The 282,317-nt window shown below is 50.3% G+C and overlaps 5 protein-coding genes, 2 long non-coding RNA genes and 1 other non-coding gene across 72 annotated transcripts in view; 3 read left to right on the top strand and 5 right to left on the bottom strand.

The window, feature by feature from the left end:
• Positions 1–91,612, top strand: part of CNGB1 (cyclic nucleotide gated channel subunit beta 1) — a 104,033-nt gene extending 12,421 nt beyond the window's left edge. Inside the window, exons 1-34 of one of the 6 annotated variants that reach the window (XM_045383054.3) lie at positions 2,184–2,252; positions 5,947–6,113; positions 8,687–8,744; positions 9,031–9,103; positions 10,135–10,225; positions 10,327–10,357; positions 10,587–10,632; positions 12,289–12,364; positions 12,667–12,715; positions 13,132–13,309; positions 14,740–14,815; positions 15,903–15,939; positions 22,832–22,991; positions 23,929–24,015; positions 33,132–33,219; positions 33,864–34,014; positions 36,392–36,529; positions 41,660–41,822; positions 49,422–49,529; positions 52,359–52,516; positions 53,651–53,806; positions 55,445–55,653; positions 56,745–56,795; positions 57,553–57,639; positions 59,896–59,960; positions 61,053–61,175; positions 68,129–68,270; positions 69,020–69,179; positions 71,671–71,768; positions 71,863–71,946; positions 75,636–75,754; positions 76,007–76,153; positions 85,464–85,683; positions 89,076–91,612. In XM_045383054.3, the coding sequence (XP_045238989.2) occupies positions 5,955–6,113; positions 8,687–8,744; positions 9,031–9,103; positions 10,135–10,225; positions 10,327–10,357; positions 10,587–10,632; positions 12,289–12,364; positions 12,667–12,715; positions 13,132–13,309; positions 14,740–14,815; positions 15,903–15,939; positions 22,832–22,991; positions 23,929–24,015; positions 33,132–33,219; positions 33,864–34,014; positions 36,392–36,529; positions 41,660–41,822; positions 49,422–49,529; positions 52,359–52,516; positions 53,651–53,806; positions 55,445–55,653; positions 56,745–56,795; positions 57,553–57,639; positions 59,896–59,960; positions 61,053–61,175; positions 68,129–68,270; positions 69,020–69,179; positions 71,671–71,768; positions 71,863–71,946; positions 75,636–75,754; positions 76,007–76,153; positions 85,464–85,683; positions 89,076–89,369 (3,882 nt within the window). In that variant the 5' untranslated portion in view covers positions 2,184–2,252; positions 5,947–5,954 and the 3' untranslated portion in view covers positions 89,370–91,612. Of the gene's footprint in view, positions 1–2,183; positions 2,253–5,946; positions 6,114–8,686; positions 8,745–9,030; positions 9,104–10,134; positions 10,226–10,326; positions 10,358–10,586; positions 10,633–12,288; positions 12,365–12,666; positions 12,716–13,131; positions 13,310–14,739; positions 14,816–15,902; positions 15,940–17,968; positions 18,053–22,831; positions 22,992–23,928; positions 24,016–26,832; positions 27,017–33,131; positions 33,220–33,863; positions 34,015–36,391; positions 36,660–41,659; positions 41,823–49,421; positions 49,530–52,358; positions 52,517–53,650; positions 53,807–55,444; positions 55,654–56,744; positions 56,796–57,552; positions 57,640–59,895; positions 59,961–61,052; positions 61,176–68,128; positions 68,271–69,019; positions 69,180–71,670; positions 71,769–71,862; positions 71,947–75,635; positions 75,755–76,006; positions 76,154–85,463; positions 85,684–89,075 lie in introns of those variants that run through there. The other 5 variants (XM_045383055.3, XM_045383057.3, XM_074027131.1 and 2 more) reach the window with 5 other exon arrangements.
• Positions 91,613–110,593: 18,981 nt separating this feature from the next.
• Positions 110,594–215,849, top strand: KIFC3 (kinesin family member C3). Of its 50 annotated transcripts, none has more exons than XM_074027089.1 (22): positions 110,594–110,797; positions 175,079–175,289; positions 178,217–178,359; positions 184,609–184,744; positions 187,626–187,828; positions 201,167–201,232; positions 201,763–201,906; positions 202,012–202,251; positions 203,064–203,237; positions 203,818–203,965; positions 204,045–204,175; positions 207,069–207,180; positions 208,411–208,592; positions 209,803–209,907; positions 211,764–211,894; positions 212,472–212,595; positions 212,841–212,970; positions 213,057–213,286; positions 213,627–213,761; positions 214,231–214,339; positions 214,914–214,940; positions 215,155–215,849. In XM_074027089.1, the coding sequence occupies exons 1-21, from the start codon at positions 110,690–110,692 to the stop codon at positions 214,916–214,918; spliced, it is 2,967 nt and encodes a 988-aa protein (XP_073883190.1). In that variant the 5' UTR covers positions 110,594–110,689; the 3' UTR covers positions 214,919–214,940; positions 215,155–215,849. The 50 variants fall into 50 exon arrangements, with proteins under 50 accessions (XP_073883190.1, XP_065393013.1, XP_065393012.1 ...); XM_065536941.1 differs by having other exon boundaries at positions 184,606–184,744; XM_074027093.1 differs by lacking the exon at positions 110,594–110,797 and adding an exon at positions 170,888–171,007.
• Positions 142,057–142,163, top strand: LOC123570755 (U6 spliceosomal RNA). Its single transcript, XR_006695000.1, has one exon. It is a non-coding gene; the product is annotated as a U6 spliceosomal RNA (small nuclear RNA).
• LOC102134805 (uncharacterized) lies at positions 156,347–175,146 on the bottom strand. Its single transcript, XR_006694818.3, has 3 exons — positions 174,728–175,146; positions 157,707–157,938; positions 156,347–157,139 (listed from the first exon to the last, which is right to left on the bottom strand). It is a non-coding gene; the product is annotated as an uncharacterized lncRNA (long non-coding RNA).
• LOC141409270 (uncharacterized) lies at positions 211,549–212,603 on the bottom strand. Its single transcript, XR_012428870.1, has 3 exons — positions 212,464–212,603; positions 212,218–212,329; positions 211,549–212,071 (listed from the first exon to the last, which is right to left on the bottom strand). It is a non-coding gene; the product is annotated as an uncharacterized lncRNA (long non-coding RNA).
• A 961-nt stretch (positions 215,850–216,810) lies between the features above and the next one.
• On the bottom strand, positions 216,811–238,034 carry KATNB1 (katanin regulatory subunit B1). 11 transcript variants are annotated; one of them, XR_012428869.1, is made up of 20 exons: positions 237,960–238,034; positions 236,541–236,846; positions 232,063–232,193; positions 229,373–229,490; positions 223,077–223,177; positions 222,469–222,738; positions 222,272–222,355; positions 221,947–222,062; positions 221,407–221,478; positions 221,079–221,229; positions 220,740–220,930; positions 220,488–220,618; positions 220,005–220,064; positions 219,013–219,080; positions 218,764–218,883; positions 218,371–218,657; positions 218,124–218,251; positions 217,975–218,049; positions 217,582–217,698; positions 216,811–217,240 (listed from the first exon to the last, which is right to left on the bottom strand). XR_012428869.1 is itself a non-coding variant. In XM_074027126.1 (20 exons), exons 2-20 carry the CDS (start codon positions 236,578–236,580, stop codon positions 217,108–217,110), a joined length of 2,205 nt encoding a protein of 734 aa, XP_073883227.1. In that variant the 5' UTR covers positions 236,581–236,846; positions 237,699–238,034; the 3' UTR covers positions 216,811–217,107. The 11 variants fall into 11 exon arrangements, 10 of the variants coding, with proteins under 10 accessions (XP_073883227.1, XP_073883231.1, XP_073883226.1 ...); XM_074027126.1 differs by having other exon boundaries at positions 218,124–218,200; positions 218,508–218,657; positions 237,699–238,034; XM_074027130.1 differs by having other exon boundaries at positions 218,124–218,200; positions 218,508–218,657; positions 220,014–220,064; positions 222,697–222,738; positions 237,699–238,034.
• Positions 238,035–242,496: 4,462 nt separating this feature from the next.
• DRC7 (dynein regulatory complex subunit 7) lies at positions 242,497–277,171 on the bottom strand. The gene is made up of 18 exons (XM_045382056.3): positions 277,078–277,171; positions 275,500–275,739; positions 274,631–274,805; positions 273,384–273,509; positions 271,432–271,626; positions 268,515–268,673; positions 266,064–266,282; positions 255,188–255,316; positions 251,938–252,010; positions 250,836–250,964; positions 250,546–250,674; positions 249,018–249,238; positions 247,641–247,856; positions 246,970–247,080; positions 246,508–246,618; positions 245,015–245,209; positions 242,894–243,033; positions 242,497–242,799 (listed from the first exon to the last, which is right to left on the bottom strand). The coding sequence occupies exons 2-18, from the start codon at positions 275,700–275,702 to the stop codon at positions 242,706–242,708; spliced, it is 2,625 nt and encodes an 874-aa protein (XP_045237991.1). The 5' UTR covers positions 275,703–275,739; positions 277,078–277,171; the 3' UTR covers positions 242,497–242,705.
• On the bottom strand, positions 258,776–259,937 carry LOC123570518 (mitochondrial carrier homolog 2-like). The gene is made up of 3 exons (XM_045382057.2): positions 259,398–259,937; positions 259,323–259,329; positions 258,776–259,045 (listed from the first exon to the last, which is right to left on the bottom strand). Exons 1-3 carry the CDS (start codon positions 259,580–259,582, stop codon positions 258,776–258,778), a joined length of 462 nt encoding a protein of 153 aa, XP_045237992.2. The 5' UTR covers positions 259,583–259,937.
• Positions 277,172–282,317: the final 5,146 nt, after the last annotated feature.

The raw sequence follows: 282,317 nt of genomic DNA, 5'->3' as shown, positions 1-282,317 counted from the left end.
CAGCATAGTTGAAGCCCCATCATCCCTCCCGTCAGGCTGCAGGCAAGGGCGAATGTCACCTGTGCTACTCGCAGGCCCAGGCAGAGCAGAAGGGCTTGCTGCTGTTCCCTGGGAAGGAGCTCTGACCCTTGCAGCCTGGCATATTTGTAGGGAAGGGTCAGGGAGTACCTTGAGCTTTACCACTGGGGTCTGGCCTTCCTGGCAGAAAGAAGTTTCTTTTGCATCACTTGCCTTGTGGAGGTTGCATTATCAGAGGTCTTGAAGCCCAGCACTGGAGGGGAAGTCAGGGTTCATCCAGTCGCCAATCGGCTTGTCCCTCTGCAGCCTCATGACCAGTTTTCTGTTTCCATGCTTGTCTGCTACATGGAGCCACACAGATCATGCCCAGCCCCTGTTCAAAACCATCATTTAAAACTACACTCCTTCCTGTGGCCTATAGGCCTCACAACATCTGCCCCTGCCCTCTGTCAACCTCATCTCCCACCACTCTCTCCTGCACCCACTAAGCTCCAGGCTCCCAGGGCCCCATTCTGCTCCTCAAGGCTCATTCCAGCCTCAGAACCTTTCTCGTTGCAGTGTCCCTGGTCTGGAGCACCATTCACCCAGCTCTTTTCACAGCTGAGTCTTTCTTGCTTTTCATGTCTCAGCTCAAATATACATCTACCTCATCATAGGGGCCTGCCTACCTACCCCCACTGCGCTCCACAACACACGCTTCTGCCCTGTTTCTTTTATGGCACTTAGCATAATTTGCAATATTCTTTATTTGTCAGTAATCTCCTCCATTGGAATGTAAGCTCCATGAGGACAGAGCCTATGTCTGTCTTGCTCAGTGTGCCAAGGCTGACACACTGCCAGGCACAAAGGAAGAGCTCTAGGCCAGGTGCAGTGGCTCACATCTGTAATCCCAATACTATGAGAGGCTGAGGCAGGAGGATTGCTTGCATTCAGGAGTTTGAGACCAGCCTGGGCAACATAGCGAGACCCTTGTCTCTAAAAAAAATAGAAATTAGCCTGGCATGGCAGCACACATGAGTCGTCTGCTACTCAGGAGGCTGAGATGGGAGGATCACTTAAGCCTGAGACGTTGAGACTGCAATGAGCCATGATCCCACCACTGCACTTAGCCTGAGTGACAGAGAGAGACCGTGGCTTAAAAAAAAAAAAAAAGAAGAAGAAGAAGAAGAGGCCGGGCGCGGTGGCTCACGCCTGTAATCCCCGCACTTTGGGAGGCTGAGACGGGCAGATCACGAGGTCGGGAGATCGAGACCATCCTGGCTAACACGGTGAAACCCCGTCTCTACTAAAAAAATACAAAAAACTAGCCGGGCGAGGTGGCGGGCGCCTGTAGTCCCAGCTACTGGGGAGGCTGAGGCAGGAGAATGGCATGAACCCGGGAGGCGGAGCTTGCAGTGAGCTGAGATCCGGCCACTGCACTCCAGCCTGGGCGACAGAGCGAGACTCCGTCTCAAAAAAAAAAAAAAAAAAAAAAAAAAAAAGAAGAAGAAAGAAAGGAAAGGAGGAACTCTAGAAATGGTTCAGGTAATTAAATCAAGTCCTGTGCCTTTGCCAAATATCCCTCAGAGCCTCCACACTGAGCCCCTCTTCCTTGGGCCCTGTCCCCTTGTGCCCTCTCCTCCTAGATCTCTGTATCCCTTCTGGTGTCCAGCCTCAGTTCACAGTGCAGGTCAGATGCCTCAGTCATCTGCCAGGCCTTGGATTCATCCTCAAGGCCTAGCCCTGGGACACAGCCTTTCTGGCAGAGCCCAAGGCAGGGGAGCCAGAAAGAATCTGCCTGCGTCCTGGCCTGGGGACTGGAGAGTTGGGATACGCCTCTTGCCACGGCTGAGTGGAAGCTGACAAGCCCCTGCCACCTTGAAGAGTCTCCAGGCATCACATGGGAACTCCAAGCTGTTATTCTCCCATCAGCCACTCTGTGTCTTGGCCAAGGTGTGTGGGAAGCCAGGCCCCTGGTAACCCGGGCAGGTCCCCTGGCAACCCATGGTGCTCCAAACCTGGGCCATGCAGGGGCCCTTCCCTGGGGCCCACATCCTTGCTGGACCCTGGGAGTTGGAGGGTGCTGCTGGTTTCCTGGGCATCAACAGCCTCTTTTCTCCCCTGCCCCCATTCAGCGCCCGCTAATCCTTTGCACACGGCCCAGCTACTGCCAATTAATCTTCCTTGTGTCTGAGGGGCCAGCTACTAGTGGCAGCGAGAAGGCAATTCCTGGCTGGCGGTTGGCATCTGAGCAGGTAACTCAGGATGAGGGGGAGGCTCGGTGGGACCCCGAGGGGATCCCCATGTTCTCCCTCTAGAAAGGCATTTAGGCAGGACCAAACTGGCATGGTGGGAAACCTGCGGCTTCCCTCTCTCTGGTGGAGCTCAGACTTTAGCGTGCAGCAGAATTTTCAGGACAGCTTGTGCAATGCAAATTCCTAGGTCCCCCAGGAGGGCTTGAGGGACCTAGGAATCTGTATTTTCATCAGCTCTCCAGAAGATTCTGGAAATACTGGTGGTGCAACACCATAGCTCCCCAAGCTGCCACTCGTGGGCCCCCTTCCCTCCTGAGCCTCCCTCATCAAAGTGCGGTCAGCAGGGACACGGGAGAAAGATGGGAGGGACCTGTAAAAATTCTCATTTAGGAGGAAAAAGAAAAATGGGGGATCAGGGAGGCTTCCTTAGTCATTTCCAGAAGGTTTAGAAATGCAAGCCACAATTGCTGCCTGCTGGGAAGGGTCTACAGGCCTGGCCCGCAGAGGAGGCCAACACTCGGCAAACGCCACGACCACCTGGGAATAGATGTGGGGCAGCTGGAATCGGGCAGACCTGAGTGTAAACTCAGCTTGGCCACTGCTGGCTGTGCTGCTTCAGGCGATTCTGTTGACCTTTCTGTGCTGCATAATGAAAATTCTTATTTTACTGAGTGCAGGGGTGGGGCGTGGTGGTGAGAGCGAGGATGAGTATGATCGTGAGTAGAATGCACTTAGCTCAGCCCTGGCTCTCGGGGCTGCCTGTGGCTGGCTGGGGTCAGTGAAATCTGCCATCCCAACGTGTGAGCTCTGGCAGTCCAGACTTGGGAAAATATTGTGTCTGCGCCCCCACCTTCAGGGAAATGGAAGACCGGAGGGGTCATGTCTGCCCCAAGTTCACTTTTTGGGAGGCTCAGCCAGGGATCTGACACTTAGAGCTCTGTTCCCACCACAGCCTCTCATGGGAGAGGCTGCGCTGCTGATGCCAGAGCGGGAACAGAGGTCAGGGCTGTAAGTAGAGCGCAGGCAGCATAGCCGCGGGCTCTGGGGAGCTGGGCTTGGCCTGGGCTGCCCTCTTCAGCTGGGGCCAGGGTCCCTGGCAGAAAGGGGCATACAGACACTCTGCCAAAGCCTGGGTTGCCCATGGCTGGGAGAGGGGTGGGGCACACTCATGTGGGACAAGAGCACATCTAGGGCTAGGAGTTAGCACACACTGACCTGCACACTGCCCACTGGCCAGGCCATCCTGCAGGGGTTCAGTCATAAGGGCTGGGGCTCCCCATTCCCCAAAGAGAAATCAACCAGAAACAACCTGTATAAGGTAGGACTGAAATAACACAGTAAACCATGAAAAAAGGCTTACCTGGCGTTTTATCTTTTTCTTTCTTTTTTTAAAATATAGCACTATAAGCATTTTATTTTATTTTTGAGACAGGGTCTCACTCTGTCGGCCAGGCTGGAGTGCAATGGCGAGATCTTGGCTGACTGCAACCTCCAGTTTTTGGGCTCCAGTGATTCTCGTGCCTCAGCCTCCTGAGTAACTGGTACTACAGGCGTGTGCCACCATGCTGGGCTAACTTTTTGTATTTTTGGTAGAGACAGGATTTCATCATGTTGCCCAGGCTGGTCTTGAACTCCTGAGCTCAAGCCATCCGCCTGCCTCAGTCTCCTAAAGTGCTGGGATTACAGGTGTGTGTCACCACGCCCAACCTTTTTCTTTTTTTGGAGGAGTCTCACTCTGTCACCCAGGCTGGAGTGCAGTGGCGCAATCTCTGCTCACTGCAACCTCTACCTCCCGGGTTCAAGCGATTCTCCTGCCTCAGCCTCCGGAGTAGCTGGGATTACAGGCACGCACCACTGTACCCAGCTAATTTTTGTATTTTTAGTGGAGATTGGGTTTCACCATGTTGACTAGGCTGGTCTCAAACTCCTGACCTCAGGTGATCTGCCTGCCTTGGCCTCCCAAAGTTCTGGGATTACAGGAGTGAGCCACCATGCCAGGCCCACTTTTTTTTTTCTTTTTTTTTTTGAGACAGGATCTTGCTTTGTCACCCAGGCAGAAGTGCAGTGGCATGGTCACTGAAGCCTCGACCCCCTGCCTCAGCCTCCTGAGTAGCTGGGACTACAGGTGCACACCACCACAGCAAGATTTTTTTTCTTTTTTTAAATAGAGATAGGGTCTTGCTATGTTGCCCACGGTGGTCTTGAGCTCCTGAGCTCAAGTGATCCTCTCATCTTGGCCTGCCAAAGTGCTGGGATCACAGGCATAAGCCACTGCACCCAGCCCATTTTACCTTAAAAATTTTAAAAATGATGAACATAGGTTAATTTTATCTTAAAACAGATTTTCCACTCATGTATTACTCATAATGAATATTTTTACTTATGAAATTATGCAGTACATGCATATTACACAATTAATGTTTTCATTTGATACCATGTAATAGTCATAGCCAACATTTATTAAGCCCTTGGCATGTGCCAATCACTGTTCTGAGTATGTTCCACTTATTATTATTATTATTATTATTGAGACAGGATCTCACTCTGTCACCCGGGCTGGAGTGCAGTGGCACGATCTTGGCTCACTGCAACCTCCACCTCCTGGGTTCAAGTGATTCTTGTGCCTCCGCCTACTGAGTAGCTGGGATTACAGGTGCCCGCCATCATGCCCAACTAATTTTTGTATTTTTAGTAGACATGAGGCTTCCCCATGTTGGCTAAGCTGGTCTGGAACTCCTGGCCACAAGTGATCCGCCCACTTCGGCCTCCCAAAGTGCTGGGATTATAGGCGTGAGCCACTGCGCTTGGCCTAAGTATGTTACACTTATCAATTCATTTTATCCTCACAATTAACCCATGAGGTAGGTACTATTAATATCCCTATTTTACCGACAAGCAAACTGAGGCACAGAGACATTAAGTGATCTGCTCATGACTTGACTTCAGAGCAGGCACATCTTCTTGCTAGCTCGGTTAGACTGCTTCTTTCTTTTTAATGCCCCCGTAATAGTCCATTATTGGATATAGTGTAACTTACTTAATACATGCCTCTCTTACAGATGAACATTTAGGTACATGTAAGTACTTTCCAATAACCAATCGCCTCTTGATGAATATTTGGGTGTTTTTCATTTTTGCTATAACAACCAGCTTCTTTGTACACATATATTTATGGCCTTGAGTAATTCTATAAGGTAAATACCTAGAGATAAAATTGCAGAAATATATATGCACACATATATCTGTGTATATGTATATCAAATATATATGTGTGTATATATATTATATATTTTTTGAGACGGGTCTCACTCTGTTGCGCAGGCTGGAGTACAGTGGTGCATTATGACTCACTGCTGCCTCGACCTCCTAGGCTCAAATGATCCTCTCACCTCAGCCTCCTGAGTAGCTGGGACTACAGGAGTGAGCCACTACACCTGGCTAATTTAAAAAATATTTTGTAGAGACGAGGGTCTCGCTATCTTGCCCAGGCTGATCTCAAACTCCTGGGTTCAAGCAATCGGTCCACCTCAGCCTCCCACATTGCTGGGATTACAGGTGTGAGCCACCGCACACAGTCGAAATATTTTTAAAGTTGATGAAGGAAAAGGAAATGTACAACTCACAAGAGTGGTCCATAAGTGGCGGGAGCAACTGTGAGTGCTCCAGGGAGGGCTAAGGACACTGTCTCCTACAGGTGTCAGGATGTTGGGCTGGGTCCAGAGGGTGCTGCCTCAGCCCCCAGGAACCCCTCGGAAGACCAAGATGCAGGAGGAAGAGAAAGTGGAACCAGAGCCAGAGCTGGAGGCAGAGGTGGAACCAGAGCCAAACCCTGAGGAGGCTGAGACAGAGTCCGAGTCCATGGTGAGAGGTGGAGGGGGAGGAGGGGCAGGCCGGCCTTGCTGCTCAGGGTCTTCCCAGTTTGGGCCACCTGCTCTCCAGGGACCTTCTACAGTGGAAAAGGTTAGCATCAGAAGGAAAAGTGAGGGTCACAGGGTCCCACACTTGTTCAAATGAGAAAACTCAGGTTCAGACAGTGGATAGGGCTGGCCCAAGACTAATATTTTCTGTAAAAGGCTAGATAGTAAATATTTTAGGCTTTGTGGGTGATGCTATGTCTGTTAATTACTCAATTCTGCGATTATAGTGTGAAAACAGTTATAGGTAGTGCATGAATGAATGAGCATAGCTGGGTTCCAATACAATTTTATTTATAAAAACGAGCAATAGCCTAGATTTGGCCCACAGGCCGTATTTTGCTAACCTCTGGAGTTCAGAACAGAGCTACTCACAGGAGCCAGTCCATGAACTGTTTATTACTAGTCCATGATGGTTAAGCAGTTTGTACCAGAATGTAAATCTACTCTGTAGCTAAGTACACCGATTAGTTTAGTTGCTATTTATTTTGTACCAAGACTTTCTCAATGAAGGAAGCAGTGCATTGATAAACATTCTGGTGCAAACTGCTTAATCGTCATGGACCATTAACAATTTGCAGACTGGCATGGATCCATAGGCCACACTGTGGAGTATTTCTCCAGAACTTTTCCTCTGCAACCCATCCATTCAGGAGGTGGATGACAACTAATTCAGCAGCTCAATTCGACAGATGTGATTGAGCTTCTAATTGATGCCAGGCCCTGTGGTCAGTGCTGAAAGCATAAAGATGAATAGGCCTTGCCCCGGGGGGTCAGCAGACAAGAGCCCAGCCAGTTCATTCTGCCAAGAGACACAGGTGGGGAGGAGGGAATGTGGTGAGCCCCAACATTGGCCTCAGCTCTCCCCTTCTTGGGGAGCCAGAAAAGTGTGTCAGATCAAACAGTGGGAGCTCAGAAGAGGGACAGTCATCTTCACTTTGGAGATTGGTGGCTGATGGGGGAGAGCTTTTTAGACGCAGAGGATGGAGCAGAATTTTAACCCAGGGAGATGGTGATGCTGGGCATTCCTGGCAGAGGAAAGGCTGTTACTAGAGAAGGGCAGGGTGTGTTTAGGAAACAGGTATAGCGTGTGTGTATGCATGTGTATATGTTGCATGTATATACACGTATATGTCATATATGTGTAGTGTGCTCTTGGTATGTCTGTGTCTGCACATATGTATTTGCAAATTGGGTGTGCATGACAATGTATGTGAGCATATATGTACATGAATGCATGTGTATGTGTTTGCACATATGTTTATGTGCACATGTATTAGTATGTGGTTCCATGTGTTTGTGTGACATGCTAGTGTGTATGTGTATGTGTCTACATATTTCTGACTATGTTAGTGTACTCATGTATTTCTATGTGTATGCATGTTTGTGTGTCTGTGACTGTGTCATGTGTATGTGTATATACACATAGTTGTCTCCACATGTGTATATATACACATTTTGTGTCTGTGCATGGATGTTCATGTATGTTTAGATGCAGAAATCTGTGTGTATGTGCATATCCATATGCACATGCTTGTGTGTATTTGCAAATATGCAAGTGTGTGACTGAGCATATGTGTGTATACACATATTTCTGCACTTGTAATCATATGCAATGTACCTATGCATATGTGCATGTTGTGTGTCTCTACACCGGTAGGCATATGCATGTGTGTATCTGTATGCATGCATGTGTGTATATGCACGTTTGCATATGACTGTATGCACATATATGTGTGTTGGGGCATGTATGCATATGTACATACACATGTATATGTACATATGGTTTTGCCTGTACATGTGTGCACATGCACTTATTTTTGTGTCTGCACATGTGTGTATATATGCATGTTGATATTTGTGTGTCACTGTATGTATGCATATGTATGTGTACATACGCTCATATTGTATGTCTGTTCATGTATGTATGTGAATGAGAGTGAGTATGCACACATTTGTGTGTATGTGTGTGCATGTATGTTTGTTTGTACATACACATATGTGCATGTCGTAGCAGGAGGTGTAGCTGCAGAGGCAGGTGAAAGGCAGATAGCAGAGGCCAAACTCCAGCTGGCTACTAGGGAGGAATGGAAAGTTTGGGCCAGAAGGAGAGGGAGCGCCCTGGTGGGGGATGAGGGGCGTGGACTCCTTCCATCTCCCTCTTCCCCTCAGCCTGCCTCAAGACTTCATAACTATCTCTAAATGGTCCTCTCCCCTCTCAGGCCACTAAAGTGGGGCAGCCTCCTGGGGATATTTTAGGCCTGGGAGGCTGGGAGGCCACCTTGGACCTTGGGGGCTGTGAGGGCCCCCAGCCCCAGATGAGGGGTCCCTGGGGCTAGGAGGAAGGGAGTATCCCAGGTGGAAGGTAAGGCCACCAGGATTTACAGAGACGATGCTGAGGAAAGAGCTGTTCGGGTCTTTTGTGGGGCAGGGATCCCTTGAGGGAGAATCAGGGGCTGCCCCTGTCCAAACCAGGCTGGTCTCACCTAGGGCTTACCTGGCCGTGTTCGAACCCTCTAGCCCCCCGAAGAGTCACTCAAGGAGGAGGAAGTGGCTGTGGCGGACCCAAGTCCTCAGGGTGAGTGAGAGTGCGGAAGCCCAGGCTGGCAGGGCGGGAGGGCCGGCATTCTCCCCCTGGAGCCTCGCAGAGCCCACGAGGTTGGCAGACCCATTTCGCAGATAAGGAAACTGAGGCTCAGAGAAGCTAAGGGTGGGCTCCCAGAGACTTCAGTTGATCTGAGCTGGAGCCTGGCTTTCTGACCCCTTGGGGGCTCTCTCTGCTTCCCTGACTTGATCTCCCCAAGCAGGGTAGAAATGGGCCTCTCTGAGGCCCTAGATCTGAAGGATGAGAGATTCTTTTCCAGAGACCAAGGAGGCTGCCCTTACTTCTGCCATATCCCTCCAGGCCCAGGGTGCTGAGAGTTCTGAAATGAACAGGTACTTTACCACCCTCCCCTCTCTCCAGGGCCAACCTGCCCCCGACTCCCCTCCTAGCTAGGGAGCCCTAGGGATGGGGGGTGGATGAGTACTGCCCTCAGCTCTGCTGTCATTCTGGGGAAAGCCCTGGGACATCCTGGGAATTGGCTGAAGTGAGCTTCAGGTGGATGGTGGGCTCTCCCACAGTAAGCCTGAAGCTCCCAGTTTGTAATTTCTGCTGGAAATCCAGTCATGCATTCATCTCCATTCACCCCATTCATTCATTCCTTCACTCATTCATTCATTAGACTGCTGGCTCCTTGAGGGCAGGGCAATGTGACCAAAAGAAACAGTGGGTCAGAGCTGCCTAGTGAGCGCCCCTGTACAGGGGGCCGGATGTTTCTCAGTGCTCGGGTGAGATGCAGGCCCAATGGGTCAGAACTTCTGCTTTTCCCAGAGAAGCCAGAAATCCAGGCTTTTGCATGGAATCTCCCAGTTGGTTCAGACATTTCACACCATGGTGCTTGGGGCCTGAGCATGGCTGGGGCTGGGCTGGCCTCAGGCAGGGAGGCTGTGACCTTCACATTTAGGCTGCTCAGCCTCTGCCACAGCATTACACCGGCAGCAAACCTTGGCCCTTTGGGAGCATGATGTGTGCTCAGAGCAGGACAGTGGGAGGCAGGAGGAGAGGAAAGTCAGCTGCTCTGTCCTAAGCATCCATGGGGGTGGACTCCGAATGGCACCCGGTCTGCCTGGCCTCACGAAGCAGCAGCATCCCCCATTTTCCAGAGAAGCACATGGAGTTTCTTGGGGAGGAGATGGGTCTGAATCTCCCAGTGGGGAGACAGTGGTTTAGGATTCAAGCCAAGTTCTTTCGGACACTGGACTTGCCTTGGGCCAGTGGTACATGTAGGTACTTTCCAATAACCACACCACACACATACAGATGACAGTGACACTCAGGGACGGGGACTCACCTAGTGTCTTGGGCCTCGAGGGCCTCATTGAGCTAGGGGAAGTTGGCGGCAGGCTGGTGTCTCTGTCCATCGCAGTCCCAGCCGCAGGGTGCTGACCTGGCTCATGAAGGGCGTGGAGAAGGTGATCCCACAGCCTGTCCATAGCGTCACAGAGGAGCCGGCTCAGGTACTGCTGGGGCTGGAGGCTGAAGGGGCTGGGTCGGAGAGGGGCTGTGGGGAGGCTGCCCTTGGGCTCCCCGCCCATGTCTATCTATCTGTCCCTGGCAGATCCTGGGGCACGGCAGCACTGGGGACACAGGTAAGACCAAGCGGCAGGATAGCTTTTCAGCGGCAGGGCTGAGGGGCTGAGGGGTTGCTGGGATGGGCCCTGCCCCTTGGGAGCCTCTGCCCAGGCCAGATCTTCTCATCTGATCGACCCTGAGTTCGAGCCTGGGATTGAGTTGGGCTCTCGGTGCCCACTCCAGGCTGCCCAGGGGGCTGGGGCAGGTCTGCTACTGACTGCCTTTCTGTATTTTCTGACCCTGCAGGGTGCACAGATGAACCCAATGAGGCCCTCAAGGCCCAATACATGAGGTGAGTCCCTGTCCCTGAGTGTCACTGTCATCTGTATGTATGTGGTAGGAGTAACAGGGCCTTGGGTTCAGGAGCAGGGTCTGTTACCACCTCAGGGTATGACCTTGGATGTGCCTCCCGTCTCCTCTATGCCTGTTTCCAGCCATAGAATGGGGACAGTGGACCGTGTGCTGCTCATGGTTTGTGGCAGAAGGTCCCTGGGTGCACCCAGGGATGACTGAGAGGCCCCTGGGTGGGGCCACCCTCTGAGAATGGGGAGGGGCAGGGATGAGCTCCTCACAGGTGGGCTTCATGTAAGTAGGCTCCGTGTGGAGCCTGGAAGCAGGGCTTGGCTCACTGTGGGGGACATCAGGGTGCCCAGGCTGGCCTCAGTGTCTGACCTCTCAGAGCTGACTCAGGGAGGGGTGGCTGCCCCATCAGTAAGGGTGGCAGGCTGGCGGGGGGACTCTGGCAAAGAGGGGAGCCAGGGAGCTCCGAGAAGGGGCCCTGCTCAGTTTCAACTGCCTCTTCCTTGCAGGTGTTTAGGCCCTGTGTGGCCAGGTCCTCCAGGTTTTCAAGAGAAGCTAGAAATCTAGCTTTTTATGTAAAACCCTCAAATTTTAATCAAGAAGTTTTCAGGACACTGTAGACTTCCAAAGTAAGCTTGAAGCTCCCAGTTTGTAATTTCTGCTGGAAATCCAGAGACATGCATTCATCTCCATTCACCCCATTCACCCCATTCATTCATTCCTTCACTCATTCATTCATTAGACTGCTGGCTCCTTGAGGGCAGGGGCTTTTGTCCTGGTCACTACTGAACCCTTGGTGCCCGGCACAGCACCTACCAGAGTGAGGACTCAGCACACACAGGACAAATGCATGCATGAATGAACATACTTGTATATAATCACACACTTCATTCATTCATTCATTCATTCATTCATTCATTCATTCCTTGCTGCAGCTTGCTCTCTGTGTCTTTTGGTCCCCTACTTCCTTCTGAGACGTGCGCTGCTGATTCCTGAGACCATGAAAGCAATTTAGGATGAGGGCACCTAGAGGACTCACCAGCCTTCTTTTGGGCCATACTTGGGGGAACCGGTTGTCCTGGGAACATGGTGCCTCCCTGAAGAGAGTGGGGCTTCCCAGAGGCCAGATGGATTTGGGATCCAATGCTTGACCTTAGGACCAGCCACATAATTAATTTGCGGGGCCCCAGGCAAATGCAAATGCAGGCCCCTTAAAATTTTTTAAAAAATGTTTTCAGACTGTGACAGCAGAGTATGAAACCAAAACCAGGTCCTTCTAAGTCTAAGGCCTTGTGTGATGGCACAGGTCACACTCCCGTGCAGCCAGCCAGCCCTGTCTGTTCCAGCACAGGGAGCCCCCAGGGCTGCACTCAGGTCCTCAAGCGGCTCTTGCCTCTCCTCTGATGCCTCAGGAAGCCACGGCTGTGGTTCCAGAGCCTGGTCCAGCCCTGGCTCAGAATTGGAGTCTGGCAGGATTTCCCCACCGCCTTGGGGCCCTTTGAGAGTTTCCAGGACAAGGCCGCCACTACGCAGAGCAGTGGTGGAGGCCATGGAAGGGCTGGTCCGGGGCGGGCCCCGCGGTGGGCTGTTAGGTAGTGCACTGACCTGTTCCCTCAGGGCGCTCTGCTGACCACTGGCCCCTCTGCAGGCCCGGGTCACGGCTGCTCCTGTGGCTGGAGCAGAATCTGGAGAGAGTGCTTCCTCAGCCCCCCAGATCCTCTGAGGTGAGCCAAGGAAGGGAGGGGCAGGGAGTTGAGTATATGGGGGGGGTTTCTGGGGCCCCAGGAGGGCCTGCCTCCTCCAGCAGGCTGTCCCCACCCCCCTAGAACTCAGGAGAGGGCGATGCCCCCCTTGGAGAGTCCTTGATGGGGAGGAGTGACTGCGAGAGGTGGCGGGGATTCAGAAGGAGAGACCCCCCAAGCCCCCCACTCACCAGCCTTGGGCCAGTGCACAGCTGGTAGTGGGGGTTGGGGAAGTGCACAGAGCTTGCTATGGCCCATGACATTGTGCCCTGTTTGTCACCCAGGTCTGGAGAGATGAGCCTGCAGTTGCTACAGGTGTTGCCTCGGACCCAGGTACAGGGAGGGGAGCTCAGGAGGGGGCTGCCTGGGATGGTCACGGGCTGGGCTCGGGGGTCAACTGGGCCCTGGAGAATCCCCTGGAGGCCCTTAGCCTCCACCCAGACTAGGATGGGGTTCAGGGCTTGCCAGGAGCAGGCTGCTGTAGGCGACACCAGAATCCCCTCCCCAGTCCAGACTGGGAAGCCAGAGTCCTGGAAGAGACGTGTGGGTCTTGGATAAGTCCCTTCCCCTCCCTGGGCCTCAGTTCCCTTGTCTGTCTGGTCTGTTTGAGGATAGGAATGGGTGAAGTGGTCCCAAAGGGCTCCCCATTCAGTCCTGTTAGTGCCTGAATCTGGCCCCTGTGCCCTTGAGGGGTTGGAGGAAGCCCTCAAGGGACGGCGTCTCTAGCTCCTGCTTTCCCCGCTGTTTAGTGCCTCCAGGACGCCCCCAGGAAACAGGGCCCAAGCTGCAGGCCCGGGAGAGCGCCCCCCTGCCCACTGCCATCCCCCTGCAGCCCAAGGAGGAACCCAAGGAGGTGCCAGCTCCAGAGCCCCAGCCTAGCTCCCAGGCCCAGGCCTCCTCCCTGCCACCACCCAGGGACACTGCCAGGTGAGCCACCCTCAATGCTGCGCCTCCCACCAGGGAGCAGGATGAGTACCTAGTCCCTGCCCAACACCTAACCTCCAGGAAACCTGGAAGAAAATTCTACTGGATGTGTGCAGACCCCTTCCCAAGGCAGCCACATCAGCTTCGTGCCCTTTCCCACGTTTCTATGCATGTCCAAGCTTTCAAGCGTTGGGTACGTGTTTTTTTTTTTTTTTTTTTTCTTTTTTCTTCAACACACACCTGACAGGAGCAAACTATACCTACTCTTCTGCACTTTACTTTTTTTTTTTGAGACAGAGTCTTGCTCTGTCTCCCAGGCTGGAATGCAGTGGCACAATCTCGGCTCACTGCAACTTCTGCCTCCCAGGTTCAAGCGATTCTCCTGCCTCAGCCTCCTGAGTAGCTGGGATTACAGGTGCAGGCCACCACGCCCGGCTAACTTTTGTATTTTTAGTAGAGATGGGGGTTTCACTGTGTTGGCCAGGCTGGTCTAGAACTCCGGACCTCAAGCAGTCTGACCACCTCGGCCTCCCAAAGTGCTGAGATTACAGGCATGAGCCACCCCGTCTGGCTTGCTTCTTTTTTTTCTTAACTTGAAAAATGTGTCTTAGAAGCTGTTTTATCCACACAGATCTTACTGCATTCTTTCTTTGACAGCTGCATTAAATGGATGCACCAGTTTTTATTTAACTACTCAGTGGACATTTACATTTGTTTTCACTCTTTTGCCACAATCAATAGCCCGTGCATGCATCACTGGGTTCACACACAAGTAAATCTGGAGGATAAATCAGTGGAAATGGAGTTCCTGGGCCAGAGGATACACGTATTTAAAATGGGATACAGGCTGGGTGCAGTGGCTCATGCCTGTAATCTGAGTACTTTGGGAAGCTGTGGGAGCAGGAGTTTGAGACCAGCCTGGGCAACATAGCAAGACTCCATCTCTAAAAAAATTAAAACAAAAACAAAAACAAAAACAAAAAACAGCCGGGCATGATGGCATGTGCCTGTAGTCCCAGCTGCTCAGGAGGCTGAGATGGGAGTGAGCTATGATCACACCAGCCTGGGCCACCAAGTCAAGAAAGAAAGAAGGAAGAAAAAGAGAAGGGAAGGAAGGAAGGAGGGAAGGAAATCAGGACAGGTGTTGCCACTTTCCATGTGTGAGATGCCCAAAATGCACTCCCTTCCGGGGATGGGTGGGAGGGTTGGCGGAGCCTGAGCTACCTGCTGGGGCCTGAACAGTAGCCAGAAGCTCACTTAGGGAGGGTGGAGGGCGGGGGAAATGGTTTTCAGGTTGGAAACCTGGGCTCTGGCTCCTGGCAAGCTCTGCCTTTTGGCAGGCCTGTTTTCTGCCTTGTGAATGAGTTGACTTTGGCCTCAGTTTCCCCACGACCCTTCCCACCTGGACACAGCACACTCTCTTCCACCCGCAGACTGGTGGCGTGGGTCCTGCACAGGCTGGAGATGGCTTTGCCGCAGCCAGTGCTACATGGGAAGATAGGGGAACAGGTCAGTGCTGGGCGCATGAAGTGGGGGCCTTGGTGGTGGTAGGAGGGGTCTTGGGAACTCGGGTAAGGAGCAGGATGGTTGGCCTGTGTCCCTGGGGTGTGAAGGCACAGCAGGAAGAAGGGACCCTGGGTAGGAGCCCAGCTCCCCCAGCCTTCCTGTCTGCATGGCCCACGCTCATTCCACCCGCTCTGAGGCACAGTGGCCACAGGCCTGAGACGTGGTGGCCCAGCCCCTCCTGCCAGGGGTTCACAGTCAGTGGGGGAGGTCCTTCCATGGGGGAGCAGAGAGGACATGGGGCACAGAAATGGAGCCTCCTGGGAGCATCAAGGAAGGCTTCCCAGTGGAGGTGGCCTCCAAGCATTTGCAAAGGTCCGGAGATACGCAGATTCTGGGAAGAAGTAAGGCTCACAGGAGCCGGCAGGCCCTATGTGCACTCCTGATAGCCTAGGGCTCCAACATGAGTGGCCAGGGAGAGCACTCATGCACCCCTTCACCCGTTCCTCTCCTTCCTCATGAACCAGGAACCTGGCCCTTTTTTCTTGGGTGCAATTGAACGTCTTTATAGAAGCACCTGGAACTGGGAAGTGGGAAGCCTAATCTCTCTCCTGGCTGTGTGGCCTCAGCCCTGGCCCCTCTCAGAACCTCAGTTGTCCCAGCTGACCAATGGTCAGTTGTTTACAGAACTCTTTACCTGCATTTTCATACCCAGGGCTGTGAGAATGGAGGTAAACGGTTCTGTAAACAAAGCTGTCTAGGCCCCAGAGACAGGAAGGCCTGGCCAGGTCCTGGGTCTTTGTGTCACTGAAGGGCTCGGCCTGGCTCTTCTGAGCAGGTGCCCGCTGCTGTGGCTGTCTGGGGTCGCCCTCACCTTGATTCACTTGAGCCAAGGCTCGAGCTCTCAAAGCCCCCTCCCCCCACCTCAAATCCTTCACTGGCCCTGGGCACAGAGGGACTGTCTTCTCCATCCCGTGGGACAACTAAGGCCTGGAGACGTGGGTCAAGGTCATGTGCTGGAAGGGGTGGCCGAAACGGGGAGGCTGGTGAAGAGGCCATGGCAGGATTTTCCCTTTTTTCTCTCTCCATGCAGGAGCCTGACTCCCCTGGGATATGTGATGTGCAGACCAGTAAGTGACACATTACTGGGTCCCCATGTGCATATTAGGAAGGGTTGCTTGGTGTCCTTGGGTCTGACTGTATGTGGGCAAGGGGGCTGTCCCTGGCCAGACCTGGACTCACACAGGGGGCAGTTAGGGTCTCCTGAGCTGGAGCTGAGAGAGCCCTGTGCTCTGCAGGCCCTACCTCTGTTCAGCCTGGCCAGGTAGCCAGAGCCTGGCCCAGAGCCAGATGGTGGCTGGAGGCCCCGGGAGCCTGATGTCCAGCTTCTCTCCGGAGCAAACAGTCCCAGGGCTAAGTCAGATGAGCTCTCCTTCCTGCTGGTAATGCCCAGAGAGCTCCCATCCCCTGGCAGCTGGGCAAATGGGTTTGGCCAAGCTGAATGGAGAGGGGTGGGGGTCTCACTGGAGGAATCAGGCCCCACAGCCTCCAGCTCCCTTGAGCTGGAGGGGTCCCTGTCACCTGCGGCTGGGTTGGGGAGGCATGTGATGCCCTTTATCCCAGCCCTGAGCCAGGAATTGGGGACAGAGGACTGAGACCAGTCCCGAGCCAGGAATCGGGGACAGAGGACTGAGACCAGGAAGGGGCTGGAGGCAGGATCTGTTCTTTCTTCACTTCATGGCCTCCAGAGAGGCATGCGGTGAACAGGCATTCATTCATCCATCCATCCATTCATTCATTCAGTACATAGTTAAGGATAGCCTACTATGTGCCAGGCCTGTGATGGGTTCTAGTTGTGAGCAGAGCTCAGGGGCTGTGGGTGGTGGCGTCCCCTGTTCCATCCTGGACACAAGCCCTTCAACCACAGGCCTCAGGGTGTCCCAGGGCTCTGAGTTCTGCCCTGTGTCTGCAAGGCTGTGTCCAGCCCCAGCCCCACTATGCCGATGGTGGTCTCCATGAGTGCCCTGAAGCTGGGGGTGGCCGCTGTGGCCTGGAGCACACACTGGCCAGTGCACTGTGGAGCTCAGGTCTGATGGAGAGGCATGGGGGGCGTTAGGGTTGATGGTAATCATGGCGATGACATGAGGAGAGCTGGCCTGTCTCAAAGCAGGGCATACGCAGTCTTTCATGAAAGCTCGTGGCCAACCTGGGGCAACAGAGCAGAGACCCTCATGGCTGTTGGGGCACGCAGGGGGCAGAGCTCAGAGAACCAAAAGCACCTGCCCAAGGTCACAGAGCAAATCGAGTCCACCTGGCCTGGCAGCCTCCGCTTAAAGGAACTAAAAACATTTCCTTGGGGGCAGAGAGCCTCCAGAGGGTCTGCATCTGAGGAACCAGAACCCTCTTCTCTTCCCCTCTGGAAGGAGGCGGGATTCTCCGCCAGCTGTGGCCAGGGCCTCCCTGCAATGTCTGGAGCATGTGGGTTATGGGTGGATGCTGGGTGGCCATGTGGGCAGGCTCATGGGGACAGGGTGGGGAGCTGGCTTGGTTTCCTTTTCTAGGGCTGCCATAACAGATGTGCACACACTGGGCAGCTTAGAACAACAGACACTGATTCTCCCACAGTGCAGGAGCCAGAAGTCCAGGGTCAAGGCTTTGGCAGGGTCGGCTCCTCCTGGGACTCTGAGCGAGACATGCCCGTGCCGCTCTCCTTGCTCCTGCTGGCCACTCGTGGTCCTTGGCGAACCTTGGCTTCTGGCTGTCCTCCAGTCCCTGCCTCCGTCTCTACACAGCCTTTACCTCTGTGTCTGTGTGTGTCAAGCCTCCCTCTCCGTTCTTTTAAAAGGACATCAGTCATTGGATTTAGGGCCCACCCTAAATCCGGGATGATCTCACTTTGAGATCCTTAACTTAATCACACCTGCAAAGAAGCTATTTCCAAATAAGGTCACATTCACAGGTAATGGGGTTAGGACTCGGAATTATCTTTTTGGGAGACACTATTCCACTCACGTCCCATGTCATGGGGAGACTCTGAGGGGCTGGGGGTTATCTGTCCCCTACCCTCCCCATTCATTCACTCATCCACTCACTCACTCACTCACTCACTCCTTCTGCCTGTCCACCCAGCCACCCACCCTGTCTTCTCCTTTGTTTCAGGGGTGATGGGAGCTGGAGGTCTCTGAAATAAGGGAGAAGGGAATCTGGGAGAGCTCAGATGGACACACGGATGGAAGGAAAGAAGGATGCCCTGAAGAGAAGACCTTCCGGGGGGAGGTGGCCACTGACACCCCACCCTATTTGAACAGCGAACCCCTCCCTGTCCACACACTCCCAGGCAGGACAAGGGGAGCCAGCGTCACCTGCACCAGCCCCAGAGCCTCCCAGACCAGAACAAGGGGAAGGCCAGCCATGCGCAGCCTGCAAGATTTAGGCTAGACAGCAGGACTTACCCCCAGAGGGCTGTGGAAAAGCCCCATAGCCGGGTGTGGTGGCTCACGCCTGTAATCCCAGCACTTTGGGAGGCTGAGGCAGGAGGATTGCTTGAGCCCGGAAGTTCGAGACCACCGTGGGCAACACACTGAGACCCTGTCTCTAAAAAACCTTTTTTTAATTAATAAATTAGAAAGCCCCATGGATGGATGACTCAGTATTGAGCATCTCTTTAAGAGGATGCGTGCACAGCTCCCAGTGTGGTACCTGGCACAGTCAGCACCTCGACAAGATACAGTTTTTTCCAGAAGAGGTTCTCCCTAGGCCTGGCCACACTCTCTCCTTCCAAGGCTTGGGGACGCCAGTGAGCAGCAACAAATGTTTTCATTAACATTAAAAGAGCGTAAATGAGCACATCAAACCTGTGATTGCATGATATTATTGCTTAGGATAAAGCTAAAAGAAGGGTTTAGATTTTAAAAGTGGGTGGACTGAATAGCCCTGGGCTTGGGGTATTGAGTTGCAGGAGGGGAGGAATTAGCCAGGGGTCCTGAGCCGGGGGTCCTGGCTCCCAGCTGGCCCACACGTGTCTGTTTGGGCCATGGAGTGATTTTAAAAATTAGAATTGATTGCCAACATTTAAAAATCAGGTAGCTTTACATGAAAAAATCCGGCTTCTCTCGAAAACTGGGTAGACCTGGCTGTAATGGGCCCACACGGTGCTTGTGAGGACAGTCTGGGCAGCTGCTGGCACCTGAAGGCAGGTGGCACCTGCCCCTTCATTTGTATACATCACCACACTGGCTGGGCAGGTCTTTGGATTCGAGATCCCTGAGGTCTCAAACTGGTGATGAGGTGGGGCAATCCCAGTAGAGGAAATAAAGTGTGGTATACAGGAGAGTAGTGGGACTTCAGCTAATGTGGAGCCCAGCATCCTTAATGCAGAAGATAAAACTAGAGAAGTTGGAGCCTGACTCTAGGAGACTAGGCTGTAGGCAATGGGGAGCCATTGAAGGTGATTGAGCAGGGGAGTAACTTCAGAAAGATTACTCTGAGGCTGAACAAGCTTTGAAGACAGGGAAAGCAATCAAAGCAGGGACCCTTCCAAGGCACCTGGGGCCAACTATGAAGAACGTCTTACCCCAGACTTTGTGATTCAAGAGTACTGGGAACTGGGTATCTGGTTCTGTTTTTTTCCCTCCCCTCCCCTCCCCTCCCCTCCCCTCCCCTCCCCTCTCCTCCCCTCCCCTCTCCTCCCCTCCCCTTCCCTCCCCTCTCCTCTCCTCTCCTCTTTCATGACCAAGTAATGTTTATGGAAGAATCTGCTTTATTGAGAAGCACCTGCTTTCTCAGATGATTCTGATGACGGGGAGAGGCTGGGACCATACTTTGAGAAACACCCAGTGAGAGGTTAGTGCTTTGGGGCCAGGTGGGAGGAGATGTGAGCCTGGGCCAGGGAGAGGCAGAGGAAGGAGGTATCATGACCCAGGCCTGCCAGAAAGGGTGGAGGTTTGGAGTTAGGGCTCAGGCTTTGACAGAGACCCAGGGGTCCAGGTGGGTGCCTTAGCCTAGAATTCATGTGCTCAGGTTCCTGCCTGCTGATCCTGGAAGCAGGCGCTCCTTCCCACATGAAGCTGTTGACTTTCGTTCTTTTTTTTTTTTTTGAGATGGAGTCTTGCTCTGTCACCAGGCTGGAGTGCAGTGGTGCGATCTCGGCTCACTGCAACCTCCACCTCCCGGGTTCAAGCAATGCTCCTGCCTCAGCCTCCCGAGTAGCTAGGACTACAGGCGCATGCCACAACGCCCGGCTAATTTTTGCATTTTTAGTAGAGAAGGGATTTCACCGTGTTGGCCAGGATGGTCTTGATCTCTCGACCTCATGATCTGCCCGTCTCAGCCTCCCAAAGTGCTGGGATTACAGGCGTGAGCCACTGAGTCCGACCAAGACTGTTGACTTTCACCGGCCAGGGTCAGAACCTCATTTGACGGCCCTGAGGGCAGAGAGGCCACTGACCAAGAGGTGGCATGCCAGGGTGGAGTGGCAGTTTCTATGGGAACTGTAGCACTCATAGCTCCTGAACACCTCGGTAGGGCCGCAGAGAAGCTGGGCGAGCTATGACTCAGACACCTGTAGAGAGGAGTGGTCAGAGTTCCAGGGGTGGGCCAGGAGCTCCTGCACCAGGCCTCCTGGGGGCCTGCCCTGGGGGCTGTGTAGCAGCATACCCCCTCCCTCCCCTTCCAGATTGGTAATCTTGGGTACTGTCCTCCTCTCAGAGCTGCAGAATCTTTAGCTGTAAAATGGGAACAGTATAGGACACGTCTTGCAGGCCTGCTGCAGAGATGAAAGGAGGAAATGAGGCCGAGCACAGTGGCTCTTGCCTGTAATCCCAGCACTTTGGGAGGTCAACGTGGGTGGATCACCTGAGGTCAGGAGTTCGAGACCAGTCTGGCCAATATGGTGAAACCCTGTCTCTACTAAAAATACAAAAATTAGCCAGATGTGGTTACAAGAGCCCGTAATCCCAGCTACTCAGGAGGCTGAGGCATAAGAATCGCTTGAACGGGAGGTGGAGGTTGCAGTGAGCCGAGATCGCACCACTGCGCTCAAGCCTGGGTGTCACAGCGAGACTCTGTCTCAAAAAAAAAAAAAAAAAAAAAAAAAAAGAAATGCTTATAAAACACCCATGCACTAAATAGGACCTAAAAAGAAAAGGTTAATGGAAAGGAAAGGCATGGTGGAAGCAAGGACGGCATCAATTCTTAAGGACGGCACCCCTTAAGGAGTGGCCGCTGATGCCATGAGGCACTCATAGGACACATTTGTCACCTGGGATAGTGCACTGGGAAAACGGGAGTCAGGGCACCTGGCTCTGCCTCCACCTTCCTGTGTAGCCTGGGACAAGACACTCAGCCTCTCTGAGCTGGCTCTCTTTAAAAGGGGGAAAGTGCCGTTCCTGCCCTTTGGGGCTGCTGTGAAAGCTCACGTGCTGTCAGGCAAGATGTTCTGTTCCCTGCATGTTCCCCGCTATGCCCAGGCAGGAACTGGCACCCCAAGGGGCTGCTTAGAGTGGAGACACTGCACCATTGCTGGACAGCAGCATAGACTGACCTGGACAACGCGTCCCACCACCGGATTCAGGGTCACATTTGGAGGAGCCTCCCTGACCAAACCCCAGTGGCATTTGCAGGGCCAGAGGAGCCGGAAGCAACCTGGAAACAGCTAGTTCGGGATGCGCTTGGGGCTTCCCTAGAGGGCAGGCAGCACCTCATCTGTGAGAGAGGGCTAATATCTGTACCTAGAAGTGGGGAGCTACGTGCCTGGCAATAGGAAGCACCCCATAAAATAAGGTGTTTATCTCTGTCTCAGTTTGCTCATCTGTAAAATGGGGAGAAAAATATAAACGAGGGAAAATGAAATGGGGATGCTAATTATAATCTCGAAATGTTGATGTGAGGACTAATCGAGTTATTCCACGTAAATCACTCAGCACAGGTCCTGGCACATAGGAAGTGCTAAAAAATGCAGCTGCTCTTACTATTATTGTTATGCAACATTATGAACAATAACAGCCAAAGTCTCAGGATAAGACTTGAGGCCAGCTTCCATTTAAAGTCATCGTTACTACTACCCGGGTATGGTGGTGCATGCCTGTAGTCCTAGTTACTCAGAAGGCTGAGGTGGGAGGAATGCTAAAGCCCAGGAGGTCGAGGCTGCAGTGAGCCATAATTGCACTCATGCACTCCAGCCTGAGCGACAGAGCAAGACCCTGTCTCAACCACAAAAAAGCCACTATTACTAATTTATGTTTGGCTGAGGGCCACCAAGATCCCTGGAGCTTTTGGGGGACACCTGGCGTCCAGGCGTTGTCCTTTGTCGCTGACACCAGCCTGGGGATAGACGTAGGTTCCTGATGGACTGCTCTGCACTCCCTTTGAGCATCTGCCAAGCTCACAGGCCCAGGGTGTTTTCGTTGTCAAGGACCAGGATAGATGAAGAAATGTTGAAAATTAGACTCCCATCTGAAGGCGGGACCACCCCCATGAGGAAGTGGAGTTTCCCTGGAGGGTGGAGCCTCTAGACCCAGGAGGGAGGGAAGGACTCTCAGAAGCAAATGCTGAGCATATGGGCTTGCTGTCACCAGGGGGTGACATCTACAGAGCAGGAAGCTCTCTCTGCATCCCTCAGGACAATCCAGGCTACCTGCACCTGGACGTGGCCAGGTGGACCCTGAACCTGGGCCTTTTAGCATCCCTGTGATGCTGTGACTGGAAACATTGTTTCTGCCTCTGCACAAACCTTTAAGAAGGAGGCCCCAGTGAGAAACAGGTTCAACCATAATCAAAGCTCTGTCTCAAGAGGAAAAGGGGGGAAGATGATGGAGACAGAGTGAATGAGCGCAGGCTCCAGCCCATCACCGGAACACCAATCTGGTCCCGCTGAAAATGGAAAGTGCCATTTCCCCACTGCCTGACTAAGCACTGAGGCACTGCTGGCCACAGCCAGGGCTCCCTGCGGGGTCCCTGGGACTCGGAGGCCCAAGCCCACTCCCCTGCACATCCCATAAATGGCTCTTCCTGTGTTCCCTGCAGTCAGCATCCTTCCTGGAGGGCAGGTGGAGCCTGACCTCGTCCTAGAAGAGGTTGAACCGCACTGGGAGGATGCCCACCAGGATGTCAGTGCCAGCTCGCAGGGTACAGAGGTGGTTCCAGCTTATGAAGAGGAGAACAAAGCCGTGGAAAAGATGCCGAGGTGGGGAGTCTGAGAAGACCCTAAAAGATTAGTTATTGTTTGAGAAGGTACCAAACATGCAGTACCTTATCCCAAAGGTATAAAAAGGCACAGAGCAGGAACCAAACCTGCTTCCCCCTGCCTTCATACAGCCATCCTCCTCCCATGGGTATAATGGCTACCAGGTTCTTATGTGCCTCTCTAGAGACAGTCTGGGCATATGCAAGCTAACATCTCCCTCCTTTTTTCTTTCTGTACAGAAGGTAGCATAGCACACGTACCTATCTGCACCTTGCTATATTTATTCAGCGACATACCTTGAGGTCTTTCCACATTCAGGATATAGAGAGCATCTTCATTTTTCACTGCTGCATAGTATTCCATCATATGGCTGTACCATAATTTATTATTCACTATTGATGGACATTTAGGTTGGTTCCAAATTTTTGTTATTATGAACGATTCTGCAACAGGCACTCTTATATGCATGTCTTTGCACATGTGTGAATACATCTGCAGGAGATTTCTAGAGGGGAATTGTGGGTCATTGGTCGTGAGAATGTGGATTTGTGGTCATGACCACCAAGTCGCTTTCCATAGGGATGTCGCAATCTTTGTTCCTACTAGAGATGCTTGGTGACAGCGGGAGGTCTCGGGTTCTGAAGTCCATAACTTACATAGCTAAGATGGGGAAACTGAGGCCCAGAGAGGATCGGAGGCTGACCTAGGGTCACCACCAGGACAGTGGCTGGGACAGTCCCCTCATGCAGAGGAGAGGGTTTGTTGCCAGAGAGAGTTCAGAGTTGCTCAGGTGGGGCTCCCCAGGTTGAGCCTTGGTTGGAAAGTCCAGGTCTGGGCTCAGGAGTCATGGGACATCCTACAGAAAATGGGGGCAAGAGGTAGACTCAGCGGGGCAGCTTCAGGGGGGACTCATCTCCTGCCTCTAACCCCAACTTAGAGAGCTGTCCAGGATTGAAGAGGAGAAAGAAGATGAGGAGGAGGAAGAGGAAGAGGAGGAGGAGGAAGAGGAGGAGGAGGTGACTGAGTAAGTCATTTGCTCACCTGGCTGGGGATGGTCCTGGGGCTGGGGTTGGCTGAGCTCCTGGGGTCTGGGCACTCTTTGCTGCTCATGGGAGCTCCTTTCTCTTGTTCTGTGCTGTGTGAGGCTGGGCTTTGACCAGAGAGGCTGGGAGAAGCTGGGGTTCCCCTGCTGTGCTCATCATGACCTGGGAATCATATTACCCACCACTCCACATCCCTCTCCACACACACTAGAATGCAGCCTCCAAGAGGGCTGGGACTTTTATCTGTTGCTTTCATTGCCATGTCCCTAGAGCCTAGAACGGTGCCTGGTACACAGTGGGCACCAAATAAATGTTAGTTGACTGCAAGGGCATATGCAGTGGACTCCCAGTTCTCCCATTATTCACAAAGCCAAGTCTGCCTCCCCTCCATATCCACCCACCTTGGTTGCCTTTGATGCCTTCTAGGGCTGTCCTGGGTTCTACTCTACTGCCCAGTAATGGTTGATCGTCCACCCACATCCATAGATTTCAACGCTAAACACACAGAAGAGCTCAGTTAAAATAAAAGTTAAACACTGGAGATCAGGAAACACTATGGAGGGTGAGTGGAAGAATGGCTGGACAGGGGGATACCCATGGGGAAGAGCAGGCAGTTGGACACCTGTGCCTGGAGTTAGGAGTGGGAGAGGTGGGGCTGGAGATGTGACATTGGGATTCTGGGCATGTGAGTGGCATTGAAAGCTATGGGGTTCAAGGAAATGCCCAGGGAGCAAGTGTGGATAGAGGAGAGGCTCATGGACAAGACCAGAGGTTGGGGAGATGAGGAACCAAAAAGGACTGAGGAGGAGGCACCCGTGAGCAGGGAAGAGACAAGAGTGTGGGGCCTAGAAGCCAAGTTAGTGTTTCAAGAAGGTCGGCCAGTCATGGTGGCTCACACCTGTAATCCCAGCACTCTGGGAGGCCGAGGCGGGTGGATCACTTGAACCCAGGAGTTCAAGACCAGCCTAGCCAATGTAGCAAAACCCCATCTCTATTAAAAAAAAAAAGAAAAAAAAAGAAAAAAAAAAGAAGAAGAAGAAAGAAGAAGAAAGAAGAACTGCCTCAAAAGCAGGTTGTAAAGCCTTGAACTAGTTTTTCCAAAGGCAATAGGGAGCCATTGAAGGTTCATAAGCAGGAGACTAGCATGATCCGGCAGCTGTGTTGGAGAAAGATTGAGGCAGGGAGAACGATGAGGAGACTGTTATGGTGGGCCAGGTGATAGTAAGTTACTCTGTCCTTGCTCCAGTCCCCTGGCATTATGTCCCTGTCTCTCTGCCCACCGTAGGTACCTCATGACCCGCATCCTTTCTCCCTGACCTGTCTCTCTGGCCACGGCCTGAGACATGATAGCACTGTGAGTGTTAGGAGCACAGGCTTTGGCATCCGAAACACCAATACCACTTTGCTTCTGTTAGTGAAATGACCAGGGCCAGTGGTGTACCCGCTCAGAGCTTCTGTCTCCACATCTGTAAAATGGGGGATAATACAAGCCTCCTGCAGGGGGTCATCAGGGCCAGTGGTGATGATGGAAGTGGTAGGACCAGGCCTGGAGTAAGTGCCCCATCGGTGGCCAATGTTGTTCTCGTCCCCGCTGATGGCCTCTTTTTGTTCTAGTCAGGAAATAGTTAAACAGGATTTCAGAGCTGGAGGCCTGTTCAGTGTCATCTGCTTTTAGTCCATCCTTACTCAGTTCACATAGACTCTTTCCATCCTTGACAGGAGGCCACATAGCCTCGACTTGCTTACCATCAGTGACGGGAAACTCACAACCTCTCAAAGGCTGTCCATTACATCTATATTCCCCTCTGACTTGTGAAATTATTTCTTACACCAAAACTAAGCCTGCTTTCCTGTGGCTTCTATCCCTTCCTGACTTGTCCTAATTCTGCCTTCTGAGCCACCCTGCAGTCCCAGCAAGGTGAAGAACTTAGCTGCTGCCTGGTTTCATTAGAGCAGCTTCTTTGCCCTCTGCCTTCTATGGAGCTATGCTTCTGTGTGGAGTGCATAGCTAAGTGGCTCCCTTGCTGAACTTACACACCTAACACCCAGGCTGGAAAACCCCTGTATTTGCCACTGCTCTGGATCTGAGACACCCTTTGAAGGCCAGTGATCAACTATGCTCACATACATGCATGTGCACACGAGCACTAACTATACATATGTTCTCAGAATGCAGTACACATGGGCACACACACACATATCTGCACTATACCCGTATACACCAGCACACTGACACAGACATATATGCTGGGTTATGCACACACTTACAGGTACAGGCATGCATACGTTTATACCCACACACATCCTGCATATATGCACAAGCACAGGCAGCACACTCATACATGTTCATACATGTGTGTGCACACAGGCACACATGTACACACTTCCACACATGCACGCGACAGCCTTGCACACATGCACATGCATCGGAGTCACCCGAGATGCTGCGGACGTGCACGTCTTCATACAAATGTTCACCCAGAGTTTTGAACTCCGGAAACTTTTGGGCTCCAGGCCCAGGGAGGGGCAAGGGAGTGACAGAGTGGGTGATCACAGGGCCAGGGTCAGAGGGTGTGAGGCCCAGGGCAAACAAAACTGGGCTGTCACTGGCTGGGGAAGGATGCTCTTGGCCAGCTTTGCAGAGACACAGGTTACTGATGACATGAGGGCCCGGTAACGGGCAGATGAGACCCGGTCGCCTAGAGACCCGGTCTCTACAGGCAACAGCTCAGCTTTCCCTAGCAACCACGGCCTTTTGGTTCCACCTGGCCTCCCTGGGGATGCTTCTGCCGTTCCCTGCACATCTCCTCAATCTGATTAGAAGCAGGAAGGATTGCTGGCTCCTCTGCCACTGGAGCCGCACTGGCTCAGGAGCTGGGCTCCCACTTGCATGCACCCACCCAGGCTTGGGATGAACGTCACAGCCCTCAGCTGAACCCCTGCACCATGGGCATCCTGACTGGCCCTGACCGAGAGACCCAAGTAGGTGGCTGCCCCTCCCTAAGTCTTCCCTCCTTCCTGCTTTTGGGGCTGGGATTTCAGGTGGAGAGTCTGCTGAAGGTGACAGTGAGGACCGTAATGTTGGGGCACGACCTGCGGGATGGCACAGGGGAGGAGGAGTGGACAGGAAGCTTTTGAGAGCTGGCTGCCACTGCTGCTCCCTGGATCTTAAACTTGGAAAGTGTGGGCGGGGGGCGGCCTCCAGGAAGCCCACCTCAACCAATCTGTCTGTTTCTCTGCTTGGAAATCCCTGGGACTTGGAAACTTTCTGGAAGTTGATGGCTTGCTGCTTCTGGGCTGTGCAAGAGGGGACCTTGGCAGGCACTGGGCACCCTGTCAAGCAGGGGCCATGTGGCTTTGGTATATCGTCCCTAGACAGCCCCTGGTGATGCTGACAGCGCCACTACTGGGCTGTTTAGGTGTTTTCATAGCTGGAGATGTTTGTGCAAAAGGTTCCTCAGTCCACGTGGGTGATTTCATAACCCTGCAGATCGCTGCCTCCTCTGGCATTAATAATAATAATGACAAGAACAATAATAATGGCTTCCATTTGACTTACAATTTTTTTCCATGCGACTCATGGCTAAGGCAGCCTGAATGGCAGATTCTATTATTCTCTCATCCCATTTCACAGATGAGAGAACTGAGGTTCAGAGACAGGGCCCTGTCTCTGAAGTGTAGAGCTGGGATTCTTGGCATTACAAGGAAAGCTGCTCCCAATGTTTAGTGATGACAAATCCGGAAGAATCACCAGAACAACACCTGGCAGTCCTTTTTTTGACTTTTCTATGAGATTCTCATTGGCCCTTCTGATCTTACTCAAATAAGTCAGGCTGCACAGGCCAGGCAAATCCTACCCGTTTGACAGATGAGCAGACAGAGGCAGCCCAAGGGCTTCGAGGTGACTTGCCCAAGGCCATACAGTGGCTTCTGGTCTGATACTGGAATAAGCAGGACCCCAGGAAGCCTCTGGCTGGGCCTGTGGGCAGTTCATTTTCTGAGCCTTTGTGCTGTAGGCAGAGAGCCGAGACAGACCCTGTATCTATTTCAGGAAAGTCATCCAGTCATCCCCCTTGCAGCCAGAGACCTGTCTTTAACCCATTTGTGCAAGGCTGACTTCTTAGTGTAGAAGGCACAGTCTCCAAAATACTTCAGAGGCGGGCAGTGAAGCAGAGCATTAAGCACGTGGCCTTGGGGTCAGGGATGCCGTATCTTATCTAGGCCCAGCTTGCACAGGCGGTATGACCGTGGATCGGCCATCCAAACTCTCTGAGCCTCTGTTTTCTCAGCTTGCATGTGAGCAGTAACAGTTCCGATCTGTCAGGGTTATGTGAGATTTGGTTGTTTTTTTTTTTTTTTTCCTAGGCTCTTTTAAAAAGTTAATTATTTTTTCTTTTCTTGCTTATTTTTTTTTAAAGACAGAGTCTCGCTCTGTTGCCCAGGGAGTCAAGTGGCACAATCCTGGCTCACTGCAATCTCTGCCTCCTGGGTTCAAACGATTCTACTACCTCAGTCTCCCGAGTAGCTGGGATTACAGGCATGCACCACCACGCCTGGCTAATTTTTGTATTTTTAATAGAGGCGGGTTTCACCATATTGGCCAGGCTGGTCTCAAACTCCTGACCTCAAGTGATCTGCCCGCCTCGGCCTCCCAAAGTGCTGGGATCACAGGCATGAGCCACCGTGTCCAGCCTAATTATTTTTTCAATTGACAAAAATTGTATATATTTTTGTGTATAATTGTTGTTTTAAAATATGTATACATTGTGGAATGGCTAAATCGAGCTAATTAACATACAGATTTCCTCATATGTTCATCATTTTTTGTGGTGAGAACAGTTTAGATCTACTCTTAGCAATTTTTACAAATACAATACATTGCTATTAACTAGAGTCACATGCTGTATAATAGATCTCTCACATTTATGCTTTCTATCTAGCAGAACCTTTGTACCCTTTAACCAACATCTCTCCAACCCTCACCCCTCCACAGCCCCGGTAACTACCATTTTATTATCTCCTTCTGTGGGTTCAACCTTTTTACACTACACATATAAGTGAGATCATATGGTATGTGTCTTTCTGTGTTTAGCTTATTTCACTTAACATAATGTCCTCAAGGTTCACAAATGACAAAGTTTCCTTCATCTTAAAGGCTGAATTCTTTTGTGTATATATAGGACATTTCCTTGATCCACTCATCTGTTGATAGACACTTGGGAGGCCGAGGCAGGTGGATCACTTGAGGTCAGGAGTTCGAGACCAGCCTGGCCAACATGGTGAAACCCTGACTCTACTAAAAATACAAAAATTAGCCGGGTGTGGTAGCATGGGCCTGTACTCCCAGCTACTAGGGAGGCTGAGGCAGAAGAATCACTTGAACCCGGGAGGCTGAGGTTGCAGTGAGCCGAGATCGCATCATTGCACTGCAGCCTGGGCGACACAGCGAGACTCTGTCTTGAAAAAAAAAAAAATTAATGCTGCAATGATAGGAGTGCAGACATCTCTTCAACATACTGTTTTCATTTCCCTTGGATCTGTACCCAACAGCTGAATCATATGGTAGTTCCATTTTTAACTTTTTGAGGAACTTCGTATTCTTTTCTATAATGCTTGTGTTAATTTACAATCCCACCAACAGCGTATAAGTGTTCCCTTTCCACTGCATCCTCACCAACACTTGCTAGCTTGTCTTTTTTTGGGCAGGGGCGGGGGACAGAGTCTCACTGTGTTGCCCCAGCTGGAGTACAATGGCGCAATCTCAGTTCACTGTAACCTCCGCGTCCTGGGTTCAAGCAATTCTCCTGCCTCAGCCTCCCAAGTAGCTGGGATTACAGGAGCGTGCTGCCACGCCTGCATAATTTTTGTATTTTTAGTAGAGACAGGGTTTCACTATGTTGGCCAGGCTGGTCTCGAACTCCTGACCTCATGATCTGCCCGCCTCAGCCTCCCAAAGTGCTTGGATTACAGGTGTGAGCCACTGCACCCGGCCTATCTTGTCTTTTTGATAATTGCCATTCTAACAGGTGAGAAGTTGATATTTCATTGTGGTTTTGATTTGCATTTCTCTGATGATTCATGATGTTAAGCATCTTTTCATATACCTGTTGGCCATTTGTATGTCATCTTTTGAGACACCGAGACATGTCTATTCAGATTCTCTGCCCATTTTTTTAAATCAGTTTTTTCTTACAATTGAGTTGAATTTCTTATATATTTTGGATATTAACCCCTTATTCAACTTATGGTTCGCAAGTATTTTCTCCTGTTCTGTAGGTTGTCTCTTCAGTCTGTTGATGGTTTCCTTGGCTGTGCAGAAGCTTTTTAGTTTGATGTAATCCCATTTTGTATATTTTTGATTTCATTGCCTGTGCTCTTGGGTTCATATTTTTAAAAATCACTGCTTAGACCGATGTCATAGAGCTTTTCCCCTATATTTTCTTCAAGTGGTTTTATAGTTTCAGATTTTATGTTTAAGTAGTGTTCAATCAATGTGGGTAGGGTTTTTTTTTTGTTGTTGTTGTTGTTGTTGTGTTTTTTTTTTTTTTTTTTGAGACAGGGTCTTGCTGTGTTGCCCAGGCTGGAGTACAGTGGTGCAATCACAGCTCATTGCAGCCTCCACCTCCCAGGCTTAAGCAATCCTCCCACCTCAGCTTTCCAAGTAGCTTAGACCACAGGCACATGCCACCACACCCAGCTAGTTTTTGTATCTTATAGAGATAGGATTTTGCCTTGCTGTTCAGGTTGGTCTCGAACTCCTGAGCTCAAGCAATCCTCCTGTCTCAGCCTCCCAAAATGCTGAGATTACAGGCATGAGCCACCACACCCAGCAATCTTCTTGAGTTTCTTTCATTGATGTTTTATAGTTTTCAGCATACGGTTCTGTCACCTTCTTGATTAAATTTATTCCTAAGCTTTTTATTTTACTTTATAGCTATTGTAAATAGCGTTGTTTCATTTCTTTTTCAGATAGTTCATTGTTAGCATATTGAAATGCTACTGAATTTTCTATGTTGATTTTATGTCCTGCAACTTTACTGAATTGGTTTATCAGTTCTAATAGTTTTTGTGGTGGAATCTTTAGGGTTTTTTTTTTATATATAAGATCAAGTTATCTGCAAAGAGGAACAATTTAATTTCTTCCCTTCCAATTTGGATGCCTTTAATTTCTTCTTCTTGCCTAATTGCACTAGCCAGGACCTCTTATACTACATTGAATAGAAGTGAGAGTGGGTCAGGTGTGGTGGGTCACATCTATAATCCCAGCACTTTGGGAGACCAAGGCGGGAGGATCACTTGAGGCCAGGAGTTTGACACCAGCCTGGGCAATGTAGCAAGACCCTGTCTCTACTAAAAATACCAAAAACCCAAAACAAAACAAGACAAAACCAAAAATAGCCAGGAGTGGTGGCGCATGCCTGTAGTCCCAGCTACTCAGGAGACTGAGGCAGGAGGATGACTTGAGCCCGGGAGGTTGAGGCTGTAGTGAGCCATGATCATGCCACTGCACTTCAGCCTTGATGACAGAGTAAGACCCTGTCTCAAAAACAAACAAACAAACAAACAAACAGAAAACAAAACAAAAAAAAAGAAAAAGAAAAAGAAAGAACTGGTGGAGTAGGCATGCTTGTCTTGTTCTTGATCTTAAAGGAAAAGCTTTCAGCTTTTCACCATTGAGTATGATGTCAGCTGTGGGCCTGTCATACATGGCCTTTGTTGTATTGCAGTCCATTCCTTCTATACGTAATTTGTTGAAAGATTTGATCATGGAACGATGCTGAATTTTGTCAATTGCTTTTTCTGCATCTGTTGAGATGATCATATGATTTTGTTGCTGTGGTGTACCGCATTTATAGATTTCTCAGGGTAATTTGGAGGAGGATCTGGGGAGACTTTGCATGCAGAGTGCCTGGCACACAGCCCAGGAGCCGCTGTGGCAGTGTGATTACCGACTGATTTCTGCTGCCAAGCAGCTGGCTCCAGACTGACTAGGCAACAATCCCGTCCCCACCTTCCTACCCCACCGTCCTTGCTCGGGAGGGCTGAGACTTGACCCTCTGGGTAGAGAATGATGCATTCAGGTTTCCTGGGTGGCAGACACCCAGAGCATCCTCTGTGAACCCCTGGATGACAGGAGTCTGAGGGGTGGGGAGGGGCTGTTAGGAAGCAGGAACTAATCCTAACTACAAAAATCACATTAGTTCCTAGTCCTGAGTCATCATTTTAACCCAGAGGTTGCACACGGACATCTAATTTAGCCAGGAGACAGGTTCTTTTGGCTACAGCATATTAATAAAGATATATTAATTTGAATTATCAGCATCTAAACATCAGACAACTTCACCTTAGAAACATATATTTCAGGCTCTGTGAATGATCTGGCCACCTGGCCCCCTTTTCCAGTGGAGTGGGGGTTGCTGCCTTCAAATGGACATGGGTTCTCCAATTTGCCACAGCCCTCCCTGCCCACTGCAGCCTCACCCCTGGTCCTATCACTATGTGCCTGCTGCCTGGGCCCGGCACCCATGAAATCTTCAGCAGTTGCAGTGGCTCTGATCTCATGGCATGAGAAGAACCAGGGCTTGGGTTTGAGATTTGTGTGGTTTGGGACAATTTTCTGTGTGACTTCGCCAGGTCACTTCACCTCTCTGGGCCTCACTTTTGTCATGCTCTACCCATCATCAAGACTGCCTGGAGACTGGGAGACCCCAGATGACAGCTCCTCCAACCGTCTTCCATGCATTTCTCACACATGCTGTTCCCGTTTCCTGGACAACCTCTTCCTCCCCGCCATTCTCTGTGGTAAAATCATCATCCTGGAGGCTCAGGTGACAGGCCACCTCTTCCAGGAAGCCCTCCTTCCTAGCAGAGTTGTGGCATGTCCTTCACAGTGCCTTGCTGAGTGCACGTCTCAGATGGGAAGATTGTTAGCAGGACACTGCCCTGGAGGTTCCTGAGGGTGAGACCTGTTCTTGGGCATCTCTGTGACCTCCACTCCTGGCAGAGTGTGGTCCTCAGCAGGGCTGGTGAAACCTTTAATACCTGTAACCCAGTCCTTTTCTCCTGCCCCCTACCCCCACCCCACCTCGGGTCACAGGGTGCTGCTGGATAGCTGTGTGGCGTCGCAGGTGGGCGTGGGCCAGAGCGAAGAAGACAGGACCTGGCCCCAGAGCGCTTCAGACCAGGTATGAGAAGCACCAGGCACCGGCACCTCTGAGGCCTGGCTTGGCATCGGTGGAAGGATGGGGACCTTGTCCACTTTGCTTGCAGGGGGAGTTTTGGCTGGTAAGATGCCCACAGGACAGAGGGGGCAGGGTGGCAGGTCCTGCAAGACCCCTTCTTGGCAGGGGTCAGATAGTGGCCTAGGCCGTGGGTTGGGAGTCGGGTGGACCCGGCTCGAGTCCTCCTGTGGGTGTCTAGCTTGCGGCAAGTCGCCTCCACACTCTGGGTCCCAGTGGCCACCTGTGTGCGAGGGGGCTACAGACACCTCCCTGGGCCCTGTAGGAGGACCCAAAAGGGCTCGCACACTGTGAAGTGTGGTGCTGTGGATGCTTTGTTCCCCCATGTGCCAGGCTGCAAGAGAGTGTCCCTCATCACAGGTGACACGTCCAGCTGTTAGGACCCGTAGGTCCTGGGTGCACTGCCCTCTACAGGTTGTAGGCTACTCCCGGGATGCCCAGAAGGTGGGCTGGCAGGACCTGACTGGCTGGACAGGGCAAGAAGCAGAACTGGGCCCGTGTGGACTCCTGAAGGCAGATCTAACAGGAGCTGCTGAGACTAGGGCTGGGGGCTGATGGTTACAGTTCCTGTTTCCACTTTATCTTTGCAGAAGCTGTGGGAGGAAGCTGGGGAGGAGGCCGAGAAGGAGGCTGAAGAGAAGGCCAAGGAGGAGGCTGAAGAGGAGACTGAAAAGGAACACCAGGACCACGCGGAGACCAAGGAGGAGCCTGAGGCTGAGGCCAAGGCTGCCAGTTCAGGAGGTAGGTGTGGTGGTGGTGGTGGTGGTTTGCACAAGAATATCTGAGGTCCTTTCAGGCTGGAGGCAGCCTCCGTGCAGGGTCAACCCCTCCTCCTCTCCCTCCATCTCCTTCCCCCCATTGCCCCCTCAGCCACCCTGTCTTCAGGAAAATCCCATCCTTGGTGTCTTGGGGCCACATTATCAGAGCCTACTGATATATCTCAAAGGCTCTAAGGAATTGCACTGAGGCCCAGGACTCCCAGTGGGGCCGGGGAAATCCCGATCCCAGCCAACTCCTTCCTGCCAACCTCTCTCTGCCAGCCCCTCCTGCAGGCCCCTCCTAACCAGCCCCTCCCAGCCAGTCCCTCCTGCCAACCTCTCTTGCCATTTCTGCTCAATGAGGATGCAGCGCTTGGGCTACTGCCCAGTGAGGGTTTGGCTCAGACATCACATATGGAGTGAAAACTGGAACCAGAACTTGCCAACAGAGTGTCCTGGACTCCACGTCTCTTTCTGAGCTTTTCCTGATCTCCAGCTGTACCCAGCACATATATGTTGCTGTGATTTACCACCCTGCCCTCAATCCTGAGAACTCAAGCAACGGCGGAGAAAAAGCCCCAAGGAGTCCAGCAACAGCTGGGCCCTGGAGCCGGGACAGGCGGGCCCCAACCCCAGGCCGGCGGGTATTGCGTGCCTTACACTCCACCTTCCCCACGCCGTGGGTCTTCAGCTGCTCTGTGAGGCAGACAGGCCATTTTACAGATGAGAAAGCTGAGGTTCTGTGTGTGCGGATTTGGCCAAGAGGTCAAGGCACAGACCTACATTTCACTCCTGGCTCCTCTCTCTCTTCCTTGCTGTGTGACCCAGAGCCAGTTCTGTGACCTCTCTGAACCATGACTTCCAAATCAAGAAAAATGGAGCAATAATAGTACCTAGGTCACAGGTTGCTGGGCAGAGTAGGGGAGACAATTTGTCAAAGGCATCCCAAACTGTGGCTGGCACTGAGGGAGGAGTCAATATTGGGACGAGGATGTGTCTCGGCCAGCGAGCGGTTGAAATGGGACTGGACCCAGGTGTCCTAACCCTGGGTGTCCTGAGCTTGCTCCCTACTTGGTCTTTGAAAAGGGTTCTTTGTTAACTTCAACACATATCTATAGGAATTCCTACTAAGTCCAGGCCTAGGGCTGGGTCCCCACACGGATGAAAAAGACCAGGAGCAAACAGATGCAGGCTTGGTTCGGTGGGGCTGGTTCTGCCCCTTCCCCAGGTGATTTGGAAGCAGGTGGTCTGGGACCCACATCTGAGAAACGCTGAGGCATAGCCATTTGCACTGAAAAGTATGGGCCTGGCCAGGCGCAGTGGCTCACACCTGTAGTCCCAGCACTTTGGGAGGCCGAGGTGGGCGGATCACAAAGTCTGGAGATCGAGACCATCCTGGCTAACATGGTGAAACCCCATCTCTGCTAAATACAGAAAACATTAGCTGGGTGTGCTGGTGGGCACCTGTAGTGCCAGCTACTTGGGAGGCTGAGGCAGGAGAATGGTGTGAACCCAAGAGGCGGAGCTTGCAGTGAGCCCAGATCGCGCCACTGCACTCCAGCCTGTGTGACAGAGCGAGACTCCATCTCAAGGAAAAAAAAAAAAAAAAAGTATGGACCTAGACCCAGCAGCTTTGGCGTAACCCGGATGCTGGTTAGAAATGAGAAACTTGGGTCCCAGTCCAGACCTACTGAATCAGACTCCTCGTGGGAATAAGATCTGGTGATTTGTCTGCACATGTGTGTTTGAGGGGCAATAGCCTTGAGCCCTGGTTCTCAAACCTGACAGCCCATTGGAATCACCTGGGGAGATTTAACAATTCCTGCTGCCAGGCCTCATCCCAGTCATTAAATCAGAATCTCTGGGAATGGGCCTGGGTAACAGAAATCGTCAAACCTTCCCAGGTGATTCCAATGCATAGCCCAGCTGGGGAACCAGGGCCATAGGAAGAGTTACTGCTTCTGGTTGGAAGTGAAATTAATTGACCTCCAGGGCTGTTTTGGACTGGAAAATTCTACCAGGCTAAGAATGTTTGAGTCCTGGGTTCTTTGGGTCTAGGAATCTGAGAGTCTGTGAGTTCTGGGTTCTTTGATTCTAATATTTTTGGGAAATGCTGCTGGTGGTTGGTAAGTGGAGGGGGCATGAGAAGTTGGGGGCCTCCTGGGCTGTCCCTTGGTGCTCTTGGGTGGCCAGCCATAGGACCTGATGACACATTAGACATTGAACTCCAGGGACAAGAGTCATGCTTCTGGCTTTGGGTAGCACTGCTGAAAATGCAGGTAGGCACCAGGCTGGTCGTGTTAGGCTGGTGGGAGGACCCCCACATATCATCTCCCTCAACTCTGTGCTCCTAATTGCAGTCCCCAGGGTCGCACCTCTGCCTGAGACCCTCTGGCCCCAGCACCATGGCTACACCAGGCCAGAACATGGAGCTGAATCGCCTAGTCCAGGACCAGCTACCTGGCCAGGTGGCCCCTGTCTCTGCACTCCAAAACCTGGTAGAGCATCTCCCTAATGTGCCCAGCTACCGTGTCCCAGTCACCCGCATCCCTGTCCTCACCTCCCGGAGAACCAGCTTGTCCAACTCCAGCTTCGCCAAGGAGACCAGGAACTCCATCCGCCGACTAGGTAGCATGATCCTGCCCCACCCAGCATGCTCATATCTGTGGCATGTGCTTCTGCATGGCTGGGGCTGTCTTCTTCCCTGGGTGCTGTGGTCATGGTGTGGACCACTAGTTGTGCTTATGGAAAACCATCTCCTCTTCCTCTGCCGATCAATACCTTCATCCTGCTTTGTGGTAGTGACTTGAGAGGTTTTAGCCCCCTTCTCTTCATGCCTAAAATTCCACTACAATTAGCAATTCATTTATTTTTTCTCTCTCTCTTCCTCTTTCTCTCTTTCTTTTCTTTTTTTTTTTTCTTTTTCTTTTTTTTTTTTTTGAGACAGTCTCTCTCTGTCACCCAGGCTGGAGTGCAGTGACGTGATCTCAGTTCACTGCAACCTCTGCCTCCTAGCAATTCTTGTGCCTCAGCCTCCCGAGTAGCTGGGATTACAGGCACACGCCATCACACCTGGCTACTTTTTGTGTTTTAGTAGAGACGGGGTTTTGCCATGTTGGCCAGGGTGGTCTCAAACTCCTGATATCAAGTGATCTGCCCACCTCAGCCTCCCGAAGTGTTGGGATTACAGGCATAAGCCACCGTGCCTGGCCAGCAATTCATTTTTTCGGGTTAAACATACATTTCTTTCTTTAGGCACATCATTTTTATATAGGTAATCATTCACACCTTAGTTTAAACAAGTCACTTGCTCAGATCTCTAGGCCAAGAGGCTCGGACAGGGAGTCTGGGATCAGACTGGAGGGGAATGAAAGGAGGGAAATGGAATAGAAGAGTAATGTGGGTGCTGATTGCAGATAGAACCCATTGACCTTAAGTTTGCCGCTCAGCAAATTCCATTTCAGGAAAGAAGCTCCAGGTGCAGACAGGCATCCTCAGAGGCTAGGGTGGAGCGAGGGCTGTCTGGATCCATTGATTGTGACAAGGTCCCCGTAGTGGCCTTTGGGCTGCCACTGCTCACTGCCTGAAGACAAAGAGCTCAGGGACATACTGGCACCCCGGACTAACTCCTGCCACTTTCTGACTTAACCCAAGCCAGACATGCCTGCTTTCCCTTTTGATTGGCTTGTTTATCTGTGGTTGACACGGTGCAGGGCTGCCTCTGAGATCAGTCCAGTCAGGCAGGACAGAACATTTCATGGGAAGACATCCACTGTTGTCCTTCTCTCCTCTCCCTGGCTTGAGGTGGGCACAGAGAGGAGGTGAGATGGCACGCAGATCATCCAACAGTAAGGGGTGCCACCCCAGCCTCCACCTTCTAGGCAAGCCTTGAATCTACTATGCCAAAGCAGCCTACCCCTATCATTGAGGATACTGAATTGCAAAAAAAAAAAAAAAAAAAGAAAAAAAAGAAGAAGAAAAGAAAGGAAACAAAATAAAAGACCTCAAAGCATCCCCCAGTTCCCACCTCCACAGGCCACTCCCTGATAACTGCTAAATCTGTACCAATTCTATTATTTTTTTTGGACGGGGGAGGGGGATGGAGTCTTGCTCTGTTGCTCGGGCTGGAGTGCAGTGGTACCATCTCAGCTCACTGCAACCTCTGCCTCCCGAGTAGCTGGGACCACAGGTGTGTGCCACCTTGCCGGGCTAATTTTTGTATTTTTAGTAAAGACAGGGTTTCACCATGTTGGCCAGGCTGGTCTTGAACTCCTGACCTCAGGTGATTTGCCTGGCTCAGCCTCCCAAAGTGCTGGGATTACAGGCATGAGCCACCATGCCCACCCCCAACTCTAATTTTATTTGCTTACTATTTTTCTTTCAGTGGATTCTCTTTTTTATTTAACTAAGTATATTTAAATAGGAAAACTTCTTATTACTATTCAAATGGAAAACCAGCATTGCTTGCCATAAACAGAGGCATAAATAAAAATAACCTCAAATACAATGAAAACACAATGGTATTGCTGTTTTCTAATGAGACGGATGGGCCCACTGAAGGTGCAAATCTGGGGCCTGCTCTCTTAGCTGCAAGTGGGATTAGGCTGTGTAAGAGAGGTTCTGAGACCACAGAGGCACCGACCTGAGACTTCCTCTCTGGCTATTCACTAAAAGAGGGGTAACTTTTTTTTTTTTTTTTTTTTGAGACGAAGTCTTGCTCTATTGCCCAGGCTGGAGTGAAGTGGTGCAATCTTGGCTCACTGCAAGCTCCACCTCCTGGGTTCACACCATTCTCCTGCCTCAGCTTCCCAAGTAGCTGGGATTATAGGCACATGCCACCACACCTGGGGAATTTTTGTATTTTTAGTAGAGATGGAGTTTTGCCATGTTGGCCAAGCTGGCCTTGAACTTCTGACTTCAGGTGATCCTCCTGCCTCAGCCTCCCAAAGTGCTAGAATTACAGGCGTGAGCCGCCACGCCTGACTGGGAGTAACATTCTTATTCTAGGTTATCTTTTGCTTTGTCTGTACCGTCAAAGAACATCTCCTGTCCTCCCCAGTCTCTGGGAGCCCCACACTTGGGGAAATGTTTCCGGGGACGCGTTGACACAGGGGGCTGACCCAGCTGTGCTAGAGCATATGATTATTCTAGATGCTACAGACAAGGTAATAAGAAGCTGTAGTAAGAACATTACTTCCATTTTATTTTATTTTTTATTATTTTGTGAGACAGGGTCTCGCTCTGTCACCGAGGCTGGAGTGTAGTAGGCGCAATCTTGACTCACTATAGGCTCTACCTCCCAGGTTCAAGCTATCCTCCAACCTCAGCCTCCCAAGTAGGTGGAACACTGTGACCAGCTGAGTTTCGTATTTTTGTAGAGGTGGGATTTTGCTATGTTGCTCAGGCTGCTCTTGAACTTAAGGGACCCTTCCACCTCAGTCTTCCAAAGTGCTGGGATTACAGGCATGAGCAACTGTGCCTGGCTCCCCTTATATTTTTAACAACTTCTCTAGTCCTGCTCATCCTCTTCTCCAGAGGATTTACGGTTCGATCCATCAAACTATAGAGTAAGTGTAAGCAATTTAACAGAGTGCTGTATTTTCTCATAAAGGCCATTTGAAGAAAAGCACATATTGGCTGGGTGTGGTGGCTCATGCCTGTAATCCCAGCACTTTGGGAGGTCGAGGCTGGCAGATCTCCTGACATCAGGTGTTCGAGACCAGCCTGGCCAACATAGTGAAACCCCGTCTCTACTAAAAATACAAAAATTAGCCAGGTGTGGTGGCAGGGGCCTGTAATCCTAGCTACTCAGGAGGCTGAGAAAGGAGAATGGCTTGAACCTGGGAGGCAGAGGTTGCAGTGAGACAAGATCACACCACTGTACTCCAGCCTGGGTGACAGGGTGAGACTCCATCTCAGAAAAAAAAAAAGAAAAGAAAGAAAAAGCGCATATATAATTATTTCAAAATCCCCCCGCTTCCCTCTTTTGGGGGTGTATCCCTGCCTGCCTTGCTGGTGCCCACACCTGTGCCCGGCTGCTACTGGGTAGACCCCCTAGATGTGGGGGAGAAGGAGGAATACCAGCCCAGGCTCTCAGTATCCTCTGACCTTGGACGTGGGGCAGACCTGTCCCTGAAGTCCCTGAGGTGGGTGATGGAGCCCAAGGTAGGGCCAGGCTCCCTGGAGAGGACCCGATTCTCAGAATGTGGGACATAGTACAGGGCCTCTCAGAGGTCCAGAGTTAGGCTAGCTGATGAATTTGGGGGCCCCTGGCATGTACAAGAACAAGGACATACCCAAGCAGGTACCCAAATAGGGAGTAGCACACACTACGCAGTCTGTTACCCTTGATTGGAGGGACCCTGTCAATGTCTCCATTTGATGCTCTTCAAGAATGTGAGGCCAGCCGGGCCCAGTGACTTGCGCCTATAATCCCAGCACTTTAGGAAGAGCTCAGGAGTTCGAGACCAGCCTGAGCTGATCACCTGAGCTCAGGAGTTCGAGACCAGCCTGGGCAACATGGTAAGCCCTCATCTCTACAAAAAATACAAAAATTAGCTGAGCATGGTGGTGTGCGTCTGTGGTCCCAGCTACTTGGGAGGCTGCTGGGAGGATCACTTGATCCTGGGAGACAGAGGTTGCAGTGAGCTGCGATTGTGCCACTGCACTCCAGCCTGGGTGACAGAGTGAGACCCCCTGTCTCAAAAACAAACAAATAAATAAAATAATTTTTAAAAAGAATGTGAGGACTTGGCTGGGTGCTCACGCCTGTAATCCCAGCAACTTTGAGGGGCCAAAGTGGGCGGATCAAGAGGTCAGGAGATCAAGACCATCCTGGCTAACATGATGAAACCCCATCTCTACTAAAAATACAAAAAATTAGCTGGGTGTGGTGGCATGTGCCTGTATTCCCAGCTACTTAGGAGGCTGAGGCAGGAGAATGGCATGAACCTGGGAGGTGGAGCTTGCAGTGAGCCGAGCCCAGCTACTTGGGAGGCTGAGACAGGAGAATAACATGAACTCGGGAGGCGGAGCTTGCAGTGAGCTGAGATTGCGCCACTGCACTCCAGCCTGGGAGACAGAGCAAGACTCCGACTCAAAAAAAAAAAAAAAAAAATCTTTAAGAATGTGAGGACTTGTGCCTTCTGGCTCCTCCCCACATGCCTGGGAAGGCATGGTCACCCTAACTTGGGGTGGGGAAACTGAAGCTCAGAGTGGGGGAAGCAGCTGACTCAGGCTGTGCTAGGCCAGGTGCCAGGACTCTGGCTCCCCATGCCCTCTCTGGAGGCTGCCACTGCCTCAGCTCTTGGAGCTTGCTCAAGTGCAGGGAAACCAAACTGGGCTTTGAGAGCTAGGAGAGCTGGGCTCCAGGCTGTGTAGGGGAGCTCCTATGGCTTCTGTGGCTTCTTTCATGGCTCCTGGGCTGGTGGCTGTGACCCTTAGAGGACCCCAGGCACCATGTTCTTGTACCCCCTGCATGGAGCTTTTCTGTGTGCCCCATTGGGAAGTGAAGCTATCAGAGCCCCCTCCAAACATGCTTTCTGTGGTTTTCTTCAAGAACACAGCCAGACTACTGGGACCCGGCTTTTGTCTCTCTCTGACTTTCTCCTCTCCTTCCTCTCCCCCAGTGCCTGCCACGAAAGAGCACCCGGAAGTGCAGGTGGAAGATACGGATGCTGATAGCTGCCCCCTCTTGGTAGAAAAGAATCCACCCTCACCCGTGTTGCCGCCACCGTCTCCTGCCAAATCCGACACCCTCGCAGTCCCAAGCTCAGCCTTGGGGACACACAGGTTACCTTTTATGCTTCTCTTGGGCTTTTCTCGGCACTATGCCACCTGTTTATCTGGCAGATGAAGAGACTGAGGCCAGAGGGAGAAGCAGCTGGACTAAAATCACATACAGCAAGTTGGTGTCAGAAGTGGGACTATGATGCCCCTTCCTGGTTTTCCTTACTCCTGGCTTAGGGCTCTTATAAAAGCTCTCATGGGAGGCCCTGTCCCAAATGCCCTCAGCTATAAGTTAGAAGGAATAATATAATAAATAATATAGTAATAGTAGGACATGGTGGCTCCTGCCTGTAGTGCCAGCACTTTGCGAGACTGAGGTAGGATTGTTTGAGGCCAGGAGTTTAAGACCAGCCTGGCCAACATAGCAAAACCCTGTCTTTCCTAAAAATGCAAAAAAAGTAGCTAGGCATAGTGGCACACTCTTGTAATCCCAGCTACTCGGGAGGCTGAGGCATGAGAATTGCTTGAGCCTGGGATGCAGAGGTTGCAGTGAACTGGGATGGTGCCATTGCACTGCAGCCTGGGCAACACAGCAAGAATCTGTCTCAAAAAATAATTTAAAAAAATTTTTTAAATAAATAAATAACATAGTAATATATAATAAATGTTACAGAATTGATTTCTACCTCCTCATTTTATTTTATTTCATCTTTGACAGGATGCTATTAAAACTTGCATATGATTATAACTCACCAAGTCTTTTTAAAAAAAAAAACTCTTAAATTTTAAGTGTACAGTACAGTATTGTTACCTATATGCACATTATTTTACAGCAGATCTCTAGAATTTTTCATCTTGCATGACTGAAACTCTATACCCATTGAACAGCAACTCCCCATTCTTCCCTTCACCCCTGCCCCAGCCCCTGGCAGCCACCATTCTACTTTTTCATTTTACTTTCTGTTTTTATGAGCTTGACTACTTTAGATATCTCATATATGTGGAATCATGCAGTATTTATCTTTTTGGGACTAGCTTATTTCTCTTGGCACAATGTCCTTAAGATTCATCCACATTGTAGCATGTGACAGGATTTTCTTCCTTTTTAAGGCTGAGTAATATCCCATTGTATGGATATACCACATTTTCTTTTCTTTCTTCTTTTCTTTTCTCCTTCCTTCCCCCTCCCCCTCCCCCTCCTCCTCCCCGTCTCTCTCCCCTCCCCTCCCTTCCTCTCCCTTCCCTCCTGTCCCCTGCTTTCTTCCTTTCAGACAAGATCTCCCTCTGTCACCCAGGTTGGAGTGCAGTGGTATGATATTGGCCCACTGCAGCCTCAACCTCCTAGGCTCAAGCATTTCCCCCTTCTCAGCCTCTCAAGTAGCTGGGACTACAGGCACGTGCCACCACCCAGCTAATTTTTATTTTTTATAGAGATGGGGGGTTGACAAAGGCTGGTCTCAAACTCCTGAGCTCAAGCAATCCACCTGCCTTAGCCTCCCAAAGTGCTGGAATTACAACCCAGCCCACATTTTCTTTCTTTATCTGTTGATGGACATTTATATTGTTTCCATCTCTTGGCCATTGTGAATAGTGTTACAATGAACATGGGAGTGCAAATATCTCTTTGAGATCCTGATTTTGATTATTTTGGATAAACACCCAGAAGAGGGATTGCTGGATCATATGGCAGTCCTATTTATGATATTTTGAGGAACCACCATGCTGTTTTCCACAGTGACTATACTATTTTTCCTATTTCTCTACATACTCGCCAATGCTTGTTATTTTCTGGTTTCTTTTTTTTTTTGGATCACGGATATCTTAACAGATGTGAGATGGTATCTCATTATGGTTTTAATTTGTATTTCCCTGATTATATGGTTTGGCTCTGTGTCCCCACCCAAATCTCCTCTCGAAATGTAATCCCCATGTGTCGAGGGAGGGACCTGGTGGGAGGTGAATGGATCATGAACAGCATGGTTTTCCCCATGCTGTTCTCATGATAGTGAGTTCTCACGAGATCCAATGGTTTAAAACTGTGGCACTTCTGGCATTTAAAAATGTGTGGCTCCTCCCTATTTGCTCTCTCTCTCCTGCTCTGTCATGGGAAGATGTACCTGTTTCCCCTCTGCCTTCTGCCATGATTGTTTGTTTCCTGAGGCCTCCCAGTTATATTTCCTGTTAAGCCTACAGTACTGTGAGTCAATTAAACCTCTTTTCTTTATAAATTTAAAAGAAAAAGTCTCTCTCTCTCTCTCTCCCTCTCTCTCTCTCTCTCTCTCTCTCTCTCTCTCTCTCTCACTGCTGTGTAAGATGTGCCTTGCTTCCCCTTTGCCTTCCTCCATGATTGTAAGTTTCCTGAGGCCTCCCCAGCCACGTGGAACTATAAGTCACTTAAACTTCTTTCCTTTGTAAATTATCCAGGCTCAGGTAGTCCTTTGTAGCAGTGTAAAAATGGACTAATACACCCAACGATTAGTGATGTTGAGTAGCTTTTCATATTCCTGCTGGCCATTTGTATGTCTTCTTTGGAGAAATGTCTATTCGAGTTCTTTGCCTATTTTTTAGTTAGGTAATGTGTGTGTTTGTTTTCATATTAAGGTGTAGGAGTTTCTTTCATTTATCAAATATATAATTTTCAAAGATTTTCTCCCATTCTGCAGGCTTTCTTTTCACTCTGTTGTTTCCTTCTATGCAGAAGCTTTTTAGATGGAGATAATCCCACTTGTCTATGTTTTGCTTTTGTTACCTGTGCTTTCAGTGTCATCCACCCATTGTATTATTAGATAACATAATGTGGGCCAGGCACAGTGGCTCATGCCTATAATCCCAGCACTTTGGGAGGCGGAGGCAGATGAATCACCTGAGGTCAGGAGTTTGAGACCAGCCTGGTCAACATGGCAAAACCCCATCTCTACTAAAAAATACAAAAATTAACTGGGCATGGTGGCTCATGCCTGTAGTCCCAGCTACTAAGGAGGCTGAGGTAGGATAATTGCTTGAACCTGGGAGGCAGCAGTTGCAGTGAGCCAAGATCATGCCATTGAGACTCTGTCTCAAGAAAAAAAAAAAAAAGATAATAGATAGTATAATGGAAACACCACAGAACACTAGAAAAATAATCATCTAAATCCCACCACCCAAGATGGTGTTTTTACTGCTCTGCATTCTCCTCTATGCCTTGGTTAGGCTCATGGGCTTGAATGGTTTTAATTGGAGGAGGGATCCAGTTTACGGTGCTGTCTCATTCCATGAACCCTTTTCCATATTGCTGGGCTGTCTCCTTAATGCTCAGTTATGATGGCTGCTGGGTATTCCTCCAGCTCCATGGGCTGGAATGAACTTAACAAATCTGCTCTTGTTGGGCCCTATCCATAATGGTACCATGATCACGTGTTTGGTCTTCTGCTCTCTACCCTTGGGTTCCTTTCTCAAGAGTGACACTCCTAGTCAAGGTGGTCCACATTTTGACACCTCTTCAGATAAATTTGTTGCTGAGTGGTTAGAGCTGCTTTCGAACAACTCAAGCCAGGTGCCTGGGAGAAGGCTCTGTGTGCAGCTGGAGGCAAACTGCCAAGGACAGGCCAGTGATTTTTAAGCTAAGGGGAGCTGTCTGTGCCTCTTTTGCACTGGCTGGATGGAGCGATGGTTCTTTCTTCTTAGCTAACTTTTGCTCTCATCCATGAACTCCTGAGTAATTGCTCAGCTGAGGTCAGAAGGCTGTCAGAATGGAGATGGCTAGGTGTAGCAAACTGAGGGCTGTGAGGTCTTAACGTAGAGAAAAGAGACACAGTTTCACTGGGCCTGGGGGTACAGCTCACAACTTCATCAGTTCTTATGTTTAGTTCACTGAATTATGTACAAAGCCCATTAAGGAATCCAGAAATGGCTCCACTTGTAGACGTCTGCTCTATTTACCCCTGTTCCCTTTATATGGGCAGGGAAACGACGCAGGCTGGGTTGGGTAGGGGGTGGCATATTTAGGGGAGAGAAGGGACCAAGATCATGTGGGGCTGAAATCCAAGCCTCTGTACTTCCGCTTGCGAGCTGAGTCTGTGAGGCTCCTCTTGTCCCTGTCATTCGTGCATTCACAAGCATGTACTGAACATCTGTATGTGATGAACTCTGCCGTGGATGCTGGGGATACATGAGGGAGAAGCCTGGCAGGGGCCTGCCCTCATGGGGCTGACATTCTAGAGGGGCCAAGATAGACAATGAACAAGTAACCAAATAAACAAGCAAGTGCCAGGTTGAATGTGACTACGAGAAACAGGGCGGGAAACCTCTGCCTGAGCCCAACCCTGAGAGGTGAGAGTTCTGAGGCCTGCCTCTCTGTGGAGGCCGAGGCCAGTGGGGCTGACTCTGAGCAGGGACAGAATGAACATTGGGAGCAACTGACGAGGGCCAAAAAGCCACAGAGGAGCTTGGGCAAGGCCCTCCTTCCAGCTTCAGGCCATCGCTTGGGATGAATCCCAGAGCACCACTTGTAAGATGTGGGTCTTAAGGCGGGTCATTTAACCTCCCTAGGCCTCCATTTTCCTCATGTAAGACGAGGAAAGAAACACCACCTGGTTACTAGAATTGTGAGAATTTAACAAGCTACTGCACCCTAAGGTACTGAGTACAGGGCCAGACACAGGCAGTGCTGGGGGCCAGGAGCTGCCAGCTTAGGCCCTCATTCTGGCTTCTCTGGGGCAGCTTGCACTTTCGTGGTTTTTTTTGGTGGAGCTTCGCTCTTGTTGCCTGTTGCCCAGGCGGGAATGCAGTGGCGTGTTCTCAGCTCACTACAATCTCTGACTCCCGGATTTAAGAGATTCTCCTACCTCAGCCTCCCAAGTAGCCGGGATTATAGCTGCCCGCCACCATGCCTGGCTAATTTTTGTATTTTTAGTAGAGACGGGGTTTCACCATGTTGGGCAGGCTGGTGTTGAACTCCTGACCTCAAGTGATCAGCCCGCCTCAGCCTCCCAAAGTTGGGATTACGGGCATGAGCCTCAGTGTCCGGTGGCAGTGTGCACTTTCTAGGCTCAGGAGAGTGCTCTGTGCTGGGCACAGGAGGACTGACGTTGGGTCCCAGCAATGGGATTTTTGGCCCCAGTCTTCTTGTGTGGGGTTGTTCTTGTTAATTACAGTGTGAAAAAGTGAATCCATGAGTTTTGCCATCCTAGGTGAGTTGGCAGAAAGCAACAGGATCATTTCAGAGCCTTCTGGAATCAAGGTGGATGCCACACATCCCTCCCTCTGTATCCCCCTAGAAACCCTAGTGGTGGAATCCGGAGTCAAGGTGGTGAGGCTGGGGAAGAGCGCTGGCCTGGAACCCTGGCAGACTCAGGTTTGGGTCCCAGTGGAGTGTTGCGTCTGCACGGTGATGACCCCTGCCCCCAGCGTCCTCCTGCCCAACTCTGTGATTGGCCCTCAGGGGCTGGAGTAGGAACCTCTGCTGACGTGAGCTTCTTGGGAAGATGTGCAGATGTCAGCAGGTTTGGGCAGCTCAGGGCTTGGCCCCAGGCTGTGTTCCCAGAGAAGGAACCCGAGGGAGGCTCCTCCCCTGACTCCAGCTGGGGAAAGGGTGGAATTTGGGGACTGGCTGGAGTTTTCAGCTTCTGCTGGGAATTGCAGATTAATCACTGAAGATCCTTGTCAGGCTTGGTCCCAAGGTGAAGCTCCCTGCCTATGGATTCCATTTCTGATCAAACCTCACGGAAGTGAAGGCCCTGGTCAAGTAATCATGGCCGGGCGCAGTAACTCATGCCTGTAATCCCAGCAGTTTGGGAGGCCAAGGCAGGCGGATCACCTGAGGTCAGGAGTTTGAGACCAGTCTGGCCAACATGGTGAAACCCCGTCTCTACTAAAAATACAAAATTAGCTGGGCATAGTGGTGCGTGCCTGTAATCTCAGCTACTCGAGAGGCTGAGGCAGGAGAATTGCTTGAACCCGGGAGGCAGAGGCAGAGGTTGCAGTGAGCCGAGATCGCACCACTGCACTCCAGCCTGGTTGACAGAGCGAGACTCTGTCTCAAATAAATAAGTAAGTAAGTAAATAAATAAATAAATAAAGAGGTTTAATTGGCTCATTGTTCCGCAGAGCGTACAGGCAGCATGGCAGTATCTACTTCTGGGGAGGCCTCAGGGAGCTTGCACTCATGGTGGAAGGCAAAAGGAACAGGCTCTCACATGGCAGAAGCAGGACTGAGAGAGTGGAGAGGTGCCACACACTTTTTAACAATCAGATCTCATGAGAATTCACTCCCTATACAGTACCAAGAGGGGATGGTGCTAAACCATTCATGAGAACTCCACCCCCATGATCTAATCACCTCCACCAAGCCCCACCTCCAACACTGGGGATTTCAATTCAACATGAGATTTGGTGGGGTCACAAAGCCAGACCATATCAAGTCCTGAACTCTCATCTTCATGCTACTGACTGACTGATGCTCATCCTGATGAGCCAACACATATGCTTTCATGTGTGACATGCATACCCATGTCCCCAGACTCTTGGTTTTGTGTGCTAACACTTAGCCTTCTGTGTTTTAAATGCTAATGGAAGTCATTAAGAATGACCATTCTTCTCCACCAGGACTTCATTCATGGACGTATGAAATGCTCTTCCTATTGGTAGATATTGGCCTGGGCAGCGTCCTCCAGACGCAATCTTTGTGTTTCTACATCAGCTAGTTCTACTCTATCTTAAACAGGATACTTTCTCTAACAGTGGAGCTTGCTTTCTTGGTGGTATTAAGGAATTTGTCTCTCTTGATCTTTTTTCCTCTTTCCCAGGCTTTCGCGTTCCTCAGGAAACCAATTCATTCTCACTGCTGGGGTAGAGGGTGGGAAAATCCAGAGACTTAGCCCCTAAGATGCCAATGTAAAATAGTATCAGAGGCACCTCTTCCACCTAGTCAGACGCCCAGGCTCAAACCTGCTGATGTCAGGCCAGAGGCAGGTTGAGCGAGAACCTTCTTGTCTCTAAAATTCAGGACAGATCTAGACACCATTAACCAAGACACTAATGGTTCCAGAATGCAGCACTCCATGGCAGACTTGGACTTCCTGACTGATGGAGGACCCTGGGATCGTTTAGTCCTCATTCTTCAGATAGGGAGCCTGGGGCTCAGGAGGGGATGGGACTTACCCAAGGTCACACCGTAAGCTGGAGACTGGATTCCACGGCTTCTCTGATAGCTGAAAAGGTGGTGTGATAGAGAGTAGAGGGAAATGAGGTGGGTGACTTTAGACTGGGAGCAGGATGGGGGAAGGAAGTTTAAGCTGAGAACTAAGTGATAAGAATCTCATTTACTTAGGTAGATTTAATCCCATTTTACAGAGGAGGAAACTGAGGTAACTCAGAGTATTTTAGTAATTTGCTGAGGCCACACACTGGTAAGAGGCAGGACTGGGGTGCAATACGAAGTCAATGCTATTACCTTTAGGCCAAGTCATTTAACAGATGGGAAGACTGAGGTCTAGAGAGTGGCTCTGCCCCTCTCTTCTGCCTTTTTCCCTCCCTCCAGGGAAATAAGGACTCAGAAGTTCATGCTCCGCCCCGTCCTCTATCTGGGAATTGGCTCTAGGTGATCTTTAGGGATCAAAGTCATGACACTTCTCCCTGGGGCCTCTGCCCTTGCTGAAGGCCCCTTCCACATCTGTGTCTTTGCAGAAAGAAGCTGCCCTCTGAGGATGATGAGGCTGAAGAACTCAAGGCGTTGTCACCAGCTGAGTCCCCAGTGGTTGCCTGGTCGGACCCCACCACCCCGAAGGACACTGAGTGAGACCCCTCTGGGGTCTCAGAAAGTTGAAAGACTTGGGGGAGGGGGAGGGATGTGGGGGGGCTAGTGTGGATGCTTTTAGAACCTTCCACTATAAGGCAGACTTTGCCAGTGGCTTCCCGGCAGTAAGTCAGGATCGATCTCCTGCCCAGGCTGCTTCTGGCTGACCCAGGAGTCTTGTAAAATCCAGTGGGCTCAACCTCTGGGCCCAGGTGTGTCCATGGCCAGCAGCGCTCAGAGAGGGAGGGATCTCTAGGCAGAGGTCCCCTTGTGAATGAGAGGCTGAGGGGAGCTGCCAGCAGGGCTCCTGCTGCTGAACTTCTGAAAGGTCAGTGGGGACAGGGAGGACCACCAGGATCTCCAGTGGGTTCTGCCCTGGGGAGTTTGTGAAAAATGAAAAAAAAAAAAAAAAAAAAGATTCCCTGGCCCTATCTGGCTGCACTGGATCAGAGCTGCAGACAGTGGGCCTGGGGAGTCCACATTTGCCGAACTCCCCAGGGGATGTGGTGCAGCTGGCCTGCAGAACAATGTTTAGAAACCACTATGATGACGGCTGGGCACAGTGGCTCACGCCTGTAATCCCAGCAGTTTGGGAGGCTGAGGTGGGCAGATCACCTGATGTCAGGAGTTCGAGACCAGCCTGACCAATATGGTGAAACCCTGTCTCTACTAAAAATGCAAAAATTAGCCGAGTGTGGTGGCGTGTGCCTGTAATCCCAGCTACTTGGGAGGCTGAGACAGGAGAATTGCTTGAACCCAGGAGGTAGAGGTTGCAGTGAGTTGAGATCTCACTTCTGCACTCCAGCCTGGGTGACAAGAGCGAGACTCCATAAAAAAAAAAAAAAAGAAAAAAGAAAAATAAAGAAAGACAGAAACCACTGCGATGGCACTGGGACCTGGGTCTCAGAGATTGAACTGTCCCCAGGGCTGGGCCAGTGGGAGGTATCTTCCTGAAGGATCTGAGAAGCTCTGGTGGATGGCGAATGCCCCAGCCCTGGGCTCTGCCTGGAATCCCGATCACAGTCCTTGGCCATGACTCCTGGATGAGCCACAGGAGACAGCAGGCATTCCTTCCTCCTTCCAGTCTTTTTTCCTATCCACAATTTTATGCAGTTTGTGCTTAGCAGAGCTGTGGAAAGTTAGAAAAGATAAGCAAGAAGAAGTCCCAACCCCAACCTCAGTCCAGTTGGCCACTGTAGCATGCAGTGGACTCACATTTTATGAGGTAGGGTAGGGGTAGAGGTAGGGTTTAATATCAGAAACGAAGGCAGAAATGAGGTATAATGAGAAAACCTATTCTTGAAAAGTCTTAAGGAGGTCAACTTGGAGACCCATGTATTAGCTAGGCAGGCTAGGCTGCTGTAACAAATGGACCTCAAAGGCTCAGTGGCTTAAGGAACACGATGTATCATATATGCCATCGTCATCTCACTAGTTGCATGCATCAGGTCAGCAGAAGGTTCTGCTCCATGCAATCATTTAGGGACCCAGATGACAGTGCTCTGCCACTTTCTCCATGTACCTTCCCATATCCCACTGGTCACCACTAGAAAGGGAGAACTCCAGGCCTGTCTTCAGCAAGGAGGCCCCTAGTTGCATGTATTGTGCCTCAGAGCTGACATTCCAATAGCGAGAGCCTGGCACGTGGTCCCTGGCTGGGTGGCTGTATCCCAGTGAGTGTGCACCACAGGAGAGAATGAGTGTAGGGGAGCAGCTCATGTCCCCACCACACCTGTATGCCAGCTCTCATTAGGAGCCTCACACTTGGCCGGGTACAGTGGCTCACGCCTGTAATCCCAGCACTTTGGGAGGCCGAGGCAGGTGGATCACCTGAGGTCAGGAGTTCGAGACCAGCCTGGCCAACATGGTGAAACCCCGTCTCCACTAAAACTACAAAAATTAGCCAGGGGTGGTGCCTTGTGCCTGTAATTCCAGCTACTCGGGAGGTTGAGGAAAGAGAATTGCTTGAACCCAGGAGGTGAATGTTGAATGAGCCGAGATCGTACCATTGCACGCCAGCTGGGCGACAAGAGTGAAACTTCATCTCAAAAAAAAAAAGAGCCATACACTTGTTTTCTGCAGCCCTGCTTCCTCAGTTGAGCTCAAAAAGAGTAGTCAACTGCAGTTTCTGTGTCTTAATGTATGAAAAAAAAAAGATAAAAAAGATATTCAGCTCAGCAAGATGATCTCAGTGAGGCCACTCAGAGGAAAGAAAGCACATTCACAGGCCTGCTTCCAATGCACCCAGGGCACACACCCCACACTGAGTTGAACGCTAGGCAGACTCATTCATTCTCTGTCTCTCTCTGTTTCTCGCTCTCTCTCTTGCTGACAGTGCAGAAACTTTAATTCCTGTAAGTTAAAGGGATATAGAATGTATCTGCACTGCTTTTTCCAGCAGTTATATCCTAAGCCTAAAAAAGTAGGCCTGCTCTCTCTCTGTTCTGCCCCTGGACACGTATCTCATGTGAATCCTGCACTGGGATGAACAGCCCAATTTTGCTGAACTCTAAACTGAGTTCCAAGAGTTTCCTCCTAAATTACAAGTGGAGTCACGCGTTTTCCAGAACTGCCCATCTGAATCAGAGCCTACGTGGTACATTTTCCAAAAGCTGGGCCAGAACACCTGGGCATTATTCCCGGACTGAATTTCCTCCTAGGAGATTACAGTGGGTCTGTGGTTTCTGATGTCAGAAGCAGACGGGGGCAGGACTTACCTCCTTCAGGCTCTGCCAGAAGGTGGGACACAGACGCTGCACAGCTCTGGCCTGGGGGCGCAGGGGTCCCTCCTGGCTCAGCCTGCTCAGCTTTGGGTGATGTTCCCACAGCGGCCAGGACCGTGCGGCCTCCGCGGCCAGCACAAATAGCGCCATCATCAACGACCGGCTCCAGGAGCTGGTGAAGCTCTTCAAGGAGCGGACAGAGAAAGTGAAGGAGAAACTCATCGACCCTGACGTCACCTCTGATGAGGAGAGCCCCAAGCCCTGTGAGTCTGGAGCTGGAGGGGTCTTACTTGGCCGGGGATGGGGTGTGGCCTCCAAAATCCCCTGTCAACTCATGGCGAGGGTGGCCCCAAGAAAATGGTTGAGGTCCATGAGAGAAGCCCAGATCCCCACTCTCTGGATTTGGGGTCCGTAGGTTGAGATAGGTACCCAAGAGTGGGAAGATCAAAGTTCTGGCCAACAATCCACTTGCACTCGGCCCTCTCTCCCACGGGGAAGTGCCTTCCTTGACCCTTCCATCCCTTTCCTACTGATAGGTGGGTGGTGCCGCCCAAACTGTATCTTATGGTCTTACACTCAGATTGTGTGCACAGCCTGCTCTGGAACTAGGCAGTCTTATTTTTCAGAGATGTCAGTGCCTTGAAAGTTCTTATTGACGCTATCCGAATGTTTCTTTTCTTTCAAGGTATTGGGAGGAAGTAAGACACATGATCTCTTGTCAGGGAGATTTTTTAGATCTTTCCAGAGGAAGGCTGTATCTTGGAAATCATGGTGCCCACAACAGGCCATGCAGAGCCTGATGTCACAGTCTTGAAGCTAGAAAACATAGCCGTATTGAACCTATAAGAGCCAATCCCTGGGTCACCAAAAGTATCATCATAGATACACAGGGAGGCTGTTGTGATCCCATCTGGTCTCTGTTTTTAGAGATGAAGGAGCTGAGATTCCATCTCAGAAACCTGGAGCAACACTTCCCTGATTTTGTTAGGCCCTTCAGCATTCCAACCATGGGTACTGGAAACACTGGGTACAAAATGCCTCCATCTCATCAGAGGGAACTAAGGGGGTCTATGCATAGACACACAAGCAGACACTGAAACATCCAACTGGCCCAGAAACAACTCGTTTGGGTCAGCTTCTGAGAAGCAGTTCCAGCTTGGTAGTTGGTAAGGGTTTCTGGGTGGGCACCTGGGTTGCTGTTACTGTTGAGGAGGGAGTTGTGGAGTTCACTCCAGGAGAGCGACTTGGATTCTGTACACAGAGCTTGCAGCAGCTTGCATAATGGTGCCAGGGTCCTCTCAGCTCTGGATCCAGGATCTGCAGTTGGGATCCTTCTCTCTGCATCCTCTATGTGGGCCTCAGGGTTGGTTCAGATAGTCACCAATGTCATCCCACAGCCCCAGCCAAGAAAGCCCCAGAGCCAGCTCCAGCCACGAAGCCCGCAGAAGCCGAGCCAGTGGAAGAGGAGCACTATTGCGACATGCTCTGCTGCAAGTTCAAACGCCGCCCCTGGAAGAAGTACCAGTTTCCCCAGAGCATTGACCCACTGACCAGTGAGTCCTGGGGAATGGGTGTTCCCACTGTGTAACATGAGAGGGCAGGAGAGTGGGAGCGGGATAGGAAGAGGGTCAGGGGATTCAAGAGGTGGGATGGGAAGTCACAGATGACCTGGGTTCATGACCTTTTATACTTTTCAAAACCATTCCACAGTTTCTTGCCTGATTCTCAAAATAAACCCAGCCTGGCCAACATGATGAAACCCTGCCTCTATTAAAGACACAAAAATTAGCTGGGTGTGGTGGTGCACACCTGTAATCCCAGCTACTCAGGAGGCTGAAACAGGAGAATCATTTGAACCGAGGAGGTGGAGATTGCACTGAGCCAAGATCACACCATTGCACTCCAACCTAGGTGAAAGAGTGAGACTCTGTCTTAAAAACAACAACAACAACAAAAGTCCCTGGAATAGGAACATAAGATCACACCTGTCTTACAGATGAGGAAACTAAGGCACAGAGAAGTCAGCAAGGGTAAAGATGCAACTACTTAGTGCAGACCCAGGACTCCTGACTCTTGGCCAAGTCCTTTTTTCACTCTGGTCGTGCTGGCCTTTTCCTGCTCTGAACAGAAAAAGGGCAGGAGTGTGAATTCCTATTGCTTCCCTTTAAGCCCACTTCATATTCCTCAGAAATAACACCACTTCATACGTGCGTAGCACTTTAGAGTTCACAGCGGACTCCCTGCCTTTCTTATCTGACCTTTTCCTGTGATTTCTCAGAAGAGGGCAGGTGCCAGAGAGGGACTTTCTCAAGGTCACACATTTGGGGGACAGGACTTCAACCCTGGTGTCCACTGGATTTCTCAAATGACCTGGTGGGCTGCGTGCAGTGGCTCAAACCTGTAATCTTGGCACTGTGAGAGGCTGTAGTGAAAGAATTGCTTGAGCCCAGGAGTTCAAGATCAGCCTGGGCAACATAGTGAGACCTCATCTCTACAAAAATAATAAACAAATAAACAAATAGCCAACCAGATGATCTGGAATACCCATCCATCCATGCATGCATTCACCTGTCTGTCCATCTATCTGTCCATCCTTCATGCATTATTTATTATTCTGTATTTACTAAGGCAGAAAATACATTTTGGGAAAAAAATTAAAGGAGAATGAAAACAATTAAAGAAGAATGAAAGTTTTCTAGTTGGCTGCCTATTATCTTATAATACCAGCATATTCCCTCCTGAGAGTATTTGATTTATTAGGGCTTATCAGTGATTTATTTTTAAAGCAGATAGTTGTTTTCTTTTTTTAAAGTAGACATAGGGTCTTGCTATGTTGTCCAGGCTGGTCTTAAACTCCTGGGCTCAAGCAATCCTCCCACCTGGGCCTCCCAAAGTGCTGGGATTACAGGCATGAGCCACTGTGCCTGGCTCCTAAAGCAGAGAGTTATATATACATATATATACGCACATATATATACACACACATATATATATACACCCATATATATACCCACATATATACATATATTCATATATACACACATATATACACACACACTCTTACAAAAGTGCCACATGTAGTAGTTGACGGAAAGTGTGGAAATGTAGAAAGAACAAAGCCCCACCTGATTCAACTGGTGAAGAGCCTTGCCTGGCTGATACTCCAGCGGCCCCGTCCATCTTCCCCACAGACCTGATGTATATCCTGTGGCTGTTCTTCGTGGTGATGGCCTGGAATTGGAACTGTTGGCTGATTCCCGTGCGCTGGGCCTTCCCCTACCAGACCCCGGACAACATCCACCTCTGGCTGCTGATAGATTACCTGTGTGACCTCATCTACTTCCTGGACATCACCGTGTTCCAGATACGCCTGCAGTTTGTCAGAGGCGGGGACATCATTGTGAGTCACAGGCAGGTGGTGTTGGGATGACCGCGGGCAGACCGCTCAGCCAGAGCCTTCAGGGCACTGACCCCTGATGCTGTCGTAGATGACAAAATAAGTGAGTAAGGAAATCTCAAAAATGGCTGCAGTGCTTGTTCAACAGCATGGTTGTTTATTTTGCATGCCTTTGATATGTTCAAATTACACACATCACATATTGCTCATAGGTGAAATAGTTCCTGGACCACTTGACGGAATCAAAGATAGAGAAGTGGTCCAGAGAATGGTCTTTAGTGATGATGTACCTGGTTTGAATCCTACCTCCACCACAGCTAGCTGAATCGCCTCTGTTTCCTCATCTGTAGAATGGGGATAGTAATAGCTTCCACCTCCCAGTGTTGCCATGAGGATTGGTTGAAACGATGCATGCAGGGCGCTCAGCCCAGGTAACCGCTGGCAATTGACTTCTCCCAAGGGTCCTGCAAAGAACACACTGATGCTGTCCTACTTGGGCCAGTTTGAGACCCTGGCCTCTGGTCCAGCCCCGCGTACCACCCCCGCCTTACCAGGGAGGAAACTGAGGCCCTGACTGTGACTTCTCAGGAACAGGAGACACAGTCCCTGTCTCCCAGTGTGGGTCACTTTCCAAAATTCCACCCCGGCAATGCCTGTTTTGCTGTGTGCAGACGAGCTGAGGTTTTGCCTCTCAACAATTTTCCTTGGAGAGATTTAAAGGGAGTAAAGTAAAAAGTAAAGAGATTTCCTTGGAGAACCTCTTTTCTGGCCTGATCAGAGTGGTTACCAATTCCTCAGAAAACAGATGTGCAAATGGCCCAGGTAAGACCAGTCGGCAGAGAGAATAAGCTTAATGTCCTCGATTTCCACCCAAGAAATCAGGATCTAGCTAGGTGACTAGAACAAATCTCTCCTCCCTGAGGGCCGGGCCTCTCCACCTATAAAACTCAAGGCTTTCACCAAGGCTCAGATGGTCCTCGAGCTGTTATGCTCATTTGAGGGTGGGGTTCTTCGGGAAATTTCACAATTGCTCCCCACAGGGTGAGGGATTAAGCTCTAAGGCCATTTCACCATCATTATTCCCTTTCTTTCAGACGGACAAAAAGGACATGCGAAATAACTACCTGAAGTCTCGCCGCTTCAAGGTGAGTGCCGGGAATGCAAGTTTCAGAAGGGGGAGCCTCAGAGGGCCCTGGGGGGCTCATGAGATGTGGTTTCTGCCACACGAAGGGATGCTGGTCCCTGTGGGAGTGTCCTCCAAGCCACAAGCCCCAGGAGACCAGCACGGGCTGGGTGGCCCCCAGAAGCTACCTTTCTTTTTTCTTTTTCTTTTTTTTTTTTTTTTGAGACAGAGTCTAACTCTGTCTCCCAGGCTAGAGTTCAGTGGTGTGATCTCAGCTCACTGCAACCTCTGCCTCCTGGTTCAAGCGCTCCTCCTGCCTCAGCCTCCCTAGTTTCTGGGATTACAGGTGTGCACCACCGCACCCAGCTAATTTTTGTATTTTTAGAAGAGACAGAGTTTCACTGTGTTGGGCAGTCTGGTCTCAAACTCCTGATGTCAAGTGATCTGCCCGCCTTGGCCTCCCAAAGTGCTGGGATTACAGGCATGAGCCATCGCACCTGGCCAGAAGCCACCTTTCATTGTGTCTGTGCCACTCCCGCTCCTACTGTATGGCACAGCAGCCACTATCGGGGATAACGAAACTGCCCTTGGGGCTGGCAACATGGGCTTTGAAGCAAACAAAGGCTTGTTGGTGGGACACCTTCTGCCCTCTAGTTTGAAGCTCTCCTGGGGCATTCTAACCTCACCTTTCCATGGAAGGGAAAGACTCCGCCTCTCCCCTCACCCTCAACCCTGGGGTCACCCGTTTTTACCCCCGTGGTGTCCCATGGGGATTTCAGATGGACCTGCTCAGCCTCCTGCCCTTGGATTTTCTCTATTTGAAAGTCGGCGTGAACCCCCTCCTCCGCCTGCCCCGCTGTTTAAAGGTAGGACTGCTGGGCCCCCCACCCCAGGCCTTCAGCTCATCCCTGCTCTGCACCGGCACTGGCATCTTCCTGTCTGCCCCCAGCAGCACTGGGGAGGGAGCATCCTTGAGGGATGGCCTGAGGGGAGATGTGTTTATTCCATGTGTGTCTCAGTGGAAAGTTCATTACAATTGCTAGTGCTTGGTGGTGCTGCATGTTAGGTAGTGTTATTGCCAGCGTTTTGCAAATGAAGGGACTGGGGCCCAGAGAGATTAAGTAATTGGCCCAAAGTCACAGAGCCAGGAGGGAGTGGAGCCCGAATTCGAATGCAGGTCATCCGACTCCACTGTTTATGCTCTCGGTGATTATAGACACTCTCAAGAGGGGGTTTCTGCTTTATGATGGTCTCTGTCTAAAAAATGGGGGCATTGGTGCTTGGAGAGGTGGGGGCACTTGCCCTAGGTCGCAGGAGCAAGGAACTGCCAGGGATGGATTTGAATGCACAGCCAGACACCCGTTTCATCATTGGCCAGGCCTCAGTGTCATTCCAGCCATTCCTTCTGCCACTCACTGGACAGAGCCAAAGTCTCCAGGATGGTCTGGCTGCCACAGCTGGCCATGGTCCTGTCATATGACCAGGGTGGATAGCCACTCAGAACATTCAGGATCCCCCAAATGGATTTTGGTAGCCAACCAATCACATTCATCTCTCTCCTGAAATGATGCTTGGTGCCTTTTTCTGAAAACAGTACTGAAGGAATTTACAAAAAAGGCAAATGCAATACCATGAACAACCCAGAGAAACAGGGCTGAGAAAACTAGCGGGCATGCAAGTGCCCTGATCAAAAGAAAGCACACCTATGTGGAATCGAGCATGGAAGCTGCCTCTGAGCTTCCTGGCTGCCAAGAGGAAGAGGGAAAGTGGAAGTGGCACCATTCTTATTTGACACATACCAGCCTCCGAGGGACTGCAGAGGTTGCTTTAGAGTCAAACATCAGAGTCAGGAACGTTGGGTCCACAGGCCAAGTTTCACCCCAGATGTAGAGGTGAGATCCATATCTTGGTTCACATGGTGGCCCCAGTGAGGGGGCATAACTCACAGGCCTAACATTGAACACCCCTCAGTGGACAAAACTCTTTGAGTGAGCCATCCAAGCCCCTGTTCTTTCTGCCTCCAGTTTAAACTGTGGCTGGAATTAGAATGAACACATGGATGATAACTGGAAAATCCCTTAGGGAATCTTCATAAATACTGTTTTCAAATATCAAAAAATAAATGCAAAGATCTAGAGGTGGTATAACATAAGGAGAGAGCTTGCAGCTTTGAGTCTGGCCTGGGTTTGAATGCTGACTCTCTCACATACCAGCTGTGTGCTTTGGACAAGTTATTGGACTTCCCTGAGCACCAACTTCTGTCAAAGGAGAATGATAATACATCCTTCATATGTAAATAAGGAATAAGGTAATGTATATAAATGTATATGCTGGCTGGGTGCGGTGGCTCATGCTCATAATATCAGCACTTTAGGAGGCTGAGGCAGGAGGATCACTTGAGCCTAGAAATTTGAGACCAACCTGGGTAACACAGTGAGACCCTGTCTCTACAAAAAATTTAAAAATTACCCAAAAGTGGTGATGTGTGCCCTGTAGTCCCAGCTACTTAGGAGGCTGAGGCCGAAAAATCGCTTGAGCCCAGAAGTTCGAGGCTGCAGTTATCTATGATCGCACCACTGCACTCCAGCCTGAGTGACAGAGTAAGACTCTGTCTCTAAAAATAAAAAAATAAAAAAAGGCATATGCCAGTCATATAGTAGGTGCTCAATAAAGAAAAGTAGTTATTAATATACTTCTATTATTATAAATAAACCTTTGAAGGATATAAGAGTGGGGTGTTAGGGATGCTGTCTCTTTATTAAATTGTTTTCTTTATAAGAAACATTAAAAACAGCATCTTTAACCTGGATGCATGTACCCCTAAAAGTCTCATGATAGGGCTCAGAGTGTCCGGGAGTCCCCTGAAATTATATGCAAATTGTGAGAACAAGATTACATGTCATTTCCAAGGGAAGATGGGCTATGACTTTCTTCAGATTCCTAATGGAGTTTCTGGCCCCTACCCGTCAAGGGGCGGAGGATTTCTGATTTTGAATGCTCACCGTCCTGTTCCCTCCTCCCGGGGGCTGCAGGAAGAGCCCTGAGTCCCGGCGCCCGTGGGCGTGGGAGCAGCATGCTACCCGCAGGCGGTGGGCTGCTCTCATGCCCTGCTCTCCCTCCAGTACATGGCCTTCTTCGAGTTTAACAACCGCCTGGAATCCATCCTCAGCAAAGCCTACGTGTACAGGTGAGACTCCCCCTGCGTGTGCGTGCATGCACACACACACAACACTCACAAACACACAACACAATACACACACAACACACATGACATACACACACCACACACGACAGCACACACGACACACACAACACACACAACACAACACACATGACACACATAAACAACACACACAACACACACAGGCACACAACACACAAACACACAACACACAATGCACACACACAATACACATAACACACAACACATACACGCACAACACACACAACACACACACAACAGATATATGACACACACAACACAAACAACATACATGACAACACATACAGTGCACATACACACAACACACACAATGCACACACACGACACAGATGACACACACAATGCACACACACACACACAACAGAGGAAGTTTGTACCTAGAGAACAGGCAGCAAGGCATTGTCTACCCCCACTGACCTCCAGGCCCCATCTCCACTGGAAGCCAGGCATCTTTCTGGTCCCGCCTCCTCTTTCCCAGAGAAATGTTTGTTATTTAGAGAACCAGGCATATCCCATACCCTTCATTGTGATGAGGGCACACATCGGCTGGCACGAGGGGCTTACCAGCGCTGCAGTGAGCTAGGCCTCATTTTGGCCTCAGCTCAGGGAACTGGAGCCCGCAGCCAGCTCTAACAGAACGGGAACAGCTGTAAGGCGGCGGTGGCTATTTCACAGACGTCTGAGGATGAGGCGCAAGACCAGCCAGGCCGTGCTAGGGAGCAAGGCTCCTGTCCACATCTCTCCTGGGGCGACATGGCCCCATCTTCAACTCAACTTCTCTGCACACATCAGTCCCTCCCTGCTCCTCCCCCAACACACATTTCCCCTCTGGCCCCTCCACTCCCCCAGTGCACAGTCAGCTCTGCTACCTCTGTGCCAATTCTAGCCCCAGGTCGTTACAACGCCCCATTCAAGCACCACCCTTCCTAACTGGCACAATCTCAACAAAGCCTCCAGTCGGGCCAGCCCACCCATGGGTTGGCTTCCTCTGGCCAGGTGTCTATCCCTCACCACCCTCTTCCACCACTGTGTTAACATGCTACGTTCCTTCTGCAGGGTCATCAGGACCACAGCCTACCTTCTCTACAGCCTGCACTTGAATTCCTGTCTTTATTACTGGGCATCGGCCTATGAGGGCCTGGGTTCCACTCACTGGGTTTACGATGGCGTGGGAAACAGGTGAGCCACAGTCATCCCCCAAGGGCCACGCCTGGGGGACCTTCCTGTTCTTTATAATTCACAGCACAGAGACTCCGGGAAGGAGTCTTATTGCTGCTGTATTGGCAAGGCCACTTTGCTCCTAAGCAATCACTGGCATGACAAGGCTCAAGAGCCACGTCTTGGGCCAGTTGCGGTGGCTCACAAAACTTTGGGAGGCTGAGGCAGGTGGATCACCTGATACCAGGAGTTAGAGACCAGCCTGGCCAACATGGTAAAACCCCATCTCTACTAAAAATACAAAAATTAGCTGGGCGTGGTGATGCATGCCTGTAATCCCAGCTACTGGGAAGGCTGAGGCAGGATAATCTCTTGAACCCAGGAGGCGGAGGTTGCAATGAGCCGAGATCGTGCCATTGCATTCCAGCCTGAGCGACAAAAGCAAAACTCCGTCTCAAAAAAAAAAAAAAAAAAAAAAAACCATAAACAAACAAACGGAAAAAGAGCCAGGTCACCACGTCTTCCCTAAGCTAAGGTTTCCTGAGCAACTACATGTGTCAGACCGGAGGTACTGGTGTGAACAAGACTTGCTAGACAGAACCTTTCCGCATCCAAATTCTAGTAGGGTGTGCAAATACATTGTATGTGTGCATCTACTCCTGCTTCCCCGGGCACGGCCAAGAGGGAACGAGGCCAGAGAATACTCCCCAGCACAGCTCCCCAGGCACTGCTACCATGGAGGCACTGGCGAACAAGGTGAGACCCACTTGCCAGTCAGAGAGCCGCCATCCATTATGAGACTTGCCAAAGGGAAGATGATGACGTGTGAACCAAAAAGTATCTGGCACAAGTTTCAATCAATTTAGAAAGTGTATTTTGCCAAAGTTAAGGACACACCCATGGTACAGCCTCAGCGGTTCCTGATGACATGTGCCCAAGGTGGTCGGGGTGCAGCTTGCTTTTATACATTTTAGGGGGACAGAATACATCAATCAATACATGTAAGGTTTATATTGGTTAGATCTGGAAGAGGGGGACAACTCAAAGGGAGGAGTGGCTTCCAGGGCATACGTAGATTTTAAAAGTCTCTGCTTGGAAAAAACAAAACAAAACAAAACAAACAAACAAAAAAAGACCGGGCTTGGTGGCTCACATCTGTAATCCCAACACTTTGGGAGGCCGAGGCAGGCAGATCACCTGAGATCAAGAGTTTGAGACCAGCCTGGCCCACACAGCGAAATCCCATCTCTACTAAAAATACAAAAATTAGCCAGGCGTTGTAGCAGCACCTGTAGTCTCAGTTACTCGGGAGGCGGAGGCACAAGAATTGCTTGAACCTGGGAGGTGGAGGTTGTGGTGAGATGACATTGCACCATTGCACTCCAGCCTGGGTGACAGAGCAAGACTCTGTCTCAAAATAATAATAATAATAATAATAATAATAATAATAAATAAATAAAAATTCCCTGCTTAGCAATTGGTTGAAAGAGTTATCAGTAGAAAGAAATGTCTGGGTTATGATAAGGGGTTGTGGTGAGCTAGGTATTTTCATGCAGATGAAGCCTCTAAGTAGTGGGCTTTAGAGAAAAGAGACTGTAATGTTTCTTACCGGACTTAAGGTCTGTGTTGATGTTAACGCTGGAGGAGTATAATGAGGCATGTCCGACCCCCTCTTCCTTCACGGCCTGAATTAGGTTTTCAGATAACTCTGGAAAGCCCTTGGCCAAGAGGAGGGGTCTGTTCCGATGGTTGGGGGCCTTATAATTTATTTTTGGTTTACAATGGTGATGATAGTGACAATGATGATGATAATAGCAGTGATGATAATAGCAGCAAGGCTTGTAGGATACCTATTTCGTGCCAGCCCTGTTTAAAGCACTGAACACAGTAACTCACAACTATCACATCAGATAGGTACTGCACCATCCCCATTTTACAGATGAGGTAGCAGATGCGAGTCACACGGTTCATGAGTTACAGAGCTGGGATTTGAACCCAGGTGTCATGGCCACAGAGTCCTAACTGCCTCAATGAAAAGGAAAAGTGCCAATCTAGTGGCCAGAGGGAGCAGGGGAGGTGGGCATGAGCACTGTCAATTTCACCAAAAGTCATCAAAAGTTACAAATATTTAAAAAAGTTTTTTTAGCCAGGTACAGTGACTCATGCCTGTAATCTCAGCACTTTGGGAGGCCGAGGTGGGCAGATCACTTGAGGCCAAGAATTTGAGAGTAGCCTAGTTGACATGACAAAACCACATTTCTACTAAAAATACAAAAATTAGCCAGGCATGGTGGTGCACGCCTGTAATCCCAGCTACTTGGGAGGCTGAGGCAGGGGAAGAATCACTGGAACCTGGATCGGGGAGATTGCAGTGAGCCAAAATTATGTCACTGTACTCCAGCCTGGGCAACAGAGAGCGAGACTCCGTCTTAAAAAAAAAAAAAAAAGTTTAAAAATTATTTTAATGAACAGACTTAATTTTTTAAAAAGTGGCTTGAAGTTTATAGAGAGGTCCATTGGAAAGTAGACAGTTCCCACATATATGCCACCTCCATTATTATTATTGTTATTATTTTTTGAGACAGGGTCTGCTCTCTGTTGCTCAGACTGGAGTGCAGTGGCATGATTTCGGCTCATTGCAACTTACGCCTCCCGGGCTCAAGTGATCCGCCCACCTCAGCCTCCCGAGTAGCTGGGACCACAGGCACATGCCACTGCACCTAGCTAATTTTGTATTTTTTGGATATATGGAGTTCTACCGTGTTGCCCAGGCTGGTCTCGGCTTCCTGAGTTCAAGCTATCTGCCTGCGATTGGCCTCCTAAAGTGCTAGGGTTACAGGTGTGCGCCTCATTTTAAGGCTGGATGGTGTTAAAGATGACACTCTCCCCCCTGCCCTGTCAAAAGCCTTAAGCAGGAGAGTGAGCAGAGGGAGGGTTCTTGGAAAGCCCACCCTGGCGCTGATGGGAGAGTGCACCGGGAGTGAGAGCAGGCAGCAGACAGCCAGCAAGGGGCGCTGCTGTGTCAGAGACAGCTGCAAACCCTCCAGACCAACAGGTGGCTTGACCTAGGGGACGGAGGTCAGGGTGGGCAGGAGGGATGTGGGCAGGAGGGATGCGCACAGGATGGGGGCTGGGCCTGCAGAGTCAGAAGGGAGGCTTGAGGGATGAGGGATGAGGAGTCCCAAGCGTGACTCCTAGAGCTGCCCCCTGGCAGCAGAGACAGGCCAGTTCTCTTTTCTGGGCCTCGGTTCCCTCACCTGCAAAATGGGGCTGCAAATGGGAGTCCCACCCTAAAGAGGTGACTGAGGAGTAGATGCCTCTGAGCCCCTGCCCCAGTGCCTGGGCACGGTGGGCGCTCAGTCAGCCACAGTGAGGATGAGAAGGTGGAAGAAGGAAAGTTCCAGTGGGGAGTTACTCACCGAAGGGTGTCCCACCTCACCCTGGGCTGTGCCCACTAGTGACACAAAATGCCCGTGGTCCAGCTGTCCACCCCCAGGCCCTTGCTCCCAGTTGGGAACAGGTGGGTCGCTTGCATTCAAGGTGGCGGCTTCGTAGAGTGGTTAATTGTACTGAACGTCTCCTCCCAGTATAGATGCCCTAACCTCAGCCACCATGGCTACAGCCGTCGCCTTCTGCCGTGAGCCCTGCCCTGAGGGGGAACCACACCTTTACAGAGATGTCCCAGGCTGATTTTGGTGGCTCATGTCTAATCCCAGCACTTTTGGAGGCTGAGGCAGGCAGACTGCTTGAGCTCACAAGTTCGAGACCAGCCTGGGCAATATGGCGAAACTTCCCCTCTACAAAAAAATACAAAAGTTAGCTGGGCATGGTGGTATATGCTTGTAATTCCAGCTACTCAAGAGGCTGAGATGGGAAGATCGCTTGAACCCAGGAGTTGGAGGTTGCAGTGAGCTGAGATCGCTGCACTCCAGCCTGGGCGGCAGAGCGAGACTTTGTCTCGAAAGAGATGTGCCAGAGGCCAGGGCAGCCCAGGCAGGCAGGAGGGGAGTCCCTGAGAGCCACTGTGGGGTGGAGAATATCAGGGATGGGGTCAAGATCTAATGCTTCCCCACGTCACCAGTGGCCCTGTTACCCGTTCCCATTCACAGCTCCGCTCCTGAGCCTTGACTAGGCCATGCATTCATTCACTTCCTCATTCATTTAACCCATCACAAGGAGGCAGAGAGGGATTTGAAGGCTCTTTCTCTGCAAAGGGGAGAACACAATTTCTGCATGGAATTGAGCTCTGTGACCTTATCCTTTCTGAGACCCAGTGTTCCCACAGGCACAATGCGGGTATCTTACATCCAGATTTCTTATGAGAAATAATAAATAAATAAGTGTGGCATGTCTAGCTTGGGCCTGAACAGGTGTCAGTGACCCCTGTGCCTAGCTATGGCTATTGTTAGGGGGGAAGCTAGCATGGCAGGAAAGGAGTTAATAACCTGGGGTATAGAGCTTTTAGGGGGTCACAAACCCCCCAGACATCGGACCTAAAATTTGAGCATATGTTGGCTTTTCTAGGGAAACAGAGCTGGCTTTCTCTAGATTCTCAAAGGGGCTTGTGCCCCAATAAACTAAGAACTTTACTCCCTGGGGCTAAGACTGGCACATCCGTCACTGGGCAGCTTGGGGAAGGGAGGGTAAGCAGAGCAGGGCGGGGGCGGGGCAGGGGGACAGCTGTCTGGGACCTCCTTCTGCAGGGCCCTCTGCCGGAGGAGCTCGAGCTGCCCAGCAGTGGGAAGGGCACGCTTCCTTGGCAGCAATACTCCTTCCCAAATGACATCCTGCAGGGAACTGCAACATGTGAGCCAAGTACGAGTAATGAAGGAGGATTCCTTAGAAATTCCAGTAGCATGAAGAATAACAACGTTTACAAAGTGAGCATTTGTAGAGTGCTTGCTGGGTGCCAGGGGCTCACGGGCCCGAGCTCCTACAAATGCTAGGCCCTGCATCCTGCCCTAGTGCTCTCCTGCCCCGTTTTGCCCAGCCTGAAGCACAGAGGGTCCCCACAGACCCAACAGCGTGGAAGACAAGGAGACTGTGTGCCATGTCGTTGGAAGATTCCTCCAGCCGGGAACGGTTTGGGGTAAAGCCAGAGTTTTGTGGACATCGCGCCTATGTCCTCTCTCTGTTGGTGGCCCAGCGGCATAAGTACCCAGCTCCCGGACAGCCCAGGGGTCTGCAGAGTTGGGGGTGCTGCTCCGTCCCGCTAAACGCTGCTTCGCGCGCCCTCTGATGGCCAGAACCAGTATGACGGGGGTTTGATCGGCCCGTTTTGGGTTCTGAAACTTGCAGGCAACAGGTGATGTGGAGATGCAGGGCGGCCCGCAGCCCTGCCCAAGGCCCCGCAGCTATCACAGGCAGAGCCTCTACCACACTCCCCAGCAACCTCTGCTTCCTCCTTCCTGCACGCATTGCACGTTACCTGCCTGTCCCCACAGTGGACCACAAGCTTCTTGAGGATATGGGCGAGTCTGTTCAGTTGCGTACGGCAGACAACAGTGGCTGTGAAGGCTTTGACAGCTCCCTTGCTGAGAGTCCACCATGTGCCAGGCTGTCTTCTAGCATCTCATTTTGTCCTCATGGTCTTCTGTGAGGGACATTCTATTGCCATCCCCATCTTATGGAGAAGGAAACCGAGGCTTGGAGAGAGAGAAATTTGTCCAAGTTATGCAGCTAGAAGGTGGCTGAGCCCAGCCAGCCTGGTCCGGAGCCCGTGTTCTATCTAGGACACTGCATAAATAGCTGGTGCAGGAAAGCCTGCGGGGACTGCCTGGTCTCTAGGCCCTTCTGACCTCACCTTTGCTGACCCAGGGGAGGGCTCAGCCTGAGGGGTGGACAGGTGTCAGAGGGACCCTTGCTGCTCTGTGATAATCACACACAAGCTTGGTGGCTTCATGCCTTTTGAGCCGCTATAGTACAATACATGAGACTGGGTAACTTATAAAGAACAGAAACTTACTTTTCACTGTTCTGGAAGCTGGGAAGTCCAAGATCAAGGTTCTGGTGTCTGGTGAGGGCTGCTCTCTGCTTCTAAGACAGTGTCTTGAATGCCACAGTGTCCACTAGAGGAGAGGAACATTGTCCTCATATGGCAGAAGGCAGAAGGGCCAAAGGACGTGGAAATCTTCCACCAGAACCTTTTGTAACAGCTTTAATCTATTCATGAGGGCAAAGCCCTCGAGGCCTAAACAGCGCCCAAAGGCCCTACCTCCCGACACCATTGCACTGGGAATTAAGTTTCCAGTGCCTGAATTTCGGGGGACACATTCAGACTAGAGCACTCAGGGCATTTCCTATGCTTTTTGCCACACAGTAGGACCGCCTCCCCCATACCTCCCTTCCAGAAGGTTCACAAACCTGTGTCAGAGGGTTAACTGCTGGTGGATGACATCTCAGAGAAGCAGACAGCGCCCAACTCTTGCACTTACCAACTAGTGACCATGGGTGTGCCCTTTCCCTTTGGGGGCCTCAGTTTCACTATCTGGAGAATGGATGGGCTGGGGAGGGGTGGGTCAGAAAAAGTCATCCTCAAGATATCTTCCAAACTTGATGTTGCTTTTGCTTTTCCTAAGCCAACATGGCAGGTGACAGCAAACGAAAAGACTGGAAATTGAAGGAACACTGAAGGAAATTAAGGGAGCGCAGTCATTAGGAGTTGGAAGACCCTGGTCTGGCCTCCTGCCAACTCTTCCTGGCAATCCCCTAGAGCCTCAGTTTCCACATCTGTAAATGGGGATGGCAACATATCCCTAGAGACACAACCGCACCTAATAGTATTCGTGAACCTGCTCTGCAAATGGCAACGTGCTCTACGCGTGCAGGAGGTGGTTTTTCTTGCATAGATGAGCTGTAAAGGGTTTCTGTCTTTTGCACAACGTGCATCTATCAGAGGCGTCTGAGCCAGACCACTCAGGGGCGGCAGAGTGGGGCCTATGATGACCCATGTTCCCTTTCTCCTCTCTCTCCAGTTATATTCGCTGTTACTACTTTGCTGTGAAGACCCTCATCACCATCGGGGGGCTGCCTGACCCCAAGACACTCTTTGAAATTGTCTTCCAGCTGCTGAATTATTTCACGGGCGTCTTTGCTTTCTCTGTCATGATTGGACAGGTATCGGGGCACCAGCCCGGCGTCCCACCCCACCTGACTGCAGGGCCCCCTCCTACTGTTGCCAGAAATGTCACCCTCTGCGCCATTCCTTTTGGATTAAGCCTGGGAAAGAGCACTGGACTGAGAATCAGGGGCCTGGCGCACTGTGCTCTGTGCGGTGGAGGGGGTGGTGGTGAACTCGGCCCTATTCCCTCTCTGAGGTTGCTCTCATTTGAAATGACCGTTCCTCTGGGTGCACTGGGCTGAATGGTCTTCTACAGAGACTGAGGGAGAAACCCCTGGTGTAGCTGGTGTGTGCCGGGGCAGCATCTTACATTGTGGTCGAGACACAAGGTGACAGTCAGAGGTCCTCAACGTTACCTTTAAAGGGCCCCGCCCCAAGGAACAGCACACTAGCTTCCTATTTCCTCCAACATGGAGTCAAAGTGGCCGCCGTCACCGAGGGACTGTGTTGTACCAGAATCAGCCCAGCCCAAGGAGCTTTCCCCACTGGTGTGGTCCCAGGGACCTGAGGCCACCAAGGTGCTGGCAGTCTCCCTCCCTTCCTCTTCCCCACATCCATGCTGAAGGCAGAACTTCCCGTCAGTAAAACTTTCTCTGTGTGAGGACATCTGCCTTCCCTGCTCCCAGTGCCCCGCCAGGAGCACATGCCCCTAGTCTGTGTGAAGTGACACATCCCAAACCCATGGAATAGTCCCCACTCCCATGACCCAGTGGCTTCCTTGACCTCCCCTAACCTTTCCCCCTAGATGAGAGATGTGGTAGGGGCCGCCACCGCGGGACAGACCTACTACCGCAGCTGCATGGACAGCACGGTGAAGTACATGAACTTCTACAAGATCCCCAAGTCCGTGCAGAACCGCGTCAAGACCTGGTACGAGTACACCTGGCACTCGCAAGGCATGCTGGGTAAGATGGTCACACCCTGACAGCCACCAGCTCCCAGCCAACTCCTGTTGCCTGGTGCCCGGTGCCCTGCCTTCGGGGCACCTCCCTTGTCCTCTGTGTCTCTGAGGCCCTGAGTACTGGGGCCTCTTTTGGCTGTGTCCCCAACCTTGGTGTGAGAGGGGCCCAGTGGGTCCCCTAGCAGGGCTGTCATGAGATCCCTGGAGACTTGGGGGGCTTGTCTTCTGTGTGCCTGCCCCCCTCGCTTCACCCACCTTGAAATGCATCCCCATGCAAGGGTGAAATGCAGGCCGGGCGCGGTGGCTCAAGCCTGTAATCCCAACACTTTGGGAGGCCGAGACGGGCGGATCACGAGGTCAGGAGATCGAGACCATCCTGGCTAACCCGGTGAAACCCTGTCTCTACTAAAAAATACAAAAAACTAGCTGGGCGAGGTGGCGGGCGCCTGTAGTCCCAGCTACTCAGGAGGCTGAGGCAGGAGAATGGCGTAAACCCGGGAGGCGGAGCTTGCAGTGAGCTGAGATCCAGCCACTGCACTCCAGCCTGGGTGACAGAGCGAGACTCCGTCTCAAAAAAAAAAAAAAAAAAAAAGAGTGAAATGCAGTGTGTGTGTGTGTGTGTGTGTGTGTGTGTGTTTATTTATTTATTTGACATGGAGTCTCATTCTGTCACCCAGGCTGGAGTGTAGTGGAGCAATCTCGGCTCACTGCAACCTCCATCTCCCAGGTTCAAGCGATTCTCCTATCTCAGCCTCCCAAGTAGCTGGGATTACAGGCATGTGCCACCATGCCCAGTTCATTTTTTATATTATTAGTAGAGACGGGCTTTCACCATGTTGGTCAGGCTGGTCTCGAACTCCTGATCTCAGGTGATTCACCAGCCTCAGGCTCCCAAAGTGCTAGGATTACAGGTGTGAGGCCGAAGTGCAGTTTAATTTTAAAAAAAAAGAAGAAGAAGAAGAAGAAGGACTCTCTGTCCCTTCCTCCCTCCCTTCCTCTCTCTCCCTCCCTCCCTCTCTCTTCCTCCTCTGTCCTCTCTTTCTCTCAAGGACATTGCACGCCCCATGACAGGCGCAGCAGGCTTAGCCCTGGATATCCTGGGGCAGCTCTAGAGCTACACAGCCAGGTTGGGGTCCTGAGTTCATCCCCTGAGCTACAAGACTACGGGCATGTCACTGCCATTTCCTCATCTGTAAAGTTGAGATTATAGTGGGGCAACTCTTGGGTTGCCTAGGGGATTTAGTAAAATAATTTTGCCTTTAATCCCAGCACTTTGGGAGGCTGAGGCAGGAGGATCACTTGAGCCCATGAGTTCAAGAACAGCCTGGGCTACATGACAAAACCCCATCTCTACAAAAAGTCAAAAAATTTAGCTGGGCGTGTTGGTGTATCCCTGTAGTCCCAGCTACTCAGGAGGCTGAGGCTGGAGGGTCGCTTGAGTCTGAGGAAGTTGAGGCTGCAGTGACTTGTGACTGTGCCACTGCACTGTACTCACTCTAGCCTGAGTGACAGAACAAGACCCTGTCTCAGAAAAATAAAAATAAGTCCATGTGCGGTGGCTCATGCCTGTAATCCCAGCGCTTTGGGAGGCTGAGGTGGGTGGATTGCTTGAGCCCAGGAGTTTTTAGACCAACTTGAGGTACATAGTGAGACCTTGTTTCTAAAAGAAAAAAATTTTTTTAGCTTCTCAGGGTTCAAAGTATTAAAAACATTTTATTTTAATAAAAACTAAAAACTAAGATAATATTTATAAAACACTCTATTAAAAAGTGCCTGGCTTGGCTGGGTGTGGTGGCTCACTCCTATAATCCAGCACTTTGGGAGGCTCAGGTGGGTGGATCACCTGAGGTCAGGAGTTGGAGACCAGCCTGGCCAACCTGGCGAAACCCCGTTTCTACTAAAAATACAAAAAATTAGCCAGCCTGGTGGTGGGCACCTGTAGTCCCAGCAACTTGGGAGGCTGAGGCAGGAGAATTGCTTGAACTAGGGAGGTGGAGGTTGTAGTGAACTGAGATCATGCCACTGTACTCCAGCCTGGGCGACAGAGAGAGACTCTGTCTTAAAAAAAAAAAAAAAAAAAAAAAAAGGTGCCTGGCTCACTGGCTCATAGAAGTGCTCCAGAGACTTTAGTTCTTGCTGATGTTGTCCTTACAGGACACTGGGAACACAGGTGACCGATAATTGCAACAGTGCAGGGGCTACTAACATAGTAACTGAGTGGGGGATGTCAAGGGAAGGCTTCCAGGAGGAGGTGACATTAGTGCTGGGTTCTGAAGAATGAGTAGGAGTTTGGGAAATGCACAGGGATGCTCCTGGCAGAGGAAACGGTATTGGCAAAGGCTGGAGTTGAGAGAGGGCGCTCTACAAATCTAGAGTGGTTCTGTACGGCAGGGCAACGGTGTGCCCTGATAAGCCGGTAGGTGGGCACTTGGCCCGTATGTGTGCCTGGGTGGAGCCTGGCCTTGCCTCTAACCCTTGCTAGGCCTTGTTCACAGATGAGTCAGAGCTGATGGTGCAGCTTCCAGACAAGATGCGGCTGGACCTCGCCATCGACGTGAACTACAACATCGTTAGCAAAGTCGCACTCTTTCAGGTACACCCTTTGGTGCCCTCACCCTCAGGGCTGTGTGAGGCTCCAAACCCAATCTTCTCTAAACAGCGTTCCTTTCCCTTCCTCACTGGGACAGGGCTGTGACCGGCAGATGATCTTTGACATGCTGAAGAGGCTTCGCTCTGTTGTCTACCTGCCCAATGACTATGTGTGCAAGAAGGTGAGCTGGCCCGGCAGCCACTGCTGGATCTGGGGTTCATGATCCCCCTGGCTTTCAAGGAGCTGAGCTGGAGGGGAACCTGCCAGCCCAGGGCAGAGTGAGATTGTTGGGGAGGGAGAGGAGTGTCTGTGGCTTTGTGCTGCAGTGACCTGACCAGATCCAAGAGCAGGAGCGGATTAGGAGGCTTTGCCAGTTCTATGCAATCAGCACACATGTGCCTCTGGCTTTGCAAAGCATTTCCTCAGCTCCATTGACACAGGACCATGAGGTCCAGGACAAAGACCCCCGCACCTTACAGAAAGAGAAGCCGCGGAGCCTGAAGAGGGGCAGGGCCTTGACTGTGTAGCTGGAACTGCTTCTGCGGTCTCCGTCTTCCCATCAGGAAAATGGGGCAGGAGAAGGGGTGGGCTTAGGTCAGAGGTTGCAAACTGGTGGCCTTTGGGTAAGATCCAGCACACAGGTATTCCGTGGGTTTTTTTTTTTTCTTTCTAATTTTAAGAAAATGTAGAATTGGTCCCCAACCTTTAAAAATTTGAAGATTTCATATAAAAATTCAGATTTCTGGCTGAAAAGAGACAATCTGCCAGCACTGGATCCACTTCCCAAATGGCAAGAGCCAGCTGGGGTGGAGGAAAGGTTGCCCCAAAGGGGGACATTGTGTCCCTTCCTGATGCCACAGCTCCCACCGCTCCCCACTGCCCCACCCTAGAACCCCCTCCCTGCTCAGCTTCACCCTCTGATCCCAGAAAACGTCTGGGGTTGAATCCTGGGGTCTAACAATGTCTAGAGCCCTTTCTGCTCCCTGTCCTTGGGGTTCAAGGTGAGATCAAGGTACTTGGTGAGTGAGGGGAAGGATCAGGAACCCAGGTTTCAGTCCTCTTGCCCAGAGCTGTTAATAAGCCTGGGTGTGTGTACAGGGGGGAAAACATTACCCAAGCAGGCTCTGCAAGCCTTGGGCACCCCTGTCCCCAAGAAGGTCCCTGTCTCCAGGTTATATGCTGTGCAGCAGTGAAATTTCTGGAAGCAGAGAGCCAGGGTGAAGAGGGGAAAAGGATGCTTCAGAGGGCTGAGGATTTAAAGCTGCAACCTCAGGGGCCAAGAGGGGTCTGGGAACAATAGAGTGACTTGCCTGACATTGGAGTCACTTTCTGGCTGTGCAGCCTTGGGCAAGTGGCTTGCCCTCTCTGAGTCCTGCTCATCTCGTGGATAAAGTGGGGGATGTTGATAGTACCTCCCTCATGGGGTGGTTGTGAGGGCTGAATAAGATGTGCATACAGAGCTTAACACTGTGCCTGCCACACAGCAGGTGCCAGTGCTGTTGCTGTTATCTTCGTGGGTGATGCAGAGTTTGCTTCAAATGAGAAAAAGTGAATCTAAAGTCTGTGATTGCAAATTAAATTGAGCACTTGGTGAGCACGTGTGAAGGGCGCCCTCTGCTGTCTGGTTTTGCTCTGCAGCGATCTCTCTGAGACACCCTGGGCGCTGGTTAGTGAGGTGAAGGTCCCCTCACCCTTTCACTCTTGTCAAACTAAACAGAAACAGGGAGGCAAACCTCTCTTCCTTTTTGTTAAGGAGGTCATGCATGTGTGAAATGCGCAGGAATTTTCTGTCAAATAAGTCAAAAGTGTGACGGTTACTGCCCTTGGTCACTTCCCGGATCCCTTATTTATTTATTTGTTTGTTTGTTTATTTGAGACCAAGTCCCACTCTTTCGCCCAGGGTGGAGTGCAGTGGCACTGTCTCAGCTCACTGCAACTTCTACCTCCCGGGTTCAAGCAATTCTCCTACCTCAGCCTCCCAAGTAGCTGGGATTACAGGCATGTGCCACCACACCCGGCTCATTTTTTTAGTTTTAGTAAAGACAGGGTTTCACCATGTTGGCCAGGCTGGTTTCGAACTCCTGACTTCAGGTGATGTGCCCACCTCGGCCTCCCAAAGTGCTGGGATTACAGGCATGAGCCACCACACCCGGCCCCCTTTTTAATTATTATTATTTTTATTATTTATTTATTTATTTATTTATTTTTTTGAGACGAAGTCTCACGCTGTTGCCCAGGCTGGAGTGCAGTGGCGCGACCTCGGCTCACTGCAAGCTCCGCCTCCCGGGTTTACGCCATTCTCCTGCCTCAGCCTCCTGAGTAGCTGGGACTACAGGCGCCCGCCACCGCGCCCGGCTAATTTTTTGTATTTTTAGTAGAGACGGGGTTTCACTGTGGTCTCGATTTCCTGACCTTGTGATCCGCCCGCCTCGGCCTCCCTTAATTATTATTATTATTATTTTCTACAGACCTCCTCTTCCCCTTTTAAACACATGTGACTCACAGGTAGCTGGCCAGGACAAGGCCCGTGAAGGCATGAGGATTGGAAGGCGCGTGGCAGACTAGGTGTTTCTAATTATAGTCCAAAGCAAGCTATTCATTCATGCATGCATTTGGTTTGTCTTGGGATTAAGGCCATTGTGTGCATTTGCCAGGCTGCCACGGGACACTGCACAACACCACAAGCTGGGTGGCCTCTCTCCTCAGCTTGTAGGTGGCCATCTCGGTTTTTTTGTGTGTGTGCTCCTCACATCCTCTTGTCTCTATGCCTGTCTTTGTGTCCACATTTCCATTAGGACACCAGTCCTATTGGATTAGGTCTAGAAGGACCTCATCTTTAGGAATTACATCTGCAATGACCCTATTCCCAAATAAGGTCACATGCTGAGATGCTGGGGATGAGGATTTCAACATAGAATTTGGGAGGGGTACAGAATTCAACCCACAACAACCATGAACTCTGGAACCAGATTGTCTGGGTGCAGATCCCAGCTCTTGGGCAAAGAGTGCTCTCACCTCCGAGGGTTGTTGAGGTTAAGTAGTACACCGCATAAAGCAATCTGGGGCTGGGCATGGTGGCTCACGCCTGTAATCCCAGCACTTTGGGAGGCTAAGGCAGGCAGATCACTTGAGGCCAGGAGTTCGAGACCAGCCTGGCCAACGTGGCGAAACCCTGTCTCTACTAAAAAATACAAAAATTAGCTGAGCGCGGTGGCACATGCCTGTAATCTCAGCTACTTGGGAGGCCGAAGTATGATGCCTGTAATCACAGCTACTTGGGAGGCTGAAGCACGAGAATTGCTTGAACCCAGGAGGCGGAGGTTGCAGTGAGCTGAGATCATGCCACTGCACTCCAACCTGGGCGACAGAGTGATTCCATCTCAGAAAAAAAAAAAAAAAAGGCAATTTGAATACTATCATTATTGTTATTCCCATTCCTGTTGCAGTTAGCAAATGCTTCCTGAGACCCTGAAATATGCCAGGTGTAGATATCATTTGATGGTGGGAACTGCTATCTGATTTACCCTGCCTCCATCAGTGAGTCTAACTGGAAATTTGCAGAATTCCATTATACCTGCACCTCCCAGGTTAGCTGGCACTTCCCATTCCAGGACATCACTAACTCCCCCCCTGCAACCCTATCAGTTATGCAGGACATAGGGTAGTCACTCCTCCAAGTCTACAGATGAGGAGACTGAGGCCCAAGTGGGAAGTGACTGCCCCCATACAACACGCCAAGTTGTGGTGGCAGGGCTGGACACCAGTGCCTAGGTTCCTCCTTGCGGGACCTCCAGCCTCTGGATCCAACCCTGGCTCTTCTCTGGTGACATTGAAGGATGAACAGAGGGACTTGTCCCTTCTCTGTTTCAGGGGGAGATCGGCCGTGAGATGTACATCATCCAGGCAGGGCAAGTGCAGGTCTTGGGCGGCCCTGATGGGAAATCTGTGCTGGTGACGCTGAAAGCTGGATCTGTGTTTGGAGAAATAAGGTCAGAGGCAGCTGGGGTAAAGTGAGGGGCCTGTGGCAAGCGCTGGGAAAGGAGGCGGCCAGCGGGCAGTGAGAGTGTCTATGGCTTGGCAGATGCAGCACTGGCACCTGCTGATGTATGTGGGGATGGGGGTGGGGGAAGGCTCTCATCTGTGTGGGGCCACCACTGTGCTCCACACATGGGAAAGAAAGATCTGAATGTGACCAAAATCACAGTCTCTGAAGGGTCTCCTTCCTCCCTTTTCTGCCCCAGCTTGCTGGCTGTTGGGGGTGGGAACCGGCGCACGGCCAACGTGGTGGCCCATGGGTTTACCAACCTCTTCATCCTGGATAAGAAGGACCTGAATGAGATTTTGGTGCATTATCCTGAGTCTCAGAAGTTACTCCGGAAGAAAGCCAGGTATGTAACTTTTCTTTCATTTAATAGAAAATTGCTAAGGACAATGAATTTCTCTTACGTAACCACAGTACCTTTATTTTTTATTTATTTATTTTTTGAGATGACGTCTTGCTCTGTCACCCAGGCTGGAGTACATTGGAGTGATGATGACTCACTACAGCCTCAACCTCCTGGGTTCAAATGATCCTCCTGCCTCAGCTTCCCATGTAGCTGGGACTATAGGCACATACCACCATGCTCGGCTAATTTTTAAAGGTTTTTCTAGAGCTGGGGTCTCACTACATTGCCCAGGCTGGTATCAAACTCCTGGGCTCACATGATCTGCTCTGACCTCCCAAAGTGCTGGGATTACAGGTGTGAGCCACTGCGCCATTAAAATAAGGAAATTTCGTATTGAAACAACACTATTATCTCATTCATAATCCATCTTCAGATTTTGCTAATTCTTCAAGAATATCCTTTGTACCTTTTCTTCTTTTCCATGCCTGAATCAAGTCTAGGATCACATATTGTAATTAAGGTGCAGAGTATTCTTAGTCTTCCTTGATGTGGGATAGTTCTTCAGGCTTTTCCAACCTTTAGTGACTTGGATGTCTTTTGAGCATACAGGCCAGTTATTTTTTATTTGTTTATTTATTTTTTTTGAGACAGAGTCTTGCTCTGTTGCCCAGGCTGGTGTGCCGTGGCACAATCTCAGCTCAGTGTAACCTCTGCCTCCTGGATTCAAGCAATTCTCCTGCCTCAGCCTCCTGAGTAGCTGGGATTACAGGCACATGCTACCACGCCTGGCTGATTTTTGTATTTTTAGTAGAGACGGGGTTTCACCATGTTGGTCATGCTGGTCTCAAACTCCTGACCTCGTGATCCACCCACCTCAGCCTCCCAAAGTGCTGTGATTACAGGCATGAGCCACCACACCTGGCCCATACAGGCCGGTTATTTTATAGAATGCCCCTCAGTTGGGGTTTGTCTGATGGTTTTCTCGTGATTACCATTAGAGTCTGCATTTTTGGCAGGAAGAACTCGGAAGTGATGTCGCTTCTGCAGCAAATGTACTGAGAGGCACATGATGCCGATTACTCCCAATATCGATTATTTTCACTTTGATTACTTGGTTAAGGTTTCTGTACTATGAACCTATTTTCCCTTAAACCTAATTCCTAAGTAATTAGTGGGGAGTCACCTTTAGACTATGAGGATATCCTGTTCCCCATCAAACTTTTACCCACCACTTTTAGCATCCTTTGATGGTTCCTCTCTATGATAGTTACAAAGAGATTGCTATGATAGTTGTAAAATGGTAATTTTGTAACTCCACTCCTTCCTTGATTATTAACTCGCGGTCAGCTGTATGGAAGAACTTTTTCTTCTCTCCCACTTGTTTATTCATTTCTCAACGTATATCGGCATGGATTTACTTGATTCCATGAACACTCTGTTAATAATTATTATTTTGATGCTCAAATTGGTCCAATTTGGCCCTGGGCACTTTTTCAAGGTGGCTCATTTGTGACCTTTGTGATATCCCTGTCATATTTGAGCACTTCCTTGCTTACTCAAGTATCAGTAAGCCACAACCAGATGCCCTGGTTCATCTTGTACATCCCTTGTGGTATCCTGGAAATGGCAGTTTTCTCCAAGGAGCCTTGATTCCTTTTACTGCGGGATGGTTTTTAGAAACCAAGATCTGAGTCGTAGGAGCACTCATTGCTACTGGAGTGCTACAGGCCTCTGCAGCAGACGGAACCAAGAAACACACCCACGTACACACCAGGATGTGTAAATACAAATACATTTATATAAAATACATATATAATATCTATATATAAAATACACACACACACATATACATATATATGCCAACATCAATTTTTCTGTTTTTCTACTGATTGATCTATCTATAAAACAATTTCAATCCAGCACCACAGAATTAATTATTTTTAAATTTTAATTTAATTTAATTTTTTGAGACAGAGTTTCACTCTTGTCACCCAGGCTGGAGTGCAGTGGCAGTGGCGCCGTCTCAGCTCATTGCAACCTCTGCTGGGATTAAAGGCATGTGCCACCACACCTGCCTAATTTTTGTATTTTCAGCAGAGATGGGGTTTCACCATGTTGGCTAGACTGGTCTCGAATTCCTGACCTCAGGTGATCTGCCTGCCTCGGCCTCCCAAAGTTGCTGAGATTATAGGTGTGAGCCACCGTGCCCTGCTACCACATATTAGAATTCATTCTAATATTCTCCCTTTTCATACTTGTAAATCTCTTCTCCAACACTGAGCAGTACAGAGAAGTTCATTTCAGAATTTCCAGCCCATGTCACTGTAAAAACAAAGAGTAAGTCTTCTAGGTAGAGTTCAGTACTGGATGCAGCTCTTCTGTCTTTAGCCCGAGTATATATGATGTAAGTGTTATGTTCAAAGTTATCTGGAGTCCTTCTCTTCCTCCCCCACCCTTTAATGTGGTTACTTTATTCATCTGAAATACAGGTAGGTTCACTTATTTCAGTTTACATTCCATTTAGGGCTCCTGCCACCCTGATCTTTGTTGACTTTTTCTTGTTTTAAGTATGTAGAACATTAACATGTTCCTGAAGGTCAGCACTCTGCAAAATGGGGCACTCAGAAAAGCGTCCCAACTCTCCCTGTCCCCATTGCCCCCTGACTGCAACCCCCGTTATTACGTGATTCGTTGCATCAATTTCTGCCTTTTCTTTCCTCTGCTTACTTTTGCAAAAATAGACAGATCCACAAACATTTTCTTTTTTCTTTTTTGAGATCAAGTCTCGTTCTGTAGCCCAGGCTGGAGTGCAGTGGTTTGATCTTGGCTCACTGCAACCTCCACCTCCCAGATTTCAAGCGATTCTCCTGCCTCAGCGTCCTGAGTAGCTGGGATTACAGGCATCCACCACCATGCCTGGCTAATTTTTGTATTTTTAGTAGAGATGGAGTTTTGCCATGTTGTCCAGGCTTGTCTCGAACTCCTGACCTCAGGTGATCTGCCTGCCTCTGCCTCCCAAAATTCTGGCATTACAAGTGTGAGCCATCACGCCCAGCCCAAACATTTTCTTATTTCTTCTTTCTTACACAAAATGTGGCATGCTGTAGATTCTTGTTGTACTTTACTTTGTTTCCACATGACGACAAAACCCGGAAATCATCGTCTATCAGTGCAGAGTCAGTTTCCTCATTCCTTTCCACAGTGGCAGAACATTCCTGTAAATGGGCATTTAGGGTATTTCCAAAATTTTGCAATTACAAACAGTGGTGCAATGAATAACTGTGTGCATCTGTATTTTGCATTGTTGGGGAACACGTCATTCTTTTTAGAAAAGCCAGTTTTTGTTTTCAAACCCTTAAGATCAGGTTTCAAATTGAGTGACAGGCATCGTGGTGTGGCAGGAACCCCACAATAGGTCTGGGATGCTGGCGGGGCTCAGGTCCCTTCCATGTGAGGTGCTGGCTGTGTGACTTTGAGGAAATTGTTAACTTTTCTGGTCTCAGTTGTCTCCTATGTAAAATAAAGGTCATAACCCCTACTTTGCTGCTGTAATTTTTTTTTTTTTTGAGATGGACTGTTGCTCTGTTGCCCAGGCTGGAGTGCAGTGGCACAATCCTGGCTCACTGTAACCTCCGCCTTCTGGGTTTAAGCGATTCGATTCTCCTGCCTCAGCCTCCCCAGTAGCTGGGACTACAGGCATGTGCCACCACACCCGGCTAATTTTTGTATTTTAAGTAGAAACGGGGTTTCACCATGTTGACCAGGCTGGTCTGGGACTCCTGACCTCAGGTGATCCGCCCGCCTCGGCCTCCCAAAGTGCTGAGATTACAGGTGTGAGCCACTGTGCTTGGCCTGCTGCTGTGAAAATCAAATAGTGTGTGGGAATGTCTCCGGTGGGGTGCCTGTCATGTCAGAGAGCTCAGTGCATGTTAATAACGATCACTTCAGGCCAGGTGCAGTGGCGCATGATTGTAATCGCAGCACTTTAGGAGGCTGAGGCGGGAGGATCACTTCAGCCCAGAAATTTAAGGTTAAAGTGAATTATGATCGTGCCACTGCACTCCAGCCTGGGTGACAGAGCAAGACCTTGTCTCTAAAATAAATAAGCAATTGTTCCTCTGTAGCCATCAAATTCACCTTATAATTTTTCAATTGGCTAAAACCTTTTTAATCCACATATCTGGGTTTTCCTCCTTGTCTTGTATCACATATTCTTATCTTCCCCTTCATTCTATACAATGACACCAGAAATAAACTGCACAGAGAGTTGCCATAATAAAGGGAAGAAACTCACCAGCATCCATTCCTACAGCACAGTGATGTATCGAGTACACAGTGCTGAGTTCTGGGGACACAGCAAGGACCAAACAAAACTCACATTCTAGTCAGGGAACCAACAATGGAAAGATGAGTGATGATGTGATGTGTCTGGCTATGAGGAAACAAAGCCACGGGAGGAGCGGGAAGTGACGGAGTGTTGCCTGAGATAAGCTGGTTGGGGAAGCTGCTCTGAGCAGTTGGCATTTCAACAAGACCTGTACAAAGCAAAGGAGTGAGCTGGCAGACTGATGGCTGGGAACAGCATTCTGGGCAGAGGGAACAGCATGTGCAGAGGCTCTGAGGAGGAGCAGGCTTAGTGTGTGGGTGGCACAACAGCGAGAAAATTAGCATAGCTTGGTGTGGGATCAGAGGAGTGTAGGGGAAGAGATTGGGTCGGACCTCAGAGAGAGATGGGAGCCACGGCGAGTTTTACACAGAGGAGTGACTTGAAGTTCCTTAGGTTTTCACAGGAGCCCTCTAGCAGCTTCAAGGTAAAAGGAGGCAGTTTTGATGTCCAAGCATCATGCACACAAGACACTGAGGTCCCCTGGGGAAGGAAGCTGCCCCAAAACTCACCTGGTTGCTCTCAAGGAACCCACTGGGCCCTTCCAAAACCCGGGTCTATCTGAATTTCTCCCACCAAATCTCCCCACGTTCCCCACCACATCAGTGGTGCGTGCCAGCGCCTCCTCTCCTGAGGGACAGGGAGGTAGAGTGGACCCTTGTGATTCATGGACTCCATATTTGCAAATTCGCCTCCTCACTGAAATGGGCTCGTAACGCCAAGATCAATACTAACAGGCTTTTGTGGTAATTCAAGGACATGCCCAGAGCAGCAAAATACTTGAGTCACCCCAAGTGCACGCTCCCCGCTGAAGTCCCAGTTCTGCCTTCTGGTTTCAGCTCTTGTACTGCAAACAGGTGTATTTTTATGGTCCATTTAATGCCACTTTTTTTTTTCATTTTTGTGCTTTTTGTTGGCGATCGCACTGTTTAAAATGGCCCCCAAGCATAACGCTGAAGTGCCGTCTCGTGTTCCTAAGCACAAGAAGTCTGCGATGTGCCTTACACAGTGAATATGTGTGTTAGATAAGTTTCATTCAGGAATGAATTATAGTGCTGTTGGCTGTGTGTTCAATGTTAATAAAACAATGATCTATATTTAATAAGATGTCTTTAGCCAGCACAGTGGCTCACGCCTGTAATCCCAGAACTTTGGGAGGCTGAGGCAGGTGGATCACCTGAGGTCAGGAGTTCGAGACCAGCCTGGCCAACATGGTGAAACCCCATCTCTACTAAAACTACAAAAATTGGCAAGGCGTGGTGGTGGGCACCTATAATCCCAGCTACCCGGGAGGCTGAGGCAGGAGAATGGCTTGAACCTGGGAGGCAGAGTTTGCAGTGAGCTGAGATCATGCCACTGTACTGCAGCCTGGGTGACAGAGTGACACTCTGTCTCAAAATAATAATAATAATAGTAATAATAATATAATAATGTCTTTAAAAAGAAACACACATAAGACAAGTTTATTATTATTAATTTTAGAGACAGGGTTACACTCTTTCACCCAGGCTGGAGTACAGTGACATGATCATAGCTCACTGCAACCTCGAACTCCTGGGCTCAAGAGCTCTCCCGCCTTGGCCTCCCAGTGTTCTGGGACTGTGTGTGAGCCACCACGCCTGGCCAAGTTTATGTATTATGGTTGACGAATGTTGTGATGAGAGATTTGTAGGAATCTAGCCTTGTATTTCCCCTAGCAACAATGTTTCCGTATTTGCTAATTCGGTGTTCGCAGAGATCTCATAGGATATAATTACTACAAATCATGAGATTCAACTCTGCTTGTGGCTGAAAACTGGTGCCAGGTCTCCCCACCCTCTCTTCTTGCTCCCGCCCCCACCAGGAGGAACAAAGCTCAGGAAAGCCATGCTTTTAGCTGTTATCCCATCATCCTGGGTGGGTTAGGCAAGAGTTTGGCAAATCAGATGGGACCCCAAAGGCCCTCCCAAGAGCCGTGCAGAGGCCCCCATTCCTGACAGTGCCTGTGCACCTGTGTCCATACTGAGAAGGCTGAGGTGTGGGTGGGAGGCAGCCAGGCGAAGGAGTGGAGCTAACAGGCCTCACAGCAACATGGTGGGGCGTGGGATGGGGGGCCCAGCCATGAGTCATCAGAGTGGCTGTTTGCTGGCCAGGCCAGCTTGACCAGAGAGGCAGGGGATTGTGTGTGAGCTCTGCTCATCAGGGGAGATACACTATCTGAGAACCATAGTTCTGGGGACATCTGAGTTGGTGAGGGCCACGTGTGGGATTCTGTCCAAGTTCCCTGCTTTGCAGATGGGGGACCCGAGTCCCCAAAGAAGTGAAGTGCTCAGATCTCTGGCTTGACCACTCCAAGAAAGAGAATGAAGAGGTCTTATGTGGGTCACTTGCTCCAGGCTGATTGCTCAATCTCAGTTATAGGGAAGCATACATTATCAGAAAATGAGGACAAATTTCCCTAATCTGGAAATGCCCCAGAAGCCAGCTCAATGTTTCCAAACAGAGACAGCTATTAGCAATCAGCAAAGGTCCTATAAATAGTTATTTTGTTAGAAAGAAAAAGATAGTTCATTTTCACAGCACCCTCAGCCTTCCTGTGGGCTGTCACATCGTGAATTATGGACTCAAATAACATGGGGGACGGTGCCGAGCTGGCGCGTGTCAGAGGCGTCTGGTGAATTATCATGTTTGTGTTCTCCTGGGGGATCTCCAGCTAGAAATGCAAATCTTGGGCAATTAATATCAATATGCACCATTTAAACCCATTGCCTCTGATTAGATAAGCAGCCAGTAATGGCCTCATTTTTAAACAAACAAGTTTTGCTGGAGCCCCGATGAATGAATTTGCCAATTCATTGTCTAGGCCCGCTGGTTGCAGGCAGAATTCATTTGTTCTTGAGACAAACTGCTTACCACATGTTTGTAGTGTGAAAAATTCCCGGTAAAAAGGTAGGGCTCTCTTTGATGGAAAAATCTACCCTTATCTAGAGAAACAGGGGGTTACATACCATTAGACGTGGGTGGCAATTCTGCTTCTGCCACTTCCTGGTAACCTTGGGCACATCACTCCCCCTGTTCTGAGTCTCAATTTCCCCAACTGTCAGAGGCACAGTCATCTCAGCCCTTCCCATATCACAGGAGTATTTGTCAGTGTCCAGGAAGATAATGATGTAATGTCGCTTTGTAATCATTAATATCTGGGGCACCGGGGTCAGAAGTGTGGCTTTGAATTCTAGCTTTGCTGCTGCTTAGCTGTGTGGCCTTGGGAAAGTTACTCACCCCCTCTGAACTTCTATACCCTCATTTGGAAATGAGGATGAATAATAAGACCTACTTACGGGGATTGTTGTGAGACTTAAATGAGAGAGTATGTATTAGCATAACAGTATTACCACAAATTTAACCGTTTAAAATCACACACATTCGCGATCTCAGTTTCTGTGGGTCAGAAGTCTGGACATGGCTTAGCTAGGTCCTCTGCAAGATTGTCATCAAGGTGTCTTCCAAGCAGGCTCTCATCTCAAGTCTGGATAGGGGAAGGACCCACTTCCAGTATCACATGGCTGTTGGTGTAATTCAGTTCCTTGGGGTTGTAGGACTGGGGCTCCAGTTCCCACTAGCAATTGGCCAGTGGCTGGCCTCAGGTGCTTGCCATGTGGACCTTCTCCAACACAGCCGGCTGCTCCCTACATCAAAGTCATCAAGGGAGGCCAGGCACCGCGGCTCATGTCTGTAATCCCAACACTTTGCGAGGCCATGGCAGGAGGATCGCTTGAGCCCAGGAGTTCAAGACCAGCGTGAGCAACACAGGGAGACCCCGTCTCTATTACTTAAAATAAAAATCAAATAAAAAATAAATAAAGTCAGCAAGGGAGAGTCCCCTTGCAAGACAGAGCTCTATCACAATCCTGTGTGATATATTCCACCAGTGATAGCCCTTGTTGTATTCTATTGGTTAAAAGCAAGACACATACCCCACTCATCCTCAAGGGAAGGGGACCACACAGAGGCGTGAACACCAGGAAGGGGGTAATAGGGGCCATTGAAGGGTGCCTGTAAAGGATGGAGCAGAGGGCCTGGCACATATAGACACTCAATACATGCTGATAATTGTGATGGTAACAATGGGGAGGTGACAGTGAAGCAGAAGGAGAAGGAAAGAGCTTTGGTTCCTTTTCCACCTGGGCATCTTATTCCCAATTCCCTATGTGAAAGTGTCCTTCAGGATTTCCTAACTCTTCTGCTGGTTAAAAAAAAGAAAGAGGCCAGGCATGGTGGCTCACACCTATAATTGCAACACTTTGGGAGGCCAAGGCAGGCGGATCGCTTGAGCCCAGGAGTTTGAGACCAGCCTAAGCAACATGGCAAAACCCTGTCTCTACAAAAAAAATAAAAAATTGTGGTTGTGGTGGTGCATATCTGTAGTTCCAGCTACTCGGGTGGGAGGATTGCTTGAGCCATGGAGGTCAAGGCTGCAGTAAGCCATGATCACGCCACTGCACTCCTGCCTGGGTGACAGAGCCAGACCCTGAGAGAGAGAGAGAGAGAGAGAGAGAGAGAGAGAGAGAAAGAGAGAGAGAGAGGAAGAGGAGAGGAGAGGAGAGGATTCAGAAGAGAGAGGAGAGAGGCGAGAGAGAGAGAGACAGAAAGGAAAGAAAGAGAATTTCCTAGCTGTATGACCTCAGACAAGTTATTCTTGAACCTCTCTGAGCATCACTTTCCTCATCGCTAAGGCACAACAGACAGTGAGACCCACCTCATTACAGTTGTTCTGATTCTTCAATGAGATGCAGTGCATAAAGTACTAAACACGACACTTGGCTCTCTACAATCGCCAGCCAAAATCACCACCACCACACCGCTCCAGCTTAAAGGAGGCTACACAAGCGAGCCTTTCTTTTCCCCCAGCGTGCGTCTGTGATGTAAGTGGATGCTGCTTTCTTCCAGGCGTATGCTGAAAAACAACAACAAGCCCAAGGAGGAGAAGAGCGTGCTGATCCTTCCGCCCCGGGCGGGCACCCCGAAGCTCTTCAGCGCTGCCCTCGCTATGACAGGAAAGATGGGCGACAAGGGGGCAAAAGGCGGCAAACTTGCTCACCTCCGGGCCCGGCTCAAAGAACTGGCTGCGCTGGAGGCGGCTGCAAAGCAGCAAGAGTTGCTGGAACAGGTAATGTGGTTGGGAGCCCAGCCACCACATCCATTTTGGATATGTGCCAGGGAGAAGGCCGAGGGGTCTCCAAGAGTGGGCCACACATTTAGTTTTAGGGTCTTCCCCGTCCTTTTTCTATCAGTCAGGACTCATTTGGTTACCAGTGACAGAGTGCAAGCTCAAATCAGCTTGAGAAAAAGGGGAATTAGGGGTCAAGTAATCGAAAAGTTCAGGAAAGCCTGGATCCAAAAGCCTGAATGATGCCAACAGGACGAGTTTTCCCATTGTATCATCTCTGCTTTATTCAGCGATGGTTTTATCTCCAGGCAGGTTCTCAAGAGTTCTAGGATGACATCCTCCTGGCATAGCAACTCCAACAGAAAGAAAGCACCTCTTTCCCAGGCATTCTAGCAAAAGTTCCCGGACTCACTGTCATTGGACAGAATTGGGTCACATGCCAATTCTTGAGCCATTCGGTGTGACCAGGGCACTGTGGTGTTCTAAAGAGGCCTGGGTCACATACCCACCCCTGGACTGAGAGTAGGCTGGGAGCAGGATCTCTAAAAGACAGTCTTGATACTGTTGCAGAGGTTAGAGGAGAGGGTGTGAGAAGCAAATGTCCCTCCCCAGAAGACAGTGTGTTCTCATATTTAATACTGTATCTGTGGCAATTTAAGATATTTGGGTCAGGCATGGTAGCTCACACTTGTAATCTCAGCACTTTGAGAGGCCAAGGCAGAGGATCTCTTCAGGCCTGGAGTTCAAGACCAGCCTGAACAACATAGCGAGAACTTGTCTCTACAAATTTTTTCTTTTTTGTTTTTAATTAGCCAGGCTTAGTGGCACATGCCTGTGGTCCTAGCTACTTGGGAGGCTGAGTTGGGAGCATCACTTGAGCCCAGGAAGTCAAGACTGCAGTGAGCTATGATTGCACCATTGCACTCCAGCCTGGGTGACAGAGTGAGACCCTGTCTCAAAAAATGAAAAATAAAACTTTGAAAGTAAAATCCTCTCACACGGGCACAGTGCCTAATGTTCCCACCCCCATAAATCTATGGGGGACATTAAAATTAGTTCTGGGACTTTTTTCTGTGACCAAAGCCAAGAATACCAAGTAGAACAATTACACTAATTATGTTTGTTCATGGCTGTCCCTTAGGAAGGCTGCTGGGGAACTGGAGAGGGACTGGGGTTAGGCAGACTGGGGTTAACAGTCTACACAGCAGAGTTCAAAGGAGCCCAGTGAACTCAGTCTCAATCCAGCCTGGTGTCAGAGTCCAGGAGACCCATCCAGAGGTTGTTTGACAGTAGAAGTCTGGTGAGTGACATCAAAGCTATCTGGGGTACCAAGACATTCTCCAGATATAGCCACCAATGGCCCCAGACTGAGGAAAGATGTGATCGCCTGGCTCACAAACTGTCAAGGTCAAGGTGGAGCTGGCAAATGGGGGTCTTCAGCGCTGGCTGCTGTGAGGGCTGACTAGACAGGAACTCCAAGGGTGCCCTCAGCACACTGAGAGCTTCAGCTGGGGCGGGCTTGTGGCTCCTAAGTGGTAGCTCTTCAACAAGGCAGCTTTAAGATGGGAATTAAACTTGCATGAGTGTTCCATTAAAAGGCACTTCCTCTCCAAATCAGAACAACCAGGGCAGAATGGCAGAGTGCAGGGAGCTCTTAACTAGACATCCAGAGACACAAGTCCAAATCCAAGCTCTGTCACCACTAGCTCCATGACCCAGGAAGCCCCTCAAGCTTTTTGAGACTTGAATTACTGAGGGTTGCCTCAGGAGGTCGTAAAGATCAAGCAGGATACCTTGGAGGCCTTTTAGAAAAGCATGTTGAACACAGCAAAGCACTTTTCTGACTTCCCATGATGCTGCTGGTTCCAGCCAGAGCGCCATGCTTCAGGAAGTCCCACAGTGCTCACCATCTGAGCATCCTGCCCTGGAAATGCGTTGTCAAGAGTTTAGGGTGGGCTGGGCACAGGTGGCTCACCCCTGTAATCTTAGCACTTTGGGAGGCCGAGGCGGGCAGATCACTTGAGGTCAGGAGTTCAAGACCAGCCTGGCCAACATGGTAAAACCCGGTCTCTACTAAAGATACAAAAACTTAGCCAGGCATGGTGTCATGCACCTGTAATCCCAGCTACTTGGGAGGCTGAGGCAGGAGAATTGCTTGATCAAAGGCAGAGGCTGCACTGAACTGAGATCACACCACTGCACTCCATCCTGGGTGGCAGAGCAAGACTCGGTCTTAGAAGAAAGAAAAAGAAAGAAAAGAAAAGAAAAGAAAGAAGGAAGGAAGGAAAAAAGAGAGAGAGAGGGAGGGAGGGAGAGAGGAAGGAAGGAAGAAAGGAAAGGAAAGGAAAGGAAAGGAAAGGAAAGGAAAGGAAAGGAAAGGAATAGAGTTTAGGGTAACAGGGAAGGGTGGGACAGGGGCACCAAAACATACAGAAATACTGAGACAGAAGGGGAAGCATATCCCAAGAGAGGCCTTGGGCTCTCGGAGCATTTTGGCTGCTCCCTCTCCATTTTTTTCTTTCAATATCCTACGACTTGAGCAAATGGCGCAGGTCTCTCCACACAAGCACGTTGACTGCTCTCACTTGAAACTCACAAGCACCACTTCACACGGGTCTTGGGCAGCTGAGGATCATTCCAGCCTCCTCTGGGGGCTGCTCCCTCTCCAGTTTCCTTCCTTGCAGAGATGGGATCAGGCAGAGTGGGAGGGGCCACAGGTATCCACAAAGGCTTGGTTTAATTACCCAGTCCCCTACTGATGCAAAGCCCATGGCCATCGCTTGTGGGAGGCAGCACAGGCTGGAGGCTGGAGGTATCCATCAAGTCTCCACATACAGCGTCAGCGCAGCCCAATACCAGGGGTACCCAGTCCTAGGCTATCCCTGAAGATCTCAACCTTTGAGACCTTCCAGAAAGGGGGCCCAGCCCCAGCAGCCTCTCCCCTCATCACTTTTTACCCTGTTTGCTTGGAGTTCTTTTCATCCACTCCAGGAGTGCCCATCCCTGGTAACTGATGGTTCAGCCTTTGCAGAGGCCTTATGGGTACTCCCTCAGAGTCACTGCCTGGCTTGCTTCAGCAGCTCGGGGGAGGGGCCCTGTGCTTGAAACAACAGCCTCATCCCAGCTTCCAGCCCCACAGCCTAGATCTAAGACATGCCAAGACTTTCCATGAAATCCAACCGGGACTTTTAATCTGTACACTTCCCCATAATGTACTTTGTTTCTCCTAAATAACGCCCATGCGGCTCCACCCCACCCACTAGATTTCACCCGCTCTGTGTTCCGCTGTCCTCTTTGGGGGCCCAAAAAGGCTGGAACAGGGAGGTGTCCAAGACCCTTCCAAGACCCCTCCCAGAGTCTGTGCCTCACGAGCCACCCTTTCTGGATTCCAGGCCAAGAGCTCGCAAGACGCCAAGGGAGAGGAAGGCTCGGCCGCCCTAGACCAGCCCACGCCCCCAAAGGAGGCCACCCCCGACCCACCCGCGCCCCAGACGCCCCCCGAACCCCTGGGGTCTCCACCGCGCTCTCCACCGCCTGCCTCCCTTGGGAGGCCTGAGGGAGAAGAGGAGGGGGCGGCCCAGCCTGAGGAGCACTCGGTAAGGATCCGCATGAGCCCAGGCCCGGAGCCCGGCGAGCAGATCCTGTCGGTGGAGATGCCGGAGGAAAAGGAGGAGAAGGTGGAGTAAGGTGTGGTGAGGCGGCTCCCACGCGCAGTTCCGGCAGGTGTGCCCCCAATGCCCGCTGCGCCCCTGCGCCCCAGCTTCCCCCACGGCCCAAGAGATGTTTTTCCGCAGTCGTGGCCTCAGTGGCTGCAGCTCTGACCGCCCTGCCAGCACACCAGCCCCGACTCAGCTCCTCGCGGGCTGGGCCTGAGCTCGACACATTTCATCAAGTGTTCCAGTCCCTGAGCTCTCAGTATCTGTTGAGAGCCCTGCCTTTTCCTGACTGTTCCTTTTTTAAAGAACAAAATGATGTTCCACTTTTAAAGTTCATGGGTGGGGGATAAAATGAGGCTCCAATATATGGGAAGCTTTGTTGAAAAAGTAAAGGGTTATTGAATGTGTGGGGTTTCCCCTCAGGAATTTGTCTAACACATTTCAAGGATAGAAAATACTTCACGGCCGGGCATGGTGGCTCATGCCTATAATCCCAGTGCTTTGGGAAGTCGAAGGAGGAGGATCACTGGAGGCCAAGAGTTGGAGAGCAGACTGGGCAACATAGCGAGACCCCATCTCAAACAAAAACAAAACAAAACAAAATAGGCAGGTGTGGTGGTGTGCACCTGTAGTCCCAGCTACTGGAGAGGTTGAGGCAGGAGGATGGCTTGAGCCCAGGAGTTTCTGGCTGTGGTGAGCTGGACACAGTGAGACCTTGTCTCAAAGAACTAAAAGATAGCCAGGCACAGTGGTTCACATCTGCAATCCCAGCACGTTGGGAAGCTGAGATGGGAGGATTGTTTGAGACCAGGAGTTCAAGATCAGCCTGGGCAACGTGTTGAGACCCCATCTCTACAAAACAGTAGCAGAAACAAAAGCAAACAACAACGTACACAAACAAAGAAACAAAGAAAGGAGGGCAGCCGAGCTGTTCAGCTGAGAATTGCCTGGTTCTGAGCTGAGCTTGGGACACTGTTTTCTTTTGCGGGCAATCACACTAGGGGGCTGGATGCCCATTAGGGTAGTTAGTGCTTATCTTCCTCAGACTCTATTCAATTCCAGTGCAATGCCATTATCTCAGAACAGATAGAAGGGAAATGGACTTACTGGCCAGGGACTGCTAGCGTTTCTGCCTCTGCCAGGAGGACAGCCCGGTAGGAGCATCCTCTGCCTATCATCCTGAGAAACCCCATTTGCCAGCAGGGATCAGTCCGTTACTCACTTTTGACACTCTCGCTGTAGAGATGGTGGCAGCAACTTCAATTAATCCTAGAAAATGAAATCTCCCAGCTGATGACAGCACTTACATTCCCTAAAGCTTTCCAGATCTTGTCATGTTGCTTTTATGATTCAGACAAAAAAAAAAAAAAAAAAAAAAAAAAAAAGGATCATTCAGGGAATGAATATTTATCGAGAGGATTTTATTTGCATACTGAATGGCTCTTGGGGGAGTGAGTGATTAAAAATAAAATCTAGCATTCTAGTATTAGGCCATTTGTTTCCACCTGCAACAGAGAACATAAAGGACCTGGAATTCCAATAGGTCCTGCCTATTTTATATAAAATTACAGGAAAACGTGAGCTGCTCAGAGGCCTTTAAGGTTTGCAAATGTCTATATGTATTTGTCCATCCACTAAAAACAACATTCATTTCCATTGCAGAAAATTGAAAGAATGTGGGAGTCCCCAGGCTGGTCTAAGCATTTCCAAATCCCAGAGTCACAAACAGATTTGTCTAGTTGATGGCTTGTCACATGATCCGGGTAATCATCACATTGAATATAGTGATTGACCTTATTATTTTACCTTTTTTTTTTTTTTAAAAAAAAGCTTTTAAAATGTATTTTAATAGACAATAACATATTTACATGGGTACAAAAGGATATCCAATAAAAATTCTTCATCCTGCCCTGGTACCCAGCTTCCTTGGTTCCCTCTCTGGAAGCAACCACTGTTAACAGTTTCTCCTGTATCATTTCAGAGTTATTTTATGCTTATACAAGGAAATATGTAACTGCTTCTTCCCTTCCTTTTTAATTTTAACAGAAGTGGTAACACATATTAGAACCACTGTTATTTTTCACTTAATTTACTTTGGAGATGGTTCCCTATCCTTAAAGAGCATGCTTGTTTTTTTGGTGACAGCAATCTAGTTTGTTGTATGGATGTATGATAACATTTAAACCACTCTCCCATTGATGGGCATTTGCATTGTTTCCAATCTTACACTGTTAAAAATAATGCTGCAATAAAACAATCTTGTGCAGACATAATTTCACTGGTAAATATCTTTTAAATGGGGGAACTCTGCAAGTTTAGGCAGTTATTTTTCCTTCGTCTCCATTTACTATTTGTATATTTGTACCACATAGTCTAAGATCGAAGCACAGAGAATGCTTCCACCATTACCAAGTGTTTCAGATGTGCTAACAAACACATTGCTTTTCAGTAAATGGCAAAATGCTTCAACAGCACCTTCCCTGTGAGATCCTATTTTATAAGGAATCTTTTTTATACGAATGTACTTATTCTTTTAGATATCAGTTCTTGAATATGTACTCCTTATGATATAAAGCAAGAGATTCTTGAGGTTCCCAAGAATTGTCCTGGAAAGAAAATTGATTTTGAAATGAGATTTGCAGTGTTTTAATTTCGCTGAGATAACTCCCTTAACGCAGTACTTTCACAAAACTTAGTTATTACATAAATTGAATTTGAGGCTGGCATTCTTCCCCAAATTGAATTGGACTGGTTGTTTGCTGAGGTATGAATGGAACAGCTCAGAAGCATTATAATTCTGTAGCTGAAACAGGACCCTTATTTATGTATGTTCAATCTCTACTTATTTAAAATGTCTCAGCAGTTCCTGCATTTAGATGGAAAACAAATAGCCAATACTTTTTAACTACATAAATATTTTAAATAGAATGAAAACCAAGAAGCTGTTTCAAATTTTATTATCAAAGTGTGTTCAGCTACCTGGAATATTTTAGTCTGTTTTCTTAGTAAACATGAACACTTTATTTACACTCTGCCTTTCATATTACAATGCATTTAATTAAAGTATTTAGACAAACGTTCCTGGCTTGAGGATTCATTTCAGAAATCAGCCATGGGTGACAGACACCTTTGTGAGAAAAACTATGTAAATTTCCTGGCCCAGGCACTCCAGCAAATGTCCTACGGACATCCTTCTGGTTCTAATCCATCCTGCATTCCTATTGCTGGAATGATATTCTTATCAAACCTCTATGGCCACTTTGAGAAGCTGAGGTGGGAGGATTGCTTGAGCCCAGGAGTTCAAGACCAGCCTGGGCAACATAGTAAGACTCCAACTCTATTAAAAGAAAAAACAGGCTGGGTACAGTGGCTCATGCCTGTAATCCCAGCATTTTGGGAGGCTGAGGCAGGCGGATCACCTGAGGTCAGGAGTTCGAGACCAGCCTGGCCAAAATGGTGAAACCCCGTCTCTACTAAAAAAATACAAAAAAATTAGCCGGGTGTGGTGGCGGGTGTCTGTAATCCCAGCTACTTGTGAGGCTGAGGCAGGAGAATCACTGGAAACTGGGAGGCGGAGGCTGCAGTGAGCCGAGATCGTGTCATTGCACTCCAACCTGGGTGACAGAGCAAGACTCCGTTTCAAAAAAAAAAAAAAAAAGAAAGAAAAAGAAAAGAAAAAATAGGGCCAGGTGTGGTGACTCATGCCTGTAATCCCAGCACTTTGGGAAGCTGAGGTGGGTGGATCACCTGAGGTCAGGAATTCGAGACCAGCCTGGTCAACATGATGAAACCCCGTCACTACTAAAAATACAAAAATTAGCCAGGTATGGTGGCTCACGCCTGTAGTCCCAGCTACTCTGGAGACTGAGGCATGAGAATTACTTGAACCCAGGAGGCAGAGGTTGTAGTGAGCTGAGATCGTGCCATTGCACTCCAGCCTGGGCAACAGAGTGAGACTCAGTCTCAAAAAAAACCACCACCAACAACAAAAAACCCAAAAGACTTCATGGCCTCTAGGACTCTAAGCCCTTCAAGTTAAAAGCCCCTTTATGTCTGTGCCATCTCATCTATTATAAGACAACTTACAATTTCCCCAGCCCATTAGATTTGTTCAATGACGCACAGTGCTGATAAACATGGACGCAAGGATTCAGACTGCCTGGCTTCCAATCCCAGTTTGATCATACACCATGGACCTCTCTGAGCCCCAGTGATCTCATCTATAAGATGGATATAATACTTTGAGTCACACAGGGCCACCGTGATAATTAAGTAATAGACTGAAATTGCCAAGTTTGAGTGGGCATGAGGAATAAAAGCAACGCACCACCCCTCTTACTCTGATAGTTGGTGTAGACTGGAAGCCTCTGGATAGCTCTGTCTTCTCGGAACTCTGACTCTGCCTAGGGTTATACACACAGAGGGCTTTGATCACCTCTTTTCTTGACTCTTTAACAGTGTTTGTACAAAGGGCTGGACACATGTTAATTATAACAATATAAATCGCAGATTTCCCTACCATCAATTAATGATTTAACCCAATTTTATAACAAAACAGACCCTAAAACACCCCAGCAAGGCTTACTCTCCTTGGGGCAATCACTCCAGTTCTGGGCTAGGCCCAGGGCTGTCTTCGTGGGCTTGTGTCCTGTGCAGTCACATAGGACTCTGTGTCCAGAAGCACTCTGTGCTTGAAATTCTGAATAAGTTTGGAGCCACGGGTCCTGCATTTTATTTGCACTGGTTCCTACAGGTGATATAGCCTGTCCTGGCCGGGTCGCGATACTACGCAGTATCTGAAATGGTCAGTGGTTGAAGGAGGTAAAGATATCTTTCGTGCACTCAGCTTCCGTCTCTCTTCTTCTAGCCCCAGAATTCTGCTTCCCCTTTTGGAAGATTACCTTTCAGTCATGTGTAGTGACTCCAACACAATGACCTAAGCCAGGCCCGTTGGCTCTCTTTGCTGGGAAGGTGAATCTTAAGAAGGATGGCCCACTCCTCCCTTGCTAACAGAGCCCTGATTTAGCTTTGGACAGCAGCATGCCCATCCCCAGAAGATGAAGCCCCTGGTATAAGCCAATCACTGCTCTCTGTTCTTTTTTGCCTAATTCTTGCCTTTCCAGACTTTTTTGTAGCTAGGTGTGACCCAGTTTCAACCCGTGAATTGATCAAGTATGGAAAGCGCTCTGTTGCTGTTGTCCTTCTCCTGCCTGGGATACTGAAGTGAGAATGTATTTGGAGCTGCAGCAGCCATCTCATGACTGAACAGCCAAAAATTGGAGAGAGGCAGCCTGTGACATGTGTGAGCTGCCAAATCAACCTTGAAACCACGCGTGTTCAGACTACTCACTATATGAGAGAATGAAATATCTTTATTATTTAAAGCCATTCATATTGTCTCTGTTACCTGCAGCTGGAAACATCCTGATGTAGGAACAGTGAAATGGGCTAGGCATGGTATAATTTCAGCACTTTGGGAGGCTGAGGCAAAAGGACCACTTGAGCCCAGAAGTTTGAGGCCAGCCTGGGTAACATACCAAGACCCCGTCTCTACAAAAAAATAAAAAATAAAAAAATAGCTGGGCATGGTAGTGCACTCTTCTAGTCCCAGTTACTTGGGAGGCTGAGGCAGGAGAACCACTCCAGCTCAGGAGTTTGAGGCTGTAGTGAACTATGATTGTGCCACTGTACTCCAGCCTAGGTGACAGAGTCAGACCCTGTCTCTAAAAAAAGGCCAGGTGCGGCTGGGCATAGTAGCTTACGCCTGTAATCCCGGCACTTTGGGAGGCTAAGACAGGCGGATCACAAGGTCAGGACATTGAGACCATCCTGACCAACATGGTGAAACCCCATCTCTACTAAAATACAAAAAAAAAAAAAAAAAAATTAGCCGGGCATGGTGGTGCGTGTCTGTAGTCCCAGCTGCTCGAGAGGCTGAGGCAGGGGAATCACCTGAACCTGGGAGGCAGAGGTTGCAGTGAGCAGAGATGGTACCACTGCACTCCAGCCTGGCGACAGAGCAAGACTCTGTCCAAAAAAAAAAAAAGAGACCAGGTGTGGTGGCTCACACCTGTAATTCCGACACTTTGGGAGGCCAAGGTGGGCAGATTACTTGAGCCCAGCAGCTCAACACCAGCCTAGGCAACAAGGCGAAACCCTGTCTCTACAAAAAATACAAAAATTAGCCAGACTTTGTGGTGCTCCCAGTTACTAGGGAGGGTGAGTTGAGAGGATTGCTTGACCCAAAGAGATAGAGCTGCAGTGAGCCATGAGCCATAAGTGTGTCACTGCACTCCAGCTTGGGTGACAGAGTGAACCCTGTCTCAAACATAAATACATTAAAAACAATTTTAAAAATAATTATTTTTAAAAATGTAAAAGCAGCAATGAAATGGAGAAGGAAAGGAAGAAAATGAGGCCGGGTGCAGTGGCTCGTGCCTGTAATTCTAGTGCTTTGGGAGGCTGAGGTTGGTCTTGAACTCCTAATTAATTGAGGTCAGGAGTTTGAGATCAGCCTGGCTAACGTGGTGAAAACTCGTCTCTACTTTGTTTTTAGTTAGTTTGTTTTTTTTTTAGACAGAGTTTCGCTCCTATTGCCCAGGCTGGAGTACAGTGGCGTGATCTTGGCTCACCGAAACCTCCACTTCCTGGGTTCAAGCGATTCTCCTGCCTCAGCCTCCCGAGTAGCTGGGATTACAGGCATGCACCACCATGCCTGGCTAATATTTTGTATTTTAATAGAGACAGGTTTTCTCCATGTTGGTCAGGCTGGTCTCAAACTCTCGACCTCAGATGATCTGCCCGCCTCGGCCTCCCAAAGTGCTGGGATTACAGGCATGAGCCACCATGCCCAGCTCGTCTCTACTTAAAATACAAAAATTAGCCAGATGTGGTATCTCACACTTGTAATCCCATCTACTCGGGAGGCTGAGGCATGAGAATTGGTAGAACCCAGGAAGCAGAGGTTGCAGGGAGCTAAGATTGTGCCACTGCACTCTAGTCTGGGTGACAGAATGAGACCCTGTCTCAAAAAATAAAATAAAATAAAATAAAATAAAATAAAATAAAATAAAATAAAATAAAAATAAAAAAAAAGAAAATGGGAACAGATGCATCACAACTTCAAAACTTCAGCCCCCTGATCACACTGGACGTGAGTTCCTGCTGCTCAGGTTCTTGTTACTCCTATGTTCTTGCCCTTCCTGGCCTAGTCGACTTTCCTTCAATGACACAAGCTACCCTGTATATCTTCCTTCTGCTTAAGTTGGTCAGAGTTGGTTTCTGTTGTTCACAATGAAAGAAACCTAACCGATGCAGACAAAAGTACTTCTGGGAATTTCCTGATTATTTAAAACTCAAGATCTAGGCCACCCATTCTGGGTGTGACTTTTGCTCTAGCATAGGTACTTGTGGTTTCTAAATCCCGACCTCAGGAAGATCCCCTCAGAAAAGGGATTAGAGGAGAGAGGGGGCTGTTTTTTGTTTGTTTGGTTGGTGTTTTGTTTTGTTTTGTTTTGTTTTGTTTTGTGAGACAGAGTCTCGCTTTGTCACCTAGGCTGGAGTGCAGTGGCGCGGTCTCAGCTCACTGAAACCTCCGCCTCCCAGGTTCAAGCGATTCTTCTGCCTCAGCCGCCTGAGTAGCTGGGATTACAGGTGTCTGCCACCACTCCCATCTAATTTTTGTATTTGTAGTAGAGGTTCACCATGTTGGCCAGCTAGTCTCGAACTCCTGACCTCAGGTGATGCACCCACTTTGGCCTCCTAAAGTGCTGGGATCACAGGCATGGGCCCCCATGCCCGGCTGAGGGGGCTGTTTTGACCACGATGAAATTCAAACACCTGTCTGTGGATGGCCAGCCCAATGCGAGAGAGTGATTCACCAGCAAGGAGAACTGGAGTATCAAGCCTCATGCCCCCTAGGTACTCCCCGGCTCCCTCCCTGTCCTGACACCACAGTGAAGCGCCCTGGGACAGAACCCTCCTCATCAACAACCCTTTGGACACCCTGCCTCGCTGCTGCCTTTTACTACTGGACCGAGAACAAAGGTGACCGTGCTTTAGGGCTTTGGAAACCTTTTTCCCATTCGGTTAGTCTTGTCCACGCTGCTGCGTGATCATGAAGCAAATGATCAGACCCAAATAATAGATGAGGAAACTCATACTTAAGACAGGCAAAGGGATTTATTCTCAGGGAATCAGCACCTTGGCTAGAGACAGAAACAGTCTCATGAGAAAAGACCCTGAAGGCCACTGTTCTGCTTCTGCCACCAACCTGCAGTGCAGTCGTACCTGGGTAACTTTCATTCATTGAATAAATATTTTTTTAAAAAATTCTTTCTTTGTGCCAAGCACTGTTCTAGTTGCTTTCTGGCCTCAGGTGTTTCATCTCTAAGTCGGGAGGAAGAAAATAATCGTTCCAGGTTGTTATGAGAAGATTCGGGGCTGGGTGCAGTGGCTCATGCCTGTAATCCCAGCACTTTGGGAGGCTGAGATGGGTGGATCATGAGGTCAGGAGTTCAAGACCAGCCTGGCCAAGATGCTGACACCCCATCTCTACTAAAAATACAAAAAGTAGCTGGGCATGGTGGCATGCGTGTGTGGTCCCAGCTACTTGGGAGGCTGAGGCAGGAGAATTGCTTGAACTCAGGAGGTGGAGGCTGTGGTAAGCTGAGATCATGCCACTGCACTCCAGCCTGGGTGACAGAGCAAGACTCTGTCAAAAACAAAAAAGAAAAAAAAAAAAGAAGAAGATTCAAAGGATGTTTAATAAACTCACCGTAACCAAAAAATTGTAGAGTAACATTTCCTAGATTCAACATCCTGAGCACTATCTCCTTCAATATCTCTTCCGAAATGAAGAGAAAGAAGGCCTGAGTGCCCTTATTTTATTTATTTATTTTTTGAGATGGAGTCTTGCTCTGTTGTCCATGCTGGAGTGCAGTGGCGTCATCTCAGCTCACTACAACCTCTGCCTCCCGAGTTCAAGTGATTTCCAGCTAGTTTTTGTATTTTTAGTAGAAATGCGGTTTCACCATGATGGCCAGGCTGGTCTCGAACTCCTGACCTCAAGTGATCCAGCCACCTTGGGCTCCCAGAGTACTGGGATTACAGGCGTGAGCCACTGCTCCCAGCCCTTATATTATTCTTTCAATGGGCATAAAGTGTTGGCATCTCCAGGGGGTCCTCTTCCCTGGTCACCATGGTTGAGTGCCAGATTTAGCAAGTAAAAATACAGAAAGCCCACGTAAATTCGAATTTCAGATAAAAAATTAAGTGTGTGTGTGTGTGTGTGTGTGTGTGTGTGTGTGTTTTTAAAGCCTAAGTATGTCTTATGCAATACTTGGGATATACTTAGGCTAAAAAAAATGTTATTTATCCAAAATTCAAATCCAACTTGGTGCCCGGTATTTTATCTGGCAATTCTGCAAGGTGAGGATGAATGTCTTGGGCCCAGAGCAATTAGGGCTACAGCCTCTAGGGCCAACCTTGGGCCAGAGCTATCCTGGCACCCCCCTTCTCCAGAGTCAGTCATGATTGGTGGAGGAAGAGGGAAAGCACCCACCCCAGGCTGCTGTTAGTGGTTTCTGTTTTTTATAGAGATGGGGTATCATTATGTTGCCCAGACTGGTCTAGAACTCCATGCCTCAAGCAATCCTTCTGCCTCCTTGCTGGGATTAGAGGCATGTACCACCACGTCCAGCCTGTCAGTGTTTCATTATTTTTGTTTTTGAGACAGGGTCTTGCTCTGTCACCCACGCTGGAGTACAATGGTTCAATCACAGCTCATCGCAGCCTCGAACTCCAGAGCTCAGGTGATCCTCCTGCCACAGGCACGCACCACCACACCTGGCTAATGTTTTTTTTTTTTTTTTTTTTTTAAATTATTTGTAGAGATGGGGGATGGGGGGTGGAGGGGACAAGTCCGGGGGGGGGTCTCCCTATGTTTCCCAGACTGGTCTCGAACTCCGTGACTCAAACAATCCTTTCATCTTGACCTCCCAAAGTGTTGAGATTACAGATGTGAGCCACCACGTCTGGCCTGCCAATGGTTTTTAAATATTTATCTTTATTAATTCTATCCTGAATGCACACACACAGGTGTTTGGGATCAGAGACAGATTTCATATTAATTACCTTTTAGCAAATAATAAGTACATAGCCCCCACTCCCAGCCTCCCCTTAAGCCTTACTCCTGGCCAGGAAATGTCCCATGCAAGTAGCCGGACACTCCATAGATGAAGGACAAGGTTTCCCTGCTTATAAAGGTGAAGGAGGTAGCTATTCCCCTCCCTTTTTGAAAGGGTCTCCTTGGAAACTTAACGGGCCCGAAACCTAACCCCAGCTCTTTGATATGTAAATAAAGCCTCATCCAGAACTAGATAGCCCCGGGTGTCTCAGCTTTAACCACCTGGAGGGGTCTTCAAGTTCTGGGATTTCCTCACTTTGACATGTAAATACCTAAGGAGACAGTGCGGGAGTCTTCCCCGCACTTTGGAGCTAGCCTAGAGACCTAGGCCCGGCTGTGGCCATTTGGCCCTCTCCCGGAGGGAGGCGAGAGAAGCTTTAGGATCCTTTCTGATGAAGGCAGTTAACTAGACAAATGGCTCCAGAAGGCGTTATCAAGAGTCTCGGGAGACTGGGCATCCACCTTTCACATTTCCAAATTTATTTCCCTCCCTTCCTGCCTTCCTTGGCCCCCACCTTTCACATTTCCAATTTCTTTTTTTTCCTCCCTCCCTCCCTCCCTCCCTTCCTCCCTCCCTCCCTCCCTCCCTCCCTCCCTCCCTCCCTTCCTCCCTCCCTCCCTCCCTCCCTCCCTTCCTTCCTTCCTTCCTTCCTTCCTTCCTTCCTTCCTTCCTTCCTTCCTTCCTTCCTTCCTTCCTTCTTTCCTTCCTCCCTCCCTCCCTCCCTCCCTCTCTCCCTCTCCCTCCCTCCCTTCCCTCCCTCCCTCCTTCCCTCCCTTCCTTTCTTTTTTTTTTTTTTTTTTTTGACAGTCTCATTCTGTCACCCAGGCTGGAGTGTAGTGGCGCCATCTTAGCTCACCACAACTTAAGCTTCCCAGACAAAAGCAATTGTCCTGCCTCAGCCTCCAGAGTACCTAGGAATACAGGCGCGCGCCACTACCGCCGGGCTAATTTTTGTATTTTTAGTGGAGATGGGGTTTCACTATGTTGGCCAGGCTGGTCTTGAACTCCTTACCTCAAATGATCCACCCGCCTCAGCCTCCCAAAGTGCTGGGGTTACAGGCGTGAGCCACCGTGCTCGGCCACATTTCCAAATTTCTGAAATCAAGTGTTTTGTTCCTTAATGAAAAGTGGGTAGAGGAGGGGGTGACATGAAGTGTTTCCAGACAGGTTCAAAAGAATAATTCAGATACCATGGAAAACTTCCATGTATAAGTCAAATATAAGTAATAAGTTTTAAAATCAGGGCCAGGCACGCTGGCTCATGCCTGTAACCACAGCACTTTGGGGAGGCCGAGGTGGCAGGATCACTTGAGCCCAGGAGTTCGATGCCAGTATAGGTAACATGGCGAAAACCCATCTCCACCAAATATATACACAACAAAAATTAGCCAGGGGTGGTGGCACATGCTTATAGTCCCAGCCAGTCAGGAGGCTGAGGTGGGAGGATCGCTTGAGCCTAGGAAGTCGAGGCTGCAGTGAGCTGTGATGGCACCACTGCATTCCAGTTTGGGGGACAGAGAGAGACCCTGTTTCAAAAAAAAAAATTAGATTGGCCTCAATTCAATGAAGGATAATATGATAATATATTAGATGACTTTTGGCAAATTAGTCATGAACAGCACCCACAAAAGACAAATGAACAAACAAACAAACAAAGCTGCCAGGAGGAAGTATGAGCCACAAAAGTTTGCACCAGTGATAATACTTTGCATTCCATCTGAATCTAAATTTACTTGAAATGATACAACTGAATGTGTTTGTAGGTCTTTTATTTCTAATTACTCCACAGGAGCATTGCACGATGACCATGGAAAAGCACTTTTTGGGCTGGGTGTGGTGGCTCACACCTGTAATCTCAGCACTTTGGGAGGCTGAGGCGGGTGGATCACATGAGGTCAGGAGTTTGAGACCAGCCTGGCCAACATGGTGAAACCCTGTCTCTACTTTTAGCCGGGCATGGTGGCACACACCTATAGTCCCAGCTACTCCGGAAGTTGTGGTAGCAGAATCACTTGAACCCGGGAGGCGGAGGTTGCAGTGAGCCAAGATCGCATCACCGCACTCCAGCCTGAGAGACAGAGTAAGACTCTGTCTCAAAAAAAAAAAAAAAAAAAAAAAAAAAAAAGAAAAAGAAAGAAAAGAAAAGAAAAAATAAAAAGAAAAGAAAAGAAAAAGAAAAAAGAAAAGCACTATTTGAAGACTAGAAAAGGGGATTAGAACCTTGGTATGATTCAGATTTGAATTATCCATTGCAATCTGGGATAATTCCTCCAGATATGAGTAATGCCTCTAAACACAATAAACTGAAACAAAGAATAATGCTTGTTGAATCACAGAATTTCTCAGATTTGCTTAGAAGGAAGTGAAAGGGCATCTACCCTGTTCTAATGAGCAGGACCCTAAAAATATCTGCATGAGATTGTTAATATGAAAAAAAATGAGGCTATCTTATTAATTTGTCAGCAAATTGATATGACATTGAGGGAGACAACTAACAGCGCTCAGAGTTATGCATGCTTGAGGATTTAGAATTGTTCTACTTAGTAATGTCTTTCTTTTTTTTCTTAGTTCTATTGACAGATTTCATTAGCAATTTCTTTATAGTGTTTGTATAACACCTAGCAGAAGATTCACTCTAGAACAATTAGAGACAATTACTCTTTTAGGACAATATAACAAAACGAGGCAGTGGTCAGCTATAGAGACTGCATTTCTTCAATGTTTTGTTGTATTATAAACTTTGGTTTCTTCTGACGGCTTGCCTAAATCTTTTTTTCTTTCTTTTTTTCCTTTTTTTGGGATAGAGTCTCACTCTGTTGTCCAAGCTGGAGTGCAGTGGGGTGATCTCAGCTCACTACAACTTCTGACTCCCGAGCTCAAGTGATCCCTCCACCACCCACCTCCCAAATAGCTGGAACTATAAGCGCACGCCACCTAATTAACGCCTGGCTAATTTTTGCATTTTTTTTGTAGTGATGGGGTCTCACTATGTTGCTCAGACTGGTCTCAAACTCCAAGTGATCTGCCTATCTCTGCCTCCCAAAGTGCTGGGATTACAGGCATGAGCCAACAAGCCCGGCTGGCTTAAATCCTATATTCCATGCATTAGGAAGCTGCATTCTGTGATGTGTTCAACATGGTTTGAAGTATGGTTTTCTCATACTACATTCAATTGAGTGTCTTATTACTTATGCTTTCCGCATACTGTTGTTCTCATTACCATTGGAATGTTTGTGAATGATATTGTCAACACCTCATATGTTGTCTTTTTTTTTTTTTTTAAATAACTCCCTCTAGTAATTTATCTTAGTCAATGTTTTGTTTTGTTTTGTTTTGAGGTGGAGTTTCACTCTTGTTGCCCAGGCTGGAATGCAGTGGCGTGATCTTGGCTCACTGCAACCTCTGCCTCCTGGATTCAAGTGATTCTCCTACTTCAGCCTCCCGAGTAGATGGGATTACAGGTGCCTGCCACCACACTCAGCTAGCTAATTTTTTGTATGTTTAGTAGAGATAGGGTTTCACCATGTTGGCCAGGCTGGTCTCAAACTCCTGACCTTGGGTGATCCACCAACCTCAGCCTTCCAAACTGCTGAATGCTGGGATTACAGACGTGAGCCGCCACACCCGGCCCACTGGTTTTTTAAATTGGGTTTTGGACATTTAGTCTTGATGTTGGTCAAGTTTGGTATGTATGGGACCTGGATGTCCTTGCTTCTCTCTTAGCCTTCTGGTCCTTGTGTTTGGCCACGCTGATGCACCTCTGCCAGCCCTGGAAGACCTCAGAGCCTCCTCTCCATTGGACGCTGTGTCTAGCTGTCTTGGTTCTGGGCTTATGTTCTCTTTCTTTTATTTCTTTCTTTCCTTTTTTTATTTTTTATTTTTTTGAGACAAGCTCTCACTTGGTCGCCTAGGCTGGAGTGCAGTGGCACAATCTCAGCTCACTGCAACCTCTGCCTCTGCCTTCCAGGTTCAAGCGATTCTCCTGTCTCAGCCTCTCGAATAGCTGGCATTATAAGCTTGCACTACCACACCTGGCTAATTCTTATATTTTTAGTAGACATGGGGTTCCACCATGGTGACCAGGCTGGTCTCGAACTCCTGCCCTCAAGTGATCTGTCTGCCTCTGCCTCCCAAAGTGCTGGGATTACAGGTGTGAGCCACCTCGCCTGGCCCACCCTTTCTTAAAAATGTTATTACATTTTAGATTTGTATGGTTATGGAAATTATGTACTCATGCTCTACTCTTTGTTTCTTTTGAGGCCTATATTTTGCATATATCCCCCTAGCCATTGAAAGAAGTGGTTTTTTTTTGTTTTTTTTTTTGTTTTTTTTAAGTTTCCTTCTTTTATTAGGGCCCCAGCGTGGTATTTTGTGCTTACATAAGTACTTTCCTTTATTCAAATTGTGGAATACCTTTTTGGGAGCAGTCCATTGTTTTATAACTTTGGGATCATTAGTCTTCATAATCCCCTTGAAATTTATTCTGCTCCATGGTTACTTTATTTATGTATTTATTTATTTTAGAGACAGGGTCTTGCTCTGTCACCCAGGCTGGAGCGCAGTAGCACAATCATGGCTCACTGCAACCTTGACCTCCCAGGCTCAAACGATCACTTCGGTCTTCCAATTGGCTGGGACTATAGACACGTGTTTCACCATGCCTGGCTAATATTTAAAATTTTGGTAGAGACAGGGGTCTCCTTATGTTGCCCAGGCTGGGCTCGAACTTCTGGACTCAAGCAATCCTCTGGCCTTGGCCTCCCAAGGTGCTGGGATTGCAGGTGTGAACCACTGCGCCTGGCCCTGAGTAATTTCTTAAGAATGTTTTATTCAGAAGCTTGGAGTAGCACATAATTTTGCCTATTTACAATCTAAGAGTTAGGATTCTTCTACTGAAATGGAATCTGGCCGGGCACGGTGGCTCATGCCTGTAATCCCAGCACTTTAGGAGGCCAAGGTGGGTGGATCACCTGAGGTCAGGAGTTTGAGACCAGCCTGACCAACATGGGGAAACCCCGTTTCTACTAAAAACACAAAAATTAGCCAGGTGTGGTGGCAGGTGCCCATAATCCCAGCTACTCTGGAGGCTGAGGCAGGAGAATTGCTTGGACCTGGGAGGCGGAGGTTACAGTGAGTGGAGATCGTACCATTGCACTCCAGCCTGGGCGACAGAGTGAAACTCTGTCTCAAAAGAAAAAAAAAAAAGAAATGGAATCTTATCAACAACATAAAAAGTACATTCAGTAACCATCTTAGGCCATAATAATGATAAATAAAAAGCTCATGCACCTGGACCTGGAGCCTGTACTTGTAGCCCCAGTTACTTGGGAGGCTGAGGTGGATCACTTGAGCCTAGGAGTTCAAGGGTACAGTGTGTCCTGAGCATGCCCATCAATAGCCACTGCGCTCCAGCCTGGGCAACATAGTGAGACCCTGTCTCCAAATAAACAAAACAAACAAACAAAACAAACAAACAAACAAAAAACCAAAGTACACAACTTTTTTTTTTTTTTTTTTTTTAAGATGGAGTTTCACTCTTGTTGCCCAGGCTGGAGTGCAATGGCACGATCTCGGCTCACTGCAACCTCCACCTCCCAGGTTCAAGCGATTCTCCTGCCTCAGCCTCCAGAGTAGCTGGGATTATGGGCACCTGCCACCACGCCCATCTAATTTTTGTGTTTTTAGTAGAAACAGGGTTTCTCCATGTTGGTCAGGCTGGTCTCAAACTCCCGACCTCAGGTGATCTGCCTGCCTCAGGTCTCCCAAAGTTCTGGGATTACAGGGGTGAGCCACCATGCCCAGGCATAACTTTAACTTTTAACTAGGGATTCCATGTCTTTATCTTATTAAAGCAAAATATATATTTTTTAGGCCGGGTGCAGTGGCTCATGCCTGTAATCCCAGCACTTTGCCAGGCCAAGATGGGTGAATTGCTTGAGCCCACAAGTTCAAGACCAGCCTTGGCAACATACTGAGACCCTCCCATCTCTACTAAAAATACAAAAATTTGAGCCAGGCATGGTGGCAGGCACCTGTAATCCCAGTTACTCGGGAAGCTGAGGCAGGAGAATCGATTGAACCTAGGAGGTGGAGGTTGCAGTGAGCCGAGATCACGCCACTGCACTCTAGCCTGGGCGACATAGTAAGGCCCTGTCTCTATAAAAAAATGTAGAAGCCAAATTTGCTACCAAAGTATACAACTTTAACTTTTAACTAGAGTTTCCATGTCTTTGTCTTATTAAAGCAAATTTTTTAAAAAGCAAAATATTTTTATTTGAGGACTTTTTTTTTTTCTTCTCAAACAATTCTTACTGTAAGGCTTTATCTCCAGGCAGAAAAAAGAATGTTGTTTGTATTGACCTATACATTGATTTAAATGGTTAACTAGCAGTTTAGATGACAGGAATGAAAAATAGAAAAAAAATAGTCTATCATATGAAGCACATTATTTGAACAAAAGAAATTCTTTCTACTGCATTAAATAATCCAATTACCTGCTTCCATCTAACTTGTCTTCTTATTAACAAAGCCAAAAATGAAATACTAGGCACATCTGGGAGGCACACAAAGCTCATAAAACAGAAGTGCTTGGGCAACCAGGATAAGAGGTGACATTTTCTAGGATGAGCTTTTGTTGGTGTGGTATCACCTCATCGAGTTGGCAGGTCCATTAATCAAGGGACACTAGCATCCAGCCAGCTGAAAAGACGGGCCTGAATTGCTGAGTATTCATTACAGGAAAAATAACTCTTATAAAAACCTCTAGGCAGAGAAGACTTATCAACAAAAAACGAGGTAATGACTACAGCATCTCTGGATGTACAGAATTTACAAATGGAATTTCAGGATGAAATGGGGACGTGGCGGGGGCGTGGGGAAAGGAGGGCACATTTACATTTCAATGAGTGCGAGTTCAGAAGATAATTTTTCACGTTAATGTAATATATTTTAAATCACAAGGCATGAAATGAATTGCAGGTGTTTTCTTTGCCAAGGTTTTATGATGAAGCTGATGGCTTTGCTCTGGGCTAATGGATCGCCTCCTGAAGTACTTTGGTTACCTATTTAAGCATTATTATAACTAAAAATTATTATTTGTTTAAAATTTGTTTTTTGGCCAGGTGCGATGGCTCATGCCTGTAATCCCAACACTTTGGGAGGGCAGGATTGCTTGAGCCCACAAGTTTGAGACCAGCCTGGGCAACACGTACTGAGGCTCCATCTCTACAAAACATACAAAAATTAGCCAGGCTTGTTGGCACACACCTGTAGTCCCAGCTACTCAGAAGGCTGAGCTGGGAGGATATCTTGAGCCCTTGAGCCTGGAAGGTAGAGGCTGTAGTGAGCTGCGATCACGACACTATACTCCAGCCTGGGTAACAGAGTAAAACCCTGTCTCAAAAAAAAAAAAAAAAAAAAAAAAGTTTGTTTTTCAGCTCTGTATGTTTGAAATGCTTTTGAATTTTTCAGATAAAATTGAGTTTATCCAAATGAAACATATCATTCTTTATGTAACTGTATCAGCCATAAAAGAGATGCATCTGTAAGCTTACAGGTTGAGGCATATAGTTAATAGCAGGTAAAATAGAAAAATTAGGCACAGACCTGTCTCATGAGTCTATCACCCATAACTCCCTACATTTTTTCATGTTTGTTAGTGTCTGAAACGCACCTGCCCAGCAAGTCATCGTTTTCCTTCAAAGCTTTGGAGACTTTCCTTCAAAGTCTCCAAAACCCAACCGTTGGATTCTGACTCCAGGCAAAAAAAAAAAAAAAAAATTGCTGACTTGCTTTTTCCCTCTGCAGTTTCTTCCTCTTTCAAACACTTCTAGGTTATAAATGTGCCAAGGGAGAAATCACCTGGAGGCGCTGTGTGTTATCAGACCTCGTTTTCCTTTTGTTGTATGCACATTCTTGTCAGTACAAGTGGCCTTATTTTGGGTTTGGAAAATATGGCACTGCAGTAAAATGGTCCAGTTTCAGGTTTATACTCTCTGTGTTCTTGGGGTTATGCAATAATCATTACTGCATATATAATGTATCAGTCAATAAATGGTTACACAGATTCCATTAGACTCCAAAGAGGTATGATGAGTAAGAACAGGTTTATAAGGTAATGTACATGCAGACATAGGTTATTACGACTTGCAAATGTAATTATGCATTACAATGGAATCTCACTTTAGAAATGGCCTAAATGTAGGACTGATTTCACTTGCTCCCCACTCACAGGTCCTTATTATTATTATTATTATTATTGTTATTATTATTTGAGACGGAGTCTCGCTCTGTAGCTCAGGCTGGAGTGCAGTGGCATAATCTTGGCTCACTGCAACCTCTGCCTCCCGGGTTCAAGCAATTCTCCTGTCTCAGCCTCCCTAGTAGCTGGGACAACAGGCATGTGCCACTGCGCCCAGCTAATTTTTGTATTTTTAGTAGAGATGGGGTTTCATCATATTGGTCAGTCTGGTCTCGAACTCCTGATCTCAGGTGACCCACCCACCTTGGCCTCCTAAAGTGCTGGGATTACAGGCGTGAGCCACCGCGCCAGCCTATTTTATTATTATTATTTTGAGATAGTGTCTTATTCTGTCACCAAGCCTGGAGTGCAGTGGTGCAATCATAGCTCACTACAGCCTCACCCCCCTGCGCTGAAGCGATATTCCCACCTCAGCCTTCTGAGTAGCTGGACTACAGGTGCACGCCACCATGCCTGGCTAATAAAAAAAAAAAAATTATGGAAATGTGGTCTTGCTTTGTTGTCCAGGCTGGTCTCAAATTCCTGGCTTCAAGCGATCCTCCCACCTGAGCCTCTCAAAGTTCTGGGATTACAGGCGTGAGCCACCATACCTGGCCTAAGGACCCTTATTGCTCAATGTATCTATAAAGTACCTACCCCTTTACATGTGTGCTTTGTCCAGAAAATGGTCTCAGGACAGCCCTGAGGACAGATTATGGCAAAATCTCAACATAGTTTCTGTTACTCAATGCTCAATTGTTTATCTTTTGTCATTTGTTCAGTTGATTTGTTGATTCTTGTTTTTTGGCAACTAGAAAGTCATTTAGCAAATATTAGGTTAATAAAAATGTGTAGGTCTGTAGGTTTTAAAGAAAAGAATGTGGACACTAGTATCTTATTACTGTTTTGCTGCTTCTCTCAGAATTATCCTTATTTCCTATAGTGTTAATTAGTCATATTTTGGTCTTATTATACTCCAATAAAGGTAAAGAGGTTGAACTTGGGGCTCACACCTGTAATTCCAGCACTTTGGGAGGCCAAGGTGGGAGAATCGCTTGAGGCCAGGAGTTCAAGACCAACCTGGGCAAAACATGGTGAGACCTCCCCCACCCCAATCTCTATTGAAAAAAAGAATTTTTTTTTTTTTTTTTTCCGAGACAGTCTCGCTTTGTCGCCCAGGCTGGAGTGCAGTGGCAGGATCTCGGCTCATTGCAACCTCCATTTCCCGGGGTAAGAGTCTCCTACCTCAGCCTCCTGAGTAGCTGGGATTACAGGCACGCACCACCATGTCTAGCCAATTTTTGTATTTTTAGTAGAGATGGGGTTTCACCATGCTGGCCAGGCTGGTCTCAAACTCCTGACTGCGTGAGCTACCTGCCTCAGCCTCCAAAAATGCTGAGATTTACAGGCGTGAGCCACCGTGCCTGGCTGAAAATTTTAAAATTAGCTGGGCATGGTGGCACATCCCTGTAGTCCTCACTACTCAGGAGGCTGCGGTGGGAGAATTGCTTGAGCCCAGGGGTTCGAGGTTGCAGTGAGCCATGATCATGGCACTGCACTCCGGCCTGGACAACAGAGCAAGACCTTGTCTCAAATAAATAAATAAATAAGAAGAAATTTGAAAAATACATATATATTCTTAATAAATTTGTGGTTTTATTGAGTTATTAGAGTCCCATGCCATAGGCCCTTCAAAAGCACATGTCCTCCCAAGAAAACTTTAATTACAGTAACAAGCAGTAAATTGATAAAAGAACCAGAGGGCCAGGGTACACAGGAATTGTTTTATTGTCTTTTCCATGTCTCAGGCATTCTATAATTGTCTACTTCATCCATGTTCTGAAGCTAATTAGTTATTCCATCCCCAGGATAAAGTTAGGCCTCTTAGTTTTAACTTCGTATTTGCAGGTTTGACCTAATTCCTTGCCAGCTCATAATATAATTAAGGTTGGCATTCCTTCTCTTATCCACCCTCCCCACTCCCCGGCCTTCCCTCCCAGCTGTGTGCCTGTTTATCACTAGATGGTGCTAAGACTTGGGTTATAGCTGCCAGAGACTCCAGGAAAGTTGTTTGGGAGCCAAGCAGGCTGGAATTTGAGAACTGGAAGATGCCTTCAGAGCTCATCCGGGCAGCACTTTTGTTTTACAAATGAGGAAACAGAAACTCAGTGAAAATAAGTAATTTGTCAGAGCCCCAGAGATCTCTCCCCTCCTTTTTTTTTCTCTCTTATCTGTTAATAGCTTCCAGTGTTACCTCATCACCCAGGAAGGAGCACAGCTCAGAGAGCAACAAGGTCAGAGTTGCTTTGCAGAAAGCACTTTGGCAGCTGCATGGTACCATTCATTGATTCATTCATTCATTCCAAAAGCAGTTATTGGGTACCTACTTTTTGCTTTGCATGGTGCTATGTTGGGAATAAAAATCAGATGAGAATTCCTAGGATTCTAGGAATTCACATTCTCTTAGGAAATTCAGAAATGCAAAAAAAAAAAAAAAAAAAAAAAAAGAAAAGAAAAAAAGAAAAATCACCCCCTAAATCAAAGATGCTATCATAGAGGTGATTATAGGACACTCTGGTCACTTGGAGGAGTTTGCAGCCAGCTGCATTCGTAATTCAAAGGGAAGATTTTGGTGAACTAACATTGGAGGCTGAAGGGCACGTCGGATCTTGTAGGCAGAGGAACAGGAGGAAGGGCAGTCTGGGCAGAGAGCATCATGGGGGAAGGCTTGGAGAGCTAGTGAGGCTTGCTGGAGAGAGCAGCTGATTGTAGCTAATGACCAAAGGGCAGGGTCAAAGGGGCAGGTGGTAATCTGGAAAGGAGGGAACAGACTGGAAAATACTTCATCCGAGGTGTCATGCTTAGGAATCTGTACTTTATCCTGAAGGCTACAGGACAACCCAGTAAAGCGTATTGCTCGGAAAATGGCATGGATGGAGTTTCTTTTCAGGAAGAACACTCTGACAGCTGCATGGAAGCCCAGACACCAGGAAAGCCTCAGATTGGAGGCTGGCGTCCCGGAGCAGTGCGAGGTAAGGGCCTGGCTGGGTTGGGGCAGTGGGAATGGGAGGAGGAGACCTGTTGGAGAGAAATTTCAGGAGCAGGACTGACAACATCTTTTTGAAAAACAGTGATTGGGATTGTAACTAATATTCCTAGAAGATGGTTACCACTCTGGTATTTGAATTACTTATAAAACACTGAAGGGATGAAATTTTAATTGAATACACATATTACTTGGATACAATGTTTGAAATTATTTTAAAAATGCAACTTTATGGCAGTATAGTAATCCTCTCTTATCCACAGTTTTGCTTTCTGAGGTTTCAGTAACCCTCTTGCCTCACTGCAACCTCTACCTCCCAGGTTCAAGTGATTCTCGTGCCACAGCCTCCCAAATAGCTGGGATTACAGGTGCGCACCATCACACCTGGCTGATTTTTGTATTTTTAGTAGAGACAGGGTTTGCCGTGTTGGTTAGGCCCCAAGGTCCAAAAATATTAAATGGAAAATTCCAGAAATAAACAATTCATAAATTCTAAGTTGCATGATGTTCTAAGTAGCTTGATGAAATCTCAGCCAGGCACGGTGGCTCACACCTGTAATCCCAGCACTTTGAGAGACTGAGGCGGGAGGATCATTTGAGCTCAGGAGTTTGAGACCAGCCTGGGCAAGACCCTGTCTGTACTAAAAGAAAAAAAAAAAAGTAGCCATATGTGGTGGTGTGCACCTGTAGTCCCAGCTATTCCAGACAGAAAATTAAAGAACAATAATAATAATAATAAAGGCGCCAAAAAGCTCCCAGGGAGTAGCAGGTAAGCCCAGCTGCCAGAATTCGCTTCCGGAAGCTCATCCTTATTCCTTGATGATCTATATATATGACTGGCTAGTACTTCCACTCCTTCCGCTTGAAAATATTTTACCTGTGGGAAACATTATTGTTATTATTTTTATTATTTTGAGGCAGAGTTTCACTCTGTTGCCCAGGCTGGAGTGCAGTGGCACAATCCTGCCTCACTGCAACCTCCACCTCCCAGGTTCAAGTGATTCTCGTGCCACAGCCTCCCAAGTAGCTGGGATTACAGGTGCACACCATCACGCCCGGCTGATTTTTGTATTTTTAGTAGAGACAGGGTTTTGCCGTGTTGGTTAGGCCGGTCTTGAACTCCTGGCCACAAGTGATCCACCTGCCTTGGCCTCCCATAGTGCTGGGATTACAGGTGTGAGCTACCGCACCTGGCCTAGGAAAGATTATTTTGATCACATGGCTGTCTTCTGGCCTTCTGGCCCTCAGTACCATGGTGCAAATTGTTTTATGATCGTCCCCGGGTAAAGTGGATGCTGGGTCCATCGTCCTTCCTGCCGCCTGCAATACATCCTTGGGAACATCCAGACCAGCCATTTGCCCTGGTCAGCATTGTTTCATTTATGAGATTGGTAATTAACAAATTAATTATCTAAGGTTGCGTGGTGAGAGAGGGAAAGACATTGAGATAGAAGGTTAATAGTGTCAGAGATGTCCTGACCAGAGAGACTCCATCCTGAATAAAGGCTAAGTAAAGCCAATCCTGCTGGGCAGCATTCCCAGGGGGTTGACACTGTTGGTCACAAGATATTTATGGTTGAGGGGATGAGTTAATGATGCTAACTTACCAAATAAAGACCCAGAACTTATGGAAACGTCCCAATATTTCAAGAACAAAAAGCATTCTTAGTTTAAGAATAGATTTTACTTTAAAGATAATAGTACACACATAAATTCTTGTGGAAATCAGTAGTAACATAGGAAAATAACAATACTAATAGCCCGTCACAAGCTGATCAAAAGTCTTTGTAATGAAGTATGCTATTCTTAACAACCTATATAAGCAAGCACTATGTTTAAGGTGAGGCATTCTTGGCCAGGCATGGTGGCTCACGCCTGTAATCCCAGCACTTTGGGAGGCTGAGATGGATGGATCTCTTCAGCTCAGGAGTTGAAGACCAGCCTGGCCAACATGAAAAAACCTTATCTTTACAAAAGATACAAAAGTTAGCCAGCCATGGTGGTGTGTACCTGTAACTCAGCTACTTGGGAGGCAGAGGTGGAAGGATTAATTGAGCCTAGGAAATTGAGGCTATAGTAAGCCATGATAGTGCCACTGTACTCCAGCCTCAGTGACAGAGTGAGATCTTGTATCTAAATAAATAAATAAATAAATAAAAATTTTAAAGTAGGGGCATTCCTCCTTTTGCTTTCTGAGGAAGCCTTACTCCATAATAGTCTCTAACAAACTATCTTAACTTTGCTGTACTCTGCAACTTGCCCTGAATTCTTTCCCGAGAAAGTGAGATCTAAGAGCCCACTCTTGGAGTCTGGGACAAGACCCATTTTCTGGTAACAGCAGTGGTAATGAATGAACATATGTAATTTAATTATCATTTGGATATCCAGTTTGATTTTCTTTTTTTAAATTTTTAAAAATTTTTGAGACAGAGTTTCACTCTTGTTGCCCAGGCTGGAGTGCAATGCATGATCTTTGGCTCACTGCCACCTCCTCCTCCCAGGTTCAAGCGATTCTCCTGCCTCAGCCTCCTGAATAGCTGGGATTACAGGCATATGTCACCATGCCCAGCTAATTTTGTATTTTCAGTAGAGATGGGGTTTCGCCACGTTGGTCAGGCTGGTCTTGAACTCCTGACTTCAGGTTATCCACCTGCCTCTGCTTCCCAAAGTGCTGGAATTACAGGTGTGAGCCACTGCCCCAGTTTGATTTTCTAAATTTTACTCTGCCTTTATAGAATTTCCTAGGGAGGAATTAAGGGAGCTCCACCTGCCCCGCTTGTTTTTATTTTATTTCATTTTTGAGACAGAGTCTCACTCTGTTGCCCAGGCTGGAGTGCAGTGGCGCAATCTCAGCTCACTGCAACCTCTGCCTCCTGGATTCAAGCCATCCTTCCTCCTCAGCCTCCTGAGTAGCTGAGACTACAGGCATGCACCACCACACCTGGCTAATTTTTGTATTTTTAGTAGAGACAAGGTTTCACCATGTTGGCCAGGCTGGTCTCCAACTCCTGACCTCAAGTGGTCTGCCTGCCTCAGCCTCCCAAAGTGCTGGGATTACAAGTGTGAGTCACTGCATTTGGCCTTGATTTTATTTTAAATGTTTGTGGGGAACATGGAGATGAAACTAATGGTTCCGTTTGTAGTGACCTACACAGTTGCCCTCCCACTGTAACTGGTGTATGACTTCCGCGGGTGTGGGAGAAGTGTTGCCTGTGGGAAATTTCTAAGGCTGATGTAGACAACATAATCTCAGGGTCTGTAGCAGCTCAGCAGGAATGAATGAGCCCCCTGCTGGAGTTTCTGAGAGCTTTGTGAAAACAGCTATAATTAGTATCTCCTTAGTGAGACTCTTTTTATGCTTTAACTAAAGTCATTCGTTCCATTTTAACTGCATGAAGCAAATGCTGGAGGAAGGAGGGTGAGGAACGCGGCCTTTTCTTAAGTCTAGAAGTGGAAGCAGACAACATACTCAAGCTGAGAATATACATTAGTAAACTATTTTTGGTGTGTGTCTTTGGTGTAGACATTTCTGGAAAGGCTTGTGTCTCCTCTTTGGGATCAGGCACAATATTATTTTTGCTGCCCACCACAGTGTAAAGTTGTAGGGTAGTCATGGCTTCAAGGAAATCTCTAATCCTCCAGAATAGAAACTGTTCAAATACTTTCTCAAATAAAGAGGTGGGTATGGTCCTATGTATTACATTAAGACAAGAAGAATGTAAAAAGTATCTGTTTGCCTTTTTTGTTATAAAACCAAAGAATACTTCATAGAATATTTTTCTTTGCATTTGTCTGTCTTCATATACATAGAAATTAAATTTGTTTTGTGAATTCAATTATGTATTTTCTTTTTTTATTTTTTAAGACAGTCTCACTCTGTCGCCTAGGCTGGAGTACAGTGGTGTGATCTCAGCTCACTGCAGCCTTGACTTCCCAGGTTCAAGCTATTCTTGTGCCTCAGCCTCCTGAGTAGCTGAGATTACAGGCATGTGCCACCACGCCCAGCTAATTTTTTTTTTTTTTTTGTATTTTTAGTAGAAACAGGGTTTCACTGTGTTGGCTAGGCTGGTCTTAAACTCCTGACCTCAAGTGATCCGTCCACCTCAGTCTCCCAAAATTCTGGGATGACAGGTGTGAGCCACTGCACCCAGCCTCAATTATGTAAATTTAAATTTGTTAAGGGAGGGGATGGTTAAAAAAAGGTATGTTTGTGAATTAGTGAGCTATAGAAAGTTAATGACATGCAATTATACACCTGGAGCAGAACTCCAGAGAAAGACAACGCTGGCTGTCATGATGTGCACTTTAATTTTCTATAAATGGTTCATGGACTTTATATTGGATGTCTTTCTGCTATTACTGAAATTAGACAGGAAGAAAAAATCAAAACAAAACAAAAAGCAAAAATAGAACAAAAAGCTAAAGTTGGCTTCAGCTGCTTCTGTGTTCCGGGGAAGGGAAGGCTTCTCCTAGGGGCAAAGTGCTCTGCGCCCGGGAAGACATATAATGGACATTTGGGTTGCAATGAGGCTCTTAGACTAAAAGAAGCTAAATTTCTTTGCTCATTCAGTATCAGGAAAGTTAAAAAAAGAAAGAAAGTTATTGCAGCACTATTCATAGTAGCAAAGACTTGGAACCGACCCAAATGCCTATCAATGAGACTGGATAAAGAAAATGTGGGACCAGGCGCGGTGGCTAATGCCTGTAATCCCAGCACTTTTGGAGGTTGAGGCAGGTGGATCACAGGTCAGAAGATCGAGACCAGCCTGGCCAACATGGTGAAACTCCGTCTCTACCAAAAATACAAAAATTAGTCAGGCATGGTGGCGTGCACCAGCTACTCAGGAGGCTGAGGCAGAAGAATTGCTTGAACCAGGGAGGTGGAAGTTGCAGTGAGCCGAGATTGTGCCACTGCACTCCAGCCTGGGCGACAGAGAGAGACTCTGTCTCAAAAAAAAAAAAAAAATGTAGCACATATACAGCATGGAATACTATGTAGCCATAAAAAAGGATGAATTCATGTCCTTTGCAGGGACATGGATGAAGCTGGAAACCATCATTCTCAGCGAACTAACACAGGAACAGAAAACCAAACACTGAACGTACTCACTCATAAGTGGCGGTTGAACAATGAGAACACACAGACACAGGGAGGGGAACGTCACACACTGGGGCCTGTTAGTGGGTGGGAGGCTAGGGGAGGGATAGCATTAGGAGAAATACCTAATGTAGATGCCGGGGTGATGGGTGCAGCAAACCACCATGACACGTGTATACCTATGTAACAAACCTGCACGTTCTGCACATGTATCCCAGAACTTGAAGTATGATTTTAAAAAAGAAAGAAAGAAAAGTTTTACGGGGTTCTGGGAGACTTACGAAAGTCAGAAATGGGCTAAGAGTCTCAGAAGGCCAAGCTGAAGTCAGGGGACCTGGAACAAGGTTTGGAAACAGGCTGTGCTAAAGAAGAAGCCAGTATCTTACATATGGCGATTCCTGACCTTCACGTTTACACCTTCCTGAGGATGTTGGCAGAAACCAGAAGAATATATCGTTCTCTGAAGATCCTTGGAAGACACACAACACACAGGGAGAGTGGGCCTGTGCTGCTCTGCCTTGGAGTTAAAGCACTGCTGTATCTTTTGCGGGTGGATTTTGTGATATGTGGTCAGTTGTAGGCATTACTAATAAACAGCAATCCGTCAGATTCATTGGTATTGGGGTAATGCTGGGCTCACAAAATTAGTTAGGAAGTGTTCCCTGATCTGTTTTCTGAAAGAGATTGTGAACAACTGGTGTTATATTTTCTTGAAATGTTTGGTAGAATTCACCAGGAAAACCATCTGGACCTAAGTTTTGTTGTTTGGAAGGATTTTAGCTATGAACTCAATTTCTTCAACAGATAATGGGACTATTTAGTCTGTCTATTTCTTCTTGGGTGGGTTTTGGTAGTTTGTGGCTTTAAGGAATTGGTCCATTTCTTCTAAATTGTCAAACTAACGTGCACAGAGTTATTTGTAATATTTCATTATTATCCTTTTAACATCTGTGAGGTTTTTATTATATACACTCTTCCCTTCTGATATTGGTAATTTCTGTCTTCCCTCTTTTTCTTTGTCAGTCTAGCTAGCACTTTTAATTGATTGTTTCAAAGAAGCAGCTTTTGGGTTTATTGGTTTTTCTCTATTCTTTTTATCCCTCCCTCCCTCCCTCCCTCCCTCCCTCCCTCCTTCCTTCCTTCCTTCCTTCCTTCCTTCCTTCCTTCCTTCCTTCCTTTCTTTTCTTTCTTTTCTTTCTTTCTTTCTCTCTCTCTTTCTCTCTCTCTCTCTTTCTTTCTTTCTTTCTTTCTTTCTTTCTTTCTTTCTTTCTTTCTTTCTTTCTTTTCTTTCCTTCCTTCCTTCCTTCCTTCCTTCCTTCCTTCCTTCCTTCCTTCTTTCTTTTCTTTTCTTTTTCTTTTTCTTTTTCTTTCTTTCCTTCCTTCTTTTTTTAAATAGGGTCTCTGTCACCCAGTCTGGAATGCACTGCAACTTCCACCTCCCAGCTCAAGCAATCATCACACCTCAGCCTCCTGAATAGCTGGGACCACAGGGGTGTGCCACCATGCCAGCTAATTTTTGTATTTTTTTGTAGAGCCAGGGTTTCACCATGTTGCCTAGGGTGGTCCCAAACTCCTGAGCTCAAGCAATTCATCCACTTTGGCTTCCCAAAGTGTTGGGATTACAAGCATGAGCCACTGTGCCCAGACTTTTTTTTTTTTAGTTTAAATTTTAATTATGTAGAGACAGGGTCTTGCTGTATTGCCCAGGCTGGTCTCAAATGCCTGGGCTCAAGTGATTCTCTCACCTCAACCTCCCAAAGTGCTGGGATTACAGGCATGAGCCCCTGCGCCCAGCCGTATTTCCACTTCCATTTATTAATTTCTGCTCTTAATGTTTTTGTTTTTTTGTTGTTGTTGTTAGTTTAGTTTTTTTTTTTTTTTTTTTTTTTTTTTTTTGAGATGGAGTCTCACTCTGTTACCCAGGCTAGAGTGCAGTGGCATGATCTCAGCTCACTGCAACCTCTGCCTCCCCGGTTCAAGTGATTCTCCTGCCTCAGCCTCCCTGGTAGCTGGGACTATAGGTGTGTGCCGCCACATTGAGCTAATTTTTGTATTTTTAGTAGAGACATGGTTTCGCTATGTTGGCCAGGCTGGTCTTGAACTCCTGACCTCAAGTGATCCACCCGCCTTGGCCTCCCACAGTGCTAGGATTACAGGCCTGAGTCACCACACCTGGTCAAGTTCTGCTCTTAAAGTTATAATTTCTTTGCTTCTGCTTGCTTTGAATTTATTTTGTTCTTATGATCGTTTCTTAGGGTAGAAATCTAGCTTTTTTTCTCTGCTAAGATAAGCATTTGATAAGTACTTTTTACCTGCATCTCACAAATTTTTATATGTTGTACTTTTGTTTTCATTCAGTTTGAATATTTTCCTATTTCCATCCAAACTTTCACTTTTTGGCTGGGTGCGGTGGCTCATGCCTGTAATTCCAACACTTTGAGAGGCCGAGGCAGGCAGATCACATGAGGCCCAGAGTTTGAGACCAGCCTGGCCGATGTGGTGAAATCCCATTTCCACTAACAATACAAAAATTAGCCGGGTGTGGTGGAGCATGCCTGTAATCCCAGCTACTCGGGAGGCTGAGGCATGAGAATCACTTGAACCTGGGAGGCAGAGGTTGCAGTGAGTTAAGATCACACCATTGCACTCCAGCCTGGGCGACAGAGCAAGACCATGTCTTTAAAAAAAAAAAAAAAAAAAAAAAAAAAGAGAAAAGAAAAATAGAAGACGGCGGGGGGCCCCTTTCACCTTTTAAATTTTGTTTTTCATTTTTGTTCTTTGTAGAGACGGCATCTTGCTGTGTTGCCCAGGCTCATCTCAAACTCCAAGCCTCAAATGATTCTCCTACCTTGACCTCCCGAAGTGCTGGGATTACAGGTGTGAGCCACTGTGCCTGGCCAAAACTTCCACTTTGATTCACAGATTATTTAGAAGTGTGTTGTGTAACTTTCAAGCACTTGGAGATTTTCCAGATACTTTTCTGTTGATTTCTAGTTTAATTCCTTTGTGGTCAGGGAATAACTTTATATGATTTAATTTCTTTTAAATTTGTTGAGGTTTGGTTTATGACCCAGGGCACTTGAAAAGAATGTATATTCTGTTGTTCTCGGGTAGAATATTCCAGGAATGTCAATTAGATCCAGTTGATTGATGGTGTTGCTCACGTTTATATCTGCGGTAATTTTCTTTCTTTTTTTTTTTTTTTTTTTTGAGACGGAGTCTTGCTCTGTCACCCAGGCTGGAGTGCAGTGGCATGATCTCAGCTTACTGCAACCTCCACCTCCCAGGTTCAAGTGATTCTCCTGCCTCAGTAGCTAGGACTACAGGTGCATGCCACCATGCCTGGCTAATTTTTGTACTTTTTGTAGAGATGGGGTTTTGCCATTTGGCCAGGCTGGTCTCGAACTCCTGACCTGAAGTGATCTGCCTGCCTCGGCCTCCCAAAGTGCTGAGATTATGGGCATGAGCCACTGCACCTGGCCCCATCTTTATACTTTTAACATACCTATATCATTACATATAAAGTGGATTTTCTTATAGACATCACAGAGTTGAGTTTTTAAAAAAATTCCATTTAACAATTTCCGGCTGGGCATAGTGACTCATGCCTGCAATCCCAGCACTTTGGGAGGGTGAGGCAGGTGAATCACTTGAACTCAAGAGTTTGAGACCAGCCTGAGCAACATGGTGAAACCCCATCTCTACCAAAAATACAAAAATTAGCTGGGCATGATGGTGTGCACCTGTGGTCCCAGCTCCTCAGGAAGCTGAGATGGGAGGATTGCTGGAGCCTGGGAAGTCGAGGCTACATTGAGCCATGATCACACCACTGCACTCCAGCCTGGGTGACAGAATGAGACCCGGTCTCAAAAAATAATAATCAAATAAAAATTAAGGCCATGTGCGATGGCTCACACCTGTAATCCCAACACTTTCGGAGGCCAAGGTGGGCAGATCACTTCAGGTCAGGAGTTCGAGACCAGCCTGGCCAACATGGTGAAACCCCATCTCTACTAAAAATTCAAAAAATTAGCTGGATATGGTGGCGTGTGCCTGAAATCCCGGCTACTCAGGAGGCTGAGACAGGAGAATCGCTTGAACCTGGGAGGTGGAGGTTGTAGTGAGCCGAGATCGTGCCATTGCACTCCAACCTGGGTGACAGAGCGAGACTTTGTCTCAAAAATAAATAAACAAAATTAAAACTTAAAATTAAACATTCTGTCTTTTAATTGGTATATTTAGACTATTTACACTTAACGTGATTATTAATATGCTTGAATTTGGGTTCACCATTGAATTGTTTTCTGTTTGTTCCCTCTATTTGTTGTTTCTGTTTGCCCTTTCTTATCCTTTCTTAGATAATTTGAATACTATTTGATTTTATTTTGAGATGGATTCTCGTTCTGTCACCCAGGCTGGAGTGCAGTGCCATGGTGTCAGCTCACTGCAACCTCTGCCTCTTGGGTTCAAGTGATTCTCCTGCCCTGGCCTTCCAGGTAGCTGGGACTACAGGCATGCACCACCATGCCCAGCTAATTTTTGTATTTTTAGTAGTGACAGGGTTTCACCATGTTGGCCAGGCTGGTCTCGAACTCCTGACCTCAGGTGATCCACCCACCTCATCTTCTCAAAGTGCTGGGATTACAGGAGTGAGCCACCATGCCCGGGCAGATTATTTGAATACTTTTAGTATACCATTTTAATTTATCTATTGGGTTTTGATTATATTTCTTATTTTAAAATTGTTTTAACTTGTTTTCCTTGTCTTCAGGATTTTCTAGGTATATATTTCTTTATATAGTGATTCTATACAAAGAAATATACTATAGCATACTAATTTTAGTTCTTTACAAAAAATTTCTCTCCTATACAAAAAAGAAATTCTACAAAGAAAGTTTTAAAATTGCTGTAGGAATTACAATATACATATTTAGCTTTTGACAGTCTACTTAGAATTGCTATTTGATCCCTTTAAGTGGAATATAGAATCTTTTTGCTAAATAGGTTCCTTTAGTCTCCCTAGTTTGGCTCACTGGGGCTTACAGAACAATTTTTACTCCTAATCTAGATGTGCTTTGAACTAAACCTCTTGAAGTAAAATATTAATGTATAGGACTTCTAGTTGAAGACGGAATATTTGCATTCATTTCCATCCCTTCCTGAACCCAAATGAAATGATTGTAAAGGATTTAAAAAGTAAAAATCCACAAGGGTAAAGAGAATAGAAAAGGAACAGAACAGTAGACAAAAGGTGTTAAGGAATCTGGATTTCAGAACACGTGGCCCAGAGGTGGGAGCTGAGGAAGCACCACACCCGAAACCCAGGGATGACGTGAAACTCACTCAGAACACTGAGACCTCTGGCCTTCTGCCCTCTCTGAGGTCTCCGAACATTGGCAGCCAGGGTTACAGCTGATGATGCGGCAGGAGATGGGGTGATTCACTTCTGGGGAAACAGATCAGCTCTGGAGAAAGGAACTAATAAAACTGACAATGAGGATCCTCCAATGAGTGCTCCAAGGCCCCGGTCCATCACCCTACAGCAAAGTCCTCCAGTCACAAGCGCCACCCCCACATATAGGTCCGACCGACTGTTAGTGTCTCATCTTAAATATGAACAGAAAGCCAAGGATAATCCCACAGTTTGTCTCTAAAGTGAAAGTGAGACCAAAATAAAATAAGCAGGAAAAAAGAGACAAAATAGACATCTAGGGAAAGAAAGAAAGGAAGAAATAAAAAAAGGAAAGAATGAGCTGGGTGTGTGGCTCACACCTGTAATCCTAGCATTTTGGGAGGCTGAGGCGAGAGGATCACCTGAGGTCAGGGGTTTGAGACCAGCCTGGCCAACGTGGAGAAAACCCGTCTCTACTAAAAATACAAAAAGTTAGCTGGGCTGGTGGTGTGTGCCTGTAATTCCAGCTACTTGGGAGGCTGAGGCAGGAGAATTGCATGAACCTGGGAGGCAGAGGTTGCAGTGAGCCAAGATTGCGCCATTGCACTCCAGGCCAGGTGACAGTGCAAGACTGTGTCTCGGAAAAAAAAAAAACACACACACACACACACAACAAACATTAGCCGGGTGTGGTGGTACATGCCTGTAATCCCAGATACTCAGGAGACTGAGGCAGGATAATCACTTGAACTTGGAAGGCGGAGGTTGCAGTGAGCCAAGATTGCTCCACTGCACTCCAGCCTTGGCAACAGGGCAAGACTCTGTCTCAAAAAAAAAAAAAAAAGAAAGAAAGAACAAACGAATATTGTAATAGTTTCAGAGACAAGAGGCAATTACACTCTTGAAATGCTATTGGATAAATGAATATTCAAAACCAAAAAAATCTCCAGATATTCCCAGTGATAAGGAAAAATAAAATAAAACAAACACAAGAAAAATCTCTGTTTTTAATGTGAGGGGAAAAATCAGTAAGTGGATTGGAAGATGAAGTTGAGGAAATTTCCCAGGAACTAGAACAAACAGAGAGAGATGAAAAATAATAGGCCACGCATGGTGGCTCACACTGGTCATCCTAACACTTTGGAAGGCCGAGGCAGGAGGATCACTGGAGCCCAGGAGTTTGAGACCAGCCTGGGCAACATAATGAGACCCTGTCTCTACAAAACATTAAAAAAATATTAGCCGGGTGTGGTGGCACACTCCTGTAATCCTGGCTGCTCAGGAGGCTGAGGTGAGAGGATGGCTTGAGCCCAGGAGCTTGAGGCTGCAGTGAGATATGACTGCACAACTGTACTCCAGTCTGGGCAACAAAGCAAGACCCTGTCAAAAAAAAAAAAAAAAAAAAAAAAGGGAAGGAAGGGAGGGAGGGAGGGAGGGAGGGAGGGAAGGGAAGGGAGTTAAAATCAAATCAGCAATTTCAAGGAATTCCAGAGAGAACAAAGAAAGGGCAGAGAATATCAATGAAACAACACAGGAAAACTTCCCACAGCTGAAGCACTGGAAGGGCCTGCAGAGAACTCAGTACAATGTATGAAAAAGACCCATTCTTGTGGTCAGGCGTGGTGGCTCACTCCTGTAGTACTACCACTTTGGGAGGCTGAGGCAGGTAGGTCACATGAGGTCAGGAGTTCGAAACCAGCCTGGCCAACATGGCAAGACCCCGTCTCTACTAAAAATACAAAAATTAGCCAGGCGTGGTGGTTCAAGACCAGGTTGGTCTTGAACTCCTGACCTCAGGTGATCTGCCCGCCTCGGACTCCCAAAGTGCTGGAATTACAGGCATGAGCCACCTGGACCCATTAACTATTTACTAAACACCTCTACCCATATCTTCTAGAGGCAGTGAGTTTATGTTCTCCTTCCCTTCATAAGACAAAGGGCACCAACTCTGTAATTTAAAAGACTATATTGACTTTTAGATTTTTAGAGAAGTGCCACCATGAACCCACAGGGCACTTAATAAGGGTTTTAGAATAACTAAATCTGTGATAACAAAGTAAAGGCCGCCACAGATACACACACACAGCAGTTTGTCTCAATCGATCTGATGTGTGTTAAGTTTGCATTGTCATTATCTACAAGGTAATTTATCTCCATTAAACTGGTCTGTAGGGGATACATGGATGAATGAAATCTGGGTTTCATTGCTTTGTTTATTTACAACGTACCCTTTCTACTGAGATCACCAATTATCAAGAAACTGTTATGGTCGTTGCCTTAAATTGGTTAACTGGGTTTCTGTCTCCAAAAAGGCTTAAATTTAGACAAGTAGAGCCACAGATATAAACCTCTAAAGCTTCTTACTAACTCCTCTGCTAATCTCTGTACTGTCTGATCACTCAGCTACTATTGTTCTCTGCTCATGGAAAAGCACATAAAAAGTGTGGTACTTACCATGACATCTACAGGAAGAACAGTTTTAGGATTCTAGGATTAGTGTTTAAGTGGAACTGGGGATGAGAGAAGAAATTAAATCATCATAGAAATGTTCTCATAAAGCTTAATTTTATGTGAATATTTTTCACCTTGAAAACAAAGTTTAAGGTCATAGTTGCCAGGGAATCTAAATTCCTTATTTTTATTCATATATTTACAGAAAACCTCTAGTTTTTTGTTATGGCTGCCTGAAGGTGTCACACATAGTGAGTCCTAAGACATGCTAAATCTTTAAAAACCCTGTGTAGCCATTCTTAGGGCTTCCTTTTAGCAAGAGAGACATTTTAGTAGTCTGCACACAGAATTGGAGATTAGATTCCTATGGGCATCTTTTAATTTTAATTTTAATTTTTTGAGACAGATCTCATTCTGTCCATCAGGCTGGAGTGGCAGTGGCTCAGTCACACCTCACTGCAGCCTCAAATTCATGGGCTCAGGGCATCCTCTGGACTTAGCCTGCCCAATAGCTAGGACTACAGGTATGCACCACAATGCCCAGCTAATTTTTAGAAGCTTTTGTAGAGATGGGATCTCGCTACACTGTGCAGGCTGGTCTGGAACTCCTGGCCTCAAGCAATCCTCGGCCTCCCAGAATTCTGGGATGAGCCACCACACAGGGTCTCCATGATGGCATCTTGATGCTGGTCCTGGATTTCGGCTTTCCGTGTGGTCCTTCTTAAGTCAGTTAAACCACTCTCTGTTTGCTTGATCATAAAAACAAATGAATGTTCATCTGAACAAAACGAGCTTATAGCTTTAATAGAATCTCCAAAATGTATGGCAACTTCAAGGCACTAGACGGAAAATAACAATAATAAAACTTTGGCTTCTTTACAAAGATGCTACAACAATAATTTCTCAGAGTATTTAAAAATTGTTTTGCAAATAATTCTTCTGGCATCCAGGCCAAGCATGGTGGCTCACACCTGTAATCCCAGTACTTTAGAAGGCTGAGGCAGGTGGATCACTTGAGGTCAGGATTTCAAGACCCATCTGGTCAACATGGTGAAATCCCATCTCTACAAAAATACAAAAATTAGCCAGATGTGGTGGTGTGCGCCTGTGGCCCCAGCTACTTGAGAGGCTGAGGCACAAGAATTGCTTGATTCTGGAAGGCAGGGGTTGCAGCGAGCTGAGATTGTGCCACTGCATTCCAGCCTGGGCGGCAGAGTGAGACTCGGTCTCAAAAAACAAAACAAAACAAAACAAAAAAACAAAACAAAAATTCATCTGACATCTGGACTTAATCTAAAAATATATTCTTGAACAATAAGGCCAAAGGGAAAGAAAAGTCTCAATGTTCTCTTATGCATTTATATCATCTGCATATCTCTTTCAGGACTCACCTCCCCTGCTTATAACAGAAAATTGGGCTGTGTGTGTGTGTGTGTGTGTGTGTGTGTGTGTGTGTGTGTGTGTAATTCCACAGACTGACAGAATCAGTTTGTAGAATCTCTAATCTTTTTCTATCCATAGAACACTCCTAACACCAAATGTGTGTGGTTTCTTCCCCACACCCATCAATTCTCTGTGACACCAGCTGCATGTCCTACAATTTTTTAAAATTAATTTTTATTTTTTATAGACACAGGATTTTTACTGTGTTGCCCAGGCTGGTCTCAAACTCCTGGGCTCAAGCAAGCCTTCCACCTCGGCCTCCCAAAGTGCTGGAATTACAGGTGTGAGCCACCTCATCCAGCCAGCCTGCCTGCCTGCCTGCCTGCCTGCCTGCCTGCCTGCCTGCCTGCCTGCCTGCCTGCCTGCCTGCCTGCCTGCCTTCCTTCCTTCCTTCCTTCCTTCCTTCCTTCCTTCCTTCCTTCCTTCCTTCCTCCCTCCCTCCCTCCCTGCCTCCCTCCTTCCCTCCTTCCCTCCCTCCCTCCCTCCTTCTCTCCCTCCCTCCCTCCTTCCCTTCCTTTCTTCCTCTCTTCCTTGACAGAATCATTGCTCTGTTGCCTCAGGCTGGAATGCAGTGGTACCATCTGGCTCACTGTAACCTCTGCCTCCCGGGTTCAAGAGATTCTCATGCCTCAGCCCCTGGAGTAGCTGGGATTACAGGTGTTCGCCACCACACCTGGCTAATTTGTGCATTTTTAGTAGAGATGGGGTTTCACCTTGTTGGCCAGGCTGGTCTCGAAATCCTGGCCTCAAATGATCTGCCTGCCTTGGCCTCCCAAAGTGCTGGGATTACAGGCGTGAGCCACTGCACTGGGCCTAAATATATTTCTTATATCACAGAATCACAAAGGAAAACAAACTTCTTTTTATAGGTCATTTATTTGTTTTGCTCATAAAAGGGTTATCCCAGGTCACAGTCAAGCTCATGAAATTAATATAAGTAGGTTTCTCAAAACTCAATACCTGAGTGTTTGGGAAAGAAATTGTACCTGTCAGAATGAAATGAAAGTGGATTGGTTGTACAGCCTTGAACCAGCTGCAGGGGTGACACTTCTAATCTGCTTTTCTCATTCTTGTTAACAACCAGATGGAGTGGGGGAGAAAAGAGGGAGGATGGGCTATCTGTGACCAGCTTCCTTAAAGGGTTTGACATGAGAATTTGCACCTGTTGGGTTGAACAGCGCCGTCCAGGCATCTCCGCCCAGGTGGCTGGGTTTCCCAGCAGAACATTGCATTCCAGTGTCTGCAGAGAGCTCACTTCTGTTAGGGTCACCCTCCACCATCCGCCTTCTTCAGCAATCAGGATTCTCATTTAGAAAGCTTGCAAAGCCCTGTGTCCAGGTTGGAGGCAGCCGGGAGGCCACAGGTAGGGAAAGGATGTGTATCTCATGGCTTTGTCTGCTTCTCCCCGCCTGGCTTCAGGTCTGGAACCAGGAGCCCCACAGTGCTGTCTGGGCCACACCCAGGGTGTGGTCCTCTACTGCCCAACCCAACCCAGGGACAGGGTGGAATTCTCCCTCTACCTGGCTACCACCGGCCCCTGGAGGTCCAGCCCCTTCCTGCTCTGGTGGGGAGGGAGTGGGCACAGGTTTGTAAGTGTCTGACAGGGGTGGGTCTCCAGGCCCCTTGCCCTGTCTACTCTTCCCTCATCTCATCTCCTGAGGTGCGGGGAAGTCAAACGCATTTCCTCTGATCTGTTCTCTTTCTCATCTTTGTTTTGACAAAAACCCCACAGCTCTGGGGCAGCCCCTTCCTTTCACAAAACTTTACAGAACCCCCTGTAAGTGTCAGACTCTACCAGTGCCCGGGAGATGTTGGCACACAATATAGAAAAGGATCTCCACCTTTCAGAGGTGACTCTCCCTCACAGAGGAAAACGGAATAAATAATAGGCACAAAAATACATCGACATTTTGTCTGTTGGAAGGTGTTAAGAGCGAAGACTATAAAACAAAAACCAACCAACCAATCAAACAACAGAGTAAGGGGTGTAAAGAGTTTGGGGCAGAGGTGGAAGATGAGGAGTGGGTTGTGATTTTTAACTAAGGAGATCAGGGAGAGTCTCCTTGAGGAACAGGTGCCTGAGCAGGTGTGGAGGGAGAGAGGGAGCCCTGTGGATATCTGGGGAAAGAGTGTCCAAGGTGGAAGAACCCATGCAAAGGCCCTAAGGGTGTCTGGCAGATTTTAGGAGCAGAGCAAAGGTGTCGGGAGGGATAGGAGGTTTGGAGCAGAGAGGGCTTGAGGGCCACTGCAAAACCTTGGTTTTTACTTGAAGCGATATGGGGGCCACAGACGGCTTTGAGCAGATGAGTGATGTGATTGGCTTTGGTTTTAACAGGGTCACTCAGGCTGCTGAGTTGAGATGATTGCAGCGGGTCAAGGACTATCGCAAGAGTCCAGGGAGGGATGGTGGGGACACTGGCGATGGTGAGAAGTGGGCAGATTCTGGATAATATTTGAAGGTAGTGCTGGCAGGAGTCATAACAAGATGCCTGCAGAGTTTGCACGGAGTCACTGAAAGGGTGCAGTTGCTATTAGCTGGGATGAGAAGGCTGAAGGAGAAACCAGATTTGTGGTGAATGAAAATCAAACTTCCAGTGTGGACATCTTGAATGCCCTCTTGGATATCAGGAGTCTAGTTCACTTAATTTTTGTCTCCCTGCTATAAAAATTCTAATTCTTCTCAAGACCATATGGGCTGCAGAGGAGACGCACTGGCTAAAGAACCCAAAGGGTATCATTTCAATAACCTTGCTGGTAACCTGGGTCGGTCCCTGGAAGCTAAAGATCCTGTCCTCTAAGCCTTTTAATTGCTGAACTAATGACTGAATGCCTGCCTTGTTCGACACCACAGCCGCTGCAGGCTCCAGCTAGGAATTGGTGAACCAAGCAGAAAATTCCAGGGCACAGGCTGCTGTGGGCTCCAGTGTAGAAGACTGTGCTCCCGTAGACTGTCCGAGTGGGATGGGCTGCGGGCTGCCATGTTTGTAGTTCCAGCCCTGGTGTGGCTCTGTTCAAACACCTGGGGCCTGCGGAGGGGGCGGTGGAGAGAGTGGGACAGAGACCCTAGCACAGGCCAGGAGGAGGCCCCCAGCTGGCACTGGCGCAGCCCCAGCACCTCCAATGAAGATATTCTTGCTGAACTCCAATCCCCCTCCCCAGGGAGCATCCTGATCTCAGAGACACGAGGCTATGGCTTTCAGGTAAGGGACCTGCACCAGACCTTGCTGATAGGTTTACGCTGACTTTTTTTTTTTTTTCTTCCCGAGACTGAGTCTTGCTCTGTCACCCAAAGCTGGAGTGCAATGGTGAGATCTTGGCTCACTGCAATCTCCGCCTCCCGGGTTCAAGCAATTTTCCTGCCTCAGCCTCCCAAGTAATCCTGGGATTACAGGTGCACACCATCATGCCCAGCTAATTTTTGTATTTTTAGTGGAGATGGGGCTTCACCATGCTGGCCAGGCTGGTCTCGAACTCCTGACCTCATGATCCACCCGTCTCAGCCTCCCAAAGTGCTGGGATTACAGGCGTGAGCCACCGCACCCAGCCTACACTGCCTTTAGATCAAGGAAAGAAACTTCTTTTTTTTTGAGATGGATTCTCACTCTGTCACCCAGGCTGGAGTGCAGTGGTGCAATCTTTGCTCACTGCAACCTTCATCTCTCAAGTTCAAGCAATTCTCCTGCCTCAGCCTTCCAAGTAGCTGGGATTACAGGCGTGCACCACCATGCCCAGCTAATCATTGTATTTTTAGTAGAGATGGGGTTTTACCATGTTGGCCAGGCTGGTCTGGAACTCCTGACCTCAAGTGATCTGCCCACCTTGGCCTCCCAAAGTGCTGGGATTATGGGCGTGAGTCACCATGTCCAGCCAAGGAAAGAAACATCTCCAGGGTGGAGTATAGACGTTTTCCTTTAGGCCTTGCAAACACATCTGAAGATTATTCAATTTAGGTATTTCCAGTATTTTCTATACTCTCAGAAGCTCCTGCCAACTGCCTAGATCTGTCTCACTGAGCACCAGGGATTTTGTTTGTTTGTGTTTTATTTTTGGTAGAGGTGGGATCTTACTGTGTTGCCCAGGCTAGTCTTGAACTCCTGGGCTCAAGTGATCCTCCTGTCTCAGCCTCTTAAGGTTCTGGGATTACAGGCTGAGCACCCCATTTTTCTAATGATGAGTGTCTATGCAGCCAGGGCACCAGGGCATCAGAACCCAGCACCATCAGTTCCTGGCAAGGGCCTTGAGCAAGTCACTGGACCAGCCTTTATCTCAGTTTCCTCCTTTGTGAAATGGGCCAACAGTAAGTAGTGATGAGGCGAGGCAGGTGAGGTGCATGGCCCAAGGCCTTCTTGGCAGGAAGTGCCCAATAAAGGGTAGTCAGTGTTCACATTCTGATTGTCTCGTAGTTGAATCTCTGTCAAGTGGTTCAGAATTAATTGAAAATCCTTTTATCTGAAATATTTTTCCCTGATTTGCCTGTGAGTTTCTTTTATATACAGTTCCTTGCACAGAGTAGGTGCTGTATGATATTTATTGATTTATTTATTTACATTATTATTATTATTATTATTATTTTGAGACAGAATTTCACTCTTGTTGCCCAGGTTAGAGTACAATGGTGTGATCTCGGCTCACTGCAACCTCTGCCTCCTGGGTTCAAGTGATTCTCATGCCTCAGCCTCCCGAGTAGCTGGGATTACAGGCTTGCACCACCACGCCTGGCTAATTTTTATATTTTTAGTAGAGACAGGGTTTCATCTTGTTGGCCAAGCTGGTCTTGAACTCCTGTCCCTCAGGTGATCTGCCTGCCTCGGCCTCCCGAAGTGCTGGGCTTACAGGCATGAGCCACTGTGCCCGGCTGCTCAATGATATTTATTTAGAGGACATTGAACACAATTGTGTGGCCTAGGGTTGGGATCTGAACTCTCTCAGTCACAAAACATCTCCTAAACCTCAGTTTTTGGACCTATTAAAATGAGAATAATGGGCTATTATTAGGTTGTTATAATAAGATAATATAATAATGGGTTGTTATGGGATGAAAAGAGAAAGCAAACGACAGGGGCTTTGAGTCAATGGCCAGGTTGTTAGTCTGACTGCACAGTGTTACTGAGTCACGAAATTGAATTATTGAATTATTATTGAATTATGTTTGCTGCTATGGTTGTTCTCATTGTTGATACAATGGTGGGAGCCCGAGGCTGGCCTTGGATGTGAGTTGTTGAGTGTTTCCCGCTCTGCTGCACTGGACTGCATGAATTATTTACAACTTTGTTATCTAGTTCTACTTGATGGATTGATTTCTTCACTCCATAAATATGCAGTGAATGTCCACTCCATACCGTTCCAGACACAGGGAGCTCTGACCCTGGTCCAGCCAGCACATTTCTGACCCCCTGCAGCTTGCATTCCAGGTGGGGGAGGCAGTTTGTGAACAAGATCATTTCAGACGCGCTAAGAAGCATGAGGAGATTTTTTTTTTTTTTTTTGAGACGGAGTCTTGCTCTGTTGCCCAGGCTGGACTGCAGTGGCACGATCTCAGCTCACTGCAACCTCCACCTCCCAGGTTCAAGCAATTCTCCTGCCTCAGCCTCTCGAGTAGGTGGGACCTATTACAGGTGCGCGCCACCATGCCTGGCTAAGGAAGCATGAGGAGATTCAAACTCAGGAAGAAGGCAGGAGATGGCCGGTGGGGGTGGTCAGGGAAGGCCTCTCTGAGGAAGTGACATTTTTAAGGCCTAAGGGTAGAAAGACAGGAGCCACCCTTGAGAATAGGGGAGGAGGTGGGGATGGGGGCTGTGTAGTGGGGTGGATGGGGTGTCCCCAACAGGGGGACAGCCAGAGCCAAGACCTTGAAATGGGGAGGGCCTGGCATGCGACAGACGCAAGAGACTTGTGCAGCTTGAGAGCTGGAACTGAGGGCAGCGCACATTTGAGAGGCTGATGGCAAATACTGTAGGGTCTCATGGGTGATGGGAAAGAGTTTGGGTTTCATTCTGGGTTTTGTTGTTGTCGTTGTTTTTGTTTTTGAGACAGAGTCTTGCTCTGTTGCCCAGGCTGGACTGCAGTGGCACGATCTCAGCTCACTGCAACCTCCACCTTCTGGCTTCAAACAATTCTCCTGCCTCAGTCTCCCAAGAAGCTGGGTTTACAGGCACGTGCCACCACGCCCGGCTAACTTTTTGTATTTTTAGTGGAGATGGAGTTTCACCATGTTGCCCAGGCTGGTCTTGAACTCCTGGCCTCAAGCGATCCACCCACCTCAACCTCCCAAAGTGCTGGGATTACAGGCGTGAGCCACTGCTCCTGGCCTGGGTTTCATTTTAATGTAACAGGGAACTTTAGGAGGGTGGCAGCTCTTCTGGGTGTTTTATGGATCACTTCTCTACCTCCTTCAGGTCTCAGATACCCCTTTCAGCAGGGCCTTCCTCGACCACCCTACTAGAAATGACAACTCCCTACTTAAAGAGCTGGAAAAAATTCAGCCACCCATCCCTCCATGTCCTCCTTTGAATTATTTTTCTCCACCACTCTTATGGTCCTCTACCACACTCTAAATTTCACTCTTTCATTTTTGTCTATTGTTCTCTCTCTGCCGATAATGCAAGGTCCAGCAAGGGCTAGAACAGCGCTGCCCAGAGTAGGTGTGCAAATATTTGCAGAAGGAGAGACTGGAGAACATGACAGGGTTGAAGTTGTGCCTTCACAAGGTCCCTCTGGTTGCCTGGTGGAGGAGGATTGCCAGAAGGCCAGAGTGTGGACACAGGAAGCCTAGTATCCGCTAGTGAGGAGGCTTCCAAAGACATCTGAGACAAATGTGGGAGGTGGCCAGGTTTGACATTGTCTTGCATGTAGGACCCACTTGACTTGGTGACAGCTGGGGTGAGGAGGGAGAGAACCTGTGCTAGGTTTATTTTAACTTTTGTTTTTGAGACGGAGTTTCGCTCTTGTTGCCCAGGCTGGAGTGCAGTGGTGAGATCTCGGCTCGCCGCCACCTCTGCCTCCTGGGTTCAAGTGATTCTCCTGCCTCAGCCTCCTGAGTAGCTGGGATTACAGGCATGCACCACCATGCCCGGCTAATTTTGTATTTTTAGTAGAGATGGGGTTTCCCCATGTTGGTCAGGCTGGTCTCAAATCCCTGACCTCAGGTGATCCACCCGCCTCAGCCTCCCAAAGTGCTGGGATTACAGGCGTGAGCCAGTGCGCCCGGCCTTTAACTTTTATTTTTTAGAGACAGGGTCTTGCTATGTTGTCCTAGCTGGTCTTGACTCCTGGGCTCAAGGATCCTTCCTAGTAGCTGGAATTATAGGACGAGCCACTGTGTCTGGCAAGCTAGGTTTTTGTTTGTTTTTGAGACAGAGTCTCTCTCTGTCACTTAGGCTGGAGTGCAGTGGCTCGATCTCAGCTCACTGCAACCTACACCTCCCAGGTTCAAGTGATATTCCTGCCTCAACCTCCCGAGTAGCTGGAATTACAGGTGCGTGCCACCACACCTGATTAATTTTTGTATTGTTAGTAGAAACGAGGTTTTGCTATGTTGGCCAGGCTGGTCTTGAACTAACCTCAGGTGATCCACCTGCCTTGGCCTCCCAAAGTGCTAGGATTACAGGTGTGAGCCACCTCGGCTGGCTAAGCTAGGTTTTTTGACTAGAGCAACTGCGGCCATTTACTGAGACTGGGAAGGCTGGGGAGGAATGGGCCAGTGAGGGGACAATCCAATTTGAGGAGTCAGTTCCAGGAGTCTATTAGGCAGCGGAGAGTGGAGCTGTCAATGGAAGTGGATGGTGATGAACAGGAAAATGCTTAAAATAGTGGAGAAGCTGTCAAATTGACAACTACGAGTTGCTCAAGGATGATGGAATTTTAGATCCAGGGGGAAAAAATACACTAAAACTTAGATTTAAGTTCAGATAAATAAACCTGATACGTTTATTACATTCAAATGTAAAGCAATGAATAATAATATTAGCCAAAATGCCTGTATTTTCAAGTCATAGGAAGTGCTTTAGGATAAATTTCAATGAAATTTAAAATAAAATGAAGGGAACGATGATGGGTGAGGTCTCCAATTTATAGAAATTTTTTGAGGGGGTGTTTGAGTTACAGAGACATTTATAAATAATCTTTATTATTATTATTATTGAGACATGGTCTTACTCTGTCACCCAGGCTGGAGTGCGGTGGCATGATCATGGCTCACTGTAGCCTCCACCTCCCAATCCCAAGTGATCTTCCCACATTAGCCTCCCAAGTATCTGGGACCACAGGTGTGCATCACCATGCCTGGAATTTGTTTTCTCCATTTTGTAGAGACGGGGTCTCCCTATGTTGCCCAGGCTAGTCTTGAACTCCTGAGCTCAAAGGATCCTCCTGCCTTGGTCTCCGCAAAGTACTGGGATTACAGGCTTGAGCCACTGTGCCCAGCTAATCCTTATTATTTTAGGGGAGGGATATCATCACCCCAAATATGGTTTATTTTTAATTTTTTTAGAGACAGGGTCTCCCTCTGTCACCCAGGCTGAAGTGCAGTGGCTTGATCATAACTCACTGCAGCCTTGACTTCCTGGCCTCAAGTAATCCTCGCACCTCAGCCTCCCCAAGTGCTGATGTTACAGTGTTACTGGCATGAGCCACTGTGCCCAGCCTCACAATAAGGGTTCTTTAACAGAATGCTATTCTCAGTTTTAGTAAGAGGTCCTGTGTATCTCCCCACTAATCCCCCACTCTGCACCTTGCTAGTCAGGCCTTCCCAACGTTTCCCAGGGGTCATTTCATCCACGTCATCTTTCCACCAAAAGCGTAACGCAGCTCCACGCGGCGGTGCCTTTTTGTTGTTTGATTTCCACACACAGAAACGCTACAGATTTTTATGGGATAGGATTTGTGGTGACTCTAAGGTGCAGGAGTGGTTCAGGAAGCAAAGATGACAAGGGCAAAACCCGTGAAGAAATGGATTAAGCAAAGCTATGATCAAGCATAACCCTGATGGTCTTCTTAGAAGCATTTTGCTTTTTGGAAAATGGAAGCTGCAACACCACAGCAATTTCAGCTCGTTTTTTCCTCCCGGGGAAGTCCCAAAGCAATATTTTCCACCTAAAGATTTTCCTTTCCCTGTGAAAATGATTTGCTGATGGCTCCTGTTTCCCACTCGGGGCTGTGCTTTCCGAACACCGTCTTGTCTACATGTGCTTGGTAATAGATGTGTATGAAGCCGCGCCTTTGAGAAAAATTGCTGCAGACAAGAGCAGGCCGGGCTGTAACCAGGTGGCTGTGTCTGGAACTCCCAGGATGTGTTTAGTATTCCATGTGTGTCATCCTCAAAAATTGCGTGGCTGCGAGGACCCAGCCAGGGCTGCCACTAGTATATGCTGTGCAGTTTGCAGGGTGCATGAATTCTGAATCTCAGAGGCTGCCTGGAGGCGGTTTGTAGCTGAACCATCCGCTGCTCTTGCAGGTGAATTCGAGTTTAATTCCATCCCCGGCTGCGAGGCTTGGGAGGCGGCTTGTTCCCTGCATTTTTCTCTTTGTTCTTTGGCAGCAGATTTGCTTGCATTGTGTGGTTTGGTGCAGAAAACAGTTGCTCCTTCAGAAGATGAAAGGTGATTCTGCACTCTTGATGGATTTAAGCTGTGCTATGCTTCCTCCTCATCTTATATTTTTTCCCCTAACCCCAGCTCCTTGACCCTGGTTCAGCAAGCCAGTGTGGTTTCAAGCCAGTGTGGTCCACCAGGAGTTAGCTGACCTGGGTCTGGGCTGGGCTCTGCCAAGGCCACTCTGTATGGCTCTCCACCTGAGCCTCAGCGTCCCATCCACACAGCAAGCAAGTTCACCATCACCTCCACTGCCTTTACACGGTGAGGTTGGCTCTGCCCGTGTGGATGTTCTGAGACAGGGGGTTTTCCGTGCACTGTTAAAGACCCAATTCCCAAGGCCTTGTCTAGGAGCAGGACCAACCCCTCCAATTATGAAGACTAATGGGGAAAACAGACACACCCTCATCCCTGCACATCCCTGAAGACACGTGTCTGCCCACACCTGCCCAGAACAAATGCTGGGAAAATGAAAATGTCAGTTAAATGGTTGCTATGGCAACCTAGTCTCATTTGGCTTCTACATTTTCTTTCTTTCTTTTTTCTTTTCTTTTTTTTTTTTGACCGAGTCTCGCTTTGTCACCCATGTTGGAGTGCAGTGGCATGATCTTGGCTCACTGCAACCTCTCCCTCCCGGGTTCAAGCGATTCTCCTGCCTCAGTCTCCTGAATAGCTGGGATTACAGGCTCGCACCACTACACCTGGCTAATTTTTGTGTTTTTAGTAGAGGTGGGGTTTCGCCATGTTGCTGAGGCTGGTCTCGAACTCCTGGGCTCAAGCAATCCACCCATCTTGGCCTCCCAATGTACTGGGATTATAGGCGTGAGCCACCACTTGGCCCTGCTGCTACCTTGTCAGTGTTGTAATGTTTTTCTCTATTGAGTTGATAGAATTCCTTGGTTTTTGCCCTCACTCCCCAACTCTGTCACCGTTGCAAAACACATACACACATACACCACTATACACACTGGTTTCTAAAGACTAGCAGAGCCTCTGATGCATCTTTAAAGGACTGAGATGAGGCAGGGGATAGTAGCTTATACCTGTAATCTCAACACTTTGGGAGACCAAAGCAGAAGGATCACTTTATACCAGGAGTTTGAGACCAGCCTGGGCTACACCACAAGACCCTATCTCTACAAAAAAGTTTTAGAAGTTAGCAGGTTATGATGGTGTGTGCCTGTAGTCTCAGCTACTCAGGAGGCTGAGGTGGGAGGATTGCATTAGCCCAGGATTTCGAGGCTGCAGTGAGTTACGGTGGCACCACTACACACCAGCCTGGGCAACAGAGCAAGACCCTGTCTCAAAAAAAATAAGAACAAAAATACATAAAGGGCTGAGATGGCCCATAAAGGGCTGAGAAAGCCAGGAGAATGGTTTTGGAGCAAGAGGGTACATTTCTGTTTTCTTTTTGTGCCTTTTGGGGTAGTTCACTTAGACAGAGGGAATTTGCAGTCTGAGACCAGAAAATCTCTACCATTCATTCCCTTTTTGACCTTGCTTGGGCTGCTCAACTTCTGCCCAGAGGCTTAGCTCTTCATCAGGAGAAAATAATGCTCTTAGCTCCACCAAGCTGATATAGGCCAAGGAGAAAATGCCTGCACTGGCCAGGCACAGTGGCTCAAACCTGTAATGCCAGCACTGTGACAGGCTGAGGTGGGAGGATCTCTTGAGCCCAGGGGTTCAAGACCAGACTGGGCAACACGGTGAAACCCTGTTTCTACCAAAAATACAAAAATTAGCCGGGCATGGTGGAATGCCTGTAGTCCCACCTACTTGGGAGCCTGAGGTGGAAGGATCGCTAGACCCCAGGAAGGTCAAGGCTTCAGTGAGCCCATGATCTTGCTACTGCATTCCAGCCTGGGCGACAGAGGCCCTGATTCAAGACAAAGAAAGCAGAAAATTCTCACGTCAACCTTTGAGTTCCCTGAGAAGTGCAACCTGAATGCCAGCTTCAGGCTGGCGACTGGGTTTCACTCTGGAATCTAGTGTGTTCTGGGTTGGAAGTGAGGGCCTGGAGAGAGGTGCCCAAGCTGGAATGGAGTTTTTGTTTCTGAGATGGAGTCTCACTCTGTCGTCCAGGCTAGAGTGCAGTGGCGTGCTCACGGCTCACTGCAACCTCTGCCTCCTGGGTTCAAGTCATTTTCATGCCTTAGCCTCCTGAGTAGCTAGGGTTACAGGTACACGCCACCACATCTGGCTAATTTTTATGTTTTTAGTAGAGACAGTGTTTCTCCATTTTGGCCAGGCTGGTCTTGAACTCCTGACCTCAAGAGATCTGCCTGCCTTGGCTTCCCAAAGTGTTGGGATTACAGGCATGAACTATGGCGCCCGGGCTGGAATAGAGCTTTGTTAGCCATAAAACTTTGGGTGAATCACTCAAAACTTTGGGTGAATCACTTTCCTTATTGGGTTGTTCTGTAACCTAATAAAATACCATAGAAAATGCTAATATGTAATAAGTACCCAGTGGATGTTAACTCCTATTATATTAATATTGGTCACTACAGGAAATCCACAAAGGAAAATTGCACTATCAAATTATCATAGTGCTTTAGTTTTCCATACTCACATCTTTGCTGCTTTCTGAAATGCATTCCAGTTTCATCTTTTAGAGCAGGCTGAGATACAAGAAACACACGTTCATTTTTTTTCTCCCTGGTGATCAATGAGCTGATTGGATTTTCCTATTTTCCATTTTGTTTCCAAATAAGTCGTTCGCTAGTTTCTGTTGCCAAAACTTTCTGATGAAATCGTCTATCACTGACTCTTCAAATATTGGTGCTATTGTGCCTTCGGGGAAGAGGCAGCATCTCTCCCATGACTGTACCTAGAACAAAAGAGAGAACCCGCCTCTGTTCTTACTCACGGAAGGAGGGGCCTGAAGGGAGCCAGTCTTAGCAAAGAGGAAAGCACGAGAAAGCAGCTTTTCTGTTGCATTTTGTTTTCCTCCTGAATACCATGTCTAAGGATCTCCCTCTGTTTCTCAGATCTACCTCCTTGGGAAAGGGCATTGGCAGCAGTGATGGCAAAGGTTTGAGCATAGCTCATGAATGACTGCCTCTGCAGAGTCGCATGCAGTGGAGACACCAATAGGTAACACCCAGTCTAGATGGCACCTAAAGGTATTTTTGCAGGGCACAGTGGCTCATGCCTGTAATCCCAACACTTTGAGAGGCTGAGGTGAGGGGATCGGTTGAGGTCAGGAGTTTAAGACCAACCTGGGCAACACAGTGAGACCCGGTCTCTACAAAAATAAAAAATAAAAAATAAATTGGCTGGGCTTGTGACGTGTGCCTGTAATCCCAGCTATTCAGGAGGCTGAGGTGGGCGGATTGCTTGAGCCCAGGGGGTTGAGGCTACAGTGAGTCATAATGGTACCACTGCACTGCAGCCTGGGCAACAGAGCGAGAACCTGTCTCTAAAAATAATAAAAATAAAATAAAATAATAGATAAATACAATTTAAAGGTATTTTTATTTTACAGATACTTCAGAATTTTAACACTTTGAAAAAAGGATCAAGGTAAAGAGTTTACTGAATAATGAATGAATTGTATAATGTGCAAAACTTTTGCGATATATATTTTTTTAATGTTCAAAAAATGTCAGGGAGTGCAGTTTGCTCAGGGACAAACCAATGTTTCCCAGTCTAGAATAGTTAAGACCAGGAGAGCTCCACTAAGAAACAGTACTGGGAGATTATTTTCACAGATGGTAACCTTTTGCAATTTTTCATCAAATAATTTATTTGATAATGTGTTGCTAAGCTATAGTATGTATATTACTTTAAAAGTAGATGCCTTCCTGGGGCGCCGTGGCTCGCGCCTGTAATCCCAGCACTTTGGGAGGCCGAGGCAGGCGGATCACGAGGTCAGGAGATCGAGACCATCCAGGCTAACACAGTGAAACCCTGTCTCTACTAAAAATACAAAAAAATTAGCCGGGCGTGGTGGCACGCGCCTGTAATTCCAGCTACTCAGGAGGCTGAGGCAGGAGAATCGCTTGAACCCGGGAGGTGGAGGTTACAGTGAGCCGAGACCATGCCATTGCACTCCAGCCTGGTGGAGAGCAAGACTCAGTCTCACAAAAAAAAAAAAAAAAAAAGTAAATGCATTCCTAAATATTGAATATCATTAAGTATACGCAGGAGGTATGATACCACTTTTTAAAATGCTACTGATACTCCCTAGGTCTGATCCCCAAGCTCCCTTAGAGAGGTGGCCATAAATTCCTCTTCAGTAATTTTAGGGCCCCTCCCCCTCCCAGGTGTCGTGTCACCACGATGGGAAACTCACCCAAAGTTGGGGGTAGGGGCCCCGCATTTCCATGCCATGGTCTCTGATACTGGGAGTCCTGATCTCTGGGTCCTGGGAGTCTGTGGGGGCTGCTTCCAGGAACAGTGTGCTTGAGACAGGAGCTGGGTGCAGCCGGAAGCCCCTCTGAGCTCAGCCCTGCCCAGCTGCCTCAGTGGAGAGCACACCCCTGCTCCCCAGTACAGGGCTCATCCCTGTGGGAGGGAATCTCCCCTCGGGCGCTGAGATCCACATCTCCAGAGTGCTGTGGTTAGCTATGCTCAGGGATTAGGGGAAGGGGTCCTGGTGAAGTTAATGGGGAGACTGAAGGCCCCCAAGCTTCCCTTTGGTGCTGTCACTACTTACCTCCACCCTGTAACTACATCTTATACAAGATGGGAAGGGGCAGCCACTGTCCCCTCTGCCCCCCTGGCACCCTGGGTGCATATATATATATATCTAGGCAGAGTCTTGCTTTGTCACCCAGGCTGCAATGCAGTGGTATGACCTTGGTTCACTGCAACCTCCACCTCCCAGGTTTTAGCGGTTCTTCTGCCTCAGCCTCCTGAGTAGCTGGGATTACAGGCACACACCACCACACCTGGCTAATTTTTGTATTTTTAGGAGAGATGGGGTTTCCCCATGTTGGCCAGGCTGTTCTTGAACTCCTGACCTCAGGTGATCCACTCGCCTCGGCCTCCCAAAGTGCTGGGATTACAGGCATGAGCCACCAAGCCTGGCCGGCTTATATATTTTTAATAAAAGAAAGGAAGAGCCAATCCAACATGATCCTGCAAACATCTCTCTTTTAAAATACCTTTACCTAAATATCAGTAGGGATGTCTGAAACTGGGAGTGAGGAGTAGGAGTGATAGGAGAGGATGGAGCCCTCCGGAGCCCTCTGTTTTTAAAGAAACGCGCCTGACTTCTGAAATTAGTTGAAATTTAAAAATCTCTGTGGCAAGAAGACATCAAAGGGTCTTGCTACCTGAAAAGGGTGTGTGTGTGTTGGGGAAAGGGCAGTATGCTGGGAGAAAAAAAAATTCACCTTGCGACCAGGCACGGTGGTTCACACCTGTAATCCTAGCACTTTGGGAAGCCAAGGTGGGCAGATCACCTGAGGTTAGAAGTTGTAGACCAGCCTGGCCAACATAGTGAAACCTTGTCCTTACTAAAAATACAAAAATTAGCCGGATATGATGGCGCATTCCAGCTACTTGGGAGGCTGAGGCATGAGAATCACTTGAACCTGGGAGGTAGAGATTGCAGTGAGCCAAGATTGTGCCAATGCATTCTATCCTGGGTGAGACTTTGTCAAAAAAAAAAAAAGGCCTGGCGCAGTGGCTCATGCCTGTAATCCCAGCACTCAGGGCAGCTAAGGTGGGAGGATCACCGGAGGTCAGGAGTTTGAGACCAACCTGGACAACATGGTGAAACCCGTCTCTACTAAAAATACAAAAATTAGATGGGCGTGATGGTGCATGCCTGTAGTCCCAGCTACTTGGGAGGCTGAGGCAGGAGAATGGCTTGTACCCAGGAGGCGGATGTTGCAGTGAGCCAAGATTGCGCCACTGCACTCCAGCCCGGGTGACAGAACAAGACTCCGTCTCAAAAAAAAAAAAAAAAAAAAAAAAAAAAAATCACCTTACAATAAGTTATCCTGCCACAAATGTTTCTGTTTAATTCATTTTGTATCCTACCCTTTCCCCTCAACCTCCAAAGAAATCATGAGGGATCCAGTTTATAGTTGTGCTGTTGGTTGCTTGAATCCTAAATCTTGGAGTACAAACTGATCAGGGTTCCCAGGTCTACCTGGTGAAGGGCAACCCAAGGTGTCTGTGGGGCCCAAGGAAAGTCAAGGCCCTCGTTGTTCACCAGCTGTATCCATGGAGGGCTTGTCAGACATGTGGAATCTCAAGACCCACTAAAGCTTAAGCTGTATTTCTTTCTTTTCTTTTTTTCCTGTTGCCAAGCAGTGGTATGATCATGGCTCACAGTAGCCTGGACCTCCTGGGTTCAAGCGATCCTCCTGGTTCAGCCTCCTGAGTAGCTGGGACTACAGGCACACACCACCATGCCTTGCTAATTAAAAACCAATATTTCTGTATAGAGACCGGGGTCTTGTGCCCACATCGCCCAGGCTGGTCTCAAACTCCTAGCCTCAAGTGATCCTCCCGCCTCAGCCTCCTAAAATGTTGGGATTACAGGCATGAGCCGTGGCCTTAAGATGCATTCTAATAACATCCCAGCTGATTCATGTGCACAATGTGGTTTGAGAAGCCCTGCTCTTGGAGAGAAGGGGCTGGGCGGGAATTGCTATTATTGGAAGAGTCACAAGAGCTTTTGGCTGTGAGAACCCCCTCTGTGGGGTTAGCAAGGTTCGGGCCCCTGGTGTGAGCAGATGTGGTTCTCACTCTAGCGCTGAGTCTCCATGGCGGGGCAGGCTCACCAGCTGAGCAACAGCCCTGCTCACCTGGATGGAACTCCCAGATCTGCTTACTACTTAGACCTTTGTTCTAATTTCATGGTTTCTGCCTTGGGTTGTGTCATCCTGGACTTGCAAGGCTCAAGTGTGGCGTAAGTCACCATCACCAGGGCTGATGAATTTCCCACTCTGGTGACGCCTTAATTGAAGGTGAGGCTCTCCTTTCATTAGCAAGATTCCTACCTCCTGTCTAAACTGTCACCTCAAAGACCTGGGGGGAAAAAGAGGCTGACCTCATAGTGTGGCCTCAGTTACTGTGGCTTTGGTGGTTTCTCTATCAACGTTTCAGGCAAGCCCATGGCATAATTACTCAAGGCCCTGGGAATGCTGGCATCAACGATTTTGTTTCTCAAACCGATGAATAATTATTCTTCTGGCTTTTACTCCTTGCAACTGCTTTACTATAGAAAAAAGCATTTTATTTCAGCCAATTCTCACTACCATCCTTTGGGGGAAGGGTGTTGCTATTATTCCCAGTTTACAGAAAGGAAAACAGTGCTCGCTTTGGCAGTACATATACTAACATTGGAACAATACAGAGAAGATTAGCATGGCCCCTGCGCAAGGACAACATGCAAATTCGTGAAGCGTTCCATATTTTTGCCAGATGTGGTGGTTCACGCCTGTAATCTCAGCACTTTGGGAGGCTGAGGCAGGCGGATCATGAGGTCCGGAGTTCGAGACCAGCCTGGCCACTAAATACAAAAAACTAGCCAGGCGTGGTGGGGGGTGCCTGTAATCTACTAAATACAAAAAATTAGCCAGGTGTGGTAGGGGGTGCCTGTAATCTCAGCTACTCTGGAGGCTGAGGCAGGAGAATTGCTGGAACCCGGGACGGGGAGGTTGCAGAGAGCCGAGATTGCACCATTGCACTCCAGCCTGGGCAATAGAGCAAGACTCCATCTCAAAAAAAAAAAAAAAAAAAAGAAAAGAAAAGAAAAAAGAAAGGAAAACAGAGGTAAAGTCACTTTTTCAAGGTCACACAGCAAATTAAATGGCGGAGTAGGGACCCAAACCCAGATCTGCCTGTCACCAAAGCCAGTGCTCTCTGTCTTCCTGGGCTATACCTGGACTTTCGAGGACAGAATTCCCTGGTGGAGGCTGTCAATTGTTTTCTTTCAGGTCAAGAAGAAAAGATGGAATGTTTTTTGGAAGATCTTGGTCATCTTTTCTTGCTTCTCCCAGCTCAGGGGAAGCATGTTTCCCAGCTTGCTTTATTCCTCTTCTCTTATGAATGACTTGGCCCCAGAAATGTAGCTCCTCTGCTCCAATGGCTTCTTGGAAGGCCAAAAATTGAGCCTGGGACACTTGCCCACAAGGATTGTGGCCAGCTGGGCAAATACCCGTGGCTGAGTTGCTGTCTGGCCATGACCCTTCCAAGGACAGACGTCAACTCTGCAGCTCTGTGAGATTCCCTTGAGTGGTTGCTTTGATACTGGGGAAGAGGCTGGAGGATTCTTTGATGGACATGACCCTGGGAGGGAAACAGATCGGAGTTCAAGGTCTGCCTATTCAGGGCTGCATGGTGACTTTCCTGAGCCCTAGGTACCTTTGCCTTGGTAAGTTCGTTTTGCCACTAAAAAGAACATTTAAAAAATAGATTTTTGGCCAGGCATGGTGGCTCACACCTGTAATCCCAGCACTTTGGGAGGCTGAGACAGAAGGATCACTTGAGCCCAGAAGTTCAAGACCAGCCTGGGCAACATAGCAAGACCTCATCTCTACTAAATTTTTAAAAAATTAGCCAGATATGGTGGCACATGCCTGTGGTTTCACCTACTCGAGGGGTGAGGTGGGAGGATTGCTTGAGCCCAGGAGGTCGAGGCTGCAGTGAGCCCTGATTGTGCCACTGCACTCCAGCCGGGGCAACAGAGTGAGACCCTGTCTCAAAAAACAAAACAAACAAACAAAAAACAAAGGTTATTCTTAATTTTAAAAAACAAAATAAAAAAAACTAGATTTTCCTGCTATATTGGTATAAAGGTGAAAATGTTAATTTTATATATGAAATCATTATCTTTATCCTAAAAGTTCATTTTTCCCCTTCTGATTTTAAGTGAAATTAAAACATTTTTATGGGTCCTTAAAAGTATTATGGTCTCTAATCACTGTGCCTATTGTACCTTCTGGGGAAGTTGGCCTAGTGTTTGGGTCTGTGGTGACCTTGAGTGAGCTGACTTTTTGGGCCTCAGTTTTCTCATCTGTAAAATGGGTATAGCAACAGCATCTGTTTTAATCCATAGCAAGTGACTAGCAGAGAGGCAGCTTTGTGACTTTTAGTATCTAGTTAGGGCTCAATCAGTAATGCTATTAACACTGCCCTCTCCTGGGGCGTGAGGGGCTTGTATGTGGAGGGGGCTGGGCTTGTAGTGGAGAGGGGCTTAGTGCCTCCTGTGGGGAGTGGGCTGTTCCTCAGGCACTTAACTAAAAGGCCACTAGGGGCCAAGGTTTCTGCTGTCAGCCCTGCTTCCTGCTCCAGCATCATAAAGCATTAGGGCCAGAAGGGTCCTCAGGGCCTGTCCTCTGCCCAGGTCCACCAGAGACGGGATCCATCAGGGTAGAGCTGGGACAAGAACCCAGGCTGGGACCCTGGCCCAGTGCCACCGGGCCCCACCCAGGCTGTCTTCTGAGGTGCCACCCTCAGGTAGATGATGACAAGTAGCTCTCCTTGGCAAGATGTAAACAAGACTTTGCCACAGCCTCCCTCTCTCCCTCCTGCCACCCACGTTGGCTTCTTGGCCTTTCTGCCACTCACAGCATTTCCTCTGGCCACATCTGCACATGGGACTCCACGTGCAGCACCCAGGGAGGGCCTGGGTTTCAACGGCGGCGCAACCTTGGGCCGAGTCCCCGTCTACCATTGCCTTAGCGGGCAGGTGGCCTCACGTTGGCATCCTCCCCTGAGAAAGGGACCTAAGCACGCTTCGTATCTCACAGGGCAGTTGCAAAGGTGACATTAGATGATGCAGGTAAAGCACTTACACAGGCAGCGGCTCCCTCGTGAGGAGGAAGCAGAGGAGCAGGAGGAGCGCAGAGGGGCTTCTTCCATTCTCTCCTCTGGAGGCTGCTCAGGGAAGAGCCCCCAAGAGGGCCAGGGACCACGCGGCAGGCTGCCCGGGTTACAAATCCCAGCCTGCTCCTTACTGGTGGCATGACTTTGGGGAAGCACTTCACCTTTCTGTGCCTCAGTTTCTTCAGCTGAAAAGAGAGTACAGTAGAACTTCCCTCAAGCGGTTGTTGGGAAAAATAAGTAAGTGAATACGCCTCAGAGGCTTCAATTGGCACCTGGTGTGTAGTTAGTGCTCAGTACAAGGTGAGGTGTTTTTTTCTTCTTGGGACACGCCACAGCTGATAAATCAGCTTTCGTCTTTAGGATGGAACCTTCTAGAACTGGCATGGGGTTCCAGAAATTGGAGTTCTCAGTTTCTTTCTCTCCAAAGTGTGAGAGACACGTGCTGTGCCCGCTGGAGGGTTTGTGGAGTGCAGCCCAGGGAAGTTTCTGACCATCCATGGCCTCGTGGTTGCTTAAGCCCAAGGCGGTGACTTCTAGACCTCAGAAAACAGCCATGGGACAGGGAGGCTGTGGTGTTGAAAATGGTCGTGACGTGTCGCATGGGCAGCATGAGGCTTGGGAGATCGGAAGCTCCAGGAACTCTGAGGGACAGGGAGGAGAAGGGAAGCGATGACAGGTGTTGAGCGTCTCCTCTGTGCCAGGCATGGGCCGGCTCTCTGGCTCTGCTCCAGATTTGTGGAAACTGCCCTGGGTGAACCTCGTTCAGGTGAGTGGGCCAGCGGAAGGTCAGCCAGGGCCCTCAGCTGTCTGGCCTCAGTCCTCACCATGTCTTCACAGCGGGCAGTGGCCTTGGACACAGAGCCAACCAGACACTGAGATGTGGCCTGTGGCCATGGCCCAAGGGAAGCTACTGGCTGCCAAGTCACTGAAGTGAGACCCTGAGCTCGCTGATGCCAGGCTCCCACCAGCCACAGGCTGTTCACGGCTCTGCTTCCTTTTAGCTTTTCTCTTGTGGGATCACTTTAGTCTGATGTGGACCCTGAATGAGAGACAATGGGGTCCATGCTTTCTGCACGCTACTTTCCTGAAGTGACTCTTGTCACCTGAGTCCTTATTGGCAGCTGGCATAAAATATTAAAGCCTAACTGAGCGTGTGAGCTGCAGAGCCTTCCTAGCAGGCTCTGGTTTCACAGTCCCAAGGCAGCAGCTGCAGGGAGGGTCTGCAGCAGGCCCCAGTGTCCCAGCGCAGCACTGTGTGGAGCAGCGTCAGACGCACTTCTGCTCAGCAGCCACATTCTGGGAGTCCGAGGTCCAGAGTATGACCACAGTGAGAGGTATGTACTCTAGTGGCAGAATATGATCAGGAATCTGACTTTTGGAATCAGAACTGAACTCTACTGTGTGTATCTGTCACCATCAGCAGAACAAACTGGCAGCTTCCTCTATGATGACCAAATCAAAACACTCACGCACACAGGGAAGTGATGGTTGGATACAATTTTCCTGCACCTGTTCTCTTCCTCGCTACCAAGTCTTCTTAATGTGGCATCTACGAGCCTCCCTCTAGAAACTGAAGGCAAAATCATCACGTAGTTTGTTTTGTTTTGTTTGTTTCTCAAGAGAGAACTGGTATTTTGCATGAAATTTTCAAAAGAGCAGTGGTTCCTAACCCAATATTTTTTAATGTTTAAATTTAAATTTAAACATTTAAAAACTCTAGCAGTTCCACTTCTAGGAATAGCCACTACCACCTGTAAATGAGATAAAAGATCTAGGTACAAGGACATTCTTGGAAGCATGGTGGTCGCAAAAGACTTGAAATAACTCAATTACCTGTTAATTACCTCTCTACCAAGACTTCTTAATGTGGCATCTATAAACCTCCCTCTAGAAACTGAATGCAAAATCATCACATAGTTTTTTGTTTTGCTTTGTTTTGTTTGTTTCTGGAGAGAGAACTGGTTCAATCAGTTGGGTCCACTCTTTGAAAAAAGCACAACCATAGAAGGACAAGTGTGTATGCATGATGTGGAGAGCTTTCCAACAGGGTGAAGTGTGAAAAGCAAAGCACAGGATAGCATGTGAACTGTGCTCTGGGCTCCCATGGTGGGGGAAGCAGGCATTTTGGGGTGTGGGCTTGTATGTGGGGACTATTCTGGGGAAGGACCCTCCAGCTACTGGTGGCAGTGATTCCCTCAGAGGAGGGGCGCAGAGGATGGAGGTTAAAGGTGAGAGGGAGACTTACTTTTCACCATAGTTTGTACTGTTTGAACATATTAAATGAGAAAACAAGCCAGGTGCAGGGGCTAATGCCTGTAATCCCAGCACTTCGGGAGGCCAAGGTGGGTAGATAGCTTGAGTCCAGGAGTTTGAGACTAGCCTGAGCAACATGGCAAAACTCTGTCTCTACAAAAAATGAAAAAAATTAGCCTGTCATGGTGGTGCGCACCTGTAGTCCCCAGCTACTCAGGAGGCTGCAAGGTGGAAGGAGTGTTTGAGACTGGGAGGTCAAGGCTGCAGTGAGCCAAGATCGTGTCACTGCACTCCAGCCTGGGTCACAGAGTGAGACCCTGTCTCAAAACAAAACAAAACAAACAAAAAACAAAAAAACAAAAGAAAATAACCTCAGGGTTGTTCTCCAAAGAACCTAAGCAGATAGAGGCATTTGAACGGCAGAGCTGAGGCTGAACGTGGGGCAGCTAATTTGGGTGGGCAGCTGCCACTCTAAATTAGGAAGGCGGCTGAGGTCAAAGCCTGACTCACAGCTGGCCCCACAGTGGCCTCAGGGGTTAAATGGAGTGGCGTCCTCCTGGCATGGTGTTTAACAGCCTGCTGCATGCAAGCTCATATCCTTGTTATAATCACACATACCTATGCTTTCATGAATGGAGCTGAAAGCCCACGTGCAAACCCCATTTTCCCTTCGGGGCTGGGGAGAAGCCAGAGTCTTGGTTTAGCACAGATGCTTGGCATTTGTTGAGGAGGGACAAAGAGAAGGAGCCTGGCCAGTGACTCATGAGGACTGATGGTGGTGTCTCTCCTCCACCTCTCTTAAATGTGGGACTCGCCCCTCAGCAGGTAACAGGAGGCAAGTCCCTCAGGAGGTCATCTGTGTTGCAGAGCGGCCTGGGATTGCCCAAGGGCTGGGCAATCTACCTGCTAGGAGGGCTGGGCTGGGGTGAGTTGTGCTGTAGGCCACATTCCTTGGTCGTTAAGTGCCTTGTTGATATCCATCCATCCATCCATCTCATTGGTTCTGGCCGCAGTGATAGCTGAGTAGGCTTGGGAGGCAGGTTAACTATTTGATGAGAGAGGGCCTGGTCGAGAGGTGCCAATGGTGCTGGCTCACATGGGTCATCCCAGCACTTTGGGATGGATGGGAGGATCACTTGCGGCCAGGAGATTGAGACCAACCTGGGAATAGAGCGAGACCCCATCTCTACAAAAAATGTGTAGAAAAAGGGACCGGGGGGCTCAGGGCTGGCCTCCCCACCTTGTTCATTGCACCTACAGGGCCTCAGTAGTGATTTCAGGCAAAGGGCCACATAGAATCTTTTGTTTTTCTGTTTTTGTTTTTGCTTTTCTTTGAGACAGGGTCTTGCTCTGTTACCCAGGGTAGAGTGCAGTTGCGCCATCTTGGTTCACTGCAACCTCCGCCTCCTGTGCTCAGGCAATCTTCCCACCTCAGTCTCCCAAGTAGCTTGAACTACAGGCATGCACCACCATGCCTGGCTAATTTTTGTATTTTTTGTAGGGACAGGGTTTCATTATGTTTCCCAGGCTGGTTATGAACTCCTGACCTGAAGTGATCCGCCTGCCTTGGCCTCCCAGAGTGCTGGGATTACAGGTGTGAGCCACCACACCTGGCCCTACTTGGAATCTTGTTCTCTGCTGTGAACATCTCATTTTGCCAGAAAGCTCCTGGCCCATCTCTTGTTGGGTGGGCTGAGATGTCTGATCTACCCTCAGCCTACTCACTACAAGCCTGCCTCTAGCTGGTGGTGCAGCCTCAGTGGCTCCCCCAGGGCAGGGAGCCTCACTGGACCAACAGAGGTTCATATGCAGCCATGATCTCCATCTACAAAGCTTGCCTGGAATTAGGCTGACCAACCATTCTGGGAGTTTTCCAGCATGCAGGACTTTCAGTGCCAAGACCAGGACAATCCCAGGCAAAGCTGGATGGTTGATCACCCTCCCTGGAAGCCTGCCACCAGCAGGATGTGCTCTCCCTGCCAGGACTCCACAAGGGCAGGAACCATGCTTTTCTTTCTTTCATAATTGCAGACTTTATTCTCGCAATTTTTCTATAGATTCCTCAAGTATTAACTGTTTAGGCTGGGGGTGGTGGCTCACACCTGTAATCCTAGCACTTTGCAAGACCCAAGAGGGCAGATCATTTGAGGTCAGGAGTTTGAGGCCAGCCTGGCCAACATGGTGAAACCCCGTCTCTATTAATAATACAAAAAAAAAAAAAAAAAAAAAAGTAGCTGGGCGTGGTGGTGCATACCTGTAACCCCAGCTACTCAGGAGGCTGAGGAAGGAGAATCACTTGAACCCGGGGGGCGGAGGTTGCAGTGAGCTGAGATCGCGTCACTGCACTCCAGCCTGGGCAACAGAGCGAGACTCTGTTTCTGAAATTATTTAAGAGTTCGATACATACATAATGCCTCTTAAGCCTTGAATACTTCGCTGTATATTTCCTAAAAACAAGAAATTCTCTTTTACAACTGTGAACCCAAAGTATCTGAGACAGGTCTCAATCGATTTAGAAAGTTTATTTTGCCAAGGTTAAGGACACGCCTGCGACACACCCTCAGGAGGTCCTGAGGACAAGTGCCCAAGGTGGTCAGGGTACAGCTTGCTTGTATACATTTTAGGGAGACATGATGTATCAATCCATACATACAAGATTTACATTGGTTCCATTTGGAAGAGTGGTGCAACTCAAAGCAGGGGCTTCCAGGTCATAGGCTGATTTAAAAATTTTCTGCTTGGTAATTGGTTGAAAGAGTTATTATCAATAGGAAGAAATGTCTGGGTTATGATAAGGGGTTGTAGAGACCATGGCTTTGTCATGCAGATGAAGAATAGATTGTAAATGTTTCTTATCAGACTTAAGCTCTGTGTTGATGTTAATGCTGGTCGACTTTTCCTGAATTCCAAAAGGGAGGAAAGCATAATGAGGCTTGTCCGAACCCTCTTCCATCATAGTCTGAACTAGTTTTTCAAGTTAATGCTGAAATGCCCTTGGCCAAGAGGAGGGGTTTATTCAGATGGTTGGGGGGCCTTAGAATTAATTTTTGGTTTACATAACCAATATACAATGATCACAATCAGGAAATTAACATTGAAACAACACTGCTACCTAATAATCTACAGGCTGTATTGGGATTTTGTCAATTGCTCCAAGAATGTCTTTCATGGCAAAAGGAAATCCAAGCTCTGTGTTGCCTTCAATCTGGAACAGTCTCTGAGTTTTTCTTGTATTTCATGACACTGGCGTTTTATTTATTATTTTATTTTATTTATTTTTTGAGACGGAATCTCACTCTGTTGCCCAGGCTGGAGTGCAATGGCACGATCTCGGCTCACAGCAACCTCCACCTCCTGGATTCAAGCCTTTCTCCTGCCTCAGCCTCCTGAGTAGCTGGGATTACAGGTGCCCGCCGCCACACCCGGCTACTTTTTGTATTTTTAGTAGAGACAGGGTTTCACCATGTTGGGCAGGCTGGTCTCGAACTCCTCAAGTGATCCGCCCACCTCAACCTCCCAAAGTGTTAGGATCACAGGTGTGTCACTGCGCCCAGCCACATTGGCATTTTAAAAGAGGACAGGCCAGTTATTTTGTAGAATGAAAGATACTCCGGTAGGGCTTGGCACAGAACTGGCCCCTAACAAGTGCTCCCATGTATTGAGCACCTACTGTGTTCCAGGATCTTCCTGTACATGATCTCATTCATCTCTTCAACAACCCTTTGAGGGACAAGTGACTTGATTACTTTTGCACAGAAGGAAATGGGCTCAGAGAGGTTAAGAGGCTTGCCTGAGGGTGCTCAGCCCTGAGAGGTGGCTCCAAGTTTAATTCCAGAGCCCATTTTCTTAACGATGTGGCCATTGTGCTTTGGGGAATTTTCTTGTTTTACTTGTAGTTTTTGGTATTTTTTGTTTTTTTTATTTTTGAGACAGGGTCTCACTCTGTCACCCAGGCTGAGTGCAGTGTCTCCACCACAGCTCACGGCAGCCTTGACCTCCCAGGCTCAAGTGATCCTCTCACCTCAGCCTCCGGAATAGCTGGGACTACAGGCATATACCACCATGCCAGGCTAATCTTTATTTTTGGTAGAGACGGGTCTCACTCTGTCATGTAGTCTGGAGTGCAGTAGTGGGAACAAGACTCACTGCAGCCTCGAACTCCTGGGCTCAAGCCATCCTCCCACCTCAGCCTCCCAAAGTGCCGGTACTACAGGCATGAGCCACCATGCCCACACAGATTATTTTTTTTTTAACTTCTGGAATTCTGAGGTCAGCAAAGTGTTGTCATGGTCCTCAGCTATCTCTTACCTATAATAGCACCCCTCCCCGACCATGTACCAGTAGAGATAAGAAGGTTGACCTTTATACTTTCCCCAGGCCTACAAGAAACAGTGTGTGTGTGTGTGGTGGGGGGGCATTAGTCTTCAGCACTTAGGAAAGATTGCCAGCAAATGGGCACAGAGGATTGTAGGATGAAAGTTCACCTTTGAGTCTTGAAATCACTGCCTCCTAATTCAAGTCCTTGTTATAGGTTGGGGCAGAAGATGGACTAAGAAACTCTTCCCTATTCTGGTCTCCGTGGTGGTAACTGTAGCTAAAGCAGCAGAGAGTTTTACCTGGTTTCCTTTCTTGCTTCCTGTCCCTGCACAAAGCTACAGCCAGAGACAGAACATCCCTTTACAAAGTCTGGTCATTCTACTCCAGGAAGTCCTCTTGGCCTGAGGCCCAGCCACCTGTCTTCGCTCTCCCAATGTTTCCCCAGCTTCTACCTGGTCTCAATCTCCCAGGCCACTCTCCTTGTCATACCCAATGGCCAGCCCAGTCTTTTCCCAGGCTTTGGGTTATTTATCTGTGACCCCGTGGTCCTCCTCCTTTTTTTTTTTTTTTTAAAATACAGAGGCTTGCTGTGTCACTCAGGCTGGAGTGCAATGGTGTAATCTTCGCTCACTGCAGCCTCGAACTTCTGGTTCAAGTGATCCTCCTGCCTCAGCCTCCTGAGTAGCTGGGACTATAGGTGTGTGCTACCACACCTGGCTAATTTTTTAAATAAACATTTTTTTTTTTTTGGTAGATGCAGAGTCTTGCTATGTTGTCCAGGCTGGTCTCAAACTCCTGGGCTCAAGTGATACTCCCACCTCAGCCTCCCATAGTGCTGGGATAATAGGCATGAGGCACTGCACCTTACCTGTATTCTCTATTGAATTCATTCATTTATTCATTCAACAAATATCCACGGAGGACCTACGTGGAAGCACTGTGCTAAGCGCTAGAGTCAGCAGGAAACAAGACAAAGTCCTTACCTCTTGTCTTCATGAGAGAAAGACGATTAAGAAGCAAATGATAAATAAACAGGGTAATTGTAGGTTTTGCTAAATGCAACGAAGGAAATAAACCAGGAGGTTAAGGTAGAGAATAACTGGGAACTATCAACTCTAAGATCACTGTGGGCTGGGCATAGCAGTTCACACCTGTAATGCCAGCACTTGGGAGGCTGAGCTGGGAGGATCACTTGAGTTCAGGAGTTCAAGACGAGCCTGGGCAACATAGCGAGGCCCCATCTCTACAAAGAATAAAAAAATTAGCTGAGTGTTATGGCACGCACCTACAGCCCCAGCTACTCAGGAGGCTGAGATGGGGGATTGCTTGAGCCCAGGGATTCGAGGCTGCAGTGAGCTATGATCACACCACTGCATTGCACTGTAGCCTAGGGTGACAAAGTTAGATCTTGTCTCTCAAAAAATAAAAAAGTCATTCTGAAAAGCTGACAGCTGAGCTGCATGGAGTTCAAGGAATGGCACCCCAGGCAGAGGAAACAGTGAGTGCAAAGGCCTAGTGCCACATTTTAAAGTCAGAAGGTAGCTGGGTGCAATGGCTCATGCCTGTAATCCCAGAACTTTGGCAGGCAAATCACTTGAGGTCAGGAATTCAAGACCAGCCTGGTCAACATCATGAAACCCCATCTCTACTAAAAATACAAAAATGAACCGGGCATGATAGTGCACACTTGTGATTCCAGCTAGGCTGAGGCGTGAGAATCACTTGAACCTGAACCTGAGAGGCACAGATTGCTGTGAGCTGAGATCCCACCACTGCACTCCAGCTGGGCAAGAGTGAGACTCTGTTTCCAAAAAAAAAAAAAGAAAAGGCTGGGCATAGTGGCTCATGCCTGTAATCCCAGCCACTTTGGGAGGCCAAGGTGGGTGGATCACCTGAGATCAGGAGTTCAAGACCAGCCTCACCAACATAGTGAAACACCATCTCTACTAAAAATACAAAAAATGAGCTGGGCGTGGTATTGGGTGCCTATAATCCCAGCTACTCAGGAGACTGAGGCAGGAATATCACTTGAACCCAGGAGGCAGAGGTTGGAGTGAGCTGAGATCGTGCCATTGCACTTCAGCCTGGGCAACAAGAGCGAAACTCCATCTCAATAAATAAATAAATAAATAAATAAATAAATAAATAAAAGGGCCGGGTGCGGTGGCTCACACCTGTAATCCCAACACTTTGGGAGGCTGAGGTAGGCAGATCACGAGGTCAGGAGTTCAAGACCAGCCTGACCTTGAGGTGAAACATGATGAAACCCCGTCTCTACAAAAAATACAAAAATTTGCCAGGTGCGGTGGCGGGAACCTGTAATCCCAGCTACTCAGGAGGCTGAGGCAGGAGAATGGCTTGAACCCGGGAGGCGGAGGTTGCAGTGAGCGGAGATCGTGCCATTGCACTCTAGCCTGGGTGACAGAGCGAGACTCCATCTCAATAAATAAATAAATAAATAAAATTAAAAAAAAAAAGAAATAAAGTTTGAAGGTGACAATCTCTCCTTTATATGTTAAGACTTCTCTGACTGCCGTGTGCTGGTGTCCAAACAGGAGGCATCTCGGAGTCCAATCCTCCTGCTTGCGCCAAGTCATGTGCCCCGCTCCTAGGCTCAAGCCATCCTCTTTCCTCAGCCTCCCAAGTAGCTAGCACTACAGGCACATGCTATCGTGCCTGGCTAATATTTTAATTTTTTGTAGAGACAGGGTCTCCCTGTGCTGCCCAGGCTGGTCTTGAGCTCCTAGGCTCAAGTGATCCTCCTATCTCGGCCTCCCAAAGTGCTGGGATTACATGTGTGAGCCACCCTGCCCAGCCAATAGTACGGATTTTGTGGGATCCTTGTGAGCATTCAATGAGAAGACGCTGGACCGTCCTGGAGCTATGTGTGGAGGGGCAGCTAACAGTGGGGCTGTGCCTGTACCTCGCCCCTTCTTGGCTGGGAGCAACTGGAGGAACGGCACCCGCCACACCTGCTACTGTCTCCCCAGACTCCGTGGCTCAGCTGTGAGCTGTGAGGGCCCCCTGGATTCTTGGATTTTCTCCACATTGTTACTGCTCAAATAGCTGGTCTTGTTGTTGGCAGAGAACAGACAGGGGATGAGGAGCTGATATTTGAGGAGGTAAATTTAAGCAGCAGGCTTACAATACATTTTATGAGCTTGGCAGGTATAGCTGAAGTGGGTGTTATCAATAAATACAGCAATGGCATTGATCACTCTGGGCAAATAGCCTCGAGGGGTTTACAAAGCCTTGGAATGTTCCCACGAGGTCTCCATTTGGAGCCTACATAGTACAGTATGCTGGATCTGGGGTCAAAAGACCTGCCACTCAGCCGGGCTGGTGGTGCACTGAAGATCGCCCGCCTCCAGCAGAAGCTATAATCCCAGCACTTTGGGAGGCCAAGGCAGGAGGATCCCTTGAGCCCAGGAGTTTGAGACCAGACTGGGCAACATAGTGAGATCCAGTCTCTACAAAAAGGTAAATTAGCTGGGCTTGGTAGCACACGCCTGTAATCCCAGCTATTGGAGAGGCTGAGGTGGGAGGATCACTTGAGCCTGGGAGGTCAACACTGCAGTGAGCTGTGATTGTGCCATTGTACTCCAGCCTGGGTGACAGAGCGAGACCCTGTCTCAAAAGAAAATCAAAAAGACCTTCCTCTCATTAGCTGTATGACCATGGCCACGTTAATTAATGGAGCCCACTGTTTCCTTATCAACTGTTTCCCAAGCCCCTCAAGATTGTGTTGGCAAGAAGAAAATGCAACAGTAGACCAGGCATGGGGGCTCATGCCTATAATCCCAGCGCTTTGGGAAGCTGAGGCAGGCAGACCACTTGGGGTCAGGAGTTCGAGACCAGCCTGGCCAACATGGTGAAATTCAATCTCTACTAAAAATAGAGGTGGAGGGTGCAGTGAGCAGAGATCACGCCACTGCACTCCAACCTAGGCAAAAAGAGTGAGACTCCATCTCAAAACATAAAAAAGAAAACAGACAAATAAGAAGGGAAGGAAGGAAGGAAGAAAAAGAAAGAAAGAAAGAGAAAAAAAGAAAGAGAGAGAGAAAGACAGAAAGACAAGAAAGAAAGAAAGAAAGAAAGAAAGAAAGAAAGAAAGAAAGAGAAAGAAAAGGAAGAAAGGAAAGGAAGAAAGGAAGAAAGGAAGAAAGGAAGAAAGAAAAGAAAGGAAGAAAGAAGGAAAGAAGGAAAGAAAGAAAGAAAAAGAGAGAAAGCGACAATGGCCAGGAGAAGCTTTGTAAGTGATGAAGTGCTGAGCTTCTGTGAGGAGATGGTGATGATGATGTAGTATGAGTTCTAGAATCAGAGGCTGGGTGATTTCTGGCAAGTTGCTTAACCTCTCTGAGCCTCTTATCTGTAAGATGAAGATAAAAGCAATATCAGTCTTATTAAGAAGATTACATGTGGTATATTGAGTTGAATAGTGTTCCCCAAAATTTATATCCACCTGGAACCCTGGGAATATGACCTTATTTGGAACTAGGGCCTTTGCAGAGGTCATACTGGATTAGCGTAGGCCTTAAGTCCAATATGACTGGTGTACTTCTAAGAAGAGGGAGATTTGGACACAGAGACATAGATACACAGAGAAAACACCATGTGCAGATGGAAAAAGACTGCTGTGACATGCCCATAAGCCGAGGTGCACTGAAGACCACCCGCCTCCAGCAGAAGCTGGAAAAGGAAAAGAAGGATTCTCTCCTAGGCCTTCAGGAGGAGTGTGGCCCCGCCAACACCTTGAGTTTGGATTTCTGGCCTCTAGAGCTGTAAAAGAATACAGTCCTTTTTCTTTTACTTTTCTTTCTTCTTTTTTATTTTTATTTTATTTTTTATTTTTTGAGACAGAGTCTCTCTCTGTCACCCAGGCTGGAGTGCAATGGTGCGATCTCAGTTTATTGCAATCACTACCTCCTGGGTTCGAGCAATTCTCCTGCCTCAGCCTGCTGAGTAGCTGGGGCTACAGGCTCCTACCCCCACACCTGGCTAATTTTTATATTTTTAGTAGAGACAGGGTTTCGCCATGTTGGCCAGGCTGCTCTCCAACTCCTGACCTCAGGTGATCTGCCCGCCTCGGCCTCCCAAAGTGCTGGGATTACAGGCATGAGCCACCGCGCCCGGCCAAGAGAATACGTTTCTGTTGTTTTAAGTCATGCAGTTTGTGGCAGTTTGCTACGGCAGCCCCAGGAAATGAATGCATGTGATAATCCAGAAAAAGCGCTCCATGCCATGGTGCCCGGCATGTAGTGAGTGCGAGGGGTTAGCTGTGATTATTATCGTTCTCATTCTTAGTATTATGGTTCAAGGTCGGTTGTGACGGCCACAGATTTGGTCATAGGGAGACCCCTCTAACCTCCCTGGCCTCAAGTCTTGCTGGGGGTGGGGAGGGATGGGTTCCCTGGTCATGGTTTCCCATGAGCTCCTGCCCGGAATGGGTGGCTGTCCTGGTGGCAGTGGCTGACTTCCACGGATCCCTGACGGGAGCGTTCTGTTGAGGTTGGTGGGGGTGCCCTCTACGAGTCCTGATTGTGGGGAGGGGTGGAGGCTGCTTGGTGTGGCAGCTGCCCAGGGCTGGTTTCTGGAGCACAGCTCAGCAGATGCCTCAGGAACCTGTCTGGCAACAACATTCCTCCGCCACTCAGAGCAGCTGGCTGTCACTCGCAGCCCATTGTGGTTTTGTGAGGCACAGACAAGGAACGTCAGCTGCTTCCCAGCAGGGCCCGTGAGTCACTTCGGCAGTTCTGAGCCCAGAGTTTCCCCTGTGGAGGCCAAAACCCTTGCCTCTCGGCCCAGCTTCTGTCCTGCGACCAAAGGTGGGTCTTCTGAGGCCTTTCTCAAGAGGAAGCCAGGAGGGGCAGGCCCCGGGATCCTGAAGACACACGGGAAGACAGATCCCACCGCACTTCCCTACTTCCTCAGCCTTCTGGGCTTGGGGCAAGGAGTGTCTTTTGGGTTGACACTTTTCAGGCCTCGGTTTTCTCACCTGTGAATGGGGATGTTGTGAGAACTTGATGAACTTTTAGAAGTGACAGCACCCTCCCCTTTCCTCTCCCCAGCATCTCAGGTAGCAGGTCAAATGGTTCAGAGCCGCTGGTAAGAGGATTTGACCACATCCCTTCCTGTGGGTACGTGGATGGCCACTCATTAACATCAGGACCAAGGAGGCCTCAGGAGGAAAAGGGGCAGGACTTCTGAAAACCCTCACCCCAGGTGAAGTTCAAGAATGTAAAAGCCTGTTTGTAGCAGGGATGACCCAGCCAAGTTCATCCTCGAATGGACACTGGGGTCTCCGGGCAGCACTCGCCGCAGGGCACAGACTTAACCCCGGCGCCAAGCACTGCATGTGTGCCTGAGAGGGGGGGAGTGGCAGGAAAGGAGTCTGGGGGTGTTTGGGGGTATGTGTAGTGACTCAGAAGAACTTGGTGATCCCACGGACCCAGGCAACTTGGCCATGGGACAAGCCATGGCTGGGTGGAGTTGGCGGGGGGCAGACAGACATTTGCTCCCCTTCCCCCAGGCCCTGAGTGGAGTGTTTAGCAGGAATACCCACTTCACTTATGTTTTTGGAGCCTCCGTTTCCAACATCAGGTGCAGCAGCCGCGTAGGGGCACCCCCAGTCTCCCTGGTGAGGGGACTCAGGCATCAGTGTTGGTCTTGGAGGGCATCCTGGTAGGAGAGTCAGGCCAGGCGTCGATGTGGTCCCAGCTCAGCCAGGTTGGGGGTGATGGGCAGAGAGTCTTGTAAGCAGCCCCTGCGGCTTTGGAAAATGCTTGGAGCAGATCCTAGAAAACACGTAGCGGTGGGGGGGTGCGGTGTGGATCTTGAAGCACAGAGATGTACCTGTGACCTTGAGCTAACAGAAGTAACCCAGAGCTACTCTGGTTACAAATGAGCACAATTCTGCCTCCAGTCAGCCTCCCAGGACCCCCACAGCCTTTGGCACCATTTATCCAGGTGGCTTGTTTGCCACCAGGCTCTGTGCATTGCAGGACTGGTTTGGGCAGAGTTTGTTTCTGTGGATAGAGGCAGGGCTGCTGTGAGAAGTGAAAGGAGGCCACTCCAAGTCCCCAGCCACAACAGACTGCCAGCGTCAGCCTCCAAAGATGGTATCACCCCAGCCAGGACAGGGCCAGGCCTGCGGGTTCTAGAGCATGTGCAGAACTTTGTTTCTGAAACTCCTTCCTATCCAAGGCTGGTTCCAGTTCTAGCCATACTTGAATTTTGCTGAGTTTGAGTATCTGCTGTGTGCTAGGTTTTGTAGTGGATAAAAGAAGGGCAATAATAGGCCAGGCATGGTGGCTCACACCTGTAATCCTAGCATTTTGGGAGGCCGAGGTGGGTGGATTGCTTGAGCTCAGGAGTTCAAGACCAGCCTGGGCAACATGGTGAAACCCCATCTCTACTAAAATACAAACACTTGGGTGTGTTGGTGCATGCCTGTAGTCCCAGCTACTTGGGAGGCTGAGGCAGAAGAACTGCTTGAATCTGGGAGGCAGAGGTTACAGTGAGCTGAGATCGCACCACTGCACTCCAGCCTGGGTGACAGAGCATCTGTCTCAAAAAAAAAAAAAAAAAAAAGAATGACAATAATGGTGGTAGTCCTAATGACAGTGACAGTTTCTTCATCTGTAACATGGGATAATTACAGTACCCGCCTCATATGTGCTGTAAGGATTAAACGGGATAGTAGCATATAGTACCTAGCACATAGTACGTGCTCAATAAATATTACCTGTTAATGAGGAAACTGAGGCTCAGAGAGGTTAAGGGCCTTACCCTAAGTCACACAGCATGGGAGTCTGATTCAGGGACCTCCAATCTAATGTAGGAGACTGACAGTCCCTCACAGTTGTGAATCCAGTGCTAGGTGAGCTAAGGGAAGGGGAGGTGGTCCTAGGGGACTTCTGACTAGGTATCAGGAGTCCCCACGGAGGAGGTGGTCCTTTCATTGAGCCTCACAGGTAAACAGCTGCAGGTGGAGATGTGGGGGTGGGGGTGGGGGCAGAGCATATGGAAAACTCAAGGACCAGAAAGAGGGTGCCTTGGGGGGTCAGTGGGAGAAAAGGCCAGGCAGGGCGGCTGCAGGCAGATGGTGAAGAGCTCTGAGTGCATGCTGAGGAATGGCCCACAGTGACAAGGACCCCACTGACTGTGCCCTTGAGAGGCAGTGTGGTACAGTGGTTCAAGACCTGGACTCTGCAGCCAGCCTGCCCCAGTCAAATCTATAGCAGGGGGACAGTAGCGGGATGTACAGGAAGAATAAGCAGGGGTGACTGCACAGCTCCAACCCAGTGCCAGGGTAAATCCCTTCACCGCTGCCTACCTGTCTGCCAGGGACTGTGTGGCTTTTATGTCCAGGAGAGCATGGGGTTCCGTCTTCAGGCTGTGACTCTGGAGATGCCTCGAGTCTCCTGAGTCCCCGGGTCTCTTCCCCCTGAAGGCATGTGCTACAGAGGCTGTGAGGATGCCAAGCCCACCTGCGTGATTAGTGCCCAGGTGCAGGGAGTTGCTGGACACATGCAGGATGCCAGGTGGGAGGTTTGCTTCAGAGCATAGGAAATCCTAATTATTGTCATGCAGGTACTCAGCAGGCATGCAGGTTTGACCCCAGGGCTGGGATTCTCAGAAGGTGGTTAGAGTCTCCATTTGTTCACTTAAGACAGGAGCATCCGGTGCCATTTGCCCCAGGAGGTGGGTGTGAAGAGCATAGGACAGGGAGGCGTGGAGGGGGTGGAGTGGTGTGGGGGCAGCGTGTGCTTTCTGGGTTATCTGGAGATTTAGACAGGGACACTGTGCCTCCAAGATCCTCTGAGTTCTCCTTTTCCTTTTTTTTTTTAATTTATTTTTTTTTTTATTTTGAGACAAGGCCTTGCTTTGTTGTCCAGGCTGGAGTGGAGTGGTACAATCTTGGCTCACTGCAACCTCCTCCTCCCGGGTTCAAGCGATTCTCCTGCCTCAGCCTCCCGAGTAGCTAGGATCACAGGTGTGCACAACTACGCCTGACTAATTTTTGTATTTTTAGTAGAGATGGGGGTTCACCATGTTGAGCAGGCTGGTCTCAAACTCCTGACCTCAGGTGCTCCACTAGCTTCAGTCTCCCAAAATGTTGGGACTACAGGTGTGAGCCACTGCGCCCGGCCAGGTTCTCCTTTTTCAACAGTAAGTTGCCCAAACAGTACAAGTGGAATGAGCTCCAGCCTCTTATTGGCCAGTTTAGCTAACCTCATGATGGATCCCTTGCACCTGTGCCCCTGGCTCAGCATTAGGTCTAGGCTGCGGTTACCTCTTGGGCAGCGGCATCTGCCTGTGCCCCCTATTGCCAAGCAGACATGGCCGGACCAGTTGGTGGGGGCCCCTCACGGAGCAGCAGGTGTTCCTTACTTACACTTTCTGGAGTGTTAAGATGTTTCTAGGCAACTGAGAGCGCCCTGGCCAGCCTGGTGTTTCGGTGTTTCCAGTCCAGGCTTTGTTTCCAGGCACTTCCTGTCTGAGCAACACCTCACCTCACCCTGACTCACAGGGTCTCTCCCGCTCCGCCTCCAGCAGTTTTCTTGCCACCCTCCCCGCATTCCTCCAGGTCCACACACACCTGCCCTTTCATTCATGGTTCTTTCCTCTCTGAGGAGAGCAAGCACCAGAGGCCAGGGCCCCATCACCTTCGGTCAGCAGCTGGGGCCACCGCCTGCCACTGGGTGTCTTCACACACACCTTTCCTGGGCTCTGGAGGGAGGCTGCTTAGAAGGGGATGATTGGAGAGGGCCTGGATGCTGAGGGCCCTATTCCAGAAGGCAAATCTCAAAGGCAGCTCTGGCCTGACTTTTTTTTTTTTTTTTTTTTAAGAGATGGGGTCTCGCTCCGTCACCTAGGCTGCACTGCAGTGGTGTGATCATAGCTCACTACAGCCTTGAACTCCTGGGCTCAAGTGATTCTCTGGCCTCAATCTTTTTTTTTTTGAGACGGAGTCTCACTGTCACCCAGGCTAGAGCACAGTGGCACAATCACAATCTCGGCTCACTGCAACCTATACCTCCCAGGTTCAACTGATTCTCCACAGCCTCCTAAGTAGCTGGGTTTACAAGCATGTGCCATCATGCCTGGCTAATTTTTGCATTTTTAGTAGAGACAGGGTTTCACCATGTTGGCCAGGCTGGTCTTGAACTCCTGACCTTAAATGATCCATCTGTCTCAGCCCCCCAAAGTGGTGGGATTACAGGCGTGAGTCACTCCTCTTGGCCCCACACCTCAGTCTTCTAAGTAGCTGGGACCATAGGTATGCACCACCATGCCCAGCTAATTTTTAAATGTTTTTGTAGAAATGGAGTCTTGCCATGTTGCCCAGGCTGGTCTCAAACTCCTGACCTCAAGTGATCCTCCCTGCTCTGCCTCCCAAACTGCTGGGATTACAGGCGTGAGCCATCGTGCTTGGCCTGACCTCTGAGTAGGTCTCTCTCTCTCCTGTCCTCCTTCCCTCCTTCCTCCTTTCTCTCTTAAACGGCTTTATTGAGATATAATTATCATACCACAACATTCACCTGTTTAAAGTGTACAATCCAATTGTTTTTAGTATATTCACAGAGTTGTACAACTGTCACCATAATCTAACTTTAGGACATTTTATCATGCCCCAAAGAAGCCCCATTCATAGTCACTCCCCATTCTCCCTCCCACCTCCCAGGACCTGGCAACCACTCAATTATTTTCTTTCCATGGAGTTCCTTGGTGATGCAACTGTGAACAGTGAAGCCAGTCCCAGGTGGCTGAGGTGGGATAGTCCTGCCCTTGGATCAGGCTTTCTGTAAGCAGAATCCCAGAGTGGGCCATCCAGCTGGCCCACTCACTTCCTCGTGGCTGTAGCCCTGAGAAGGTCACCAGTCTTCATGTACCCAGGGAGGGGCATGAGACCCAGAACAGGGAGGAAATCTGACCAAGGTCACATCGTGCGTAGAGGACACAGCTCCTGCTGGCAGTACCCACCATCTCCGGCACTCCAAGCTGCCTTCCCATAGCAGCCCCTACACATCCATGGGCCTCCCGCTGGCCTCAGTCTCTCCATCTGTACAATGGGAATAATAACACCTACCACACATGTTGCGGGGATTGAATGAAAGCAAAGGCAATCCTGTGTGTAAAGAGTTTTTCCCGGTGCCTGGCATGAAGCTGTCCCTCAGCCCCTTGCTGAAGTTTAATTAGATTAAATTCCCATCCTGGCATTCAGGGCCCTGCACATTCTGGTTGTCTGGGGTGGATGGAAGTTTGTCCCTCCCCTCCCCTAGAAGGTGGCAGATGGAAGCCACTGGAACCACAGGATGCTTGCTGCTTCCTTTCGGTCACCTGGAAGCTGGTGGTGTCGGCGGGGCAGGTGAGAGGTTGACACTAGTGGCGATGACTCAGCACAGAGAGCTGTGGGAGTCTGGTTAATCAGCAGCGTCAAAACTTCCTGTTGCTGTTTGCAAACAAGGGCCACCCCCGGAGGAGGAGGACCAGAGCTAGGGGAAAGGCTGCGCGTCACAGAACCTCAGCAAAGCAATGCTACAGTCTAAAGGCAGCAGCAGCAGTGGTGCTAAGAGTTCAGCACGTGATCAGCGGCTGTGGCTATGGCTTTCCAGGAGCATGTGGCTTCCCTTATGGCCCCTGTCCCCATCTCCCTACCCAGGAGAAAAAAATTTTTTTTCTCCAGTAGTAGCTGATTGACTTATTGCAAAGGAGCCCCAATGAAGTGCCAGGATGTGAGAGCAGGAATCACGGTGGTGGCACCTGATGAGACTCATCTGTCTAGGACGGGCCAGAGTGTTGAACCGCAGGGTACCGAGGCATTCTAGGACCCACCTCGGAAGATCTCTGGTGGCTTAAGAGCAGGCAGGGATTGGGAGCACTGAGACAGTGCTCTCAGCCCCACCTGGCCTGGCCCAGCAGACAGAAACACTCCCAGCCTGAGCACCTGGCAGAAGAACCAGATACGCCCCTCTGGTGACAGCCATCGCTCAGATATCTTTATACATGCCTCATGCCTCCCAGGAGAACCAGCCAGGGCGAGAATTCCAGATCCGAGAGAAAAACTGTAAATTAGCGTGAAGAGTAGTTCTCGTCAAAAAATGCTGCCAACAGTGTAAATTTGGTACAGGCCTTCTGAGGGGCAATCTGGCAACATGTTTAGAAAGCGAAAAAAAAAATGCTCAGACTCTTTATTCAGAAAGATTTTTTATGAAATTGACAACCTCTCTTCTCCCTTCCCACCCCATACCAGGGAATGAACGGGCTGTGTGGGTGGCAATGGTGACAGCAATGCTGTTTATAAAAGTGACAAAAATGGGAGCTACTCAAATATCAGATCCTATGGAATGGCCAGCTCAGTCAGGGCACAGGCTTTCAGTGGAATATTATGCAGCCATTTAAAATAGTTTTTTGCTGGGTGCAGTGGCTCACAGCTGTCGTTCCAGTACACGGGAGGCTGAGGTGGGAGGATCGCTTCAGCTCAGGAGTTTAAGGCTGCAGTGAGCTCTGATCATGCCACCTCACTCCAGCCTAGGTGAGAGAGCGAGACCCCAAATCTAAATAAGTGAATAAATAAAATACTTCTCAGCCATTTTTATTGAGTACTAGGTGTGCCCCAGACACCGGAACCTCCATTCTGAATGTGATCTTGGCCTTATCCGATGATGTCTGTACTTCAGAAAAATGCAGGCCTTAGGAGGAAAAAGTGACATGGAAAATGCTTATTATAATAATTTTAAAAAACTTTAGAGATGGGGGTCTTGCTATGTTGCCCAGGCTGACCTCAAACTCCTGGGCTTAAGTGATCCTCCCACCTCTGCCTTCCAAGAAGCTGGGCCACAGGCGTGAGCTACCATGCCCAGCACTTACATGATTCAAAGTAAGAAAAGGCAGAGTAAAAAATTCTATCCAGTCTTTGCCTCCCACTATGACTGCAGCTTGTGTTTGCAGAAACGCCAATTGTGTGCCAGATGCTGGGCTGAGGGTGCTATGTGCTTGCTCTAATTTACATCTCACCATAACTCAATGGGTTAGACACTACCCCTACTCTCATTTTCACAGGGGGAAACTGAGGCACAGAGGAAGTGACTGAGCCAGTGACTGAGCTCAAACCCAGGTCTACCTGGCCCCAGAACCACCTTTAGCCACTCCTCTATACTGTCATCTCCTTAACACAGAAATGACATGAGCTCATGGTCAGATACTGGAAGGAAAAATCTGGACCAATGACAATAAGTGAAGGGTGGTTTTTGTGTTTTCCCTCTCTCTCTTGATTTCATTAGATTTGTCCAGAAAAAAAAATTTAAGTTCAAAACCAAAAACTGCCACCTAGAATTTGCAGCAGGTGGGGAGAAGTGAATGAGGAAGTGGGGAAAAATGGGAAGGATGTTAATAACGCATGTGCTGGCTTAGAACCCGGAGCTAGAACAATTTAGGAGCAAGGAGGAAAGCGGCAGACCACTTAGTGAGGAGGAGCCCGGAGGCTTCTGGAGGATGGTGACAGGATCCTCGGGCTGGGAGGCGGGCCTGGGGCGGGGCTTATTTGGCCCGTGCTACTCTCAGGGCGGTTATTGCTAAATCTTTTTATTACCTGGTGCTTACGTCCATTATCTCCTCAATGTTTGCATTCCTCTCATTTTTTTTAGACTACAGGAAATGATAAAGGGGAAAAAAACCCACAAAGCCTTGGTTTGCTTTTAGCCTTGGAGTGCTAGGAGGGAGGGAATCTCCGCCAAATTCTTCCTTGAGTCATAAAGAGGTTTTAGGTTCCCGTAAACTGAGAGTTAGGGGAGCACTGTCGAGTTCAGTCATTTTGGCCAATGCAGAAAGGCAGCCACCATTTGAATATTTTAAAGCAAGGTGGTTTTCTTTTTATTTTCTAGTCCCCTTAGAAGGTTTTTTTTTCCCCCTCCCTCCCTCTCTCTTTCTCTCTTTCTTTTCTTTCTTGTTTTGAGACAGGATCTTGCTCTGTTGCCCAGGCTGGAGTACAGTGACATGATCATAGCTCACTGCAGCCTCAAACTCCTGGGCCCAAGCCATCCTCCCACCTCAGCCTCCCGAGTAGCTGGGACCACAGGCCGGTGCCACCGCGGCTGGCTAGTTGTTTTGTAGAGACAGGGTCTCTATATTGTTCAGGCTAGTCTAGAACTCCTGGCCTCAAGCAATCCTCCTGTCTCATGAGCCATTGTGCCTGGCCTGCAAGGTGATTTTCTTGGGGGAAAGATTGCCTTTGTTCTCTGAAAACGGGAGAACTGTTTTCCCCTGTTAATACAGTTTCTAGAAAGGAAGGGAACACAGGGAGCAGGAAGGCGAGAGGGAGATAAAAGAGTGAGAAAAGTACCATTTGTTTAAGTATCACTTGAACACCTACTGCCTGCTGAGCTGGGTCTAGAGTAGACAAGGATGAGAGGAATTTACAGTCCAGTCAAGGGTCATCCAAGACCACCACCTCTCCATGCCCACTGAGGAGCCTGGCTTCCTGAGAGCTTGCAGCTGTAAGCCTTGTGCCAGACCCCCTGAGGTGCTCAGGTTGAGTCGCGTGCCCAAGACCTGCAGTTGGTGACATGCAAAGCTGGAAACCAAATTCATGCTTGTGGCGCTGGGTGCAGGGCCATGCTCTTCGCCTCCACGAGCTCCTCCACAGGGTGTGTGTGTGTGTGTGTGTGTGTGTGTGTGTGTGTGTGTATTTTTGATAGTCTTGCTCTGTTGCCCAGGCTGGGTGCAGTGGCATGATCTTTGCTCACTGCAACCTCCACCTCCTGGGTTCAAGCAATTCTCCTGCCTCAGCCTCTTGAGTAGCTGGGATTACAGGCACCGGCCAGCACGTCCGGGTAATTTTTGTGTTTTTAATAGAGATGGGTTTTCGCCATGTTGGCCAGGCTGGTCTCTAACTCCTGACCTCAGGTGATCGCCCGCCTCAGCCTCCCAAAGTGCTGGGATTACAGGCATGAGCCACGGCATCCAGCCTCCTCCGCAGTTCTTTTTTTTTTTTTTTTTTTTTGAGACGGAGTCTCACTCTGCCGCCCAGGCTGGAGTGCAGTGGCCGGATCTCAGCTCACTGCAAGCTCCGCCTCCCGGGTTCACGCCATTCTCCTGCCTCAGCCTCCCGAGTAGTTGGGACTACAGGCGCCCGCCACCGCGCCCGGCTAGTTTTTTGTATTTTTTAGTAGAGACGGGGTTTCACCGTGTTAGCCAGGATGGTCTCGATCTCCTGACCTCGTGATCCGCCCGTCTCGGCCTCCCAAAGTGCTGGGATTACAGGCTTGAGCCACCGCGCCCGGCCTTCCTCCGCAGTTCTTTCTGAGATGCTCATGATGAATGATTTCAGAGGTATTGGAAGATTGGAAGATGCGGATTCAAAAAAGCAGCTAATTGGGTCAGGATTACTTAATATGCGGCTCACTCCAGAATGAGTTTCTCCAACTTCAATAAATGTCCTGTTACCCAGAAGCATGAGAGGACACACTTTTCACAGCTGCAGGGCACTCCTTCCTGACCACATGGAAATAATTGCTAAGGAGCCTTCTCTTACTTCCTTTTGGTAGGAATTATCATTACTTTACATGGGAAGAAAGTCTGTTTGGGTACATTTCATGCACCTGTTCTTCCCTTCTGAATTCTACAGGATCTATGGATTTATTCAATGAGCACGTCTGTGATACCAGGCCCTGAGCTGGGGTCAGCTGAGGCTTTCCCTGTGATCAAGTCAGGAAAGGGTCCTGTCCTGAAGGAGCAGATGGTATAGACAGGAATGCCATCATGATCCAGGGTCAGGGATGCTGCAGGGGGTGGGTTGAGCCCACCTGCTGGTGCCTGGTAGGGTCAAGGAAGGTGACCTCTAAGCTTGAAGGAGGGACAAGCAGGTATGGAATTGACCAGGGAAGGGTTAGTGGAGGCAGATGAGAATGGGGTGAAGGAGAGGGGCTTTCCAGGCAGCGAGGACATTTGCAAAGGCTCGGAGAAGACTTGATCTCAGGTTAAATCATTTAAAATGGGAAAATCATGTAAATTTTATCTGTGCTTTACTCTGGGTTGCTATGAGAATCAGATTAAACACAATCTGGCTTTTCATTCCCCTTGTTTCCTTTCTTTTGGGGAGCAGAACTCTCAGGCTCTTGGCCACTTCTCTGACAAATACCTGAGCAGTAAGGGGTTACGGGCCCTTTGAACACAAAGACGGGCCAGGTGTGGTGGCTCACGCTTGTAATCCGAGCACTTTGGGAGGCTGAGGCGGGCAGATCACCTGAGGTCAGGAGTTCAAGATCAGCCTGGCCAACATGGCAAAACCCTGTCTCTACTAAAAATACAAAAATTAGCCGAGCGTGGTGGCGCATGCCTGTAATCCCAGCCACTCAGGAGGCTGAGGCAGGAGAATCCCTTGAACCCAGGAGGCAGAGATTTCAGTGAGCTGAGATTGCGCCACTGCACTCCAGCCTGGGTGACAGAGTAGAGACTCTGTTTCAAACCACAACAACAACAACAAAAAAGTCTATGGACATACCACCGTGAACGCACCTGATCTTGTCTGAACACAAGGATGGCGCTGCTAGGCCCTGCCTGGGGATGGGGTGGATGTGGATGTGGAATTACAGTGTTCTGGATACTGTCTTTTGTCTGGCCTTCCCTGAGACAGCTGTGCCTCTGCCAGAGGTAGGCAGGAAGGGTTAAGGCTGAGGCTGAACCCAAGAGTCCTCCCTCAAGGGTTTAGGACTTCAGTGTTGGGATGGCTAGGTTTCAGCAAAATTTCCACCTTCCCTGCGGCCAGGAAAGTTGGCAGCCTCCTATGTAAATCATCAGCGAAGTTTCTGGGTTAGAAATGACCTTGGAGTCGGTATGTAGTTCCTGGTGACATTGTACATTCTTAAATTCCAACAACTGGGATGGGCATGGTATGGTGGCTCATGCAAATAATCCCAGCACTTTGGGAGGCTGAAGCAGAATGATCGCTTGAGGCTAAGATTCTGAGACCAGCCAGGGCGACAGAGCTAGACCCGGACTCCACACAATATTTTTTTAAAAAAATTGAGTCATGCCGGGTACGGTGGCTCATGCCTTCAATCCCAACACTTTGGGAGGCCGAGGCGGGCGGATCACTTGAGGTCAGCAGTTTGAGACCAGCCTGGCCAGCATGGTGAAACCCTGTCTCTACTAAAAATATAAAATATTAGCTAGGTGTGGTGGTCTGTGCCTGTAATCCCACTGCACTCCAGCTTGAATGACAGAGCGAGACTCCGTCTCAAAAAAAAAAAAAAAAAAAAAAAAATTGAGTCAGGCACAGTAATTCACATCTTCACATCTGTAATCCCAGGACTTTGGAAAGCCAAGGTAGAAGGATCCCTTGAGCCCAGGAGTTCGAGACCAGCCTGGGCAACGTAGTGAGACATCCCCGTCTCTACTAAAAAAAAAAAAAAAAAAAAAAAAAAAAATTAGCTAGGCACAGTGGTGTGTGCCTGTAGTCCCAGCTACTCAGGAGGCTAAGGTGGGAGGATCACTTGATCCCGGGAGTTCGGGGCTATAGTGAGCTATGATTGCATTACTGCACTCCAGCCTGGGCAACAGATCAAGATCTTGTCTCAAAAATGCAACAACGATGAAACAAGTAGTTTTTACATTTCAAATCAGAGTTTTGCTAGAATTCCAAAAATACAACTTCCTTACACTTCAATTTTCTTTTTCCTTCGCTGGTGCTTTGATCTTAATAAGTTGTTATACCCATATGCATCTGATAGTACTGTGTGAGTACCTATTGTACTCATAGCTCTATCACACACTGCATTTGCGAACAGACTTTCGGAGGCTCACTTTCCTTTCCTGAAACATGGGAATATGACGGTACTGGTGTTCATAGGGTGTTCAGGGTTAAATGGGATTTTGTTTATAAAGAGCTTAGTGCCGTGCCTGACACAGTGTTAGCTTCAATAATGGCATCTATTATGTACGCAGAAAAAAAAAAAGATTTCTAAGTGTTGGCAGCATTTATCTCCAGTGTGTGGGATATGGTTACAATGAACATCTATTACTTTTGTAATCAAAGCAAAAGAACAACAAATGTTATTATTAATTTAAAAATCTGGCTTTGGCTTTGGTGGGAAGGACCTACAGTCAATGTCAATGTACTCAATCCCTGAGTAAGAAAAAACCTCCTGTTTTGAACCAGGACTTTAAAGACAAACTTTCTGCCCTCCCCCCTCCCCCATCAACTCACTGTAATCAAGGGAGTTAGATACTAAATCCGAATTCTAGAAACATTTTGCCTTCATCCACCCTTGCAGTCCCCTGGATCACTGCTGTTTGGAGGGCAGGCAGGGGAATTCAGAGATCTTAACTCCCCAAATAAGGCTTTCTCTCCCATTGGAAGGGTTCTTCGGTGTGGTGTTCAGCTGGAAATCCAACTCTCTAGGGAATGATTCCAGGAGCATGACATTCACCCTCTATCAGGCCTTCACTGAGGAATCTCAGTTGGCAAATAAAGCATGCACTAGGCTGCTTCCAGCTGGGGGACTGTGACTGTCCTGCTCTGGTGTCCAGAACAAACTGAGGCCCAGGCCCTTGGCTCCGTCTCTGGTTGAGATTCTTGACTGGCAGCCCAGCGCCTGGGCAGCAGTGGGAGCTCCCACCTGGAGCTGCCAGACCCCCTCCAGTCCTCTCCTTGATCTTCTTGGGCAATCCCCTGACAAGCAGGAAGGGGCAGAGTACCCACCCTCCTGGGATTATCTGCAGAACCATCAGCCTGCACAGGCTGGCTTCAGAGTGACTTGCTTTCTCCTCTTCCGCACCCGGGGGTGTGTGTGGGGTGTGTGTGTGGAGGGTGAGGGAGAATATTGCTGCTGGCTCTGGAATAAAATGCTGCCTCTGTTTGGGAGACAAAGAACAGAGTGGCTCCTCCGGGTCAGCTGTCTCTCCAGGCTGGCAGGCCCCTGGCCTCCCCCAGGCCTCTTCTGAGGCTCCAGGCCCCCCAGGAGCAGGGCCTTCTGCAGCCAGGCTGGGAACTGCTGCACCATTGGTGTGTTTTCACTGGAACCTGACGGAATGTTTTACCTTAAGAGACCCCAGGCAGCTTCCTTGCTGGGAAGATATTCATTTGCTGGGGTGGGGCTGGGGGTGCAGAGGTAGGAAGTGCTGTGGCTGGGAGGCTGCCTGGCCAGCGAGTAGGTGGTGGAGCGAGTGAGGGGGTGTGCGCTGTAAAACAGGGTGAGTGCTGTAAAACAGGGTGAGTGCATGTGCGCCAGCGTGTGCAAGGACACGGTAAGGGGTGTACATGTACTGTCTCGTGAATAAGAGCTTGTGTGTGTGTTGGGATGGGAAGACACGTACTGGTATGACAGCCCGAATGAGACGTGTATGTGTGAGTATTCGCGTGGAAGTTTTGCACTCGGGTTTGAGGCTGTGCAGAAGTACGCATGGCTCACCAGGTGTGGGGCTGTGTGGGCTGCCTCGTGTGAGCCAGCCCATGCGCAGGCATGTTTTGTGAGAGCCTTCAGAGAACGCATGAGCACGTGTGCCAGTGCGAGTGCGGGACGCGGGGAGGCGGGAGAGCCCAAGTGGGAGGCCCCGCGAAGGAGCGGGAGTGGGAGTGGGAGCGCCGGCGGGAGACCTGCGGGGGCGCGCCCGGGCTGACGCGTGCGCGCCAGTGCGCGCGTGAGTGCGAGCGCGCGCCGCCGCCCCCCGCCGGGGTCGGAGCCAGTTGCCATGGGAACGCGCCGCGGCCCGAGTTAATCATTTCCTGTGGAAAGTGTGCGGGAGGGGCGCGAGCGGGCGGGCAGAGGAGGCGGCGGCGTGGAGCTGCCTCCTGCCGGCGGGCCGGGCCGGGCCGAGCCCCGGGCGCTGCGGCGACGCCAGGATCCTGCCTCCGCCAGGCCGGTGAGTAGGGGGCCCGGGCGGGCTGGGTGCGGGCGGGGCGCTGGGGCTCCGCCCAGCCCGCCGTTCGGGGAGCCGCGTCCGGGCCGGCCCTGCCCTCAGGACCCCTCTGCCCCGACCTGCTGGGGGCGCGGGGAGGAAAAGGCCCGGGAGACCCAGCCCTGCGAGGTCCCCTCCAGCGCCGTTCAGCCCTAGTCGAGGACCTTGCTGGGAGTAGGCACGGGGGCGGCGTGTCTCCCGGGATCCGAGCAGCCTTGGGACCCCGTTTGGATTTCATTGAACGAGGAGAGCGCAGACCCTACCCGGGATCGGCGTGTCAATTGGCGCCGCCCCTCCCCTTCTTGGGGTCTCCCCCACCCCCAGGGCTCCTTGGAAGGCTGCCGTTGGGTCCCTCCCACCACGTCCCTTGGGGAGTTCGCTTTTTCCCTGGCAGGGCCTGGGGCGGGGTGCCCCAGCCCAGAGGTTAGGAAGAAGGGCCTTGTCCGGCGCACTCCGGGCAGTGAGGAATCGGGCCATGACAGCCGCAGCAGTTGTGAAGGTCTCAGCAGGGAGGGCGATCCCAGGACCACCCCCTTAAGCCCCGCATTGCTAGTTAGAGCAGAACTCTGGCTGGTGCAGTGAAGGGCCTGGTCCTGGGAGATATTAAAGAGGAAGCTGTGTTTAAATTCTGGAGTACCATTTACTGCCACCCCCCGCCCCCGCCACCTCCATAGCCCAATACTGTCTCAAGATTGCGGGTTGTGGCCACCCCTGGCCCTTTCACCTTCCCCGACTTTTCCTCTGCCTGGAAAGGGTGAGCACCCATTCTTTCCCAGACGTGTATTCCCCATGCCCTTGTTAAAGTAGCCGTCTCCTTCACCAGGGAGAGTCACTTGCTAGGAATGCAGCCTCAGAATGGGGCCCTGCATTTGCAGTGACTGGACTTTAGGGGCACAGGGTGGTGAGTTCTGCTGTTCATAGGGGCACTGGGGAGCAGAGGGTTTGAAATCTGGGTTGCCCTGGAAAGCCCAGGATAAATGATGGTGTGCAGGGAGGTGGCATTCCCTGTGCAACTTCCTTGACCTTCTGCCTGCTCTCCCAGGGGGACCAAGCCCTGCCGGCTGCAGTCTCTGGGCAGCTGTCCAGCCTGTCCCCCCAATCTTTGCAATGTCCCTGATCTAGGGCAGGGGGAGTATTGCAGCTCTGCTGCCCTGGTCTAAACCCAGAGAGGCAGAGACCCTCTTCCCCAGCCAGGCCCTCTGCATTCACCCACCACTGGAGCGAAGTCACTGAAAAATAAAATTTTGGAGCTCTTTGTATATGCCAGTATTGTTCTGAACACTTGGCCTTGTCTAATCTTTAGAGCAACCCTATAAGGTGGAGTTCTCCCCATTTCATAGATGGAAATAATGAGGTATAGAGAGGCAAAGTAATTCTCCCAAGGTCACACATCTAGTAAACAGTGGAGCCAGGTTCTGAACCAGTCCCACTGCCCTCCCCCATGAATTCTAGGTTGGTAGAAGTCCCTGGACACCAGGTTTCATCTCAGATGCCCATGTAAAATGAGAGAGAGAGTGCTGCTTTCTTGGCCCAGAACCCTGGGCTTAAGATTCCTTGATACTTTTGACCTTCACACCCCTGAGGCTGCTAAATTCAGCTGCTTTTTCCTCTTCAGGATCTAGCACACACCCTTCCTCTTTCTTCCTGGTGTCTTCCTGGCTGCCTCTTCCACTTCCCTTCCTCATAACCACAGAAACGCTATCTCCTCCTGTCCCTGCCCCTCAGACGGAACTGATCTCCCTGAAAGTCTTCTCTGTCCACTGTGGAGTCAGCCTCCAATGCCCTGCACCGTCTCACCTTCCCAGCAGCCAAGCATGCAGATGGACCTGTCTTGCTCCTTCCTTTGCCCATTGGACAGCTGGTCTGCAGGGTTGGTTGTGTGCCCAGCTCTGTGCCAAGCAGCCTGGAGAAGAGGACATTTGGCTGCTCCCTTTGGTTTCTTCCACGCCACACTGGTCCATCTCTGTTTCCTCAGTGGAGCTGGCCCATGTATTTAGATCAGCCTCTGCCCTGTCCTTTGGCCCACATTCCCATCCCCTTCCCAGTAAGACTGCACCCAGGAGCCTCCTAGCTGTTCTCAGTCAAGGAAGGAAGAGACTATGGCTCCCTCGCCAGGTGCCTGGCATTCTTCCAGGGTTGGGCTCTGCAAACATCAGACACCAGAGCCTCAGGCCCCTAACCCCTGAACCCTTTACTTTTTTTTTTTTTTTGCCTCTCAATGCTTTAGTCACTCCTGTCCCTCTGTCTCCCCAATATGCTCAACTCTCTCCTATTCTAGACACCACATCCTCTCCTTCCCGTGCTAGCCAAACAGCCCCAAGGAGAAGGAAGTGGCTTCTTCCTCCCTCAGCTCCCTCCCCACTCTTTGAGCCTTCCCAAGTTTGCCATCTGCCCTTCTCCCTCCACAGGCTCAGGCTTTCTGCCTGTCTGGGCTTCCAGTCCTCCACGTCTGTGGCATGATGCACTGGGCACTGACCAACCTCTCCTTCCCACTTACACTTCAGTCACTTCTGAAAACTCTATACTTGCCTGGAGCTCCTGTCCCTCTCTCATCTTCTTTCTGCAGCTTTCCACCCCCGGTGAGCCCTATTATCACATGGCTGTCTCCTCTTGCTCAAGCTTTGATGATTGCCTCCTCACCTGTGGCATCGGTGGCCCTGTTTAGCTCTGAGTCTGTGTCCAGCCCTGACCTCTCTTCCAGGCTTCATTTCAAGCTTGTGTGTGTTCATTTCAGAATGTTCACCCCACAAGCCATCCCAGAGTGCTTAGTGTGGGTGCAGCTGCAGGCTGGGTGCAATGGGGCTGCAAACATGAATGTGTGTGAGCTGTGGGACCCATCGTGGGTCAGGGGAGGTGGACACCCTTCAAATAGCTATCTTCACTTCTTGGCAGCAAGTGGCCACTGCAATGAGGGATGGGGAGAGTAGTTGACAGCCCAGAAAGCTCCACTAGGAAGTCCTTCGGTTACCCCCACCTCAATCTTAAAACCCCATGTTGCCTCTCCGAGCTGACTTCGCTTCTTCTGTAAATGACATTACTGTCTGAGTCTGGGATTGTAGCATGATCACCTTAAATGCCCTCAAGGTTGCTTTGCACACAGTAGGTGCTCAATAGAGACTTGTGCAGGGAATATCTGAGCTCTGTTCATTTGTTCAGTTCATGAGGGAACTATCCCTGACTGAAGCTTTCCATCCCTGACCAATGCTCCCCCCCCCCCTCCATTCCCCATACCACCTGGTGCCTGGCCCGCACCTGCAGCCTCCAGCAGCCTGCTCAGACTAAGGGTTTTTGAAGTGTTTATCTCCCTTCTGACTGGGAGCTTTCAGGTGTCATCTCTTCTGATCCAAAAGAACCCCTGGCAGATGCCTGGCACCCAGTAGGCATTATTAAATGAAGACTGAATGAATCTTTGTATCTCAACACCCATACGGTGCCTGCCACATGCTAGGCACAGAGCGCAGGCTAGTCGAATACATGAATGAGAACTTGCTGTATATAGACTTCACTTGTCACTGACCACAGTCAGGGCCCTTTTGAGTCCCTTCTCAATGAAATGTTAATATTCAGAGCATTCACTGCTCTGCTGACAGACCTTAGGCAGAGGAGCCTGAAGCCTAAGGGTTAAGAACGTGGTTAAGTGCAATTAGAAAATTAGATGTCTTGGAGGAAAAGGATTAGACTTACCGAGACGCTGCTGACTTGCGGTGCCTCCTCTATGTGGGGCTAGGACCTGGCTTGTCCTCACGCTGCCAGGCTCAGAGCGGAAGGGTTCAGGTGTGGGGTCTCAGGCACAGCTGAAATGCTCCTTTCCCACTTCGGAGCCTCCGTATTCGGAAGCAGATATCCCCAAAAGGCAGCAGGCCCCATTTCATCCTGCGAGCCCTGGGGTCTTTGGGGGACAGTGCAGTTGGAGCTGCTGCCCTGGGTAACCAGCGACCGGTGGGGCGTAGACCCTTCCAGATGACTGGCTCTGCCCGAGATGCAGTCGTGCTGGTCCGTGATCTTCAAGCTCATCTCCCCTTGTTCTCTCCGCAGGCTGCCCGGTGCCCCGAGGAGGCTGCTGAGCCCCAGGCCATGGTCCCCTCTCGCAGGACGTGGAACCTGGGAGCCACGCCCTCGCTGCGGGGCCTGTGGAGAGTGGGCCGGGCCCCGGAGCCCGAGCCGGGGATGGCTCGCCCCGCCCCAGCCCCAGCCAGCCCGGCCGCCCGCCCTTTCCCACACACCGGCCCGGGGAGGTTGAGAACTGGTGAGTCCGCATTTTTAAAATGCCTCTTTATTTCCCTTCCTTCCTCCAGATACCAGAGATGAGACTGAGGTTTCTCACCGGTTCCTAAGCCCAGTCAGAGCTGTCAGGTAATTACAGGGTAACCGACAGCCCAGAGCCGGGCGGGCGTGGAGCCGGAGCGTCAGTCTCGCCGGGTGCTCCTTCCTTGCGCCCCTGTCTGGAAAGAGGAGACCTGGAAGCCGGGTTAAACTTTAACACGGGGCGGGCACAGAGCAGGGGGATCAGCTGCGTTCCCTCTGGCCAAGCTGGTCAGAGCTCTGCGGGCTGCCGTCCTTGGCCAAAAGCGTGTGGGCTCACTCCGGTCTCTGCCCAGGCTGGTAAACAAGGTAGGTGAAGTGGCTGCCCGGGCACCAAGCGCCGCTGACACTTGATCCTGCCTGGGCTGGCCCCTGGACGGCGTTGGGAGTGGACTGAGGCTGCTCCGGAACGTGGCCTGGTGGGGCTTGGGGGCCATGTGCTCATTTCAGGTGTTTCTGTAGAGACCCTGACAGCAGGTGGGCAGGGGTCCCAGAGTCTTGGCCCCTAGTGTCTCCCCGGGGAGCTGTCAGTGCCAGCTCGCCTTTCTGGGTCATGTCCCCCGGTGCTGCGAAAGTCAAGAAGTGAGCGGCTTCTCTGATTCAGGGCGGGGACTGGATTGACGGGGCTGGGGAGCTGCCCATGACCCTCTCCCGAGGCGTGGGCAGGTTGCCCTGGTAGTGTGGGGGAAAGAGGGCTCTCCAGGCAAGGTGCCTTTAGGGGTCTGCTCCCTGTCCCCCGTGACTTACAGGAACAGGGTCTAGACTGCCACCCTGTGAGGGCTAGCAGAGTCCCTCTGGGCCATCAGGTCCAAGCCCCTTGGAGCACAGAAGGGGAAACTGAGGCCCAGAGAGGGCACACAGCAAACTCCTGTTCAGCCCTCTCTCCCACCACATTTGTGCTGTCAGTGGCAGCTGGACTGATGCCTGCTGAGGTCTCTCTGCTTCTATGGTTGTCTGGGGCTGGCTGCTCCCAAGCAGCACAGCCAGGCTGGGGATGACCCAGGGCCCTCGGGAAAAGCCTGGGCTTTTGGGCCAGGTAGCCCAGTTGTCTGAAAGGGGCAGAGGATGGCCTCTACCCCATAAGGTTGTCGTAAGGATTACAAATGTAATATGAATGAGTATTGCTTTTCTGGTAAAAACAAAAACATTTTGCCTTCGAATACTTAAAACACATAGAAAAATATCAAAAAGGAAATAAAAATCACAAGCTAGTCACTGAACATTTTATGTAGTGCCTTCTAGTCATGTGTGTCTGTGTGTGTGTGTGTGTGTGTGTGTGTGTGCGTGCGCATATAGGTATTTGAAATATTGTGTTATCTCAGCTTTCTAACCTGAAGGAAAAAATTGGGTATTATGAAGATTATATGACCATACAGACTTTTATCCACTTAAAAAATTTAAGACAAAGGTCAGATGAAATCCTGTGTGTGAAATGCAAGCACCGTGCCTGCCACTGGACCTCAGCCAGCTCAGCTGCCCCAGGCCCCTCTGAGCCCCCCAACCAACCCCCATATTGCCACCCTGAGAGTCGGCTGGCAGAGGATTGGTTAGCACATGAGATTTGAATCCTGGCTCCTGTGACCCTGGGCACATTGTTAACCCTTCAGGGCTTCTGGTTCTTTGCCTGTCAGGTTGGGAGAATGCCCCCCACCTCCCTGGGGAGTTGTGAGGAGCTGATGGCAGCTGTAGTCCTATTGGCCTGTACTGTGGGCCCTTTCTGTGTGCCTGGCACTACATGGGCACCACGTGTATCTCATCCATTTGATCCTCACCACAGGGCTGTGAAGTTGTCCTCATTTTATTGACAAGCAAACTGAGGATCAAGAAGGTGTGTAAAGGCTGGGCACTGTGGCTCACGCCTGTAATCCCAGCACTTTGGGAAGCCAAGGCGGGCAGATCACTTGAGGTTAGGAGTTCAAGACCAGCCTGGCCAACATGGTGAAACTCCATATCTACTAAAAGTACAAAAATTAGTTGGGTTGGTGGTGCACGCCTGTAGTCCCAGCTACTCGGGAGGCTGAGATGTAAGAATCGCTTGAACCTGGGAGGCAGAGGTTGCAGTGAGCCAAGATCGCATCACTGCACCCTCTGGGCAACAGAGAGAGACCCTGTCTCAAAAAAAAAAAAAGAGAAAAGAAAAAAAAAATGTGTGTAAGGCTTGAAAAGCACTTGGCCCAGTGGCTGGCACTTGGGATATTGTTATGCCCCAGGGTAGTGGCTCTGCAGTGTGCCTCATGACTCATGAGGCTGGCCCCCATCCCACCCTGTTCAGCCCTGCAGGTGGAGGTGGGTGGCTGGGGCGTCGCTGCCGCAGCCCGCCCTCTCTTCCGTGGGTGAGGGAGGCAGTGTGTTAGAGGCACAAGGGGATGCACGTTAGCTGGTTCTGAATACACTTGGGGAAGCAACGGAGGCTGGGCCACCTGGTGTGGATTTGGTCTTAATGAAGTCAGGGAAGAAATTGCCACCTAGAGGCAGCTGGGGTAATAAAGCCATAGCCCCTGTGCAAGTCCTCAAAGCTTCGTGCAGGCTGGCTGGCTGGCATCGGCTTCCTTCCGTTGCCCTGCTGAGCAGGTGCCTGCCGCAAAAGCCACCGTGAGGATAGGGGAGCCTCCAGTGGGGTATTGGGCCCCCTCCAGAAGAGAATCTTGGGGCAGCTTTTGGTAAGAAAGGAGTGTAGCCCCTGCCCCAAGCCAGGCCTTCCCCTCTGTGCAGGGCAGGCATGTAAGGGTGTGTGAGCCCCTCTTGGCCTCATCTGGACCAGCCAGGGGTGTGTGAAAGCTGAGGTCAGCTGTGGCCCTGGCCAGTGGTCCATGGCTAGCAGTCTTCGGCCAGCGGTCGGAGTGTCTCACCTATCTCTCTGTCCCGGGACAGGGCGTGGAAAAGATACCCCAGTCTGCGGTGACGAGGACTCCAGTGCCCGAAGTGCAGCTCGCCCAGCCCTAGCTCAGTGCCGAGCCCTTAGCGTGGACTGGGCTGGCCCCGGAAGCCCCCACGGGCTCTACCTGACCCTGCAGGTAAGCACTGGGGCCTTCCAGGCTGCATGTGCCTTGGGTCTCTGAGCTCCAGTGGCTGGGTTCCTGCCAGGTTCCTGGGGGTAGGAAGCACCAGGGGAGAGCCAGGGACCCACCTCGCACCTCTCTGCTAGGCCCCTCGTGACCCCTCTGCCTGTGAGCCAGCTTCATTAAGTCAGACAGGGGAAATCTCACAGGAGCTGACAGGAACTTTTCAGTCATGCCCTGGCTGAGGTGTTAAAGTGGGAAGCATGGGGCCTTAGCTGAGATGGGCAGAGCTTGGAGAAGGTATTGGGAGAACAGGCAGGTTTGGGGTAGCTGGTTATTCTCAAACATGGTTATGTGAGCATTTCCTTGTATTTCCTTGGGAATATTTCCTTGTTTGAAGTGAGAATTCAAAGCTAGATGGGGGATTCACTAAAACTTGGGGTCTTCTCCCTTGTAGTTATCACCAAGTGACTTTAAAAAGACAAAGTAAGGCTGAGTGCAGTGGCTCAGGCCTGTAATCTCACCACTTTGGGAGGCTGAGGTAGGAAGATCGCTTGAGCCCACGAGTTCATGACCAGCCTGGACAATATAGTGAGACCCCATCTCTATAAAAAGAAAAATAAAAAATTAGCTGGGCATGGTGGTTCCTATAGTCCCAGCTACTCAGGAGGCTGGAGTGGGAGGATTGCTTGAGCCCAGGAGGTTGAGGCTGCAGTGAGCTGTGATTGCATCACTGCACTCCAGCCTGGGTGACGGAGTGGGACCTTGTCTCAAAAAAAAAAAAAACAAACTTTACATATATAGGTATATTTGGCTATAGAAATAATACATAATGATAATAGTAATAAGAGCTACTATTTATCAAACACGGACTTTGTGCCAGGCATTAAAGATCTCATATCAGTCCTCATGATATTCATAACAGTCTCAGGATACAGTATTTGATCTGAGCTTTATAGAGGAGGATGTGGAGGCTTAGAGAGGTTAAGTTACTGGCTGCTGGTCACATATTTGACCATTCAACACAACTAGCCTTGTAACAGGGCAGAGATACAATTACCCAGAAACTGCCTCTCATAGTCCTCTATCTTTGAGAAATCCACTATTAAGTATTTGGGGTTTATTTATTTATCTTTCCTATATCGAACCACTTAATTATATTTATATGATTTTTATTTTTGAGATGGAGTCTCATTCACTCTGTTGCCCAGGCTGGAGTGCAGTGGCGTGCAGTGGCGTGGTCTTGACTGCACCATCCGCCTCCCAGGTTCAAGGGATTCTCCTACCTCAGCCTCCTGAGTAGCTGGGATTACAGGTGTGCACCACCACACCTGGCTAATTTTTGTATTTTTAGTAGAGATAAGGTTTCACCATTTCACCATGTTGGCCAGGCTGGTCTTGAACTCTTTTTTTTTTTTTTTTTTTGAGACGGAGTCTCGCTCTGGAGTGCAATGGCGTGATCTCAGCTCACTGCACCCTCCGCCTCTCGGATTCAAGTGATTCTCCTGTCTCAGCCTTGCGAATAGCTGGAATTACAGGCGTGCGCCACCATGCCCAGCTAATGTTTGTATTTTTAGTAGAGACAGGGTTTCATTATGTTGGCCAGACTGGTCATGAACTCCTAACCTCAAGTCATCTGCCCACCTCAGCTTCCCAAAGTGCTGGGATTACAGGTGTGAGCCACCCAGCCATATTTATATGATTTTTTTTTTTTTTTGAGACAGAGTCTCACTCTATTGCCCAGGTTGGAGTGCAGTGGCATGATCTCAGCCCACTGCAACCTTCACCTCTCAGGTTCAAGTGATTCTCATGCCTCAGCCTCCTGAGTAGCTGGGACTACAGGCATGCGCCACTACACCTGGCTAATTTTTGTATTTTTAGTAGAGATGGGGTTTCACCGTGTTGGCCAGGCTGGTCTCGAACTCCTGACCTCAAGTGATCTGCCCACCTGGGCCTCCCAAAGTTCTGGGATTACAGGCATGACCCACAGTGCCCAGTGCATATTTATATGATTTTTATTATTTATTTTACATGTTATTCTGTGACTAGCTCTTTCCCTCAAGTAACTCCTTGTAATCTCTTCATGCTCATCAACACATAGAGAACTACCTTTTTTTTTTTTTTTTTTTTTTTTTTTTTGGAGCAAGGTCTGGTTCTGTTGCCCAGGCTGGAATGCAGTGGTACAATCTCACTGCAACCTCCAGCCATGTCATCTCACCTCAGCCTCCTGAGTAGCTGGGACTATAGGCATGTGCCACCACGCCCAGCTAATTTTTGTAATTTTTGTAGAGATGGAGGTTTCATCATGTTGCCCAGGCTGGTCCTGAACTTGTGGGCTCTGCCTTGGCTTCCCAAAGTGCTGGGATTACAGGTGTGAGCCATCACGCCCAGCCCTACCTCTTTCTTTTACACTGCTGCATAATGGTCTACTTCAGGACTTACCATAAGTTATTTATAACAGATCCTCTGTATTGTTTCTGATTGCAGTGAGCTCCTTAAACAAATATCTGTGCTGTGTTCATGCAGCAATAGCTTTGAGTATTTTCAGGGCAGTACAAGCTCTGCCCATTTTTAATTGATGCATTCATTCAACAGATTATTTAGAATGTGCCAGTCTGTGCTAGGGTCAGAGGTGCAGTGCAGAAAGAGACAAGAGAGTCTAGCAGAGGCCCCAGAGAGTGATCAAATAATCATGAAGGGATGAAGGCAAACCAGGCAGGGGCCAAGAAGGCAGTGGCAGAGGATTGACACCAGAGTCATCTGGGGGTGCTGCCAAGGCTCACCCCCTAAGAAAACCATTGCACTAGAGGGCCCACCATTCCCCCACATTCTCCTGACCATCGACACACACTGATTCTGCCCTTTCTCGAAGCTACATTTTCACAGAGCCTTGAAGGAACATGTACAAATGGTGGGCAGGATGGAGTGTGGAAAACACATACCATTCAAGGGGACATATCCTCCCTGCTGCAAACGGATGTCCTGGCCCGGGTAGCTTGTTTTCCCAGCCCCTGATCTGAACATGGATGCAGGGGTTGATGTTGCTTCAGGGACAGTCTTGTGTTTCGAGGTGTTTCTTGTCTCTTCTCATGTGATTCATCTGAAAACTGAACCAAAAGTTTCTTCTATCTGTTCAAATCTGCTAGAAAGCAGGTCTGGTGAGAGAACAGTTAAAGAAACCCGAGGACCCGCTCTTTGCTCTGTCTTGAGCCATCCATAGTTAAATTGGAAGGCGGCAGTCAGAAACCCACAGCCTCGAGTTGGGTGGTGGCTCTGTTCTTGAGCTTTGATTATGGGGTGCTGAGTTGTGGTTGCTGAGTCCTGGGGTCAGCAGATCTGCTGAAGATCTCTGGGATGCTGGCACCAGCAACTAGCTTCCACGTTCACATCCTGGTGGGCCCCCACAAAGCTCCATTATGCGGTAGGTTCTTCAGGATTGAAGATGTGGGGCCAGGGTGGGTCCCAAGCACAGTGCGGCGACCTGGCGGCCTTAGTGACACCCCCTCCCTAGGCTCTGTCCAGCAGTTAAAACCTGAGATGCACCCCACAGAGGCGCTGCAGAAATTCCCAACCCTCCAGGGCCCCGTCTGTCCTTCCTGTGGCTTGGCCAACAGGCCAGAAATAGTGTAACCTTTGCCCTGGCTGGCAAATGGAAACTTCCAGCTGCTGTCCTTGCCGCCATGGATCACAAGCCTGCTAGTGATGGTGTGGCAGTTGGTCACAGGGTGGGGACAAAATTAAGTCGGAGGGAATTTTCTATTTTCTTTTTGAGACACAGTCTTGAGCTGTCACCCAGGCTGGATTGCAGTGGTGCAATCTCAGCTCACTGCAACCTCCACCTCCTGGGTTCAGCAATTCTCCTGCCTCAGCTTCCCGAGTATCTGCGATTACAGGTGCCTGCCATCACGCCTGGCTAATTTTTTTTCTGTTTTTAGTAGAGACAGGGTTTCGCCATGCTGGCCATGCTGGTCTCCAACTCCTGACTTCAGGTGATCCACCCACCTCAGCCTCTCAAAGTGCTGGGATTACAGGTGTGAGCCACTGCGCCCAGCATGAATATTCCTAAATATAAGAGGTGTGTCCCCCACCCGCCCTTCTTAAGTGGAGCTCAGGGTCGAGAGAAGGAGGGGGTGAATTTTGGGCTAAGGAGCCTGCTGATGTCACTTTTCTTGTCTTTTCAATTATCTGTATTGGCTTTTTGAATGTCAAAGTAAAAAGATGTGAAGATTACAGGAATCATGTCCTGATAATACTTACCTCATATCAAGCCCTTACTATGTGCCAGGCGCCTTCTGAGGACTTGGCTGCAATTGTCTGTTACTCTTCACACAAGCTCAATGAGGCAGTCCTGTTATTACCATTTTTATTTTAAGAATGAGGAGAACGCAGCTTCAAGAAGGTAAGTAACTTGCCCAACGTCACCCAGCTTAGCCGAGGAAGAGCCAGTCTTCACACACAGGCCTTGCCGCCTCTAGACTACGCGTTTATTTTTTAGAGTGAGCACTTTTAAAAGAGTAACTTATTTTTTTGTTTTGAATTTAAAGGTCACAAAGACACACAGAAATTGTCTGCTGTCTCTCTTCCAAGATAACCTCTGTTGATATGGGAAAAAAAAAAAAAAAAGCTGGGTGTGGTGGCTCATGCTTGTAGTCCTAACACGTTGGGAGGCTGAGGCAGGAGGATCGCTTGAGCCCAGGAGTTTGAGACCAGCCTGGGAAACATGGCAAAACCCTATCTCTACACAAAAAATACAAAAATCAGCTAGTCATGGTGGTATGCACCTGTAGTCCCAGCTACTCGGGAGGCTGAGGTAGGGGGATTGCTTGAGCCCAGGAAGTCAAGGTTGCAGTGAGCTGTGATTGTGCTATTGCACTCCAGCCGGGGCCACAGAGTGAGACTCTGTCTTAAAAAAAAAAAAAAAAGAAAGAAAGAAAAAAAGAAAGAAAAAAAATGACCAGGCGCAGTGGCTCATTCCTGTAATCCCAGCACTTCAAGAGGTCGAAGCGGGTGGATCACTTGAAGTCAGGAGTTTGAGACCAGCATGGCCAACATGGTGAAACCCCGTCTCTACTAAAAATACAAAAATTAGCCAGGTGTGGTGGCACACACCTGTCATCCCAGCTACTTGGGAGGCTGAGGCAGGAGAATTGCTTGAACCTGGGAGGCGGAGGTTGCAGTGAGCCGAGATGGCACCACTGCACTCCAGCCTGGGTGACACAGTGAGACTCTGTTTAAAAAAGGAAAAGAAAAAAAAAAACCAAAAAAACACACAGTCATTGTTTATAAGGTTAACAATTCAAATGCCAAAGAGGTTCAAAATGAAATGTAAGGCCACCTCCTTTCCCCTCTTCTCACATTCTCTCTGTTGTGAACTTTCTTTTTATTCCCCACAAATTGAAATGATGCTTATTTCTACTCTCAGCCACTACACCATCTCCCCAACCTTCCAGAGAGGATCACTGTCCATATAGTTCTCTTGATTTGTCTCTATGCCTGTTTTATTTTCATGATCCTCAAATGGGCTCACTCTTTGCATGTGGCCCTGCCGCCTGCCTTGGGCATCTTTATGTGTGAGCGGTAGGTGACGTTCTCTGGATGAAACACCTCTTCGTGCCTCCCCTCTCTCTCCCTGTGCCTGCGCACTGGCCCTCTCTGTCTCGAGTCCTTTGCCTGTGTTCGCCCTGGAAGAGGAGATGGCTTCTCATGGCTTCTCGATAGCCCTGTGGGGCGGGGAAAGTGAAGGAGGCAGGGCTGTGGCCCTTCTGCTCAGACAGACTCATGGGCAGCCTCCTTGGCAGTCCTGGGGGTTCCATCTGGAGATGTAGGGCTGTGTGCCTGGGGTGGCAGCATCGGCATGGGAGCAGTTGCCCTGAGGTTATGTGTGTGGTGGGGCTGGATGGTTGCCTATGGGGCGTGTGCACTGGAAGTGAGCCGGCCTCTGTGCTGGTGACTCTCAGACTCTGCAGGGATGGCATGAGCTTCGCCTGAGAACTTGAAGTACCTAAGAACCTTCTTTGCTGGGGTAGAAGACCAGCTGCTGAGGGAGGCCAGGATAAGGCACCGCCACTGTCTTGCTGTGGGACCTGGCACATCCTCTTCCAGATCCTGGGCCTCAACGTCCCCACCCACCCACACAGGGAGGGACTGGACCCCCTGGGCCCTGGGATCCTGGCCAGCTCTGGGAGTGCACCATCCTTTGGCTCGAGGGTCCTTCCCTGGCTCAGTCTCCTTCATGTGAGGATTCTGGTTGTGTCTTGGCAGCAGGCCCTACAGGACAAGGGGTGCAAGAGCCAGAGTCAGGGGACGAAAGAAGAGAAGCTTTGGAAGAGACAGGCACCGGCCCCCAGGCGGGCCCGGGAGGCCCAGGAAGCTGGTGGCACCATGAATGTAGAGAATACAGGTAAAGCAGGCCTGCCCGCCGACCCAGCACTCCCCAGTGAAGCCAGCACAGGAGGGAGGCTCTTGTGTGGTTGGTGCTATCCCTATGCCCTGTCCTCCCTGGCTGGAGGTGGCCTAGACAGACTCCAGCTGCCTGACCCATAGCTCCAAGCCCCCAGCCTGCCTCTCCCAGTTTTAGGGACAGTGGTGTGTATGGAACCTTCATCTCGACCTGCCTCCCACAGCATCCAGGCCCCACCCAGTGATAAGAGGCCTTGGCCAGCGTGGGCTGGGGTTGAATTTCTCTGCTTTTTGTCTTTTCCCAGTGCCTGTCTAAAGCAGGGCGAGGGTGGCAGCCTCACAGACGCCACTGCCTGCAGAGAGAGACTCGGCCTTCTCCCTCCTATCCATGGGCTCCCAAGGTCTGGAGGCTCCTAGAACAGGACTTTGATTCTCCTGGTCAGAGGCTGAGATAAAGGAGCCGGTGGCTCAGCTATTCTCTGGCAGGGTCTGCCATGGTGTCCAGGGCTGGCTGGTTCTGGAAGATTCTACAGGCCCCCCTTGTAGTCTTACGGGTCCATGCCGGGGATCCCTGGCAGTAAGCGAGAGCCCGGTGATAATGGGGAAGCAGCATCCTCCAGGATCCCGGGGGAAGGCCGAGAGCATGTGAAGGAAAGAGGAGCTGGCCTTTCTGTCATGTTCCTCCTCCATCACCAAAAGGTTAACTTGTGTGTCTGAACTTGCCATGTGGTGGAAGGAGCCACTCCCTTCTCTGAGGCTGTCCGGAGCCCCGTTCTGGCGTTCCGGCCTGTCTGGGCCCAGGCACTCTTCTGCAGCGAGCGGCAGGGGTTGGGGTCTGGCTGAGTGTGAGCAGGCCAGCCTCGGGCAGGGGACATCATCTTGCTGATTGTGCATTGAGAAGAGGAAGGCCGATTCCAGGGAACAGCAAGGGTGACCTGGTCAGTGGGGCCAGGCCGTGCCTGCATCGCATCTTTGAACCCTGAGTGCAACCTCTCCAGCACAAGGGCCCCTTTGATCTCACCTCGTCCTCCCATCCTCCCCTTTCTGGGACCTCCCTGAGCTTCTTGGAGATCTTTTCTCCACAAGCACTCTCCTGGCCCCCGTCCCACTGCCCTGCCGCGGTGCCGAGACCCGGCGAGCCCCTCTGGGGGTGACATCCCATGATGTGAGCAGTGTTCCGGATGAACTGGGCCCTCCGAGGCCTCATTTCTGCCCCATGGCCTGTTGTGTAACAGCCACCCACGCCTGTGCATCTCCACGGTGCTGGGCTCCTTTCAGGCAAGGCCCCTTGTCCCCATTTCTCCTAGGAAGCTCCTGCCGGGCCCCTCCCACACGTCTCTCGAGTGGCAGAACCAGCTCCCAGGCCAGGAGTCCAGTGCGTTCCCTGCCTCACTGCAGCAGCCTGCAAAGGGCTGAGGGCCACGCTGGTCACATGCCGCTCATGCTGCCGCGTGTGCAGGCCTGGAAGCATCCGTCTGACCTCACTCGCTCTAGAACAGATCACAGGAGCTTGGCCAGCTCTGTGTGACATGCATGCTGTGTCACGTGCAGGCCACACGGCCAGGGTCACCACACAACCGGGGATGCCCAGCTCCAGCTCTCCGGAGTGCTCGGGTGGAGGAGGGAAGAGCCAACCTGTGTGTGCCCCTCCTGCTCTCCTAGAGCGGGGCAGGGGGCCTCTACCCATCTGCCCCTCCTCCTGGGGCTGTGCCAAGATGTCCCCGCCCAGCTGCAAGCTGTACCCTCCCCACTTCCCTGTCCATCTGAGTCCGTTTGGCTTCCCTCAGGCCAGGCTGTCAGAGGGGTGTGTGACTTCAGGTGCAAGTGGCTTCCTTCCCAGGGTCTAGGAGCCCCCAACCCCAGCCTGCTGAGGGCTGGGATTCCTGGGGACTAATGTGGGAACGCCTAGAGCCCCAGGCTCCAAGGTAGAGAGCAGCGCTCTCTGGCCAGCAGATGCCCCTCTTCACCCTTCACTCTGCCATGCTCTGTCATGTCCCATTTGTGCTCCCTGAAGGGAGGAGGCAAATCCCCCACCCTTCCTCCCCAGCCCCCCATTCTTCTCTCTCTCCCTCAGACTCTTTGCTCCCTACCTGCAGAGACCATGGCCATTCTTGGCGCCCTGGAAGCAAGCTATAACAAGCATCCCAGGCGCCGTGCACAGGTCATGGGCCCCGATTCTGTGTTCTTGTCCTTCATCCATCTGTCCATCTCTCTCATTCCTGGTGACAGGACAGTGGCGGGCCTTTGGAGGAGGAGGACTCCCTCTGTCTTGCCTGGGAGGTCCCTGCGCTCCATCCTTGCTAGGTGCTGGCTGGCTGAGTTCTTGCCCTATGTGCAGGGCGGGCTTTGTGTCCTGGTCTGTCTGTCCCTCCCACATGCACGCGGCTCCCTTGGCTCCCCTCTCTCTGCACAGTTGACCACTTGCCACATGGGGAGGCTGGGGAGCCCCACTCTTCTCTTCTGTACTCTTGAGAGGGTTTGAGACTTAAAGAAATAACGTTCCTACAAGAATAGAGTTTTCTAGGGTGAGAATCCCTTGTCTTTCCCAGCTGCGATTCCTTGCAGCCTGGCCATGGAGAGAGGCTGGCCCATCAGACCTAGAACATGTGCTTTGAGAGCCGTATTCAGTGGAAGTTGCTTTCTTAAGTCCTGATCCAGGCAAGTTAATCCCCCAGATGCTGCCTGGGGAAGTGTCTTTTTCTGGGACAGGCCCTGGAGGCCCCAGCTAACCTATGCCGCTGCTGCCCCAGCTTCACCTGGTTGCCCACCCCCTCTGCTTGCACCCCTATCATCCCTGGCGGTCTGCCCTGTTGTGATGGACCCTCTCCTCTGCCAGCGTGGGACCTCTGCTGCCCTCTCATCAGCCACTACTTTGCTTGTAGGTGGGCGTCTCTTTGGCAGCAGGAGGTGCTTGAGCCTGTCAGGGCCACCAGGTGCGGCCCCCGTGGTGCATAGGATGGTGGAGGCCATGTCCCAGCTCCAGGAGGAGAAGGCCCAGCTACAGGAGGAACTGGTGGTCCTAAGGGAGAGGCTGGTCCTCCGCGACAGTGACCAGCAGGTCACATCCACCCAGCTGCAGAACCAGGTACCTGGGGAGGCTGGGATGGGCAGAGGCCACTGCCCACTATGGAGCAGGTCAGAGGACACCACCTGGGGCACCTGACCCCACCAGGCTACTGGTGTAAGAGGAGACGGCTGGGGTCTCGTCTCCTGGAATATGCTGGAGGGTAGGGTGGTAAGAGTCAGAGGCCTCCCATCCTGGAGGATGCACTTTTGAGATGCAGCATTTCTTTCAGCTTACAGGGGCCTCCCATCCTGATCCTTCTTGTGCCCCATCTCCTTGGGTTACAGGGGGCCAGGACCTGCCTCCCTAGGAGGTGATGTAGATGTGAGTGGAACAGGAAGGTGCGGGGTGCTTCCCACCCTGAGTCCACCCCATCTTCCGTGGTGCCCTGCACTGGGCAGCCCGAGTGGACAAAACTCATCAGATGGTCACCCCACAGGAGGTTGGCATGACATTTCTCATGCTTTTGATTTCTCGTTAAAGGTGGACGCTAGTTTGAGTGCGTGTTGGGGAATGGATCTCTCAAACCTCTGGAAGCCAGGGAGAGCCAGGGTTCATGCAGGTCAGCGTTGTCTCCTTCGTTGGCTGGGCAGAACATTTGGGTACCATTGGCTGATAAGCTGCGTGTCCTGTGGGGCTGACCACCGGCCCTCTTGTGTATGTGTGGCTGCGTCACTTTCTTCTCCTTCTGGATCTCCACTCAGCTCCCAGCCCTCCTTCCCCGCTCTTCTCCTCAGTGGCTGTCTCTAGGATTGTATCTCAGCCTTGCCCACTTCCCCAAGGTCTCCAAGCCCATCTGCCACATCATCCCCCCTTCTGATCCAGTGCCCTGGCCTGGCTGTTGGGCCTCTGAGCTCTGGGCCCAGGACTCTGTGTTGACAGACTGGCCTTCAGGTAGAGCTAAGTTCTTTATGTGTCCCATGAGCCAGCAAAGAGATGGCCTGGACATGCCGATGTCTGCCTATTGTGCCTCATATGTGCTGTGACTTGTTCTCTCAGTTCTGGGGGCAGCATATTGTGCACGCTTTTGAAATGCAGCATTTCTTCCAGCTTACAGGTGTGTTCTCTTCTCAAGAATGGCCTGGCCTGCCCCCATGCCCCTTGCTGACTCGGGTGGGCCTCCTTGGGGTGCCCCTCATGCTCTGTGTCTTCTTCTTACACACTTACCCCACAGCTTGACTATCTGGGCCTGCCTTCCCCACTAACTGGGGGCTCTTCTAGGCCAGCCCTGTATCCTCTTGCCTGCTGCATGCCCACCTGCTTCCTTGGGTATTTGTGCATGCCCCTTTTGTACTCGCACTGAGCTGGGCATGGGGGATACCCCAGTGGACAGTAGGCTCCCACCCGGTGGAGGCTCTGCCTGTGGGAAAATGGACATTTGCTTCACACACCCACATAAAGTGGGAAGGGCTCGATGGGATGGGCACACGCATGGCCTCGAGGTCTTGTCCCTGGGCATCTTGAGCTAAGCTCTGGGATAGAGCAGAGGGAAGTGCACTCTGAGCTGGGGCCCATCCAGTGCAAAGGGACTTGTGGTAGGAGGGGCGTGGCTCAAGCGCCTTGGGGGTTGCAGGGGGTCCAGGGCCCACCCTGCAGGACACCCATCTGGCCTCAGGCAAAGGCTGAGCAGCCCCTCTTCCTTCCCTGACCTTCCCCAGTTAGGCTCTTCAGACACTTCATTTTGCAAATAAGTGTTTTTTTAAAGGGCTTCGTGGGCTGGGCGCAGTAACTCATGCCTGTAATCCCAGCATTTTGGGAAGCCAAGGCAAGTGGATCGCTTGAGGTCAGGAGTTCAAGACCAGCCTGGCCAACATAGTGAAACCACATCTCTACTAAAATTACAAAAATTAGCTGGGTGTGGTGGCGGGCACCTGTAATCCTAACTACTCGGCAGGCTGAGGCAGGAGAATGGCTTGAACCTGGGAAGGGAAGGTTGCAGTGAGCCAAGATCACGCCACTGCACTCCAGCCTGGGCAACAAGAGCAAAACTCCATCAAAAAAAAAAGAAAAGAAAAGAAAAGAAAAGGACTTTGTGGAGATATAATTCACATGCCATAAAATTCACCCCTTGAAAGTGTACAGTTCAGTAGTCGGTGGTAAGTATATTAAGATGGCAATGCACCCATCACCAGTGTCTCATTGCCAAACATCTTCATCACTCCACTGGGCCTACTTACGGTCACTCCCCATGCTCCTTGCCCCACGGCCCCTGGCAACCTTTAATCTGCTTTCTGTTTTTATGGATTTGTCTTTTCTGAACATTTCATAGAAGTGAAATCATAGTATCTAACCTTTTGTGACTTTAAAGAGGTTTTTGAAAACATTTTTCCTTTAATTAACAAAATCAACTTACATTTTAAGAAGGGAAACTGAGGAGGAAACATCCCAGCCTTTTTAGTTCTTTGACCCCCAGCTCTCCAGCCACTCTTAGGAGAAACCCTGAGCCTATCCCACTCCCGCAAGTGACTTGGGAATTCAGAATGGTTCCTGGTCTTTGTTCACATTTTGCCCTTGAATGTTGTTTTTCTTTTTCTTTTCCTTTTTTTTGAGATGGAGTTTTGATCTCATTGCCCAGGCTGGAATGCAATGGCGCGATCTCGGCTCACTGCAATCTCCACCTCCCAGGTTCAATCGATTGTCCTGCATCAGCCTCCCGAGTAGCTAGGATTACAGGTATCCATCACCATGCCTGGCTAATTTGTATTTTTAGTAGAGATGGGGTTTCACCATGTTGTTCAGGCTGGTCTCGAACTCCTGACCTCAGGTGATCCACCTGCCTCGGCCTCCCAAGGTGCTGGGATTACAGGCATGAGCTACAGCACCTGGCCTGTCCTTGAACTTTCTGACTGCAGCTCTTTTCTGGAAATTTCTCAGGGGATGTATCTGAAGCTCCAGGTCTCTGAGATACTCTCTGGGGGGCCCAACCTTGTGGAGATGTGGCCAACCACATGGGTCTAGAGCTGGGTTCAAACCCTGACTTTGGCACTACTCATTAGCTATGTGACCTTGGGACAGTTAATTACCACTCTGCAGGTCAGTTTCCTCATCTTTGAAATGGATGTAATAATAGGATGTGGTGAGATGATCCTTAGTGAGTCATTGGTGTTGCTGTGGCCACACCATTGTTGTTACTGGGAGAGTTTTGGATTTGGAATCCCGTGAACAGGATTCTATTCTGGCTATGCCACGTGCCAGCTGGGCAGGTGTAGGAAGTCACCTTCTCTCTGAGCCTTCACTTCCCAGTCTCTAAACTGGGGCTTACTAAATGTTCCATTGCAGTTTAGGGGTGGATCTGTTGTAAGAGTGGACAGAAAAAAGGATGGTCAACTGTAACGTGTGGTGCGTCATGAGCTATCACTCCCGTGTGCCCTGGTCTCCTGCTAGCCTCACTGTGGTTTGACGCAGACTTGGACTTTCCTGGAATTCTGAACGTTGCCTCTCTAAGCAAAGCCCGCCAGGGGATACACTGTGCCTTGTTTTCCGTGGTGCTGTGTTCCCAGCCTTGTGCACACTGGCTTCTGATCGGCTGCTTTCTCACACTGCTGTTCCTGCAAGGCTGTGTGGCCCCATGGTTAAGGGTGAGGGTTCTGCAAGGGTCAGTCAGATGCGAGTTCCAGTGCTAGGTCCACCACTTACTGGTCAGGTGACCTCAAGTAAGTTGCCTAACCAAGGCTTAACCTCTTAGGAGCTCAGTTTTTCTTCCTGTAAAATGGGGATAATAATAGTTCCTACCTCAGGGGAATAGGGGATGAAAAATGATCTTATGAAATCCCCCTGCCCTACTGGCAAAGCTGATTCAGTTAACGGGGCTCCATTATCACTGTTGGGATCTGGGCTTGTGGGGGCTGCAGTGGTCTCTTCAGGCCTCCCCACTGCTATGCCAGGTGGAGGAGGTGTTTGTGTATACTGAGAGCAACTGGGCCAAAGGTCCATAGTCCTTGAGCACCCAGCTGACCCAGGCCACAGAGGCTGCTCATCTCGGTCTGGTGACCGAGGTTGTGGCTGTTGGGATGACCCTCCCCAGTGTTGTTAACAACAGTTCCAGGCCACGTCCTGCTGGCCTTGAGTTCCCCTGTCCTCTTGTGGATGTCCCTAGAGCCATGGCCTCAAGGTTCCTGAAGTTCCCAACAATGTGACATGCTGCCCAGACCTCACTACACTCCTTTTTTATTTTGAGACGGTCTCACTTTGTCACCCAGGCTGGAGTGCAGGGGCGTGATCACAGCTCACTGTAGCCCCTGCCTACTGGGCTCAAGCCATTCTCCCACCTAAGCCTCCTGAATAACTGGGACCACAGGTGTCCACCACACCTGGCCCACTTTTGTATTTTCTGTCCAGACGGAGTCTTGCTATATTGCCTAGGCAGGTCTCAAACTCCTGGACTCAAGAGATCTGCCTGCCTTAGCCTCCCAAAGTGCTGGGATTACAGGCGTGAGCCACTGTGCCTGGCACTCACTGCACTCCCTTCCTGCCCCCTGCACCTCAAGAGTGAACCTTAAAAAACTGTCTTCAGGCCTGGCACAGTGGCTCACACCTATAATCCCAGAACTTTGGGAGGCCGAGGTGGGCAGATCATCTGAGGTCAGGAGTTCGAGACCAGCCTGGCCAACATGGTGAAACCCCGTTTCTACTAAAAATACAAGAATTAGCCGGGTGTGGTGTTGCACACTTGTAAGTCCAGCTACTAGGGAGGCTGAGGCAGGAGAACTGCTTGAACCTGGGAGGCGAAAGTTGCAGTGAGCCAAGATCGTGCCACTGTACTCCAGCCTGCATGACAGAGCAAGACTCCATCTCAAAAAAAAAAAAAAAAAAATTGTCTTCAGAGGCCACAGGCTGGAAAACTAGCTCTTGCCCTCAAATGTGTCTTGTTTGGCTGCCGTCTTCTTCTTCTTCTTTTTTATTTTTTTTTTTATTTTAAAAATAGATGTAACATAAAATTTACCATCTTAAGCATTTTTTTTGTTTGTTTGAGAGAGTCTTGCTCTGTCGCCCAGGCTGGAGTGAAGTGGCACGATCTCAGCTCACTGCAACCTCTGCCTCCTGGGTTCAAGGAATTCTCCCACTTCAGCCTCCTGAGTAACTGGGACTACAGGTGCGCACCACCACACCTGGCTAATTTTTGTATTTTTAGTAGAGATAGGGTTTCATCATGTTGGCCAGGCTATTCTTAAATTCCTGACCTCAGGTGATCCACCTGCTTCAGCCTCCCAAAGTGCTGGGATTACAGGTGTGAGCCACCGCGCCCGGCTGATCTGAAGCATTTTTGAGAGTTAAGTTCAGCAGCAGCACATTCTCATTGTGCAATAACCATCACCATCTGATATGGTTTGGCTCTGTGTCCCCACCCAAATTTCATCTCGAATTATAATCCCCACATATCAAGGGAGGGACCTGGTGAGAGGTGAATGGAGCATGGGGTGGTTTCCTCCATGCAGTTCTTGTGATAGTGAGTTCTCATGAGGTCTGATGGTTTAAAAGTGGCAGTTTGCCCTTCGTGCGCTCACTTTCTCTCTCCTGCTGCCATGGAAGACATGCCTTGTGTCTCCTTCTCCTTCTGCCAGCATTATAAGTTTCCTGAGGCCTCCCCAGCCATGTGGAACTGTGAGTCAATTAAACCTCTTTTCTTTTATTTATCTGTTTGTTTATTTATTTACTTACTTATTTTTATTTTTTGAGATGGAGTCTCTGTCATCCAGGCTGGAGTACAGTGGCACAATCTCAGCTCACTGCAACTTCCACCTCCTGGGTTCAAGTGATTCTCCTGCCTCAGGCTCCTGCGTAAACTGGGACTACAGGTGTACGCCACCATGCCCGGCTTTTGTATTTTTAGTAGAGACAGGGTTTCACCATGTTGGCCAGGCTGGTCTTAGACTCCTGACCTCAAGTGATCCACCTGCCTCGGCCTCCCGGAGTGCTGGGATTACCAGTGTGAGACACTGTGCCTGATGAAACCTCTTTTCTTTATAAATTACCCAGTCTTATGTATTTCTTTATAGCAGTGTGAAAACTCACTAATACACCATCCATCTCCGGAACTCTTTTCATCTTCCCCTACTGAAATCTGGGCCCCATTAAACAGTAACTCCTCATTCTTCATCTATCTCCGTGGGTTTGACTACTCATGTAAGTGGAATCATCCCATATTTGTCCTTCTGCGACTGGCTTATTTCACTTAGTATAATGTCCTCAAAATTCATCCATGTAGCATGCATCAGAATTTTCTTCCTTTTTAAGGCTGAATAATATTCCATTGTATGGATATACCATATTTTGTTTTGTTTTTCCATTCATCCATCCATGGCTTGCTTCTACTTTTTGGTTACTGTGAATAATGCTGCTATAAACGTGAGTGTACAAGTATCTCTTTGAGTCCCTCCTTTAAATTCTTTTGGGTATATACCCAGAAATGGAATTGCTGGATCATATGATAGTTCTATTTTTAATTTTTTGAGGAACTTATACTGTTTTCCATAGTGGCTGCACCATTTTACATTCCCACCAACAGTGCACAGAGGTTCCAGTTTCTCCATATCCTTATGAGCACTTGGTTTTTCGTTTTATTTATTTGTAGAAATGAGGTCTCGCTATGTTGCCCAGGCTAGAGTGCAGTGGCCATTCATGGTCGTAGCTCACTGCAGCCTCTGAACTCCTGGCCTCAGGCAATCTTTGTGCTTCAGCCTCCTGGAGTAGCTGGGACTTGCTCCTGCTTATTTTTATTTTTGCAATGGCCATCCTAATAGGTGTGCAGTGGTATCTCATAGTGGTTTTGAGTTGCATTTCCCTAATGCCAGTGATATTAAATATCTTTTCATGTCTGTTTTAGCTATTTGTATGTCTTCCCTGGAGAAATTTCTATTCAAGTTCTTTGCTCATTCTTTAATTGGTTTTGTTGTTGTTGAGTTGTAGTTCTTTATATATCCAGAATAATAGCTCCTTATCAGATAAATGATTTGCAAGTATTTTCCACGTGTTGCCTTTTCACTCTGTTGATAGTGTCCTTTGTTATACAAAAGTGTTTAATTTTGATGAAGTCCGACTTATCTATTTTTTCTTTTATTGCCTCTGCCTTTGGTGTATATCCAAGAAATCATTGCCAAATTTAATGTCATGACATTTTCTCCTCTATTTTCTTCTGAGAGTTTTATAGTTTTAGCTCTCACATTTAGGTCTTTGGGGCTTTTTGTTTTTTATTTTGACACAAGATCTTGCTCTGTTGCCCAGGCTGCAGTGTGGTGGTGTGATCATGGCTCACTGCGGCCTTGGCCTCCTGGGCTCAGGTGATCCTCCTGCCTCAGCCTCCCTAGTAGCTGGGACCACAGGCGTGTGCCACCATGCCCAGCTAATTTTGTTTACTTGTTGTAGAGACAGGGTCTCCCTGTGTTGCCCAGGCTGGTCTAGAACTCCTGGGCTCAAGCAGTCCTCCTACCCTGGCCTCCCAAAGTGCTGGGATTATACCATGCCTGGCCCTCTTTGATCTATTTCGAGTGAATTTTTGTATATGGTATAAGGTAAGGATCCAACTCCATTCTTTTGCCTGTGGATATCCAGTTTTCTCAGCACCATTTGTTGAAAAGATTATCCTTTCCCACATTAAATGGTCTTGGCAACCTTGTCAAAAATCATTTAACCATGTATGTCAGGGTTTATTTCTGGACTCTGTATTCCATTCCATTGGTATTTATGTCTGTTTTAATGCCAGTACCACACTGCTTTGATTGCTGTAGCTTTTTTTTTCATTTGAGATGGAGTCTCACTCTGCCGCCCAGGCTGTAGCACAGAGGTGCGATCTCAGCTCACTGCAACTTCTGTCTCTCAGGTTCAAGTGATTCTCCTGCCTCAGCCTCCTGAGTAGCTGGGACTACAGGCGCCTGCCATGAGGCCTGGCTAATTTTTGTATTTTTAGTAGAGATGGGGTTTCGCCATGTTGGCCAGGCTGGCCTCGAACTCCTGACCTCAAGTGATCCGCCTGCCTCCACCTCCCAAAGTGCTGGGATTACAGGCATGAGCCACCGCGCCTGGCCAAACTGCTGTAGCTTTTTAATGAGTTTTGGGATCAGGAAGTGTGAGACCTTCAGTCTTTCAAGACTGTTTTAGCTATATGGTGTCCCCTGATAAGGATTTTTCTATTTCTTCAGAAAATGTCATTGGGATTTTGTTAGGCATTGCATTGAATCTGTAGATCACTTTGGGTGGTATTGACACCTTAACAATATTACATCTAATCCATGAACATGGAATGTCTTTCTATTTATTGGTGTCATCTTTAATTTCTTTCACCAGTATTTTGTAGTTTTTAGCATACAATATTTAACCTTTGTTAAGTTTATTCCTCAGTACCTTATTCTTTTTGATGCTATTGTAAATGGAACTATTTTCTTAATTTCCTTTTTGGATTGTTTATTGTTAGTTGTAGAAATGTAACCGATTTTTGTGTGTTCATTTTGTGTCCTTCAACTTTGCTGAATTTATTAGTTCTAATTGTCCTGCTTTTAAAATCAAATTAATTCCAACATTTAAATCTTAATTAAATTCATATCAAACTCTAGACTTCCTTTTTGTCATGAAATATTGGAAGATGTGGCACCTCTGAGCTGACATTCCCACATGGCACCCACCGCTTGAGGTCGAGTGGCAGCTCCTGCCTTTGGTGGAGATGAGCATCCTTCAGCACACTCCAGCCCCCCCACCCTTTCTGTCTCTGCTTACCAACCTCATCCACAAGCTCTGCTCTGGCTGGCCCCTCATGCATTCAGCATTCCTCCTACATGTACTTACTGAACACCTACTGTGTACCAGACACTGTTTCAGACACTGGGAGTATAGTGCTGAACACAACAGACAAAAATCCCTGCCTTCACAGACCTTTCCTTCGCATATATCACTCATTTAATCCTCGAGACAGCCTCCAAGAGGTGGCCTCATTATGCAAATAAGGAAAATAAGAGACACAGAGAACTTAAGAGACTTGTCCAGGGTTACCCAGCGGGTAAGGGAATGTCTGGATTAGAACCTGGGCAGCCTGGCTTAAGAATTCAAATTGTCAGCTGCTATTACTTGCCCGTCAGTGGCAGAAGGACCCAGAGGTGAAGACTTGGCAACAGAGGCAGGGTGGCATGGACAGGGGACAGACCGGCCTGGCCAGTGGTCATAGAGCCAGGATCAGGCCTTCTGTGGGCTCCACAGGGTGTGCTGCCAGGGCCGCCCGGCTGGCCTCTGGGCTGAGTTTCCTTGAGGTTGTCTGGATTCCGGGCCCTCTGGCCTTCCCAGCTCAGCAGTTTTGGCCTGGGAGAGGCCACTTTTCCTTAGCAGACAGCTGATGATCATTGCTGGGCTTGGTGGGAGGTAAAGAGGTAACCAGCAGGTTTTCTCTCTGTGATAGTAAGAGGCCGCCTTGGAAGCAGACAGCTGAGAAAACACAGACCTGGGCTGGCCGGCCCCGCCCTCGGTCGAGCAGCTTCTGCCTGTGAAGTGTAAATGCAGGTGGTGTCAAGTAGGCAGACAGGCCCAGCTCCCTCTTCCCCTTGAGCAGGCAGGGCCGAGGCCCCCTGCAGCAGGCCCGTGACTTAGTTGCTCTGGCTGATGAAGAGCTTGGGCCTGGGAGGAGTGTCGCACAGCCCCAGCCTGGTCCGTCCTCAGCCCTGGATTGACGTCCATGCTGTCCTGGAACCGTCTCAGCGGCCTAGTGGGGAACCTGCTTTCTCCTCCATCCTGTGTCTTGGGCTCAGGCATGTGCCCGCTGCCCCTTTGCGGCCACAAGTATGTATCGAGCCCACGGTGGCGCTCGGGACCCTCCCCTGGTGGGCTTAGAGACACGGATGGCCTTTGCTGGCTGGGAGCTGCGGTGAGTGTGTGAAGGGCCCTCGGTCTCCCCTGAGGAAGGCCCCGCCTTCTGGCTCTGCCTGCTCTTGGCTTTCACTGCTCCCAGGCCGTCTCCCATCGGCCTTCCCCAGGTGCCTCCACTTCTCTCTGACTTCTTGCCTGTTTTCCCTAATTCTGAGAGATTGCCTGCCTTCAAGTACAGGAGAAAGCGGACATCTTCCCCACAAGCCCGAGACCTACACCCAGTAGAGCTGGCCAACCACCTGCCACGGAGCAGGTCACTGGTGCCTGGGCCAGAGTGCTCGTGGTGCCAGTCTGCTGCGTCTCAGCCACAGTCCCCCTGCTCTGCTGCCCGCAACAAGCCAGAGATGACCTAGTGTCTGACATCTCTGAGTAAAGGGGCCTTTTACAGCCCCTTCCTCAACTCCCTCACCATCCCCCATGCTCCCCGAGCCTGATCCCCCCACATTGCAGCCACCTCCTTCTGGGCACCCCTCTGAGATTCCAGACAGAACCCAGGAGCCCCCAGGTTCCCATTGTGATGCAAGGACAGAACAGAACCCCGGGCCGCAGGCAGGTGGCCAGTGGCTATCCCGCCTCCCACCCCAGCAAACACTGGCAAACCCCGCTCTCCTTGCATCGGGGTCGGAGTGCCTGGCAGTGACGACAGTGGAGACGATCAAGGTCAGCACGCCCAGCCCCATGCTGAGGCGGCAACCTGTCTGGGGGAGGGAGGTGGGGTGGAAGGAGACTCCAGCCTTTTGAAAAGGAAGTCGATTCACTTATGTCAGGGTAGGAAGAGTAGGAATACATATTCTTTGAGACTGAAAAATTACTGGCTGGGCACAGTGGCTCACAACAGTAATCCCAGCACTTTGGGAGGCTGAGGCGGGAAGATTGTTTGAGGCCAGGAATTCAAGGCCAGCTTGGGCAAAATGGCAAGGCCCTGTCTATATATTAAAAAAAAAAAAAAAAAAAAAAAAAAAAAAAAAAAAATTAGCTGGGCGTGGTGGTATGTGCCTGTAGTCCCAGCTATTCGGGAGGTTGAGGTGGGAGGATGGCTTGAGTCCAGGAGGTCTAGGCTGCAGGGAGCCTAGATCGCGGCACTGCACTCCAGCCTGGGTGACAGAGTGAGACCCTGTCTCAAAAAGAAAAAAAAAATTACTGAAAAGCATAAAGATTTTGTCAACTATAATTCCACAACCCAGAGATCCCTACTTTTTAGTACTGTATATTCAATGGTTTTTCAGATGTTTCTTGGACTTAATATGTTGAGCCTTTCCCCATGATATTTAAAACTCTTGATAAACATGGATGTAATGACTGAATGTCCATGTAATGTGTATACACATTGTAATTCAGCTGCCCACTCCTCTAAGCGTGGGTATTTAGGGTATTCTCAATTTTAGGACTAAATTAGCAGAAAGGCTGCCTCATGCAAACTGTCCCTACTCCCACCTGGGGCCAAAGGACTTGAGCCGTCCTCTCGTCGGGCACTGAGTGGGCAGAGAAGTGGTGCAAGCTCTGCCTCCTTGCCTGGCCTGTGGCCCAGCGTGTTGCTAGGAAGGAATGTGCTTGTCCAGGTGGCAGCAGAGCTGACCTCCTGGGGCCTGGCCTTTGGGTCACCTGCTTGTCCCCCAGGAGGCCTGGCTGGGTCCCCAGCCTTTCACCTGGGTCTTGCATTTTGGAATCCCCCTGCCCCACTGTGAGTAGGCAAAGCCAGCTCCCTGGCCTTTTTCTCAGAGGTGGGGGTGGATCCCTTGGTCCACCCCTGACCACTCAGAGCAGGCCTAACTGCTGTGAGTCAGCGCTCTCTCCAGCCCTGGGAGACAGGGACCTCCGAGGCCGAACACTACCTTGTTTGATGACAGGGACTAGCTTGATGACATCTCAACCATGTAAAGTAGGGAGATTTTACACACACCCCGCAAAATCCAGATGTCTGGCCTGTCTTAACTATGGCTGATGCATGCTGCTGGCTGTGCTAAGGGGGCAGACTCTAAACCTCTTTTTTTTTTTTTTTGAGACAGCCTCGCTCTGTCACCCTGGGGTGCAGTGGTGCTATCATAGCTTACTGCAGCTTCAGACTCCTGGGCTTAGGTGATCCTAACCCTCCGGATTACAGCTGGGATTATAAGCGTGCACTGGCACACTCGGCTGAGTTTTGAAATTTTTGTAGAGATGGGGTCTTGCTATGTTGCTCAGGCTGGCCTAGGCCTTTCTTGAAAGATGAGAATTTTCGCGATGCCGGTGTACGTTTTCACCTCCCGTGGTCTGAGGGGAAAAAATGGTGGCCGCCTTCTTAGGGGGTTCTTGGGAGTCCAGCCCTGCACAGCCCCTCACCCGCCTTACCTGGCTTTCACCTGTAGTCAGTGGACGTTGTTGCCTGTCATTTAGTAATGAGAACCCAGCTGTGTAAACCTCCTAAACTACCACATAGGAATCTGGCTCTTAACATACCTTTCCTGAGGTGAGGGGTGCTCACTACAGGACGTTCTGCAAGAAAAGTCCTAAACATGCCCTGACGGAAGCTGGAGCCAAAGTCTGTGTCTGCGGATTGTTTCCTGAGGAGAGGTTTCTGGGGGTGGGCTGATGTGAGACCAGGGTCTGGGCCTTGGGAGGGGATGGCTGGCTGGAGGACAGCTCTGGGGAAGGGTTGCTTCCCTGGGATCTGCCCTCATGGGACTGGCACCATGATGGTGTCCCCTCTTCTGGGGTCGGGATAAGCCAGGTAACCATGGCTTCCTCATGGGGTGCACACCCTCTTCCCCCTCTAATAGTCTTGGCCGCCACAGCTCTCCTGCAAGGCAGATTGGGAGCAGGGGTGGACACAGGTTCTAAGTGTGCTCTGGCTACTGGAAGACCCATCTCCACAGGTCGACTTGCCAGAGACCACCCCAAGTGGAAAATTCTGGGGGCTGGGCCAGGGTGAATCCAGGGCTCGGAGGACCTGGAGTATGTATAATCTGGGGGCCCCTTTAAAGAGACAGAACATGACATTACATAGACACAGGCAGGAGAGGAAAGAGAACATGACATTACATAGACAGGCAGGTAGAGGAGAGAGAGAGAACATGACATTACATAGACACAAGCAGGTAGAGGAGAGAGAGAGAACATGACATTACATAGACACAGGCAGGTAGAGGAGAGAGAACATGACATTACATAGACACAGGCAGGGACAGGGCTTCAGAAGGGGCTCGTGGAGTGAGGGGTCCCGAGGGTGGGCTGCCGTTGGGTGGTCCCAGGTGGCGTTGGGGTGGCTTTGGTTGCACTTGCTCTCTGGGCTTTCCTGAAGAGCTGGGGCTGGCTCTGTCCTGTGGAGGGAGAGGGCGCGGGAGGCTGTCAGTACCAGCCCAGGTTTCGCTCACCTGAAGTCCCAGGTGTGACGGGATGCTTGAACATAGGGGAACCTAAGGCCACAGCCTTAGAAGAAGCCACGGCCACATCAGTCATCCCTGGTGCTGGGCAGGAGGCCTGGGTGTGGGCTGGAGCTGAGAACTGAGTCTCACCTTGCTCCTGACTCTGTGCCCATAGGTGGAACACCTGAAGGAGAAGCTCATTAGCCAGGCCCAGGAAGTGAGCCGACTGCGATCTGAGCTGGTGAGGCCACAAGGCTGTCCTGGGGCAGCACAGGGGGCTGGCCTGGCCCTGTGTAGATGGGCCCTGCCAGGGGCAGGGGTGCAACCCTCTCTCTGCTGAGCCCACACATCCATCCCACCCTGTCTCAGAAACACACCGAGAGCCTTATCCCTATGTCCTGGGACCCTCAGAGGCCTTGTGGCTCCAAGGGGTGGGAGATTCCTTCCCGGTTGCTGACATTAAACAGGAGTGTGAACCCTGGTAGAAATATGTCTCTCCTTGTGACTTTCACACTCAGAATAGGGGCAGCAGGGCGAGCAGGCCCTGGGTTGCCACCCTTCTCGACTCTGCCTTCCACTATCTTTCTCTTGGTTTCTCTCTTGAGCTCGTTTCCTCCTCTCTTGCGCTTGCCTTTTCTTTTTCTCCTTCCGTCTGCCTTTCTCCTCACCTCCCCTCTCTCCCCTGCCCTTGTGCCATCTCCGCTGGCCCCTCTTCCTTCCCCTGCCATCTGCCCTCACCACATGCGCCCCCTCGGCCCTGGCTCTCTGCAGGGGGGCACCGACTTGGAGAAGCACCGGGACCTGCTGATGGTGGAGAATGAGCGACTGAGACAGGAGATGCGGCGCTGCGAGGCCGAGCTGCAAGAGCTACGTGCAAAGCCAGCAGGTCCCTGCCTGGGTTGTGAGCACAGCCAGGTGAGCAGAATGGCCGCAGCCCCCATGCTGGTCCTGGAGGGCCACCCTGGGTCCTCAGAGTGAGCCTGTCCCTTGCACTCATCTAGTGCCTCCCACTGGCTGCAGGAGAGTGCCCAGCTCCGTGACAAGCTGTCCCAGCTGCAGCTGGAGATGGCGGAGAGCAAAGGCATGCTGTCAGAGCTGAACCTGGAGGTGCAGCAGAAGACTGACCGGCTGGCTGAGGTGGAGCTGCGGCTCAAGGACTGCCTGGCTGAGAAGGCACAGGAGGAGGAGCGACTCAGCCGGCGCCTGCGTGACAGCCACGAGACCATTGCCAGCCTGCGGGCCCAGTCCCCACCTGTCAAGGTGAGCCCTGGCCCACCTGATCTGTGCCTAAGCCCAATGCCCCTGGTGCCTGGGGCAGGGCCAGCCCATAAGAGGAGCTTGACCTGGTCAATAGGTAGGTGCATGTGGGTGGAGGAATCATTCCAATTCTGTGCTTGATCCTGCCCCTTTCCCTTCCTGTATCCAGAGCCAGGCACCGAGTAGGTATCCAACAACTGAGGTGCCAGGCACAGATGCAGCGCAGCCTCTGGATTCTGCCCCCATCTTTGCCTTTCTTGTTTGTACCCAGGATGGGGCCCCAGGCAGGCTCATAGTAGCCTCTTGTTAAGAAGAGAAGGTTCCAGGCCAGGCGCGGTGGCTCAAGCCTGTAATCCCAGCACTTTGGGAGGCCAAGACGGGCGGATCACTAGGTCAGGAGATCGAGACCATCCTGGCCAACACGGTGAAACCCCGTCTCTACTAAAAAATACAAAAAACTAGCCGGGCGAGGTGGCGGGCGCCTGTAGTCCGAGCCACTCAGGAGGCTGAGGCAGGAGAATGGCATAAACCCGGGAGGTGGAGCTTGCAGTGAGCTGAGATCCAGCCACTGCACTCCAGCCTGGGCAACAGAGTGAGACTCCGTCTCAAAAAAAAAAAAAAAAAAAAAAAAGAGAAGGTTCCAGGAGACCCCCCAGCTTTCTGGAAAGCCAGGACCTCAAGGCTCCTCTAGTTTTTTCCAGGTTTCTGAGTGGGATGTTCCTGAGAGTTCCTTCCCCTGGCCGGCTGCGTCTCAGGGTCTGGGGTGAGGTCTGGTGCCTGCTGGCTCCACGCGCCATTCTTCCCTCGCCCTGCAGTATGTCATCAAGACAGTGGAGGTGGAGTCGTCTAAGACCAAGCAGGCCCTCAGCGAGTCCCAGGCCCGCAACCAGCACCTGCAGGAGCAGGTGGCTATGCAGAGGCAGGTGCTGAAGGAGATGGAACAGCAGCTGCAGAGCTCACACCAGCTGACCGCGCGGCTCCGGGCGCAGGTACACAGGCTGTGTGGGGGCACACACCCAGCCCGGAAGCCAGAGACAAGCCCTTGGGCCAATGCACTGGTTAAGCATTCGGACACCCCACAGACATGGGGTCCAGTCCCTCCTCTCCCCGATGGCCATGGGACCCAGGGCAAGTTTTGTCCGGTGTCCATTTCCTCATCTATTATAACACGATCTGGTCCCAGAACCCACCTCACAGTGGGGACTCAGGAACGTGATCCCAGGAAGCTTTTTGCCCAGGGCCCAGCACACAGGCTTGCTCAGTAAGTTCTACAGTGGTACTCGTCACTGTCATCACAGAGGCCCTCTCCTACCTTCCTGAGGGCACGCGACTTGGGCACCTGATGTGTGCTTAGTACTGGGTTGGTGTTGGGGGCCAATGTACAGAGCTCACAGCCCTTTACGGGGAGAGAGACAAGGCCATTCTACCCCTCCGTGTGTGCACACGTGTGTGTGCATGTGTGTTCATGGGCATGGGAGGTGACCAGTGGGGCTTCTTTCTCGGTATGGCACCTGCCCCTCTCCCTCCCACACCTCGAGGTACTGAGCCTTTTCCTGGTCTGGCTGCCAGATTGCCATGTACGAGTCAGAGCTGGAGCGGGCCCATGGGCAGATGCTGGAGGAGATGCAGTCCCTGGAAGAGGACAAGAACCGGGCCATTGAGGAGGCCTTTGCCAGAGCCCAGGTGGAGATGAAGGCTGTGCACGAGAATCTAGCAGGTGAGCTGACTGGGGCCCTGTCTACCCCACACCGCGGCCTCTCATCCCCTCCCGCCTCACAGCCCAAGTGTCCCCATAGGCGTCCGGACCAACCTGCTGACCCTGCAGCCAGCACTGCGGACCCTCACCAACGACTACAACGGGCTCAAGCGGCAGGTACGCGGCTTCCCGCTGCTGCTGCAGGAGGCCCTCAGGAGTGTCAAGGCCGAGGTGAGCGAGGGCAGTGGGTGGGAGGGTCCAGGGTGAGGGAGCGCACTGGGAGAGGCACAACATCCACCCAGGGCTCCCCTCCAAAGCTCAGACAAAGCCCCTCAGACAGCAGCCCCTGCCCCACCCATCATGACTTACTGCTGCCCTTATAGGCCCTGTTTGAAACTAGACTGCTTAGGGCAGGCATTCGGCTATTTGTCTTACTATGATTCTTTAAACCAAACATGTTACAGATAACTTCATATTTCAAACATGCAGGCCAGGCGCGTTGGCTCACACCTGTAATTCCAACACTTTGGGAGGACAAGGCGGGCGGATCACAAGGTCAGGAGTTTGAGACCAGTCTGGCCAACATGGCGAAACTCCGTCTCTACTAAAATCACAAAAATTAGCTGGGCATGGTGGCAGGTGCCTGTTAATTCCAGTTACTGAGGAGGCTGAGGCAGGAGAATCACTTGAACCCGGGAGGTGGAGGTTGCAGTGAACCAAGATCGTGCCACTACACTCTAGCCTGGGTGACAGCGAGACTCTATCTCAAAAACAAAAAACATGCTACATACATATTTTTTAAAAAATTATTTATTAGAGACAGGGTTCATTATGTTGCCCAGGCTGGTCTTGAACTCCTGGCTTCAAGCAGTCCTCCTGCCTTGGCCTCCCACAGTGCTGAGATTATTGGTGTGAGCCACCATGACTGGCCGATACAGTCTTATCTCTGTTAGGTTTAACTTAATTCTTTCAAGCTGTACTTGTATATATGAGAATAGCCAGTGCCTCTTAAGTGCCTCCTACATGTCGAGCTGTTTATAGCCGTTAGCTCCTTGAATTTGTATGATAGCTTTGCAAAGACTAATATATTTTGGGAACAGAATATAGTTCTTCTTTTTTTTTTTTTTTTTTTTTTTTTTTTTGAGACGGAGTCTTGCTCTGTCGCCCAGGCTGGAGTGCAGTGGCGCGATCTTGGCTCACTGCAAGCTCCGCCTCCCGGGTTCACGCCATTCTCCTGCCTCAGCCTCCTGAGTAGCTAGGACTACAGGCGCCCACAACCGCGCCCGGCTAATTTTTTGTATTTTTAGTAGAGACGGGGTTTCACCGTGGTCTCGATCTCCTGACCTTGTGATCCGCCCGCCTCGGCCTCCCAAAGTGCTGGGATTACAGGCGTGAGCCACCGCGCCCGGCTATAGTTCTTCTTTAAAAGAGTATGTCAATAATACGTGGACATGGTGAAAAGTCAAACTCCATAGCGGGGCATCAGGTGAATAGGAAAGGCCTCTCTGCCACCCACCCAACTCCCCCAGTGTGGCCTCTCAGCATTTCCCCCTGACCATTCTGAGCATGCTTAAGCCAATTGATATGTGTGTGTGTGAATATATGGTAGGCCCCTCCCCCACTCACAGGTTCTGCGCTCCCAGATTCAAGCAACCACAGATCAAAAATATTTGAAAAAGATTAAAAATAACAGTACAACATTTAAAAATAATAGAAGTAAAAATAACATATAACAACTATTTACACAGCATTTTTTTTTTTTTTTTTGAGACAGTGTTTCGCTCTTGTTGCCCAGGCTGGAGTGCAATGGCGGGATCTCAGCTTACTGCAACCTCTACCTCCCGGGTTCAAGTGACTCTCCTGCCTCAGCCTCCTCAGTAGCTGGGATTACAGGCACATGCCACCATGCCCAGCTAGGTTTTTTTGTTGTTGTTGTTGATTTGTATTTTTAATAGAGGCAGGACTTCACCATGTTGGCCAGGCTGGTTTTGAACTCCTGACCTCAGGTGATCTGCTCACCTTGACCTCCCCAAGTGCTGGGATTACAGGCATGAGCCACCGCACCCAGCCCCTACCTGGCATTTTCATTGTATTAGGTATTGTAAGTAACCTGGAGATGATTTAAAGGACATGGGCGGGGCTGGGCACAGTGGCTCATGCCTGTAATCATAACACTTCAGGAGGCTGAGGCAGGAGGAGCACTTGAGCCCAGGAGTTCAAGACAAGTCTGGACAACATAGTGGGACCCCATCTCTACAAAAATAAAAAAACTAGCTGAGTGCTGTGTCCTGCACCTGTAGTCCCAGCTACTCTGGAGGCTGAGGTGGGAGGATCGCTTGGGCCTGGGAAGTCGAGGCTACAGTGAGCCAAGATAACACCATTCATGGTGAGTTTCCACCACGTCCACGGAGCTGTGATTGCACTCCAGCCTGGGCAACAGAGCAAGACCCTGTCTCAAAAAAGTAAAGTATATGGGAGGATATGTGTAGGTCACAGGCAAACACTATATCATTTTATATCTGGGGCTTGAGCATCTGTGGAGTTTTATATCCTCCATGGTTACCAAGGGACGACTGTATACACTGTATACACTTTCCTTCTACCCCAGAAAGGGGACGTGTGATTCTGTATACAGCGGGATACTGTATGTGTGATTTTGCATCTTCTTTCCCCCTGTGAAATGTAACTGGGAGATCTTTATAGATTCATGATTTAGATGGTATTATCCCTGTTTTCCAGATGTGAAAATTGAGGCTTAAAGACATTGAGTCAGCAGTCTCAGATCCCCAGCTACTCAGGGGCAGAGCTGGAATTTGAGTCTGGTTGAATCACATAGTCAAGCACTCATGCTATGGTGTGGAGGCTGAGTCCTGGCTCTATGCTTATTAGCAGAGCAGCCTTGAGCTGTCAGCTTAGAGTCTCTGGGGCTCAGTTTCATCATCTGTAAAATGGGGATGGCAGCAGTACCTACCCAGAGGGGTGATTGCAATAGTCTGACATGTGATAGTGTGTGTCAGGTACTCAGCCAGGGGCAGGAGGCAGTGAGCACCCCTCAGGGGTGGGCAGTTGGGCCAGCAAGGCTGATGGAGCTGACCCCCTGACAGTGGTGTGCACCCCCCACCAGATAGGCCAGGCCATCGAGGAGGTCAACAGCAACAACCAGGAGCTGCTGCGCAAGTACCGCCGTGAGCTGCAGCTGCGCAAGAAGTGCCACAACGAGCTCGTGCGGCTGAAAGGTGACTGCAGGAGGGCTGGGGGTGGACACCAGCCTCGGGGCCTCGACCTGGCTTGGCAGTCATGCCTGGAGCTCACCCCACCGTTGAGGCGCTATTCTAATCCCATCTCTGTAGATAAGGAAACAGAGGCACAGAGAAGGCAGGGAACTTGCTCAAAGCCACAGGGATATTAAATGGTCCGCCTTGGATTTGAACTTGAGTCTGTCCAGCTCAGAAGCCCTGGCCCCAGTGCTTGGGCAGGTGACTCCCCAGGCCCTGGATGGCCGAGGGGTGTGGTACTGCAGCACTGGGTTGTTGGCAGCTGGAAAGCCACTTGTTCTGACCTGGGGCCTGGTCAAGCTTGAGACTCCACCATGCACTGCATGGAGCTCTAGAGTGCCTGCTCTGTGCCAGGTGCCGTTCCAGCCCGAGGCTATGGTCATGGCCCCACAGACTGCCTCCTGGTGCTCACTTTAGTATGAGAATGGACAATGGTGATTGTCAGGGAACCCCAACCCTGCCCCTTTCCAGGGCTGAGACAGGCTCTCCTGGGTATGGGACAGGCAAATGTGTTGAGGGGCTTCCCAGAGAAGGCAAAGTTAGAGCTGAGACCTGGATGGTGAGCTGGAACAGATGGGTGAAAAGGGAGGGCAGGTGGGCCATGCTGGAAGTGGGGGATGTTTCCTCTTCATTACAAGAACACAGGAATCCCAACGAAGGCTGGAAGTAGATGGTGGCATGACCAGCTCATGCTGCCAGATACCCTTGTGGCTGCCCCACTATCTGGGCCCTCAGATACACCATCAGTCATCACCTGCTGCCAGGCCTATATGCCCATCTGATTCCTAAGCCCTGTCCTGCCATTCAGAAGGCTCTTTGCTCACTGGGGCCCAAGCCCCTCATTGTCTAGATGAAGAAACTGAAGTCCAGGGAGGAAAAGAGAGTATCCGTTCTGGCGTCTCATCCTGACTGGGTGCAGTGCCTGAGCCCCACAGCTGATCTTTCCTCCCCATCCCCAAGGCAGAGCTCCACCCCAGTCAGCTGGTCTGTTCAAGAAGAAATGTACTAAGTGAATGCATACTATAGTGTGAATGATGGATAACAGCTTTGTGGGCCCCCTTCCCCTAGGGGGCTGTGCTTAAAAGTCAGGGGACTCCTAGGCCAACTGGTCTGCCTGGGACACCAGTGGACCAGAGTGGAGACTGGTCTTGACATGGCCTGGGCCCATTTCCCCATCCGCAACCAACCCAGGGAACATCCGAGTGATTGCTCGTGTCCGGCCAGTCACCAAAGAGGATGGGGAAGGACCTGAGGCCACCAATGCTGTGACTTTCGATGCCGACGATGACTCCATCATCCACCTGCTGCACAAGGGAAAGCCTGTGTCCTTCGAGCTGGACAAGGTGTTCTCCCCACAGGCCTCGCAGCAGGACGTGAGTGTGGCCCCATGCGGGAAAGGGAAAGCAATGGAGAGAGGGAAAGACGGACTCACAGGGAGGGAGAGGGGCTGGGCAGGAAGAAGCATAAGAGTGGGGGGTACAGGAATCAGAAGTGGGGAGCCAGGGTCCCGCACCTTCCTCTGGAGGACAGAAGAGGGTGGGAAGTTAAGACTGAAGGCCTTAGAAGCCTCCTTTGGAAGGAGAGATCCAGAAACAGCCCATCCCCTCCCATGGCTGTGGTTCCTTCCATCCCCAAGGCCCCTTCTACCATGTGGCCCCGCCCACCCTTAAGGCCCATCCCACTATCATAACCCATTCCATTCTCTCAGCTATGGCTCCTCCCACCATGTGGCCCCTCCTATATCCAGTCCCTTCCACCACATGGCCCCACCCACAGCCTCTCCCACCGCCATGGCTTTGGGTCCTCCCATCCACGTGGCTCCTTCTACTGCATGGCCCTGCCCACTCTCAAGGCCCCTCCTTCCATCACAGCCCATCCCACCCTCATGCTGTGGCCCCTCCATCTGCATGGCCCCACCCACACTCAGGCCCCTCCCACCATGTGGCCTCACCCACCTTCAGGCCCCTCCCACTATCACAGCCCCTCCCACCCTCATGGCTGTGACTGCCCACCCACATGGCCCCATCTGTCTTCATGACCCTGCCCATCTTCTCCATCTGGGAGTACCCTCCTGTATCAGTCCCCTGGGCCTTCCTAGGAATCCCCCGACCCCCAGAGGCTGTATGAGAACCATGTGTTCTCAGTGTCCACTCTTCCCTTGTCTCTGCCCAGACCAACCTGCTAGCCCTACCAAGGCCTGTGCCCTCCTGTTCTCATGTCTGGTTCTGTCTTTGCCCCCATCCGCTGATGGCTGGCAGGCAGGCCCAGGCCAGAGAGTCCCCAGGCATGTGCTGGCCTCTGCCTTCCTTGTGCTGAGCGCTCTTTGAGAGAGAGCAGGAGGAGCTGGGGGAAGGGCAGCAGGCACCAGCCTGTCTTCCCTGCAGTCTTTGGGCGGCCCAGTTGCCCACTGATGTCTAACATATGACTCACGAATCACGAATCATTGTGAGCTGAGTGACTGCAGTAACACGTGCTGTGGTGTTGCTGAAGGACAGCATGGTTGGGGAGGTGGCTGGACTTGTAGCTGGTGGTCCCAGTGGCCCTGGAAGCCCCCCACCAGCCTCCCTGCCACCATCTTCCCAGGTGTTCCAGGAGGTGCAGGCCCTGATCACCTCTTGCATCGATGGCTTCAATGTCTGCATCTTTGCGTACGGCCAGACGGGTGCCGGCAAGACATACACGATGGAGGTGGGTGCTGCCCCACGGGGTGGGGGTTCACAGTGAGGTATGAAGGGAATGCGGGCTCCTTCATTGGTCTTGGGGTTTTGTGCAGTGTGTGTTTTGCCTCATTTGGTCCTCACAACTCAGGAGCAGAGGCTGTAGTTATCTGTGTTAGCCCCAAGGCACCAGGCCTTAAGAGGGGGCCCCCTTGCCCAACGGTACCCACAATGGGCCCAGCAGGACTGGGGAAGAGGCAAGGGGGGTCTGTCATCACAGGGATCTTGGCCTGGGGACAGAGTCCAGGGCAGGCCACCCACCTCTCTCAGGACCGGGGCTGCATTTCACCTTGACTGTGCACTGCACGCCCCTGCTTTATGGCTGCCTTGGCCGGGCCTGGGGGATCTGGGATGAGTGGTTGGTCTCAGTCCTCAAGGAGATCCCAGGGCAAGACTGGCATGCGAAGGCTGTGGTGGGGAGCCCAGCTCTTGCTGGTGGCCCCTGGGGCCAGGCCAAGGCTTCCTCTCCCTGCCTGTCACCGGCGCCCTCCCAGGTGTGGTGGAGCAGGTGGCTGGCCAGGGAGGGGGGCATTGAGATGAGGAAGGATCTTGACTGTGGGCAGAGGGCAGTGGAAAGCTAGCCCTGACTCTTGAGGGGGTGCTGTGGGATTCCCTAGGTCAGAAGGAGGCCAGGTGGTACGGCATCTGGGCAGGGGAAAGGGCTGGCCAGGCCTGCTGGGCAGGGAGCCTGTCATGGCGGCCCTCTATTTCCCATCTGGACTCTGCTGTTCCCTCAATTCTGGAACTAGTGAGACTAGTTAGTGGGGGGCAGGCCAGGCCAGGTGGGAGGAGGAAGGGGGTGTGTGCAGCATCCCCTGGGCTCCCTGTTCTGCTTTGGGATTGCTTAGAGTTGAGTTGACCACCAGAAACATCAGCGTTCGTCCTCAAGCGTATCTGCTGATGCCTGAGGCATATCGGGCATTGTGCCAGGTACAGCTTTGACCCAAACAGTCCCTGCCTCCACAGGGGGCCCTCCCCACAGGGCCAACCTGGCTGTGGGGAGGCAACACAGTCCACATAAATCAGCAAGTGTCCTGTCAGGCCAGGGAGAAAAATAAAGCCAGGGATGTGGAACTGACTAGGGGGAGGGACAGGGCGTTTGGGGGTGCTGGGCGAAGGAGCAGCCTCCCTGAGGGAGATGACAGAGCCGACCACGGGGAGGTCAGAGGAGCACCCAGGGCAGAGGGAGCTGCAGGGCCAAGGCCAAGAGGCCAGAGCATGCCAGGGGCACCTGAGGCCTGACCAGGAGGCCCCTGTGGCAGGAATAAAGAGAGGGTGAGAGATACTGTCAGAAGAAGGGCGAGGGCCAGGCTCCCAGGGCCTCGAGGGCCCAGGTAGGGACTCCAGGTTTCCTTCTAGAAAGGCCGGCCCACCCCTCCTGCCCCAGGACACTGGTCCACTCCTCCCTGTGCCTCCTCTCCACCACCCACAGAGCCCAGGCCTCAGCCTCCCTGAGATTGAGCCCCTTTCTGGGCAGTGGTGGGGTCATTCATTTCCAGCACCCCTCCCAGGTGGCCCCACAGGGCCAGGCATGCATCTGGCCGTCAGCTGGCCTATGTGGGGTCTGGGCCAGGCCCCTCACCCCAGTGCTGGACAATGAGTCTCAGGGTAGTCCTGGCAGGGCGATACCATTTTAATGGTGGGGAAATAGAGGTGCAGTTGCCTGCAGCTGGTGGAGGGCATTTTGGGGGACAGTGGCAGGTAGGTAGGAGGTTTGGGCAAGGAGGCTTGCCTGTGAGGAGTAACCAAGGGGCTTGGGGGACAGACGCCACACGAGCATCTTTGGGGACAGGCCTGGCTCACTGGGGCCTTTCCTTCTGCCCCCAGGGGACCCCTGAGAACCCAGGTATCAACCAGCGGGCCCTGCAGCTGCTCTTCTCCGAGGTGCAGGAGAAGGCGTCTGACTGGGAGTACACCATCACCGTCAGCGCCGCGGAGATCTACAACGAGGTCCTCAGGTGGGAGCCCCAGGGTGTGCAGAGCAGGCCTCAGGGGCAGCTTTGGGGTCCTCCGGGGTGGTGCTGGAATGAGGTCCTCAGGTGGGAGCCCCAGCATGTGGGGAGCAGGCCTCAGGGGCAGTTTTGGGGTCCTCTGGAGTGGTGCTGGAGCAATGGGGGATAGGAAGTGGGGTCTTCCTGAAGGGAGTACAGGGAACAGATGAGGCCATCAAGGGACCTGGCTGCAAGTCCTGACTCAGCCCATCGGTTTGGGTGGTCCTGTGGGGAGGAGGGGCTCTCTCTCAGCCTGCCCCAGCCCAGACCCAGGCAATCCTTGCCCCTACCTGTGGGCTGCACCAGGTGGCCGTGGGTGAGAGTGGGCAGCTGGGGCCCTGCCCACAGGGCTCATTGCATTGTGGAGTGAGATCTCTGCGTCAGCTGAATGCGGTGGAGGAGCTGGAGGAGGAGAGATGCGCTCAGCTGATGGCTGAAGAAGGCTTCCTGGGTTGGGGGAACATTCCTGGCTGGGGGGCTGGGTGCAGTGCAAACAGCAGCCAGAAATGGGAGGAGGGCGTGACTGTCTCACCTACCCCTCCAGGGACCTGCTAGGGAAAGAGCCTCAGGAAAAACTGGAGATCCGGCTATGCCCAGATGGCAGTGGGCAGCTGTATGTACCAGGGCTGACTGAGTTCCAGGTGCAGAGCGTGGACGACATCAACAAGGTGTGGAGGAGGGAGCCCCTGACCACAGCCACGCTGCTCTAGAGGACAGAACTGGGTTTGAATGTAGGCTCTGCTGTGTCCTAAGCACGCACCCTTGGGCAAGTCCCCACACCTCTCTGAGCCTCAGTTCCCTCATCTAAACTGCAGAGGGTGGTGCCAACTCCTCACGGGTGCTTGGAGCCAGGTGACTCTGAGGACCCCATTCTCAACGCTGTGCCTCTGCCCTCCCGCTCCCAATCCCCCAGGTGTTTGAGTTCGGCCACACCAATCGCACGACGGAGTTCACCAACCTCAACGAGCACAGCTCCCGCTCGCATGCGCTGCTCATCGTGACGGTGCGAGGCATGGACTGCAGCACGGGCCTCCGCACCACGGGTGAGAGTGGCGGGCAGCCTGGCCTGAGGATTCCCACAACCACAAGGGGCATGGCAGGCCTGATCTGCTGGGTGCCCTCCCTGCAGGGAAGCTGAACCTGGTGGACTTGGCTGGCTCCGAGCGCGTGGGCAAGTCAGGGGCTGAGGGCAGCCGCCTGCGGGAGGCACAGCACATCAACAAGTCGCTGTCAGCTCTGGGGGACGTCATTGCTGCCCTGCGCTCCCGCCAGGGCCACGTGCCCTTCCGCAACTCCAAGCTCACCTACCTGCTGCAGGATTCACTTAGTGGTGACAGCAAGACCCTCATGGTGGTACAGGTGAGTGCCTTGGGTTAGGGCGGGCCAGTCCCTAGAGTGGAGGGGCTGCGCTAGCAGCGAGACCCGGTCACCCCAGGCTGTGCAAAGGGACCCTTGTCTCAGCAGCTCCATAGTCAGCAACAGCCCCCAGCCCCAGACCTGGCCACACACACCCTGTGTGACTCCCAGTCCCTCCTCTCCACCTTTGACCACGCTACCTCTGCCACCTTGCCTGCCCTCCCACCCCATCTCTCAGTCCTCTCCAGGAAGCCTTCTGACATCCCCAGCTGTGAGCTCCCTCTGTTGGCCCTGCTGTCCCTCCAGCTGGCCTGGTTGGGCAGTGAGCTCTTGTGTCCCGTAGGTGTCCCCTGTGGAGAAGAACACTAGCGAGACGCTCTATTCTCTCAAGTTTGCTGAGCGGGTGCGCTCTGTGGAGCTGGGGCCTGGGCTACGCAGGGCAGAGCTTGGGTCCTGGTCGAGCCAGGAACATCTAGAGGTACGGGGACTGTCACAGGCCTGGCTCAGGTGGCCCTGGGTCAGAGACTTTGGGTCATGGCAGGAGTGGGGAACTGGGCGGGGACGTCCTGAAGCAGTGGGGGCGGGGAAGCTGCCGGAGGTGGGTGGAGCTACAGCTGGAACCCACAGCCAGGAGCCTCTTCAGTACAGGTAATTCTTCTTGGCCTCAGAGGTTCCTGTGGGGTGACCAGCTGGCCGTGGGGGTGGCACACAGTAGGTACTAGTTGTACCTAGCACACAGTGGTAACTAGTTGACTTCTTTATATGTATTATCTCGTTTAATTCTTACCATAACTGAGGCTGGGGCACGAGCATCATGCCCATTTTGCAGATGAGGAAACTGGGTGTTAGGAGGTTAGGAGGCAGGGCAGGGGAGTAGAGAGCAGCACAGCAGGGTGGGGAGCCAGGGCAGCCGTGGCCCACGCCCACCCGCCCTTCCCTGCTGACAGTGGGAGCCGGCTTGTCAGACGCCACAGCCCTCAGCACGGGCCCACTCAGCCCCCAGCTCTGGGACCAGTAGCCGCCCTGGATCCATCCGGAGGAAGCTGCAGCCCTCGGGTGAGCCTGGGGTGGAAGTGTGGGTGGGGGAGTCTCCCCAGGATAATAGTCACCAGGCTGCCCTTACCTGGATTGGCTTTCTATTTTCTTTCCTTTTTAAAAAGTTCTTACAACTTCTCCAGAACCTGTTTTACAACCTCCCCTGCCCCCAGGCAGTCGTCAGGGCAGACAGTGCTGTGTTCAGTCTGCAGGTGGGAAATGAAAGGTCCGTGGGGAGGGGTAGTGTAAGGAGACCCCAGCCTCCCAGCTTGGGGTGCTGACTTTACCCTGGGACCCTGCTCTCTGAGGGTGGGCTGGCTGGGCCTGTGCAGTAAGCCCCCTCCAGAGCAGTCCCTGCATCCCCCTCCCTGCACCTCAGCTGCCCTGGGGATAGAAAGGGCAGGGCTTGCCTACGTCCTAGGTGAGGAGTGAGCCCCACCACAGGACTGGGATCCAGGACTCCAGCCCCTGTTTAGCCCAGATCATGGGAAGGCCTGGCCTGTCCTTGAGTCCAAAGGGGTAGCAGCAGCAGGGTCCTGTGGGGTACTGGCCTGAGGCAGGCCCACCAGTGAGACGCCTGTCACTTTGATTTCAGCCTGACGGCTGGGGCTGCAGCCTCTAGGTGAGTGTGGGGCCAGTGGCCCAGGGCTACCCGCCTGCCCGCCGCCATGGGTTGCAGGGCTGCGCTGGGACGTTCTGCTGCTCAGGGCTGGGTCTGGCCTCCGCTGGTGTTGTCTGTCTGCTTCTGCTGGGTTCCCTCCTGCTCTTGGTGGCACCTGTTGTGGGCTGCCGGTGGGCGAGTAGACAAGAGGCTGATGATCCCGGTGCCCCTGCAGGGAAGTCGCGGCCACTGCCTGTGTGACGGATGTGACCCCGCTGGGCCTGGAGCTGGGCCCCGAGGCCTCACTGGCCTGTTCCTGCTGCAGCGCCAGGACCCCCGGAGGTGGAGGCAAGAGTGAAGGCTCCTCTTCTGCCCCGTCTCCCCTCAGAGATGAGAAACATGTTCAGAAGGAAACGGTGTCTCTCGGCTGTGGCTCTGGGTGCAATTGCATGGGCGGAAAAGCGGGGGTGGCTGCTCTTCCTGGCGGGCCTGGGCTGTCAGTGAGCTGGGCCCCGTGAGGAGGGCAGGAGAGTGGAGGAGGGCGGGCCTCTCACCCAGGCTGCCCCAGCTCCTCTCCTCAGTTTGCAGGACTGGCCAGCCCCCTCCTTCGTGGGTGGGCAAGGAGCCTCCTGGCAGGCTCAAGAACCATGCGGACTGGGGTGGGTTGGTGGCACCAAGGGCAGCCCTCCCCGCCCCTCTCCTTCAAGGAGGGGTCCCGCAGCTGGGGTGTGTACAGAGGCGCACGGCCTCCTGCCACGGGGCCGCGCCATATTTATGGCTGACAGAGGCAGCCAGTGGGTGGGGGATTCTGCTGCTCCCTCACCTGCCTGGCTCACTGGTCTCTTGAATTTTCTTCCCTCTGAAATCTATTTAAGAACTTTTGGAAGCTTAGCCATTTTTACTTATTAAAATAAAAGCCTTTTTACACAAGTATGGTCTGAAAACGTTGGCCTGTGAGCCCCTCTTGGTCTGCTAAGGGGGATGGGGCACTGGCAGGTCCTGTGGGCTCCCGCGCTGGCTGGTCACCCCACAGCCCTCCAGGAGCTATCCTCTAGGTCAGTTAGGGACATGCATCCTTAACAACTGGGGGGAGCCCGCGCTGTCCCACCCTGGGTCACTTTCTCTGTTGTTTGTGGTCACAGTCACCTCATGCAGTGCCTACCGTGTGCCCACAATAACTGACCGACCTCCCTCCATGTTACTGATGGGAAGGAAACTAAGGCTGGAGAGAGCTTCGAAAGCTCATTAAAGCCTTGCCCAAACCATGCTGGCCTTCCGGGTTACTGCTGGGCACCACCCACTGCCCACCCTTTGCCCTGGCCTTTTCCCTCTTCAGTGAACTGGCCAGAGGTCCGCACCACCTTCCTCCAGTGCCGAGGACCCTGACCACCCCGGGACAGGGCTGTACCTGGTCCCTGCCTTGGGAGCAGGAGGTGGCCCACCTGTCGCAGTGACCACAGAGCAGTGGGCCCTTTCCCGCCAGCCAGTGCTGGGGGCTCCAGCAGGGAATGACAGCTGATCAGAGCCCTGCTCAGAAGAAGGGGCAGGTGCCTTCCAGTCCTGCCCCTGGAGGCATCCTGGGGGTGTCCATAAGACAACTTGTGTGTGGCTGAGGTGGGGAGGACCGGCTGGTGGGGCCCACCCCTACCTAACCTCAACACCCAGTGGTGGAAGGGTGGTTGCCGCCTCCCTTTCCTTCCCAGTCTGAACTGGCTGAACTGATGTCCCACAGGCCTGACTCTCTGCTGCCCCCTGCTGGCCACACGGCCCAGAGCCCCACCCCAGGGCTTGGAGGGGGTGTGGCCTCATCTCAGAAACGACGGGGCAGGCACTCCTGGGACGTGGGGAGCCCTGTGGCCAGCAGAAAACATTCCCCGCAAGGAAACCTGGGAATAGTTACAAATTTAATAAAATTTGCCTTATAAATTACAGCAGCAGCCCCAGGGCTCAGTTCGCTGCCCCAAGAAGCAACAGTTGGGCAAAGCTGGGCAGCTATTGCTGGAGAGAGTTGTCTCAGAGTTCAGGGCTGTAGAGGTGGCCAGGGACCAGTGTTACCTCCTCCAGGACGGCCACAGGACAGCGGCAGGGGCCAGGCAGAGGCTCATGGGCCACTAGGCACAAAAGGAACAGGAGTGGGGGCTGAGGCCAGGCCCTGAGGGCAGCCAAGCGCCCCTGCCCACTGCGTTCCTCAGTCCAGACTGGCCATGAGCAGGTGCAGCTCGCGGAAGGTACTGCCGTGGCGGCCGCTCAGGCCCGACTTGCTCTTGACCAGGCCGCTGATGCTCTTGAGCTGCTTGTAGCAGAGCCGGCACTTGTGCAGCCTGTAGAGAGGGCAGTGCCTGAGGGGCCAGCTGGCACCACCACCACCCCAACCCCAGGGCCTTTGCTGTCCTAACTGCTCCAGCCCCTCCTCCCAAGGGAAGGTGGAGGCCCAGAGGGGAACTACCCAGGCCCTGCCAGGGATTGTGGGCACAGCCAGGCCATGGAGGAACCCAGCTCTGGCTAAGCCCACCCACGCCCTGAGCCATGGCCCCAGACCAACACACCCTCTGTACTCTGTCCCAACAGGACTGTCAGTAAGAGGGCCCAGGGCCTCCAGGCCTTCGTCCCCTCACCTGTTGTGGCACCCCTGCCCCCAACACACGTGCCGCCTGGCCCTCACCTCTCCTCCCTACTGATATCCACACCCACAGAGGGCGGGGCTGCCAGCATGTCCGTGATGAGGGGCAGAAACCGCTGCAGGATCAGCTTCAGGGAGGTGCAGCCCGTCTGGACGTAGCTTCAGGGGGAGATGGATGAAGTCACAGATGGACTCAGGGCCACAGACAGAAACAGCGAGGAACAGAGGAGGAGAGGGGCAGACACAGACACACACACACACACACACACACACACCTGTTTCCACTCCCACCTCTGGACCGTTGAGGGGCAGCAATGCTTCACAGCCAGCTCACAGGAACACCCAGGCTCTTGGGGGGCTTCCCATGGTCCAGGAGGAGGCTTCCTACCTCTCCCCTCCCCCTGCCTGAGGCAGGCATGGCTTCCCCACACGCACCTCTCATACTTGCTCTGCAGAAGCTTCTCGATCTGTGGCAGGACCGTGGTGCACAGGTCCAGCTTCCACAGGGAGCTAGGAGAGGCCAGGACATGCTGCCGTCAGCCCAGCCCTGCCCCTCCACCCACTCCCCCTCGGCAGCCACTTACGCTTTCTGGTTGACGATGTTCAGGAGGTCCACCACCACCGACAGGTCGTTGATGGCCACAGCGGAGTCCACCGACGTCTGTGCAAACAGAGCACCGTCAGGGGAGGGGCAGTGGGGGACAGTGTGGCCCTGTGAGGGTGAGGGTGGGGGCACGAACGTGAATGTGGGTGTGCTGGAGGGGCTGTGGGTGTTTACAGCACTGCACCTAACGCAGTGAGTGTAAGGCCAGGCATTAAACAGGTGCTTACTAAACAGCAGCCGTGATAATGACGACAGGACGGCCTATCCCACATGGGTGGCCTCTTCTTGTTCTGCCCCATGCCTGGGCAGGCAGGTGGCAGGGGCAGGGGGCGAGATGAGGCCCTGGGTGAGGGTGGGCGCTTGCCTTGATGTCGCCCGTGGTCCACACAGCCCGCACGGTGTCCAGGTTCTTGTGGCGGCTGGTGAGCACCACACACATGGTGTCGTGGCCTTTGCGGATCTGTGACATGGCATCCTCGTCCACCAGCTCAGCCTGCTGGGGGATCTTCACGGCCTGTGTGGGATGCGCACCCAGATGCTGGCACGGGAAGAGCCGGCAGCAAAGCTCTGCTCTCCACCCACAGACCTCCACCCATGCCTCACACTGGGCTCCCACTCACGGGCAGGAAGTCGGAGGCCTTCAGCCCGATGGGCTCATTCCGGGTGGCAGGGATGATGGCAGGCTCAGCCTTGGGTGCAGGTGTGGAAGCAACCACCGGGGGCCGGGGCAGGACCTCCAGCTGAAACGGGTGTGAAGCTCAGTGGGTGCCAGCCTGGGGCCTCCCTCTCTGCCTCCCAACACGAGGGACCCCCAACCCTGGCTCAGGACCCTCTCTAGGCCCCACACCATGCTCCCTCCATGGACGTACGTTTGGCACTGGGAACTGCACATCCATGGCAGAGCTGGGCTTTGCTGCCTCCTTTGCTGTGGCTGCATCTGGAGGCAAAAGGAAAAGATAACTGGGTTCGGCCAGAAGGGCCTCAGGGCGGAGCTCTGGGCAGCATTGCAATGGGGACAGAGCGGGAGCGTGGGGAGGCAGCAGGCCAGTAGCATGGGGGCTCCAGAGGACCTGGGGGCAGGCCTGGACCTGCCTCCTCCCTCTCCCCGAACTCAATCTTAAGTCTGCCTGTGGGTGGGACCCAGGGGGCTCTAGGATGTGGCTGTCCTGTCCCTTCACTGGCATGTGTGTGGAGGGGGCTGGGATAAGTGACTGGCAAGGTGGAAGTGGAGCCTCCTAGGAAACCCAGCCTTCAGAAGACAGCAAGGACGGTCCCTGAGGGAAGGCCAGGTGGAGGGCAGGGGTACTCTGTAGGACAGGGGGCCCCACACCTGCCCCTTCTCCAACCACAACGCAGATCATGTTTTCTCCCTTCTTAATCCAAACCCCCAGCTGAGGCCTTGTGGGCCTGACCTCTTGCTGGGACTCACCCCAGCTCCCCGCCTCTCAGCTCCCTTCCTGCCGGAAGCGCTCCCCTCTCCCTCTTCTTGCCAGCCCCCAGGCCTCAGCAGTTGTTGGGCCTCCTGAGAGCCTCCCGATCATCCCATCTACAGCAGACCCCATCTAAGCTGGGCCCCCAGTGACTCCTCTCCATCCTCCACAGCCCGAGTGCCCCTGGCAGGCCCGCCCGTGTGGTGGTGTCTATGTCTGTCCCCCACACACCAGGGCACAGGCTCCTTGGGAGGCACTGTCAGTCTTGCAGGGACCCGGCACATAACGGGTGGAGGGCAGAGACCCAGCGGGAGAGGCTGTGGGTCGTGTCCTGAGAGGGGAGGTTCCAGGGAAGGGGCTTGTCAGGGGGACTCACAGGGAGAGAAGATGAGGGACGGGGGGCATCAGAGACCTTAGGAAACCAGGCTCACCCAACTCACCGTCCTCTGGGGGTGCAGGGAAGGGCTCGCTTCTCCGGGGTGGTGTCCGACCTGCAGAGGAAAGAGGCCCCTGGCTGGGAGCGCTCCTGGCCAGGCCACCTGGGACCCAGGGCCCTGTCAGAGTGTGGGGGACAGAGGGTAGCTCCCAGGCATGCGGCTGCAGACTGTGGACCCTGCTCTTGGTCCCAGGAACCCTCAGTCCTTCCCCTCCCAGCCCACTTGTCCCTGGCAGGGCAGGGACTGAGACCCTGAGTAGCTGCTGGGCTGCTGCTGAGGAGTGCCCAGGGCCCCCTCTCAGTTCCATCAGAGCACAGCCTGGCAAGGTCCAGGGAACGTGAGGACAGGGTGTGGAACCCAGGATGGGTTAAGAAGAAGCTAAAGGGACGTAGAGCCACAGCAGGCCATCCTGGAAGGACCCCCAGCCTCCCTTTCACCGACGGGGACGCTGGGCTGGGGGCGGGAGCCCGGCCTCACTGATGCTGTTCTTGGGCTGAAAGATCTCGTTGTAGTCCTCGGCGTTCTGGATCTCCGCGCGGGACTCACGCTCGTCCCGGTCATCCTCGCTGCTGGGGCTGCGGCGCTCGCTCTCTGAGTTCTGCTTCACCCTGGGGGTATGAGGCCAAGCCCAAAGGAAGCAGGTGCCCTGTAAGGCCCAGGGCTGGAACTCCGAGGCTTCCCCTATGACAGGCCCTCTCCTGTGCCCCCTAAGGCCCCCCACGCCCCCACCTCTGAGGCTTGCTGCAGGTTGTGCTGGGCCGCTCGTAGATGCGCCGGAGCGGGGCACTGGGGTTGGGTGGTGGCTGTGCCAGGGGCCGGTGGTCCTGCACAGGGTCCCGGGCCACCGTGCCAGTCCTGGTGACACGTGTCAGATCCACCACATAAGAGGAGACGTTGCTCTGGGAGAAGGCCACACCTATCTGCAGGAAGCAGAGAGGTGGGGCTGGGCCTGTGAGCTGAGAGGGCAAAATCTCAGCCCCAGTGTGGGGGTAGGAGGAAGGGCCTGGGCTGGAGGGAGGCAGGTGGCCCCGTGGGAGTGGAGGGCGGTGGGTCCCATAGCTGTCTCACCAACTGGTCATTGCAGATGGCCAGGTCGGCCACCTTGCCCCAGTTGACGAGGACCACATCAAAGCACCGCTCAGGTTCCCAGCCGTAGACACGCAGCGAGTCCTGGCAGCCGCTATACAGGCAGCAGCCGTCGGGGTTGAACAGGACGCTCCTGGGCCAGGCGAGAGATGGCTGTGGGTCCTGTGGCACCCAGCCTGGTCCCCACCCCGAGGAACCCAGAGAGCCCAGGGCAAGGAGGGCACAGCAGTGGAAATGGGAAAGGCCCACCCACAGCCACGCCCCGCTGCCCGGGAGAAGCGCTGGGCCGCCCACCCCACAGCCTGCATACCTGACAGGCCCAGGCTCCCCTTCGATGCAGCTCACCACCTGGAACTTCTCCAGGTCCCAGAAACGGATTGTCCTGCAAAGGTAGCCAGGCTGTGCTGCCAAGCCTCTCTCTCATCCTGGCCTCCAAATGCCCCTGGGAAGCCAGCTTCTCTCCAGAAACCTCTCCCCCAGGGCAGGGCCACCAGGAGCAACGTCTGGGGCAGAGCTGGCCCTGACTTTGCAAGGGGGAGGCTGGGCCCGATGGCCCTGGCCCCGGGGTTGGCCCCAACAGCCATGAGCCTCCCTGCCCTACGGGGTCCCGCTAGGTGCCTTGGGTCCCAACCTGCCCATGAAGCCATAGACCTGGGACACTGAGGCCAGGGAACCAGAGCCAGGGGAGATGGACCAGGGTCCAGTCCTGGCTGGGCTGAAATCCAATTCAGTCCACACAGGATCGTCAGGCATATAACACCCCAGACAGTGACAGACCGAGAGCAGAGACGCGCAGAGGACAAGGTAGTGAAGGATGGCAGTCACGAGCAACTCGCCCGCTCCTCCTCACCTGTCAGAGCTGCCGGAGGCCAGGAGGTACTCGTTGGGGTGAAACTCGACCACGTTGACAGGCCCCGTGTGACCAGGGAACTCAGACATCATCTTGCCAGCAGTGAGATCCCAGAGCTGGAGGCAGGGCAGGGAGGAGGTCAGGGCGATCAGGCATCTTGGCTACCCACCCTCTCTAATCCAGGCCAAGCTTTCTATCTACAAGCTACCTTCCACTCGGGATGGGCTTGGGACATGCCCCATCAGGAGGGAGGTGAGGACTCAGCCTGGTGTGATCAGCAGCCCCCAGCCCCCAGCCCCAGGGCCCAGGTCAGGCTGGGAGCTACCTTCACGGTATGGTCATCTGCGGCCGACGCCAACCACTTCCCATCGGGGCTGAACCGGAGACACCGCACAGCCTGGCTGTGCCCCTGAGGGAGGACACAGCATGAGCTCACCCTGGGATCCTGGGCCCAACAGACCTCTCCCTGCCTCCTCCTCACTCCTATGGGACCCCTTCTATGTAACGACACCGGTTATCCACCTGGTTCTGTAGGGAGCAGTTTGATGAACGTGGCTCTAGGGGATTCATGAAGAGCCAGGGGATCCAGGTGGGCCACCCATGGCACTCCTGCTTGGCTCCAGATCCATGTTTTATGTTCTCACCCATGTGGGACAGCTGTCCCCTCCATCCCCTGCCGGGGTCTGGGCACCACGCCACACTCAATGCCTGCAAGGTGCTCACGGAGTCACTGACAGAGCGCATCCTTACCCTGTATCGGAAGACACAGCCTTTCCTCCTGATGTCCCAGAGCTGTGGGGGTGAGAGAAGCAAAGGGGCAGAGTCAGGAGAGGTCATGACTGAGGCCCAGAGCCACGACTGGAGGAAGGTGTGTGGCTGTGAGCAGAGGGCGGGACGCAGGCTTCTCTAGGTTGTTACTCCCCACAGTAACAAGGACAGAAACTGCTCACTAAGCTGGCATTCTGAGCAGAAACGTCTGGCAGATGCCTGCCACCCACTTTCCCTAGGATGGTGCAGATGTGGCTGCAGAAAGGGGAAGAGGTCCCCTCAGCGGGCATCCAGCACTGAGGGCCGGGCCGGTCCTGCCGCAGGCCCAGCGGGAGACAACGGGGCATGGACCGGCCTCTCACCTTGATGTTCGTGTCCTGGGAACCGGAGGCTACGAACTCGCCGTACGGGTGGAAATCCAGGCTGCAGATGTTGGCTTTGTGTCCCATGAGTGTGCGAAGAACTAACGAGAAGGAAAGCAGAGACAGCGGCTAAGAGCAAATGAGAAGGCTGGCAGAGGAAGGGCTGCTGTGGGGATGTGTGTGCGCTTTTGGATTCACCGCACAGAAAACAGAACAGAAAAATAGAACAATGACACGTATTTTTAAAACAGGAGGAAAAATCAAGGGTCCCACCACCCTAACAATGAATTTTCTTTTCCTTTCTTTTTTTTTATTTTTTATTTTTATTTTTTTTGAGGAGTCTTGCTTTGTCACCCAGGCTGGAGTGCAATGGTGCAATCTCGGCTCACTGCAACCTCCGCCTCCCGGGTTCAAGCAGTTCTCCTGCCTCAGCCTCCCAAGTAGCTGGGATTACAAGCATGTGCCACCACACCCAGCTAATTTTTTTATATTTTTGGTAGAGATGGGTTTCACCATGTTGGCTGGGCTGGTCTCCTGACCTCAAGTGATCCACCCGCCTTGGCCTCCCAAAGTGCTGGTATTACAGGCGTGAGCCACTGCGTCCAGTCAATAATTAATTTTCCTATATTTCTCTTGAGAAATGACAGCCCTGTGTTACCTCAAGTCTGCAGAAATTGTACCACACTCTCCCCACAGACTGTGCCCCAGCGGCAGCAGAGCCAGGGAACCACCACACTCAGTTCAGGCCCTATGGGCATGCAGCTTATGGTTTGCAGAGGGCTGAACTCCACCCAAGACAGCACGAGGAGAGAGAGAGACCAGGAGAGGTTCAAGCTGGGAGAGAAACAGCTCGGTCGGAAAGAGAAATCCAGGAAGGCTTTATGGAGGTCGTATTTGAGTAGATGTCAGTGGGTGGAGGATGAGGGATGCACTGTTAGGTAGATGGAGGTGATGGGCAAAGTCCCTAAGGAAGGCAAGGGGAGGGCATGGCTGGGGTGGCCCTGATGCACACACCAGTCTTCTTGGGTAACCCCTGTCCATGGGATCTTGAGGATGGTTGTGAGGACACACTGAGGAGCAGTGAGAACTGAGAGGATACAGGGAGGACACGCGAGGACCAAAGAACTCCCGGGGTGGGGCCTGATCGCCTCCCGCTGCCTAGGAACCACATCTCCCATCCTTTCCTGGAAGGTTTTGCAGGCATCTCCATGGCCAGGAGCGGCCCAGCCTGGAGGCAAACCTTGTGTGTTTCAGGGTGTCTTCCAGCACCACTCAAATTTGTCTCATGTTTCCTGCTTTTGGAAAGATTTATAATTCACTATCTGAACAAAACTGACCGTCCTGAGTGGCGAAGCCAGGAAATGTGGGAGTCCAGCCATTCTTAGTTTTGAACCAAGGTGCAATAGAGTGCCTTGTGAGGTAATGAGCTCTCTGTCAGAGGAGGTATTCAAGATTCCATATATAACACTTTACTGCAGAGTCAAGATCCAAGCACTGGGTGAATTAAATGAACTCTACTGTATGATCTTCTCTACCCCCAAAGTCAGGATGTGGGCTGTGGCGTCAGACAGTACTGGGATCAGCCTTGGCTCCAATCCTCACTGGTGGTGTGACCCTGGCCAATCACATACTGTCTCTGGGCCTCACGTTGGGTCACAGAATGGAGTAAACAAACAGACATAAAGTGCTTAGTACGGGCTCTGCACATGGTAAGTGCTCAATAAATGCCAGTCGTAATTAGTCCCATTCACATGTCTTCCTGCACAAGGCCTGCCTTCTGCTCTTGGCTGTCCTGCAAGCTGGGCCTTCTCTCCTCCTCCTCAGGCCTCAGTGCCCCTCTGCAGTTGGCCCTGTCTGGCGCTGGAGCTGGGTCTGGACACTTTCACATCCCTCTGGAGTCTGTCGAATGCATATCCAATTCACCTGCACCAGAATCTCTGCAGCTGTCCCTCCTTGCTCCGTGTAGCTATCAGCTGCTGCTGGGGGCTGGGCATTGCCTCCTGGCCAAGGAGGCCACGCTAGCTCCTGCTCCAGTCCACACCCGCTCCCAGCCCACTCAGCTTGGATCCCACAGCAAGGCTTCCAAAATCCTGCCCTGCCCGGAGAGGATGTGGAGGAGTCCCACCCTGTGTGGGCTGGCTGCATGAAGTGCCAGCCGCCCTCCTGTGGGATCCCGTGGGATCCCCTGCGCTGAGCCACCCTCGCCCTCTGGCTGCGCTGTGGAAAGCAGGCAGGACCACATTCTTCTGGCCTGACTCCTGTCCTTGCTTTTCTATCCCACGAAGGCCTCTGATGCCCACATTCAATCACGGGATCTAGGAACTGCAGAGTGGAGGGGCCTCCGGGGTCTGTCTGCCCCACACAGGAACCCCTAAGGCCTCCCAGCTGAGCACATCCTCAGCCTACATCTGAGCCCTCCAGTGATGGGTGGCCTTCCAAGGCAACCGATATGAGAGGCAGCTCGCTCTCTTTCTCTTTTTTAAATAGAGACAGAGGTCTCCTTTTGTTGCCCAGGTTAGTCTTAAACTCGTGGCCTCAAGTGATCCTCCTGCCTTGGCCTCCCAAAGTGCTGAGATTACAGGTATGAGCCACCATGCCAGTGGAGCAGCTCTCTTTGGAACCTTTCTACACCTGGGGCCTCAATTTGCCTGTCTGTCACTGTCACCCGAGCTCTTGCAAGTGGGGGTGGAGGAGGCCGGAGGTCTTAGCTCTACCTGCTGTGCTGAAGGCAAGTTTCTCTTCCGTTCAATGGCACAACAGAGAGCACTGGGATGGGATTCCTGATGCCAGGATTCAAGTCCCAGGCTCTGCTGCCTGCAGCTACCAGGGCTTTCCTAAGCTCGGTGCCCTCCCTGGGCCTCCATTTGCCCATCTGTCAACTTGGCTGTCCATCAGAATCACCTGGAAGCTTATTAAAATCCAGATCCTGGGCCCACCCCAGTACTGAGTCGGGTTCTCCGAGGGTGGAGTCTGCGCCGTGAGTTTGTAATAAGCTCCTTGTGGAGGAGCCAGCCCTGGCTGTCCAGGGCCCAGGAATCCAGCAGTCTTCATTTTTCATTTCTCAGCCACTTCAAGGAATTCCTCACATTTCCCTTATAAGCAAAACAATTGTGGCTGAGAAAGCCTGGACAGGGGGCACGGCGCCCTCGGTTTCTCCCTTCTGTCTCTTGTTCTTCAGTGAATACTGAATGGCTGGTGCCCACACGCTGGGATTCAGGTCCAGGGAGCTGCCAGCCTTCTGCCTGAGCCTTCCCACCTTCTCCATTAGAGCCCAGCCATCCTGGACTCGCTCTTCCCTGGCCCGCTTGAGTTCAGTGACACCCAAGCACAGCATGCCCTGGTGTGACCAGGCAGTGTGATCACGTGCCAAGATGCAAAGCCTGCAGTCCTGTTTGTTATCAAAGAGGTCCTGGGGCTCTTTTGTTCTTAAACTGACCATCACTGAGTAGGCAAGCATCACTGAAGCGACCTGGGTGCATCTTTATTGAGTACCACCTACACAGAAAGCCCGCTGTTCCTGAGCAAACGGAGCCTTGCCACTGTGTATGCGCGGCTCATGGCTGCGGCCCTGCTGCCAACATAGAGCACAAACCAAGGAGAGGCCCAGAAGAATCTTGAAGTCTCAGCCGGGCCAGAGGGGCTCTCTTCTGGAAAAAGCAGCCTCGGCAACATCCACATTGCCGCTTCCTCTCCAGGGCTTCAGGTAGGTGGCCTCCTGCCTGGCACGTGGGGTGATCCAACCAAGGCTGTCAAAAAGCATCAGGCAGTCCAGGCACGGTGGCTTATGCCAGTAATCCCAGCACTTTGGGAGGTTGAAGAGGGCACATCACCTGAGGTCAGGAGTTCAAGACCAGCCTGGCCAACATGGAGAAACCCCATCTCTACTAAAAATACAAAAATTAGCGGGGCATGGTGGTCCATGCCTGTAGTCCCAGCTCCTCAGGAGGCTGAGGCAGGAGAATCATTTGAACCTGGGAGACAGAGGTTGCAGTGAGCTGAGACTGCACCACTGCACTCCAGCTTGGGTGACAGAGCGAGACTCTGTCTCAAAAAAAAAAAAAAAGAAAAGAAAAGAAAAGAAAAGCATCAGGCAAACAGGTCTCATTTGGACCTCACAGTGCTGGCCTGCATAGTGTTCTGAAACAAATGTTGAGTGAGCTGTCAACATTTTTAAATGGGTGGATTCCACATGAATTTCCAGATTTCCAGCCTCTCTTGAAAAATCCGTAGAGCTGGCACCACCTGCCAAGGCACCGAGGCACAGCACAGGAGCAGTGGGCGAGACTCTCCACTCAGCCCAGAACTGAGGGCATGAGTTTCCAGACCACAACCGCAAGAAACCAGCGATGACCTAGCACAGGGTGGAAACAGACCCGCCCCCAGGCTCATCACACCACAACACTGGGACAAAGACCCTAAAAGCCTGCGGAGACAGAGAGAGAGGAAAGAAAAGACAGAGAGAGAGAGGAAAGAAGAGCGAGAACGTGGAATGAAGCCAGTCCCCTGTGAAGGATCTGGGATTAGAACAGCACCAGCCCCTCCCAATAGCAACCCTAGAACCTAAAAGGCAGAAGAGCTGCACCTTCCAAATTCTGAGGGCGATATTTTATTGCCAACATAGAACTCTATACTCAAACTCATAAAACAAACACAAAAGCAAATGATGGGGGTAGTATAAAGTCATTTTTAGCCATGGAAGGTCTCCAAAACTATGCCTTCCCAGCACCCTTTCTCAGTAAGCTACAAAAGAATGTGCTCCATCAAAAAGAGGGAGAAAACCAAGAAAGGTGGCGGGGTGGGACCAGGAACAGCAGACGGAGAGAATTCCCCGGAGAAAAGACACGGAGGCCCAGGATGACAGCCGGGCTGCAGGCCACTAGGACCAGAGGAGAGGCTCTGAGAAAAGGCGCCTGCATTATGGGATGGGTTTCAAAGAAATAGGAGGAGCTTTACTCTTCTGGCAGAGAATCTGGGGATAAATGAATAATACAGACATAGAAAACACACAGATTAAAAAAGAAAAAAGAACAACTATTAACTCCAGGGAAACCAAGTTATTAAAAAGAAACAGTCAGTGGTAAATGACACTTACGCATCCTTACGTTATAAACACTGCCTATTGAAATGGTGCTACTGGGAGGGTGGGAGGAGAAACACGAGCGATAGGGCTGGGGGTGGTGCCACGAGAGAGCTAAATTTTCATCCTCTACAGTAGGAAGAGAATAATGTGCTAACTTTTTTTTTTTTTTTTTTTGAGATGGGGTTTTGCCCTTGTTGCCCAGGCTACAATGCAATGGTGCGATCTCAGCTCACCACAACCCCCACCTCCTGCCACCTCCTGGGTTCAGGTGATTCTCCTGCCTCAGCCTCCCAAGTAGCTGGGATTATAGGCATGGGCCACCACACCCAGCTAATTCTGTATTTTTAGTAGAGACGGGGTTTCTCCATGTTGGTCAGGTTGGTCTTGAACTCCCAACCTCAGGTGATCTGCCTGCCTCAGCTTCCCAAAGTGCTGGGATTATAGGCGTGAGCCACTGCGCCTGGCCACGATGTTTTTTAAATAAGAAAAGAAAGAAACTGTGGTATAACCATGTGGTCTAGAAAGGTGGAGGCGATCAGCAAAGCACAGATGAAAGCACAGAAAGTTTCGGCTCTTGGAGAATGGGAAGGAGTGAGGCAGAAGTTTCCTCTCTCCATTGGAATTAATTGCAGAACTACTGGTATTTGAGGTTTTAAATTTTAGGCTATGTACAGCTTCCATACAGATGAAAACTAAATTAAAACAGAGCACAAGCAAACAGATCTGGCCATTCCAGGCTGCCTGATGGCACCAGGGAGCCAAGACAGAGTGGGAACCACCTGGAGTCGGGGTACAAGCTCCCCGGTTCTTCACGGCTGTCCCACACAGCCACCTCACTCATTCACGTGACCTGCAGGGCCCCTGGCCACATGTGACGTCCCTTTAGGTTCTAAATACACACACACACACACAGATGCAGACACACACATCCAAACACACACACATCCAAACACACACACACCTGCGCATCCCCCAACCCACACGATGGGTCATGCAGACATTTTCCAGCAGGCCCTCAGTGCCAGCTGCTAGAGGCAGCAGTGCATGTCAATGCCAGGCTAATGGGGGTGGAGTGGGTGCCACACTGCCCGGTTAGTGCTCCAGGAGCAAAGCAGCCAACCTAGTCCAGGCAGGCTTCCTGGAAGAAGTGGCACAACTGCAGAGCCTGAAGACTAAGGCAGGTGCGCGTGCACAGAAGGCAAGCTCGGAGGCCTACTTTTGGCAGCTTCCAGGTCCCAGACACGGATGGAGCCCGACTGGGAGCCAGCCACGATGAGCTCCTCAGGGGTGTTGAGGCGGACGCTCTCCACTGGGGACGTGTGGCCCGTCAGGCTCTGTGGAGAGAGGGCAGCAGCTGCAGTGCACTGCTGAACAGATCCCCGCAGTTGCCGCCCTGAATTCCAGGTCCCCCGGAAACGCTTCAGCGAGAAGTGGCTAAGGCAGGAGAGGGCACCCCATGGGGCCACAGCAGAGCCCTCCTGCAGGCCCTTTCTGAGCAGCTACTCCTCTCGGCCTCAGCTCTCAGGGCTGAAAGTGGACAAACCCCACTCATTCCCCCACCACCTCCCTCTTCCTTGCTGTGCTTCTGACATGGGCGTCACCTGCAGAAATGGCCCTGGGCCTCTCGGAGGGGAGTGACTGGCCAAGATAAAGGGATGCTGTCCCTTTGGCCCTAAGTCAAGCAACCCGCCCCTGCTCTATTCCCCTCTTCACTCTGCCCCACACAAGCCCCTCAGTGAGGAAAGCCACAGCTGAACCAAGGCCTGCCTGGTCCCGGGCACAAATCTTGCCCCTCTGGAACCCCCGGCTCTCCCCGACTGCCCATCCCCACGGAAAGGAGAGGGCTGTGGGGGTTGGAGGAGGGCGGAAGACTTTTCACTGTGGACCCTCTATCTTTTGGATGTTGAGAGGAATAAGTGTATCCCATACTCAAAAATAAACAAAAATAAATCCAAGTGGACGGCCTGCAGGGGGAGAGTGTGCACAGAAACCCCAAGGAGAGAATGACCCCGGCAGCCTGGAGGCACTGTAAGGCCTGGGAGGCTGGTGTGTGTGAGCCAGGGCAGCAGCCGGGGGCGAGACTGGCTGGGGCCTGACAGCTGTACCTGGCATTCAAAGACAAGCCTGCAAGCCAGGCCCCAGACGGTTGGCCCCGTTTCTCTGGGGGTCGTGGCATGTCCTATTTTTGGTCAGTCATTGGTGTTGCTTTTTCAGCTTGTGTATGCTACTACTTTGGCATTTCAGGGGGGGGTAGAAAACACATTTGAACCCTAAAAACAAAGTAAAACAAAACATTTCAATTCATCTTTACTGACCCCTGGCACCCTTGCTGAGGCTGGGGTGGATCTCAGTTCTACCCCTGGATCTCAGAAAAACAGAGGTGATTAAGTTTCTACTAAGAAATTCATCCTTTGCCATATTCTCTCTCTCTCTTTTTTTTTTTTTTTTGAGATGAAATCTCGCTCTGTCACCCAGGCTGAAGTGCGGTGGCACAATCTCAGCTCACTGCAACCTCCGTCTCCCGGGTTCAAGCAATTCTCCTGTCTCAGCCTCCTGAGTAGCTGGGACTACAGGTGCCCGCCACCACGCCCGGCTAATTTTTGTGTTTTTAGTAGAGACGGGATTTCACCATGTTGGCCAGACTGGTCTCAAACTCTTGACCTCAGTTGATCCACCCGCCTCGGCCTCCCAAAATGCTGGGATTACAGGTGTGAGCCGCTGTGCCTGTCCTAATTTTCTTTATCTATTTCACCAGGAGTCAAAACAATGATACTTCCCTGATTGGCAAGGGATGCGGGGTGGGGCATGGAGGAAAGGGCAGGTTCCGATGCTGCTGGTGAGAACGTAAAATGATTTCTGGAGGGCAGTTTGGCAATCTATTTTGAAAGCTTTAACAAAAGCACACACCCCTGGATTGAATGCAACGATCACGGATCTGCTCAAGGATCTAGGTGGCTGAGGATGTTCACCACAGGGTGGTTTAGCGGAGCTGGAAAAAAGCCAGAAACAACCTCCATGCTGATAACAGGGTGTGGCTAAGATAATTACAGCTCATCCCTACAATGGAACACCATTAAGCCATTCAAAATCATGTTGTAAAAGAATACTTGTTGACACAGGCAAATCCTTACAACATTGTTAGTTTTAAAAATCAGGCTGCACAAGAGTGGCAGTGTTTTTTGATTTGTGTGTGTGTGCTTGTATGAGTATTTGCATGTATACATGTGTACATGCATGTACAAGTGTGCACGCATGTGCATGTACACGTATACGTATCTGTCTCAGCATCTAGAAGGACTCAGACCAAAACACCAACTGTGGTGGCCTTTGGATAAAAGAACTATATGTAATTCATTTTGTGTTTTCTCCTTTATGTGCTCCTAGTTAGAAAACAGTTTCTAGCATTGAACATAGCTGCATAAATAGTGGGGAGATGCTATTTAAGAACTAGTTCCCTAACCAGCTCCAGCCAGGTCCCCTCAAATCCTTGTTGGGGAATGAAGGCTGGGAATGAATTAAAATAAACGCCCACATGTTGCTGCCAGGCAGGCAGATGGGCAGGTGGGAGGGGAGGGGTATAAGTCTTTTGGCTCAACCACAGGCCCGGGGCTTATTTTAACCTTCTCACGAAGCCTGCCTGGAGTTCTTAATAGTACCACAGGCAGGTGACTCCCTCGCTCCTGAGGGCTGGCCACTGTCCCAACCATGCTGGGCTGTCCTGGGCCTCACTGAGCAGACAGCTGGGGGAAGCACCATGCCCCCTCCACCCCTGGACTGGGCCCCAGCGGATAGGGGGCCCTGGGCTCAAGAGAGCCTGAGAAGCTGCTCACTCTTCAGCCTCCAACCCCTGTCCCTGTCCCCTCCCCAGGTCCTTGTCCTGACCCCCTGCTGGCTGTCGGGGCTCACCATGATGCAGTTGGGCTTGTTGATGGACCACAGGTTGACGCGGCAGTCATCCCCGCCTGTAGCCAGCAGCCGCCCGGAGGCTTTGCCCAGCACCAGTGAGGACACATTGCTGGCATGTGCGACGATCTCTTCTACACAGGGAAGGAGAGGGAGAGGCCATCAGGGGGGCCCGATGTGGTCTTGTGGAGGGTGACCCTGCTCGGCTACCCGCTCCAGAACCTGAAACCCACTGGAAGGCTCTGCCTCCTTCAGCTCCCGCTTTGGTGCCCACCATGAGCTGTAGGACCAGCAGACGGGGCAGGGCATGGGCCTGAGACGGAAATCACTGTTTCTCAACTTTCATCATACCTGTCCTTCCTACCTTTAGACTTCATTATTTTCTTCCTGTTTCTGCACATCACTTGGTAATATTGACTAGTCATACTCAATTTTTAAAATTGACTTGCTATTTTTTATTAGCTTGGTCTTAGGCCATATCCATGAAATTACAAGTTTGATATACTCATGATACTCTTTCTATGATACAAAAAGAAAAAGAGTTACTAAAATTTAAAAAACATTGACCCATGCACTGCCTATGCACCTCTCAGCTGCTGCTTATGTGGACACGCAAACCCCGCTCTGGAGAACACACTCTAAGAACAACCGAAGTCACCTGTAGACAAGCTGCCCCCAGGTGAGCCTGCACGGGGCTGTGGCTCAGATTCAGAATCATGGATCAGGTTCTGGTCTGAGGTCTGCGATCTGCTATTGCGTGGCCTTGGCTACTAGGTCACCTGTCCTCTGAGGGCCTGGCTCCTCGTCTGGAAAGTGGGGATACCCATGGTGCCTGCTCACACCTGATGCTGAGGACTCCCCGAGAGCATTGTCTGCATGCTGCTTAGTAGCAGGTGAGGGCTCCGTGACGCTGGGCAGGCTCGGGGCTAGTCACCATGAGAGAGTGGGCATGGGGGCCCCGGCGGGCACCAGAGGGTGAGCTTCATGAGGAGGGGGCAGGAGGCAACAGACTGAGCAGCCGGGGTGGGGGTGAGGGCTGACCACACAGAGGAGGAAGCCATGAAGGCAGCCCAAGGCCCCTGGCCTGGTCAGTGGAGATGGCAGGTATGAGCCTCGGAGGGCTCCACAGGGAGCAAAGCACAGGCAGGGAACCAAGAGGCAGCCAGGGCCTCGGAGCCCATCCCTGCGCAAGCTCCTTCTGGAAAGAAAGCAGAAAAAAGACAGTTCTCCCTACACAGGCCGGGGGAAAACCCCAAGGTGCTGACGCCCCGAGGCACCTGGGAGGCCAGCGTGGGTGACGCCAAGGAAAAGGGTGTTGCAGCCACGGTGCTCCACAGAGGCCCCTCCTGCACCCCAGCTCCAACTCCACTCTGCTTGGGTGTCTCTGCTGCGGACTTCAGACCACAAGGAGGTTGGGAAACTGGGTCCACAGAAGCTGCTTGCCGGAAAGCCGGGCTCCAAGGGGCCACCAGGAGTGCCCAGGGGACAAGTCGCAGGCTCAATCTCACTGATGACACCCTGCCTCCTGGCCCGGCCATGGCAGAGCCGGCACAGGCAGCAGCACCAGCAAGGGCGAGGGTTCCCTGTGGGCCCAAACCTGGGCCAGGGCACCGGGGAGCTTGCCATGGGGAATCCCAGGGAGCTGGGCCCCACTTTAGTCCCATCTCAACGAGAGCCTTCTGTCCTCTGGACACTGTGGGGACAGAAACCTGGGGAATCCAGCCACAGACATGTGTCTGTTCAAGAGTTTCCGCCCAACCCGGAAAGAGGGCAAAGCACCTTCTCCCTGGCATTCTGTGCCCAAGCCTGGCATTCTCTCCGTGGAGGCACTGCCCACTCCCCCTGGCCTACCTGGAGGGCTCTGTCTATCCCCTGGCCCTCACTCCTCCCAGGGAAAGTGTCTGGCTGGGCCCTACCTCACTGGGCCTCAGGACTGCTGCCCCTGGAGACAGTCATTCATTCATAATATCAGTATTGCCTGGGTGCCCACTCTAGGCCTTGCACAAAATTTGCCCCAGTGTGATCAGACGGTGGTGGGGGCAGGAGACTGAGCTGGCAAAACCACCGACTTTGGGGTGAGAATTTAGAAGTTGGGCCCTTCTTGAGAAGCCCACATCACTCCCCTCTAAGCAGCCTGACCAGGGACTGACTGGAGCCCAAGGAGGGAGGGCAGAAGGGCAGGGACACAGCACAGGCACCTGCAAAGGAGGCACGGGGCACTACCCCAAGAGCTCCTCCTTCACCTGGCTTGAAGGACAGCGACCAACAGCCCAGGCCGAATACTTGATTTTCATACAAAAAATGAAAAATAAAAATCCTCAGTGTCTACTGGCAGGCCAAGCTCTGGGAGCACATACAACCTGGGCCCCACATCCAGCCAAAGCTGGGGAACACGGTGCGGCATGGCAAGAAGGGCTGAGGATCCACGTCCCAGATGCAAGATACAAAGTACTAGGTTTCAACGACCTCATGTGGGCCACGCACCTCTGATCCTCACCAGACCCTGGAGCCACAAGGAGCCAGAGGTCATGTGGCCCTGGGCTCTTCAGAGTTGATTCCCATGGACACCACCATGCACATGAAATCAGCAGCAGCAGCAGATGCCCAACACGCCTGATCTCATTACCTCCTGCTCGCACACTCTGATGGCTTGGCCTTGCCTTTAAGATAAAGCCATGGCAGCCTCAGTAGGGCTGGGGTCCTGTGGACACATGCTCCTGTGAACTCACTAGGTCTGTGCGGCCCCACGTTCCTCCTGCTGCTGTGCCACTGCCCATGGCCTCCCTTGAGTCCTTCCAATACGCCGAGCCTCCTGCCTCAGGGCCTTTGCGCTTGCTGTTCATGCAACCTGCAGTATTCCCACCCCACCCCCTACCCCACCCCCGAGTTAACTAATTCAGTTTGCAACTAGAGGAGACACAGAGGGATACGGTTATCCAGTTCCTGCCTGTTGCTCTCCCCAGGCTCTGCGCTCCCACCATACAGAGACCTTGACTACTTTGTCACCCATTGGCTCCCCAGTGCCTAGCTCTGGGGAAAAGCCAGCTGTTGAAGGGATGAATATGTAATCCCAATAATGACAAAGTCACTCTGACCAAAGTGTGCCCTCCTTGGGGAACCATAACTGGGTTCTCCCAGAGCCCTAGAGCTTTGGGGAACAACATGGAAATGGCCCAAACCTCTCACTTTACAAACAAGGAAACAGAGGCCCTGCAAAGAACTTTGCCCGAGTCATATGGTTAAATTCATGGTTAAAAAGTGCGTAGTCTTGGCCAGGCATGGTGGCTCATGCCTGTCATCCCAGCACTTTGGGAGGCCGAGGCAGGTGGATCACCTGAGGTCAGGAGTTTGAAACCAGCCTGGCCAACATGGTGAAACCCCGTTTCTACTAAAAATACAAAAATTAGCCAGGCATGGTGGCAGGTGCCTGTGATCCCAGCTACTCGGGAGGCTGAGGCACGAGAATCGCACGAACCCGGGAGGCAGAGGTTGCAGTGAGCTGAGATTGCACCACTGTACTCCAGCCTGGGCGAAAGTGAGAGTCTGTCTCAACCCAGCTCCTGAAAACCAGCCCAGGGACAGCTGGCAGCAGACAGTGACCAGGTGGAGCACACAAAAGCTATGCCAACCAGTTACGATAGAGGTGCCAATGTGTACAGGAATTCTCAAACTCTGATCTGGGCATGCTTGGGATCCTCGAGATCCTTTCGGGGGGTCTGAGAAGACAAAAGGATTTTCACAATAACACTAAGATGGCATCTGCCTTTTGCACTCTCATTTGCTCACAAGCATATGGTGGAGTTTCCCAGAACATCACTAGAGGCCTATTTGATTATATACTCTTGTTTGAAAATGTCTCAGTATTAACTTCTAACATGGTAAATATTGACAGATACATAAATCCAACAAACAAAAGCACTCTGGGGTCCTCAATAATTGTTAAGAGTATGAAGTCTTTAGATGAAAGAGTCTAGAACCGCTTGTTCAGGGCAGTGTCCATCAGTTACAGTCCGAGCCCTGTCTGCAACCCTCTGCCCATCCCTTCTCGCTCTCACTCCTTCCTCCATCCTGGGCCCAAGATGCTTTTATCTGACCGGGGAAGTTTGACTTGTGAGATGTCTGAGAATGCTGCGAACATCTTTCAGGATTTCTCACCCCACTGTCAGCCTAGCTGGAAATGCTATGCTAAGTGCTTTAGGATGTTCATCTTGTCACTTGAATTTCACAGCAACCATAGAATGCAGGCGTCATCTCATTGTATAGACAAGAAAACTGAGCCTCAGAGAGGTTAAGTCACCTGCCCAGTGTCACCCAGCTAAGAAGTGCCACAGTCATGATTTACATCATGGTCTATCTTACTCCAAAGTCTAGGAGTCTCCTCCTGTGCCAAGAACAGGAAACAAAGCTGTGGGTTCAGGCCTCCCAGCAACAAGCAGCTAACAGAATAAATGGGGTGATAAAGAAAAATGAAAACCACTCACGCAACTTCCAGGCTGTCTTGGTGACCACAGGGGTGGCCATCCTTCAGCTGGCTGGCCACCTGAAGCCCCACCCACAAAATAAACTGTGCTTTCCTCGTGGGGTGGGGGTGGATCCCCCCCAGATCCACCAATCAAGTTGGCAGAGAGTTCCCACACATCCAGGCAGGGAGAATGCCTCGTCTTCTGGCTGTGGGCTGCCTCGTGGTTCCAAATCACCCACAGCAGCAAGAACAGCAGCCTGTGCACATCTGTCACGATCCTGGATCATGGGATGTTAGGCTTGAGCCATCTCAGCTCAGTACCGGGCTGCAATACAAACAGAGGTGATGTCATGTTAGAAAATGCTTGGTAAGAGCTATCGCTACCTGGATCACCAAGGCCACTTGATAAAGACTGGCACCCACCAAAGCCACAAGGGCCAGAAGCAAATTGGGTTTGGGGATCTGCAGAGGGGGCACCTCAGGTAGGGTGATTTGGAACACAAGGAAAAAGAAACTCCTCCCAGAGGCCAGGATAATGAGATGCAGCTCTGTTCCGGGATGCTGGCTGCCTAAAGTGCAGCAGCTGCAGTGGGGCGGAGAAGACCACGTGTCTGCAATTCACATAGATTTCTCGGGAGTGGTTGTTTTTGTCTGACGTGTGGGGTGTGGGGGAGTGGAGTCAGAAGCTAAGCTTATGGGCCTAGGAAAGGCATCCCAGAGACGGCCACTTTAGTCCTCCCTGGAAAGAATCTCGAAGATGACCCTGATGGCCCAACTCCCCAGCTCCTGGCAAGGGAACCGCTCCTGCTCCCTGAGATTCCCAAGGACAGAGCTAGGAACTAGGCCTCTGGTCTGGGCGTGAGTGGCTATGACTTCTCAACTCTGAAAGGCCACCTCATGGAGCCTCCCACCTCCTTCCCACAGCCACTTCACCTCTTTCCCATGAGCCCGCTCCCCTCCGTCACCTTTCTCCTGGGTCCCCGGGTCTGCCTCTCTAGTCCTCCGTTCACACCCCCTTTTCTCCCTGCCCCCTGAGTCTCCCACTCATGCACATCCTGCCTCCCGAGCTCCCTCACGTGGCCCCTGCCTCGCCAGACTCCCGTTACTGCCCTTTCCCGTATGTTCCCGGGGTCTCCCATTCATTCATTCTCCTGCTTCTCTTCTCCCTATTCATTACCCGTCCTTCTGCAGACCCCCAGCTCTGCTTCCGGCCTCCCTGGTTTTGCCCCCTCCGGCCTCCACCCCGACCCCTCTGGTCCGGGGGCGGGGGCAGGTACCTCCGCCTCAGCTGATCCTCTCAACCCTCTGCTTGCGGAGTATGGGCTCTAGCCTCCCCACGCCCAGAGCTCTCTGCCCGCAAGCCCGGCCAGCCCCGCCTGGCTCGGCCCAGCCCAGGGCCCACCGTCCCCTCGCCACCTCGTCCCCTTGCCCACTCCACCTGCAGCTGCGGCTCCGGAGGCCGAGGCTCTGCTCCAGGCGCGACCCCCACTTGCCTCCATCCCCTGCCCTGATTGGCCGCTGCTTGACAACCGACCCTCACAACAAAACCTCCGGCTCAGAGCCCCGCCCACCTCGCCTCCCGCACCAATCAGCTGCCGCAGGCGCTCCGCCTCCTGCCAGGACTGACCAATGGAAGCAGGCGCTTCTGCCGCTTTTCCTAAGTACCCGCCCTCTTTTCCTAAATCAGGCTAATCAAGAGGAAGGAGCGTTCAAGAGCCGCCCCTTGGCCTCTGATAAACCAATGCAAGCTGCCTTTTCCTTAGTCCCGCCTCCGTCTCAAGTTTCCCTTTCCTCTCCGTTTCCTTCCTCGAACCTAATTTGTGTCTGAAAACTTTTGAGAGCCGCCCTCCAATGGCGGCTGCGCCAATGGCTTGAGCAACCGTCCTGGATTGACCAATCAGAGCCCGCATTATTGGAAAACCAATTACAAGATAGCCAATGGGAAGGAGACTTCTGGGGCGGTCTGAAGCCGCAGGCCTTCCATCTTGGAGTGGGGAAAAACCTAGGGAGGCCTTAGTCGGCATTTTGCTGAAGCTCCTCATTCTTCCCATTGCCTGCAGATGGTACCCCGTGGCAGGAGGACTTTGTCCCTGTTCTTTGACCCGGACGCCGGCATGAATCCCCCACGGAAGGTCTAGAAGGAAACAGCCTGATTCCGGAGCCGAGGCAGGCGCTGAGTCCTGGAGCATTGACCACGCAGCCACCGCCTCGGCTAATGGATGCGTGGGCAAGGGGCTGCTCCCTGAGGGGCCGCAATCAGGGAATCGGAGAAAGGCCGGCTTTATTTGTGACACGTTGGGCGGGGTGGGCTCAGGGAAGCGCCGTAACCCTTCTCGACTCAGGGCCTCTCGCGTGGCCGCTTAGGAGGGACTCGGCCCCGCAGCCGCCTCTTCCTGTTGCCCAGAGGTTGTCCCGGGCACCCAGAGCTCCTCGAACCTCGCCATTCGGCCTCCAGCCTCTCACCTCAGATCAGGGCTCCTTGGGTTCACTTAACGCTCACTACAACCCTACGGGGTAGGAATTCCTGTTCCCATTTACAGATGAGGAAACTGAGTTCCGGGTTAAGATGCTTGCAAAAAACCACACGGTCAGAAAGTAATAGCCCCAGAATTCGAACCCTTGTTCTGAAAGCCGAAGCGTGGGGGAGTCCCCACTCTGCCTTCTGGGTTCAAACGATTCTCCTGGTTCAGCCTCCCGAGTAAGTGGAACCACAGGCGCCCGCCACCATGCCTGGCTAAGGCTAGTTTTTGTATTTTTAGTAGAGACGGGGTTTCTCCATGTTGGCCAGGCTGGTCTTGAACTCCTGACCTTAGGTGATACACCCGCCTCAGCCTCCCAAAGTGCTGGGATTACAGGCGTGAGTCACCACAAGGCACCTTTAAACGATTGGAATAACATCGGATCAAAACTGTCTAGTCTGTAGTTCCTCTTAACTTTTGTATTATTAAAAAAACTAAATAGAGAAAACTTGAAAACACAGTATCATGATACCACGTAGATTCCAGCACTTGTTAACAGTTTGCCATATTTGCTTCGTCTGTGTGTCTTTTTCTGAACCATTTGAAAATTGTAGATACGACATTTCACCCCAACACCAAATACTGAGCATGTAGCTCTTAAAAATAAGGCTCTTGGCCAGGCGCGGTTGCTTGAACCTGGAAATCACTTGAACCTGGGAAGCAGAGGTTGCAGTGAGCCGAGATGGGGCCACTGTACTCCAGCCTGGGCAACAGACTGAGATCCATTTCAAAAAATAAAAATAAAGGCCGGGCGCGGTAGCTCACGCCTGTAATCCCAGCACTTTGGGAGCCCGAGGTGGGCAAATCACGAGGTCAAGAGATCGAGACCATCTGGCTAACACTGTGAAACCCTGTCTCTACTAAAAATACAAAAAATTAGCCGGGCGTGGTGGCGGGCGCCTGTAGTCCCAGCTACTCGGGAGGCTGAGTCAGAAGAATGGTGTGAACCCAGGAGGCAGAGCTTGCAGTGAGCTGAGATCCTGCCACTGCACTCCAGCCTAGGCGACAGAGCGAGACTCCGTCTCAAAAAAATAAAATAAAAATAATGACCTTATTCTACATAACCATTGTATCACCACTGCTAAGAAAATTTAATTCTCTAACAACCAGTCCATTTTCACATGTCCCCAGTCATCCCAAAAACCTTTTATGACTTTTTTTTCTAACTAGGAACCAATCAGTATTCAGCACACTTGACTCTTTTAAGTTCTTTCCATTTCTGTCCCCAACTTTTTATTTGTATGACATCGATCTTTTGAAGAGATCAGGCCATTTACCTAGTAGATTGTCCCACGTTAGGAATGTTTCCTTTTAGTGTCATTTACCTGAATTTCCCGAAGTTCTTGTTCGATGGAAGTTCTTCTTAAATGCATTTCTTCCCTTGAATTTCTTAAGTTAGGGCTAAAGGCTTGATTAGATTCATGACAACAAGCACTTAAAAACACTCCAGAGGACACATTGTAAGTGTACAAGGTTGATGAATTTTTACAAACTGAACACATCCAGGTCAAAAAGCAGAACATGACCAGAAACCAGAATCCCCTCCCAGGGCTCCATGCTCACATCTATTCACTAACCCTCACACTCCAAGAGTGATGGTTGTCCTGACTTCTAATATCACCAATTAATTTTGCTTATTTTTGTTCTTTACATAAATGGAATCATTCAGTATGTACTTTTGTGTCTTGAATCTTTTGACATTATACTTAGGCAGTTCGACCATATCATTCCATATAGTTGTGTTGCAAGTTCATTCATTTTCATCGCTCGCTCTATGATATGGTTTGGCTGTGTCCCCACCCAAATCTCATCTTGTTAATTGTAGCTCCCATAATTCCCACATATGGGAGGAACCCAGTGGGAGATAATTGAATCATGGAAGCGGTTTCCCCTGTACTGTTCTCATGGTAGTGAATTAGTCTCATGAGATCTGATAATTTTATAAGGGATTTTCCCTTTACCTTGGTTCTCGTTCTCTCGTCTGCCACCATGTAAGAAGTGCCTTTCGCCTTCTGCCGTGATTGTGAGGGCTCCCCAGCCATGTGGAACTGTGAGTCCATTAAACCTTTTTTTCTTTACAAATTACCCAGTCTTGAGTATGTCTTTACCAGCAGTGTGAAAACAGACTAATACACTCCATAACCTCAATATTATTGGCATTTGGAGCTAGATCATTATTTGCTGTGGAGAGCTGTTCTGGGCTTTGTAGAATGTTTAGCAGCATCCCTGGCCTGTATGCACTAGATGCCAGTAGCATTCTCCCTAAGCAGTTAAACACAACCCAAAATATCTGAAGACCACAATTTATGTATCCATTCTGCTCTTGATGGACATTTGGGTAACTTCCAAGTATGGTGCTATTATCAGTAATGCTGCTATGAACATTCTAGCACATGCCTTTTGGCAGATAGCTATCTATCTACATTTCTGTTGAGTTGTTCATCATTCTTACTTGATGAATGATGGATTGGAGTAGAATCTAAGGGTAGAATTGTTGGGCTTTAGTTTAGCTTTAATAGATAATGCCAAGCAGTTTTCCAAAATGGTTGTACTGATTTATACTTTCACTAGGAAGGTTATTTAGGAGTTCCAGTTGTTTCTCATCATCACCAGTACTTTTTATTTTTTTCACACTGGAGGGTGTTGTGACATTTCATTTCCCAGATGACTCATGAATTTGACAACCATTTCATGTGTTTTTTGGCTATTTTTTAAGCTAACATTTAATGACTGCTTTCTATGTGCCATTCCCAGCCTCCCTGCTTTATGTCTTGTCTTTTCTTTTCTTTTTTTTTTTTTTTTTTGTTGTTGTTGTTGTTGTTTTTCTGAGACAGGATTTTAATCTGTTGCTCAGGCTGAAGTGCAGTGGTACAATCATGGCTCACTGCAGCCTTGACTTCGTAGGTGAAAGTGATCTTCCTACCTCAGCCTCCTGAGTAGCTGGGACTGCAGACTCATGCCACCATGCCTGGCTTTTTTTTTTTTTTTTTTTTTTTTTTAAGAGATGGGGTCTTTCTTACTATGTTGCCCAGGCGGGTCTCAAACTCCTGGGCTCAAGCGATCCTCCTACCTCAGCCTCCCTATATGTTGAGATTACAGGTGTAAGCCCCACACCTGGCCATAAGTCATATTTAATGCAACAATGCTACCCCATTCTACAGATTGGTAAGTGGTATCTGGTAAGAAGAGGATCTGGGATTCAGCCCTCAAATCCTGGGGCATGCATCTTAGCTTTCCCCATCCCACCTGGTGAGGTGGGCCACCCTAGTCACACTGAGATCTAACCAGTTGTTTGCAGATGGCTGCAGGACCATCTGCAGAGGTGCTGTGAAGACCAGACATTCCAACGGAGAGAAGGACAGGAAGTAAATGACAGGGCCAAGGGGAGGAAGCAGGTGGTCCCAGGCTATAGATAACGTTAAGAAGAGAAAGCCTGCTGCTGGAGCTTGTGAAGTGCGAGGCACAAATGGCCAATTAAGAGTGTGTCTATTTACAGGAAAATCAAGAGAAGCAGGAACAAACAGGGCTGTAGGAGAGGTGGGCTGGCAGTGAGGCCAGGTGTCTGTGTAAACAGGCATTGGCTGGGTAGAGGGAACACAGGAGCCAGGCTCCAGGGAAGAGGTTTCCTTTCTCTGGCAGTTCTGGCTGAGGCCCCAGGAGAGACATCAAGCGAATATTTTCTGGAGCTCCCCCAGGCGTGGGTCCTTGTAGAGCTTTTCCTCCAGAGCCAGGTACTTCAGTGGGGCCAGTTCCTTGTGTCTGAAGTCAGAGGGGCAAGAAAAGAGGGTAAGGGGTAACAAAGCTGGTGGTCCAGCCTCCCACTGGGTTCTCTCTACCTGCCCTCCCTGCTCACCGATTGAGGCGCTGCTCCAGGATGCGAATGCGGAACATGGCCTGAGAGCAGTAACTCAGGTACAGGTCTTCATCCTCAGGTGTCAGCGTCACCTGGTTCTCCTGGTACCACTGCTGCTTCTTTTGCAGCTCCTGGGTCTCCTGTGGTCATAGGGAGGACAGAGAAGGAGGACTGACAAGGCTGACCTTCACCCAGGCTGCAGGCTGCAATCCCATTGGTCACTAGACAGCCCCATGACAGTTGGCCCCACTGTCCCCACCCACACAAGCCACCTATCCATAGCTGCCACAGAGGCAGAGGCCACAAAATATCTTGGGTGGGAGCCAGTGGGGTCATGTTTATAGGGATGTCATGTCTATGAAGTCAGAGCAGGGGTCAAGACTGAGAGAGCCATGTAGCTCTGGACAAGTTACTGGCATTTTCAGAACCTGCAATTTCTTGTCTACAAAATGAGGGTCATTGTACTACCCCCTCCCCTTGTAGAGCTCCTTGTGAAGATTAAGTGACATAATCTTAGTAGTGCATGGGAACTACATGGTGTGTGCCTGACCAACAAAAATGGGTCAAGGACTAGGAGTTGTTATAATGTACCATCTGTCTACCCAGCCATCTGCCCATCTATTCCTCTGCCCATCCCTCCACTCATCCCTGCCCATCCATTCATCCATCCATCCATCCGTCCATGCGTCCATCCACTCATCCATCCAACTGCCCATCTATCCACTCGCCCATCCATCCATCCACTCATCCATCCACCCATCCATCCACCCACCCACTCACTCACTCATCCACCCATCCATTCATCCATCCATCTACCCATCCATTCATTCATCCATCCACCCACCCATCCATCCATCCATCCATCCATCCACCCACCCACTCACTCATCTACCCACTCACTCATCCATCCATCCATCCATCCATCCATCCACCCATCCACCCACCCACCCACCCACTCATCCATCCACCCACCCACTCACTCATCCACCCATCCATTTATCCATCCATCCACCCATCCATCCATCCACCCACCCACCCACTCACCCATCCACCTACTCATCCATCCACACACTCACTCACCAACCATCCGTCCATCCATCCACCCATCCACCCACCCACTCATCCATCCACCCACCCACTCACTCATCCACCCATCCATTCATCCATCCATCCACCCATCCATCCATTCATCCATCCACCCACCCACCCATCCATTCATCCATCCATCCACCCACCCTCTCACTCACTCATCTACCCACTCACGCATCCATCCATCCATCCATCCATTCATCCATCCACCCACCCACTCACCCATCCACCCACTCATCCATCCACCCACTCACCCAACCATCCTTCCATCCATCCATCCATCTACCCACCCACTCATCCATTCACCCACCCACTCACTCATCCCCCAATCATCCATCCATCTATCCACCCATCCATCCATTCATCCATCCGCCTGCCCACTCATCCATCCACTCACCCACTCATCCATCTGCCCACTCACTCACTCATCCACCCATCCATCTATCCACCCACTCATCCATCCATCCACCCACTCACTCACTCATCCATTCATCCATCCACCCATCCAACCATTCATCCATCTACCCACCCACTCATCCACCCACCCATCCATCCACCTACCTATCCATACATATACCCATACACCTATCTATCTACTCACCCATCCATTCATCCTCGCATCCATCTACCCATCCATCCATTTATGCACCCATCCACCCACTCATCTATTCATTCACCCATCCATCCATCTATCCACCTATCAATCCACCCACCCATCTATCTACCTATTCATCCATCTATCTACCCATCCATTCGTCTACCCATCTATTCATCCATCCATCCATCCATCCATCCACCCATCCACCCACCCACCTATCCATACATACACCCATCCATCTCCCTATCCATTTGTCTATCTGATAAACAAGTGTGAGGAGGAACAACTCAGTCATTTGGAAACTCCAAGCGTTGACATATTCATCCCCCTCATCAGGCCCTCATAAGCCTGTGAGGTGGTGGGCAGACAGCCCTGGGCCCATTTTCTGGATGCAGATGCTGAGATCCCTTCCCCAACAAAGGCGCTGGAGGCACCTTCTCAAAGCGGGCCTGGATGAGGTTGGCCTTGTTGATGAGCCGCTGCTTGAAGTCGCTGAGGCACTCATCCTTGAGGCGCACCGCCTGCCAGCGTGTTAGTTTCTCTCCTGGCGGGAGCTGGGCCAGGAATGGGGCCAGGTAGTCCAGCTGGGTCTCCACCTGCCGCAGGTGCTCTTCATGCATCACGCGCTCCTGTAAGGGTGAGGGGCAGTCAGCTGGATCAGCAGGAACTGCAGAGACCTCTCCAGCTCTGCATCAGCAGTGTGCCAGCACAAAGCCAGACCTCACAGCCAGGTCCCGGTGCATGGCGCCTCCAAGACAGGCCTTAGAAGGGCTTGCATGCTGGTCTCTGGACCTGTGGGTTTTTGTGTTTTTTTTTTTTTTTTTTGAGACGGAGTCTTGCTCTGTTGCCCAGGCTGTAGTGCAGTGGTGTGATCTTGGCTCACTGCCAGCTCCGCCTCTGGGGTTCACACCATTCTCCTGCCTCAGCCTCCCGAGTAGCTGGGACTACAGGCACCTGTCACCACGCCCGGCTAATTTTTTGTATTTTTAGTAAAGATGGGGTTTCACCGTGTTAGCCAGGATGGTCTCGATCTCCTGACCTTATAATAAGCCTGCCTCGGCCTCCCAAAGTGCTGAGATTGCAAGCGTGAGCCACTGTGCCCGGCCTCTGGACCTGTGTTTACTGGTGACAGCCAACTCTTTTTTTCTTACATGAATTTGTGTCTCTCTACCTGAGCTTTGGTTTCCTTCTCTGAGGATCTGACAGGATCATGTCTGTAAAGCACGCAGCCTGATGCCTGACGATCCACAGCAGATGCTTATTCAGTCAATGGTAGTGGTTATTAATGATGTTAGTTAAAAACTGCCAGTAACTCCCTTCACTTTTCTTTTCCACCCTGGGGACTGTGTCCTACATCTGCAGACAGGGGGTGGTGAAGTTGGAGACGTGGGGGCAGACACCTTCCCCTGGGATCTGAGAACGGTCATCTGATGCACCGTCCTGCCTCACGATCCCCAAACTATTTTTAGAAATCTCAGCTTGGTTGGTGAAAGGGATTCAGAAGCCAGCCCTGAAAACCAGGTGGGGCCTTGCAACCTGAGGGTGTAACCCAAATGCCCTCCCTGTGCTGGAGAGCAGGATTGCTCAGGCCTGGAGCCAGAGGTAGCTCACTGGGGCCACTGACCCAGGGTGCAACCTCAGTGGGAGCCCTGAGTAGAGGTGGGCACATAATTTTAATTCTTTTCCCAACCACAGGCCTTGGCTCGGCTACAGCTCCTGGGGATGGGGGGAGACCTTGCCCAAATCCCAGGTACTCTTTGGGATGAACCATAGAAACGGTCAGCTCGGCAGCAAGGATGACCGCATGGTATCAATAACCGTATCCCCCACAGAGGGTTTCTCAGCAGAATCCCTCATGGTCCCCACCACCCTGGAGGCCAGGGGGGTCTAGGAAAAGCTGGGGCCTGGAGAAGGGATTGGGACTGACCATGGCCTCTCGATATTCCTTGCTCTTCTCATTCCGCTTGGTGTCATAGATGGAGATGGTCAGCGTGTGCGCCGCCTCCTCTTCCTCTCGAAGCTTCAGGATCTCCAGCACCTGAAATGAGAAGTGTTGGAGGGCGTGATGAAGACGCCCCCCACTCCTGTAACCCCAGCACTTTGGGAAGTCAAGGAGGGCGGATCGCATGAGTTCAGGAGTGTGGACCATCCTGGGCAAAATGGAAAAACCCTGTCTGTTAAAAAACAAAAACAAAAACAAGAAATTAGCCAGGCATAGTGGTGTGCGCTAGTAGTCCCAGTTACCTGGGAGGATGAGGTGGGAGGATCACCTGAGCCCGGGATGTACAGCCATCACTGCACCACTGCATTCCAGCCTGGGTTACAGAGCGAGACCCTATCTCACAAACAAAGATACCGCCCACCTGCTCACTCTCCCATAGGACCCTACCTCCAGCTCTGACTCCCAGACCTGATGTCTGGACAGCTTCTCCTCCCTCTTCAGGTGCATCATGGCCTCGTACTGGTAGAGCAGCTTCTTGGTGTGCTCCATGGGCTCCACCTGGGACAACAACCACCTCGGTAACACAGAGAGGCTGCCATGATCGGCGCATAGGATCACCTGGGTTCAAATCTACCCCTGCCACTTTCTAGCTGTGTCACCTCGAGCAAGTTGCTAAACCTCTCTGAGCCTTAATTTTCTCACTTATAAAAACACAGATAATAATAATAGAGAAACTGAAGACTCAGAAAAGCTGGGGACTGTGCCAGGAGAGTGAGGGTTTGACTAGGAAGGCTAGCCCCTCAGAGGTGGTGAGAATCTTCCCCTCCCCCAGAGCCTCCCTAGGATCTGAGGTTTGCCCTGACCAGGAGTGGGGAGCATGAGGAGTCGTCTTAGCCTGCTGAATTCTCTTTTTTTGGTAGAAAAGGGAAGATTTTCAGAGGAGCTGCAAAGAGAAGGGTCCCCAGATGGGAACTTTTGGTTTTCCCAAGGGGCAAAGATGAATTTCGGGGCCGGGATTCACCAGTGCCCATCCAGGTTCTCCCACGTTGCTGGAATAAGACAAAGAGCTCCGGTTCCTCCTACACCCGACACCTGCCCGCCGTGGTCCCCATGCCCACCTCGAAGCTGATGCACATGTCGGGCGTCATGATGATCTTGTTGCCTTTGCTGTCCACCTCGGTGCGCCGCAGGAACTCGCGCTTGGAGGCTGTGATGTGGTCGTCGCGGCAGTGGTAGCGCAGCTGGATGCGCTCCTCCGCCAGCAGAAACACGCGCTCTGCCACGTCCTCCTCTGCGGGCTTCGCTGGGTTGCGGAAGAACTGCTCTGTGATTTTCTGGGAGGCGAGAACAAGGAAAGGATGAGGGTGTGAGAGATTTCTCTGCATGCCCGAAGGCAGGAGCAACGGACCTTCAGGACCCTGGAGTCTGGGGTTGTTTGGAGATTCACGTGGAATAGCCCCTCTTAAGCAGACAATGGATTTCGTGGGTTCTCAGGGACAGGCCACTCCAGTCCCGTATGGTGGTGGGCCCCTCCTCAGCTCCTTCAAGACTCTGCTTGCCTACCTTAAGAGATGGGGAGCTCACTACCTCTGCAGGCAGCCTACTCCATTGCTAGACCCCTAGACATCCCTTACTGCTAGAAAGAGCTTCTTTGCATGCTGCCATTACACACAGTTGCCAACTAAATTGTAATGACATGGAGGGGAAAATGCACAATTTCATGTTAAGTGGGTAATACAGGGACTATAATTCCCAGGTCCCTATCTCAATTACATTAGAAAAAACTCTCAAAACCAAACTTATAATCCATGGTAATATATGAGAGATGCCATTCTGAGATATTTTTGCTTTTCTCTACATTCTTACATGTTTTTCAAATGTTTAGTCATAAGTGTGTATTTTTGCATAACAATAAGGAAATAACACATCCTTGGCCCCATGGTTGAGGGCACAGTCTGGCACCAGACAACCCCAGGATGGTGCATTTGGTGATATGATTTGGCTTCATGTTCTCCCACCCAAATCTCACCTTGAATTGTAATAATCCCCATAGGTCAAGGGCGGGACCAGGTGGAGATAATTGAATCATGGCGGTCGTTTCCCCCATGCTATTCTCATGATAGTGAGTGAGTTCTCCTGAGATCTGATGGTTTTTATAAGCGGTTTCCCCCTTTGCTCCGCACTTATTCACGCTCCTGCTGCCGGGTGAAAAGGACTCTTCTGCCATGATGCTAAGTTTCCTAAGGGCTCCCCAGCCATGCGGAACTGAGTCAATGAAGCTTCTTTTCTTTATAAATTACCCAGTCTCAGGTATTTCTTAATAGCAGCGTGAGAACAGACTAATACATTTGGTAAAATGCTTCGTTCATCATTGGTGCCCTTGGATATGTCTCAGGCCTTAATGCCACCCCAGAGCCAGGGCTCTCACCATTCAGAGGTGACATCAGCTGCCAGAGAGGGAGGGTGACCTGTTCCCAGCCCCGGCGAGCTCTTACCACAATGGGCCGGGGGTTTGACTCTGCACTGCTCAGAGCGAGCTTCTTGACTCGGGGTCGGAAGTTGGCGTGGCGGTAGGAAAGGAAGTCTGGGCGTCCTTGATAGTACTCTGTCATTGTCCTGGCTGTCTCCTCCCGCTTTACCAGGCCATCCACACGGGCCGTTTCATAAAACTCAATGACACGGTCCATCTCAGGTTGCATGGACTTGTACGAGTGCACTGGGTGGGGAGCGGGAGGTGGGAGGAGACAGCTACATGAGCACTAGGAAGTATGGCTGCTGGCTTGATCGCCCAACCCCAGGCCCAGGGAGAAGACAGCCCCACATTATGGATGAGGTTAGCTATGGAACCAGTTCCCTATTGCTGAGTGTTTAGGTTGTGTACAACTTTTTCTGATTATTACCAACACCATGATGAACATCTGCATCGCGCATTTTTCATTCTTGTCCATTATTTGCTAAGAATAAATTATCAGCAATGGAGTTGCTGGGTCCAAAAGTGTACAAAATTTTTGAGATGGAGCCTCGCTCTGTCACCCAGGCTGGAGTGCAGTGACGCGATCTCAGCTCAATCCACCCAAAGTGCTGGGATTATTGGTGTAAGCCACTGTGCCCAGCCAAAAGCGTACACGTTTTGTGGTCATTATCAATATTTTGCCCAACTATCCTCCATAAAAGTTCCAATTTGCTGTCCCATCAACAGTGACACAGAGTGACTGTTGCTGCCACACTTGTTCATACCCAGTAGTACCATTTTTTTCATCTTTGCCAACATGGGGGTTATAAGATGGGTCCTTTATTGGTTAGGGACCTTATTAGTTTCTTTTTTTCAATATCAACCTCCAAATGAGGTTGATCATTTTTAAAAATGTATATTACCCCATACTTTTCTTTTGTAAATTTCTTGGTCAGGATTTTTTTTTTTTCCTTGAGACAGGATCTCTCTCTGTCACCCAGGCTGGAGTGAAGTGGCATAATCTCGGCTCACTGCAGCCTCGACCTCCTGGGTTCAAGTGATTCTCCTGCCTCAGTCTCCTGAGTAGTTGGGATTACAAGCATGTGCCACCACTCCTGGCTAATTTTTGTATTTTTTGTAGAGATGGGGTTTCACCATATATCTCAGGCTGGTCTTGAACCGCTGGGCTCAACTGCCCACGTTGGCCTCCCAAAGTACTGGGATTACAGGTGTGAGACCCTGTGCCCGGCACTGCCTCCTTTAAATGTGGCCTCCATCGTGAGACCTCATGGTGAGGTTCTGGCCTGATTCCAACCACTGAACGGGCATGTGGTGCCCCTTTTAGCTTTCCTGGAGGAACATTTGTCACGTTTCCTTAGATTTTCTGAGCTTTCCCTGACCTCCCACACATCGGGTTTGCTGAGGGAGGCAGGGCAGCTTCTACTGCTTGCTGCCCAAGAACCCCTGTGTAATATGTATGCTGGTTCCTTCCACCACATACCACCTGCCACAGGGTGTGTGAGGCCTCTACCCCAGGCTCCTGGCCGGCCCAGGAAAGGGGAGCCACGTACCGCGCAGAGCCTGGGGGTGGCCAGGTTTGAAGTAGTCTATCTTCAGGTCTGTGGTCTTGTTTATGTGTTTCAGCTCCAGCATGTCCTCCCGGTTCTGGTACCACTCCTTTATCTCCAAAATATTGGTACCTGTGGGGCCGATGGACATTTGCTGCAGCCAGGCCAGCTCCCCTAGTCTTCAACCCCTACTTACTCCAGGCACACAGAGGCCAGCAATGCCCCCAGAGAGAGTAGAAGCCACCCCCGCCCCTGGGTGGGCCTGGAACCATGGCCAGAGCAGTCCCCCTTACACTCCAGGTCCTCGTAGGTGGTGAGGCGGCTCACAAGGCCGTTGCTGTTGAGGTACGGGGCCCACTTCTCCAGCTTTGCCCTCTTGTACTGAATCACCTTCTTCCCGTTCGGGCAGCGGGTCTCAAATGCTGTGGACACAGTCAGCTGGGGTCTATCCTTCCTAGTTTGGGGGAAGGGAGGGCCAGCCCTGCCCAGCCACTCATCCATCCACTGCCCATTCTCTGTGTACTGAACTCCTCTGGCCCCAAGCCTGATCCAGGGAGGCCGAGGAGAATAATCACCAGGGTGGCCCCAGCCCTAGAGGGGTTCTCAGACCAGACAGAAGCACAAATCCACCCAAGAATGGGATTTGAGCCCCATCAGAGGGTCTGCCCCGCAGCCAACCACACTATTCCACTGCCAGGCCTTTGCTTGTACAGGTCTCTGCCAGAAACACCATCATCCCCTCCTCCTCTTGTTGGACTGACTCCTTCAGATCCTTCAAAACTTTGCCCAGGTGACCTCTAGCCTACTTCTGGTACCCCTTTCTGCTCACCCATCCCCAGGCCCTAGCCCCAGTGCTGGGCTGGGTGCGCCTCCTCTGGGTTCCCATGACACCCTCTCTGGCACTTCCCACCCTGATGAAATGGCCCATGCCCTCCCCATAGGCCTGAGTGCTCCCTAGGTGGGCACCAGCAGATATTGACATGGAGCATGACAGTCCCTGCCCTCCTGCCTTCTCTACCTGCCCCTCTCCGGTCCTGAGACCCCCTGCACCATCTGGGCACTGCCCGTAGCCTCCTCTGGGTAGAAGAGTGTGAGAGGGGAATGGGCTGGGTTCCCAGGCCTTGCTGCCGCCCACATGCCATCATCCCACACATGCTCACTAAGCTGCATCGCCCTGTGTGCCTGACTGGTGTCAGGGCCTCGGGGTCAAAGCTGAGTGCTTGTGGCAGGAAGGGAGGAGGGAGGGAAAGAGGGTGCAGCTGAAGGTGGGAAAGGTGGAAATGTGGAGCACGGCATTCCCTGCTGTGTCCCCCCGCCTCACTGCTGCCGCAGACCTCTCTGGAGGCCCAGGAACTGGATCTGGAGAGGGTAAGTGAACACACAAATAGAAAATACCTTCCGGGGAGATCTCAATCTGTTCCACCCACGAGTGGGGCATGTCGAAGCTCTTATCCTCATCCTCCTTGCCCTGATGGGAGAGAAGCGGGTGGGGGAGGTGGTGTTGGTCAGGGCCTGGAAGCAGAAGTTATAGTCAAAGCTCTGTCTCTGCCGACAGAGCCAAGCCAAGGTGGTCCGTTGGCTTCCCCAGGGGAACTGGAGGTCATGAGCACGACTCATGATGTGGAAGAGGAGGAGTCTACTCTGGGCAGGGAGCTCTTCCCTATACCTGCCTGGCTTAGGACAGCAGCACCCCCTGCCCTGGCTGCAGGCCCTTCGTGATTAGAGAGGTGTTTCTGGAGTCAGGGCGCCCAAGCCCCACCCTCTCTCCAAGACCAGCTAAGGGGTCCTGGGCAAGTGTGTTAACTGCTCTAAGCCTTAGTTTTCTTAACTGTAAACTGGACCTTTTAGGAGGATTAAATGATATAATGTCTGTAAAGGCCTTGGGACTCTGTCTGGCTGACATTATTATTATTATTATTGTTATTATTATTATTAGAGATGGAGTCTTGTTCTGTTGCCCAGGCTGGAGTGCAGTGGCATGATCTTGGCTCACTGCAACCTCCACTTCCCAGGTTCAAGTGATTCTCCTGCCTCAGCCTCCTGAGGAGCTGGGATTACAGGCATGCGCCACCACACCCAGTTGATTTTTGTATTTTTAGTAGAGATGGGGGGGCGGGTCTCACCATGTTGCCCAGGCTGGTCTCGAACTCCTGACCTCAAATGATATGCCCATCTTGGCCTCCCATAGTGCTGGGATTACAGGCATGAGCCACCGTGCCCGGCCTATTATTGTTTCCTCTCTGAGCCTTAATTTCCCCATTTGTGAAATAAGGCCTGATCTAGATAAATGGTCCTCAAACTAGATAATCACAGAAACTTGGATAAGACTTTCTCAACTTAAAACCTTTTTTCCACAAACATTGCTCATACATCTGACACCTGCTTATCTAATTGTGACATTTTGCAGGGGACAAAAATGGGTGAGCAGTCAGCAGTTAGTATTGTCAAAAATCTCCAAGACAGCCAGGTGGGTGGGCTGTCACCAGGGGTCTGTTTTTTCCTGGGGGTCCATGACTGGGCTCTGACTCTTTGGGTTGCCCTCTGTCCATCTTTGCTGTAATGAGGGCTCTTGGGCCAGGGTGGACCAGGACTCTGTGACGGGAACTGTTTGATTATTAGCCATGCTGGCACTAAGCCAGCTGCCTGCAGGGCTGGGCTCTCAGGCCCTGGCTGGTCCATGCCCCATGACCAGCAGGGGGCGCCTATGCCCAGATTTACTGCACACGAGATGTCCCCAGTCTCTGGAGATGAGGACGCTGAGAACATTCAGCACCCTTTTCAGGCGGTCTACACTGCTGTGGCAAGCACATCACATCAAGCAGCCCCAGGAGGTAGAACAGAGTTACCATTGAGAACCCAGACTGTGGAGCCAGACTGTGTAGGTTCAAATCCCAGCTCTGTCACTTACCAGCTGTGTCGCTTTGGGTAAGTGACTTAACCTCTCTGTGTGTGAGTCTTCCCATTGGTAAAACGGGATCATATTAATCACAGGTGGTAATACCAGTGCCCACCTCACCAGGTGGCTGTGGGGATTTTAACAAGTTGCTTCAGGTTAAATAGATACAATGGATCCCAATGCTTAGTAAGGACCATATGAGTGCTTACCTTTTACTTCGGGCTGAATGGCGTCCCCCTAAAATTCATAGGTTGAAGTTTTAAGCCCTGAAAGTGACTATATTTGTTTTATTTATTTTTCTTATGTTTTCTTTGTTGTTGTTGTTGTCTTGATCACTTACTGTTTGAATGATTGTATTTAGAGACAGGGTCTTTAGAGAGGTGATTAAGGTCAAATGAGTTCAATTAGAGTGGGCCCTAATCCAATAGGACTGTGTTGGTTGGGCATGGTGGCTCATGCCTGTAATACCAACACTTTGGGAGGCCAAGGCAAGGGGATCTCTTGAGCCCAGGAGTTCGAGACCAGCCTAGGTAACATAGCGAGACCATGTCTCTCTGAAAAACGAAAATTAGCCAGGTGTGGTGGTGTGTGTCTGTAGTCCCAGCTACTCAAGAGGCCAAGGTGGAAGGATCATTTGGGCCCAGGAGTTCGAGGCTGCAGAGAGCTATGATCGGGCCACTGCACTCCAGCCTGAGCAACAGAGGAGACCCTGCCTCAAAAAAAATAAAAAAATATATATGACTGATGTCCTTATAAGAACAGATTGGGACATAGATTTGTACAGAAGGAAGACAGTGTGAAGACAGGGAGAAGACAGCCATCTACAAGCCAAGGACAGGGGACTCAGAAGGAACCAACCCTGTCCACACCTTGATCTCAGACTTCCAGCCTCTAGAACTGTAAGAAAAATAATTTCTGTCTTTTAAGCACCCCCATCTGTGGTGCTTTGTGATGCCAGACGAATGCACCTATTAGAATTACTATGAATACAACTATGACCCTTCTGCCTCCATTTCACATAAAGGCTGAAACTGAATTCCGAGAAGGGAGGCTGGTGATGTGGGTAAGGCCCTGGTCAACGACTTTCAGAGGAACTGACAGAATAGACAAGAAAGGCCTGGCAGCGTGTGGGGCTCATGATGGCTACTTGGGATGGAACTGAGAACAGCCAGCTCTGGGACTCCCAGGGGTCTTATGACCCCGCTCTGCAACTGTCTTTTTCTAAATTTATTTTTATTTTTTGTGGTGGGGTGGGGTTGCCCAGGCTGGAATGCAGTGGCAGGAACACAGCTCACTGCAGCCTCGACCTCCCAGTCTCAAGTGATCCTCCTGCCTCAGCCTCCCAAGTAGCTGGGACTACAGATGCATGCCACCACAGCCAGCAAATTTTTAAATTTTCTTGTAGAGACAGGGTCCCACTATGTTGCCCAGGCTGGCAAGGGGCATCTTTCCAAAGGAGCAGGGCAACTCCTGAACAAGGTGGACGGTATGGGGGGAAGAAGACCTGACTTCAAGTCCTGTCCCTTCCCTAACCCACTGGGAGGTCCTGGGTAGGTTACTGGCCTTTCTGGGCCTCAATGTGCCCATCTGTAAAATAAGGGAATTGCCCAAGCCTTCCTGCTTTGAGGAACAGATCATTGGTCTACGTGGGCCATCCCCCACTGCCACACACACGCTGCTGGGGACACTTGTCAGGCTCCCTGAAGCCTTCACACACATTCCCTCGGTTCTTGAGCTGCTGAGACTCACCAGATTTTCCACATCATCCTCATCGTTTATCCCACTGTCATCTTCTTCAGTCAGGGACAGCTGAGACTTATCAGTCCCCAGGAGCATGTACTCCCACCTCACAGGGTCACCGAGGTCAAAGATCAAGTCCTGTTGGGGATGAGGACAGTCAACTGAGTGCACCCCACGGCCACCACGTCCCCATCTGCTCCATGAGGAGTTGGGAGATGGCTACTCCAGGGCAGAGAAGAGACCTGGGCCCAGGGCTGAGAGAAGCAGAACGTCAGTCCCAGGTGGCTCTGAGAGTCCACGCCCACCCTCCTCATCCCAACAGGGAAACTGAGGCCCCGAGGGGAAGCAGAACTCCCTGCCCATCATTCAGCCTCCCTGTGAGGACATCTCGTGCTGGCCTCTCTGAGAGACCACGAGGCTCTCTGGCCTGGGCTAGACCTGGATGTGTAGGTCTTTCCGTATCAGCGGGGCAGTGCTTAGAGCCAATGAAAACAAACCACCAAGATTTGATGGTAGAAGGGTCTAGCACCTCCCAGAAAGCGGAAGGTTTTTAAAAAAAGGCTTCCTCCTGTTTATTTTACCCATGCCAGGAACAAGGGAACTAGGCAGGCACACGTGGAGGTTATACATAAGAAGCAGGTGGACAGCCGGGCATGGTGGCTCGTGCCTGTAGTTCCAGCACTTTGGGAGACTGACACAGAAGGATCACTTGAACCCAGGAGCTCAAGACCAGCCTGGGTAGCAAAGGGAGATCCCACCTCTACAATTTTTTGTTATTATTTTGTTTATTTTTTTTGAGACAGAGTCTCACTCTGTTGCCCAGGCTGGAGTGCAGTGGCGTGATCTCGGTTCACTGCAACCTCTGCCTCCCAGGCTCAAGTGATTTTCCTGCCTCAGCCTCCTGAGTAGCTGGGATTACAGGCACATGCCACCATGCCTGGCTCATTTTTATGTTTTTAGTAGAGATGGGGTTTCACCATTTTGGCCAGGCTGGTTTCGAACTCCTGACCTCAAGTGATATGCCTGCCTTGGCCTCCCAAAGTACTGGGATTACAGGCATAAGCCACTGTGCCTGGCCATTTTTTTTTTTTTTTTTTTTGCCAGTGCATGGTGGCACGCACCTGTAGTCCTGGCTACTTGGGAGGCTGAGGCAGGAGGATCACTTGATCCCAGGAAGTTAAGGCTGTAGCGAGCTGTGAACACACCACTGTACTCCAACCTGGGAAACAGAGTAAGACCCTGTCTCTCCAAAACAAAACCAAAAAAAACAGCAGGTGGGTGGGAATTTCTCCTCTATGGAGTGTGTCTGCCACCTCTTTTCTTTCTTTTCTCTCTCTTTTTTTTTTTGGTTTTTTTGTTTGTTTGTTTTTTGAGACAAGGTCTCCCTCTGTTGCCCAGGCTGGAGTGCAGTGGCACGATCTCGGCTCACTGCAACCTCCACCTCCTGGGTTCAAGTGATTCTCATACCTCAGCCTCCTGACTAGCTGGGACTACAAGAGCATGCCACCATAGCCCAGCTAATTTTTGCATTTTTAGTAGAGACGGGTTTCATTATGTTGGTCAGGCTGGTCTCAAACTCCTGACCTCTTTTCACCCAGCCCACCTGAAGCCTCGGTCCCCTCAATAAAAGTGGCTCATCTGTCAGATAATTCCTAGAAGGTGGGGAGCACCTCACATTCTAATCAACACCTTCCTAGAGCAAGGTGTTCTCCCCACCCTAAATCATGTTCCAGAGGAAATCAAAGGCTGCAGAACAGCTGCCTGGAGGGGTGTTAATATTAAGCTGTTCTGAAGCCAACACTAAGCCTAGTACTCACTGTCATGTGTGAGTCCTGGGAGGGCTCCTGAGTATTTCTCTGCCCTAGCTGGTGGGTGGAGGGGAGAGAAGTAGGGGGCATAACAGAGGAGAGTGGGGGAGAGAACTGCTGGTAGATGTCACAGCGACTGCAGACAAAGCTTAGTGGGCTTAGTGGATAGCAACCCAACTGTATAGATATTTGCCGCCTTTCACACTTTTTTTTTTTTTTTTTTTTTTTTTTTTTTTGGAGATGGAGTCTTGCTCTGTCGCCCAGGCTGGAGTGCACTGGCGAAATCTCGGCTCACAGCAATCTCTGCCTCCTGGGTTCAAGCAATTCTCACGCCTCAGCTTCCCAGTTAGCTGGGATTACAGGTGCCTGCCACCACACCTGGTTAATTTTTGTATTTTTAGTAGAGATGGGGTTTCACCATATTGGTCAGGCTGGTCTTGAACTCCTGGCCTCAAGTGATCTACCCACCTTGACCTCTCAAAGTCCTGGGATTAAAGGCGTGAGCCACCGTGCCTGGCCAACCTACTTTCACTCTTGGCCTACATTTTGTTACTTTTGTAAACCAGTGTAAGCAGTAGTTAGATATTATGCTTTGTTACTTTAAGTTGTATTTCTTTAGAAAAAGCATAATTGAATGGACAACGGCCACATCCATGTGTCCAGGGTATGTTAGCACCAGGCAGTCACTCTGTGGATGCCTTACCATCCTCCTCCAACCCCTCGCTATTTCAAGGTTCTTTGAAGAAACAAAGCAGCTGCTCCAATGTTCGTGTGGTGGTAACAGTGACAGCCTATGTCATCATCTCTTCCTCATGCCCTCACTTGGTACAGTACTGCCCCTCTGGCCTCACTTCCGCCTTCACCTTGGAGCCTGATGGATGGGATGGGGACATTCAGGCTGGAAGAGGGGCTGAAGGAGGACTGTAGCATCCTCTGAAGGGCTGTTATCCTTCAGAGGACACCGACCACCATGGTGCTTATGAGCCCAGGCCCTGGGGGAGGGCAGTGTCGGCTCTTCTCCCTCTGTGTGGCGTAGGAGAAGCGATCTCACTTCACTCGGCCTCAGTTTCCTTACCTGTAAAATGGGAGCAACAATAGTTAACATGTATTGAACAGCTAGAGACTATTTGGAGCACCTACTGAGTGTTACTTCCCACAACCCTGGAATCAGTGTCTAAGGGAGGCAGAGTGACGAGAGGCGTCTCCTTTGCTGAAGGCAGAAGTTTCTCTATCTTGGAGCTTCTGACTTCTTCACAGAGACAGAGCAACCAGCAGAGCAATCATGCATCAACTCTGCCTGTCTCCTGCAGGGGCCGGCAGTCGTCCCTCTGACACTTATTTACTTATTTATTCATTCCCCAAGACTAAATGACCATTTAAAAAGGTCATCAGGTACAGTGGCTCAGGCCTGTAATCCCAACACTTTGGGAGGCCAAGGTGGGCAGATCACTTGAGGTCAGGAGTTCGAGACCAGCCTGGCCAAAATGGTGAAACGCTGTCTCTACTAAAAATACAAAAAAATTAGCCAGCTGTGGTGGTGCCTGCCTGTAATCCCAGCTACTCAGGCTGAGGTGAGAAGATCACTTGAACCCAGGAGGCGGGGATTGCAGTGAGCCAAGATTGCGCCACTGTGCTCCAGCGTGGGTGACAGAGTGAGAGTCTGTCTCAAAAATAAAATAAAATAAAAGTATGGAACACTATATAGAAATCAACATTGTCTCCCATAATCTGGTGCATCTGGGACTATAGAAATGTCACTGTCTCACCCTACATCTTCAAATTCACATTCTCAGGTCAAAACAAGTCTTCCAAAGGGATCCTTTGGGAAAAACAAGCTATTTCCTCGGCTTATATTTCCCTGTTTTTGTAGCATGCACCGGCAATTTATGCAAGTAGTATATACTGGGAAGGAAGAAAGGGGTCCACCAGCAAGCCCATGGCTGTTGACAGCCATGAGATTAGAGACAAGCACAAAGGGATAGGTCAACATACTGGCAAGCAGTTTTGTGACAGCTTGAGAATAACTCTTCATACTGTTCATTTCATTCCTGATAGAAACCTCACTGCCCAGTGCGTGCATGCGTGCGCGCGCGCGCGTGTGTGTGTGTGTGTGTGTGAGAAAGAGAGAGAGAGACTCTCTCTGTGTTGCCCAGGCTGGAGTGCAGTGGCACAATCACGGCTCACTGCAGCCTTGACCTCCCGGGCTCAAGCAATTGTCCCACCTCAGCCTCCCTAGTAGCTGGGACTACAGGTGCATGCCATCATGCCTGGCTAAGTTTTTTGAAATTTTTTTATAGAGATGAGGTCTCACTTTGTTGCCCAGGCTGGTCTCAAACTCCTGAGCTCAAGTGATCCTCTTACCTCATCCTCCCAAAGTATCAGGATTACAGGCGTAAGCCGCCATGCCCCACCAGAGTGCATAGGTATTGATGAGGTAGGCCAGCGAGTTACAGAGCCATAAAGAAATGATGTTGCCTAGGAGGAGGAGAGGAACAAGACAGATGAGAAATCCTAGGATGCCTTCTTCCCAGTAGATGTTTGCTATGGAGTCACAAAGTTCACAGTACTTGGACTCTCTGTCAATGAATTGTACCATAAATCTCAGTAATCCATGCAGAAGGGATGTGCGATGGGGGTAGCAGCAGAACGAGTGATTATCTCTCGACTTATCTCCATGATAACTCGGTCAAAGGAAGATGAGACAGCTTTCTGTACATTTCCAGGTCCTAACTACTGCAAAATTTGACTGTGGATTCCCAAGCAGTTTTGGAGTTAAGTGTGTGAACAACCTGCACCTCCCATCAATGCTGGCAATGTACTGAGTATAACTAAAGGGACCAGGAAGCTGACCTACTTGCTGCCCCAAAGTATTCTGACCTGCTGTTGCAGGAAGAGGCTCATACCCCATGAGAGCAGCTGGGACAGGATGGTGAGACAGGAGCTCAGGAGCACCAGATTGGCTGCGTCCGCCATGCAGATGGACAGACGAGAAAGCCATTCCTCAGGGTCTCCTTAAAAAGGACCCAAGGGAAACTGGCCTGGTCAGAAACAGTGCCTTCGAGACAACGAAAGAGCACTGATAGACATACCCGAGACTGGGTAATGTGCAAAGAAAAAAGAGGTTTAATGGACTCACAGTTCCACAAAGAGGACAACCAATGCTAATACAAATCAAAGCTCCAGTGGCTCTATTAATATCAGACAAAATAGATGTCAGAATGAAAACTATTACTAGGGACAAAGCTGATTATTTCATGCTGATAGGTCAATTCGTCATGAGGACATAACAATCTCAAACATTTACTCATCTAATAGCAGGGCTTCAAAATACATGAAGCAAATACTGATAGAAATGAAAGAAGAAATAGAGAAATCCAAAACTGTAGCCCTAAGATTTCAATAATGTTGTCAATAATTGAAAGAAATGTAGGCAGAAAATCTGCAAAGATATACAATATTTGAATAACACTATCAATCAACTTGAGATTATTGACATTTATAGAACATTCTACCCAACAGCAAAATACACATTCTTGTCAAGTACACACAGAAAATTCACCATATTAAGAATTTGGTGAATTTCCTAGACAGACCATATTATGGTCCATAAAACAAACTATAGCACGTGTAAAATAATAGAAGTCATACCAAGTTATATTCTCTAATCACTACAGAATTAAATTAGAAATCAACAGTAGAAAGATCTCTAGAGGGTTTCTAAATATCTGTAAACTAAACACATTTTCAAATGGTCCATGAATTAAAGCAGAAATTAAAATGGAAATTGAAGAGCATATTGAATGGAAGGAAAATGAACACGATAGAGTAAAATGTGTGGGATGTCACTAAAGTAGTACTTCCGAGAGAAAGAAGGCTTATGTTAGAAAAGAACAGGCTTAGCCGGGCATGGTGGTGCATGCCTGTAATCTCAGCAACTTGGGAGGCTGAGCCAGGAGAATCACTTGAACCCAGCAGGTAGAGGTTGCAGTGATCCAAGATTGCGCCATTGCACTCCAGCGTGGGCAACAAGAGCAAAACTCCATCTCAAAAAAAAAAAGAAAAAAAAAAAAAAAAGAACAGTCTTAGATGAATTATCTCAGCTTCCACGTTAAGAAACTAGAAGAGAGTAAATGAAGCTCAAAGTAAGCAAAAGGTATAAAATAATAAAGATCAGAGTGGACATCAATGAGATAGAAAACAAAAACAATGGAGAAAAACCACAAAACCAAAAACTGGTTTATTGACAATGAGGTAGGAGGTGGGACTCAACTCAGAAGGTGGGACTTGACTTCCAAGTGGGGGACTCAGACACTGGACCAAATTGAGGACTAGCTAAAACGGGGCCAGGGCAACACCCAGATATTACACCTTTCCATGGCAAAGACCCAGTGAACCAGAGGTTACCACCCTATTTCTAGAAATTTCTGCATAATCTGCCCCTTCATTTGCATATGATTAATGTGGATATAAATATGACTGGGGAAGTGCCTCTGAGCTGCTACTTTTGAAACCACCTTTGCACAATTATGACTGAGACATTGAAAGAGATCTCACTTAATTGACTCCATCTTGCTTCTAACCTCCAAGCTGTCCTTGTTCATTCCTAGGTGCAGGCTGAACTAACTTTGGGAGAAACTTAGTTTATTATAGTTTAAAACAAAGGCGATAATAGCCCTTTCCCAAAGCAGACTGCCTTCTTGCCTAGGGAACTAGATTGACTTTGTAGGACTAACATTAGCCACAAGATTAGAAATTATGGCTTAGGAGTCATGCAGCTGGAGGCTACGAGATTCTGACCTTCCCTAAACTGCTCCTAAGATCAGTGCTTGAGATATTTTGCAGAGCCTGCACTTGATGGCTCAGCTGGCACCACCAGATGGATAAACTGGCTTATCTGATCTTGTGACCCCTACCCAGGAACGGACTTGGTGCAAGAAGACAGCTTTGATTTTCTATTGTTTCATCTCTGATCAATCAGCACTCCTGGTTCACTGGCCTCCCCCAACCCACCAAGTTGTCCCTAAAAACTCTGCTTCCTGAATGCAAGAATGCTATGGGAGACTGATTTGAGTAATAACAAAACTCTGGTCTCCCACACAGCCAGCTCTGCATGAATTACTCTTTCTCTATTGCAATTCCCCAGTCTTGAATCAGCTTTGTCTAGGCAGTGGGCAAGGTGAGTCCCTTGGGTGGTTACAATCTGGGCACACTGCCTATGGGGTAGCCCTGCTCCACAAGGAGCAGTCCGTCTGCTGCTGCCGTATGCTGCCACTTCAAAAAAAATTGCCTGTAACACCACCAGCTTGCCCTTGAATTATTTCCTGGAAAAAGCCACGAATCCTCACTGGCAAAGCCCTGATTTTGAGGCCTGCCCCTATGTCAAGACCGACAAAACTGACAAACCTCTAACCAGACTGACAGGAGAAAAAGAGAGACACACACATTACCAATATTAAGAATGAATGGGGTAATGTCACTAAAGACTCTAACATAGTAGAAGGAAAATAAGGAGCTACTTTGAACACTTTATAACAACAAATTTGAAAACAAATGCACAAATTTCTTGAGAGATACAAACACCAAAGCTCATTCAAAAAGAAATAACCTGAATATTCCTATTGAATTTGTACCTTAAAACCCTTCCACAAAGAAAATTCCAGCCACAGATGGCTTCACTTGAGAATCCAGCAAACATATACAAAAGAAATCATGCCAGTACTACAGAAACTCATCCAGAAAACCGAAGAAAAGGGAAACTTCCCAACTCATTCCACGAGACCAGCATTACTGTGATACCGAAACCTAGCAAAGATACTCTAAGAAAACTACAGAACAATATCTCTCTTCAACAAAGATGCAGAAATTCTAAGCAAAATTTTCAGTTCAAAACCAGTAATATTTAAACGATTAAACCATCCTAATGAAATGAGGTTTATCCCAGGAATGCATGGTTAGTCTAACATTCAAAAATCAATCCAAGTAACTTACCATGTAGATAGACTAAAAAAGAAAAATCATAATAATATCAATAGATTCAGAAAAAGTATTTGACAAAAATCTAGCATCTATTTCTGAAAAAAGTCTCAGCAAACTAGGACTAGAGAAAAACTTCCTTTATTTCATAAAGGGAACCAATAAGAGAAACCTGTGGCTAATACTATACTTAATGGTATGAGACTAAATGCTCTCCCTAAGATCAGGAATAAACAGGTGTGCTTTCATCACTTCTATTTAATATTTACTGGTGATTCTAGCCAGTGTGATAAGGCAAGAAAAGCATCCAGATTGGAAAAGAAGTAAAACTGTTTTTATTCACAGATAACATAATTATCTATATAAAAATTGATGGAATCCACACTATTAGGACAAATAAGTTAATTTGGGAAGATTTCAGGATAGAAAATCAATATGTAAAAATCAATTGCATTTCTATTCACTAGCAAAGAATAGTCAGAAGTTGAAATTTTAAAAAAAATCATAGTATCAAAAAGTAAAATATTTAGGAATAAATCTGACAAAAGATGTGCAAGAACTGTACACTGAAACCTACAAAATGTTGCTGACAGAAATTTTAAAAGACTTAAATAACTGAAGAGAGATACCATGTTCATGGGTGAAAAATTCAATATTGTTGATAAAACAGTTCTCTCTCAATTGATCTATGGATCCAGTATAATCTCAATCATAATCTTCTTTTCAGAGTATGGGACGGTGGTTCAAACGTGTGATCCCAGCACTTTGGGAGGCCAAGATGGGTGGATTGCTTGAGACCAACCTGGGCAACATGGCAAAACCCATTTTTTGTCTCTATAAAAAATATAAAAATTAGCTGGGCATAGTGGCACATGCCTGTAGTCCCACCTACTCGGGAGGCTGAGGTGGAAGAATTGCTTGAGCCCAGAGGTTGAGGTTGAAGTGAGCCATGATCGCATCACTGCACTCCAGCCTGGTCAACAAAGGAAGACCCTGTCTCAAAAAATAAAAATCTTCTTTTGGGGTGATGAAAAAATTCTGGAATTAGATAGTGGTGATAGTTGCACAGTTTTGTAAATATACCAAAAGCCACTAACTTGTGCACTTTAGTAGATTTATGCTATGTCAATTATGCCTCAACTTAAAAAAGGGGGGGAACACAGTCTAATTTACCAGTTAATAGAAGAAAAAATTATGATCATTTAATAGATGAAAAAAATTTGATATAAACAAATTTTGTTTGATTAAAAACTGCTAGCAAACAGAAAGAAATCCCTTAGTTAAAGGGTAGCTAGCTATAAAAACCGTACAGTCAAGATAAACATCATAAAAATAGTGAAATGTTATGATACTAAGGCTTTACTTGTGAATCAGGACTGAGACAGGATATTCAGAATCCCCACTTCAATTTGACATTATACTGGATGTACTAACCAGAGAAATAAAACAAGAAAAAGAAATGAAAAAAGTATAAGGATTAAAAATAAAGAAATAAAACGGCCGTCATTCAGCTGTAGGACTGATTGTGTATGCAGAAAATCCTTAAGTCTTTACAGATTAAATTTTAAAATGAATAAGTAAGTTTAAAACTTACTGGATATGTGAACAGTTTGCAAAAAGCAATTGCTTTTTTTTTTTTTTTTTTTTTTTTGAGACAGAGTCTCGCTCTGTCTCCCAGGATGGAGTGCAGTGGCGCGATACAGGCTCACTACAACCTCCGCTTCCCGGGTTCAAGCAATTCTCCTGCCTCAGCCTCCCAAGTAGCTGGGATTACAGGTGCCCACCACCACACTGGGTTATTTTTTTTTTATTTTTAGTAGAGACAGAGTTTCACCATGTTGGCCAGGCTGGTCTCGAACTCCTAACTTCAAGTGATCTACCCTTCTCGGCCTCATAAAGTGCTGGCATTACAGGTGTGAGCCCCCGCACCCAGCCAAAAATCAATTGCATTAAATAAAACCACAGTGCAATACCATTACATGTCCGCTACAACAGCTAAAATGGAAAAGAAAGTATGCAGTATTGGCAAGGTTGTGGATGGAGCTCTGAGAACCCTCATACATTGCTGGTGGGAGTGTAAATGGATGCAATCACTTCAGAAATTGGGCAGTATCTACTAAAATTGAGCACGTGCCCACCCTGTGACCCAGCAATTCCGCCCCTCAGTAGTTACCCAACAGAAATGTGTATATGTGTTCACTGAAATACATGTATACAAATGTTCATGGCGGCACTATTCAAAATAGTCCCAAACTGGACACAGTCTCAATGTGCAACTGTAGAAAGGACAAATAAGTTCTGGTGTATTCAAATAATGGAAAAGTAATAAAAAATGAAAACGAACAAACCACACAAAAAACCATAATGAATTTCATAAACATAACCATGAGTGAAGGAATCCAGGCATAAGAGTATTGAATCACTGTGTGATTCAACTGATGTAAACTCCCAAAACAGATGAAACTAATGGATGTTGTTAGAAGTCAAGGTAGTGCTTAACTCTGGGGACGACGGCGGGGTTGGTGGCCAGGAGGGGACATGAGGGGGCTTATGCTGGTCCTGGCTACATACGTGTGTTCAGTGTGTGATAATTCAATGACATGTACATTTAGGATCGTGACCTCCTCTGTATCCTCTTGTAGGTGCGTGTGTGTACCAGTGCCACATACGTAAGTTAAAAATACATTTGGGGGAAGATAGTAATTATACAAAGGGACTTTCTGGGGTTCGGCCAATGTTCTATTTCTTGATCTGGGTGTAGGAAACCAAGGTATGTTCAATTTGTGGAATTTCGTTGAACTGTATGTATGCGTGGGATGAGTGCACTTTTCTGCATGTAGGTTACACTTCAAAATAGAGGTTTTTAAAAATGCAAACAATCCACATTTTAGAAGGATACACAAATCAGGAGAGACAATAATCATATCAGAATGGTTACTCATGGGCAAGGGAGTGGGCCATGGAGACTCAGCTATGGAGAAGGTTCAAAGCCCTCATGGCCTGGTGTCCCGCTCTCCCCCAAGGTCTGGCTGCCATCGCTTCCCTCTATTCCTGTCACCTGCATTGTGCCTGCCACGCCCACCCAGCTCCCCTTCCCCAGGCACCTTGCAGCAGTTCCAGCAATCCTGCATGTTGATCCAGTAGTTCTTGTGGTTCCAGAGGCTTTCGATGCCCAGGAAGCGCTCGTCCTGGGTGCTGTAGCTATGTCCTGTGAATGCATCAATGAAGAAGTTCTCAGGCACCTCGCGCTTCCCCGATAGCACAAGGACCCAGGAGTGCACCCGCAGGCCATGCAGGGCATCCGGCTTTGCCTTCTCCGCCTCCTGCCAAGGAAAGGTGGGTGACTATGAGTCAGATGGCTGGAAGAGGAGTGTCAGGGGCCCAGACATCTCCCTGGGGCTGGGCTCTGATGCAGACGGCACCATCAACTGGAGTGTGATGGCCCACCTCATCTCCCATCACCCAACCGCTGAGCCCATTTGTAAAATCAAAACAATGGGAGAGTCTGACTAGATCTGTGGTTTACAAATTGGACTCTTTGGGGCACTGGGCATCTGGGGGTTACCGGCTTTATATGTCGTGACTTTGGGTGAGGTTTCATCCACAGAAAGGAAATGGGAGACCAAGCAGCTTCCTTATCTGCCTCCCTCTGAGAGAACTGTGACTGTTCATTGTTATGTATAAATAGGTCTGGACCAGAAGAGAAGCTCAAGGAATACTCTATGGAAGGAAAGGAAAGAAGGGAGGGGGGAAAGAGGATTGGAGGAAGGATAGGAGTGTGGAGTTGAAAGAAGAGATGGGAGATGGGTGGAAGGATGGCTGGCAGGACGGATGAGAGGACTGATGGCAGGACAGATGGATAGGAGGATGGATGGATGGGAGGATGGATGGATAGGAGGATGGATGGATGGGAGGATGGATGGATGGGATGATGGATGGGAGGATGGGTGGATGGGAGGATGGATGGATGGGAGGATGGGTGGATGGGAGGATGGATGGGTGGAAGGATGGGTGGATGGGAGGATGGATGGGTGGATGGGAAGATGGATGGATGGATGGATGCAAGGATGGGAGGATGGATGGATGGGAGGATGGGAGGATGGGAGGATGGATGGATGGGAGGATGGGTGGATGGGAGGATGGATGGATGGATGGATGGGTGAGAGGATGGATGGATGGGAGGATGGATGGATGGGAGGAGAAATGGGAGGATGGATGGGAGGATGGTGGGAGGATGGATGGATGGAAGGATGGATGGGAAGATGGCTGGATGGGAGGATGGATAGATGAGAGGATGGATGGATGGGAGGATGGACAGATGGGAGGGTGGATGGATGGGAGGATGGTGGGAGGATGGATGGATGGGAGGATGGATAAATGGGAGGATGGGTGAGAGGATGGATGGATGGGAGGATGGACGGAGGGGAGGATGGATGGGAGGAGAAATGGGAGGATGGATGGATGGGAGGATGGGTGGATGGGAGGATGGATGGATGGAAGGATGGAAGGATGGGTGAGAGGATGGATGGATGGGAGGACGGATGGATGGGAGGAGAAATGGGAAGATAGAGGGATGGAGGATGGTGGGAGGATGAATGGATGGAAGGATGGATGGGAGGATGGATGGGAGGATGGATGGTTGGGAGGATGGATGGGTGGGAGGATGGATGAGTGGGAGGATGGGTGGATGGGAGGATGGGTGGATGGGAGGAAGGATGGGTGGAAGGATGGGTGGGAAGATGGATGGGTGGGAGGATGGATGGATGGGAGGATGAATGGATGGATGGGAGGATGGATGGGAGAATGGATGAGAGGATGGATGGGAGGATGGAGTGGGACAATGGATGGATGGGAGAATAGGTGGGTAGGAGGGTGGATAGATGGGAGGATGGATGGATGGGAGGATGAATGAGAGGAGAAATGGGAGGATGGATGGGAGGATGGTGGGAGGATGGATGGGAGGATGGATGGGAGGAGAGATCGGAGGATGGATGAGAGGATGGATGGATGGGAGGATGATGGATGGGAGGAGAAATGGGAGGATGGATGGATGGGAGGATGGGTGGGAGGATGGATGGGTGGGAGGATGGATGGATGGAAGGATGGATGGATGGATAGATGGATGGGAGGATGGATGGATGGGAGGATGGATGGGAGGAGAGATCAGAGGATGAATGGGAGGATGGATGGATGGGCAGATGGGAAGATGGATGGGAGGATGGATGGGAGGAGAGATAGGAGGATGAATGGATGGGAGAGTGTGTGCAGGTATATCCCCAGTAAGAGTCTAAAGCAAAGAGGACACCAGAGCTGCCTAGCATAGAATGGGCTACCCCAGGCAGTACAGTGCCCTGATGTTCGGAGTCCATCATGAGAAGCTGGCTGACCACCAGTGGGAGATTCCTGCAGGGCCGGGTAGAGGTCGGGGGTGATTGTGAGGTGGACCTAGTTGGGGGGTCCATACACACATCCCTTCCATGACTTGTGCCTCTTTTCCCATCCCTAGCAGTCATTTCTCGATAGTTGAGCCCAGGGGTTTGAGGCTGAGGACCCACCATGAGGCGCTCCTCCTCCTCCCTCAGCTGCTTCTTCTCCTGGGCTCTGATCTCCTGCTGCTTCTTTACCTCTTGCTCCTGCTCAAACCTGCTGCACAGGTCCCTGGGGGGTCTGATGGTGTATTTCTTAGGCAGAACCTTTTCCTCCTTCTGGACGGTCTGTCACCCAAAAGAAGAGGAAGGGTCAGTGGCCCTGCATCCCCCCTTCACACATGCAACTCCAAGAGGTGAGACTTGCCCAGCCAGTCCCTCGGACCAGGGGATGGCAGCTACTCCTGTAGCCTGTGGCCTTTCTGGCCCTAAATGCAGAGGGAGCCCCAGCTCCAGCTCCCTGACCTTGGGAGGTCCTCTCACCTCTCTGAATCTCAGGTTCGTGGTGTGAGAATAATAGGAACTTTCTCCCCAGCCTCTTTCTGAGAAGTGAAGACAGAAAAAATGCGCGAGGGAGGTACCCGTCAGGGCCAGGAGCTCAGGAGGTGTGGCTTTCTCCTCTTCAATCCTCACTACCCATCCTAGCCATGACCTGGGTCTGATCCAGAAGTGGGGAGAATTGTCAGGAGTTGGATTTTTCAGATCTTGTCATCAGAGGGCCTCATATGTTGACTGTAAGAATTTGTTGGGCCAGGAAGGAGAATAAACTCTGTGTGTGTGAGTGTATCTGTGTGTATGTGTGTGTACACATGTACACTTGTGTATGTACAAATATGTGCTAGGTGGTAAGAAGTGTTCTCAGGAAAGTGCACTGCAGAGGCTGCAGAAGTGGGCCTGTGATAGTTATGAAGGAGAAATAGTGAATCTCCAGGGTTTCAAGTTCACCTGACCCGGGCTTCAGTTCCTGAGCCTCCATTTTCCCGCTGTGTGACTTTGGCCACATTATGTTACCTTTTGATTTCATCAACATACTCATCTGTAAAATAAAAGTGACAATACCTACCACACTGGGCCATCATGGGGAGCAACGAGCGCAATGGACATAAAAGTGGATTTTAAACCCGAAAATTCTCTGCATCTGTTTGTTATTGATATAACGTTAATCATTAAGCTTTTGGCTGAGCTGAGAGGGCTGAGATGCCCAGGTGGGAGCTCAGAGGCTCCTTTTTTTTTTTTTTTTTTTTCTTTTGAGCCAGAGTATCCCTCTGTTGCCCAGGCTGGAGTGTAATGGTGCAATCTCAGCTCACTGCAACCTCCACCTCCCAGGTTCAAGCGATTCTCCTGGCTCAGCACCCGGAGTAGCTGGGTTTACAGGCATGTACCACCATGCCCAGCTAATTTTTATATTTTAGTAGAGATGGGGTTTTGCCATGTTGGCCAGGCTGGTCTGGAACTCCTGGGCTCAAGTGGTCCACCTGCCTCAGCCTCCCAAAATGCTGAGATTACAGGTATGAGCCACCGCGCCCAGCCCGAGGCTTTTGAAGCCAAAAGCCATGGCGGAGCTCATGCTCCCTCTTCTCTTGGGGAGGTGGGCCTGAGAGAGCAAGGCTCTTCTTGTGCCTCCCCTTCTATCTCGCCCTTCTCCCACCAGAGCACCCACCCTGGGGTCCCTGGGTGCTCACCCAAGTATAACACAGCTACACAGTGATCCTGCTGGGTGCCTCAGGCCCCTGGATCCCCATCCCCAAGCTGCAGACACCCACGGGAGCCTGACCCTGATCCCAGAGTCCTGGAATTAATCCACGTCATGTAGAGCATTTTCTGTCTGTAGTATGACTGTTGTCTAAATGTAAAGACATGCATTTGTGATTCTGATATTCATTTCAGAGTGTTTCTTGTGTCTGTAGCAGCCTCTGGTCCTTATGGAATTCTTAATGAGCAAATCTAAAAGCACAGCCACCAGCCACTGAAGGGTTGGTGATTTTCTTTTTTTTCTTTTTTCTTTTTTCTATTAAAAAGGGGCCTGAAGGCCAGGCACTGTGGCTCATGCCTATAATCCCAGCACTTTGGAAGGCTGAGGCAGGACAATTGCTTGAGTCCAGGAGTTCACAACAAGCCTGGACAACATAGTGAGAACCTACAAAAAACAAACAAAATTAGCTGGCCATCGTGGTACATGCCTGTAGTCTCAGCCACTTGGTAGGCTGAGGTTGCAGTGGTCTGAGATCATGCCACTGCACTCTAGCTTTGGGTGACAGAGTAGGAGAGACCCCATCTCAAAAAAAAAGCAGGGTGGTGGGGGGCTTTTTACCTCGGGAGTGTGGGACTGAGAACCAAATGTCTGTCCACTTGTCTGTTATTTTTTATTTATTATTTGAGATGGAGTCTTGCTCTATCACCCAGGCTGGAACGCAGTGACACAATCTCAGTTTACCGCAGCCTTTACCTCCCGGGTTCAAGTGATTCTCCTGTCTCAGCCTCCTGAGTAACTGGGACTACAGGCACATGCCACCACGCCTGGCTAAATTTTTTGTATTTTTGGTAGAGACGGGGTTTCGCCATATTGGCCAGGCTGGTCTCGAACTCCTGACCTCAAGTGATTCACTCGCCTAGGACTCCCAAAGTGCTGGGATTACAGGCGTGAGCCACCACACCCGGCCTATTTTCTTATATAAAAATGGCTGGCTGGATTTTTATCAAATGCATAGGGTAAATTTGGAATCATTTGACTTAAGATATAAGCTATGTGGCATTCATAAAATTTACCAAGCAGGGAGCATAGTAACTGAAAACTGAGTTACAACAGACAGAGAAGAACAGCCAGCTTGGAAAACTGGGCTGGATGTGTTAAGACATTGAGGACATAAATCACTGGTGGTTTGAAATATGAACTCCAGGGCAGCGGAAGGGCTGGTGGTGAGGGATCTCTGTCCACGTGGCCAGGGCCGGGGATGAGGCGGCAGGGACGGATGTCTCTAAGAATGGCACGACAGCACCGGGAATGTGCATCCTTTGGGAAACCCAGGCAGCTCGAGCCCGACCATACCTCCTTGGGCTTCACAGTGAGTGGGCACACCTCCCGCGTCAGGTCCATGTGGCACAGGTCCAGCGAGCCGTAGCCGTTGACGCAGTAAGCATCATAGCCGGAGCCAATGAGCATGGAGCAGAGCATCGTGCTGAAGTCAAAGCAGTTCCCCTTCTGGTAGTTGAGCACAGTGGTCGAGGAGTACAGGTGCGAGGGCTGGTCATAGTGGGACGGACGGTCAGCACAGCTGGGGCTCCACTGCCCCAGCCTGTCCTCCCCACCGGTCACAGCCCACCACCTGTCAGGGCGGGGAGCCAGGACCAATGCACAGGCTGGACCTGCTTTGGGCCCCTAACCCTTGTGGGGTCAGGGAGCCTGCTAAGAATGGAATGAAAACCAGACACCATGCCATTCACGTTTGCCTGTCATTTGAAGGGGCTATGGACTTCCTGATAGAGAAAACCTTTTGGACTGTAAAAGTGTCTGATCTAATGCCCTCTGATTGGTAAGTTTACTGTTTCACTCCAATGTTCCCCTTTCCTTTGATCCCTACCTTTCCTCCTCCTCCCTTTATCAGTTCTCCACTGTTGACCTCGCCCTTTCTTCCTCCCTCCCTCTATTCTGAAGGAGAAGCTGATGGAGTTGATCAGAAGCCCAAAGATGGGGTTAGGGTCATGGGTAGCCGGGCCTCCCTTCTCTTTCCTGCACCTCTTGAAGCCATGGCAGGGAAGCTCTGAACGCAAAGGAGAAAAGAGGTGGGAACCAGAAGCCCAGGCTTGCTGTGTGTCCTCAGGCAAGTGGCTGTCTCTCTCTGGGCCTGTTTGCCCTTAGGGCCCTGAGAGGCTGTGCCCTGAGTCTGGCTGAACTTCCTTTTCCCAGACCATGCCTGGCATCCCATTGAAGGAAATAATGTACACAGTGATCAGTTTCCAAGGAAAAGTGCCTTGAATCTGCTTAGGTCAGCAAACTACCAAAAATAAAAACCCAGAATATACTAGGCCCCTGCTTGAATAGCCAATGCCTGTTTGTCAGCCTCCTCCTTACCGCCTTAGCTGCCCTCACTCAAACCAAAAAAGTTTAGCCTAAGATAAAAGTTTACTAGTTTGCTAAATAGCTGGCTTTGTCTCGCTCTGTCGGAGTCTCACTCTGTCCGAGTCTCGCTCTGTCGCCCAGGCTGGAATGCAGTGGCCGGATCTCAGCTCACTGCAAGCTCCGCCTCCTGGGTTTACGCCATTCTCCTGCCTCAGCCTCCCAAGTAGCTGTTCTTATCAGCTTGCCCAGTTACCTAGGTCGTAAGTCAAATACTTAAAGAGCCCCTGAGCTAACTAGGATTGCAATGCATTGCGGGTTGCAACAAAATGCCGCAAAACCACCCTAGAAAAAACACCTAAAGCCCCTGCCTAACAATCAATAGGCGATGTCTGGGAAGATTGTGGCCCCATAGTACTTAGCCTGTGAAGAACCAGGGGAGGGACCTGCGCACTAGGGGATAAATTGCCTGTTAAAACTGTGCTGGGTGTGTCTGCCTATCAGACACCCAATCTTGCGAGACCATCATTCAAAGTCTCACTTTCACTGTTCTCCAGGTCTCTATGTCCATTTTTTTTTTTTTTTTTTTTTTTTTTTGAGATGGGAGTTTTGCTCTTGTCACTCAGGCTGGAGTGCAATGGCGCCAGCCATCTCGGCTCACTGCAACCTCCGCTTCCCAGGTTCAAGTGATTATCCTGCCTCAGCCTCCCCAGTAGCTAGGATTACAGGCACACGCCACCACATCCCGCTAATTGTTGTATTTGTAATAGAGACGAGGTTTCACCATGTTGGTCAGGCTGGTCTCGAACTCCTGACCTTGTGATCCACCCACCTTGCCACGCCCGGCCTCTAACTCCATTCTTTGGGTTTGGATGGGTGAGTTTGTTTCTCACACCATCTTAGTCCTAGTGGGCTCAGGCATGCAGCCTGTGAGTGGCGCTTACCGGCTTGAGGGGGTCAGGCAGGGGCACCATGGTGAGGAAGTCAGAGACAAACTGGGCACAGCTGTCCCAGTTGTAGAGCTCGGGGTAGGGCATCAGTGTGGGCCGGAGGGTTGTGCTCACGAACTTCTGCAAGGAAAGAGATGGTGCCAGTGGGGTCATGGCAGTAAAAACCTCTGAGATCCAGTGTTGGGGCCTTCTCCGAATCCACAGGGGGACCCTAGAGGCCCGAGCAAATGCAGGAGGCCAGGCCCACATGCCCTGGGGTGGCAGAGCAGCCCTTGGCTGGGAAGGTGACGCCCAGATCTGGTGCATGGCAGCCATCAGTGGCGCAGTGGCAATGACTGGGAGGCCCCCATCACGTTGCCAGCACCTGGAGACAGCACAAGCATATTCTGGATGTGGACTTTGAAGAGCTTTGAAGTTTTGCCGCCTTCAACCCCTAGGGCATCATGGAGACACCTGAGGCCCAGAGCGGGCTTGAGAGCTGCCTGAGGTGACCCAGCAAGTCAGGGCTGAAATGAGAAGATCAGGTCTGTTTCCTGGGGTTCCTGGGAGCGCTGTGCTCTCCTCCCAAGAGCGATGCTCTCCCTGGGGCCTACAGAAGTTCTGGGCTGGGGCCAGCTGGTGGCCAGTACAGTCTGAAGCCTCAGAGGTCAGCCTGTCCAGCGAAGGACAGAGAAATAAGACAAACTGGACCAGAACAGGCATAAGAACCTAAGCTCTGGCTTCTTCCTTCCAGCCCTGTGACCCAGAGCATGTGTCTGAGCCTCTCTGGGCCTCAGTTTCTCCATCTGTAGATGGAATGACATGGGATTCATCCAGGGGGTGGGAAACAGCTGCCCATTGGCTGACAGGGACACACAGACCCGCTTTATTTGGCCCATGTGACGATGTTTAGCATTTATGTCAGCTGCCAGCATTTAAAAATCAGAGACTCCCACACAAATCCCCAGTTTCCTCTTAATCAGGTAGCCCCACACCTGTTGTTTCCCTGCAGCAATCAGCAGCTGCCTCTTTAGGCGAGGCATGGGGTCTCCAGGCCACCACCACCCTCCAGGGTACTCTGCACTGAGCCTGCTGAGGCCTGCTGGCATTGGAGTTTATGTTTCCCCCAGACTAGAAGCACTCCAGTCCACAGGAGGTCTGTGATTTGGCCCATTGCCCTTGGAGAACCCACCCCACTTCCCTGTGCCCTCTGCTCTCCAGCCCCAGGCTCCCTGGCCCTGCCCTCAACATGCCAGCCTTACAGGCACTTCGCACTCGTTCAGGGGGTGCAGGAAGAGGGGCACGCGATCCGGGCACAGATGGCTGTACTGGCGGGAAAAGTTGTCTGCCACCTGCAGCAGGTGCTCCTCCTTGGGTGTGTTGGTTTTGTAGGAAACAGGCAGCTTGGAGATGTCAATAGTGTCCTTGGTAAAGGCCCTGTGCCACAAGAGGGACGGCATTAGGGAAGCCATGCCTGGTACTCAGGAGCCCTGGTTCCACTGAGTTGCCATTGGCTCTATCCCTTCCTCATTTAATCCTCACAGCTACTGAGAAAGCAGGTATCATTAACATCTGCTTATTTATTTATTATTTATTTATTTATTTATATTTAAGAGACAGGTCTTGCTCTGTTGCCCAGGCTGGAGTGCGGTAGCACAGTCATAGCTCACTGCAGCCTTGAACTCCTGGGCTTAAGTGACCCTCCCACCTCAGCCTCCCAAGTAGCTGGGACTAGAGGCACCACCACACCTGGCTAATTTTTGTATTTTTTGTCGAGATAGATGGGGGTCTCGCTATGTTGCCCGGGCTCGTCTCGAACTCCTGGTCTCAAGCGATCCTCCCACCTCTTCCTTCTAAAGTGCTGGGACTACAGATGTGAGCCACAGCGCCCGGCCAGCACCTGCACTTTTAGACAGATAAAGGCACTGAGGCACCGAGAGGCTGAGTGACTTGCCCAAGGTCACACAGCTAGTCGGGGGAGCGTGGACACTCGGCCCAGGCCATTTGAAAGCAGAAAGCCTTCACTCTTAACTGGTCACCCTGCCAGACCAGTCGCCACCACTCTGCCTGGGTCTCCCTGTGCCCAGCCCCGGTCTGCCCTTGCCCAGAGCCCCCACACTGCCACACTCACGGGAGCTCCGCTGAGATGGGGATCTGGATCTCCGACAGCTTCTTCTCCAGGTCTCTGAGCATCTCCTGTGTCAAGGTGGTTTCCTCCTTCCGCACCTCAACTGGCCTCATCATTTTCTCGGTCCTCGCCCATTCAGCCCGCTTGGCCGCCTCCTCCCGCTCTGCCTCCTCCTCCTCCTCCACCTTCTCCCTCAGGACCTCCATTCTGGAGCGTCTCTGGCTGTCTGGAGACAGAATGTCTCTGTGGGGAAGGGGAAGTATACGCCATGGCTGACTGTCAGACCAGGCAGGAGCCACCAACACCACTGGGGCATCCCTGGGAGGCCTGGGAGATGGTTTTGGGGAGGTGTAGAGCACATAGGAAGGCAGTGATTCCCTCTTTGACTTCCTTTCAAACATGGAGAAGATCTCTGTTTGATGCTACCCCATCTGTAACACCTTTCTAATCCTGGCAAATATTCCTTTACAACAAAGACAAAGCAGGCCTCCGGCTGGAAGCCATCATCAGGACAGGACAGGGCAGGACACATGTCAATTTGCTTTAAGTATATTTGACAGTTATCCTTTTTTAAATTTTTTATGTTTTTGAGACAAGGTCTCACTCTGTCACCCAGGCTTGGAGTGCAGTAGCGCAAACATGGCTCACTGCAGCATCAAACCCCCAGGCTCAAGCAATCCTCCCACCTCAGCCTCCCCAGTAGCTGAGACCACAGGCACGCACCACCACACCTGGCTATTTTTTTTTTTTTTGGTAGAGACAGGGTCTGGCTATGTTGCCCAAGCTTAAACTCCTGGCCTCAAGTGATCTTCCTGCTTTGGCCTCCCAAAGTGCTGGGATTACCGGCATGAGCCATTGTGCCAGCTGACAGTTATCAATGACAAGTACTGCTAATGCTGTGGGGACTACTATAGTATTGTCACGTTTCCTATTTAAATAAATGAATTGGCTGTGTGCGGTGGCTCATGCCTGTAGTCCCAGCACTTTGGGAGGCTGAGGCAGGTGGATCACTTGAGGTCAGGAGTTCGAGACCAGCCTGGCCAATATGGCGAAACCCCGTCTCTACTAAAAATACAAAAAATTAGCCAGGCATGGTGGTGCACGCCTGTAATCCCAGCTATTCAGGAGTCTGAGGCAGCAGAATCACTTGAACCTGGGAGGCGGAGGTTGCAATAAGTCGAGATCACACCACTGCACTCTAGCCTGGGCAACAGAGTGAGACTCCATCTCAGATAAATAATAAATAAATAAATACATGAATAAATAAATTGGTTTAAAGAAAATCCTAACAGTAAGGTAATATGGACTACAACCCACCCAAAAATGAAGACAGCAGGTGAATGATATCTCACCTGACCAAATTGGGAACCAAGGCACAGAGAGTGAAGGTGCGTGCACCAGGGCACACAAACAGGAAGTGGGGGGTGGGGTAACAGAGCCTGCTCTCTCTTGGCCAAGGCCTGTGTCGGCCCAGAGAACAGGCTTCATTCTGTGATCCACGCAGAGACGCCACATGTGTTCACCATATGTCCTGCGACCACAGAGCAGAGCCTCACTGAGCGGGTACTGCTAGTCACCTACCCAAAGATCCAGTCTCCTCTTCTATACGGCAGAACCCCAGTTGTGTGGGGTCAGCAGTGTGCCTGGTTTGAATTGCTCAGCTTCCCAGATCCTCTTGTAGCTAGAGGTGGCCCTGTGATGTGACCTGGTTCTGGCCAATGAGATGTGGGCAGAAGTTATCGGGGCACCCTCTGCCCTTCTCCTCCTCCCACCTGGAATGTGGAGATAAAGTGGGAGGTGGGGCAGCCCAGGTGAGACCATGAGGTGACCACACATGAGGGCTAAAGTAGCCTGCTAAGGATGGCAGGGCCAAGAGACCGGGGACCTGTGGTGCCACAGAGGACTGGAGTGCCACCTCCAGCCTTTCCTTATATAAGAAATGTCAGCCTCTATGGGGGTCCCTGATCCACACCGCCCAACGCCACCCCAGCTGATCCAGCCTCCCAGCTGGGGTCTTTCTATTTCTCTCCTCCAACATCTGTTTTCCTTATAGTAAACAGGGGTCCAGAGAGGAGGAAAACAAAGGAAACCCACAGGACAAAGGGCGCGAGTAGTGAGGAGAAAAAAGCAGAATCCCCTCGACTTTGTAATCATCCCCCACTTCCCTGGGTGAAGCCAGGAACAAGAGGGCAGAAGGGAGCAGCAGATAAAGGCTGGCCCCATTCCCCACGCCACACCCACGCGGGCCGCCTCGGCCTCTTAGGGAGGTGAGTCACTGGCCACCAGCCAGGACTGAGCCCGGTTGGGGAAACCCTGGCTTTGCCAATAGCTCCTGCTGGACCCTTGGGTCACTGTCTGCGCCTTTCTGTGCCTCAGTTTCTCTTTACAATAGGAAGGGAGGGCAGATATTTTCTGTCCAATTCTGACATTCTGTGTTCTGGGACTCAGGAGGGGATGAATGCTCATCTGGCTGGAGCCCACCCAAGCCCAGGTGGGCCAACAGCATTCAGGACCCCAGATCCTCAGGGGAGAACCTCTAGCCAAGCAGCACTTCCCAGTCATCAGATCCATTTATCGGCCTCTTGGTCCCAGAGAGAATAAGCACAGGGAGGGCAGTCATCACCATTACAAGGCACTTACAGTTTGCTGAACGCCTACTGTGTGCCAGGCCCTGTGCTTAGGGTTGTACGGAGATCATCTCACTTATCCTCTACTGACTCTGTGAGGCAGACACTTAGGACACCCGCTTTGCAGATGAGAAGACTGGGGCCCAGAGAGGTTGAGTGCACTGCTTAAGGTCACAGCTAGTAAGTAGCAGGTCTGGGATTTGAGCCCAAGTATTTCTGGTTGTGAAACCTGTGCATCTCAGGCTAGAAGAGATGTGAGATGGGGAAGTGCTAGAAGGGATGGTGGGGGAGTGGTGGGCAAGGAAAGAAGTAGGATGAAGAGAAAGCCAATGTGTCAGTCCCAGAACACCATCAGAGGCAGAGCTGGGGAGAAGAACCCACAGCACTTTATTCCCTACACAGGTGGCCTCTTCAGCTATAGCCCAGTGTGGGGAAGGCAGTCTTGTCTCAAGGTTCCCTAGATTGGGCCCCAACCCACAGGCCCTTTCCTGTACCCCCTTTCCACCAGCAACTTCCTCCTCCCAACACACATGAACACACACACACACACACACACCCCAACAACTTCCCCAGAAAGATCAGGGCTGGAGGCCCCCAGGCAGAAGGAGGCCACCAGCCTCGCCCTCTCCCTGCCAGACAGGGTCCAACCACCCCAAGTCCCTTGCTCCCTCCTCACCCCTCCGAGGACAGCCTGCGCTAGCAGTTAGCCGTCTCCATGGTAACAGCCTGGGACGCTGAAGGCCGGTCCTGGGAGAGGAGGCTTCTGGGAAATGTAGTCTTCCCAGGTTGCATGGGTCCTTGGGCCAGCGGTGCGCTGGTATAGCGGGGCATCAACGTGCTAGTTGTTAACCTTTTCAAAATGGTTGTGAAACACAGCCATTATTAAAAATTAAAAGGGCTGGGCACGGTGGCTCATACTTGTAATCCCAGCACTTTGGGAAGCCGAGGCAGGAGAATCCTTTGAGCCCAGGAGTTCAAAATCAGCCAGGGCAATATATAGTGAGACCTTCTCTTAAAAAAAAAAAAAAAAGGCCATGGGGTTATTTACACCACAAAAATTAGCAAATGCCAAGACCAGGGCTTTTCCCCTGAGCAAGCCAGTTGTTAAACATCTACCAGCACACCGCAGCCCCTGCCACACGGCATGCCGAATGTGGCCGTGATCCAGACAGACAGAAACCAGTGTGGGGCCTGGAGTAGCTGCCAGCTGTGGTGGACAGAGCCACGTTGCCTTGACTGAGTCCTGGGTTCTAGTCCAGGCCGGGGCTCTGATGTAGAACATTACTTCGAAGTACGGGGAAAACCTATCCATTAGGCTAGTGGCTCGTGAAAATGTTTAATTTCTTTTAAATTCAGAAGAAAAAAATAAGAATAATAATGACTATATAACTATGAATCTGCCCTGAATTATATTTATGTTTGTACTAATATAGTTCTAAAATATAATCTTTACTGTTTTATTTTTGGAGGGAGGGGTGCCCAGGCCTTTTTTGGTCAGGGGATAGGGCTGCCAGGAGGGAATCCCGACTGTCACTGTGCTGACAAGGTTGCACAGTTAGTGTTACCGCTAAAAACTTAGGAATTGCCTCAGTTCTCATGAATAGAGAATGATTTTCCCCCTCCCGGTTTGAATATCATGCAGCCATAAAAATAAGCTGTAAAGGATCAATTGCACTGTGGAGAGCTCACCAGAGGGTGTGTGTATTTCAGACTTGGGGGCTAAGCAACTCATAATTACCTCTGTGGGGAACTGGCTGGGATGAGGGAGGGAAGTGAGGAGGGAGGAGAAAGGAAAACAGGTGATGTGTTATGCTGGTGGGATGCAGCATAGGCTTCATTTTCTTTTTTCAACCCCATGCAATATTTTATTCCTTTTACATATTTATTCATTCCTTTTTCTCTCCATACCCACTTTCATTTCCCATCTCTGTAAGGCAAGAGTTCTGATGCGTATTTTTTTTTCCAAAATGAGTATTATTTTGCATGCTGGCATTTTAAATATATGTTTAATATGAGACTGAATGAATATATCCTTCTGGTTCTTATATTTTCATGAAGGGCTGTGTTTTTAAGATCTCTCCATGTTACTGTGTGGATCCACACTTATTACCTCTTTGTCCTTCCAGTGACGGGCATTCGGTGTCCAAGTGTTCTAGAGGGAGCTTTCAATGTCCCCAGGCACTGATAGTGGTTTAGGTTGTTGCCGGAAACATGGAAAGATCAAACAAATGCTAAACGTGCCCCAGCCCTGAACCAAATTCCTTAAACCCTCATATAAACTCCATAAACCCACCTCCTCGTTATGAACAGACACATCTCCCTTCTTGCTGTCCATCATGAGAATACTACAGCCTTCCCTATGTACGTTTCCCTAATCAATGCTTTGGATGGATACAGATCACCCCTGCTTTTAGTGTTTATTTCTTTGGAATTCCAGCTGGCCCTATCTCTTGACGGTTTGGGGCAGTCTTGAGGGAACTCCCCAGCAAACGCTGGGTGGTCTGGACAAACCACTCAGATTTGCTGCCAACTCCCTTCCATCACAGACAATGCTACACAAGTCTAGAAGAGTCTAGATCTGGAATAATGTTTCTTTAAGATAAACAACCAGTAGCAAGATTCCTGACTCAGTAGAAGCACTATGTTTTTCTCCAGGCAGCTGAAGCAGTCTAGACTCCCCCTGGCTCCCATATCATCCCTCCCGTTGGTACTATCTAGCTTTCTAGTTCATCAGTTTAATAAGGATACAATGAGGTCTCATTGTCATTTCAATCTCAGCTCTCTGATAACTAATGATTTTAAATGTGTCTTCATGAACTAATATGTTAGTTTTAGGTATTTCCTCCTCTGAAAATGACGATGCCACCCTTGTCATGTATTAAATCCCCCAGGTGTCTGTGGGTCTGCCTCTGAGCACTGTTTGCTGTTCCACTGATCTTCTTTCCTATCCCTGCACAGACTCCACGTTACATTTACCAAACTGGCCTTGTAATATCTTTATGTCTAGACGTTAAGTCTTCCTTCTATGCCTTCTTTCTGTTTTTCCTTTTTGAGACAGGGTCTAGGTCTGTCTCCCAGGCTAAAGTGCAGTGGCACGATCTCTATTCACTACAACCTCCGTCTCCTGTATGCCCTCTTCCATTAAGATTGACTTCGCTATTTGAGGTCTATATGCCTCCATATCAATTTTAAAAGTTTCTGGAGAATTCAAAAAAGTAAAATCAATTAGAATATTTATTTTTTTCCTTTATTTTATTTTATTGTAGAGACAGGGTCTCGCTATGTTGCCCAGGCTGTTCTGGAACTCCTGGGCTCAAGCAATCCTCCTGCTTCAGCCTCCCAAAGTGCTGAAATTAGAGATGTGAGCCACCGTGCCTGCCCCAAGATCTTTATTGTAATTGCATTGAATCCATTCATTGAGGAAGGATTTATATCTTTTAGTGTTGTCTATCTGACAGCATAGAGCAAAAGAGTCTTCTTGTTTCCTGTGTATTTGCTATGCTGTATTGAAAAAAGACAAGGAATGAAGAGATGTGGGCAGAACAGAGAACCAGGCAGGAGCCATGGCAGAAGGGACCCTCTCTGTGCCCAGGACCTGATGAGATGATGGCCAAGGCAAAGCTCTGACTTCGTCACACTCATTCTGGGCCAGGCAGGCCAGGCACTGTCCTTGCAGGCACTGTCGCATTTATTCATTTCCTTCATCGGCCCTGTGGGGCAGCTGCTGCTATTTCTGTTTTACGGGCCCAGTAGTTGAAGAATTTGCCCAAGAGAAGTTGCGAAGACCGAATTTGAAACTGGTGAACTGAGGTCAGGGTCTGTGCTCCCGCCTGTGATGATGGCCCATCTCCTAGGTTGCTGTTGTTGCTGTGCAATGACGGAGGAACTCCATCCATCCACTCTGGGCTTTGGAGTGTATTTTCACCATAGCCCCCTTGCCCTTATGGGTGCTCAGCTTGGCACTTGGAGCTGCTTTTGCAGGAACCCCAGGTGATGAGGAACTCCAGCCCCTCGGCCCCTGCCTAGCCCCAGGGTGGAGAGCCAGCCAGAAAAGCAGTGCACCCCCAATGCTAGTCACACCTCCTTACTGCCCTCTCCATCTGAGCCAGGAAGCCCAGCCATCAGGGGCTTGTGGTCTTGTTGGTCCCACATCCCACTGAGCAGTTTGGGAAACTCTGCGACCCAGAATTTCCC

Source organism: Macaca fascicularis, chromosome 20 (assembly GCF_037993035.2).
Source record: "Macaca fascicularis isolate 582-1 chromosome 20, T2T-MFA8v1.1".
NCBI lineage: Eukaryota > Metazoa > Chordata > Mammalia > Primates > Cercopithecidae > Macaca > Macaca fascicularis.
Note: the sequence above shows the minus strand (reverse complement) of the source record. Positions and strands in the feature narration are given on the sequence as shown.

Bases quoted from the DNA above. Each gene is read 5' to 3' on its own strand.
- KIFC3 (XM_074027085.1), top strand. From the start codon at position 110,690: ATGGCATGGATGGAGTTTCTTTTCAGGAAGAACACTCTGACAGCTGCA. The intron at 201,233-201,762 runs GTGAGGCCACAA...GGCTCTCTGCAG, and splicing joins GCCGACTGCGATCTGAGCTG to GGGGGCACCGACTTGGAGAA. The intron at 204,176-207,068 runs GTGAGCGAGGGC...ACCCCCCACCAG, and splicing joins TCAGGAGTGTCAAGGCCGAG to ATAGGCCAGGCCATCGAGGA.
- KATNB1 (XM_074027126.1), bottom strand. From the start codon at position 236,580: ATGGCCACCCCTGTGGTCACCAAGACAGCCTGGAAGTTGC. The intron at 222,356-222,468 runs GTGGATAACCGG...GTCCTCCCTCAG, and splicing joins ACTGCTCCCTACAGAACCAG to GGGCACAGCCAGGCTGTGCG. The intron at 221,230-221,406 runs GTATGCAGGCTG...CGCCTGGCCCAG, and splicing joins GGGGAGCCTGGGCCTGTCAG to GAGCGTCCTGTTCAACCCCG.
- LOC123570518 (XM_045382057.2), bottom strand. From the start codon at position 259,582: ATGGTACAATTCATTGACAGAGAGTCCAAGTACTGTGAACTTTGTGAC.
- DRC7 (XM_045382056.3), bottom strand. From the start codon at position 275,702: ATGGAGGTCCTGAGGGAGAAGGTGGAGGAGGAGGAGGAGGCAGAGCGG. The intron at 271,627-273,383 runs GTAAGCGCCACT...CACTATGACCAG, and splicing joins TGCCTGACCCCCTCAAGCCG to CCCTCGCACCTGTACTCCTC. The intron at 247,857-249,017 runs GTAAGAGCTCGC...CTCGCCTCCCAG, and splicing joins CAAACCCCCGGCCCATTGTG to AAAATCACAGAGCAGTTCTT.